The sequence below is a fragment of the Saccoglossus kowalevskii genome, chromosome 11, assembly GCF_978046115.1.
Source record: "Saccoglossus kowalevskii chromosome 11, keSacKowa6.1, whole genome shotgun sequence".
Taxonomy (NCBI): Eukaryota; Metazoa; Hemichordata; class Enteropneusta; family Harrimaniidae; genus Saccoglossus; species Saccoglossus kowalevskii.
Genome location: NC_140651.1, coordinates 28,911,963 through 29,200,320, shown reverse-complemented (window position 1 = coordinate 29,200,320; position 288,358 = coordinate 28,911,963). Strand labels below are relative to the sequence as shown.

The 288,358-nt window shown below is 35.2% G+C and overlaps 7 protein-coding genes, 2 long non-coding RNA genes and 1 other non-coding gene across 15 annotated transcripts; 3 read left to right on the top strand and 7 right to left on the bottom strand.

Annotated features, from left to right (window-relative positions):
* Positions 1–13,327: 13,327 nt before the first annotated feature.
* LOC146736616 (uncharacterized) lies at positions 13,328–14,195 on the bottom strand. The gene is made up of 2 exons (XR_014930966.1): positions 14,004–14,195; positions 13,328–13,512 (listed from the first exon to the last, which is right to left on the bottom strand). It is a non-coding gene; the product is annotated as an uncharacterized LOC146736616 (long non-coding RNA).
* Positions 14,196–17,165: 2,970 nt separating this feature from the next.
* LOC144350873 (U1 spliceosomal RNA) lies at positions 17,166–17,330 on the bottom strand. The gene has a single exon (XR_013420370.1). It is a non-coding gene; the product is annotated as a U1 spliceosomal RNA (small nuclear RNA).
* Positions 17,331–55,192: 37,862 nt separating this feature from the next.
* On the bottom strand, positions 55,193–66,299 carry LOC100369415 (tumor necrosis factor alpha-induced protein 3-like). Of its 2 annotated transcripts, none has more exons than XM_006816032.3 (6): positions 66,167–66,299; positions 64,900–65,230; positions 63,519–63,718; positions 60,792–63,216; positions 59,527–59,577; positions 55,193–59,141 (listed from the first exon to the last, which is right to left on the bottom strand). In XM_006816032.3, the coding sequence occupies exons 2-6, from the start codon at positions 65,219–65,221 to the stop codon at positions 58,666–58,668; spliced, it is 3,474 nt and encodes a 1,157-aa protein (XP_006816095.2). In that variant the 5' UTR covers positions 65,222–65,230; positions 66,167–66,299; the 3' UTR covers positions 55,193–58,665. The 2 variants fall into 2 exon arrangements, with proteins under 2 accessions (XP_006816095.2, XP_085361230.1); XM_085505104.1 differs by lacking the exon at positions 66,167–66,299 and adding an exon at positions 65,737–65,935.
* Positions 66,300–122,164: 55,865 nt separating this feature from the next.
* LOC100369272 (alpha-L-fucosidase-like) lies at positions 122,165–155,969 on the bottom strand. Of its 2 annotated transcripts, XM_078008939.2 has the most exons (10): positions 155,685–155,962; positions 133,018–133,342; positions 131,273–131,557; positions 128,307–128,413; positions 127,668–127,798; positions 126,764–126,897; positions 126,216–126,304; positions 125,864–125,996; positions 124,267–124,434; positions 122,165–124,034 (listed from the first exon to the last, which is right to left on the bottom strand). In XM_078008939.2, the coding sequence occupies exons 2-10, from the start codon at positions 133,170–133,172 to the stop codon at positions 123,779–123,781; spliced, it is 1,458 nt and encodes a 485-aa protein (XP_077865065.2). In that variant the 5' UTR covers positions 133,173–133,342; positions 155,685–155,962; the 3' UTR covers positions 122,165–123,778. The 2 variants fall into 2 exon arrangements, with proteins under 2 accessions (XP_077865065.2, XP_085361229.1); XM_085505103.1 differs by lacking the exon at positions 133,018–133,342 and having other exon boundaries at positions 155,685–155,969.
* LOC100369128 (fatty-acid amide hydrolase 2-A-like) lies at positions 133,944–145,063 on the top strand. Its single transcript, XM_085505342.1, has 6 exons — positions 133,944–133,949; positions 134,524–134,743; positions 141,109–141,318; positions 142,803–142,922; positions 143,527–143,783; positions 144,104–145,063. Exons 1-6 carry the CDS (start codon positions 133,944–133,946, stop codon positions 144,689–144,691), a joined length of 1,401 nt encoding a protein of 466 aa, XP_085361468.1. The 3' UTR covers positions 144,692–145,063.
* Positions 155,970–157,762: 1,793 nt separating the features above from the next.
* LOC144350869 (uncharacterized) lies at positions 157,763–160,037 on the bottom strand. The gene is made up of 5 exons (XM_078008935.2): positions 160,028–160,037; positions 159,566–159,667; positions 158,842–159,004; positions 158,461–158,688; positions 157,763–158,160 (listed from the first exon to the last, which is right to left on the bottom strand). The coding sequence occupies exons 1-5, from the start codon at positions 160,035–160,037 to the stop codon at positions 158,034–158,036; spliced, it is 630 nt and encodes a 209-aa protein (XP_077865061.1). The 3' UTR covers positions 157,763–158,033.
* A 739-nt stretch (positions 160,038–160,776) lies between these two features.
* Positions 160,777–167,031, top strand: LOC144350870 (uncharacterized). Its single transcript, XM_078008936.2, has 6 exons — positions 160,777–161,218; positions 163,199–163,327; positions 164,134–164,196; positions 164,552–164,708; positions 165,337–165,444; positions 166,640–167,031. The coding sequence occupies exons 1-6, from the start codon at positions 161,133–161,135 to the stop codon at positions 166,676–166,678; spliced, it is 582 nt and encodes a 193-aa protein (XP_077865062.2). The 5' UTR covers positions 160,777–161,132; the 3' UTR covers positions 166,679–167,031.
* A 2,228-nt stretch (positions 167,032–169,259) lies between these two features.
* Positions 169,260–239,454, bottom strand: LOC100368832 (uncharacterized). Of its 4 annotated transcripts, none has more exons than XM_085505097.1 (17): positions 239,370–239,454; positions 238,085–238,248; positions 222,573–222,731; positions 206,978–207,079; positions 204,705–204,818; positions 195,652–195,740; positions 189,705–189,788; positions 189,335–189,449; positions 187,667–188,033; positions 186,271–187,309; positions 185,206–185,281; positions 184,393–184,560; positions 181,880–181,990; positions 181,074–181,345; positions 177,946–180,638; positions 176,402–176,433; positions 169,260–172,132 (listed from the first exon to the last, which is right to left on the bottom strand). In XM_085505097.1, the coding sequence occupies exons 1-17, from the start codon at positions 239,413–239,415 to the stop codon at positions 171,431–171,433; spliced, it is 6,333 nt and encodes a 2,110-aa protein (XP_085361223.1). In that variant the 5' UTR covers positions 239,416–239,454; the 3' UTR covers positions 169,260–171,430. The 4 variants fall into 4 exon arrangements, with proteins under 4 accessions (XP_085361223.1, XP_085361224.1, XP_085361226.1 ...); XM_085505098.1 differs by lacking the exon at positions 239,370–239,454 and adding an exon at positions 238,478–238,633; XM_085505101.1 differs by lacking the exon at positions 176,402–176,433 and having other exon boundaries at positions 171,987–172,132.
* Positions 239,434–249,597, top strand: LOC100368114 (large ribosomal subunit protein eL24-like). The gene is made up of 5 exons (XM_085505102.1): positions 239,434–239,537; positions 239,665–239,740; positions 241,842–242,089; positions 248,505–248,568; positions 249,448–249,597. The coding sequence occupies exons 1-5, from the start codon at positions 239,533–239,535 to the stop codon at positions 249,529–249,531; spliced, it is 477 nt and encodes a 158-aa protein (XP_085361228.1). The 5' UTR covers positions 239,434–239,532; the 3' UTR covers positions 249,532–249,597.
* A 32,950-nt stretch (positions 249,598–282,547) lies between these two features.
* Positions 282,548–285,443, bottom strand: LOC144350028 (uncharacterized). The gene is made up of 4 exons (XR_014930865.1): positions 285,332–285,443; positions 283,853–283,933; positions 283,176–283,263; positions 282,548–282,776 (listed from the first exon to the last, which is right to left on the bottom strand). It is a non-coding gene; the product is annotated as an uncharacterized LOC144350028 (long non-coding RNA).
* Between the last annotated feature and the right edge of the window lie 2,915 nt (positions 285,444–288,358).

The following is a 288,358-nucleotide window of genomic DNA, read 5'->3' as shown; positions in this document are numbered from 1 at the left end:
CATGCTTACACACAGAAATCCCATCACATAGCAGGCGTATAGCACAGTCAGCTTCTTCTTTTTTTGCGAGTAAAACAGAATTCCTGCTTCGATTTCTCTGCTAGCAAAGTGTGGGACCACTTTACTAGGACTCTGAATCCTGTATAACATTCTCAATAATACATACCATTGTCACATTTGTACAATTGTAAATAAACGCAAATCAAAAACAGTTTATGTTTGAGAATAACATTATTGACGTTTGTTGTATACTGAATGATTGAATCTTTAAAATACTAATTATTTTGACCATAGAAACACATATGGTATTTTCGCAATCGCATGTGCTACTAATGCATTTTTATCAATACTAGGTTAGGCTATTGAATGCCAGAAGAAGTGGATAAGAGGAATTTGAATGAAAATCATAGAAATTGGGACTTAGAATGAGTGCCAGAATAAGTAAGCAAAGTAGGTGAAGCATATGCACTACTTGTACAGTAATAACATGGTACCAAATTGAATGCAATATTTATGTATTTCGAAAATACACATTTACATGTATCACTTTGAATCTTACGTGTACCTCCATCGTCATCCAACTCTAGAAGACAAAATAGGCTAGTGTCAACATGCTTCATGTCAAATTTATGAAGAGTGAGTTGTTGGACTATATAACACGGTGTTGACTGGGATATCGTCATCTGCTTGCCCTTGGCTTTGTGACCAGTGATACGGTCCATGACCTGATACAGAAAAAACATAAATATTATTGTACACAGTGTGCAGAAATTGTGGTCAATGTGGTCGTGTTTATTTCAATTTTGAAATGCAGATATACTGTTGTGTATAGTATGGAACACAGAGATAAAATATCCACATTTACACCTTTAGCCAATGAAAAGTTATGCCTGTTTGGTCCAAAATTAACAACAACAAAAAATAGAAAAAACATAAATGAAAACATGCAAAATATTGCACCTAAATTAAGATGGGAAAAGCTTGTGATGCTAAACGAGTTAGAAAATGTGGCCATCATAAATACTATGAAATTCAACAGTATTTTATCAAGGCTGACGTAATTTGGGGAGTTACTTGTTAGGTAGACTACAAAATCAGCAGAATCTCATGTCTAAATACAACGGTCGTTGTTCCTTGGTGGTACACGGCGATTTTTCTCTATGACTGGGCATTTAGTGATGATGCCATCAAGAAGCAACTGTTCAATACTAAGAGTACCATAGGGAGCATTATCCAATTATGGATGGGACCCGAGAGAAAAATCAGCGATGAAAATTGATAATCTAAAAACTTCAGAATTCCAAAAGGATTTCACAGACAAATATACATTGTCATAATAATAACTGGCAGAGACAGAGAATAGTGACCGATCACAGATGAGGTCAATTCAAATCAAGATTGCTATGATGATAAATGAAGTAAAAATAGTTTGCAACATTTAAAACTAATCTATGATTCAATACTGATACTATTTGACATTCGAGCATGTATTAAACGATCTAAACTCAAATGCCAGCCAAGATCTTGCTGAACGAGAGAGAGTCAGATCCTGCCAGATGACTTGTTTTACCCCTCAAATAGTATTTAATCTCTCTGGCCATTGCTCTTCAGACTTTGTTGAGATAGTAAACTTCTCTGGGATTCAAAATATGATATAAATTTTAATTTAAAAACTCTCTTTGTTGTAACTTTATTTTAATCTGTCAGATTTACAAACTCAATATATAGGCCCCATCTGCACTACCCCCCCAAGTAAAACTGTCTGTACTACCCCTCACGTAAAACTATCTGTACTACTATCCCCCCCACCCCATGTAAAACTATCTGTGTAAGGAGAAAAGCTGTCATAAGGTGGAAAGCATGATATCCACGTTTACATCAGTTCTGTAATAATAAGTTCATGTAAACATGAACAACGCTTTCACAGTTTTTACGGCATAATAAGAATCATAACCTTTATGTGAAAATAATTACGAACCACAAAAACCACCAGCAAAGAACTAATGTAACATGACATATGAACATAAGAATTCTGCAAGACAGTATAAAATTAATATACAGACAGCAAATCTCAGAGGGTATCATTCCTGAAGGCAATCCAACAAAGCTGTCATGTCTGAAGGAATATATCTACATTCTCAAAGACACTGCATTTTATCTGGAAACGCATCACTAATATGAGTCAAATGTGGGACTATCGTAAAACAGCTTGGCTTGTATAGACAGAACAAAGATAAGGAGTTTGTTATGAAATTTTAGAACAAGTAGTAATTTAGAGCAAACTTAGGTGTGGTGTCAGTGGTGCATAAAATATTGCACTTCAGCAGGATGTTATGGAAGGTATTAGTTTTATTAGCAGCTTAGGTAGGCTTGCAGCAAAACTATTTAACACTGGCTTAGGTATGCTTATAATATAACACTGTAATGGCTAGTTTCTAGCTTACTGTAGAATATTTAATTTTTGTTAATTTTGATGAAAAAATGATTCAGTGAAAATAAAATCCAGCAAATATACCGTTGTTCCTATATTTAAAATTAATTCCATACAAAACAGCCAAAAACTCTTTTCGGCGAAAATTAATTCCAGCTAAAATAAAGTAATTTACAGTAATCAATTATCTACAGCCTAGATATGTTTAACATATAGCAATGAATTGACAAGTTAGAAAAGTTTCCAACTAAGTCATTTATCAGTAACTTACATGAAGGTGTACTTAGAATAGAGCAATCTTAAGTAATTAAGTGCAAGTGAAGAAATAATAAAATATTATTCAACTTTTGGAAGTAACGCCATTTAAAATTGTGAAGTTTCCAACTAGCCAACTCCGGAAATACCAAAACATAGCTCATTTATTGACTAGATAAATTATGTTTGTAAAAACTTTTTGAAATATAATCAATCTGAATGTTCTTGCTATACTGATAGTTTCATGCATAATATGGGTTTTCATTTGAGAATTTCACTGTTTCTAATTCACCTAATGGTGACAATGCACATGAATCATTTGTTTTCTTCACTTCTTCGCTACTACAGCAGACCCAAGTCCTACCTTGGGTTGAACATTAAAACGTGTTGGCCCCCTTACCCTGGGTGAGTGTGCCAGACTCGATGGGAAGGCTAAATGCACAGGCCCAGATTCATTCACTATTGTGGGAACCTTGGTTAAGGTTAAGGTTCTTGTTCGACCAGCCTGGTTGACGATAAAATAGCATATCAAAATTACCATAATTGCCTTAATGCCATTATCCCATGAAGTCCTAAACAGCAATATCGTCTACTGTTTTTAAGCCAAAATGTATATACATATCATACAGTAAACTGTTTTTATTTTTGCTACAAGGTATTTGAAAATTTTTGTGGAAGTCACTGACACACTGTGTCATAGAATCCAAGAGAATTTTCACCACTACACAATTTTGCAAAATTCAAAAAAATTGTCAGTAGACATATGCAACATGATCAATCAAGTCAATATGGCATTTTTAAAGACAGCGTTAGATATAGGTAAATAAGGGACTGGACAGAAAGTACAGGAAGGGTAGGTTGGTGTTTTTGGGGGGGTCACTGCTGATTTTCGTGCAAGTGTTGAGGGGAGGGTTACAGTAATCTGTACAGGCATAAAGGGAAGGGTCACAATTTTTCGTGCAATACAAGCCTCATGACACCACAGTAAAAGCAGCAGAGATTGCTGCCACATACTCTTGTTAGCATCATATGGAATACAAATGACGAATCAGTGTGTTACCTCAGTACATATTTACAGAACTGACACAAGAAGCCACAGTTTTCGGACTCCACAGTTAGTTGAAATTCTCTGGAAACTTGTATTTGAAGAGATGCATAAAAGTTGATCGTGAACGCATGCCTAATTCCACACTGAAGTTTTGTGAATGATGAAATGATCTGACACAAAACACCACATGCCATATCAGTATTAATACCAGCGACACCCAATGTTGTCTCATTTCAGTTGTATGGTGTCTCTCCCATTCTACCCACAGCTGTCAAGATAATTGTTATCAATTCAACATTCAATACTACCGATGATATCGTTAAATTTTCAGATAACTGCAATCAGCACACAAGACATACATACAAAACTCTAAATGGTTCATGTACGAATATATTATAGACATTCTCATGTAGTTTTTTCCTTTAACACAAAATTTTAGTGAAATATGTATTTTTCTGTGAATCTGTCGTTCATTTTAGACAAACTGGACATAATTTTCATTGACCGCAGGCTGTGATCAAAATCTTTTTCAAAAAAGAAAAAATGACATTGCTTTATTTTGTGACAGGTAAGTGAAATTGAAGTTAGGGTATCAATCCAAACTGAAGCATTACAACTTTGATAAATGCCTTCATTATGGAGCAAAGTTTTACCAATTTTCCAAGAATTGATTGTTTTTGACAAACTGGACTTTAATTTACCAGCTCTTGTCATGTTTGTTTTTAACTCAGGAAAAGGCTTCACAGGTTTATTTCATCTTTGCTAGCCAAGGTCTAAGTTTATTCAGTAAAGCCTCTAAACAGACCTTGGCAGAACGACCATCAAATATGCGTATTCTAACAGCGCCCCCAGTAGTCAGTTGCGGCTAACCAGTGTCCAATCAGTTTGCGTGTTACAAATCCCTCTTTGGTGTTTCATTTTAAACAAAATGACGGCGCACATGAATCGTGATATTTGTGATGATAAAATTGCGAAAATGTTCGGTGTTGGTTTTGTGTGGAAAGGATGTCTTCATAGTGACAAAAACAGGAAGTGGAATTTTGTTTCATAATTTGGTATGTCCAAGCTGATTGGGCGCCTTGTTTCGAGGCGCATCCAATCAGATCTCACGCAATTAGCCTATGCGATCCCGCACGGTATCGTGTGGAGGCCTATAGGTCATGGGACCGTGCGATTCGGACGATGGTTTATTTTGTGAATAACAATAGTTATCAACAGTATCAACAAACAATTCACGATTATTATTTTTTTTAACAGAAAAAAATCAATAAAAAAACTTCAGGGTCAACTGTGAAGCCATTAGTGCATGTGGAGATGGTATGTGTCACACACTGACAGTTTTAAATAAACACATTTCACATGATACTTAAATGCAAGTTACAATTCATGTTGACATGCATCTAGTTACACACAACATAATTGAAGTTCAAGGTAATAAAAGTTTTATAAATACAAATATTATACTTTTCTGTGATGATTAGAAATGATATGGCATATATTTCACAGCTATTATTGATATCTACATTTGTGTTTGCAGTAGAAAGCTACCAATCAGAATGCAACAAATGTGATTAATTAACATTACAATACCTCACTCTGCATAAAGAAACTTTCTCTACTGTTGGACATTTTCATATACTGTAAAATTCTTTATTCTTGATTGGAATTAATGTTCGATATTTTCGCTGAAGAAATGATTCAGTGAAAATAAAATCCAGAAAATATACCCTTTTTCCTATATTTTACATTCAACTTGTCAGAAATCAGTGAAAATAAATTCCATTCAAAACACCCAATAAGTCTTTTCAGCAAAAATTAATTCCAGGTAAAATAAAGTACTTTACAGTAAAGGGAGCCTCTTAAAACAGAGGTACATCTCCATACTAAACACCATGTGTAACTTTTCATTTAAAACCAAGGTTTAATATAAAAAGGGGGGTAGGCAACTAGTGTGATATGTGATGTGAAGTCACACGAACTGTGAGATGATAATAAAAACATACATTTCCAGAAAATACTTGAAAGCATATTAGTGAGTCTGCTAGAGAACTGGTAGGTGTTCGTCTTGGTCGTTTTTTGCTTGTATCATTGCTTATTCACAAAGATTGTATTACATGCATTTTCATGTAGGCAATAATCTCACTTATTTTCATATTCAAACCTCCCCAAGTGTTCACTGTACACTGTGACGTGCATGTGGAATTGAATCTTTTTCACATATTAGATACAGATATCTGAGTTGTATGCCCTTAATCTTAGAAATCCTTGTTAAAATTTAATATAAACTAGTCTTTTGCTACCAAAGAGGAACACATTGGGAGCTTACATTGTATTTTAAAATAAAAAATCAAGTAATGTTGAGTTTTTGATCTGACAAATAAATTGTCAAGTTGCTGTACCAGTATTTCTCCCATTAAAGTGAGTGACACATACATGTATCTAATGTGCAAAATCCAAGTACAGATCTGATTCAACAGAAAACATATACATGTACTTGGAGGTACCATAGAAGCCCACTCTAATCATTTTCAAAGTTGGTTATAAATCATATGGTAATTATTAGGGGAGAGTAGGAAATCAAACGGGCGGTGTACCGCGGTCATTACCGCGGTGGTGGTAGGTGCTCGCCGGTCGACCGCATTTTATGCAAATTTATGCATAGATTCCATGACGCCGGTAGCTGTGGAATCATAGCCCTATGTTGCCGACCGCATTATTTACGTGACTGACTCTGGCCGGCCCATAGGGCTATGGGGCCTTGTGCGACTGAATACCGGTTAAAATCCACATGCCAAATTTGGTCGTCGCGAAAATCACATTTTAAGACCTTCGAAAGTACTCACTATGTTTATTTACTTCCAAACAATGACCAGAACCTATTTGCGCTGTGAAATGATGACGGTGGTCATAAAAAATTGACTTTATTTACCGTACACCGAGTCGCAGAAAAATAACAAGACGAAAGACGCCATTTTGTATTCCAGAGTTTATAGCAAATTACGCGAGACCTATAATTTTGTACCACGTGACCGAAATCAGTAGATAAATTGCGTTTATGCAACTAGTTTCTATTATTAAACAAAAATCATACAATTATAAATACTGTATGTGATTGCTTTGTTGGAACAATTAGAATAACGGGAAGAGTGAGTTTTATTCTTCCATCACTGTATCTCATGACCTCCAAACGAGATTACATTTATTCTGCGCTAGGGAGTGTGGGATGTCAATGGCTGCCGTTTTCTCGTAATTTGCTTGGTTTCCGCGGTAATTGTAAAATGTCACAAATTATTGCTTTTTTATAAACACAAATTGCAAAAAAAAGTGTGTATGTTATTCATCCAGCGATCAATTCATAATAAAGGTATGTCACACCATCGTGATCGAAAGCAAAAGCGATTTAATTTACGTATGCCAGATTTCTGTTTTTAAACGGTGATAGATCCCGTAGCTCTATGTTCGACGTACAACAACAAAATTTAAAAAAAAAGACGTCCAAATGAAATTGTTAGGGCGAAATTCGATTGTAGGTCGCACCAAAGAGCTACGGAACCGCAGCTATGACGCCGGCTGACCGCGGTCGTCCGCGGTGGGCTTGCACAGCAATTCACACTTATTGTCAAAAAAATCACAAAACGATCCAGAAAGACGTAGAGATCAACATAATATAAAATATGATCGCATTATTTTGTGAATATATATCATGCATGGTCTCAGAAAATGTTTAGAAAGATTAATGTTTCGCGTAGACCAAATATAATCACGCATAAGTATAAATTCAAAGTGTTTTAATACATTGGTGAGAGGTCGAATTTACGTGAACAAGAACATGCACTAAGAAGGAAAAGCAAGCCAAAGTCGAAACAGGGTGTATCATGGACTTGGTACAACATGCGCTGCGACAATTGAGTGATCGTCGACATCATTTTGGGGCACAATTGAACTTCAAGTACGTTGCGAAACTTGCTACGCGGCGATGCTGACATCAAGTGTGTGTTGACCGAAGTTTGACCTCAAGTCACGCACTGAACTGGTGCGTTACCTTGGCAACCTTTTTCTGATTTGGTCCGCGCGTCGATCTCGTAAAATTGTTATTATATCCGGCGGTACTGTAATAACACAACTTGTATCCAACTCTGTATTGGCGTTGAATATTTCAACATCGTTTACTTAGTGTGCTGCTTTTCTAATAACGCAAATATGTTTACAGTATTTCACGGGCTCTAAATATTTCAACTTTGCAATGTATTGCTTTTATAATAATTACGCAAACTAAGTTATTTGTCTTATTGTTGGGACACTAACCCGGGCTATTAAAGTGAATATGTAATATTAACCATACAATAACATACAATTTCATGCGTAATGTTAACTTTTTCTATAATAAACTCGCAGCGCACTTCGATCGCATTATTCACGTACATTTCGACTGACTCTAATAACCACGTGTTTGAATTACGTGCGGCAATGGGCAATGACCTAAATTAGTTCACGCACGGACATTTAAATTCGGGCCACCCAGTTTGACGCAAAACGACACAGTTACTTAACATTTGTTCAAAAAATCGATAAACTCTCACAAATACCATGAACGGGAAGAGTTAACTGAAAGGCAACGTTGTTTTTGACCCCCCAAAAAACACATCAATACAAGATTATGTGTGCAAGGTTTGATTTATAGTTCTATAAATCAAACCTTACATGTACATGACTGCTTCACTCTTTTTTTTAATAATCATGTTGCACGTGAAACACAGGAGACATTTTAGTTCGTCCATTTCTTGTTTACCGATCTTGAACTTTTTGTCTGGAATGCGATACTGGCAAAGAATAAACATTAATGATACCCATCGTTGTCAAATCAACAAGAGGCTCGAATCAGGAAGGCTCGGCTATTTAAAACTTCGTAAATAACATTCTTTTCATGTGGTAGACTTTATTCAAGTGTAACAAACGTAAGTGAAATGTATGGACGAGTCATAATACTCGTACCTTCGAAAGTTACGACTTTTACTCTTGGAATTGGTGATAAATACATGCATAAAATACAACATTGTTTCACGCAGCAACAATTCGTATACAGCATTGGACTTATGGATTTTTATATTAAAAAATATGTGGGCCGATAATATTACCATATGCTTAGTATTTCCATGCCAACAATGCTCGTAACCTACTCGATTTAAAAACAGCTATTTGAAACAAAGACTCATGGAATCACAATCACAATCACCTTTCCTACGACCGCGGTTGCAACCGGTGCCCCTAAGTATAAGCAGTCCGCGGCTCTCCCCGGTGTACCCCCCCCCACTCCCTATATTTAGGGGAGCCTATGCTTGTTCCCTCAATTTTTGACCCCCCTATCTAGGGAAAAGAAGAAAATTTAACCCCCCCTTTCACGGGCTTTTCCGATGAATTTCACCCCCTAACTTTTCAGTCTAGAACTCCTTTTAAACCCCCCTTTTTTGTATATCTCGGGAAGTGTTTTGATATACACCCCCTATTTTGAGAATCTCGGGAAAACAAGCAAAAAATACCCCCTTTTCTACGATTTTCTCGGGAAAATGTTCCCGAGACAGATCGTCAAAAAGTACCCTCTTTCCCGAGAAAATGGGAACGCGCATGCGGCCCCCTATGGATCCTGAGTGGGGGGGGGGGGTGTACCGCGTAGAGCCGCGGTGATCCTCCCGTTTGATTTCCTACTCTCCCCTTATGTAGAATCATGGAGCTATTGCATTTTTTGTCATTTTACAGTGATGTTTTTTTGAGAAACTTGTCCTACTATTTTTAAACTTATGCTAATTTTAGAATTATCCCATAGAACACAGTATTAAAAATAAAATTGTATGTCACCAGCCTATTCTAGATATAGCATAATATCTCTGCCATAGGAAGCTATAGTAAAAATGTTTTTATACTGACAGAACAGACTCTACCCACAAAAATACAACCACCATTTTCTTGAAAATTAGGCTGGTGACCCTCAACTTTTTTAAAATCAATATCCTTATATTGCCCTGAAGAACAAAATGAATATACTGTGGAATACTTTATTTTCGCTGGAATTTATTTTGGCTGAAAAGGCTTTTCGGGTGTTTATTTTCACTGATTTTTGATGAGTTTAATGTGAAATATAGGAAAAAATATATTCGCTGGATTTTATTTTCACGGAATCATCCCTTCAGCGAAATCTGGGTATCTGCATCCTACCATAATAGGAAATGTAAACATGTGAGATTTTCAAAAGAACAAGCGTGTTTCAATAGAAAGTTGCATTACGCTTTAATTTTTCAGCACAGAGTATTTGCATCCTATGTTATCAGGACTCCAAATATTGACGATTGCACACAATTTTCAAAATGGGAGGCATCATTCAAAAAGTAGTTCGACACTTTTTACACCAAGTGATTGTAGGATCAGAAAGATGCATATTAATGAAATTGTTAATTTCACAGGCAGTACATGATTGCATCAACCTGTGTGTGTCAATAATATTCCCACTTGTGGAATCCCTGCAATAACCTCATATTAAAGTTATCACACGATGCATCAAAATAAAAGACTGGAGATTTAGGAATCTGTCAGTCCAATCCACGCATTGGAGCCAATTTTCTCTGAACCGAGCCAGCTGGACACTATTTTATAAATTTTAGTGGCCAATAAAAAAATAAGATTGATATGCATATCAAAAAGGTTGTTGAGGGCAGATGTGTCAAGCCAAACAAAAATGTATCCATTGTTGGCTGGGACATTCATGTAATCTGCAATTCAATATGACAGCAGACAATTTTTTAATAGTGACATGACAGAGTCCCAGTTAGTTGCACAAAACTGAAATTGAGTGAATTTAATGTGAAAACTATGGAAACATGGAAAGTAAAAAATACTGTCATATATTAGAAAGGAATGTTAATAATAAACGAATGTTAATAAATTCATGTATTTTTATTTTCCATGTTTCCATAGTTTTCAGATTCCGGGTTTTCCACTCTACGATATTAGGTTATATATAACCAAAGTGTCTACTGGCAGATTCTATCTTTGAGTGAAAACACAAATACATGTTGATAGCACTTATTTAGTAACTGGTTTTCATCATGATTGGCTGAAGGATTAAGTAATTCATATATTTTGGACAGTACAACTTCTCATACTTTTGCTGATCCACGCATTGGAGCCAATTTTCTCTGAACCGAGCCAGCTGGACACTATTTTATAAATTTTAGTGGCCAATAAAAAAATAAGATTGATATGCATATCAAAAAGGTTGTTGAGGGCAGATGTGTCAAGCCAAACAAAAATGTATCCATTGTTGGCTGGGACATTCATGTAATCTGCAATTCAATATGACAGCAGACAATTTTTTAATAGTGACATGACAGAGTCCCAGTTAGTTGCACAAAACTGAAATTGAGTGAATTTAATGTGAAAACTATGGAAACATGGAAAGTAAAAAATACTGTCATATATTAGAAAGGAATGTTAATAATAAACGAATGTTAATAAATTCATGTATTTTTATTTTCCATGTTTCCATAGTTTTCAGATTCCGGGTTTTCCACTCTACGATATTAGGTTATATATAACCAAAGTGTCTACTGGTAGATTCTATCTTTGAGTGAAAACACAAATACATGTTGATAGCACTTATTTAGTAACTGGTTTTCATCATGATTGGCTGAAGGATTAAGTAATTCATATATTTTGGACAGTACAACTTCTCATACTTTTGCTGATGTGATATTTATATCATCTGCAAATAAAATACAGATATATATCAATACAAAAGTTTGGGTTTTTTGGATGCTACTATGTGCTGTACAAATACTTCCCTAGGAATATTTAAGCGCCAAATTCGTAACGCAGCAATCTTAAAGTAAACAAGTCATTGAAAATGACACAGTCCCCGTTAAATTATTGAAAGTTCTCTTTGTGCTCGTCATATTAAAGCGGAGGGGTTGTCGCGAGCGTGTCCTTGAAACTTGAGTTCCAATTGGCGTATACAACAGATTGTTTATTTACATCCAAAACACGTGTTCCGTGTAGTAGTAATATGGCCAAAAATAAAAACAGTCGTTATTCGACCATCTTTGATCTCATTATGAAACACACTGATATGTATGATGTATGTGCCAAATACGAATAAAAATGGTACATAAATTGTGGAAATATAGTAGTAAGGCCAAAAAGTCAGATGGCTGTCAATCGGTCATCCTTGACCAGATTTTGAAACAAATTGTCATGGACATGCATCCTAACATGTATAAAGTACATGTATGTGCCAAATTTGAATGAAAACTGACAGAGCACGTCCAAGATACCGCATAAAAAAACAAGATGTCTGCCAGTCGACCATCTTTGATCCAATTGCGAAATAAATCGTCATAGACATGTATCCTAACATGTATAATCTATGTACCAAGTTTGAATGACAACTGACAAAGCATGTCCAAAATACAACATTTTCAAAAAACAAGATGGCTGCCAGTCGGCCATTTTGAATCGAATCACTAAACCACTGCATGTGCATATGTCCCACATAAGGTACTAGGCACATGCAAAGAATGAACGCAATCGGTTCACAGGATTTTGAAATATGACTCTAGACAGACTGACACACGAACGGACAGACGGACGGACGGACAGACAGACAGACTCAGGAACTCACGGACGGTCGGAGACATGTATCCTAACATGTATGATCTATGTACTAAATTTGAATGTAAACTGACAAAGCATGTCCAAAATACAATATTTTCAAAAAACAAGATGGCTGCCAGTCGGCCATCTTTGATCCAATTGTGAAATAAATCATCATGGACATGTATCCTAACATGTATAATATATGTACCAAGTTTGAATGAAAACTGACAAAGCATGTCCAAAATACAACATTTTCAAAAAACGAGATGGCTGCCAGTCGGCCATCTTTGATCCAATTGTGAAATAAATCGTCATGGACATGTATCCTAACATGTATAATATATGTACCAAGTTTGAATGAAAAATGACAAAGCATGTCCAAAATACAACATTTTCAAAAAACAAGATGGCTGCCAGCCGGCCATTTTTGATCCAATTATGAAATAAATCGTCATGGATATGTATCCTAACATGTATAATCTATGTACCAAGTTTGAATGAAAACTGACAAAGCATGTCCAAAATACAACATTTTCAAAAAACGATGGCTGCCAGCCGGCTATCTTTGAATCGAATCGCTAAACCACTGCATGTGCATATGTCCCACATAAAGTACTAGGCACATGCAAAGAATGAACAGAATCAATCTGATTAAATCTGATGTAGTGTACGGGCTTTAATTATTTTGACTATAAACTTATTTTAATTTTATTTTTTATTATATTTGTTATTAATGCCCTTTTATTTTATTATTTTACTTTGATTTTGAGATTTTTTTTAAAATTCCGTCCTACCTACATCTGATCCGACGCCTATGTAAGTCCCGTTCAAATCTCGCGTAAGTAACAGCCAATCACAGCCCCCCTTTTATACAGGCTGTCGGTTGCTTACTTTTCAGTGTATACGGGCAATCTTTCTGTACATTATATTTTGCCCACTTGAATAAACCATTAATAGAAAATTGCTAGTATATTTTTATTTGCAAAAGAAATTCCACAGCATTTTACAATTTTTCTCATTACATTGAATATTTGTTTCACTTCCAACAAATGTGTACACTTCCAGATACATCTTCGCCAGCCAAGGTTCGTTCATTCAGTCATCGCTTCAATTTTACATCATTGAGCATAATTATCTAGAATGGAAGCAAAAAAAATAAGTAAATCGTAATGATTAGAACACTGTAAACAGCTATAGTAAACAATGCAAACTGATTTTAAATTGTATAACGGTCACCGGCCCACGGCATCGACGCAGAAAATTGGAGCAAACAAATATTTCCTGATCAATTGCGATGTGTTCCAAATAAAAAAATATTTTATTCCAGTCCAAATCAGCTCAATTACTTTAATAATGAGTTATTGTATAATGTACAAAATGTTGATACAATTTGATGAATATTTACAGCTTCAATACCGTAGACGATTTTGGCCCGATCGTCAACAAAACATCACCCGTCTCCAGGGCAGGCGACTGGAAAAAGACACTGGTGTTCGGTCGAACCGGTGGAAACAAAATCAACACTCCCAGAATAATTATGCGGAATAACGATCTAAAGTCGAACCATTCGAGTCACAATATTAACATAAAAATGACTTTCGTTGCATTTGACAATGATAAACTTACCGAAAAGCCGTGTTATTCACGGTCGCTAACGTCGGTATAATTCGCCATTTTATTTGAGTGTGTTTGCCACCCGGTGACGTCATCATGTGCGCTATAGAAGGAGGTATGTGATTCGTTGACTAAAATCGTCGATAGTGGGTCTCGTTGAAATCTCGTTACATAGGCGTCGGATCAGATGTAGGTAGGGCGGAATTTAAAAAAATCACAAAATCAAAATCAAAGTAAAATAATGAGATAAAAGGGCATTAATAACATAAGTAATAAAAAATAAAATTAAAATAAGTTTATAGCCAAAATAATTAAAGCCCGTACACTACATCATATTTTAATCAGATTAGAACAGAATCGGTCCAAGGGATTCTGAGATATGACTCCGGACGGACGCACGGACGCACAGACGCACGGACGCACGGACGCACGGACGGAGACCGAATTATAAGTCCCCGTTTTCGGACTTCGTCCGAACGGGGACTAATAATGTAATTGACATGTGCTGCACACATCACATAGGAGTCAAACATGTAACAGAAATGTCACGTCACATTGACTGTAGCACTTTAAGGACAATAGAAAGTTGTGACCAAAATCTGCGTTGCATTAGTTTCTAATGTGTTGATTATTGTAAAATGTTCATGTGTAATGTGAGAAACAATTGTTTGTTTGTTCCTGTTCAGAAATAAAATTAAAAAAAAATTGAGTCCTTTATATAGTCATACACATTTTGCAGTACACCTCTATAAATAACAGTCTTAGAACAAGGATATCGTTAAGAGCCAGCCGCCGGTCATAGTGGCCTGCTACAAGCCCAAATCAGCCGTCTACTTTCTGCCCCCCCCCCCCCGGACCTTCAACACCAATTTCGCTACAGCGCTTCGAGAGCTGACAAGAGCCTTTTTATTTATTTATTTTGCCCTATTGTTACAGGATGATGGTCTGCTATTAAGCCATACACAATCAACTCCACCTGACAAACTGTAGGGATTTTATTTGATGGCTACAGTGATGCCGATTTGGACTTTGAGGGTTTTGAGTTTGACCAAGATGGCAATGAACGTACAAATAAAGATCTGAGAAGTTTTTTTCAAACAGCTGTGAATTTTTAGCTCTGCTGTTGACTTTGTCGAGCAGAGATTATCATATGAGTGATCGTCCGTCGACGTCCGTCGTCCATCGACGCCCGTCGTCCGTGTCAATGTTTTACTTTTTCGACTTCTTCAGTCCAATTGCTTTGATATTATATATATAGGTACTACACGTGGACCTCTCTCAGATTTGCTCATTTCGTGATGATATCTTCAATTCTCTAATTTTGGTGAATATTTTTGTAATTTTTAGTAAAAAGTGATATTTTTGACTACTTGTTAAAAACCTTAATTCTGATTGCTTTGCTATTATATATATATATTTCAACGTCTCAGATTTGTTCATTTTGTGATGATATCTTCAATTGACTAATTTTAATGATTATTTTGGACTTTTTTGGTAAAAAGTGATATTTTCGACTTCTTGGTATAAACCACAAGTCCGATTGCTTTGATACTATACATATTGTTCATTTTATAATGATATCTTCAATGTGCATTGCTAACAGCGGAGCTATCTCAGCCGACGGGCTGCTTGTTATAACTTTTACCGATACTGTGTAAATTTGTAAATTATTATTGATCTTGTAATTTATGCAGTTTAACCCCTGACATTTTAGTTCATTTTGAGTTCACGCGTATTGGGCTGTTTGTCATTTTTTGCAAATTTTCTCTTCTTTTGCAGGCAAACGCCCACTCCTATTTTTTGGCAATTTTCCATGTTCGGACCCTGGGCTCTTACCCGGATAAATACGGTACCAGCTTCCGAAAAGTTGAACACTATGATCCTGTCTAAGCAAGAATAACAAGCACGCAAATTCTCTATTATTATTTTCATATTTTTTGCGAATATTTTAGGAGTTGAAAAACTGTCGCGATCAAATTTTACTCTGTGAGACACACACGTACTATCCCTATTTCAGTCCATTTTCTCTGAAAAAAAAATCTTTTTCAACTGAAAATCCACGTTTCTCATCTGGCTTCAAATAGTTCTACTAGCTGCCCTCGTTTGTACCCACCCACCCACCCTTCACTTCGCTATCTTTAAAAAACTGTTTAAGATATGCTTCTTCCGGGTTGCATGTCTATTTATTTGACTTTTTATATTTTTGTCCTACCCTTGCCTGCTGCTAGGTAGGTTAACACATGCACAAATAGAATTACATCGCGTCTGACGGAATTCAGGAATTGAGAATTAAAGTGTGAAAAGTTGCATAATAGGTAAATACATGAATGGTATTTAATCTAGCAGAATATGGAATTTGTGTATGATAAGAAAGGCATATGCTGATTGAAATACAGTGCCCCCTTTCTAAGTCACAGGTATCAAGATCCAAGCAAAAACCTTGACTTATCGAGGGTCGCAACTTACCGAGGGGTATCATGAAGGGAGGGGTTATGCATTTCGCTTTGGCGAAATATGAAAGAGCAACCAATATTCTCCAAGCTTGTATTTTTTACAGATTTTATTTTTCATTTTTTTCGTCTGTTTTTTCCAGTTTTAAAAAATATGGGCTCGCGCTGCCTTCATCCCATGTCTATTTGAACTCTAATGTGTATATTTTAATGAATTTACAAAATGATTATTCCATATTGACATTACATGGTATTACCGAGAGATGGTTTACTTGGCATCGGACGAGGTTGATCCCTGAAGACTTTTTTTTTCGTATATCATGGCAATTTACAATGTTGCATGTGCTGGTCACTGTTTGCATGTTTAGGGGTTGTCCAGGAAGATAATAGAAAAATGTGCAAAATATTAGATTTCTGCACTTGCTTCGTCTATGTGTACTACAGGTAAAATATAGAGTTTTCTGTCATTTTCATTTTTCCTTATGAACACGATTATTATTAGTAAACCGATTTGTCTTTTCGGATAATGCTCGCTTGTACCTCACTCAAGTAATATTTCGATCGTAGTTCAATGACCTGGAATCTAGCGATTCCGAGTATCCCAGACGCCTCACGTTAAAGTGGACGCCATTCAGGTTTATCATATCATCAAATTACTACGTCACTTTTAAAGATTTGGACTATTTCTTTTTTATGTTAAATATTCTCTCTTTAGTTTAATTATCAGGGGATAGCGCGTACGCAGTCCCCCACTAACATAAATTATGCGCCCGAGTCACCCGCATTTGGGGTGATCGCAGGTGTCAGCCCAGCCGGAGTGCAATGGGAAGGCCTCTCCCTGAGGGAACCGCCTCTTTGATCACAGTTAACCCCTACGCCAGGTAAGTATGCTTGTTATCAGACGCGATCGACAGTACTATGAAATGAAGCACAACTCAGTCCCCGATGAGTCGTAATTAAAAGATATTTCTTTTGCAATGGTTGTTTTTTTGTGTTCGTTCATTCATTCATGCTTTAATATCTCTGGTATTTTATATAAAATAAATAACGGCAGAAGATAACTGGGTTTGATTTAAGAGAAACAACATATTTCATCTCAATAACTGTTTAATTTGCAGCCAATGCATTCTGGGAAAATTATATTATGCAAATATATTTGGTGACAGCGCCCTCATGGGTAGATCATTTTGTAATTCTAAAAAGTGATTTCCGTGCATATATGACCATGATCTCCAATCATCACCTCCAATGTAATTCGGACGATTGGAATATCATTCATCAAAGAACAAAATTATGCTGTATGTTACAAAACTACTAGCATATTCTACGGCATCGACCGATTCGCACGACTTCGCTAAAGTTGGCCTTCATGCCCGTTCTTGTCGACGGCTGAATAAATTAACCTTGGTAGGCGAAGATGATTCTACGAAGAACTGAACATTTTCTTGCATGGCTTGGCCAGCCACAATGAGGAGTGAGTGGGAAAAGTGAGGAAAAAATGTCGCTTCAATCATAACACAATCCGTACAATTTGTTTGTCGATGTGGAATACATAATGAAGAACCACCCACGCCTTGGAGATAATGGCTTAGAATAACCAAGGGCCAGTGGCTCGATCGAAGCAATTTAAAAGCCAGAAACTTCGATATCACTTGAAATATCTCATAGTTGTCATTAACTGAAATATCGCAGATCCCTGATACAGCACAGAACGTTGTAATACTTTTTAAGCTACAAGTTTGTTTCTGCTTCATTTTTTATTGGTGCATTTTTACTAGTATCGTACCCCTTTCATAGAAATGAACGATCACGCGATATAAGATTCCCAGAAATTCCTGACCTATTACATACAGTACTGGTGTAGTCGAACATTGAAGTGATGGACAGAAGAAGGAAAAAAATAACTACAACTGCTAATTGCCGCATTTGCAATCACGTGCCACTTGTTGCACTCCAACGTGACTGTCCGTCTTGCAAGTAGAAAATGTATTGTTTTGTTGTGTTTTTTTTTAAATTGAGAAGGAAATTACACTCTAACTTCAAGCCAAAGACATATGTCGTCATGGGAAAACAGACTTTGTCTGAAAGTCCAGTAGAAAATACTAGGAATACAGGAGTGAATCGAATTATAATATGTTGTCCACAGAGGTAGACATACAGTTTTAGATAGGCCTATGTTGACAATAGGCTCTTCGGGTCGTTAAAACTGTATGTCCACCTCTGTTGGGGTGAACATTTGTATTGTTATATCGAATATATCTTAAAACCGACATTGTGGTACTTAATCATGGAAATCCAGGTCTAGGTCATCCTCGTAGAGCTGGAAGCATGTATAAACACAAATATACAAGTTGAAAGAGTTCAAGAGCAGTGATTGAATTCTACTTCTATTTTAATTTGAAATTCATGGTTGTATTGATAAACCTAATTTTAGCAGCTTCGGCCTAACGAAGAATAGATTTTTACAAACACAACCGGCGCCATCCTGTGTGCAGCTACAGATGACTTTCTCGAAAGTCGAAGATACGACGTTTCGCATGCGCGCGCATGTCGTTTTGGGGTGTTTTGATAAATTCGAACACCACTGCGCGACGACTACCGCCCTTTACGTGTGTTCTAACGTTAATTTAAATGACGAGACATCGGAGAGGAGGACGAAGAGAAGAGGACGGAGTGACTCGCGTTATCTTGGAAAAGCCCAATCACTCACTGGGTAAAGGTTGTATTCTGTGACGTGTTATATTATTTATTGTGGCAAATGCACGTAATTTATACGAAAACGAACTTTGGGTATATATAAAGACGGTTACTAAAAGAACGGTTAGGAAACTCTATTGTTAGATATGCTAATTATCCATTGACTTCACTTGATGGTGATGGTGTGTAACCACTATGACATCATTGCTAGCGCCGTTCATTTTACATGTGTTCCTACTAAATTGAAGAAATAGGGCTAATTAAGCCGAAATATCGACGTGGAAGCAACACCTACTTCAGTCCGAATGCTGTGTGATACTCAATGTTCAAAAATGTTAGTACATATATTCGTTACTACGCAATTGTTTAGGTAATTTAATGTTGTGTTACAAATAACTAGTTTCAACCGTAACTTTAAACAATAACGCCTTTTTTGTTGAGGTTAGCGACGTTAGCCATTTTGGCTGGCTTTATCGTAACAGTTCGGGAAAATTCTTCTAGTAACCGTGACAGATAAAAGATACGTATTTGCAATATCCGAAAAGAACGCGTTTAAAACGCTCAAAGGTTGTTGCATCAGACTCATGATCGGTAGACCCAAGTTCAAATCCTACCTTAGGCTGAACATCAAAAGGGTCGACCCCTACTCTGGGAGAGTGTGCCACGGACTCAATGGGAAGGCTAATTCCACTGGCCGAGATTCATTCACTTATGAATGCGACTTTGGGGGAACCTTGGTTAAGGTCCTCATGTGCTTGTGTTTGACCGGGCCTGGTTGACGCCAGGATAGCGCATTACAAATTGCCATTTGACAGAGAGATGACCACTGACACACAGCCCTGTCATGTATGTCCCAAACATGATTATGACTTCTATGGAAAAATGCACTAGGTGTCGTCACTAGCACTTGCAATTTGCACATACAAAAAAAAAGTCAGGAGAGACAACAGTGACACTGTCGCCTGGCACCAAAAAATATTTAAACTCGATTATCATCGAAGCGATTAGTCCTGGATAATTGTGGCTGTATGTTCTATCAATCAGTAGATGACTATACAGGCTGCAACATTTGTTGGAAACTAAAGTTGATCCGTGTATTATGCTTGCATATTGACAGAATAATGTCAATATGTTGCAATATGTTGCAGCTAGTTGATAGCACTCAACATGATATTGCACGAGACCGGCATCTGAGGTGAAGATATTTGATCATATGTACGGACCCATAAGTATACCAAATCGGAAAAATATTACCGATATTTATACCTATCTTGACCAGAAATAAGACCAATACTTATACCTAAAATAAAAAAAAAACGAAACATTTCAGGGGCACGTCCCCATTAGGCAAGTTCTATGTATTGTACCCCGGATTGAAAACATACTAAAAAACACGCATTTTCACATAGGCGTGTTTCGTTTTTAAATTGACATGAGAATATTACTCAAAATTGCGTTGAGAGCATTAACCATATAAGTGTTCCTTTAAGGGTAAGCCGGGGTATTTGAAACCGAAATTGTCATCTAAGCGTTAGGCCGTCGCTTATTGGCTGCTGAGCTGGAATGCCAATTTTTAGTTTTAAATACCCCAGGAAAGTGTTCTAGTAATTAGGTGTTCGTATGCAAGGGATTTTTCCACACAAAAACGACGAATTAGGCCGAATTTTGTTATCGGTTGGCTTAATATGACCCCAACGGACCATATTTTTGTGAAAGATTGGTATGTTTGTGCTGATTTGTAGGAATCTGAAAAACGCGTTTCACAACTTGTCTCTTATTTAGTTTTATGCGTCATTCAAGATGGCGGCCCCCATATAGTAAATATCGTATTTATGTTATTATTACGTGTGCACCAGCTGACTGTGGACTACACTATAGGGATGGTACCAAAATAGTGGCACATATAATATAGTTGTTGGGAACTGCTATACTACACTATAGGAATGGTACCAAAATAGTGGCAAATATAATTTAGTTGTCGGGAACTGCTTTACTTCACTATAGGAATGGTACCAAAATAGTGGCAAATGTAATTTAGTTGTCGGGAACTGCTTTACTTCACTATAGGAATGGTACCAAAATAGTGGCAAATGTAATTTAGTTGTCGGGAACTGCTTTACTTCACTATAGGAATGGTACTAAAATAGTGGCAAATATAATTTAGTTGTCGGGAACTGCTTTACTTCACTATAGGAATGGTACCAAAATAGTGGCACATATAATATAGTTATCGGGAACTGCTTTACTTCACTATAGGAATGGTACCAAAATAGTGGCAAATGTAATATAGTTGTCGGGAACTGCTTTACTTCACTATAGGAATGGTACCAAAATAGTAGCACATATAATTTAGTTGTCGGGAACTGCTTTACTTCACCATAGGAATGGTACCAAAATAGTGGCAAATATAATTTAGTTGTCGGGAACTGCTATACTTCACTAAAGGAATTTTACCAAATTAGTAGCACATATAATTTAGTTGTCGGGAACTGTTATACTACACTGTAGAGATGGTACCAAAATAGTGGCACATATAATTTAGTTGTCAGGAACTGCTATACTTCACTATGGAATTGGTTACCAAATGGTATTATTCTGTTGTCGGGATCTGGTATTATAAGTCGATATTGGATTGGTACAAAAATAGTGGCATGTATTATTTATTCTGTTGTCGGTATCTGTTATTATTCGATATAGGATTTGTACAAAAATAGTGGCATGTAATATTCTGTTGTCAGGATCTGTTATCATTCGATATTGGATTAGTACAAAAATAGTGGCATGTAATATTCTGTTGTCGCGATCTGTTATTATTCGATATAGGATTGGTACAAAAATAGTGACATGTAATATTCTGTTGTCGGGATCTGTTATTTTTCGATATTGGATTGGTACAAAAATAGTAGCATGTATTATTCTGTTGTCGGAATCTGTTATTATTCGATATAGGATTGGTACAAAAATAGTGGCATGTATTATTCTGTTGTCGGGATCTGTTATTATTCGATATAGGATTGGTACAAAAATAGTGGCATGTAATATTCTGATGTCGGGATCTGTTATTATTCTATATAGGATTGGTACAAAAATAGTGGCATGTATTATTCTGTTGTCGGGATCTGTTATTATTCGATATAGGATTGGTACAAAAATAGTGGCATGTAATATTCTGATGTCGGGATCTGTTATTATTCGATATAGGATTGGTACAAAAATAGTGGCATGTAATATTCTGTTGTCAGAATCTGTTATTATTCGATATAGGATTGGTACAAAAAGTTTGGCATGTAATATTCTGTTGTCGTGATCTGTTATTATTCGATATACGATTGGTACGAAAATAGTGGCATGTATTATTCTCTTGTCGGGATCTGTTATTAATCAATATACGAAAGGTGCCAACATAGGAGTGTGCATTCTTTTGTTGTCACATGACCCCCAACAATTCATAATTTCCTGTCCTTATGTACTGTTCATTGCATTATCAGATTCCCGGGGAATTATTCGAAATTTTGCATAGTGAAGGCATACCTACCTACCTTGCCAAAACCAATGTATTGTATGCATGTTCAATGGGTACAAAGTATACCCTCAGGCTGGTGGTGGGTGAACTGCGGGAGTTCAGGCCCATTAGTGACCCTCAAGTAAATCCCAAAATGGGGAAAGGGGCACAGCTAAATAATTATCTATTCAAAATTACAGGCACATATATGAACATATAAACTGAAACACAAGATTGGAATGTGCAACACGGCATTGCGCGTTGCGTTGGCCACACTGTTTCTAACCCCTGCCAGGTGGGCTTCAGTTCTATTTCCCACTCATCTAAAAAGCAATCTAGTGCCTCCCCCAACATACTAGGTATGTTTATGTGAAGCTGTGTTGTGCTACTCCCCATTCTATTTTCAAGGCGTCCATGACCAGTGTTATAGCCGGAGTTGATTGAGCAATCTGTTATCTCCGTCTTATGTTGGTTAAGTCCATCCACTTGAGGGCAGTCAAGCTTTGTGAGGTCCATGATATTTCTCATGTGGCGACCCACACAACTGGAGTGTGTGTACCTGGACGAGCATAACATTAAGAGCTGTTTGAGGCACAAGGCCTCTCATAGATGAAACCAATTCCACACAGCTCATTAATTGTCTGAGCTGTGTAGATGTGCTTGCATGCAAAAAGTGTGGCTGCCGGGTCTCTCAACCTGAAACACTCCTAAGAATACAATTATGGAAATACTAAATGTGGGACATGATTGTTTGAAGGATGTGTGCTAAAATAACTGCTCTTGTATCAACCAGATATTGATAGAATGGATTCACATTGTTGGGAGAATATACTGATTCAGTTGGCTTGGGTCTATATTGTTCTTTATTGTTCATCAAAAATATGGAAGAATAACACAGAAAAGTCAGGCACTGCTGCCATTTACCAATAATTTTCACTTCCTGGAAAATCATGCCTACCATAACTCTTGGCAGAGCCATTGACACTGGTGATGTAGTCAACTTTCTGGCTAACTTGTAGCTGTGCTTGACTACTGAAAGGTCCTACAGGGTCATTGTGATAGTTAGCCAGTTTGCTACGATAACCAAACAATTTAACGCCACAGGAGGTAAGGGTTGGGAAACAAAATGAATCCTTTAATTCATACCACTGAAAACACCTGACCCCCAACCACATCAACGATCATTTCCTTGGTTGCTATGATTGTTCCTGCATTCCCCTCGACCAGACTGTCATTATTGGGCATTCTGACCCTATGAATGAGATTACTGTTCGTGTGTATCTGTCTTCAGTTTACCATATTTAGAACACATATTATATTGGTGCATCTATGCCTAGCATCATTGGTTCTGGCAGTATGATTGACTGCTGCCTCTGTTGAGGCCCTCTTAATGGCAAGCTACCTAGGCAGCACTGGTCCAAACTAATTCCTTATATTTGGTCCCATTGAATCAAAATAGTTTTGCATGCCCGTGTTCTGTGAATATCCTTTCTCCATAAACAACAACATGGGTGATGTTAGCCATGTAAAAACGTTACGATCAGCAAATTCTTGTATTGTCCATTGAGTGCCAGCTTAAAGCCAGAAACTGCAGCAGCACTTGGTAAATCAGAATAATGCAACTAATGTGGAAATTAAAATTTCGTTAACACCGTGCCCAAGGTTAGACATTCTTCCTTGCAAAAGAATGGTACATCTGGGCCCATCAACAGTACTGGATCATATGGTACAGGGTCTTCTTTACAATCTGGTTTGTCACCAGAAATACAGTACTGATGTTCCCACTTGTAATCTAATGGTGCTTTGGCGTGGTGTGGTGTGGAATTTGCAACCCTGCCTAATATCCCTGCTCGACGAATGAATCAACAACAGGTGGCAGTGGTATAACAGTGGATCTACAGTGTACACTGTGGTTATTGTACCAGTCACCTCATATACTTATCTATCCCAAGAATTTTTCTATTTGGGCTACATTTTTTGAGTAGACTTGACACATCAGAAAATATAGAACTAAACTAAAGGGCACTAGACCCCACACATGATCTATTTTATTGTCATATTGGATGATCCCATGTTTATACTAAGTTTGAAAGAATCCCATACACACGACCAAGATCTGGTTTCAGAATGATAGAAATATCTAAATTTTTTTACCCAGCACAATGTATATACTGGTATATCACAAGATGTATGATGCACGTTTCCAGTTAGAATGTTAGCAGTCCTGGCATGTTAACAATGCAGCTGGAGATGCATGCTTGTACACACACACAAAGATCAATCCCAATCAGTTCCCATTTTTGAACAAAACAATGTGACATAACAACCCACTATGTACTTAGTATGATGCTCATATCAAGTTTGTTGTTATCTGCCTTTACACTGCTGGGAAGTTAGTGTAACCATGCCAACCACAATTAGTGTACACCATGACCCTAGGTCAAACTGTAAGCCCCTAATTTGTGCAACACATGAACAGTTGTTATTATACATAAATCATAGAGATCAAAGCTTTATGCTTCAATTAAGTTTAAATTTTTAAAGCAAACATTTTGTAGGACATAAACACAACACAATGTGGTATCGCAAGAAGCAGAAATAATATATTTATTATATATATTATTTGCCCAATTAAAGAATCCAACACTGCAATTTCAAGTATTATAGAATTTTCCATAGTACTGAGCAATGTAATATATAGCATGCTTAAAAATAAACAATGCACCATCTTACTTATCATTTCACTCATTTGGAAAATATTGAGAGTTCAAATATTATAATTGTTGACAATATCCATAATGCTGACATGATCACATGCTTTACTACAAAGTGACCAACACTGACAAGGGCACAGAAGAGAAACTTTATTTCTAGATTGAGTATAAATTTATAATCACACTATAATTCTTGTTATACTGTATGGTACCTTTGTAATACAGTTTTATAATATTTTTGTTATTATCATTATAACAAAATACACCATACAGTCACGAAATAATCAGAAAACTGAAAAAGTGGTAATACAATTACTAAAAAGTCATAAATCATTGTTACGGATACTGAAGCAATTGATACCATATACTTTCATTTCTCTGTATAGTATTTCCAAGTTTCCTACAATAATAAAAAAAAAATAATTGTTAAAATATCTATCAAAATACAAAGCTTGTATGTTATGCTAATTTATCCCAGTACAGGGCCTGAGAGTTATCGGTAACAAGTCTTCCATTAGTAAATAGTGTAGTGAGTCAGGTCAGGGAATTAATATTAATACCGGTAATACCCAGTCCTAATTATTTACCAAATGACTCATTGGTCATTAGTACAGTGAGTCAGGTCAGGTTCCCTGAGTATAATAATGCCCAGTCCTTGATATAGGTAACAAAAGTCCCATTGCTAGTTAGTGCAGTGAGTCAGGTCAGGTTCCCTGGGTATAATAATGTCCAGTCCTAGATATAGGTAACAAAAGTCCCATTGCTAGTTAGTGCAGTGAGTCAGGTCAGGTTCTCTGGGATTAATAATACCCAGTCCTGGTTATAGATAACAAATGACCCATTGGCAGTTAGTGCACTGAGTCAAGTCAAGTCCTCTGGAACCAATATACACTGTACCCAGTCCTAGTCATAGGTAACCTGTGTTCCATTGGTCATCAGTGCAATGATTATGGGAAGGGCCTCGGCATTAATACATGTAAAACCCAGTTCTAGTTATAGACAACAAATGTCTAATTGGTTGTTAGTGCAGTAATTCATGTCAGGGCCTCAGGATTAATAAAATCCAGTCCAAGTTCAGTGTTCTCCCCAGACCCCATGTCAAGCATTGTGGCTAATTTGCATAACACTGTTTCAAATTTGCATAATATTCCCATTGAACATTGTGATACAATAACTGTGTTAGTATAAAATTAGTTAACAATCTATCTACAATTAATTAAAGATGAGACAGTCTGATATTTTATATCATTTTACTCCATTGTATTTTATGTATTTATCAAGTCAAATAAAGTTTGAAATAGAACAACAAAAGAGGCAGCCTGTCAGCTGAGATAGCTCCGCTGTTAGCAAGGCACATTTCAATTAAAGAACTGAGGATATCATATAAGAAAATGAACAATATGTATAGTATGTATAGAAATCGTTCTTGCTGTTTCAACAAGAATTCAAAAATATCACTTTTTACTAAAAATTACAAATTAAAATATTCATCAAAATTAGATAATTGAAGATATCATCATGAAATGAACAAATCTGAGGGAGGTCTACATGTAGTACCTATATATGTAATATCAAAGCAATCGGACTAGCGGTTTTTAACAAAAAGACGAAAATATCACTTTTTACCAAAAATGACAAAAATATTCACCAAAAATAGAAAATCTGAGGTTTTGACACTATGCTATGCACCATTCCACCACTAATGTCTAGCTGTGTCGACTTTGTCGACAGCGGAGCTAAAAAGCAATGGAAATAGTTAATAGTCAGTCAGTAAATTAAATTGTTATCCATGGAGATAACTGGTTATCATTATTCTGTGTACAACAAGTACAGTCAGTTTTAGTGCCCATGTCACTGTCAGTTCATGTGACGTTAGGGGAACATTTTTGTTGTTAGATTGCGAGTTGTCAAAATAGAATGAAAATAATATATTAATACTGACAAAAATTTCAAACTAAAGTCAACGATTTTTCATTGATCTATACCTTATGTGTAACATTACGATCACCCTAACTTTGTCAGCTAAACTGTAACATTCTTGCATTGAACAAATTTAGAATGTTTTGTTAATTAAAATCAGGGTTTTTTCTTGAAAAAAATTGCAAGAGGGAGCACTGCAATTCAGTGGCACCACCAAGTGGGGGAGATGGGGTTCTCCCTATCAGGGTGTGGAGTTTTTGATAATTCTAAGTTAAAATGGAGCATTCTATGGCTTCCTTGTCAGACAGGTCAAAGTTGAAGACTGTAGCCACTTGTGATCCCTTGTCATTCAGAATTTTGTGGTTGCCAGAAAATCTGCTCCCTAGGGTAAGGGGCACATGGCCATGGCATGAGGGCGTTGCGCCCCTGTTTCTTGTTTAAAAAAATCCCTGAAAATGATTCATTGACGATTATCTTAGAACCACTAATAAACAGACTGGCAATCCAGGTATTTCTTTTGATCTAACGTGTGTCTCGAGTTAATGTTTTAATCTTATAAAGAACTGGGGTTGATAAAAAAAATGTCCACAAAGTCATGCGATAACATATGACTTTGTGAGGAACTATGGTGTTTCAACAGGAAGTGATGCAAAAGGTCAGACCGAAGTTTCATATTTTATCTTACATTTTACCCTGATGTATCATATTTTCAAGAGTTTTTTAATACATGATTGACAAAATATAGTAACATAATACCAGCTCTGTTGTAGACATGGTGACGTCAACTATCCTAGAAAAATCGACTAACTATTCATTTTTCTTTATTATACATTCAAGAACATTACTATAAAGATGGTTTATACATTCAAATAATCATTACTTTCCTAAAGTATGGTAAATTTTGGCTATAAAATATATATTCTTTGGCAACTCAATTTAAAACTCAATGTGTGTGCCATTCGGCTAAATTTGGCAAAGCGTGAGCCACCAGCGTAGCCAAGACACACATTCGTTGGGGATTACCTGTACTAGTAGGCAGATTGACACCTCCAAACAATAGTGTTGCCAGTCAGTTTATTTCTTTAGCGATCTCGCCTGCAGTTGAATAATTTGTGCTTCAATTTATGTGTACAGTTTTATTTCCAATGGAACTTAATTTCACTTGTTTTTTTTAAAAGTAAAGCAAAAACTGCAAATAACAGCAGTGTACCAAATCAGTATTTCTTCCGGACGTATGCAGCATTTGTAATTTGTGAGACTTGTTTCGTCACATTGTTGCTGTTATGTGCAATGGGCAAATTATTAATATTCTATTATTTGATTTGGACCCAGGGTCACATCACTGTACCATGAAGCTTTAGGGGTCTGGGGAGAGCACTGTTGTTATAAATGTAGGTAACAAATGTCCAATTGGTTGCAGTAAGTCGGGTCAGGTCCTCAGCGATTAATAGTACCTATTCCTACCGGTCACTGGTAGCATAGTGGTTGTCGCATCAGACTCATGATTTGTCGACCCAAGTTCAAATCCTACTTAGGCTGAATATCGACCCCTACCCTGGGTGAGTGAGTGTGCCAAACTCAATGGAAAGGCCAATTCCACTGGCCAAGATTTATTCACTAATGAATGCGACTTTGGGGGAACCTTGATTAAGGTCTGCAGGTGCTTGTTTTCGATCGAGCCAGATTGACGCCAGGATAGCGCATTAAATTGCCATTTGATAGAAAAATGGCCGCACAGCTCTGTCATGTAGTCCCAAAATGACTTCTGTGGCAAAAATGCCCTATGTGTTAGCACTTGCGATTTGCACATAAAAAAAGTCATGAGAGACAACAGTGACATTCAATGTACGAAACTGCTGCCTGGCACCAAAAAAAATATTAAAAAAATAACAATACCTAATACCTAGTCCTAATTATGAGTAATAAATGTCTTATTGGTTGTTAGTGCAGTGAGTCAGGTTAGGTTCTAAGAGAATAATTATACCTTATTATTTGTTTCATAGTTAAGGCAGTGATTCATAATATTATTAATATTCATAATAAAATAAGCTTTTTACCTCTCCTGTTTTCAAGCAACATGCAAGTTATTTTTAAAAATTTTATGGTTATATTGTTCAGTTCAATTTTCAATCCCACAATTCTTTGTGAAATCCAATATGGAGTTAACACAATTTGTCTCTATAGGAAGCCATTGTCCCATTGATCATCAGTGCAGTGAGTCAGACCAAGGTTCTTAGATACAAATAGATTGGATGGTAAACTTTTGATTTTCAAAAGATTTTTTTAGTAATATTATTTATTCACTTATGGTACATGTATAAATGATAGTTTAAACATTCATCTATCACAGCAAGTATTTGGAAATGAAATTAAGAAAGCATTTCTGTGAATTCATGGCGTCCCAAAATTCAGTAGGAATTCTAAGTGGTTATACTCACTTTCTGGAGCTACATTTACAAATGTATATCCACAATGCAGCAATAATAAAGATGGTTTTTGTATTGTAAAACTTATTAAACAAATTAAAATGTAATACAAAGATTGAAATAACCATGAATGGTTGTTGTTAGTGAGATTAATAACAAGTGTATAATGAGATTAATAACAAAATTGTATGTCTTTTCTAACTGACTATAGTATTGCCTAGGCTGTTTTATTGACTATTGACACACCTTTGTTATTTACGCAAGTTTATAATATATTATACAAATTGTTCTATCTCGTCATGTTATAGAGAAAAAATACGATAAAATAAGAAAGTGAGTGACATGTTTTATACATAAATACCATTCAGGTTATGGATATAAATTACTAACATCAAGACCTCATTAATTACTGTAAATCTTTTAATTTTAATTAAAGAAAATAAATAGCAGCTAAAATATGGATTTCCTAGAATGGATGCTACAACTTAACAACACCAGCGAATTCTGGAAAGTCGTGATATACAGAATATTTTACAGAAATGCAGCTCAAATGGGAGAAACACAAAACGGAAAATAGCATAGATGTGATCTTTATTTTTTTTAAATAATAGCTCGGTGGCTTTGTTGTTGTCCGCCTGCTCAACGTCCGCATATAGATTATTTAAACTCAAGCTGGACATGTACATGAAGTTTAAACTATCACTTTCTGGATCAGATGAACTATATACATGTCTATGACTGTTTTGATAAATCGATGCACATTCGAAATTGGAATTGAACACAATATGATGATAGGATCAAATGGACGACCCTTGCTGCAGTTTAGCAGCTCTTATTGGCCGCTTAAGCTATTTTGATATTACGTTGCGCCCCGCAACATATACCACGACCAAGAGAGCTGCATAAACTGCAGCAAGGACGACCCGAGACGCCGGAGCAGTCTGAGCAGGCACACTAAACAAGTCATAGTGCGATAGCTAGCTGGTAAATATCAATATTAGTATTGAATCGTCATATACTTACCTAGCAGCTTCGCCGAACAGTTTCGATGCACTAATACCATTTCAATCGGCGACGGATATGCTATGCAATTGATTTTTAAAAGTACGATAGTTGAATTGAACTCCGTGACATGGCTGTCAGGACAGCTGATTGTAATACCCCCTAAGTTAGCGTCACTGTGTCTGCGTCAAAAAGATGACAATTCGGTCGGAAAAGATGCGCAAGCAAAGAAAACTTAAATTAAACATAACAAATTACTCCAAATCATACGCAAACTGTCCAGAATTATGAGATTTATTGATTTGTGAAGAAAAATAATAACAAAAAGCAAGAGAACGTTGGTTTTACCGGTAATTTTCGGGTATCAAAATAGTGGCACACACCAAAATAGTGGCTTAACAGTCGTCTAAAAAACATGGCATCAAAATGATTTCTGTTTATTATTGACTGTTCCTGAGAACTAGCCACCGAGTGTGATGTCGGGAATAAATGGTATTCTGAAAAAGCTTTATTAATTATTGCTGGCAATATTCTAATATGAATTGGGTGCAAACTGTGACACCAAATCTAGTCGTTGTATTGTTATGCTTCTAAAATATTTTTTTTTCAAATGTCTTGAAACAGATTCAAATATAAGGATATGGATTGTAAAATATTAAGATTAAATAGTGTCCAACACATTAATTTGTAAATGGTAAATTCATTTTAAAGAATTCAGTGAGAATATTATATAATAAAATAAATTAAATAGAAATAATATGTGTATTTAAAAAATATTTATTTATTGAGTGTGAAAGTACATGGTTTAGTGACTAAGTCTTATTTTTTAAATATTAGAATTTCTTTTCTTTTGGGAAGGTTTTCTTTGGGAAGGTTGGCGTAATAGCGAAGTGTTGATTTAGCGAATCTCTCTTGTCATAGTTGATTGCCTGTTTTCACGATACTTGTCTGTCGCGCGTCAAAACAAATGCGCAGTTATCATCTCTATAGAAACAAAGAAAAACTGTCAAGTGTAATTTGATTCTGTTTGCAATCATAAAAAACTGATTTAACAGGGATTTTAATAAGCGGGTATCGTTGCTACGTTACATCCAGAATATTGACCTTTTATATTGAAACTCAAAAATTACTAAGTACTACTAATTTACGTAATATTATATCAGTATCACTTCATTTATTTATTTTCATTAAAATAATGACCACAATGAATGCGTTTATTTTTTTTCTTGTTAATTTACTTTTCAATAAAGTGTATCTACCATGTCAGTACGTTTTTGTGTGCTGTTTACGAAGTGTGCATGGAGAAAAAAGGCGTTGTTTGGCGGCCATTTTCAATTTTTAATAAAGCCTGGTCATTAGCAACATCTTGAATTATCGAATCAGTTCTCTCGCTAAATTCGCTATATTTATATGTATGAAACAATGAAACCATGTTTCAATGTAGATTCATATTTCGAAATTGGGAACTTGTGATTGGATAATGCAACACTATTGTGAGACACTATTGGTCGCGATATGTGAAATGTAAGCAACATTTCGCTAACGGGGTTGGATAGGAAAGGTGGGCAAAATTAATGCTTGAAACAGATAAGGGTCTACATTTTAAACTAAATAGGGTGATTAGAGGAGTCGGCTGCTATTCAATATAGATAATCAAAAGTCGGTGAGTCCTCGTATTTATGGTGTGCAAATACATATATTCAAAAAAGAAAAATCCGGATACATGTAGGTGAAAAAAATCTCCTCAATTTTAGTTCAGTTAATCAGTTTCAAGAGAAAATGTTGCTCAAGTCTACGACAAGAACATAATTTGGTGTGCAAAATGTTTGCAGTACTTATCTAACTACTTTAAATTATCGTATAAAACAAACAAAATTGCTACGACTGAGCCAGTTCACTCGAAAGTACAAAAATCCTCAAACGTTTACTAGTATTTATTCAAATCGGCAGGAAACAGGACAATTGTCATTTGCTTGGAAAGAAATCAAGAAGCGGGTTTTACACCCCGCACTTGCATGGCACTGATTTATTCCGAGGATGAAACGCATAACATCATATTGTTTTAAATGGCACGTTTTGATTTGTAGCCATTGCTCTGCAGTGGCAATATGTTTGGGAATGACGTAGAAACTAGGTGGCATGCATATTCATGAACCACGCGCACAAACAACACTAAGCAGTCTGTTTTTTTGGGCGACCCCATTTACGAAAAGGTGAAAACATATTCGTCCTAATTTCACAATTAGAAAAATGAAAAAGTAGTTGTTTGTTTGACAATTCAATTATGTGAATATAAAAATGATTATTCTAGCGGGTGTAATAAAACTGAAAATACTGGGACAATATATATACCAACCATCGATGTCCCCCAAACTCAAGTTTGGAATAATCCACTGTCTACTGACATTCAAAGACTGATATGGCGCTGAAATTGTTCGTCTGCTTCTACTTTTGGCTCGTTTGTGCTGGTGTTTTGGCAATTTTAGGTGAGTTATGTCTACATTTCTCTAATATATCGTTATTACAAAACAGTTTCGTCTAGATTTTCTGTTTTCTTTCGGAGTTAATTAAAATGATTTGCCAGACAAAAACTGTGCTCTGATGCGGCGATGGTCATGTCTTTGAAGATCGCTGGAGCAGCGCGGAATTGAATATTACGAAACGGTCACTCAAATGAATCTACTGAAACAATAATTATTACTAATCTTCGTGTGTTTTTTCTCATTCATACCGGTCGTGTGCATTTTTGTTCACGTTGTAGCTGGGCGTTCGGCGCTCAAAAATTAAAATTAATAAGGGGTTGACCATTAGAAAATCGAATGGGGGAAAATTAAGATTAAACAAAAGTAAACGTAGAGGAAAAACAAAAATATACTACAGCACCGTCCTGAAAGAAATATCTATCTCAAATCTAAATAAAGGGAAACAAATAATTTGCACAAGTTTTTAAACCATCTTCCTCTTCAGAGTTAGTGATTTGGTCAACCCCTGAAGTTATATGATTGTACTTCATGCTCAAATAGCAATATTATAAATAACAATATTGAAAATCGGGAACATAAACATAGTGCATTACTGTGTTGATATTTAATAATAAATAGAAGTACAGTCAAAACATTTCTTATACAAAATATGTGGTTTTCATCTGTCTGACATTACTAAATTATAAACCCACATTACAAATCTTAATCTTTAATTTAAAAAGATTTTCACACTATCATCACATCATGCTTAATTTTGATATTATAGTAAATTATGAATATTTATGGTTTACAATATCGTCAACCAGTACATCTGTTGATACCCCCAAAATCCTCAGACTGATGATCGCAATGTGGTCACTTGAAACAGAGATAACATTGTTATGGTAGAGTGATGACATCAGAAATTAATTATTTTAATGTTTAGTAGTAAAATAGTGGTGGCATATTGTGTGCACCATATAATGAAGACAATCTGTGGCTACTAAAATACATGTACAGCAGTATTATAGAGTTGAGTGATCTAGGGTATAAATTAGTTTGATTTAACAACAACATTACTGGAAGTTATGGCTGATGAGGAATTCTATAAGACCAGCATTCATCTGCCTAAAGCATTGCAATTACTCAAGTGTTTTCAGCCTTCTCAAATTTATAAAATGTTTTATAAATATTTTATAAAAACAACATTCATGGTTTTCTGAAATTTAGTGTAAATAACAAATGATTTCACAAAACAAACAGTTTTTTCTTTGTCTGTTCACATAATTTTAACATTACAGAATTGTTTCGTTGCTAGAGGGCACCTAATAAGAACTGTATTCATTATTGATGAGATTAGTAAAATTTATTTGAAAAACAAGTTGAGTATTGATGCCAAATCAAGTTTTGTTTCATGTTTTTTTATTTCAGTGTACTATATGGTGAGGCCTTGTCATGCCAAAAATAAATATTTTGTGAACAAATTGTGTTTCAAAAATGGGGTGGTGAGGCTTTTTTTGTTGCTAAAATATTTGATCACACATTTTGCAGGTTTAATTAATTCGTCAACAGAGAGCTATATAGTGCAGTGGTAAACTAAGTGAGGCCTAATTTTTCTAAAAATATATTTACACAATCCTATGTACAAATTTTATCAGCAAGTTGAATTCTGAGATTTAAATTTAGGTTTATTAGCATTTTAACCACTATAATCACAGGGAGCCCAGGAACTGTAATCAATTGTACCCTATGAGCGAGGGGGTCGGTGGGGCTATCTGCTGGTATCTAGTGTAAGAAATAGACAGGGGATGAAGGTTCCAGCCAGCTCATATTTTTTAGACTGGAAAAAACAGACATTCACAGAATGAAAAATAAAATCTATAAAAAATACCAGATTGAAGAATGTTAGTTGCTCTTTCAAATTTCGCCAAAGACTTACCTACTCACGGCCATTTTGTTTTTTCCTTTTTGTGCTGATTCCTCTGAAAGATATGGCCTGATTCAGTTCAAAGTTTGTACATAGGTAGTATACTGCAAGGTAACAACATGTTTTGTCTTGAGATTTGATGAAATTTGTCGAAATGCTGGCCATTTTGTCAAAAAAAAAACTAAATTCACATTCTGTAACATGTCTGGAACGGTTTCTTAGAGCTGAACAGGGTGATATAGCCAGATTCAGTTAAAAATTGAATAGGGAATTTTCAATCAAAGTTTGTATGTTATCATGCCTATTGCTGACATCAATCAAAGTTTGTATGATGACCTTACATATTAGGTTACGGTGCAAGCCATATTTCTTTTGGAGATACTTGAACAACAGTACTCGACTGGCTGCGTTTTTCTTTCATGCTATTTCCTCTGTAAGATATAGTCCAATTCAGTTCAAAGTTTCCACGTAGGTACTATACTGACAGTAACAAAAATACATTGATCTTTCATTTCTACATGTCACTTGAACATTTACATCGACTACAGCTAATACTGACTATGCATTATCAATGTTTGTTTTTCATGTTACGAGCCAACCTGACGCTCCAGGTAGAATTGTTGTATTTCCCCCCAATAGTTTACTTGTATCTGATTCACCATATATTCGCTAGAAGTAAGGCCACACCGACTTAATGTTATGGATGACATCCGCGTGCGCATTAGTTTTCGCCTGTTCTCAAAAACAAAACAAAAATCTCCGACGACAAGTCTTCACAGATCGGTTTTCTGTCCGGAACTTGCCGACTCCTATTGTCGCAAAACGCCAACTTGTCGTAAAACTCGTTTTGGACTACCTCAAAACCATACTCCACATAGTTAGATGCGCATTACATAAAGCGCAAAGACCTATGGGAAAGAGATTGTCTCAAAACATGCCAATTTTGTCATAAATGATCCAACATGGTGACCACACCACCAAAATAAAAGTTCAGAGGTAAAACAGAGGGATTGTTGTAGACTGGTATGCAGTTGACGTTGGCCAGGGAGATGTGATGTTTACACAGCTATACGAGATATCAGTAGCGACATCCGTTTTTCGCCCAGACAACTTCAAGAAAATATTGTTTTCTTCTGCAATGTTGAGAATAATGGGAGAAGAGTGGAGGTGTATGGTGGCCTCAAAGTGGTCCGGCGACAAGTCAGTTCGATTGCTCTGTCTGCATTGAAGTTGACAAAACTGCAATGAAAGCAGCGGAAGCTCCTCGGCCAAAGTCCCCTTTCGGGGTGAAGAAATGTTTATTTTTATTTTATTTTCTGATTCGGATAATTTGCTTGCACACACAGTCAGTAATATTTTGATTATATGCCAAATTTTTATCAAGATACATGTACATAATTTTCTGCATCCAAATTTTTGTTGACTCATCTGTTGGTGTTTTTTTTTTTTTCAATATTGAGCCTCTTATAATTTGTTACATAGTTGAAGTAGTTCTAGAACATTTGTGTCTACACTTAGCATCAGTGTAGGAAATTCCTGCCCGTCCGCACGCCCGAGACGGGTAACTTTCGTATCGGACTGGTTGAATTTCAAACTTCCCTGTCCGATGGTCGGGTAACATGTTACCACATTCTTCCGCCGAAATTAAAATAAAAACAAGCTACCATTCTTTATATGTGCTCTAAACATTTTAAACAGAAACGTGATCAGCCAAAACTATGAAAATATTGCATTGCCGTCTCACATCGCGACTTGCCGACACGCATTCTCAACCCACAACACGGAATCCATTGACTTATTAACATAATAATAGGTACGTGACCTCGGGTCAGGTCCTATCTCCCATGGTGCAGTGAGACTTCCGGTGACCCCTGACCAGTTCTATCGTTGCGTAGTTTGTTTACAAAGTTTTCATTTCGCGTACAACATGTATCGTTTTTTGGGGATAGACCCTCCAACAAAGAAACAGAATTCGAGCATCGATAGAATTGCGGCAAATAAGGAGTATGACCAGTCAAAACGTACTCGCAAAATAGTTCCAAGCTGGAAGACGATGTTCAAAGAATGGCTGGTCACCGATGACACCGGTAATCATACGGTGTATTGCCGTATCTGCCGGGCTATTTACGGGCCGTTATCAAACCGCAAAATACCAGACAAACTCCGTAAGTACGGAAAGGGATGTACCAACTTAAAACATGATGCCCTTACATGCCATGAAATGTCAATTGGTCATAAACAAGCCAAATCGATATTCGAAGCAAAGAATGCCCCACCACCAAAGCAACTTCCTGCTGATAGAATCATCGAAATGTTGAATGGTAAAAGTGTTGACAGGTTAGACAAGCTATTCCGAGGCTGTAACAGATGGTAATGCTCATTTGGTAGCTGGATTAAATTCTGACTATGGTTCAGATTTTTCTGATCTAGCCGAGAGCAACAGTGACACAGACATCTGATATATCATGTTCTGAATATGCATGTTCTCTACAGCTACTTTGTTGTTAAAATAAACCGTGCATAGTATATTGTATACAACTTGTGTTTATTTGTGTGTGTGTGTGTGTGCGAAAATAATTGAAAAAAATGTGCGGGACTGGTAACATTTTAGCAGGGCTTGTAACTTTTGAAAGTTACCAGCCCTGATGTCTGGTATGTAATCTGGACAAATTTCCTACACTGCACTTAGTCTATCTGAAAGTGTCACTTTAAAAGCTGTAGTTTGAATGTCAAAGAAGTTAATTTCCAGGTTGCTGTTGACAAACTTAGTGTTCATTTTTAATTACATTTTTTTTTTTCAATACAACACAGTAAGTTTTTCTTTACTATTGAGTTGATGTGTGTGCCTTTAGCAAAGCTAACATCTACCTTATCCTCTTGCCTTTTCAAATTCAAAGGTGATGATACCTATGACTGCAATACAGTACGAGATGTGTACATCAACATGTGCCTTGTTGTTGTTTTTTTAAATGTTTTTGTGCCAGGCGACAGTTCTGGACATTGAATGTCACTGTTGTCTCTCCTGACTTTTTTAAATTCTGTAAGTGCAAATTGCAAGTGCATTTTGCCACAGAAGTCATTTCCTGTTTGGGACTACATAACAAGGCTGAGTGGCCATCTCCCTATCAAATGGGAGTTTTAATGCGCCATCCTGGCGTCAACCAGGCTCGGTCAAACCAAGGTTCCCCAAAAGTCACACTCTCCCAGAGTAGGGGTCGACCCTTTTGATGTTCAGCCTAAGGTAGGATTTGAACTTGGGTCTACCAATCATGAGTCTGACCTGACAACCACTATGCCACCAGTGACAGGTATAAAGACTTGTTGTTGTTTTTTTCAATATTGTTTTTTTTTTTTTTCGCCCTCTCGCATTAGTTTTGGGGTCTTCAGAGGATGTCATCCATAAAATTAAATCAGTGTGGCCTAAACACTAATTCAGCGAACTGTTTCACATACACAAATGCTTTTCACATCAATGATGACTGTACATGCTCAACATGGGTTCATAGAAACTTCCATTTCATGAACTCAAATGAGTGTCAGGCAGCTCCAGCTTATTACAGGATTAAATTGTCGGTATATTTCGAAAATTGTTGAACGGCTATCATTCAAATCTTGTATTAATACGAACAATTCCTGTCACATTCTGGGTTTGTTCGTCACAAATCACAGTTACCACTCCTTCATGTAAAATAGTTTATTAACCTCCACCTTTTCGTTGCTGATTGTTTTTAAAATGTAGCCAGCAATAGGCGGCATCAGGTGTCTGCACAGTCAATCAAATGGACCGACTGCTTGAACGAAAGTTCTAAACTAATTGTAATGCCTCTAGTACCTTCAGCAAACAGTATTTATTTCTAACTTGTCTTTGATTTATGTTAAAATTAATTCATATTTTTTTTTCAGTTTCTGCAGTCAGTCCTCTGATATGTCACCCACACCAAAAATGCATTAATGATGAATCAGATGCATGCTTTACAATGTGGCTGAGGCTGGGTGATGGTGAAATTCAAAAGCTTGAATCCCAATCAGGTGAGCTATTCATGCATCCTACTAAATTCACAATCACTTCATCGGCTGTAAACTTTGCAATCTTCTCATAACAATCATATTTATTAAAGTTAATTGTAATAATGTGAAATGGAATAATTATTCTAAGCTAGTGATATGTTTTATTTTACAAATGGTGACTTATTTCTTTGCTTTGTAGATTACAGTTGTTAGTCTACTGCAGGCTTTTCATTAGAAACTGCTAAACACTCAAATTGCCTGGCAGTGCTTGCCCGCTACCAATTTGTCAAGAGTACTCAATTTATAATGATAAGTGATTACATAACAGTAATTATCAAAATCTGTTATGATGTTTTTCATTCATGTTTGAAGTCCAATAACGAAGACTTATAGAATGAACTCTGTACGTGCATCTATACAGCCATATCTCACACATGCTTTGACTGATGCAATTTTAACATTCACACATAGAACGTCATACTTCATATCATTTGTTCCATGAACTCATTCAAGGAGGCTGAATGGCAGCAAAGTCTTTTAAAATTCTGGAACCGGATCTCGGTTGTGTGTTGACAGTTAAATAATAACACATGTTTCTGAGGGTAATATCACAATTTGTTGCCTGCCCAAGGGATGGTGGTCATGACCGTAATATAGATGATGCCAAGCCAAATATACCATTTTTATTCAATGTCATGTGACCAAGCCTCAACCAATCACAGCATGTGTAACAACAGTGAGATGTGATAAATTTGGTTTGAACACAATGATGCATACCTTGATGCATATCAGTTTATTTTTTGTATCAAGTTAAAATGGCCAGTTGGCGGCTGTGTTTCATGATTCAAGTAAAGATAGCAGTATGGCAGTCACTTTAAAGCCAACAATGTATCAAAATCACACAATGTTCACCTTTTTGGAACAGAATCACTCATGTATGGGTGGATTTTGTTCAAACTAGGTACATATGTTCACATAATGAAATCATGATGCATGTTTAGATTGGCTTCAAAATGTCTGACTGGCTGCTATTTTTCTTTTAAATAATGCATTTTTGTACAATTGCAGTTCTACAAAGACATGTCTTATACATGGTCGGTTGACATAATGGATATCGCCTGATCGCCTCGTATTGGTCTGCAATATCTCATGCAAATTTCAAACTCACTACAGAGCGTAAAGATGCAAATTGATTTTCAATGCAGTCCTATTTAAGATGGTTGAATAGCAGCCATTTTATTTGATGAAAGTAAGTTTTGCACAATACTGCCCATACCTCAAATTTACCATCTTCATGTTGGTTCAAACATGATCTACAAATATTTGTGTTCTTGGAATAAAATAAGAATCAATAAAAGTTGATCTGCAATTTTGTCTTTTTTTCTGGGTCACGCCTCAAATACTTCCAGTCTAGATAGGTTCAAATGGCGATTGAAAACTACTTGACCAATCACAAGCCTTAACAGATGATTACCAGGTTTTTTTTTAAACTGGGGAACAGGGGCAAAGTGCCCTGATACTCTCGGCTGGCGCCCTCTTAGCGAATTGCCAATTGAACTTTCAAGTCATAAACATATTTCTTGAGCCACGAACTTCTGTGCTGCTGTACAACATGAAATCTTTCTCAATTACTTGGTACACATACAATAGACCTTTTTCGCGCAATTTTAAGTAGATTTACATCGTCAAATTTACACTGTTCAGTTAGGTTCCAACTTTATGCACAGACAAGATGGCCGACTAACTTTAATAAACAATTTAAACTCACACATATTGACTTGCAGTCTAAGACATTTAGTTCACAGTACAGAACTGGATCATACAAAAAGTAGAATATAAATGCTGTCTTTCAATTGTCATATCAGTACAAGAAAACAAGGGAAATATGACATTCTTACTGGCAAAGATTTATTCCACTTAGGCATTCCACTTTTGGCTTCTTTGTACATGCAAAGCAAGTTTGCCTGTAGTTGGAAATATGGTTATGAATTAATCTGTGCATTAATTAGTCCATACTGATCAACCAGTAAGCTTCAAAATTATGGTCTTATGGTCTATGTTAGTCTATTACCTATATGAAGCAGTATAATATGTTCAGCAAACTTCAAAGATTATTGACACAGGATTATTTTCTAGCATTTTTATAGCTATAGATCTGGTACTGTATTGAATGTAATTGTCTGAAATTTTTGTAGGTTGCAGATCTGTCATGAGTATTATTGGAATTAAATGCATATCATCTTGCGATGACAGATTCCCAATTCATAACGCATACCAAGGTACAAAGAATAGGCAGCACTGGTACTGTTGTTGCACAACAGATAACTGTAACTCAGCAACTAATATCACAGGTATGACTTTTCCACAGACATGATTATCGCCAGCCACCTGTTGCTACCTGTCTTTTTAGACAGACTCTCCACTTTTTAAACAGCACCCCTTTCAACCCCCAAAATTAAATGTATTCAGGGAGGATGTGAACTGAACAACCCCAAATATAATATACCATACCGGTCATAAGCCCCTTCTTCGGTATAAGCTTGACCCTCTATTTTTAGACATTTAATGAGTGGAGGACATCCCTGGTTATAGGCCCAGGGTGTTTCACCGGGTGACGACAATGGATTAAAATTTATTAAAATATGCATGTAAAAAGTGTGTTTCATTGCATAAAAATCGTGATTGGTATGGCAGTTCTCTTTTTGAAGTGTTTAGTGGTCTTGAGATGGGCAGTTTTGGTTCATGCTTTTACAAGAAAAATCAAGTTAATTTCACAATGCATTGCGTGCGAAGAATGCAATACGGGCTGCTCTCTTTTATTTCTGTTATTACTCATGATGAACCCAATGTTGTAATACTGAAGTAATCCAAAACACTCTGAGTGGTAGCTTTCAAAATGCCAAAAATTTGATCATAGAGTCATGAAACCTGCTCATTGTACAGCGTTATAATACTTTTTCTAATAATCAGTGTCCATTGAGACTATCGTAAATGGTTGTGAACTGGTAAGCCTTGCCTTGTTGCATGGTAAATATGAAAAGTGTTTAAATACTTCCTTAAATAATTCCAAAAGTTTACCTTTCAAAAATTGTCAGTCATCAGTTTTTAGGGAAAAAATTTGTTGTTCTTTCGTTAAAATCTTTGCTTAACAGATCATATTTTAACACTTTCGCCTTGCCATAAAAACCGTTATCAATATTCATATTCAGAATTTCTTTTCAGTGCAACACAGCACTTTGATTGGTTAATGAAAGATCTGAGCTGTTAGATCAGACAATGTTTTTTCAGGTCAAATCGTACAGGAAAACATCATGGCGCCGCGGAAATTGCTTAATTTGCACTGAGAGTTTGTGTCCATTAGCAAAGAAAATAATATTGATCTTGTCTTTGAATGTTTTCCAACAGACCCTAATCATTCATTTTTACACTGTAAATTCAGACGGTATGTAAATCGTATTGTAATAAAATTTTGTGAGCGTTTGTTTCTTCATTGAAAAGCGTTGCAAAAATCAAAGATGACTTATATCGCAAAGTTGTAATATTGGATAATTGTTTGAGGGTGGTCAAGTGGTTGCAATGTTAAACCCCCAAAAATCATCTTTTCTGAGGTGGTCTTCCGGTATAAGCCCACCCCTTATTTTCCTTATGAGCAGGAAAAACAGTGATTACTAATTATACTTGGTCTAACTGTATATGCTTTTCATATTTTAATGATCTTGTATTACAATACATGTAACTGTTGGTTGTCATGTGCACAGATATTGGAGATGTGGTATCAGTCAAAATATGTACCGTTACTATACTAAATTTTTTGTTCTTGGTTCATCATATTAAATTTGCATGGAGACCTTGTTTTGATTCATTATGGCATAAAGTGAGCAGATCTTTATTTTAACTTAATGACCATAGATACCAACAATTATACCTGTCCCATTTGCCCCCAAGATTTGTAGATTACAAGTATGATAATGTATATTTTATGGAAACATGCATATATTAAAGGACCATGAACTGTATTTTTTGCCAATTACTTATGAACTACTAAACTGTTTGTGCCAGAACCATTAACTTGGCCAATATGGAAGAGAAAGTCACCAATGGTGACATTTAACCCTTTGCGCCCCAATGCGGCCATATACGGCCGCTTATTTCTGACCAAAGATAACCCAATTCGGCCGTAAAAGGCCACCCGTTAATGCACTGTCAAAATCCCAATGCGGCCGTAAACGGCCGGTATTTCATAGATTGAAACAGAAGTTGATTCTGATCTCCCATGATCTTTGCATGAAAAAATAAATTGTTGATGAAAATAATTAGAAATACAGGTACGTTCAGACTGAAAATTATATACGAATTGTCCTCGTACTTTTCTTGTACAACGGGTTTTTCGGACGGTGTCTGTGAAGAGCTGTGACAATTTGCATAAATAAACAAACACTGCGGCATGTTTGGTGAAAGTTCATTTATTCTACCGCAGTTTTTATCCAAAATAAACGCATAATACATATAAAATTTATATTCATCTGAACTGGAAACATTATTTAAATAAATTACCTATATAAAATGTTGTTTTTCCTTGTCGGCGAGTTTTTAATGTCGAAAAATCAGACTGTCATCGCAATCAGTCTTGCGTGCCAGCAGAGGTCAACACGTGAAAATTGCCGTAGTCGCTGGTTCCGTAAAAAAGGCATCCCAGTTTCGTTGCTATTTTTCACTGCAAGTCCTTATTTCGCCTCTGTTGTATTTCCACTGGATATCCATGTATTTTTTTCATTCACAGTGTTCAAATATCGCTTTAAAATGGGGGTTTTAAACGGGAATATCCAATGACCTCTGTAGGCCAAACGACACTGTCACCAATTACCGTTGGTTTGAATATTTAAACACGATCACTGTGTCGTTGCCCCGGCAATTCCCGCCCTACTGTTCCATATGTATATTCCTAATAAAGAATCCTGCCAAATAAGGAATACTTCTTCCGAATATATGAATAAATTACACACTAATTTGACTGTGGCGGGAATATGCAAGGTTTTTCAGTGGTTGACAGACACGATCATTCAGTTGACCTCCACTGCGTATTTGCATTTGTTTGTAAACACAGCTGACTTGTAATCGAACGAATTAAATTCCTGTAGAGTATTTTTGGATTTTTTATGCAATTATTCACAACTATTTGTATGATACGTTTAAAGTTTTAACTCAGTGATGAATTTCCAAACTGTGAGCAAACAGCAGACTGCGGGCCCCAGTACCGGGATGCCACAACAACCGGCCGACTCGGAGCTGTCATCGCAAACTGATCGTGACGCAATTCTGAGATTTTTCGATGAGTCTGATTCAGACACTGAGTTTGAAGGCTTTACAGTGAAAGAAATAGACGAAGGGAGATTGCGATGTGAATTGCTATGTCAAAATACCAACTGTGGCAGTGGCAGTGACATCGATTCTAATGAACTGTTAGACTTGCTGAATGCCGATGCCGACAGTGACTCGGACTCTGATGCCGATGACATCGCCGATACACCAAACATCTGGTCAAATGAAAGGACCGACGTGAACATTCCAGCACATGACGACCAGTTTTCAGGACCAAGACATGGTGTTTGTTTCGACGGGGAACCACTGGATTTTTTTAAATTATATTTTACGGACGATTTTTTGGATTTGTTGGTCGGGGAAACAAATAAATACGCTAGACATAGACAGGAAGTTACCGGGCGCGTAGACCAGCATTGGTATGAAACGGACAGAGATGAAATGAGTGCCTATTTCGGTGTTATCATAAATTAGAAACCAAGTGAATTGTAAATAAAATGTGTTTTTTTTTAAATGAAATGAAACTACAGTGTCCTAGTCTTCTTTTCCCTGTGTACATGTCAACCTACCTGGCTCACACTGAATTGGTAAAAAGTTTTGGGTAATGGGAGTACAAATATGCAAATTAGTAATGGGCCCTGCAACATTGTTGCAACAAAGTATCTATGGTGTGCAAAGGGTTAATTTTCAACCCATGCATAATATCTTAAAATTGTGGAACAATTGAAAGTTTGGTTTGTCTTCTTGACAGACAATGTGTCAATTAATATGTAATTATAATGATATTTATCTTACTTCAGTTACAGTGTCAGATCAACAGAATGATATATTTATCAATCTAGGCTATACACATACTACTCCTCAAGCTACTACCATGACAAAAGAGTCCCAGAGGAATTCACCGACTTTTCATCATGTGAATGTTGTCACTATTGTTGTGTGCAGCTTTGTTATGGGAACAGTGATTATTCTAATAATTGGGGTATTTATTGCACACAAGTGCTCCAAAGTTACGGGACACCATAGGAGGCGAAGGGAGACAATTAGTTCATCAAATGATAAAGAAATGACACCATTTTGATGCAATATACAAGCTACGAAAGTGCTACTTTACAGTGGTTCTCTGGTTTTTGGCAGCATATGTAAAAATAGTGTCAATCTCACAAGGGGTGAGAGAGGGGGTGTTGATACATTCCAGTCATCAGGAACACCTAGTTTATAAAAAAGATTTGTTAATAACTTTAATTTTATACTCAACATGCTGATTTTATACTCGTCTTGGGGGTGGAGCTTTAAGTTGTTTGAATGTGCACCATGTACATGTATCTCTATAGGTTATGCACAAACTTCTATGGAATGCCAGTTGAGGAGCCTGTACGTGAAAACAGCACAAGTTGAGAAAACAACACAAAATAAACTTTGAGGTAATCCTGAGCAACCAAATTTATATATGTCTTGTTACACTGTTCAGGAGAGTCTCAACAATTAGCCTAAAGTATTGTTTTCACCAGTGCTGGTTGCCGGGCAGTAATAATGCCCCGATGTCCTCCCTGAAAATAAACATCCAATGTAAGCTCAGGAAACGTTTGTAAAATATCAGTTTTCATTCATGTACGTGCAAGCAAGATAAAATTGTACAATTTTGGTATTAATGAGAGTGTAAGTTTAAGAAGAGGCATCATATATTTTCATTGTGAATATGGATTGAAAAAATTTATAGTGATGTGAACATTTATGTTACCTTACATTGTATATTTTCACAAAAATTATAACTGTGAATGTAATAATTTATGTCAAAATGTAATGTTTGAAATAAAAAGAATATTGTACCATTAACATATCTACCATTATTATCATTACTGTCAGTGTCACAATACAACAACATCATTTTTTGCATGAAATATTCTAACTCTAATGGGATATCTTCAGGTTGATTTGTTGCATGTCTCCCTCTCTTGGTATACCCACTGGTATGCTTGTTTGTAGTGATCTTTCGGTAGAGGGCGCCCCTCCTAATATGGTTCTCGTTAATGTGATCATGGAGCAAGAAGCATCCTATTAAAGAGGTTGTGATTCCAAAGTATACTGTTTGTAAATCCCAGTACGCTTTGCGTCATCGTTGCGCAGCGGCTAATTCATCAGTAGTGAAAGTGTACACACAATTTAGATGATATGTACAGCATGACATGTATCAGGAAATGAGACTGCCATGGTTAAAACATTTAAAAAAAAAAAAACCCGAACATTAAATAGCTGATGTTTATTTTTTACAACCATTGAAATTGGATTGTAAATAGGAACAGGACCGACAGCTTTTACGTCTCCTCCGAAAAGAAGCCATTCTCCCAAATTTTTTCTTCAATCGTTTTTTTCTTTCTAGCATTTAACTTTATTCGTTCACACCAATTATTTGTTTTAATTTCATTGTTCGGTGTTCAGCCATGCCTTCGCCGTAAATTCAATAATTAATTCACTTTGACTGTGTTGTTCCGGAAATGGAATCTTCAATGAGAATCGTCGTAAGGCATTGTGTCAACACAGGTGGCGCTATTCAGCACAGACGGTTGGTTTGCGGCGATCTGTGTGTCAATGGTCTTAAGGTTTTGCTTTCGCCATTCATTGTAATTATATCTGTAGAAGGTCAGTTGTCTACAAAACAAGGGATTTATTGCGAAGTATTGAAGCCACCAGTTTACCGCCGATCACTTTATTTTCGCCCCATTTATGGAGTGCGACCTAAAGTCGCGTAATCTCCTGCAAATTGGACATGGTGAACTCACTGAATGGCGGACTTGTTTACGCTTTCGCCAGGTGACTGTGTTGTCACCCGGATATTGAAGTAAAATCAGATAATCGCATTAATTAAAACTCAGAAATTGATGTATGAAATTGGGTATGCATCAGGCTCGGGTCCCTTGTATTATTTATATACAGGTGGCCGAGGCACCAACTTTTGGTTAAAATCAAGGTCCAGAAGACACAATTTCTAAAAACCCACTCTTTGAAAAGTATACCATTTTAGTAAATGTACACTATTATGGTAACATTGACCTACCATCATATATCATACATTATATCAACACAGCAAATATACGACTCCTTTGATTTCTGAAAATGGTAAAATGAGCCTCTTGACCATTGGTCCAAAAGAAACTCCTTGCCTATTTCATCTCTCGTGTTGTGTCAGATTTTGATCAAATTTGGTTCATTGGTACCTTTGGATGATGCGCAGACATGGTTAGTTTTAGGGCCATGTCTGTGCATATCAAGTACATAATTGTCTCATATTAAATATCTCATGTGTAAGCAAAATTTTCAAAACTACCTAGTGGAATCTGATTAAATTTAGCACATAGGTACCTTGCAGACATGGTTAGGATTGGGGCCATGATCGTGCACATTAAGTAGCTAATTTGCATATTATCTCATTTCAGCATCATGTGCAAAATCTCCAAATCTTTCAAGGCATTACTCCTTCATTGACTGTTAAGAATGACTGCATATACTCTATATTCACACGGGAGCTTTGCAGAATTTATTTCTAATGAAACATAATGTATAAACCCCTCCCATAAACGTTGATAAGTTTCTACTAGTGACCACCTGGGAAATCAGGTTGGGTGCATCCATCGTGTACGCTTTACAGTCGTCCGATATTATTTCAGTTATGAATACACAATTGAAACATAAAATACATACAGTATAAATATAGATATAATACTAGTCTTATCTAAAATCACCACATCCGACAATGCACACTCTTACATAAGGTAAGGTTTATGTCAGGTGTGGCCACGTATCTGCAGTCAGTCCTGCGAACCATTTATTTACAACACACTAAAAGCAGACTAAAACGTCTGCCATTACATTGCATTTAGTACACAAATGTACAAAATGTACAAATTAAAAAAATAACCTACTCAAAAGGCCGACATAGGCTGTAAAAAAGGTCAAACTTACAAATTAATTTGAAAACTGTACCGTAGCGAGGCTGACCTACACTTCTGTCCCACACTTAAATACCCCTAGTCATGTGACCCCCACATACCATACCCCTGCCTGTTTGCCATCACAGACAGACAATAGTTGCTATACTGCTGTTTTGACATCCGTCATTGTGCAAATGAGTTAATTCAATTGTGATTAAAAGACTAATATCCTTGTCACTGGTCTAAGCAAATTGGGATTGAACCAGAATATCACCCAAAAGCCAAAAATAAATCTCACACACTTGTGGACTATTTTGAATGCAATACCGTATGGCAAATGACCGGCAGCAACAAACAAACAAACAAACAAACAAACAGAAAAATACTAAATTGGATCGTCTTAATGACTAGTAAGACCTATACTTCATGTTTGGCATTGGTAATCAGAGTGACAGCATTTTAAATCTCAAATAACATACACACGCTATTCAGAAAAACAAGACCGACATTCACTATGCTTAAATTAAATTAAATTAAATTTTAAATCAAATCAAATCAAATCATTTGATTGCAAAATGCCCAAACTCGCTAAAACAATTCATGTATTACAGCTACTACGTTTGTTTGCAGTATTGTTAATAAAAGACATGGTTGAAACCCTTGTTTATCTAATAACAAATAATTTACCCATAGATCATATGTATTTCTTTCTCGGTCATATAGAATTTCATTTGTTTTAACCATATGACGTCACGGGACATTGCTCACATGCGACAATGAAAGTTGTTTAAAAGATAAGCAAGGACACAAATGCATTTCAGTATGTTGCTTGCTGTACATTGTATTCCAATATCTGGATGAACGGGTGGGTCAATTGTTGTTGTCGCTTGTTCATCATAGACGCAAGCGGCGCTATAACTCCTTTCAGTTCTACAATAGCAATTTTTAATTTGAAGACAGTCACTTCTCAACTACGTCAGCCACCCAGAATATCAAAATCGGATCTCGTGTATCTTTAAACATTCTGCTTCCAATCATTGATATTTTCCCGTTCTTTATAATAAAAACATCTTCTAGGTAACAGTCATAAATACTGGCAAATGTATGCTCCATATCATCGCTGACAACGTGGATCTGTGGAGATTAATTGCATATTAAGAGAACATTACAAATTATTTTTTTCTCCTGTATTGTTTATTTGCGTCAAAAAAAACAAACAAATATTACAGAGATTGCATCTACAGTTATGGTTTGACTTAAGAAGAAATAACTGAATAACGACACCGGACCGTTCGACGACTTTTGAAAATTTGGACGACCATACAATTTAATCGTCTGTGATGCTGTATCTGGAACCTTTTGAATTTTATCTAATTAGGATATCTGTTTGTTTTTGTAACCAGAATCCACGTACCACGAGAATCTGTTTTACATGTCAGAGGTCAGCATAAACAGATGAAGGAAAATGAGATGAGTTTGGAGATTCGATCACCGGCGACGATTTCAAAAGGCCGTAGGTTTCAGATAAACTTCTAATTCCATAGCCAATGGTTCTAAAATGGACACTAAATTTTGAGAACTGAGTTTATGGATTGCGGTATGACTGATTATTCCGCATTATACCCATCTTCGTAAAATGCAGCTTATTTGAGACACCTAGTGGCTACCACAAAAAAGCAGCGGTGAAATAACAACTTTCATGAATAAGCGAGTCATAGTCATAGCAACGAGAAAATACTTTGTCGGGCGAAAATGACTATACTGTAATACGTCCGTTTTATCAGTGACTAAATCTCTTTTGAACTCGCTCTCCAATATATAATAATGATAGTCAATAACGCAATACGCAATAACGTACAGGATTTTAGTATTTACCAGAAATAGAAGTAGTTATATGATAAAAACTTAAAGCGGGAGGGTCGTCACCTGCGCACGCGCGGGAATTGAGTCCCAAGCGACGATAACACACGCTAAAAACGCAAAGGCTCATGGGTAGACGTTTTTTCGTAAACAATGACACGCTATGGCCATCTGACGCATGCGTAGGTGACGGCCCCACCGCTTTAACTTAAATAGAACTCCAAGCCATCACAATACATATGCCATATATCAGTTTTATATCATTCAGTTGTAGAATGGACAAACATTATTCCAAAGTCTACAATAGAATACGAATATGGTGCATGATTATGACGTTGTTTTAATGTATATTGATATCGGTATTGTTATTCGTATATTGTTACAAATTTATTATACTTTGTTGAAATCCCTCTATGACTATTGAGTTTAGATTAATGGATGTGTATGTCATAGCTTCTTATTTTAAATATAACTTACTAATTAGAATAATTTCATTTAAAACCTGAACAATGTTAGAGTAGAGACATAACAAATGAGCGGACATATGACACAATCGGAGACATAATGTACAAAATTCATTACATACCTGTTGATCAGCGTGGTATTTACGCATGATTGTTCGAATTATTGGATCCGCTGATTTATTGAACTTGACGTTATAGTACAGAAATGCCCTTTCCAAAGCTCCCAGAACGTATGTTACAATTTTTTTTATCATGCTTTATGAATTTGTCGCTGATATCCAGGCTATCGTCGGCCAGATATATTCTTTCATCTTGAATACTAGTACATCGTGTTGATACAGTGATCCCATTATCTCCACGTGTTTGCCAGGGACGTTCAAATGTGAATAGCTCTCACAATTGTTGATTATTTCAAATGAAACTTTCACACTATGTTTCTTAGTTGTTTATTAACAAATCGGCGTCTAGGCGTATAGATAGCATGTATTATTTTCATATTACAAAGCTGTCAAGCAGGAGTGTAGGCTTCTTCCCGAAGTGATCGCGAGTTGTGCGCCGCCGCCGATGACTTGGTCATCATTGTTGTCGTCGAGGGCGTAATTCAAACAAGTATGCAGGTATTGTGAATTATTGTAAAATTATTCTATCCGTAACAGAAATTACATAAAAGTCCGAAACAACAAAAAAGGAATTAAAAATTGAAAATGAAAGTCAATTGAATTTAGCAATTACGAAGTATTTACAAAGAATCGTAATGTTGATAAACCTAGCCGTCTGTATTATTAAATTACAGGAGGTAAATCTTTAATAAAAAGCGTCTATTGCGGGAGCTATCGCTTTATGAATCAAATTGTTAAACGTATGGGTCATTTCAGAACAACTGATTCAGACATCACAATACTTATATATGTAACAATATTACAGGAGTGATCGTATTAATAGTGCCTTCAACTTCATTCAAAATTAGTTAGTTCTCTAACATATGGATATTTTGGACTGGTTTCTTTACGCGTGGTTATTTGTGCAACTACACTCTCCCACAGTATCAACCGTCACTTTGTTGTCACCTACTAGTATATCGCGTAGTTGATCAGTAAACGAAAGGTGGCGCTATATACGAAAACGTCACCTCATGCTGTTTATTTCCACTTATTTCACCCACTTTAAAGTGAAATGTTGGGAAAACGTTTCATATTATAACACACCAGAAAATATTCATCAATTTCTATTTTTCTTGTATTTTTAGTTTCAATATAATAATTTCACTATATTCATTGAATTGAAATTGAATGTAAGTCGCGTTAAGTCCAATAGTTTTTTAAGTTTAAAATCATCATTACTGAAATGAAATAAAATGAAAATAATATAGTCTATACACTCGCTTATTTGTTTGCTTCGTCGATTTGAGAGTAACTCAACATATTATTGTTTTGATGAATTTAAAAATACTTTAGGTGACTGAAAGTGTGCAAATATGATTTTTAAAATGTTTGGAATGGCAAATGCGCGATTCTAAACTGGAAATCTGTTTTATGAAAAATTCCATTAAGACCTCAATAATTTATTTTTGACATCAACGTAAAAAATGTATCCAAAACTCGGTTTAGAAATCGCTGTTTTTGAAATAGCCATTTTATTAACGTTATTTTATTAAGGTTATTAACGTATAACCATGGGATTAGATCCAGATATACTGTGTGCATGTCGTGACATCACAAGTCCGAATCTAAATGGCGAAGGTTGATACTTGGTCCCAATCAGTGGTAGTCTTTGCGCAAAGAGCCGTAGAACAAGGAACTAGTCCACTGACAACCCGGATCTTGTCTGAGTTGTCGAGAACAAACAATGCCGTGATAGCCTGTAAGGCTAGTACACCGATTGTTCCATGGCTACACAATGTGATTGTTAGTTTACGTGGATATGCAATGGCCCGTACAATGTGAACAATCGTACGTTACGCTGAGTGACTCGACCCTAAGACCAGTGTATCACTATGTACAGTGAACGAGGATCATTGTCCCTAGACATATGTGAACGACCTCAGAGATATGTGCTGCTGCACCCACAAGGAAACACTATTTATTATACGCACGTAAAAGCAAATACTATCCCCTATTAAACATGATGTTTTTTTTTGTCGTACAAACGGTAAGATAGTTGTTAAATAAGTTGAATATTTGTAGGTTCAGTTTACAGCAAGTTACGCGAAGTGACTAATCCCTATGGACGCTATGCTTAGGTCAATGCCAACATGCCACATCCCCAATCTTATTGAGTTGCGTTACAATCAACTCTATCTCAGTCCAATTAAAACCTGTAACTCAACACGCAAATTCAGTGCTAACGTAAATCCTTATTTAAACCTCAGACTAGTAATACTAGTCTGAGTTTAAACTCAAGTTCATTAACCTTTACGGAAGTCGCTCTCCAATCAAAGTAATTTTCAAGTCAGTCCAAAATAAGTAGTGCCTGGTCTAGCAGAGAGCATTTCAGCATACCAGATTGTCTGTGTGTCAGTACGTTTTGAATTTTCTGTGATTTTTTTTGCTTCGACCGACTTTGTTCAAACTTGATGAACTGGTCAAACTTTTACTGTAGTTTTTTGGGAAAATGGCAATATCTTGTCCTATCGTTGCCATGGTAACACCAAATAAAGTTTGCGTGGATCAACAGTCAACTTACCGGCCTGTATAGTTGAAGCAGATAAAATATAGACACTGAATAATCTATGACATAGCAGTTCAATGTAATTATGACGTAATCCTTCAATTTAGACAACCATTGACAACCGGGGAACGCAGATTTACGCGTGTTTCATTTGAGATACAATTTATGGAAAAAAACGAGCAATGTATGTAAATTATTAAGACACCTGCAGAGGTCCGACACTAAACAGTATCCTGGAACAATTTATATACGTGTTTTTGCGCCCAGACAAAATAGATATGAGATCCGTTGTCTTTGGACGTTCATTCGCTCACTATTGATACAAACATCTACAAAACCACCAGACTGGTTGCGTTGAAATCCAAAAGATATTTTCCATTAGATTTTAATTTCAGTGAATGTACCCTCCCCCACAAATGAGTAAGTGCCCAGTGTTAACAGAAGCGAAAGCCAAGTAAACCAAAAACAAACAGAAAACGATGTAATTTAGTGTCGAGATTATTGACACAAGAATAAATATTTCCCATTAGCAATCGAAACACAATATTTAAAACTACTGCAATGAAACAATGACAACTTAACGGTATATATAGTAACAACGAAACAGTTAAGAGATATAAATAAAATGAATATCACAATAACTATCGTAATAATAACCTAAAAAATAATCTGATGTATACTAAACATTGCAACTGAATAGTACCAAAATAAAAATGACATCGAGCTATTTTTTGAGGTATCGTCATTGCATAGGCGTCAACCCATTTTGTAGTTTAATTATTGACTTATAAAAGCTGAAGTTGTGACAGGAATTGTTGTTGCCAAGTCAATTATTGTTTCCTCATTCATTCCACCAACAGCTGAATCATTCAAAGTTTACTTCCACTCTACGGTAGTGTAGAACTTGCATCTAATCTATGTACATATACGAGAAATATAAATATCGTTAGCAGTTGTCGTGACAAAATGCTGTTTCCAGGAAACTCATAAACGGACATTTATGTGGTCAGAATTAAACCCCTTGAGACATAAGTATTTTTAGTCTGCTGTTTGTAAGAAATATATATAATATAATGCCAAAAATATAACACTTGTGCAATACGTTTACCCGACAATTTGCGTTGTTTGAAACATGGTCATAAAAATAGGATATTGTTGATTTTCTGGTTCATATTTTAGTCAGACACCTTGTTATTTTAGACTCGTACACATGTATTTGCAAATACTCATTCACTTAAATAGTGCAGAATATCCAAATACGAACAACTGTTTTTAATATTAACCCAATTATAATCACGAATTGTACCACAGCACATTTTAAAGGAAGCTAAATGTTTACTTGATCAGCGAGAGCGGTTGTTAAAGTCTTAGTGTAAAAGTGGAAGTGTGTTAAACAATGACTACCACTGGAAAATCATTTACTTCGTTAACTCGTTTGAGCGCCATTTTTCGGGACTAAGTTGAAAAATCTAAATTAAAAATGTGTCTCAGGAATACCAATCAATGGTTCAGTTATTGCAAATTAAGGTGCAGCCGACCTCGTCAAGAAGTACATATGATTCACCAGTGGCCTAGCAATGAAACTCTCAACCTCTTAATTCACAATTACACATCGTTATACTAGGTAATTAAACCAATGGCCAAGTTCAAGCTATAAATGTTTCTTCTTCATTTATATAAACCCGCTGCAAAATATAAATTTTTCATAAAATCACACTTCGGCCCTCATGAAAAGATTTCACTGTTTCAATAATTCTAAATGTGTACCACCCCTAACATTTATACCCAGTCTATGTGGTCCATAGTTATATAGTGTTGCAGTAATCTGCACATATAACGACATCATTTACGTGGTTGCGTTTACTGATTTTTTATTATGATGAGTAAGTTACAAATTTGAAAGCAACTAGATAGTTTAAATCAACATACAAAGTGCACGTGTCTTGACACCAAACTAATACAATAAAAATATCAATACTAGTACACTAATTGAATTCATTAAATGACTAAACCAGATTACAAGACAGTGACTTTAACAACCTATTGTTAATTAAACAAGTATTCGTCGGTTAATAAAGAAGCACATGTGATAATGTGTATAACTTCCGACAGCTTGGATATACGCGAAACCGATGAATATAGTTCATGCCTTAGTTCGCTCAACAGACTATGCAACAGTGAGTCTCATAAACAATAGTGAATAAAACATGCGTTCATTGTTTGTGTTTTCATAGGATGTGTATTGTTGCATCTTGGTAAAATTTTCAAGTAATTCACAACTCTATGAACTGACAAAATGTTCTGACAATTGCGCAATTTGTCAATTTTCCTGCGAACCACCATTAACATATCAAAGATCTAGCGAGATTGTACACGTTCTGTGTCAACACAAATAATGGATTTCATTTTGTCTCACTCTCGCTCACGATATTCCCTGTCAACAATCCGTTAAGCGAACAGTGTCACAAAATACGTCCATCTGTGTTCTTCTATATCCAACCTTTCAACATATATGCATATTATCACCTAGTGTTATATGTACAGTAACTAACAGAGAAAAACACATTGGTTATGGAGATTCTCTGTCACAAAATGTCATTATAATCAATATAATAGTTAATATAATCACCTACATTAACCACCATATTTATCCATTTAAAGTCAATTCCAAATCAACATAACTGTTATTCGAGTAATAAACAAACTCCAATAGTGTGAGATATTGACAACATGATATATGTATAATCAATGACAGTCCTCGTAAGTATTGACAAATGTTGCACCAAAGACTACCATTACATATAATATCATTCTTGATAATTTTATAATGCTCTGTTGCAATTCACTGTCTGGAGAATGTTGCACCTCAGAATATAAAAAAATAACACATTAAAATAAGTATGAATTCATTCAAGTATCTTTCTAGGTTATTGGTACACAAATGAAAACTGATTACGATAATATCACATCAACTTGAAATATCTATCGACATTTTCGTCTTTCACACGCTAGTAATGATTATTACTTATTACAAATAGTATCAAAAACTAATTATGTAACACATCTATGACTTGAATTAGAAATAATGTTTGAATAAAAGAAAAGTTTTATTTTTTTTAAACTTTTAAATATTTTATATATCTTTTTTGTATTTAAGCATTGTATGCATGCAATTACGCACACTTTCTCACTATACATTTTCGCCGAGAAACCCATAGATTAGACAGATAATGTGTTGTACTCAATATCCGGATATACAAAATTCGCAAAAATTCGCAAGATAGGTTAAAGACAGAATATATGTTCATTTCTGGCGTAGTTATGTCAATAGTGACGCGAATCAGACGCGACAAAGAGTAATCTATATTCCGCCTTGGAAATAAAGAACCACATCGAATTACCAAACTATTCAACTTATTATTTATATTTACTACCTATACATGTTCTAACGTTGAATCTTTTAGTGATTCCATTTTATAGTAGTTGTACATTGTGTTGTGATAAAGAGGCTCGAAACGTCTCGCCATTTTGAATAGTTACTTTTGACAACGAATACTAAATCGCAATACCGATTAGTAAATGAAAAAAGTACATATCTGAACTCTAATGTCAATTAGACATTAGTTTGGCTCGTTTAAATATAAACAGAAATTTATAATGAAGAAGAAATAATAAAATACTCATACTGTTTATTGACAGCTATAGTAAATGCGTAATTTTTATAGTTACGCAACGTAATAACTGCTCCCTTTTCTTGACAGCACTATATTTCTGACATAATTGCAATTCACGTCATTTCGTTTTTTCACATAATTTACCACTCAGTAAAACTGCTATCTACAATCATACATCTAGCCGAGTGTTTATCTGGACCCGTCAATGAGAGTGACGTTCTTGAACTCAGAGACAATAAAAGATGATTTCTCAAAAGACCAGGCTATACGATAATATAAATACTCAAGTAAAATTGGAGATGAAGAGAAGAAAAAACTAAAACATTCGAACTACAGGACATACATTTCTATATAAGAAAACTTGAAATCACAATTCTCAGCAATATTACTAAAACACAAAGTACACAATACGATATTACATGTACACAGATATATTACTTTGAATATATTGGTTCAATATATACGTTTTGGTCGCTAAAAATTACTTATTTGATGATAATTTTAATATTATTTCAAAGTGCATGTACATTTGCATACTTCAACAATCCACCAAATTATTGTTGTGACCCAATCCATCATAATCCAGTATGCCTATGAACATTTCTAATTGAACCAAAAGTTATATTTAATCTAATTATATATCTGTGTATTGTAATGTCTAAAACTATTGTATAATAATCAAATTACATGATTTGCCAATACAAAAATATACAACATGTGAAAGTTATACTGAAGTATAATCATACAAGACGAATGTAAAATAACATAAACATGGATCATTTGAATTATAAAACTTTTCCCCTAAACTGTAATACTAATCATTATTTTACCTGCAGAGGCAAACAATGTTTTCATAGTACTACCTTAACATTGACCTCGAAATTAAAATATCATGTAAAATAAAATATCTTGGGTAGTATGAAATACATTGGATAATATAACAAGATTAAAGACGTGTTGATGAGTGAGCTAAACTAAACTTGAGTTGTGACAAATAATATTTTTTTATGTTTTTATTATTTTTTTTATTTGATAAATTGTATTTTACTTTCAATAAACTTCAATCCCTCACAAGGTGTTAATTTGAATAATAGGGACAAATTATTGAACATTCAAATACTTCAACAAAACTATTCACTTAACTCGTCACCTGACTCGAATAGCACACTGCTGCTGTTTTTCATATATTCATGTAAATGCTATCATACAACCTGGTGACAGTAACCCAATGACACATTGACACATCTACAGTGTGACATATTTTTGTTTCCTCAAGTAAGTTATCACAAATTGAAATCCATCATAGGATAATATATTTTCAGATCGAGACTAGTCACAAAATATAATAATAAACGGAATTTGAAACTTACAATGCCTAGTCATAAATTTATTTTTAATACAGGAAGTATTCTATGATGACCAGAACAAATATTTAGGGGAACTCAATTTATATAGAATGGTATGATGGTCAGACTGAATATCGAGGGGAATTCAATTTGGAAATCTTTACTTACTTACTTTAATTACTCATCTTTCAATATAATTACTATGTCAAGTATTGAATGAGAGATACACAAGCTGCAAGTACACTGCAATGAAAGCTTGACAAGCAATATAACCACCAACACCTCATTTCAGGTATATGTCACCAATTCAGTGGGCAATTTTAGTTTTACCCATCATTCCAGGCATGTTGATAAGCAAGACTTCAAAACACTCATTACAATAGCCAAAACATTTTGGATTACCATAATGGTCACAAGGTTCATAACGACAAGTTGGGCGAGTATCTCCAGGCACTACCACCAGTTCTTTGTGTTTTGGGGTGAATTTGGTGTATTCAGGGGCTTGCTGGATATCTCTATACACATGATAACAATGATCACACAACCCATCCAGTATATTTGGATTGCCTTCATAATGACAACCAGGTGTGACACATTTTCTGGGATGATATGGTTCCCCCCATTGTTCATCATAAATTCTACCCATTCCATTTTGGGGATTATTCTCAGCAGGGAATTGTTGATGGTACATTGCAGATCTTCCAGATTTCAGCATCTCAGCCTCTCTGCGGAAACACTGGGAACAGAGATTGTTTGTTGCTGGGCTTCCATACATTTCACATCCTGTTTCACACAAACAAATCATAAAAAGATAAGCAGAGAATTTTTGTGTATATTATAATAAAATACAACATTTATATTCCATCAGAAAATCAAGTAAATCGTCTATGAGGTAAAACAAGACAGATATTTGAACAAATTTTACTACTTCTTAAAGGGGCACCTTCCAGTTAAGCTTAATTTCACAACAAATTTACTTTCTGGATTAAAATAACAATGGATAACAAAAGATAGATTAACATTGTAAACAACATAAACAATAGTGTCCCATGATTCTTTGGTGCAATCCATGGGATTGAGCGGTTCCCCTTTAATTGTCAAAACAAATACCATTAGTCGATCTTTAATCAAACAAAGAATGCTGTCCATTGATAGAATAGTTACTTACCCCATGCAGCCTGACATTTCTGTTTGCGTGGTTGAGGTGGACGAACTTCTCCTGATGGTGATGATGAAAGAAGGAAACACTGTGTTAATCATCATATTAAGAAAATAGATATATTATTCAAAACATAATGGAATACATTAACAAGTCATTGTCAATGACACGTCCCCGTTCCGTTCATATTTGAGTGACATATACATTCGAAGCAGATCATGACCGAAATGCACCTGCATATGTACAACACATTGTACTAAATCCATCCATTCATGACTGAGACCTGGTTCCGGAATTGTGAAAATACGTGATTTTGATGCATTTTCGACCTTAAAATGGCCATCATTCAGCTATTGTTAAGCGGATCATGAAACAAATGCACATATCTATTTGTGACATGATGTACCATGTGTGTGTAGTTTGAACTTGATCAATCCAGACATGTCTTGGATACGAATCCAGAACTGAATTCTTTAACAAAATGGCCGCCAGTCGGCCATTTCGAACTTGATCCGAAAAAAAAAATGACATGCATCAAGGTCCTATTATGTTTAATGTATGTACCAAATTTGAACGAAATCCGTTCATGCATAACTGAGATCTGGGTCCGGAATGGTGAAAATGTGCGATTTCAATGCATTTTCGGCCTTAAAGCGGCCGCCATTTGGCTATCGTTAATGAGATCATGAAACAAATGCAAATACATATTTGTGACATGATGTACCTTGTGTGTGTGAAGTTTGAACTCGATCAATCCAAGCATGTCTCAGATACGGATCCAGAACTGAATTCTTTAAAACAAAATGGCCGCCAGTCGGCCATTTCAAACCCAATCCCAAAAAAAATGACGTACATCAAGGTCCTATTATGTTTAATGTATGTACCAAATTTGAACAAAATCCGTCCATGCATAACTGAGATCCGGGTCCGGAATGGTGAAAATGTGCGATTTTGATGCATTTTCGGCCTTAAAATGGCCGCTATTCGGCTATCGTTAATCGGATCATGAAAAAAATGCATGTGCATATGTCCCATATAATGTGTGATGTATGAGTGAAGTTTGAACTCAATCGGTCCATGCATGTTCGAGATACAGGTGATCACGGACGCACGCACACAGGACAAAACATAAGTCCCCGTTTTCGGACTACGTCCAAACGGGGACTAATTAGTGTAAACTATAAATCAGATAGTGAATCAGACATTTGTTGAACCCATCAATGTGTTTCTTTACGGATATTAAATATTACCAGATATATATTACTAAAACTCACTTGGTTCTCTTTCACAGAATTTATTGAAGCATATTTTGCAGAAGCCTTGGGTACCTGGGCATCGGAAGCCAGGACATTCAGAGTTAGCACATCGTAAGCTTGATTCAGATGTTCTTTTGATTGGTTTCTTTCTATCTTCTTTTGTGGTGTTCTTCATAGTGCTGTGGGCAGTTGCAGCTTCTAAGACATTAAAACATCTCTGGCAAAGCTTAGTATCTTCTGATATGGCCATGTTGTCGCAGTTTGGGTTAACACATGGAATAGTACAAGCAGCTGCAATTTTGGTTCTTTGTTCTGAAACATGTTTCTGAGGTCTTGCAAGAGCTTCTGTTTCTTTTACAAGTTTATTGGTGGCTTTTCTGTAACACTGGAGGCACATGCCATTAGCAACTTCATATACTATTCGGACACCATTGCAACCTGGATTGACACACAAATGTTTCTGAACTTTGAATGTCTTTTGTTTTACTGTTACACCTTCTGCTCTGCTGAGTGGACTTACTGCAGGAACTGCTTCTTCATGTTTTTGTGCTGGGATTTGATTGAGTGGAGGAAACTCTACGCCAGCACATTCATTACACAAACCACCATTTGATTCAAAACCTGTCCTAGTGCAAGTAGGAGTAGTGCATTTGTAGTATTTACGAGCATGTCGAAAATCTCTCTCAGGTTTGTGCAAACCAGGACTCAGATTAAGTATTTCTCGTTGTTTATCCCAATAACATTTAGAACAGAATCCACCAGTGTGAGCAGCCCCATACATCTCACATTCTGCTTTCTTGCATTTTAAGACATCTTTGTTTTTGTTGTCTGAGGGGTCAGCATTCACATGAGAGGCTGCAGCTATCTTTGCTGTTGCTGGTTTTCTATCCTGCCTACACTGCTCATAGATCTTTAGTTGATCTCTGGAACATCGTTCGCACATTCCATTACATCTTGGATCACTGGTCATAGGACAGTCAGGCATAATGCACTTTCCTGTGCCAACTCCTAGTTTACCAACACCATATGATGGCAGGCTACTAGACTTCCTTTCCTCATCAATGAGATTTACATGACTCGAATGTATGAGGGGTGTAGATACACTGGCAGATCTCAACACATTGACACTAGGAGGGGGAGCAGTGGCTTCCAAAGGCGGTTCTGAACCTTGGTTGTCAAAGACTGACTGATCCCAACAAACTTTACAGAGGTTATTCCATTCATGAAATCCAACATTCATGCAACTTGGGGTAATACATTTATCAGCTGCTTTCTGGGCAGGGTTGGATGGCTTTAGATTCGTTCTTGATACCTTATCATAACATTCGTGACAATGCTTCCCTGTGCTGATAGAGCAGAAAAATGGGCAGTTGGGGGTTTCACATTTAACTGGTAAGATGGAAGGAATATATTCAGCTGGTTTGGGAACTTTACTTTTCTGTTCTTTCAAAACTTCCTCATATGTTGGCAATCTAACAACAGTTTCTGGCCTCTGGGGGAATGCAACACCAGCATCTGCGCCAGACACAGCTCCAATTGGAGAACCTTTGAGTGAGTATTGGCTTGTTTGTAGAATATTTCTTCCATCACTGATCTCGTCTTCACCAGCCTTTAAGAGCTGTGTTTCAACCTTCCTGACCTGTTTAGTGAAGTCTTGATCACTGCCTTGATGAACAAGTGAATTACCTTGCAACTGTTTCAGACAGTCATCACAAATACCATCACCAGGAGTCCAGTCACCTATCTTTACACAGTTTTCCATGGCGCATTGTTGAGGCTGTTTTCTTCCACCTGAAGCATTCTCAGGAACACCTGGCACAGCATCGTCACCACCAAACTCACGTTCTAAATAAGTTCGATACTGTGATTCAGCTAAGTTGAATATATCACGAATGAGATTCAGTTCCTCTGGGAGAGAATCAAGCTGCATCAGTGCACACAATATTTTCTCTGATTTACCACCATGTTGACTGGAGAGTTCTTTGATACTCAGGTAATTTTGCAGCAGATCCATTGCTTGCCTTTCTTCGTCATCAAGGAGAAAATGAATAATTAAGGGTGTCTGGTCTTTCTTGACAATTGGGAAAGCATATTCTAAACCTTCAGTCATGGACTCTAGTTCCCCAATATTACAAGAATCTTGGAATACAAGTGGTGTGAAATGCATGGAATCATAAGCTAACAAAAGAGGTGTTTTTACACAGTCTTTTGGTTCCCAACAAAGTGGAAGATAGACACCGCCAAAGTTTTGTGGCTGAAACGAATGACCATCCAAGTCACGCCACATCTTTTCTGCAGCCACTATAATTGGTCTTCTAATGATGTTAGAGAGAAGAAATATGTGAAATTCATCCAGGCATTCATAAGGAACTCCCCCATCACTTGCTGGTTTTCTGTCTGCTGCAGCAATCCTTATCATTGTTTCCCATTCACCATTCCATTGCTGATTAAATAAAACAAAACAAAACAAAAATACAATACAGTTTAAAGGAATGTTTGACATTTTCATTGCACTGGTTTGATATGTCCAGCAAAAGTAGCAGTTAACATCAGATAGCCCTTTTACATTACTTCAGATAAAATGTTCAAATTCACTGTGTTTTGTCATGCATTCAGAATATCGATCTTAAGAATATTTTAAATTGGTACATGGTGAATGTATAGAGATAAAATTAAAACACCCTGAAAACAAATTTTGTCATTGGCAGGGGATTCAGCTAACCAATCAACATGATTTATACATACTGTAGAATTATAGCGCAGACCACCACCTGGAATAGCAACGTCCTGCTTCTTTCTTTCATTCTCCCATCGTTTTTTCATGCTCTCTGTGAATTCTTCAGTTTCTACCAGGCCGCGATATAGATGTCGTCGCAGGAACAGATTACTGTCATCAATTCCCCACATTGCCATGCACACCGCATGAAGTAAACAATTTCCATCAGCTTTGATGAGCAAAAACAAATGTAACACCAAATACATAAGCACAATGTACAAGTGTAAGTGATCTGTTTGTATGTTTTGTATGTGCATTTCTCAGTCAATGTATTCAATATATTGGTTAGTCATTGCATTTCAATAGAGCATGTATTTCCAGAAAAATTTTAAACTTTCTTTTGCAATTGAAATATTCACTATCAGATATTTATGTATTTTTACATTATATAGGCAAGTTTCTCTTACGAAAAGATCAAGCAATTTAGAGGTTCAGTCACTGAGGGATGTCAAGCTTGATTAAATGAGCTATGTATTTTTTTTGTTTATGTGATGGAACCATTTGGTAAAAAAAAATATCAACAATTTATCCTCATTTTTATGAGTTAGCATTAACCATCCCAAATGTGACAGGTTGAGGTTTGTGTATGTGCATTGCTAGCACTTTACCAATTTCAGTTGGTTTTACTGGGACATAATTATACCAGCTGATAGGGACATTTTAACGCTTAATAATGTGCTATACACATTTGGTGATTTAAATGAAGTAAGGGTATCCTAACCTTTTCACCCCAGTTCCTTCTTTCCATCACAAATTCACAAAATAGTCCTGTTTATAGTCGGTAATTTCCTTCATAAGATCGGGACAAAAATAGCCAAAATGTTTGCGTAAAAACTGATAATTTACTCAAATTTTGTCTGTTGGCTCCAAAATTAGGGTTCATTCCTTGGGAATAATGAAGAATATAAGCAAAAAGTTCAGAAAGTCTGATGGTAAAAAGGCTACCGCGATATTCCCTCTCAAAGGTCAGCATTTTCTACATTTAGCTTCGAAAAAATAAATTTGAATTTAAAATCAAATCATTCAATTTTTGTGGCAGACATTTAGTTCACGTCTTTCACACAATACATGAGATCACCTATTGATTAGGTCAGAGAATGATACCACAACGGTATATTCACTTGGAATGTTTTCTATGTTGGACAGTGATACTGTTGCATATATATGCATATTGGTCATCAAAACTTCCCTATTTAAACATACATTATGAACCAGCTCATGTGGAGCACTTTTGACGTACATGCAAAGGTTCTACAGCCTCATATGAGACACAGAGTTAAGTCATTTTATGATTCCATACTTTCACTTTCAAATATATTAATAGTCAGTCATATCGAATCCTCCACATACCTGTGGTTTGAAGTGGGAGTACCCTTTTCACAGCAGAACACCAATTTAGCTCTCCAGCATTGTACAGTGTTGCTAACATCTGTTTATCAATCAAGTCTTGGTACAGAAATGTTTGGAATTCTTCTGGAAAGACGTTCAGTGGTGGTAGTGTCAATGTAACCGAAGTTGAACCAAGGATGTAACATGGTTGGTGAATACTTGGAGGCCGTTTTACAAGCGAGGAAATATATTCCTGTACCGCTCTAGACTTGACAGGATTTATCAACTGAAGCCTTAGAGGCAACTCCAAAGGAGAGCCATCTCTACGCTTATCATGTACCATAGTATATTTCTAAAAAATATAAGTATAATAAATAAATAAATAAATAATAAAAGTATAAATTGTGACATAAACAAATTTTAAGTATCAATGCTACAATGACGAATATATGCAAAAGTTAACAAGTACTGTAATCATGGTCGAAATGTAATTCCAGAATGAGTAAGATTATTATTATTCATTAAAAAGTTAACACGCTACAAAAATAGTGAAGAAAATAATTGCATGTTAATTGGGAAAACTATTAATTACAATTAAAAGTCAATTCAATTAATTTAACTCAAAACATGTAACCTTGTGCTCATTTATTTAAGATTAATTAGAATTTAAAATATAATTTTAAATCAAAATTTCAAATAAAAAAATAAAAAAAGAAGTAATTATTTCTGAAATACTATGTTTCACCATAGACCGTCCATGGTTTTACACATAGCATGACATTGAAATGAGGAAAGAGTTTGACCCACCCAAGAAGGAAATGCCCACTCCCACAGTTTATGTTGAGTTGTAAACCTTACCTTATTCACTTAAAGTCGAAGTGGATATAGGACAGTAAGAATATGGAGTCGTCTATGTATATCTAGCTAAAACTGCAAATTTTATTAAACGGAAAATCCCAATAAACATGGCGGAATAAGTTCAGTCTGGAAATTCCCACGAATAACGTCCAATTACGGTCGATGACTATTGGGACTGCCCCAAACCACTCAGATCAACTTGAATCGTCCACCGACACTGTAAATACTAAGGCAGAAATACGATGATTGCGTATTTCTATACTGAACATTCGAGTCTGATATCAGTATTGTACGAGTACAGCTGCTATGAACATTAAGAGAAGAAACTTTATTCGCCATTTTTTTTCAAAAAAAAACGACGAAGTTAAAAATCTAATTTACCTCAACAAAACGCTGTATTTCATAACTGGCAATTCGTATTTTAACTTACCTTAATATTTAGAGTAATAATTCATCAACATACTTTCTAAACTCAGTTGAATTCTTCGAAGATTTCAAGAATTTCTTCAAATTTGCGAACAGGATGGGCTATGTTTCGTCGTTATGCGTATACTGGGGATTTCCCTTCTAAAAATAGATCATTGATCCTATTCTCAACTGTAAACCCCTTAGGTAACAACGATTTCTACATGGAGTGAAAATAATACCCAATTTGCTTGTATGCAGAATGGATTGCAAGATACTCTTGTAGCATTGACTTTAAACAAAAAGAAAATTTATATTCGATACATTCGTAATTGTTAAAATTTATAATTTTTGACAATTATAATAAAATCTATTGAGTTGGGTGGCATGAATCACGTGCCAGATGGTTGCGCCCTCTATTGTTGTAGTTCACCCCGGACTTTCGGTAAATTAATTGAGACAACGTTTGCCAAATTCAGCAGCATCGTAAAATTAGATAGTGTCAAAATCACAAGAGAAAGCATGGTCTTGGCGATTTTGAAGTCGTTGGCGAGAGTGTTATCAACCATCATTTCGACTGTTATCGCGTTTTTGATATATGGATGGAGACCTAGGAATCCCGTTCCGCCTGTGCAAAACTCACTGCTATTAATGAGTGGAACCACTTTAGCAAGAAAAATACGTAACAGAGAAGTAAGTAAGACTGTCTCGACTGTTTTTATTTATTTATTTATTGGTGGTTTTTTATTAACTTTTTAAAATTATTTATTACTTTTTTGTAAATAAATTGTTTGTTAATAATAATTAATTATACATAAAACAGAATTGTATTTTGCCAGTTATTTGTAAAGTTACTTGTTCATATTTTTTCATTTTATCGTTTTCCTATATTTTGTATAATTTTGTTAGAGGTAACGGTGTTAGTACATCTCCATTTACAGTGAAACATAGACAAATAGAATTATATGTAGATTGCTCTAGATTATATCTGTGGCTTTATAATATAATTCGTGGGTGATGTTGAACTTGGGTTGTGGTTATCAATTGCATGAATATGCTGAAATTTGGTGTCCTAATACCGGGGTAAGTTTTTATATATATTTATATATCATGGTTTTGATCATATTTTCTGACATGGCCTCACTATCAGAAGCTAACATACATACCAGCCATGCTATCTTGACCTTTGATAGATACTTGTGTACTAGCACAGATTGTTTCACTGATAGAGCTCAATGTGGTGTCCTACTTCCATACAATTCATATTTTGTTTACTTGATATGCAATGTTAAATTTTTTCAACCACAAGCATTTTTTCACATAATAGACTTATTAATATTTTTATGATCATGGTTCAGTATTATGGGATATATTTTGTTTGTATAGCCATCAACCTATGACATAATATGTGGAAAATACTATAAATAGCGACAATTATGGCATAAATTTCACAACAGCTTGGTCAAATGTTTGAAATAGCCAAACTTTATGAGTGAATTATGGTGAATTGTTCAACTTACGAACATCGAGTTACAAACATAATAATAATAATAATTTCTTAAAATTAATGATTTATGTAAAAATTCCCCTAAAAGTTTAATTATATTTCTGTCATTACTTTTCATTAAATATGTGAATTTGTGCAGGTTGGTAATGATTTCTTTGGGGAATAAAATACTGGAAATAAAATCATTTCTATCTGTTTGATATCGTGGGCAAACTAAAAAAAAGTGTAGTTCGTCTTCAACTTCCTGTAATGGGCATTGTTTACAAATTCTATTTTCTAATGGGGTTTTTGGATTGGTATGTCTGCTATTTTCAATGGCTAGATTGTGACTACTTGTCCTGAATCTAGCTATTGATATTCTTTGATTATTATCCAAAACATTTAGGTAATTTTCCTGATTGTAATTCATTTTAAATTTAATGTATGTTCTCAGTTTTGTTTTTTTATTTATCATATTCTCTCTCCAGTATGTTATGTATTATTGTTTAATAGTGCTGCTAATTTCCTTAATATTTTGATGTGATAGCTGTGATGTTTTAGAGAGGTCTACATCTTTCAAGATATTTTTCACTGATGTTTCCCATTGTGCTTTTAACAAAGTCTGATCGCTTAACGCTATCTTTGTACAGTTATTTTGTGACTTGTGTGTGACATTGAACCAGAACTTAATCATATTAATTTTCACTTCGATTATCAATGGAAATGCTCCAATTTCACCCAACATGCACTATGCGCTGTGTATTTATTAAGCCCAAGTAGTTGTTTGATGAATTTTAAATGCATTTTTTGTTTTAGTTTTGTCCCAGTTATTGTTAGTCATATTTTCCATTCCCCAAATTTCAGATCCATACAGTAAAATTGGTTTGATACATATATTAAACAGATGGATGTACGTTTTACAGTCTATTTCTTTTGGTAAAGACTACTTTAGTGCATACATGGCTTTGATTGCTTTATCTGCTAGGTTGTCTCTAGCTTCTGTAAATTTACCATTTGACTGAAAGATTATTCCAAGATAATTATATGAGTTGACACAGCAAAGTTTTTCATTTTGATAATAGAATTGTTCATTTCTTTGTAGTGTTCCCCTTCTGAATACAAGAATTTTAGTTTTCTCAAGATTTACTTTAATTTTTCATTTTTGGCAATAATCTTGCAGTTTATTTAATGCATTTTGTAGGCCTTTTTTGACTCCCGTGTGCGAAGCACAAAAAGGGAGTCTTTGCAGTTAGTGTGTCTGTCTGTGTGTGTGTGTCTGTTCCATCGATATCTCAAGAACCAATGTTCGGATTTCAATGAAACTTGGTATATAGCTTGTCTGGGGCAATGCGCAGATTTGATTAGTTTTTGGTTGACATCCATGCATATTAATGAGCTCATCAGCATAATAATGTGTGAATTTTAAGCTTGTTCAGTTATATCTCAAAAAGCATTAAAACGATTTTTATGTAACTTGGTAAGAATGTTACTAATGATTGGCTGCTGCAATTCATTGTGGTATTTTACATTTTAATTAAAATTTAGCATTTTTTATGTATTTTTTTATTATTTTTTTTTAAAAGTTTGTTATGCCCAATTGCATGAATACAACTAATAGGAATCGGTGAGTGGACTAATTTGCATAATGATGCGCATGAGTATTCTATTTTTTATGACCAGCAGTTTATGATGGTGTCGGCCATTTTGTTATTTCCAGTGTGTTGTACAAAAACGAAGCAAGCGCTCGTGAGATGAAATGTATCAGTTTACATTATGAAAAGATCTAAGAAATTACATGTATGATTTTTTATTATCGTATAAGTAAATAAATAAGTATGTAACAAATGTATAACCTCAATGACTGTGAAACGAATTACTGTGCAAGCTAGTTTACATTCACGTGTGGTGTACAATTACATTCAAGCCACGGAACATTGAACCCTGTGTGAGCCCAGTCAAGAAAATAATGAATGTGAGATTCATCATCGCCAAAACCACAGTCACTTGGGGGCTGAAAATCAATAAATACTAATTTTCAAAAAAAAAATCATCCGCTATACGTATATAAATAAACAAGTTGTGAAACACTGCACCTAGTAAATCGACACCCTGTCATTTTCAAATGTCGATTTCTTACCTTAAAATGCGAAACAAAAAGTACAGAGGGGGGTCAGGTGTTACGTTAATAACCATTGTTCATAATCGCTAACTTGGTTTTATTCAAAACTGCACAAATCGCGAGTTTTCTGGTGATATCCGACGATTTCATGATCGAAAATGGCCAGCAGCCAGAATCAAGGGGGATTCGCACAGAGTTCTGGGTAAATCAAGTGCGCATACTAATTTTCAGCCAATCAGGCGTGCCGTAACAGCGAGTATTTCCTTGATTTACCCAGAACTCTATGCGAATCCCCCTTGATTCTGGCTGCTGGCCATTTTCGATCATGAAATCGTCGGATATCACCAGAAAACTCGCGATTTGTGCAGTTTTGAATAAAACCAAGTTAGCGATTATGAACAATGGTTATTAACGTAACACCTGACCCCCCTCTGTACTTTTTGTTTCGCATTTTAAGGTAAGAAATCGACATTTGAAACCGACAGGGTGTCGATTTACTAGGTGCCGTGTTTCACAACTTGTTTATTTATATACGTATAGCGGATGATTTTTAAAAAAAAAATTAGTATTTATTGATTTTCAGCCCCCAAGTGACTGTGATTAATTAGTACCTCTAAGTTGCTAACAAAACAACCAACCAACCCGTATATCAAACACCAATATTATACTCTTAAAAAGCATTATACAAAACTTATAAAATATAAAAAAAGAGAATATAAAAACATGTTGGTGTTCAAACTTGAACATATGGACAGTGCCAACCAAAATGAGTACTGGTCTGTGCTGAAAAGCCTACGTAATCAAAAGACCAAAAATCAAGACACAACAATATCCGAAAAAAATTGGATTGATCATTTTTCAAAACTCTATAATGAAACAAACATTAAAAATCATGAGTTTCAAAATAATCTTATAGAAAAAGAAATGCGACAAATTCCCAACCAATATCTAAACTCAAATATCATATACAAAGAAATTCTTAGCGCTGTTAGCAAACTAAAAAACAATAAATCAGCTGCTGATGACAGCATTGCCAATGAAATGTTGAAAACCCAAAATAAGTTAATGATAAGATGTTTACAGAAACTTTTCAACTGTATTCTAGATAGTGGAAAATTTCCTGCAACCTGGAAATCTACGATTCTTGTTCCACTACACAAATCAGGCGACAAATTAAATCTTGGTAATTATAGAGCTATTGCATTAACAAGTTGTCTCTCAAAACTATTTACTGGCATAATGAATCAAAGATTGACCACATACTTGGAAGAAAATAAATTATTTACCGACATGCAGTTTGGCTTTATTTAGGAAAGACAGGAGAACGACAGACGCAATTTTCCTGTTAAAAACAGCAGTTGAAAAAACAATTTATAATAAAAATAAAAGCAGCAGTTCTGGAAAACGGTTATACACATGTTTTGTTGACTTTAGAAAGGCTTTCGACAGCATCTGGAGGGATGCACTCTTTCTCAAGTTACAAAACAGTGGTATCACGGGGAACTTTTATGAAATAATAAAATCTATGTATAAGGATATTAAATATAAAATTAAATTGTCAGAGGGTATAACTGATGGATTTCAGTCTACCTGTGGAGTTAAGCAAGGCTGCAATTTATCACCAACTTTATTTAACATTTTTCTGAACGATCTGCCAGAATTATTTGGGGATCAAATTGATAAACCAGTTCTAATGGGCGAGAAACCTATAAATTGCATCCAATATGCAGATGACCTTGCACTTATTTCAGAAACGGAAGACGGCCTACAAAGCTGTCTGAACAAATTAAATGACTATTGTATAAATTGGAATTTAGAAGTAAACGTAAAGAAAACTAAAGTCATGGTATTTAATTGCAGCAACAGACTGATTAAAAACATGAATTTTAAAATCAACAACCAAGACATAACAGCTGTTAGCGAGTTTTGCTATTTAGGGGCAATATTTACTCCAAATGGGAAATTTAAAACAAACTTATCTATGTTAAAAAATAAATCAATGAAGGCTCTTTTCAGCATCAGACAAACAGTCTTAAACCACAAAATAATCTCACCAGCACTTAGTTTGAAAATTTTCGACCAATTAATTTCACCTATACTCATGTATGGTGCAGAAATCTGGGCCAATGAAATCACAACTGACAGTAACAGTTTAGAGCAAGTTTGCAGTCATTTTTACAGGTTTATCCTAGGAGTGAGTAAAATGACGCCAATTAGTGGTTTGAAAGCAGAACTTGGTAGGTTACCAGTAAAATTAAAAATTAATTTGGCTCAAATTAAATACTGCCATAGACTATATAGTCTGCCAGATAATCACATTTTAAAATTAGCCCTGGATGAAATGATAAAAATTAATTCAAACTGGGTAAGGACTATTAATGCTACACTGGGACATGATCTAATTAAAATAAAAAATGATCACAATATGGAAAATTGGAATCAAATACTAAAAAAAGTAAAACTCAGACTATCTGAGATTTATATTCAAAGATGGAGAGAAGAACTAAATTTCAGTGAAACCAATGAAAATAGGGGAACAAAACTGAGAACATATAAACTATTCAAAGTAAGCTATAATATGGAAAATTATTTGCAAAACATTTCAAATTTCAGCCTCAGGAAAATGCTTTCAAAATTCCGTCTGAGTGACCACAACTTAGAAATAGAATTAGGTAGAAAAACAAAGCCCAAAATAGAATTAGAAAATAGACACTGTAATAAATGTAACACTAAAGCATTAGGAGATGAAAAACATTTCCTGCTATTTTGTACTGGCTATATAGAACAAAGAAAAAAACTGTTTGATGAGTGTTCAATAAATATTTACACAATGGATGTGAATTCCATATTTAAAAAGATTATGGAGAATAATATAGCTTTAGCAAAATACTTAAAGAGCACAATTTTTAAAACCACAGAAAGTAATTAATTTATTTTTTTTTCTTTTATTTTACTAACATTTTATTTTTATCTCTTATGTATTGTATGTATTTATGTTCCTTACCATACAAAAACCCTCTGAAGGTTTTTTAGTAGTGTAATAAAGTTATTATTATTAAAATATGGACGACAACGTCTCTTGATATTCAGTGACATTTACCACCCTAATTTGAATTTTCATCCACAACATAACAACTGGGTTGATACATAAGTAATAAACAAAACATTGAAAAAAAAAAAAATTCTGTGTATGATTTTGACAAACCAGCAGCTATTAGAAATTAAAACACAACACATAGCAGATGAACAGTTTGATTTTGTGGGTCCTACTACTTAACGTGCGGACACGCGAGGGAGTGTCCGGGCACGCGCGGAAGCGAACTGGGGGGAATACCTAACGCGCGGGGCAGCGGCAGCAATCCTTGTACTGTATAATATTCGTTTATTCTCAAAATTTGAACCAGAGTGGCGAATTCGAGCAGCTATCCACACTTGTTATGATCGACGCCCGGGCATTCCGACGAGTCGAGTCCGCCATGTTGTTGGGGTACAGTCACTTCGCCCGAAATCCACTTCGCCCGAACTCCTTCGCCCAATTACCATTCGATCCATGGGGGTGACAGTCCTACGAATGTGCCGACATTGTCGAAGGCAATGGTCGAAAGACAAGTTTGTGCAAGTGTGGCGAGACTCCCGTAGTTACGCGGAAATCATTTACCTCATGTAAAAAAGAATCGTTTCTCATTGTTGTGCTATATTGTATCGTATCATGGATCTAGGTGGTCCTGCGTACAGTCTATGGAGGTACGCCGGGCTGTGGTGGCTGTCGTCTATCAACCAAACGCACCCCCATAAACACAGCACTGTATGCAGGGCTAGCATCCAAGAGCTTCGTGGTTGTGTAGTCAAAATAATGTTACAATGTGAAAACAGACAACCACTCAGCCATAATACGTATCGAGACAAAACATAATTTGTCGATAATCGAGTGTTGCCAGGAAAAGTGAGATTGTTGCAAAATATAGCAAATCGTTTTCAAAACAGTGCCGCTAAGAAAGTCTCGCTATATTATATTGCAACGTTCAGTAAGACTTGAATCTTGTTTGCGCCCACTGTAAAACATGTATAGTAAACAAACCGCCCTTTTAGAAAATATTTTTATTAAAAATAAGTACAAGTAAACTAAAACGAAAATTAAAACACGCACAACATAAAATAGTTTTATTCAAAATTAGTCGTGTATATGCTACTGAAGAACAAGTCAACTAAAACGAAAATTAAAACATGTATAGTAAATAGACAGACACCCCGCCCTTGTGGAAATATTTTTATTCAAAATTATTCAAAGTACAAGTCAACTAAAACGAAAATTAAAACATGTATAATAAATAGACAGACACACGCCCTTGTGGAAATATTTTTATTAAAAATTATTCAAAGTACAAGTCAACTAAAACGAAAATTAAAACATGTATAATAAATAGACAGACACCCGCCCTTGTGGAAATATTTTTATTAAAAATTATTCAAAGTACAAGTCAACTAAAACGAAAATTAAAACATGTATAATAAATAGACAGACACCCGCCCTTGTGGAAATATTTTTATTAAAAAATATTCAAAGTACAAGTCAACTAAAACGAAAATTAAATCATATGTAGTAAATAGACAGATACATGATACGACAGCAATACAATTATATTCTACGTCAACGGTAAAGTCTGCGTGACTTGCGTGTTTTGATTATAAACAAAATAAATCCTGGCTAACGAAATTGACAATGCTATGATAAATGTGTTTTTCGTTGTCGCTATAATGCAGTATCAGAACTCCAAGTTAAAATATTAACGGGGAAGAACAATTGCACATGCCTCCCATTAGTTCCAAAGAACGGCATTATCACGTCGGTATGTTCAATGGTCCACACTGAATACAATGGCATAACACTAATAGTTTTGAAAAAAAACAAAACATTAACATGTCGGCAAGTTCAATCGTCCACACCGAAGACAATGTCATAACTCTGTATTATAATAGTTCTGAAAAGAAGGCGTTATCATGTCGGCAAGTTAAATTGTTCAAACTGAAAGCAACGTCCACTGATTTTATCACTGATCGATCACGGGCGTGTATACAGAAAACTACTGGTATGTAGCTCGCCAACTGGGCTTGGGATCTCTCCATCGCGTCAAGTGGTCATTCATTCGCAAACGTGAATTCGTACAGCGGGCGATGAACTGAACTTGACCTTTCGATGTGTCGCTTCCAAGGCGTTGTGATACTCTCTTTATTACTACCTATATTTAATAAAAGTGGGAACGTCATTCAGTTTCAGTTTCATCGTTAACGGCAGGTTACACGGTTAGCGCACCGGAAGCATGTGTGCGAATAGAGGTCATAGCCGTCGCATGGCGATTTTATAGTAGCTCACATACCGGACTCACACCCTGCTCGGGGATCATGTGGTCCGTGTCACGAGCCCGGCCGTTACAAATTGGTCTGGGATCAGCTTGTAAATAATCTACTGTAACTATACACCGCACAAACAAACTACAAGAGGTTCCATAAAATAGAAATACAAGGTGGCGTTTATCACGCCATTAATTTATTCAAGACCTGTTGTTACCTGTCACAGCTCCAAACAGTTACAGTTCAGATGGAAAGATGAGGTCCATAATGATAACCGCACCAAAGCAAATGAGAAAAACAAACTTAAGAACATATCGGCTAATCAAATCAGATTTAAAACTTGAGCCATATTTAGTCAAGCTAAAAAACTTTGAACTGCGTAGTGTGCTTATCAAATTTCGTCTTAGTGACCATAGTCTCAAAATTTAAATGGGTCGTCATGAAAAAATTCCATTAAACAACAGGGTTTGTGACATGTGTAACAAAGGTCTAATTGAGGATGAAATGCATTTTCTGCTGGAATGCAACAATTATAATGAGTTGCGTGCCAAACTGTTCAATAAAGCTAAGGATATGATCCCAGCATTTGAAAATAAACCTGCAGAGAAAAAATTCATGGAATTGTTACAGAATGAAAACATTATTATACCAGTAGCACAGTTCATAAGTAAAAGCTTTAAAGTCAGGAAGCAGGGTCTTACTTGACATCTTAATGCCTGCTGTCAATTTTGTAATTTTATATTAGATTGTATTTTAGAGATTTTGTATTATTTAGTAATTTAGTGATTGTATTTGTTATTTAGTATATTGTGTTTTTTTTTTTTGTTTTTTTTTTTTTATATATATTTCTCCTTGTACTTTGTGACCATTTTCTTTCCCTCCGGGGATTGTGTAAGAGTCAATAAGTAAATAAATAAATAAATAAAAGCTACCAAACAGAAACAACAAATGCTTTGTCTCTAGACGCAACTCGCCCTGGTTATGTAAATGTCTTCCCTTACCATCAGGCTCCAAGCCAGAACAAATGACAATTTTTTTTCTGAATTCACAAAAGTTCATCATATTTGGTATGCCATGTTTATTTAAAAGAAACGTGTCTTGCTTGGATTGAACGACGGTTACTAAAAAATAGTGACCGTTGTTGAACTGAATTAGGGACAGTGTATGTTCCCCCCTTTGTTGTAGTTGTACAATAGAGTGTCAATCACAGCTGAATAGGTGTCGCGGCGTCAACACTTTGAAATATGTGGACGAAACGTAATATACCGTACGCTATATTGTGCACGAGATTGACCTAACTCTGTGCTTTTGACAAGAGGTATAAACCAGGTTCACCGTAAACAATAAGAAATTAAAGCCGCAAGCGGCGTCACCGGGGCCCAAGCTGACAAGATTCTGTTTCATAATTAATGAGGTCACATGTTAGACAATCAGGTAGCTTGAATTATCAGTAACATGAGGTCGAAATGAACTTGGTACCATGTATTTACCTATTTTGGTTATCAAAATATGGTTTTCAGGATATACAATGAGCCATGTTCTTATGCACAATAATGAGATTACATAATCATATATAGCCATTTCTAATGTCAGTTACATCTTTCATTCAATGTCTTCATAATGACACTAGTTACATGTCCTGCTCTGCGACAGTGTTTTAGATATGACTGCTTTGCATATTAATGAGTTCACATGACCATATATGGTCATCGGTTATTTTAATCAAATCTCTTGTTCACTGTTGTCATAATAACACAGAATTCATCTTCCTAACTGCAACAGTGTTTAAGATATAATGGTTATGCATATTAATGAGTTCACATGACCATATATGGTCATCTGTTATTTTAATCAAATCTCTTGTTCACTGTTGTCATGATAACACAGGAATCATCTTCCTTACTACAACAGTGTTTGAGATATAATGGTTATGCATATTAATGAGTTCACATGACCATATATGGTAATCTGTTATTTTAATGAAATCAATTGTTTAATGTTGTCATAATAACACAGGTTTCATCTTCCTAACTCCAACAGTGCTTGAGATATATCAGTTATGCATATTAATGAGGTTAGAAGCCCCCACCCCTCAGGCGCCCAGCGACAAAACCCAGCCACGTGCCATTCGGTTAAAAGAATGCATCTCAAGAGTAGAATGCACATATACAATTTTAGCCAAATCCGACCAATACAACACATGTAATTGCACAAGATTTGTTTTCATAAAATCCAAGATGGCGGCCAAACCATGTGACTGATCAAAATAATATTATTTTTCTCATATGGAGCTAAGGCCAGGCATGGTAAATATAAAAACATCTGTTAGATTGGTTGAATCACCTCTGAGAAACAAATGCCCAAACTTTTGGTCAATTTTGCCTAAAATCCAAGATGGCGGCCAAACCATGTGACTGATCTGAAATCTTTTTTAGGTTTCTGAAAGGGTTTGATATACAGATGCCATGAAGCAAAATTGAAAATAATCCCTCAAGTGTTGCCAGATTAAAAAACTACTTCCTGTTTAGAAGAAATCCAAAATGGTGGCCAAACCACGTGACCAATCGTAATATTTTTTTCAAACGTAAATGGGATTCATATATAGAAGCTAAATACGACATATGAGAGCATTCTGCTAGGTGGTTCTGAAGAAGAAGATTTTCAAGTGTTTTTTGCCGTTTTTAGGAAAAACAAAATGGCGGGAAAAGTCACGTGACCGCTAAAGTTTTTATTGCTGATATCTATTACACATGAGTTGTACTATATACTATAAAAAAATCTAGACGCCTAGACCCTCAGAAAGTGGTCAAACAGCCACTTCCGGTTTTATTTCAATCCAATATGGCTGCCAAACTAATTGACCAATCTAAATTCTGAAAGCATGTTGCACCAGTTCACATTAGGGACTATCAGTATAGAGCATTATCAGACCATTCCGTTCAGCGGTTTTCTCAAACGGCTTGACGAAAAAAGTTGCGGCGGAAAGAAGAAAGAAAGAATTAAAGCCGCAAGCGGCGTCACCGGGGCCCAAGCTGACAAGATTCTGTTTCATAATTAATGAGGTCACATGTTAGACAATCAGGTAGCTTGAATTATCAGTAACATGAGGTCAAAATGAAGTTGGTACCATGTATTTACCTGGTTTGGTTATCGAAATATGGTTTTCAGGATATATAATGAGCCATGTTCTTAATAATGAGATTACATAATCATATATAGTCATTTCTAATGTCAGTTGCATCTTTCATTCAATGTCTTCATAATGACACTAGTTACATGTCCTGCTCTGCGACAGTGTTTTAGATATGACGGCTATGCATATTAATGAGTTCACATGACCATATATGGTCATCTGTTATTTTAATCAAATCTCTTGTTCACTGTTGTCATAATAACACAGGATTCATCTTCCTAACTGCAACAGTGTTTAAGATATAATGGTTATGCATATTAATGAGTTGACATGACCATATATGGTCATCTGTTATTTTAATCAAATCCCTTGTTCATTGTTGTCATGATAACACAGGAATCATCTTCCTACCTGCAACAGTGCTTGAGATATAACAGTTGTGCATATTAATGAGTTCACATGACCATATATGGTAATCTGTTATTTTAATGAAATTGCTTGTTCACTGTTGTCATGATAACACAGGAATCATCTTCCTAACTGCAACAGTGCTTGAGATATAACAGCTATGCATATTAATGAGGTTAGAAGCCCCCCACCCCATGGGCGCGTAGCCACATGACCTAGCCATGTGCCATTAAGGGGAAAGAATGTATCTAAAGAGTAGAATACACGTACAAAATTTTATTCCAATCGGACTAATACAAAACATGTAGTTGCATAATTTCAATTTTCACAAAATCCAAGATGGCGGCCAAACCACGTGACTTATCGAAAATATATTATTTTTTCCATATGGAGTTGAGGCCAGGCATGGTAAATGTAAAAACATCTAGTAGATTCGTTGAATCACCTCTGAGAAACAAATGCCCAAACTTTTGGTCAATTTTCCTCAAATTCCAAGATGGCGGCCAAACCATGTGACTGATCTGAAATCTTTTATAGGTTTCTGAAAGAGATTGATATAGAGATGCCATGCAGCAATATTGAAAATAATCGCTCACGTGTGGCATGAGTGAAAAACTACTTCCTGTTGAGAACAAATCCAAAATGGCGGCCAAACCACGTGACCAATCATAATGAATTTCTCAAATCTAAATCTGCTCCATATGTAGAAGCTAAGCACTGAATATGAGAACATTTTACTTGGCGGTTCTGAAGAAGAAGATTTTAAAGTGTTTTTTGCCGTTCTTAGGAAAAACAAAATGGCGGGAAAAGTCACATGACCGCTAAAGTTTTTATTTCTGATATTTATTACACATGAATTGTACTATATACCATAAAAAAATCTAGACGCCTAGACCCTCAGAAAGTGGTCAAACAGCCACTTCCGGTTTTATTTCAATCCAATATGGCTGCCAAACTAATTGGCCAACCAAAATTCTGAAAGCATGTTGCACCAGTTCACATTAGGGACTAACAGCATAGAGCATTATCAGACCATTCCGTTCAGTGGTTTTCTCAAACGGCTTGACGAAAAAAGTTACGGAAGAAAGAAGAAAGAAGATGAAGAAAAAACCGAACAATAAGAATAGGGGCCACGCCCTACAGGCTTGGGCCCCTAATTAAAGCCGCAAGCGGCGTCACCGGGGCCCAAGCTGATAAGATTCTGTTACATAATTAATGAGGTCACATGTTAGACAATTAGGTAGCTTGAATTATCAGTAACATGAGGTCGAAATGAAGTTGGTACCATGTATTTACCTGGTTTGGTTATCGAAATATGGTTTTCAGGATATATAATGAGCCATGTTCTTATGCACAATAATGAGATTACATAATCATATATAGCCATTTCTAATGTCAGTTACATCTTTCATTCAATGTCTTCATAATGACACTAGTTACACGTCCTGCTCTGCGACAGTGTTTCAGATATGACTGCTATGCATATTAATGAGTTCACATGACCATGTATGGTCATCTGTTATATTAATCAAATCTCTTGTTCACTGTTGTCATAATAACACAGGATTCATCTTCCTAACTGCTACAGTGTATAAGATATAATGGTTATGCATATTAATGAGTTCACATGACCATATATGGTCATCTGTTATTTTCATCAAATCTCTTGTTCACTGTTGTCATAATAACACAGGATTCATCTTCCTACCTGCAACAGTGTTTAAGATTTAACGGTTATGCATATTAATGAGCTCACATGACCATATATGGTCATCTGTTATTTTAATCAAATCTCTTGTTCAACGTTGTCATAATAACACTGGATTCATCATCCTAACTACAACAGTGCTTGAGTTATAACAGTTATGCATATTAATGAGGTTAGAAGCCCCCACCCCATGGGTGCCCAGCCACGTGGCCTAGCAGTGTGCTATTGGGGAAAAATGATGCATCTGATGACACAAATGCACATACAAAATTTGAAAGAAATCAGACAAATACAAAACATGTAGTTGCATAATTTCTATTTTCACAAAATCCAAGATGGCGGCCAAACCACGTGACTGATCAAAATAATATTATTTTTCTCATATGGAGCTAAGGCCGGGCATGGTAAATATAAAAACATCTAGTAGATTGGTTGAATCATCTCTGAGAATCAAATGCCCAAACTTTTGGTCAATTTTGCCTAAAATCCAAAATGGCGGCCAAACCATGTGACTGATCTGAAAATTGTTTTAGGTTTCTGAAAGGGTTTGATATACAGATGCCATGAAGCAAAATTGAAAATAATCCCTCAAGTGTTGCTAGAGTAAAAAACTACTTCCTGTTTAGAAGAAATCCTAAATGGTGGCCAAACCACGTGACCAATCGTAATAATTTTTTCAAACGTAAATGGGATTCATATATAGAAGCTAAATACTACATATGAGAGCATTCTGCTTGGTGGTTCTAAAGAAGAAGATTTTTAAGTGTTTTTTGCCGTTTTTAGGAAAAACAAAATGGCGGGAAAAGTCACATGACCGCTAAAGTTTTTATTGCTGATATCTATTACACATGAGTTGTACTATATACCATAAAAAAAATCTAGAGGCCTAGACCCACAGAAAGTGGTCAAACAGCCACTTCCGGTTTTATTTCAATCCAATATGACTGCCAAACTAATTGACCAATCAAAATTCTGAAAGCATGTTGCACCAGTTCACATTAGGGACTATCAGTATAGAGCATTATCAGACCATTCCGTTCAACGGTTTTCTCAAACGGCTTGACGAAAAAAGTTACGGAAGAAAGAAAGAAAGAAAGAAAGAAGAAATTAAAGCCGCAAGCGGCGTCACCGGGGCCCAAGCTGACAAGATTCTGTTTCATAATTAATGTGGTCACATGTTAGACAATCAGGTAGCTTGAATTATCAGTAACATGAGGTCAAAATGAAGTTGGTACCATGTATTTACCTGGTTTGGTTATCGAAATATGGTTTTCAGGATATATAATGAGCCATGTTCTTAATAATGAGATTACATAATCATATATAGCCATTTCTAATGTCAGTTACATCTTTCATTCAATGTCTTCGTAATGACACTTGTTACACGTCCTGCTCTGCGACAGTGTTTTAGATATGACTGCTTTGCATATTAATGAGTTCACATGACCATATATGGTCATCTGTTATTTTTAATCAAATCTCTTGTTCACTGTTGTCATAATAACACAGGATTCATCTTCCTAACTGCAACAGTGCTTAAGATATAATGGTTATGCATATTAATGAGTTGACATGACCATATATGGTCATCTGTTATTTTAATCAAATCTCTTGTTCACTGTTGTCATGATAACACAGGAATCATCTTCCTAACTACAACAGTGTTTGAGATATAATGGTTATGCATATTAATGAGTTCACATGACCATATATGGTAATCTGTTATTTTAATGAAATCAATTGTTTAATGTTGTCATAATAACACAGGTTTCATCTTCCTAACTCCAACAGTGCTTGAGATATATCAGTAATGCATATTAATGAGGTTAGAAGCCCCCACCCCTTAGGCGCCCATCGACAAAACCCAGCCACGTGCCATTCGGTTGAAAAAATGCATCTCAAGAGTAGAATGCACATATACAATTTTAGCCAAATCGGACCAATACAACACATGTAATTGCACAAGATCTGTTTTCATAAAATCCAAGATGGCGGCCAAACCATGTGACTGATCAAAATAATATTATTTTTCTCATATGGAGCTAAGGCCAGGCATGGTAAATATAAAAACATCTGGTAGATTGGTTGAATCACCTCTGAGAAACAAATGCCCAAACTTTTGGGCAATTTTGCTTAAAATCCAAGATGGCGGCCAAACCACGTGACTGATCTGAAATCTTTTTTAGGTTTCTGAAAGAGATAGATATACAGATGCCATGAAGCAAAATTGAAAATAATCCCTCAAGTGTTGCCATAGTAAAAAACTACTTCCTGTTTAGAAGAAATCCAAAATGGTGGCCAAACCACGTGACCAATCGTAAAAATTTTATCAAACCTAAATGGGATTCATATATAGAAGCTAAATACTACATATGAGAGCATTCTACTTGGTGGTTCTGAAGAAGAAGATTTTTAAGTGTTTTTTGCCGTTTTTACGAAAAACAAAATGGCGGGAAAAGTCACATGACCGCTAAAGTTTTTATTGCTGATATTTATTACACATGAGTTGTACTATATACCATAAAAAAATCTAGACGCCTAGACCCTCAGAAAGTGGTCAAACAGCCACTTCCGATTTTATTTCAATCCAATATGGCTGCCAAACTAATTGACCAATCGAAATTCTGAAAGCATGTTGCACCAGTTCACATTAGGGACTATCAGTATAGAGCATTATCAGACCATTCCGTTCAGCGGTTTTCTCAAACGACTTGACGAAAAAAGTTACGGAAGAAAGAAAGAAAGAAAGAAAGAAAAAACTGAACGATAATAATAGGGGCCTCGCCCTTTGGGCTTGGGCCCCTAATTAAAGCCGCAAGCGGCGTCACCGGGGCCCAAGCTGACAAGATTCTGTTTCATAATTAATGTGGTCACATGTTAGACAATCAGGTAGCTTGAATTATCAGTAACATGAGATCAAAATGAAGTTGGTACCATGTATTTACCTGGTTTGGTTATCGAAATATGGTTTTCAGGATATATAATGAGCCATGTTCTTAATAATGAGATTACATAATCATATATAGCCATTTCTAATGTCAGTTACATCTTTCATTCAATGTCTTCATAATGACACTTGTTACACGTCCTGCTCTGCGACAGTGTTTTAGATATGACTGCTTTGCATATTAATGAGTTCACATGACCATATATGGTCATCTGTTATTTTTAATCAAATCTCTTGTTCACTGTTGTCATAATAACACAGGATTCATCTTCCTAACTGCAACAGTGTTTAAGATATAATGGTTATGCATATTAATGAGTTCACATGACCATATATGGTTATCTGTTATTTTAATCAAATCTCTTGTTCACTGTTGTCATAACACAGGATTCATCTTCCTAACTGCAACAGTGTTTAAGATATAATGGTTATGCATATTAATGAGTTCACATGACCATATATGGTCATCTGTTATTTTAATCAAATCTCTTGTTCACTGTTGTCATAATAACACAGGATTCATCTTCCTAACTGCGACAGTGTTTTAGATATGACTGCTATGCATATTAATGAGTTCACATGACCATATATGGTTATCTGTTATTTTAATCAAATCTCTTGTTCACTGTTGTTATAATGACACAGGATTTATCTTCCTAACTGCGACAGTGTTTAAGATATAATGGTTATGCATATTAATGAGTTCACATGACCATATATGGTTATCTGTTATTTTAATCAAATCTCTTGTTAACTGTTGTCATAATGACACAGGATTCATCTTCCTAACTGCAACAGTGTTTGAGATATAACGATTACGCATATTAATGAGCTCACGTGACTATATATGGTCATTTGTTATTTTAATCGAATCTCTTGTTCAAGGTTGTCATAATAACACAGGATTCATCATCCTAACTACAACAGTGCTTGAGTTATAACAGTTATGCATATTAATGAGGTTAGAAGCCCCCACCCCATGGGTGCCCAGCCACGTGGCCTAACAGTGTGCTATTGGGGCAAAATGATGCATCTGATGACACAAATGCACATACAAAATTTGAAAGAAATCAGACTAATACAAAACATGTAGTTGCATAATTTCTATTTTCACAAAATCCAAGATGGCGGCCAAACCACGTGACTGATCAAAATAATATTATTTTTCTCGTATGCAGCTAAGGCCAGGCATGGTAAATATAAAAACATCTAGTAGTATGGTTGAATCGTCTCTGAGAAACAAATACCCAAACTTTTGGTCAATTTTGCTTAAAATCCAAAATGGCGGCCAAACCATGTGACTGATCTGAAATTTTTTTTAGGTTTCTGAAAGGGCTTGATACACAGATGCCATGAAGCAAAATTAAAAATATTCCCTCAAGTGTTGCCAGAGTAAAAAACTACTTCCTGTTTAGAAGAAATCCAAAATGGTGGCCAAACCACGTGACCAATCGTAAACATTTTTTCAAACATAAATGGGATTCATATATAGAAGCTAAATACTACATATGAGAGCATTCTGCTTGGTGGTTCTGAAGAAGAAGATTTTCAAGTGTTTTTTGCCGTTTTTAGGAAAAACAAAATGGCGGGAAAAGTCACATGACCGCTAAAGTTTTTATTGCTGATATTTATTACACATGAGTTGTACTATATACCATAAAAAAATCTAGACGCCTAGACCCTCAGAAAGTGGTCAAACAGCCACTTCCGGTTTTATTTCAATCCAATATGGCTGCCAAACTAATTGTCCAATCGAAATTCTGAAAGCATGTTGCACCAGTTCACATTATGGACTATCAGTATAGAGCATTATCAGACCATTCTGTTCAGCGGTTTTCTCAAACGGCTTGACGAAAAAAGTTACGGAAGAAAGAAGATGATGAAGAAGAAGAAAAAACCGGACAATAAGAATAGGGGCCTCGCCCTTCGGGCTTGGGCCCCTAAAAACCGGACAATAAGAATAGGGGCCTCGCCCTTCGGGCTTGGGCCCCTAATTAAAGCCGCAAGCGGCGTCACCGGGGCCCAAGCTGACAAGATTCTGTTTCATAATTAATGTGGTCACATGTTAGACAATCAGGTAGCTTGAATTATTAGTAACATGAGGTCAAAATAAAGTTGGTACCATGTATTTACCTGGTTTGGTTATCGAAATATGGTTTTCAGGATATATAATGAGCCATGTTCTTATGCACAATAATAAGATTACATAATCATATATAGCCATTTCTAATGTCAGTTACATCTTTCATTCAATGTCTTCATAATGACACTAGTTACATGTCCTGCTCTGCGACAGTGTTTAGATATGACTGCTTTGCATATTAATGAGTTCACATGACCATATATGGTCATCTGTTATTTTAATCAAATCTCTTGTTCACTGTTGTCATAATAACACAGGATTCATCTTCCTAACTGCAACAGTGTTTAATATATAATGGTTATGCATATCAATGAGTCACATGACCATGTATGGTCATCTGTTATTTTAATCAAATCTCTTGTTCACTGTTGTCATAATAACACAGGATTCATCTTCCTAACTGCAACAGTGTTTAATATATAATGGTTATGCATATCAATGAGTCACATGACCATATATGGTCATCTGTTATTTTAATCAAATCTCTTGTTCACTGTTGTCATAATAACACAGGATTCATCTTCCTAACTGCAACAGTGTTTAAGATATCATGGTTATGCATATTAATGAGTTCACATGACCATATATGGTCATCTGTTATTTTAATCAAATCTCTTATTCACTGTTGTCATAATAACACAGGATTCATCTTCCTAACTGCAACAGTGTTTAATATATAATGGTTATGCATATCAATGAGTCACATGACCATATATGGTCATCTGTTATTTTAATCAAATCTCTTGTTCACTGTTGTCATAATAACACAGGATTCATCTTCCTAACTGCAACAGTGTTTAATATATAATGGTTATGCATATCAATGAGTCACATGACCATATATGGTCATCTGTTATTTTAATCAAATCTCTTGTTCACTGTTGTCATAATAACACAGGATTCATCTTCCTAACTGCAACAGTGTTTAATATATAATGGTTATGCATATCAATGAGTCACATGACCATATATGGTCATCTGTTATTTTAATCAAATCTCTTGTTCACTGTTGTCATAATAACACAGGATTCATCTTCCTAACTGCAACAGTGTTTAAGATATCATGGTTATGCATATTAATGAGTTCACATGACCATATATGGTCATCTGTTATTTTAATCAAATCTCTTGTTCACTGTTGTCATGATAACACAGGAATCATCTTCCTAACTGCAACAGTGTTTGAGATATCATGGTTATGCATATTAATGAGTTCACATGACCATATATGGTCATCTGTTATTTTAATCAAATCTCTTGTTCACTGTTGTCATGATAACACAGGAATCATCTTCCTAACTACAACAGTGTTTGAGATATAATGGTTATGCATATTAATGAGTTCACATGACCATATATGGTAATCTGTTATTTTAATGAAATCAATTGTTTAATGTTGTCATAATAACACAGGTTTCATCTTCCTAACTCCAACAGTGCTTGAGATATATCAGTTATGCATATTAATGAGGTTAGAAGCCCCCACCCCTTAGGCGCTTGGCGACAAAACCCAGCCACGTGCCATTCGGTTGAAAGAATGCATCTCATGAGTAGAATGCACATGTACAATTTTAGCCAAATCGGACCAATACAACACATGTAAATGCACAAGGTTTGTTTTCATAAAATCCAAGATGGCGGCCAAACCATGTGACTGATCAAAATAATATTATTTTTCTCATATGGAGATCAGGCCAGGCATGGTAAATATAAAAACATCTTGTAGATTGGTTGAATCACCTCTGAGAAACAAATGCCCAAACTTTTGATCAATTTTGCTTAAAATCCAAGATGGCGGCCAAACCATGTGACTGATCTGAAATCTTTTTTATGTTACTGAAAGGGAATGATATACAGATGCCATGAAGCAAAATTGAAAATAATCCCTCAAGTTTTGCCAGAGTAAAAAACTACTTCCTGTTTAGAAGAAACCCAAAATGGCGGCCAAACCATGTGACCAATCATAACAATTTTTTCAAACGTAAATTGGATTCATATATAGAAGCCAAATACTACATATGAGAGCATTCTGCATAGTGGTTCTGAAGAAGAAGATTTTCAAGTGTTTTTTGCCGTTTTTAGGAAAAACAAAATGGCGGGAAAAGTCACATGACCGCTAAAGTTTTTATTGTTGATATCTATTACACATGAGTTGTACTATATACCATAAAAAAATCTAGATGCCTAGACCCTCAGAAAGTGGTCAAACAGCCACTTCCGGTTTTATTTCAATCCAATATGGCTGCCAAACTAATTGACCAATCGAAATTCTGAAAGCATGTTGCACCAGTTCACATTATGGACTATCAGTATGAAGCATTATCAGACCATTCCGTTCAGCGGTTTTCTCAAACGGCTTGACGAAAGAAGTTGTGGAAGAAAGAAGAAGAAAGAAGAAATTAAAGCCGCAAGCGGCGTCACCGGGGCCCAAGCTGACAAGATTCTGTTTCGTAATTAATGTGGTCACATGTTAGACAATCAGGTAGCTTGAATTATCAGTAACATGAGGTCAAAATGAAGTTGGTACCATGTATTTACTTGGTTTGGTTATCAAAATATGGTTTTCAGGATATATAATGAGCCATGTTCTTATGCACAATAATGAGATTACATAATCATATATTACATAATCATATATAGCCATTTCTAATGTCAGTTACATCTTTCATTCAATGTCTTCATAATGACACTAGTTACATGTCCTGCTCTGCGACAGTGTTTCAGATATGACTGCTATGCATATTAATGAGTTCACATGACCATATATGGTCATCTGTTATTTTAATCAAATCTCTTGTTCACTGTTGTCATAAGAACACAGGATTCATCTTCCTAACTGCAACAGTGTTTAAGATATAATGGTTATGCATATTAATGAGTTCACATGACCATATATGGTCATCTGTTAATCAAATCTCTTGTTCACTGTTGTCATAATAACACAGGATTCATCTTCCTAACTGCGACAGTGTTTTAGATATGACTGCTATGCATATTAATGAGTTCACATGACCATATATGGTTATCTATTATTTAATCAAATCTCTTGTTCACTGTTGTCATAATGACACAGGACACATCTTTCATTCAATGTCTTCATAATGACACTAGTTACATGTCCTACTCTGCGACAGTGTTTCAGATATGACTGCTATGCATATTAATGAGTTCACATGACCATATATGGTCATCTGTTATTTTAATCAAATCTCTTGTTCACTGTTGTCATAAGAACACAGGATTCATCTTCCTAACTGCAACAGTGTTTAAGATATAATGGTTATGCATATTAATGAGTTCACATGACCATATATGGTCATCTGTTATTTTAATCAAATCTCTTGTTCACTGTTGTCATAATAACACAGGATTCATCTTCCTAACTGCGACAGTGTTTTAGATATGACTGCTATGCATATTAATGAGTTCACATGACCATATATGGTTATCTGTTATTTTAATCAAATCTCTTGTTCACTGTTGTCATAATAACACAGGATTCCACTTCCTAACTGCAACAGTGTTTGAGATATGACAGTTATGCATATTAATGAGCTCACATGACCATATATGGTCATTTGTTATTTTAATCGAATCTCTTGTTCAAGGTTGTCATAATAACACAGGATTCATCATCCTAACTACAACAGTGCTTGAGTTATAACAGTTATGCATATTAATGAGGTTAGAAGCCCCCACCCCATGGGTGCCCAGCCACGTGGCCTAACATTGTGCTATTGGGGCAAAATGATGCATCTGATGACACAAATGCACATACAAAATTTGAAAGAAATCAGACTAAGACAAAACATGTAGTTGCATAATTTCTATTTTCACATAATCCAAGATGGCGGCCAAACCACGTGACTGATCAAAATAATATTATTTTTCTCGTATGCAGCTAAGGCCAGGCATGGTAAATATAAAAACATATAGTAGATTGGTTGAATCGTCTCTGAGAAACAATTACCCAAACTTTTGGTCAATTTTGCTTAAAATCCAAAATGGCGGCCAAACCATGTGACTGATCTGAAATTTTGTTTAGGTTTCTGAAATAGTTTGATATACAGATGCCATGAAGCAAAATTGAAAATAATCCCTCAAGTGTTGCCAGAGTAAAAAACTACTTCCTGTTTAGAAGAAATCCAAAATGGTGGCCAAACCACGTGACCAATCGTAAACATTTTTTCAAACCTAAATCGGATTCATATATAGAAGCTAAATACAACACATGAGAGCATTCTACTTGGTGGTTCTGAAGAAGAAGATTTTTAAGTGTTTTTTGCCGTTTTTAGGAAAAACAAAATGGCGGGAAAAGTCACATGACCGCTAAAGTTTTTATTGCTGATATTTATTACACATGAGTTGTACTATATACCATAAAAAAAATCTAGACACCTAGACCCTCAGAAAGTGGTCAAACAGCCACTTCCGGTTTTATTTCAATCCAATATGGCTGCCAAACTAATTGGCCAATCAAAATTCTGAAAGCATGTTGCACCAGTTCATAGTAGAGCCTATCATTATAGAGCATTTTCAAACTATTTGGTTCAGCAGTTTTCTCAAACGGCTCGACGAAAAAAGTTACGGAAGAAAGAAAGAAAGAAAGAAAGATTAAAGCCGCAAGCGGCGTCACCGGGGCCCAAGCTGATAAGATTCTGTTTCATAATTAATGAGGTCACATGTTAGACAATCAGCTGCAGGTAGATTGTATTATCAGTAACATGAGGTCGAAATGAAGTTGGTACCATGTATTTACCTGGTTTGGTTATCGAAATATGGTTTTCAGGATATATAATGAGCCATGTTCTTACATAATCATATATAGCCATTTCTAATGTCAGTTACATCTTTCATTCAATGTCTTCATAATGACACGAGTTACATGTCCTGCTCTGCGACTGTGTTTTAGATATGACTGCTTTGCATATTAATGAGTTCACATGACCATATATGGTCATCTGTTATTTTAATCAAATTTATTGTTCACTGTTGTCATAATAACACAGGATTCATCTTCCTAACTGCAACAGTGTTTAAGATATAATGGTTATGCATATTAATGAGTTCACATGACCATATATGGTCATCTGTTATTTTAATCAAATCTCTTGTTCACTGTTGTCATAATAACACAGGATTCATCTTCCTAACTGCGACAGTGTTTTAGATATGACTGCTATGCATATTAATGAGTTCACATGACCATATATGGTTATCTGTTATTTTAATCAAATCTCTTGTTCACTGTTGTCATAATGACATAGGATTTATCTTCCTAACTGCGACAGTGTTTAAGATATAATGGTTATGCATATTAATGAGTTCACATGACCATATATGGTTATCTGTTATTTTAATCAAATCTCTTATTCAACGTTGTCATAATGACACAGGATTCATCTTCCTAACTGCAACAGTGTTTGAGATATGACATTTATGCATATTAATGAGCTCACATGACCATATATGGTCATTTGTTATTTTAATCAAATTTCTTGTTCACTGTTGTCATAATAACACAGGATTCATCTTCCTAACTGCAACAGTGCTTGAGTTATAACAGTTATGCATATTAATGAAGTTAGAAGCCCCCACCCTATGGGTGCCCAGCCACGTGGCCTAACAGTGTGCTATTGGGGCAAAATGTTGCATCTGATGACACAAATGCACATACAAAATTTGAAAGAAATCAGACTAATACAAAACATGTAATTGCATAATTTCTATTTTCACAAAATCCAAGATGGCGGCGAAACCACGTGACTGATCAAAATAATATTATTTTTCTCGTATGCAGCTAAGGCCAGGCATGGTAAATATAAAAACATCTAGTAGATTGGTTGAATCGTCTCTGAGAAACAAATACCCAAACTTTTGGTCAATTTTACTTAAAATCCAAAATGGCGGCCAAACCATGTGACTGATCTGAATTTTTTTTTAGGTTTCTGAAAGGCCTTGATACACAGATGCCATGAAGCAAAATTGAAAATATTCCCTCAAGTGTTGCCAGAGTAAGAAACTACTTCCTGTTTAGAAGAAATCCAAAATGGTGGCCAAACCACGTGACCAATCGTAAACTTTTTTTCAAATCTAAATGGGATTCATATATCGAAGCTAAATACTACATATGAGAGCATTCTGCTTGGTGGTTCTGAAGAAGAAGATTTTTAAGTGTTTTATGCCGTTTTTAGGAAAAACAAAATGGCGGGAAAAGTCACATGACCGCTAAAGTTTTTATTGCTGATATCTATTACACATGAGTTGTACTATATACCATAAAAAAATCTAGACGCCTAGACCCTCAGAAAGTGGTCAAACAGCCACTTCCGGTTTTATTTCAATCCAATATGGCTGCCAAACTAATTGACCAATCAAAATTCTGAAAGCATGTTGCACCAGTTCACATTAGGGACTATCAGTATAGAACATTATCAGACCATTCCGTTCAGCGGTTTTCTCAAACGGCTTGACGAAAATAGTTACGGAAGAAAGAAAGAAAGAAGAAAGAAGAATTAAAGCCGCAAGCGGCGTCACCGGGGCCCAAGCTGACAAGATTCTGTTTCATAATTAATGAGGTCACATGTTAGACAATCAGGTAGCTTGAATTATCAGTAACATGAGGTCAAAATGAAGTTGATACCATGTATTTACCTGGTTTGGTTATCGAAATATGGTTTTCAGGATATATAATGAGCCATGTTCTTATGCACAATAATGAGATTACATAATCATATATAGCCATTTCCAATGTCAGTTACATCTTTTATTCAATGTCTTCATAATGACACTAGTTACATGTCCTGCTCTGTGACAGTGTTTCAGATATGACTGCTATGCATATTAATGAGTTCACATGACCATATATGGTCATCTGTTATTTTAATCAAATCTCTTGTTCACTGTTGTCATAATGACACAGGATTCATCTTCCTAACTGCAAAAGTGTTTAAGATATAACGATTACACATATTAATGAGCTTACATGACTATATATGGTCATCTGTTGTTTTAATCAAATCTTTTGTTCAATGTTGTCATAATAACACAGGATTCCACTTCCTAACTGCAACAGTGTTTGAGATATGACAGTTATGCATATTAATGAGCTCACATGACCATATATGGTCATTTGTCATTTTAATCAAATCTCTTGTTCAACGTTGTCATAATAACGCAGGAATCATCTCCCTAACTACAACAGTGATTGAGTTATAACAGTTATGCATATTAATGAGGTTGGAAGCCCCCACCCCATGGGTGCCCAGCCACGAGGCCTAACAGTGTGCTATTGGGGCAAAATGATGCATCTGATGACACAAATGCACATACAAAATTTGAAAGAAATCAGACTAATACAAAACATGTAGTTGCATAATGTCTATTTTCACAAAATCCAAGATGGCGGCCAAACCACGTGACTGATCAAAATAATATTATTTTTCTCATATGGAGCTAAGGGCAGGCATGGTAAATATAAAAACATCTAGTAGATTGGTTGAATCGTCTCTGAGAAACAAATACCCAAACTTTTGGTCAATTTTGCTTAAAATCCAAAATGGCGGCCAAACCATGTGACTGATCTGAATTTTTTTTTAGATTTCTGAAAGGGTTTGATACACAGATGACATGAAGCAAAATTGAAAATAATCCCTCAAGTGTTGCCAGAGTAAAAAACTACTTCCTGTTTAGAAGAAATCCAAAATGGTGGCCAAACCACGTGACCAATCGTAAATAAATGTTCAAACATAAATGGGATTCATATATAGAAGCTAAATACTACATATGAGAGCATTCTGCTTGGTGGTTCTGAAGAAGAAGATTTTCAAGTGTTTTTTGCCGTTTTTAGGAAAAACAAAATGGCGGGAAAAGTCACATGACCGCTAAAGTTTTTATTGCTGATATTTATTACACATGAGTTGTACTATATACCATAAAAAAATCTAGACGCCTAGACCCTCAGAAAGTGGTCAAACAGCCACTTCCGATTTTATTTCAATCCAATATGGCTGCCAAACTAATTGACCAATCAAAATTCTGAAAGCATGTTGCACCAGTTCACATTAGGGACTATCAGTATAGAACATTATCAGACCATTCCGTTCAGCGGATTTCTCAAACGGCTTGACGAAAAAAGTTACGGAAGAAAGAAAGAAAGAAGAAAGAAGAACAAGATTCTGTTTCATAATAAATGAGGTCACATGTTAGACAATCAGGTAGCTTGTATTATCAGTAACATGAGGTCAAAATGAAGTTGGTACCATGTATTTACCTGGTTTGGTTATCGAAATATGGTTTTCAGGATATATAATGAGCCATGTTCTTATGCACAATAATGAGATTACATAATCATATATAGCCATTTCTAATGTCAGTTACATCTTTCATTCAATGTCTTCATAATGACACTAGTTACATGTCCTGCTCTGCGACAGTGTTTCAGATATGACTGCTATGCATATTAATGAGTTTACATGACCATATATGGTCATCTGTTATTTTAATCAAATCTCTTGTTCATTGTTGTCATAATAACACAGGATTCATCTTCCTAACTGCAACAGTGTTTAAGATATAATGGTTATGCATATTAATGAGTTCACATGACCATATATGGTCATCTGTTATTTTAATCAAATCTCTTGTTCACTGTTGTCATAATAACACAGGATTCATCTTCCTAACTGCAACAGTGTTTAAGATATAATGGTTATGCATATTAATGAGTTCACGTGACCATATATGGTCATCTGTTATTTTAATCAAATCTCTTGTTCAACGTTGTCATGATAACACAGGAATCATCTTCCTAACTCCAACAGTGCTTGAGATATATCAGTTATGCATATTAATGAGGTTAGAAGCCCCCACCCCATGGGTGCCCAGCCACGTGGCCTAACAGTGTGCTATTGAGGCAAAATGATGCATCTGATGACACAAATGCACATACAAAATTTGAAAGAAATCAGACAAAACATGTAGTTGCATAATTTCTATTTTCACAAAATCCAAGATGGCGGCCAAACCACGTGACTGATAAAAATAATATTATTTTTCTCGTATGCAGCTAAGGCCAGGCATGGTAAATATGAAAACATCTAGTAGATTGGTTGAATCATCTCTGAGAAACAAATACCCAAACTTTTGGTAAATTTTGCTTAAAATCCAAAATGGCGGCCAAATCATGTGACTGATCTGAAATTTTTTTTAGGTTTCTGAAAGGGCTTGAAACACAGATGCCATGAAGCAAAATTGAAAATATTCCCTCAAGTGTTGCCAGAGTAAAAAACTACTTCCTGTTTAGAAGAAATCCAAAATGGTGGCCAAACCACGTGACCAATCGTAATATTTTTTTCAAACGTAAATGGGATTCATATATAGAAGCTAAATACAACATATGAGAGCATTCTGCTAGGTGGTTCTGAAGAAGAAGATTTTCAAGTGTTTTTTGCCGTTTTTAGGAAAAACAAAATGGCGGGAAAAGTCACGTGACCGCTAAAGTTTTTATTGCTGATATCTATTACACATGAGTTGTACTATATACCATAAAAAAATCTAGACGCCTAGACCCTCAGAAAGTGGTCAAACAGCCACTTCCGGTTTTATTTCAATCCAATATGGCTGCCAAACTAATTGACCAATCGAAATTCTGAAAGCATGTTGCACCAGTTCACATTAGGGACTATCAGTATAGAGCATTATCAGACCATTCCGTTCAGTGGTTTTCTCAAACGGCTTGACGAAAAAAGTTACGGAAGAAAGAAAGAAAGAAAGAAAGAAAAAACTGAACGATAATAATAGGGGCCTCGCCCTTTGGGCTTGGGCCCCTAATTAAAGCCGCAAGCGGCGTCACCGGGGCCCAAGCTGACAAGATTCTGTTTCATAATTAATGTGGTCACATGTTAGACAATCAGGTAGCTTGAATTATCAGTAACATGAGGTCAAAATGAAGTTGGTACCATGTATTTACCTGGTTTGGTTATCGAAATATGGTTTTCAGGATATATAATGAGCCATGTTCTTATGCACAAGAATGAGATTACATAATCATATATAGCCATTTCTAATGTCAGTTACATCTTTCATTCAATGTCTTCATAATGACACTAGTTACATGTCCTGCTCTGCGACAGTGTTTTAGATATGACTGCTATGCATATTAATGAGTTCACATGACCATATATGGTCATCTGTTATTTTAATCAAATCTCTTGTTCACTGTCGTCATAATAACACAGGATTCATCTTCCTAACTGCGACAGTGTTTAAGATATAATGGTTATGCATATTAATGAGTTCACATGACCATATATGGTTATCTGTTATTTTAATCAAATCTCTTGTTCAACGTTGTCATAATGACACAGGATTCATCTTCCTAACTGCAACAGTGTTTGAGATATAACGATTACGCATATTAATGAGCTCACATGACTATATATGGTCATCTGTTATTTTAATCAAATCTTTTTTTCAATGTTGTCATAATAACACAGGATTCCACTTCCTAACTGCAACAGTGTTTGAGATATGACAGTTATGCATATTAATGAGTTCACATGACCATATATGGTCATTTGTTATTTTAATCGAATCTCTTGTTCAACGTTGTCATAATAACACAGGATTCATCATCCTAACTGCAAAAGTGTTTAAGAAATAATGGTTATGCATATTAATGAGTTCACATGACCATATATGGTCATCTGTTATTTTAATCAAATCTCTTGTTCAACGTTGTCACAATAACACAGGATTCATCACCCTAACTGCGACAGTGTTTGAGTTATAACAGTTTTGCATATTAATGAGGTTAGAAGCCCCCACCCCATGGGTGCCCAGCCACGTGGTCTAGCAGTGTGCTATTGGGGCAAGATGATGCATCTGATGACACAAATGCACATACAAAATTTGAAAGAAATCAGACTAATACAAAACATGTAGTTGCATAATGTCTATTTTCACAAAATCCAAGATGGCGGCCAAACCATGTGACTGATCAAAATAATATTATTTTTCTCATATGGAGCTAAGGGCAGGCATGGTAAATATAAAAACATCTAGTAGATTGGTTGAATCGTCTCTGAATAACAAATACCCAAACTTTTTGTCAATTTTGCTTAAAATCCAAAATGGCGGCCAAACCATGTGACTGATCTGATTTTTTTTTTAGATTTCTGAAAGGGTTTGATACACTGATACCATGAAGCAAAATTGAAAATAATCCCTCAAGTGTTGCCAGAGTAAAAAACTACTTCCTGTTTAGAAGAAATCCAAAATGGTGGCCAAACCACGTGACCAATCGTAAAAAAATGTTCAAACATAAATGGGATTCATATATAGAAGCTAAATACTACATATGAGAGCATTCTACTTGGTGGTTCTGAAGAAGAAGATTTTTAAGTGTTTTTTGCCGTTTTTACGAAAAACAAAATGGCGGGAAAAGTCACATGACCGCTAAAGTTTTTATTGCTGATATTTATTACACATGAGTTGTACTATATACCATAAAAAAATCTAGACGCCTAGACCCTCAGAAAGTGGTCAAACAGCCACTTCCGATTTTATTTCAATCCAATATGGCTGCCAAACTAATTGACCAATCAAAATTCTGAAAGCATGTTGCACCAGTTCACATTAGGGACTATCAGTATAGAACATTATCAGACCATTCCGTTCAGCGGATTTCTCAAACGGCTTGACGAAAAAAGTTACGGAAGAAAGAAAGAAAGAAGAAAGAAGAATTAAAGCCGCAAGCGGCGTCACCGGGGCCCAAGCTGATAAGATTCTATTTCATAATTAATGAGGTCACATGTTAGACAATCAGCTGCAGGTAGATTGTATTATCAGTAACATGAGGTCGAAATGAAGTTGGTACCATGTATTTACCTGGTTTGGTTATCGAAATATGGTTTTCAGGATATATAATGAGCCATGTTCTTATGCACAATAATGAGATTACATAATCATATATAGCCATTTCTAATGTCAGTTACATCTTTCATTCAATGTCTTCATAATGACACTACTTACATGTCCTGCTCTGCGATAGTGTTTCAGATATGACTGCTATGTATATTAATGAGTTCACATGACCATATATGGTCATCTGTTATTTTTAAACAAATCTCTTGTTCACTGTTGTCATAATAACACAAGATTCATCTTCCTAACTGCGACAGTGTTTTAGATATGACTGCTATGCATATTAATGAGTTCACATGACCATATATGGTTATCTGTTATTTTAATCAAATCTCTTGTTCACTGTTGTCATAATGACACAGGATTTATCTTCCTAACTGCGACTGTGTTTAAGATATAATGGTTATGCATATTAATGAGTTCACATGACCATATATGGTTATCTGTTATTTTAATCAGATCTCTTGTTCACTTGTTGTCATAATGACACAGGATTCATCTTCCTAACTGCAACAGTGTTTGAGATATAACGATTACGCATATTAATGAGCTCACATGACTATATATGGTCATCTGTTATTTTAATTAAATCTTTTGTTCAATGTTGTCATAATAACACAGGATTCGACTTCCAAACTGCAACAGTGTTTGAGATATGACAGTTATGCATATTAATGAGCTCACATGACCATATATGGTCATTTGTTATTTTAATCGAATCTCTTGTTCAACGTTGTCATAATAACACAGGATTCATCATCCTAACTACAACAGTGCTTGAGTTATAACAGTTATGCATATTAATAAGGTTAGAAGCCCTGACCCCATGGGTGCCCAGCCACGTGGCCTAACAGTGTGCTATTGGGGCAAAATGATCCATCTGATGACACAAATGCACATACAAAATTTGAAAGAAATCAGACTAATACAAAACATGTAGTTGCATAATTTCTATTTTCACAAAATCCAAGATGGCGGCCAAACCACGTGACTGATCAAAATAATATTATTTTTCTCGTATGCAGCTAAGGCCAGGCATGGTAAATATGAAAACATCTAGTAGATTGGTTGAATCGTCTCTGAGAAACAAATACCCAAACTTTTGGTCAATTTTGCTTAAAATCCAAAATGGCGGCCAAACCATGTGACTGATCTGAATTTTTTTTTAGATTTCTGAAAGGGCTTGATGCATAGATGCCATGAAGCAAAACTGAAAATATTCCCTCAAGTGATGCCAGAGTAAAAAACTACTTCCTGTTTAGAAGAAATCCAAAATGGTGGCCAAACCACGTGACCAATCGTAAACATTTTTTCAAACATAAATGGTATTCATATATAGAAGCTAAATACTACATATGAGAGCATTCTGCTTGGTGGTTCTGAAGAAGAAGATTTTAAAGTGTTTTTTGCCGTTTTTAGGAAAAACAAAATGGCGGAAAAAGTCACATGACCGCTAAAGTTTTTATTGCTGATATTTATTACACATGAGTTGTACTATATACCATAAAAAAATCTAGAAGCCTAGACCCTCAGAAAGTGGTCAAACAGCCACTTCCGGTTTTATTTCAATCCAATATGGCTGCCAAACTAATTGGGCAATCAAAATTCTGAAAGCATGTTGCACTAGGTTACATTAGGGACTATAAGTATAGAGCTTTTTCAGACTATTCAGTTTAGCAGTTTTCTCAAACGGCTTGACGAAAGAAGTTGTGGAAGAAAGAAGAAGAAGAAGAAGAAGAAAGAAGAAGAAAAAACCGGACAATAAGAATAGGGGCCTCGCCCTTTGGGCTTGGGCCCCTAATTAAAGCCGCAAGCGGCGTCACCGGGGCCCAAGCTGACAAGATTCTGTTTCATAATTAATATGGTCACATGTTAGACAATCAGGTAGCTTGAATTATCAGTAACATGAGGTCAAAATGAAGTTGGTACCATGTGTTTACCTGGTTTTGGTTATCGAAATATGGTTTTCAGGATATACAATGAGCCATGTTCTTATGCACAATAATGAGATTACATAATCATATATAGCCATTTCTAATGTCAGTTACATCTTTCATTCACTGTCTTCATAATGACACTAGTTACATGTCCTGCTCTACGGCAGTGTTTCAGATATGACTGCTATGCATATTAATGAGTTCACATGACCATATATAGTCATCTGTTATTTTAATCAAATCTCTTGTTCACTGTTGTTATAATAACACAGGATTCATCTTCCTAACTGCAACAGTGTTTAAGATATAATGGTTATGCATATTAATAAGTTCGCATGACCATATATGGTCATCTGTTATTTTAATCAAATCTCTTGTTCACTGTTGTCATAATAACACAGAATTCATCTTCCTAATTACAACAGTGTTTGAGATATAATGGTTATGCATATTAATGAGCTCACATGACCATAAATGGTCATTTGTTATTTTAATCAAATCTCTTGTTCAACGTTGTCATAATAATACAGGATTCATCATCCTAACTACAACAGTGCTTGAGTTATAACAGTTATGCATATTAATGAGGTTAGAAGCCCCCACCCCATGGGTGCCCAGCCACATGGCCTAGCAGTGTGCTATTGGGGCAAAATGATGCATCTGATGACACAAATGCACATACAAAATTTGACAGAAATCAGACTAATACAAAACATGTAGTTGCATAATTTCTATTTTCACAAAATCCAAGATGGCGGCCAAACCATGTGACTGATCAAAATAATATTATTTTTCTCATATGGAGCTAAGGGCAGTCATAGCAAATATAAAAACATCTAGTAGATTGGTTGAATCGTCTCTGAGAAACAAATACCCAAACTTTTTGTCAATTTTGCTTAAAATCCAAAATGGCGGCCAAACCATGTGACTGATCTGAATTTTTTTTTAGATTTTTGAAAGGGTTTGATAAACTGATGCCATGAAGCAAAATTGAAAATAATCCCTCAAGTGTTGCCAGAGTAAAAAACTACTTCCTGTTTAGAAGAAATCCAAAATGGTGGCCAAACCACGTGACCAATCGTAAACATTTTTTCAAACATAAATGGGATTCATATATAGAAGCTAAATACTACATATGAGAGCATTCTGCTTGGTGGTTCTGAAGAAGAAGATTTTTAAGTGTTTTTTGCCGTTTTTAGGAAAAACAAAATGGCGGGAAAAGTCACATGACCGCTAAAGTTTTTATTGCTGATATTTATTACACATGAGTTGTACTATATACCATAAAAAAATCTAGATGCCTAGACCCTCAGAAAGTGGTCAAACAGCCACTTCCGGTTTTATTTCAATCCAATATGGCTGCCAAACTAATTGACCAATCGAAATTCTGAAAGCATGTTGCACCAGTTCACATTAGGGACTATTAGTATAGAGCATTATCAGAGCATTCCGTTCAGCGGTTTTCTCAAACGGCTTGACGAAAAAAGTTACGGAAGAAAGAAGAAGATGAAGAAGAAGAAAAAACCGAACAATAAGAATAGGGGCCTCGCCCTTCGGGCTTGGGCCCCTAATTAAAGCCGCAAGCGGCGTCACCGGGGCCCAAGCTGACAAGATTCTGTTTCATAATTAATGTGGTCACATGTTAGACAATCAGGTAGCTTGAATTATCAGTAACATGAGGTCAAAATGAAGTTGGTACCATGTATTTACCTGGTTTGGTTATCGAAATATGGTTTTCAGGATATATAATGAGCCATGTTCTTAATAATGAGATTACATAATCATATATAGCCATTTCTAATGTCAGTTACATCTTTCATTCAATGTCTTCGTAATGACACTTGTTACACGTCCTGCTCTGCGACAGTGTTTTAGATATGACTGCTTTGCATATTAATGAGTTCACATGACCATATATGGTCATCTGTTATTTTTAATCAAATCTCTTGTTCACTGTTGTCATAATAACACAGGATTCATCTTCCTAACTGCAACAGTGCTTAAGATATAATGGTTATGCATATTAATGAGTTGACATGACCATATATGGTCATCTGTTATTTTAATCAAATCTCTTGTTCACTGTTGTCATGATAACACAGGAATCATCTTCCTAACTACAACAGTGTTTGAGATATAATGGTTATGCATATTAATGAGTTCACATGACCATATATGGTAATCTGTTATTTTAATGAAATCAATTGTTTAATGTTGTCATAATAACACAGGTTTCATCTTCCTAACTCCAACAGTGCTTGAGATATATCAGTAATGCATATTAATGAGGTTAGAAGCCCCCACCCCTTAGGCGCCCATCGACAAAACCCAGCCACGTGCCATTCGGTTGAAAAAATGCATCTCAAGAGTAGAATGCACATATACAATTTTAGCCAAATCGGACCAATACAACACATGTAATTGCACAAGATCTGTTTTCATAAAATCCAAGATGGCGGCCAAACCATGTGACTGATCAAAATAATATTATTTTTCTCATATGGAGCTAAGGCCAGGCATGGTAAATATAAAAACATCTGGTAGATTGGTTGAATCACCTCTGAGAAACAAATGCCCAAACTTTTGGGCAATTTTGCTTAAAATCCAAGATGGCGGCCAAACCACGTGACTGATCTGAAATCTTTTTTAGGTTTCTGAAAGAGATAGATATACAGATGCCATGAAGCAAAATTGAAAATAATCCCTCAAGTGTTGCCATAGTAAAAAACTACTTCCTGTTTAGAAGAAATCCAAAATGGTGGCCAAACCACGTGACCAATCGTAAAAATTTTATCAAACCTAAATGGGATTCATATATAGAAGCTAAATACTACATATGAGAGCATTCTACTTGGTGGTTCTGAAGAAGAAGATTTTTAAGTGTTTTTTGCCGTTTTTACGAAAAACAAAATGGCGGGAAAAGTCACATGACCGCTAAAGTTTTTATTGCTGATATTTATTACACATGAGTTGTACTATATACCATAAAAAAATCTAGACGCCTAGACCCTCAGAAAGTGGTCAAACAGCCACTTCCGATTTTATTTCAATCCAATATGGCTGCCAAACTAATTGACCAATCGAAATTCTGAAAGCATGTTGCACCAGTTCACATTAGGGACTATCAGTATAGAGCATTATCAGACCATTCCGTTCAGCGGTTTTCTCAAACGACTTGACGAAAAAAGTTACGGAAGAAAGAAAGAAAGAAAGAAAGAAAAAACTGAACGATAATAATAGGGGCCTCGCCCTTTGGGCTTGGGCCCCTAATTAAAGCCGCAAGCGGCGTCACCGGGGCCCAAGCTGACAAGATTCTGTTTCATAATTAATGTGGTCACATGTTAGACAATCAGGTAGCTTGAATTATCAGTAACATGAGGTCAAAATGAAGTTGGTACCATGTATTTACCTGGTTTGGTTATCGAAATATGGTTTTCAGGATATATAGTGAGCCATGTTCTTAATAATGAGATTACATAATCATATATAGCCATTTCTAATGTCAGTTACATCTTTCATTCAATGTCTTCATAATGACACTTGTTACATGTCCTGCTCTGCGACAGTGTTTTAGATATGACTGCTTTGCATATTAATGAGTTTACATGACCATATATGGTCATCTGTTATTTTTAATCAAATCTCTTGTTCACTGTTGTCATAATAACACAGGATTCATCTTCCTAACTGCAACAGTGTTTAAGATATAATAGTTATGCATATTAATGAGTTCACATGACCATATATGGTTATCTGTTATTTTAATCAAATCTCTTGTTCACTGTTGTCATAATAACACAGGATTCATCTTCCTAACTGCAACAGTGTTTAAGATATAATGGTTATGCATATTAATGAGTTCACATGACCATATATGGTCATGTGTTATTTTAATCAAATCTCTTGTTCACTGTTGTCATAATAACACAGGATTCATCTTCCTAACTGCGAGTGTTTTAGATATGACTGCTATGCATATTAATGAGTTCACATGACCATATATGGTCATTTGTTATTTTAATCGAATCTCTTGTTCAAGGTTGTCATAATAACACAGGATTCATCATCCTAACTACAACAGTGCTTGAGTTATAACAGTTATGCATATTAATGAGGTTAGAAGCCCCCACCCCATGGGTGCCCAGCCACGTGGCCTAACAGTGTGCTATTGGGGCAAAATGATGCATCTGATGACACAAATGCACATACAAAATTTGAAAGAAATCAGACTAATACAAAACATGTAGTTGCATAATTTCTATTTTCACAAAATCCAAGATGGCGGCCAAACCACGTGACTGATCAAAATAATATTATTTTTCTAGTATGCAGCTAAGGCCAGGCATGGTAAATATAGAAACATCTAGTAGATTGGTTGAATCGTCTCTGAGAAACAAATACCCAAACTTTTGGTCAATTTTGCTTAAAATCCAAGATGGCGGCCAAACCGTGTGACTGATCTGAATGTTTTTTTAGGTTTCTGAAAGGGCTTGATACACAGATGCCATGAAGCAAAATTGAAAATATTCCCTGAAGTGTTGCCAGAGTAAAAAACTACTTCCTGTTTAGAAGAAATCCAAAATGGTGGCCAAACCACGTGACCAATCGTAAACATTTTTTCAAACATAAATGGGATTCATATATAGAAGCTAAATACTACATATGAGAGCATTCTGCTTGGTGGTTCTGAAGAAGAAGATTTTCAAGTGTTTTTTGCCGTTTTTAGGAAAAACAAAATGGCGGGAAAAGTCACATGACCGCTAAAGTTTTTATTGCTGATATTTATTACACATTAGTTGTACTATATACCATAAAAAAATCTAGACGCCTAGACCCTCAGAAAGTGGTCAAACAGCCACTTCCGGTTTTATTTTAATCCAATATGGCTGCCAAACTAATTGTCCAATCGAAATTCTGAAAGCATGTTGCACCAGTTCACATTATGGACTATCAGTATAGAGCATTATCAGACCATTCTGTTCAGCGGTTTTCTCAAACGGCTTGACGAAAAAAGTTACGGAAGAAAGAAAGAAAGAAAGAAAGAAAAAACTGAACGATAATAATAGGGGCCTCGCCCTTTGGGCTTGGGCCCCTAATTAAAGCCGCAAGCGGCGTCACCGGGGCCCAAGCTGACAAGATTCTGTTTCATAATTAATGTGGTCACATGTTAGACAATCAGGTAGCTTGAATTATCAGTAACATGAGGTCAAAATGAAGTTGGTACCATGTATTTACCTGGTTTTGGTTATCGAAATATGGTTTTCAGGATATACAATGAGCCATGTTCTTATGCACAATAATGAGATTACATAATCATATATAGCCATTTCTAATGTCAGTTACATCTTTCATTCAATGTCTTCATAATGACACTAGTTACATGTCCTGCTCCACGGCAGTGTTTCAGATATGACTGCTATGCATATTAATGAGTTCACATGACCATATATAGTCATCTGTTATTTTAATCAAATCTCTTGTTCACTGTTGTCATAATAACACAGGATTCATCTTCCTAACTGCAACAGTGTTTAAGATATAATGGTTATGCATATTAATAAGTTCGCATGACCATATATGGTCATCTGTTATTTTAATCAAATCTCTTGTTCACTGTTGTCATAATAACACAGAATTCATCTTCCTAATTACAACAGTGTTTGAGATATAACAGTTATGCATATTAATGAGGTTAGAAGCCCCCACCCCATGGGTGCCCAGCCACATGGCCTAGCAGTGTGCTATTGGGGCAAAATGATGCATCTGATGACACAAATGCACATACAGAATTTGAAAGAAATCAGACTAATACAAAACATGTAGTTGCATAATTTCTATTTTCACAAAATCCAAGATGGCGGCCAAACCATGTGACTGATCAAAATAATATTATTTTTCTCATATGGAGCTAAGGGCAGTCATAGTAAATATAAAAACATCTAGTAGATTGGTTGAATCGTCTCTGAGAAACAAATACCCAAACTTTTTGTCAATTTTGCTTAAAATCCAAAATGGCGGCCAAACCATGTGACTGATCTGAATTTTTTTTTAGATTTTTGAAAGGGTTTGATACGCTGATGCCATGAAGCAAAATTGAAAATAATCCCTCAAGTGTTGCCGGAGTAAAAAACTACTTCCTGTTTAGAAGAAATCCAAAATGGTGGCCAAACCACGTGACCAATCGTAATAATTTTATCAAACCTAAATGGGATTCGTATATAGAAGGTAAATACAACACATGAGAGGATTCTGCTTGGTTGTTCTGAAGAAGAAGATTTTTAAGTGTTTTTTGCCGTTTTTAGGAAAAACAAAATGGCGGGAAAAGTCACATGACCGCTAAAGTTTTTATTGCTGATATTTATTACACATGAGTTGTACTATATACCATAAAAAAATCTAGACGCCTAGACCCTCAGAAAGTGGTCAAACAGCCACTTCCGGTTTTATTTCAATCCAACATGGCTGCCAAACTAATTGACCAATCGAAATTCTGAAAGCAGGTTGCACCAGCTCACTATAGGGACTATCAGTATAGAACATTATCAGACCATTCCGTTCAGCGGTTTTCTCAAACGGCTTGACGAAAAAAGTTACGGAAGAAAGAAAGAAAGAAGAAAGAAGAATTAAAGCCGCAAGCGGCGTCACCGGGGCCCAAGCTGACAAGATTCTGTTTCATAATTAATGAGGTCACATGTTAGACAATCAGGTAGCTTGAATTATCAGTAACATGAGGTCGAAATGAACTTGGTACCATGTATTTACCTATTTTGGTTATCAAAATATGGTTTTCAGGATATACAATGAGCCATGTTCTTATGCACAATAATGAGATTACATAATCATATATAGCCATTTCTAATGTCAGTTACATCTTTCATTCAATGTCTTCATAATGACACTAGTTACATGTCCTGCTCTGCGACAGTGTTTTAGATATGACTGCTTTGCATATTAATGAGTTCACATGACCATATATGGTCATCGGTTATTTTAATCAAATCTCTTGTTCACTGTTGTCATAATAACACAGAATTCATCTTCCTAACTGCAACAGTGTTTAAGATATAATGGTTATACATATTAATGAGTTCACATGACCATATATGGTCATCTGTTATTTTAATCAAATCTCTTGTTCACTGTTGTCATGATAACACAGGAATCATCTTCCTTACTACAACAGTGTTTAGGATATAATGGTTATGCATATTAATGAGTTCGCATGACCATATATGGTAATCTGTTATTTTAATGAAATCAATTGTTTAATGTTGTCATAATAACACAGGTTTCATCTTCCTAACTCCAACAGTGCTTGAGATATATCAGTTATGCATATTAATGAGGTTAGAAGCCCCCACCCCTCAGGCGCCCAGCGACAAAACCCAGCCACGTGCCATTCGGTTAAAAGAATGCATCTCAAGAGTAGAATGCACATATACAATTTTAGCCAAATCCGACCAATACAACACATGTAATTGCACAAGATTTGTTTTCATAAAATCCAAGATGGCGGCGAAACCATGTGACTGATCAAAATAATATTATTTTTCTCATATGGAGCTAAGGCCAGGCATGGTAAATATAAAAACATCTATTAGATTGGTTGAATCACCTCTGAGAAACAAATGCCCAAACTTTTGGTCAATTTTGCTTAAAATCCAAGATGGCGGCCAAACCATGTGACTGATCTGAAATCTTTTTTAGGTTTCTGAAAGGGTTTGATATACAGATGCCATGAAGCAAAATTGAAAATAATCCCTCAAGTGTTGCCAGAGTAAAAAACTACTTCCTGTTTAGAAGAAATCCAAAATGGTGGCCAAACCACGTGACCAATCGTAATAATTTTTTCAAACGTAAATGGGATTCATACATAGAAGCTAAATACAATATATGAGAGCATTCTGCTTGGTGGTTCTGAAGAAGAAGATTTTCAAGTGTTTTTTGCCGTTTTTAGGAAAAACAAAATGGCGGGAAAAGTCACATGACCGCTAAAGTTTTTATTGCTGATATTTATTACACACGAGTTGTACTATATACCATAAAAAAATCTAGATGCCTAGACCCTCAGAAAGTGGTCAAACAGCCACTTCCGGTTTTATTTCAATCCAATATGGCTGCCAAACTAATTGACCAATCGAAATTCTGAAAGCATGTTGCACCAGGTCACATTAGGCACTATCAGTATAGAGCATTATCAGACCATTCCGTTCAGCGGTTTTCTCAAACGGCTTGACGAAAAAAGTTACGGAAGAAAGAAAGAAAGAAGAAAGAAAAAACCGGACAATAAGAATAGGGGCCACGCCTTACAGGCTTGGGCCCCTAAAAAACTGAACGATAATAATAGGGGCCTCGCCCTTTGGGCTTGGGCCCCTAATAATCATATATAGCCATTTCTAATGTCAGTTACATCTTTCATTCAATGTCTTCATAATGACACTAGTTACATGTCCTGCTCTACGACAGTGTTTCAGATATGACTGCTATGCATATTAATGAGTTCACATGACCATATATGGTCATCTGTTATTTTAATCAAATCTCTTGCTCACTGTTGTCATAATAACACAGGATTCATCTTCCTAACTGCAACAGTGCTTAAGATATAATGGTTATGCATATTAATGAGTTCACATGACCATATATGGTCATCTGTTATTTTAATCAAATCTCTTGTTCACTGTTGTCATGATAACACAGGAATCATCTTCCTAACTACAACAGTGTTTGAGATATAATGGTTATGCATATTAATGAGTTCACATGACCATATATGGTAATCTGTTATTTTAATGAAATCAATTGTTTAATGTTGTCATAATAACACAGGTTTCATCTTCCTAACTCCAACAGTGCTTGAGATATATCAGTTATGCATATTAATGAGGTTAGAAGCCCCCACCCCTTAGGCGCCCAGTGACAAAACCCAGCCACGTGCCATTCGGTTGAAAAAATGCATCTCAAGAGTAGAATGCACATATACAATTTTAGCCATATCGGACCAATACAACACATGTAATTGCACAAGATCTGTTTTCATAAAATCCAAGATGGCGGCCAAACCATGTGACTGATCAAAATAATATTATTTTTCTCATATGGAGCTAAGGCCAGGCATGGTAAATATAAAAACATCTGGTAGATTGGTTGAATCACCTCTGAGAAACAAATGCCCAAACTTTTGGGCAATTTTGCTTAAAATCCAAGATGGCGGCCAAACCACGTGACTGATCTGAAATCTTTTTTAGGTTTCTGAAAGAGATAGATATACAGATGCCATGAAGCAAAATTGAAAATAATCCTTCAAGTGTTGCCATAGTAAAAAACTACTTCCTGTTTAGAAGAAATCCAAAATGGTGGCCAAACCACGTGACCAATCGTAATAATTTTATCAAACCTAAATGGGATTCATATATAGAAGCTAAATACAACACATGAGAGGATTCTGCTAGGTGGTTCTGAAGAAGAAGATTTTTTAGTGTTTTTTGCCGTTTTTAGGAAAAACAAAATGGCGGGAAAAGTCACATGACCGCTAAAGTTTTTATTACTGATATCTATTACACATGAGTTGTCCTATATACCATAAAAAAATCTAGACGCCTAGACCCTCAGAAAGTGGTCAAACAGCCACTTCCGGTTTTATTTCAATTCAATATAGCTGCCAAACTAATTGACCAATCGAAATTTTGAAAGCATGTTGCACCAGTTCACATTAGGGACTATCAGTATAGAGCATTATCAGACCATTCCGTTCAGCAGTTTTCCCAAACGGCTTGACGAAAAAAGTTACGGAAGAAAGAAAGAAAGAAAGAAAGAAGAATTAAAGCCGCAAGCGGCGTCACCGGGGCCCAAGCTGACAAGATTCTGTTTCATAATTAATGTGGTCACATGTTAGACAATCAGGTAGCTTGAATTATCAGTAACATGAGGTCAAAATGAAGTTGGTACCATGTATTTACCTGGTTTTGGTTATCGAAATATGGTTTTCAGGATATACAATGAGCCATGTTCTTATGCACAATAATGAGATTACATAATCATATATAGCCATTTCTAATGTCAGTTACATCTTTCATTCAATGTCTTCATAATGACACTAGTTACATGTCCTGCTCCACGGCAGTGTTTCAGATATGACTGCTATGCATATTAATGAGTTCACATGACCATATATAGTCATCTGTTATTTTAATCAAATCTCTTGTTCACTGTTGTCATAATAACACAGGATTCATCTTCCTAACTGCAACAGTGTTTAAGATATAATGGTTATGCATATTAATAAGTTCGCATGACCATATATGGTCATCTGTTATTTTAATCAAATCTCTTGTTCACTGTTGTCATAATAACACAGAATTCATCTTCCTAATTACAACAGTGTTTGAGATATAACAGTTATGCATATTAATGAGGTTAGAAGCCCCCACCCCATGGGTGCCCAGCCACATGGCCTAGCAGTGTGCTATTGGGGCAAAATGATGCATCTGATGACACAAATGCACATACAGAATTTGAAAGAAATCAGACTAATACAAAACATGTAGTTGCATAATTTCTATTTTCACAAAATCCAAGATGGCGGCCAAACCATGTGACTGATCAAAATAATATTATTTTTCTCATATGGAGCTAAGGGCAGTCATAGTAAATATAAAAACATCTAGTAGATTGGTTGAATCGTCTCTGAGAAACAAATACCCAAACTTTTTGTCAATTTTGCTTAAAATCCAAAATGGCGGCCAAACCATGTGACTGATCTGAATTTTTTTTTAGATTTTTGAAAGGGTTTGATACGCTGATGCCATGAAGCAAAATTGAAAATAATCCCTCAAGTGTTGCCGGAGTAAAAAACTACTTCCTGTTTAGAAGAAATCCAAAATGGTGGCCAAACCACGTGACCAATCGTAATAATTTTATCAAACCTAAATGGGATTCGTATATAGAAGGTAAATACAACACATGAGAGGATTCTGCTTGGTTGTTCTGAAGAAGAAGATTTTTAAGTGTTTTTTGCCGTTTTTAGGAAAAACAAAATGGCGGGAAAAGTCACATGACCGCTAAAGTTTTTATTGCTGATATTTATTACACATGAGTTGTACTATATACCATAAAAAAATCTAGACGCCTAGACCCTCAGAAAGTGGTCAAACAGCCACTTCCGGTTTTATTTCAATCCAACATGGCTGCCAAACTAATTGACCAATCGAAATTCTGAAAGCAGGTTGCACCAGCTCACTATAGGGACTATCAGTATAGAACATTATCAGACCATTCCGTTCAGCGGTTTTCTCAAACGGCTTGACGAAAAAAGTTACGGAAGAAAGAAAGAAAGAAGAAAGAAGAAAAAACCGGACAATAAGAATAGGGGCCTCGCCCTTCAGGCTTGGGCCCCTAATTAAAGCTGCAAGCAGCGTCACAGGGGCCCAAGTATACATGCCATAAATAATGAGGTCAAATGATACACAATTAGTTTGAATGATTAGTACCATGAGGTCGAAATGCAGTTGGTTCCATGTATTTATTTGAGATATAAAGGTTATTAATATATGGTCATCTGTTATTTTAATCAAATCTCTTGTTCAACGTTGTCATAATAACACAGGATTAATCATTCTAACTACAACAGTGCTTGAGTTATAACAGTTATGATTATTAATGAGGTTAGAAGCCCCCACCCCATGCAGTTGGTTCCATATATTTATTTGAGATATTAATGTTATGAATATTAATGAGTTCACATGACCATAAATGGTCATCTGTTATTGTAATCAAATCTCTTGTTCATTGTTGTCATAATAACACAGGATTCATCTTCCTAACTGCAAGTGTTTGAGATACAACGATTATGCATATTAATGAGCTCACATGACCATATATGGTCATCTGTTATTTTATTCAAATCTCTTGTTTAACATCATCATAACACAGGTTTCATATTCCCACCTGCAACAGTGTTTGAGATATAACAGTTATGCATATTAATGAGTTCACATGACCATATATGGTCATATGTTATTTTAATCAAATCTCAGGTTCACTGTTGTCATGATAACACAGGAATCATCTTCCTACCTGCAACAGTGCTTGAGATATAACAGTTATGCATATTAATGAGTTCACATGACCATATATGGTAATCTGTTATTTTAATGAAATTGCTTGTACACTGTTGTCATGATAACACAGGAATCATCTTCCTAACTGCAACAGTGCTTGAGATATAGCAGCTATGCATATTAATGAGGTTAGAAGCCCCCCACCCCATGGGCGCGTAGCCACATGACCTAGCCATGTGCCATTCAGGGGAAAGAATGTATCTAAAGAGTAGAATACACGTACAAAATTGTATTCCAATCGGACTAATACAAAACATGTAGTTGCATAGTTTCAATTTTCACAAAATCCAAGATGGCGGCCAAACCACGTGACTTATCGAAAATATATTATTTTTTCCATATGGAGTTGAGGCCAGGCATGGTAAATATAAAAACATCTAGTAGATTCGTTGAATCACCTCTGAGAAACAAATGCCCAAACTTTTGGTCAATTTTCCTCAAAATCCAAGATGGCGGCCAAACCATGTGACTGATCTGAAATCTTTTATAGGTTTCTAAAAGAGATTGACATAGAGATGCCATGTAGCAATATTGAAAATAATCGCTCACGTGTGGCATGAGTGAAAAACTACTTCCTGTTGAGAACAAATCCAAAATGGCGGCCAAACCACGTGACCAAACATAATGAATTTCTCAAATCTAAATCTGCTCCATATGTAGAAGCTAAGTACTGAATATGAGAACATTTTACTTGGCGGTTCTGAAGAAGAAGATTTTAAAGTGTTTTTTGCCGTTTTTAGGAAAAACAAAATGGCGGGAAAAGTCACATGACCGCTAAAGTTTTTATTTCTGATATTTATTACACATGAGTTGTACTATATACCATAAAAAAATCTAGACGCCTAGACCCTCAGAAAGTGGTCAAACAGGCACTTCCGGTTTTATTTCAATCCAATATGGCTGCCAAACTAATTGGCCAATCAAAATTCTGAAAGCATGTTGCACCAGTTCATATTAGAGACTATCAATATAGAGCAATTTCAGACTATTTGGTTCAGTGGTTTTCTCAAACGGCTTGACGAAAAAAGTTACGGAAGAAAGAAGAAAGAAGATGAAGAAAAAACCGAACAATAAGAATAGGGGCCACGCCCTACAGGCTTGGGCCCCTAAAAAACCGGACAATAAGAATAGGGGCCTCGCCCTTCAGGCTTGGGCCCCTAAAAAACCGGACGATAAGAATAGGGGCCTCGCCCTTCAGGCTTGGGCCCCTAAAAAAACTGAACGATAATAATAGGGGCCTCGCCCTTTGGGCTTGGGCCCCTAAAAACCGAACAATAAGAATAGGGGCCTCGCCCTTCGGGCTTGGGCCCCTAAAAAACCGGACAATAAGAATAGGGGCCTCGCCCTTCGGGCTTGGGCCCCTAATTTACCGCATGCTGTATAAGTGGGGACAGGGGGTGGGTGACTGGTACAGGATACAGGAAATAAAAAAGGCATCTTTGTAGAAATCATGGATGAATAAAACGGTTTTTAACATTTTTAAATCGTGTCCATGGCTACGAATATACGTTTATTTGTTTGAATTACAAAGTATAAAAACATTGGACCACAGCCTACGAAAATATCCCCTCTGTACCGTGTACGGACACGAGATTTACCGAACTCTGTACCGTTCTTCACGATATTTACCGTATACAAACTTGCACTACAACAGGAAACACAAAGACGTTACGATATTCTTAGGATACCGATTTCATTGCACGTGTACGTAGCATTGTCACCTGCATACAATGCTGTGTTTACGGGGACACATAACAATGAGAAAACAACATGAGGTGAATAATTTCTGCGTAACAGACGTCTTACATGGTCATTTTTAAATGAATCTTACTAAACAATACTACGGGAGTCTCGCCACACTTCCACAAACTTGTCCAGTCATTGTCCTTCGACAATGTCGACACATTCGCAAGACTGTCACCCCCATGGATCGAATGGTATTGTCCTATTGTTAAACGCTAACCAAAATTAGTAAACAACATGGCGGACTCGACTCGCTGGAATGCCCGGGCGTCGATCATAAAAAGTGTGAATAGCTGCTCGAATTTGCCACTCTGTTTCAAATTTTGAGCATAAACGAATATTATACAGTACAAGGATTGCTGCCGCTGCCCCGCGCGTTAGGTATTCCCCCCAGTTCGCTTCCGCGCGTGCCCGGACACTCCCTCGCGTGTCCGCGCGTTAAGTAGTAGGACCGGATTTGGGTGACAATATTTCACTATGAATCCTGTTTTCAACCATAAAATATTACACGAGAAACAGTGACTATTTTCATCATAGATCGGATGCTTCATCGGAGATATTGTAATACTCTAGGAGAAATTGAATGGATATATTCCAGGAGTTTATTTTGGCACCTGCTGTAATGTATTTAAGCAATAACCCCCGCCGAAGGCGGGTATACCACGAGATATTGCACAATTCACGACATATATGCACGAGCCGCAGGCGAGTGCATATATGGAGTGAATTGTGCAATATCAAGTGGTATACCCAACTTCGGCGGGGGTTATTGCTATTATATTATACCAGTATATTGACAATTCGATAAAACTTGTAAAAAAAGAGTTTACTTTCATCTACTAAAAGATCATGATTATGGCCCTTGAACATGAATATTTATAAGAATAGTATGTAGTTGTACGCTGAATGCATACAAAAATTACATGCGCAACACAGTTCAAATTGAATACAAACTAATTTTTATTCCACATGAAAAAACAAACATCCACGTTGAATAGAGCAGCGTAAACACACAAATTAGCATAACAAAGGATGACCTTTCTGACCTTTTACTGACGCACAACGCGATTTGAAATACAGGGTCGTGTACAGTTTGGATCATTTAAACAACGGATTTTCCACGTTTTCATTCCGGTTTTTGTACAATTTGGACTATAATTTGCCCATTGAAAGTGCAGTTGTGAAATTAACCGGTTTTGTGACTCATCATACTACTTGTAACTGTGTATATTTGACGTTCAGCGGTACGCGGCGGGACGCGGTGTATCATGTACGGCGACCGGCACAGCGACCTCAGTTCAAACATCTGACCTGGATACCTTTGGTATAACCAAAGTTTTGTGACAGTATGACTGACAAGTTTTGTCGTTGTTCTGGGGTAAGTTTGATGGTGTAAGATCGGATTTTCACATCGTTTTTGTGACACGTACATGATATGCCTTGTCTCAACTAAGGCCGAAAGACTTTGCACGCCGTCGCTCCAATACAGTGGTTGGTGTACACTCGGCACAAATCTGTAGCTTTCGAAATTACCTTCATCATCTCCTGTAATTTATTCACCCATAGTGAAGAATTGCAATACCATATATCGTCGTCGAATTCTGCGTTGTCCCGTGTTTTTTGAAACAGATGACAATTACCCGGGTGCACTGCAATTTTGTCAGCTGCCGCTACCGGACACCGGTTGTTATTAGTGGCAAACTGGCATACATTTTCGCCTGTGACTCATAGTTTTTTTGCATTTTTATGTCATTAAATCCCTCAATTATATCTTGTACTTAAAGATCATGTTTTCTTTGCTGGAAGTTCGCAATCCATCTCAAAGTAACAACACTGAGAACATAGCGTTCTGGCGTTCGTGTCGGCACCTCACGGTGTTAAGGAACGGTGGTTTAGGTTTGTGTGGCGAACGACAATCACCCAACGACCGACGCTCACAACTTGGATCCCACCATTAACAAAAAGCAATATTATAGTTATATAACTTTTCAGATGTTTTTAATTCAGGTTTTTTTTCAATATTCTTCTAAAATTCAACCACTATATTTACCTAAAAATCAAATAATACCGGTTTTATGCATTTTCGTATTAAACCTGTAGTCAATTCATGTTCCAGGGCCACTTGGTTTAGCCGTGCATTATCAGCCAATATACCATGGATTGCATATGCAAATTTTTTGTTTGGACCAATCAAATCAATGGATTAACACCATTAATATACTGGTATAATATAATTAAGCAATAACCCCCGCCGAAGGCGGGTATACCACGAGATATTGCACAATTCACGACATATATGCACGAGCCGCAGGCGAGTGCATATATGGAGTGAATTGTGCAATATCAAGTGGTATACCCAACTTCGGCGGGGGTTATTGCTATTATATTATACCAGTATATTGACAATTCGATAAAACTTGTAAAAAAAGAGTTTACTTTCATCTACTAAAAGATCATGATTATGGCCCTTGAACATGAATATTTATAAGAATAGTATGTAGTTGTACGCTGAATGCATACAAAAATTACATGCGCAACACAGTTCAAATTGAATACAAACTAATTTTTATTCCACATGAAAAAACAAACATCCACGTTGAATAGAGCAGCGTAAACACACAAATTAGCATAACAAAGGATGACCTTTCTGACCTTTTACTGACGCACAACGCGATTTGAAATACAGGGTCGTGTACAGTTTGGATCATTTAAACAACGGATTTTCCACGTTTTCATTCCGGTTTTTGTACAATTTGGACTATAATTTGCCCATTGAAAGTGCAGTTGTGAAATTAACCGGTTTTGTGACTCATCATACTACTTGTAACTGTGTATATTTGACGTTCAGCGGTACGCGGCGGGACGCGGTGTATCATGTACGGCGACCGGCACAGCGACCTCAGTTCAAACATCTGACCTGGATACCTTTGGTATAACCAAAGTTTTGTGACAGTATGACTGACAAGTTTTGTCGTTGTTCTGGGGTAAGTTTGATGGTGTAAGATCGGATTTTCACATCGTTTTTGTGACACGTACATGATATGCCTTGTCTCAACTAAGGCCGAAAGACTTTGCACGCCGTCGCTCCAATACAGTGGTTGGTGTACACTCGGCACAAATCTGTAGCTTTCGAAATTACCTTCATCATCTCCTGTAATTTATTCACCCATAGTGAAGAATTGCAATACCATATATCGTCGTCGAATTCTGCGTTGTCCCGTGTTTTTTGAAACAGATGACAATTACCCGGGTGCACTGCAATTTTGTCAGCTGCCGCTACCGGACACCGGTTGTTATTAGTGGCAAACTGGCATACATTTTCGCCTGTGACTCATAGTTTTTTTGCATTTTTATGTCATTAAATCCCTCAATTATATCTTGTACTTAAAGATCATGTTTTCTTTGCTGGAAGTTCGCAATCCATCTCAAAGTAACAACACTGAGAACATAGCGTTCTGGCGTTCGTGTCGGCACCTCACGGTGTTAAGGAACGGTGGTTTAGGTTTGTGTGGCGAACGACAATCACCCAACGACCGACGCTCACAACTTGGATCCCACCATTAACAAAAAGCAATATTATAGTTATATAACTTTTCAGATGTTTTTAATTCAGGTTTTTTTTCAATATTCTTCTAAAATTCAACCACTATATTTACCTAAAAATCAAATAATACCGGTTTTATGCATTTTCGTATTAAACCTGTAGTCAATTCATGTTCCAGGGCCACTTGGTTTAGCCGTGCATTATCAGCCAATATACCATGGATTGCATATGCAAATTTTTTGTTTGGACCAATCAAATCAATGGATTAACACCATTAATATACTGGTATAATATAATTTAAAATATTCAATATATATAAAAAATATCTTTGTACTTTAAGTGACGTTTATAAATTTGTAATAAGCTTTGTGGGTACACACTAGAAGAGTCAATAGAAATCCTGATTTCAAACTGCCACATATGTAAACTGTGCAGAGTCATTCCCTAACTCATATTTGTAACATAGGTGAGTATTATAAGGAATAAGTTGAAATTATTGATTACAATGATATCCCTTTAAAAATTATAAGTTTCTATGAAAAGGCAAAGCAAGCATGAAAGTAAAGTCGTGCCTGGTAGTAGGCATTGTGTTTAACATATGAGTGGTAATGTATCAGTGGTACCATTGATAAGCTTCCATTGATTAAGTAAATAACCAAACAAAACAAAATGTTGAACGTTACTTATTTTGAACTTTCAAACTAAATTGATTTCTACTGTGCTTTTGTTGACAAGTGACTTATTTGCACCTAGACTCATCTTTGTTATTTTCATAGCAATAGCACTAATAATATAGCAAATACCGTACTGGGTACGTAATGTATATTTTGTAGAGAAAACTTACCTCTGATTTCTATTCAACTCTGAATATATATATATAATATTTGAATGTAATGCCTTTGCTTCATTCAATAACAATGCTATATCTTGAACTATCACTTATTCTTCTGTTAAATGGCAGAATTGCATAAGCTGCATTGTTCTGGCCAGGACCTGATTTGCTAATAATAACTATGGGACTTCCCAAAAGAATAACAGTTTTGATTGGTGTTATTGGCAACTCGTAACTTTTCATCATCTGCACATGCGTCAGATGGCCATGACGTGTCATTGTCTACCCATGAGCATTTGCGTTTTTAGTGTGTGTTGTTATTGTCGCTTGGGATTCCCGCACATGCCCAGGTGACGGTACATGCTTAACCATCTTCACTCAAAGAATATACTTGTAGCACAATTTTGCAGTTCTGCCATCACTCAAGAAAAAGAAAATGTTTTTACCAGTTACATTCCAAAATAGTTGTGTTCTGCTACCCAGAGACCGCAAATCCTGAGTGCCTAGCAGTGCATGGTCATAAAATATACCCCATAAACACTTCAACCCCCTAAGTCACTATATTTGTATACAAATAATAGGAATCATATCATAAATGCTGCAATGTTTGTATTAAATGCACAAAATGGCACACAATGTGAACAAAACATAATCTAAGAAAGTACCTGATTGAAACTAATTTATTTTTTTATTTTAAATTACATTCTATATTTAGACTAAATATAGAATGGGCAACTTTTGGTGTTTTGGTAATACAATAAATTACGTACTTAAAAGGACAAGCTTTGGTCTGGAACTGTATCTAGGAATAAAAACCCCTGCTTATAGGGCATCTATGACAAAACTGATGATACATGCAAGTGTGCATGTACTTCAGAAAGAAGTAGGGAGGCACGGAAACATTGACATTAAGAATAGAACATGTAATACAAGGAGCATTTTCTTATATCAGAGTCAGCGGCATGAAATTGTGCATGGGTGTGCGAGATCTGCTCACCATCACATGGACTGAAGGTACGAGTGGTCGTGTCAAATATGTGAACTTACTAGGGGGTCCAGGGGCATGTTCACCTCGAAAAAATTTGAAATCTATACCCTCTAAAATGCTATTACCTGCATTTGGGGGGGGGGGGGGGGGCAAATTTTGCTGACACACATAACATAACCTAACCTAACATAATATAACATAACATAACACAAAGGATTTCAGATGCAAACAATATGAGAAGTATTCAAAATGAATCAGATCATGATCAACTGGTTATCTTTATAACAAAAATGATAAGCTAATCATAGAAATTAATTGATAACTGCTTCAAACAAAGGGAGAATAATATAAAATTCAGACAACCAGCTGCCTCACAAAGAAAAATTACGAGCTTTCTTTTTTGTTCTGTTGTGATATTCCTTTTTTTTTATTGTCATGTTATTAAAATTATACAGATTATTATTTATTATTATTCCAATTAGAGCCATGTTTAATGCTTTCCTGTTTTTATATATATAAGTTAATAATACAAAAATTTTATTTTATTTTGTGAACAATATATCTTTTTTAATTCAAAACAAATTACAAAAGAAAAAATGAATAATTGAATTGTATCAAATAGTGATTCAACAAGTAATAAATGATTCATCAGAAATAAATAGAATGTAAAATAGTTTAGTTTATATACATTGTACTTCCGCCCTTTGTACCTTTGTACCGGTATATCTTTTATGTTAAGGTGACCTTAATGTTGGAGGAGATGAGCGTTGGAATCAAAGTAAAAAAATACAATACCCCCTCAGTTATAGGATACATAAATAAGTGATTAATGAACAGGGGGTTTCCAGTTTCCTGATTGGATCATGTGTGGAGCGAGTTTATATCGTTCTGAATCATGTGACAAAGTTATCATTATTTCTGGCAATGTTGTCATAGTAAATATTACAACTTATTCCCAGTGGTCTGGTAATACTTCGCAATTTCAATAAATACTTGATGGGCCTTTCTGATGGCTGAGTTGTTGTTCTAGATTTTGAATCGCATCAAAGAAGCTAGGATTAACAAAATCATAGTAGAAGAGAAAGAGTTGTACAACCAAAAATGTTTTTTTTTTTTTTTGTGGTACTCAGGGCTGCATGTTGGTGTGCAGTAGAAATTGCAGATGCTAAATAAGTAGCTAATGCTTGAGATTCTATTTCTGAATATAAATTCTCAGATCTAGATGAAAGTAACGACAACTGACAACATTCTGACCATTGTGATCATTATCACCTTCCACTGAATAATTCATTTTAGTAAGTTTTGTCCGTGTGATAATAGATTTTCAGTATTTAGACAATAGGCATTTCTCTCCCATGATGCATTGTGGCTCAAACTGCCTTAAAATAGTACTATAGTCATTCATTGCTGACCAAGCCACTAATGTTATGAATAATTATGAGGTCATCAGTCTTGTGATATCATTTTAACATGGGATTCACAGTTGAATTACTGAAGTTCATTGACTCGGGGTTCATGGTCATTTCCTGGATTACAAACTTTGTAGGTGATGTTTCTGAAAAACTCAGATCTGTTTAATTTTCCCCAATTTTTTTTTTCGCTCCAGATTCTCGGTAAGAGGCAATTTTCCAAGTTTTAAATAGTTCTTTTGAAAACTTCATTGAAAAAATGTCCTTTGAAACAAACAAAAACATTTCCTCATTTCATTCCAGATATAATGTTTGAAATCCCCTACAAAACATTTTGGGTTAATAGCTGCATTATTGTCAATTAAAATCTGTTTTTTAACATTAACCATTTCCAAATTTTGCCACTAGAGGGCACATGTTATACACCTTCATGCAAGTTTTGATGTCATATGTTGTACAGGTAAAATTTGGTTAATATAATAGAATAGACCATTTTCAGTTCACTGCGAGATTCTGCGATATGCATGTAATCGATCGCTAAAACAGGACAAATAAATGTCAAAACATCCAATGAGTATTTCAGTGTTTTCTAATGTATACACATTTGACGATAGTAAAATTTAAATGAAGGAAGTTATCCCAACGCAGTATTCTCGTTTCAAAATCAACATTTTAACATTAAAATATAAAAAAAAAAAATTCAAGTTCAGAATCAAATTGTTCGATATTTGAGGCAGACGTTCGATCAACGCGATTCACACATTACATGACATCTTGCAGTGAACAGAAACTCCCTTATTTAAGGTCATGCGTAATTGCACACACAATGGCACTTCTTTCACCTTATCTTGGGTGATTGTTAACTTAAAGAAATAACTGCCCTATATAACGAGTACTGAAAAATACTTTATTTTAGCTGGAATTAATTTTCGCTGAAATCATATTTCAGGCAATTTGTATGGAATTTATTGTCACTGATTTTTGACGATTTGAATGTAAAATATAGGGAAAAAGATATATTCGCTGGATTTTATTTTCACCGAAACATTCCTTCAGCGAAAATAGCGAAAATTAATTCCAAGCGAAAATGAAGTATTCTACAGTATTCTGGAAATCCCCTCAAAGGCTTGTAGATTAAAATCTGGTAATGTTCACATAGTTTATAGTTCACACTCATTACTTGAAGTTGACACCTACACGACCTCAGACAGCAAAAGCCGAATCCAATCCATAAAGAATAGGAATACCTGGGTTAACATTTAGAATGTACAGCAATAAAAATAAACTGCAGTTGTTTTTGTTTGAACAATTTATCTCTAATTGACTTCAAACTTCTCATCTTACTCCTTCACATGAAATTTTGGCTTGGTATACCTGTTATATGTGTATTGAATGCAAAATAGAAACCATATGTGGCTGTAAAATATCATACCTGTTTAACTGAAATTTTAGGCCATTATAAGTGCCATAATTATTCACTAGATATTTTTGTTTTTTAATGTTCAAATAGCAAATGCTATATAGTACATTTCAGTACGGAAACCCTATTTATGTTTAAAACAACATGACAGGGCTGTGCAGCCATCTCTTTGTCAAATGGCAATTCAATGCAATATCTTAGCATGAGCCAGGCCCGGTCGAACACGAGCACCTTTAAATCTTAACCAAGGTTCCCCCAATGCCATGGTTCTGAATGGATCTCGACCAGTGGATTCAGCCTTCTCATTGTGTCTGTAAGACACTCACACAGGTAGGGATAGGATTTGAACTTAGGTATACCAGTGACAACGATGTTCTTAGGACACTATTTCTTGCATCAGAATACATATTTTTGTAATGGTACTATGATACCTGATCACTAAGTGTATTGATATGTAAAAAGTAGTGCCGTTGGTGTATCTCAAAATGACAGAAAAAAAATGAGAATATTAAAACATTAAGGTAGTGGCAGGGGTTAAGTGTGTTACTAGTAATTAATAATTGATTCATGATTCAGAAATTCTAATGACCAATTTCTCTATTGTGATTTTTTTACTATTCTGACTATTGAAAAAAATGTTTTTTATTGACATTTTCAGTCATGCAAATGACATGTGATTTGCACAGGATGTTGGTAACAAGATAATCTAGATCGCATCTTGGTTTTTCGTTTTTCGTTTCTGGCCACGACTAAATAACTACAGACTAACTGCTGGCAATGAATTATCAGTACAGATAATACAAGAAAAACAACTCAGAATTTGGCTGCAGCCATATATTCATCAAGAAAATTTATGGCACACTTTTTAAATTCAACAGCATTAACCTAGGAGGTCTTAATTACGGATATGGCAAAATGTGGTACATGTCATCATTTAAAACTCTTGAAACCTTCTCCTATTATTTGAAATCTAATTTCTACTGTAAACATCAGCAACATTCATTGTATTCAGATACACTGAAATAATAAAACATACCTCATAATCTATGGGACAAAATATATCACATATGACTACATTTAGTCTGCACATAAACAGAATGGGATGTCCCTGAGGTACATCTTTTACACAGAAAATAAATTACCTTGAATACAGAAAAAATATATTTATAACTTTAATTTCTACCCTTTTCCATCCACATTTTCTTTATAAGAAAATTTTAAACATTATTTCTAGTACATTTGATTTGTAAGACACACCTGTTGCCACTAGCAACGAGGCAGCATGCTACACACTTTAATACCAAGCTTTATCGTCAAATGTAAACATCATTCAATGCCCATGTGTAGCTCTAAAAAGTCAATAAATATCAAACATTTCTGTACCGGGTATGAATTATGTTGGTATCAATGAAAATAAAAGTATGGAATTTGCATAATTATTCATTTATCAACCTTCAAATTAATTATTTCTTGTATTCAAATTACACTCACCACCATAGTCATTGTGCCGCTTTACGTTCAATGTGAGTCCCATGCAACATACACAATGCAGAAAATATATTGTTTAAATGAAATTCAAAAGGTCGATAAGTTCAAAACACAATTCCATTTAGCATGTACAGTGCAATTTATGGTGGAAAAATTCTCATTAATATAAGGAAAAAATATAATTATTTCATGGGAAACTCATTAAATTATAATTTCTAACAATATTAGAGTCGTACCATTAACAGTATATAAATTTATCAGCTTGTGAGTAAAGTTTCTAGATACACTTACTTTCACCATGGAAACCAATACAAATGAGAAATTGTAATAACATTTTTGTTATTTTCCATAAAAATTCAGATAACCTCATTTTTTGTTATTTCTTTAACCCAATTAATTGAACATTATTGAAAGTAAGTTCAAAAAGTGATATTAAAATAATGTTAATTAACAATATTAGTATTCATATAATAATATAAAACTTTTTAAAACCTCACAGTGCAAAATTTATTGATATGGAGAAAATAGTTTCACCAAAGAAACAAGCACAAAAATTTAGTAATTTTCCATCACATTTTTTTATCTGTTTTCCTAAACATGAAGACTTACACAAATTTATACCAATATCATGTAATTTTATATTAGTAACTTTTTTGAAAGGGTGAATAAATAAATTATGTTATAATTATCATATTATGATACATTCTAGCCAGTTTATTAACCATCATAGCTGAAATTAATAATAACCCAAAAATATATATTCATGGCAAAAATATTAACAACTTTTTTTACAATCACAGGGCACCAACCTGGGACACTATTTTGTATATTGTAGACAATGAACTAAGCTGAAAATCAATATTTTGTTTTTTCAATTACCAATGTTACCCTATTAACTTAATGCACCTGATAGAAAAATAAAAAAATAAAGCAATTTTATCAACCAACAACTTTTCGTAGTTGAAATACCCAAGCATATCGACATGGCAACTCAGCTTGCAATGGCAATGTGATAGATATTCCATTTTCATTCCCCTGCCATTGAATGTCTTTCTCAAGTCCCAACATCTCGATTGAAGTTGTGTCTGTTTTTTTCACCGACCCGAGCTGCAACTGGCTGGACTCCAGTGTGGGCCATTCAAGAAGTATTGCATAGACTACCGTGATACCACTATATTTGGACCTGGATGTATACCTGTATAGAATCAATTGCATTAGTGTATCAATAACAAACCCATTTTTAACAAAAAGCAACAATTTTATGAAACCGCTCCAATGTGTCGCACCACATTCCACAAGCATGGCCTTCTGGGATACATGAACACAATTTTGCATCCATGTTCTGTCTCTCAAAGTTCAGAGACAATTTAAAAATAAAAAAATAAAGATAAAAGAAAGTATATATGTATTATATCCCTGGTACTCACCAAACACTGGAAGTCTTATCTTTCTGGTGTTTCCATGGTTTGGTGTTGTATATTGCTTCGCCATTGATTTTTAGCCAACTGCCAATTTCACGCAGATGTCCATCGAAGACCGGATGGATTAATCCCTCATGGGTTGGGCCAATATTTAATAGGAAATTCCCACCACAGCTGAAAAATAACTTGTTTACATTAATTTAACATGCATACATTTACATGTACATTTACAAAAGCATACTTACAAATGCACATACAAGTACTTCTAAGAAAAGGCTATACATTGTACATTGTCAAGTATTTGGTTATGCATCTTGTGTTTTATTTTAATGTAGTGAATCTAGTTCATTTCGGTTTGTGCAATCAAGCTTTTTTAATTGTGCTCTAATGATGCCATTCTCAGGGGTGGACATCCGGGTATTTTCACTGCCTGGCAGCCATCAAGGTCGGTGAAAACAAAAGCAGAAAACTGTACCTGGGGATAGTTGTTGAAAACAGTGCAACAAGATTACCCTTACATGTCCAACATTAATAAATTTGATTGTTCAGGATTACTTCAAAGTTGAGTTTGTGCTGTTTCCTCGACTTTGTTTACACCTGCTCTTCGAACCGGTGTTCCACAGAAGTTTGCACAGAGCCCATAGAAATACAGGATATAGTGGTGTGTGTCACATTCTGTGATGTACCGGGAGCTCCGCCCTCATTGGTTTCACTTATATTTCACCTGTGAGGGTTTCATCACATATCACCGTACATAGTTATGAAAGTTACATACCATTATGTAGTTTAATTTTAAAGGCACTTCCAGTTGTGCACTTCTAAAATATCTCAAACTAGTTTTACACAAAAAATACCAAATGTAAATTGGTATAAAGACAAAACATCTCATTATACAACCAAGGACTGAATAGCATGATAATTATATTTTATGTGGGAATGCATGCATGCCAAGGTCACAGCATTGTCTGTTGTCTCTGCACAAACTGTGGTTGACGCCTTACACAGGAAGGCATGTGATGTTATAAAGCAATGCCACTGAAATGAGACATGGCAGTAAATAACATGACATACATGTATATAACATATTGATTATTGTCAATCATTTCCAGACTTATTCATGCAACAGATGTGCAATAAGTTATAGAAAATTTTGAACCACCATAATATAATGGATCTAGATGAAAGACAATCATATAATGTCTGTAATCAGAGTACAGGCAACATCTTTGACGAGAACTCCAGTAAAGCTGCATATGTTAATTACGAGATCTATACATTTGTTGGCAATTTACAACTATGAATGTCATAGCACTGATTGTATGCCACATTAATTATAAACACTGGTCAACATTTCTATGTAAACCTAGTTAGATTTGAAGGCAGAAAAGAAAACGTAAAAGTTACGTAACATAATTGTTATGTAACAGTGACGGTGAATATATTAAATTAATGTTACCTCTCAGAAACAAGCTTAAACACTGAACATACAGCTACAAAGTTAGTACTCTGAATTTGAATAGCCTCAATTCAATAATTCTGCTTTAATTATAAACTAATAAACAATTAATCATTTGGACAGGAAAAAAGTCAAAATCAAATGTACCTGACAGTCCTCACGAGGTTGCTTATCACGTCTTCCAGTTTCCGAAAGTCGTCTTTATTTGCTTCACGACGATAACCCCATGACTTATTGTCAATAGTTATTGCATTTTCCCATTTTCTGTCATTAACTTTATCTGTTGAGAATGAAAATGAAAATACATTATTACTATGACAACACCGTAACTTTCAGATTAGAATTTAGCCAAATTACTGAACAGTGAAAGTGCTTTCAACTAGTTTTGCTAACAATAAAACTTCAAGATATAATTACATTAGATACTAAATACATCAATGGAAAACATAATTAGTGTACAGTTGATGGAACAAAATTAAATATATATACATTTGCATACCTGCACTTTTTAGCAGTTTTGTAATATAATCGCCATGTTTACTACGTTCACCCCATCGATCATTGGTTACTATGGTATCTTTCACAGGACTGAAAACGCAAGTGAATCTTTCTTATTTTTTTTTTCATTTAACTAATAAACAAATAATTTCTAGTAAATTGTATTTGTACATGTAAACACCTGGAATATAATTATACTTCAATGTTCTCTTTATGGATATGCTGAATAATATGATATTACCAAACAGTGATGTAGCCAACTTTCTTTAAGATTGTCTTCTAGCATGTGCTTGGAATTCAAATTTATGTTGAGCATATAATTGACTCTAATGGACATCATGGAATTTATTTTCACTGAATTTTGACGTGTTAAATGTAAAATATAGGAAAAAAGGTATATACGCTGGATTTTATTTTCATTGAATCATTCCTTCAGCAAAAATAGTGAAAATTAACTATTTCACAGTATATTAAAAATTATTAAATCAGCCAAAATTGTTTTCCAAGTTAGCATAAATTAGACATGTAATTCATCTATAAAATGGTTACCTCTCACTGTATAGCCATGCTAAAAAGTTTGTAGCATTCCAGTATTTGTCACTACCACCCCAGTCACCATCGAGCCACAACACATCAGGTTTGTAACTCACAATAAGCTCATTCAGCTGTGGTGTTACAACATTCTGTGAGAAAATCAAAGATCAATTATGCCAATGAAAGTGCATGTCTAATATATATGTTAATGAGGTGCACATGTCTACTATATATGCTAATGAAATGCACATGCCTACTATATATGCTAATGAGATGCACACTCCTAGTATATATATTAATGAGATGTGAATGCCTACTATATATGTTATTGAGATGCACATGCCTACTATATATGTTAATGAGATGCACATTCCTAGTATATATGTTAATGAGATGCGAATGCCTACTATATTAGGCTATTGAGATGAACATGCCCCACTATATATGCTAATGATATTTGCATGCCTGATTTATATGTTAATGAGATTCATGTGCCTACTATATATGCTAATGAGATGTAATATTATAGTGGAGATAATTTATATGCATGAATGTTTCACCATGACCAAAACAAAATTAAAATCTGTGTTCCCAGTAAAACCTATCTACCCATATTTTTGGAAAAAATGAAGTATATTTTATACAAATAAGCATGCAAATTTTTATGCAAATTCCATTTAATTATTTGTATGTAGTGAATGCAATCTAGTAACTAGTTGAATAAAGTAAATTCTGAATACCATACTATAACTAATAACAAATAATTTTCACATTTGAAACCATGAATATGTTCTAGCAAGACAAGTTCTTTGTAAAAAATAAATAAAAATTAATATAAAATTTTCTACCCACCTCCTACCCAGTGTTTTGTATACAAATGCCCCTTAACTACATAATAAATCTCATTTGTAGAACTAACCTTGATGTAATCATTTTTTTCAAAATTGCTGGCTTTGTCACTTAAGTAGAGAGGGTTATACCACTCAAGTAGTGAGTAATACAGACCAAAATGCAAGTCTGTCTTCTTTGCTATTGAGGCTGCAAGTTCACCTAACAGGAGCAAACATGCCAATGGTGATTTATGCAAAATTGTTCAATTAGAAATATATTAAATCGTGCAAATATAATAGATGGTTACCAATAGTAATAGTTGTCAAAGGAAATTGGTGGTATATGTCAGATGATGTTGGAAGACAAGAAAATCGGTGAAAGTTATCTGACACTTTTTGCTTTAATTAGTATGTGGTTACCTGCTACAGATATGGATGGTTTATTATATAAATGATGTCATTCCGTGTCATTTCCCAAATATTCATTGATTGATTTCATTTATAAAAACTTGTAAAAGCAAACAAATAACAATTATGGCTAATTGGTGGCCATTTTTAACATAAATTTACCCAAAATTGAGGTATTAAGGAATTAATTTTTTCAAAAAAACTAATATAATAATATATCAATTATATAATTATCAACTTTTTCCAAACACCAATAATGGATTTTCTGAAATTTTATTTTTATTTAGTGTTGCTTGTTGTTATATGTATAATTAACTCACCAACAAGGTCCCTATGTGGACCACTGTCTACGGAATTACCAATGGATGACTGTTTAGAACCCCAGAGTGTCCAGCCTTCATGGTGTTTACTGGTTAGCACAACATATCTAGAAATATAATAACAATTCATTGACCTTAAGGTAGTTAGCTACCATGAAAACATGAAAAAAGTTGATCACAATAAATCATTCAAAAATTGTGGTGATGATTCACATACATGCATGTCATCTATATTTAATACTACATATCATTTTTTTAGCATAGGTAATGGAACAAAATTTTGAGATATGATGAAATGTTTATGCCATAGAAACCAATTGCAAACTATTCAAAAACGCAATTTTATCAATTTTCAAAGTCGTTTTGTGAAAAACTTTTATATAGTAACCCAACCACTCTTGATGAATTTCGAGAATTTCAGAATATTTTTTTTAATCATAATATATTGATAACCTCAAAGATTTATTAGATAAGGTTTTGCAGCTATTGTGTGTGTTTAGTAGAGTTTAGAGTAGATTCTACTTAGAGGTTATAAACAGCAAACGAGGATATTTGGTAGCGGATATATGACCTCAAATTAACATATTTGGCGCGAGATAATAACCGAGTGTAAGCTGTGCTGCAATGAACGTGTACGTTTCTCACAAGGAGTTTTCTTACAAAATGTGTATTATTATTATAATATTACCGATTGTTGGCCATTGTAATGCATATTACCAGTAGTACACATACCAGGTTTCCCTGTTTTGATCAGTTGATCATATCAACATTCATTATGAACAGTGCTCAAAGTCGTATAATCTTGAGTCAGTTAGGTATTTAAGCCAATTTATTCTGTTTTGGGACAGGATCACATGTTTTCTAGTGCCAAATATAAGACCTTGCTTCAGCCAATCAGATTTATAGACCCATGGAACCGGGAACAGCCACTGGTGGCTCTGTATACAATTGAAACCTCTTTAGGCTTGCCTATGCTCATGCAGACTTACAGTGTAAAAGCCAAAAACCCTTGTTAAATTTGGTGACCAGTTTAGTATAATAGAAAGCGTGTACAAATTACCATAATAGACAGAGTTGGGGTCAAGACTAAATATACGTAATTCCAGTGTTTCATAATAAATGTTTTCTATTGATAATTGCACTTTAAAATAATACTAATGAGATATGTCTACGTCATAACTTTGTTAAAGCTTATTTGCATATTGTGTATGTAGTGTGCATGCTTTCCGTATTCCACAACCAATGTGTCATCACAGTGAGGTCAATTGCAATTTATGTTTTATGTAAGTGATGTTCAGCGCCGTCACTGAGGTTTATCAATCAAACTTCATCGATGGTGTTTAACGTTGTGTTTGTATTCGAAGCCCACACATAAGTGACGCTATCAGATATATACACAAGCTAACAAGCCACAAGCCAACAATGAGCTAATTAAACAATAATGAACGACCCGCCAACCCATAATGGGCGAAAGCTGGATTTGCTGCCACTAAAAATCCACAGTGAACGGAACAGTCACTGGCCCATAAATATGAAATATGCCAGCACAGCGGCATCAGTCGCTGAATCAAGGAAGCGCGCATACTAGATGGAACGCTCCGACCGAGCGCACTTTAGCGTACAGAGCAGACAATGCCCTCACAAAATTGTATGATTTAGATACTAGTATTGAAATTTGCTTTGATGCCGATTTTAGTATTAAATACTTGTTATGGAACAATTTCTCTTCTTTTTAAATAGTTTTTCCTTTATTGGTTTTCTAAAACAACATTGTATTCATATCCATGGCACATGACTTTGATGCTCATTAATGGGATATATTATCGCGAATAATCTGCTGCAATGACGTCATAAAATCCACTGGCGTTGATAATGCTATAATATAATATAATAAAACATAAATACATACACCTATTACCAGTCTCTTTATGGTGACATAGAATAGTCCTATGCTGTAACTCAGAGACCCAATTACAGTAATATCACGTTTATCTAAAAACTTGAACCAAATCCTCAATTTTTATTCCCATATGACCTTGTACATATATACCTTGTATACTAGTAAGCAATCGATTCACAAAATGAAAAAAAAAAACTTTTGTGAAACTGAATTTAGTCACTGTAACATGGAGTATAGAATCAAATTAAGAAACACAAAATCACAACAAGCTAGACTGAAACAAATGAAAAATAATGAGCCAAGTTACTATAAATAAATATATTTTTGCTAGTTTAAAAAAAATGAACATATTTTTAAAAGCATCTGTATGAATGCAATGAAATTAATTTCTATTCCTATCAATGCAGTGATGACAAATCTCACAGCTGTTACTGCATGGTTGGTTTCCATTGCTTCCACTTTTGATTTGTATCAGGATTAAACATTACTAAAAGTCAGTGAATGGAAATGATTCGAAGGACTCTCCTGCCTAGCTGCCTCCATCTGTTTTCTCTATTTTTCAACACTGAAATGAGAAAACAAAAAGAGGCAGCTGGAGTACGGTCTCTTGTCATTTGAGCATGGATATACAATCACTTGAATTTATGTAGAGATGTAACAGTTTGTCACGATTCGGTTCTAGAAATGATAATGCATATTTAAATTTTGTATGCATGCCATTTTGAGTGGTGTAATCAAATACAGGCAGGAACTATGTGATTGACAATGACTTGTTCAATTAAAAATAGCCACCAGAATAAGGTGAATGTTATCTGGAATCTCACAAAGTCATTGTTTTGCTCAAGCTAATTCAGAAATTAACAATTTCCCTTATTCTTTACTATAGCGAATTTCTGAAAGGATGCTTCATGGAAATTCAAATGAATTGTCATAACAAGTTTGCATGTATTTCATTTTGTAATAGAGAATGCAATTCTGTAACAGAACTGCAACCCTATAACAACCATTGCCAGTGCTTGCCAACTCTAATTGTCTAAGCGTGCAGTCAAAAGAATAACTACCGTACCTTGCACCTGATGCCTGAAATAACTCCGCCCAATAATCAGCGTTGAATTTCTCCGCTGTGAAAAGTGCAATAAAATCTTTATATTCTTTTATTTGTGGGTAATTTTTCTTCATGTAGTCCACAATGGCAGGATCTTTTTTTGTTTCCCAGTTGTACCAGAACCACTCACTTCCAAATGCGGGGACGGAATACAGTCCCCAGTGGAGAAAAATACCGAACTTGGCATTATCATACCAATCAGGTAATGGACGAGTGTCCACCGATTCCCAAGTTGGTTTGTATTGTCTGAAAAAAGATAAAAATTATTGAGTGTATACTGCAAATATGTATAGTAGTACGGTATCATAAAACACACAACAAATCAGTTTTTAAGACTTTAGTTTCAGTGTTATACTAAACAATTTACTTAATGTGATTAATTAAACTTGAAAATGTTTGATTCGAATAAAAACAAAACAAGAATAGAGTCATACATGTATATACTAAATGTATGAATTTTGTTCAAGAAACAACTAATGCAGATTTATAACTTTGAGTGGCAAAGTCAATTTTTGTCACATTTCACAAATTGTTTCTGTATTTTTACAAAATTACAAAAATCTTGATCAAGATCTGTCGCTGAATTATGTTCATTTGCTCAAAAATTAACCCTTTCAGCACAATAATTTTTTAACCAAAATTTGTAATTATTTTTCTATAATATTTTTGATCATTTTGGACAAAATGAACATAACTTTCTATTGGCTGCATGTCTAGATCAAATTTGTACTGCAACATGCTTGTCCATAATATGTATATACTGTGTACTTTATTTTCACTGACATTTAATTTCACTATTTTGATATTTTGAGCAATTTCACTGGGTTTCAAGTTTTAAGTTTGTGTGGTGGGGAACAATGAGTTCTAACGTTATTTTACACTTCTAATTTTAGATTTAATTTAGCAAATTTTAATTATCAACAAAAATAACGAAATGGAACTAAGTAAATAATTAATGTGTTAACGGTATAGCAGACAATGAAATGGTAATATGATAGATGTACTGCCTACCTGGATCTGTTGTATTTTATTTATATATAGCAAGAGTACCAATCAACCAATCATGTCATACCAAATGTTGCATGTACATGTATGTACATGATAGTATTAATAAGGATTATATAAGTCTATATATGTACATATTTCTAACATATACCCCAGTACTGTCTAGACTTGAAGACGTAAAACTAAGTGTTCTGAATCTAAATAGAGAATTTCTGTTCCTGATTCAGAACAAGTAACCATAACTTGGCAATTGGAATGGAAAGGCATACTCAGCCTACAACCACACTAGAACATAGGATCTGCTGGTGTTACATTATAGCATTATTTTTCACCACCTAGTCACAGACAGTGTTTTAACCTAATTTACGATTATATTTTCTGCATATTCATTATGGCAGCTCTTTGTGAATTGAATCTAATTTTATCATGAACATTAAACTGTCACCTCCACACTCTTTGAATAAATACATGTTCATAGAAATATGACATGGTAATTAACTTCTATGCACCGTATGTAAAATATAATTCATATACAATATCATTGTAATCTCAACCAATGATTTTGATATTTGGATACTATTATAATGATGAATTGATGTCCCATCTGCACATCACATTATGCGACTCTAATTTATGCATATATACAGAATATATAAGATTTAATCTGTATAATTACTGAATTGCTGAATGGATATGCTTACTTTGGTGGCTGTAAAGTGGTTACTATGACACTCAGTCGTTTATGAAGGCCAAGATGTTTGCCAAATAACAGAACCAGTAGAAGCAGCAAAATACAGCATAGAATTAAACGGAATTTGTCCCTTGATACCATTTTGAAGAATGATATCCATCTCATTGTTATTCATCCACAATCTGATACCAGACATTACCAGGTCATGCAAGCATCCATCCACACACAGCTGTTTATTGTTTTCTGTGTTTCTTTGAGCTTTAACCCCTGTGTCAACTGAGGTTTCAACTTTGTACCCCCTAGGTTGGTAAGAATAGTTTCCTTTAGCTGAATCCCTATGTAATAGTAGTGATAATAATAAATTTATTGCATCGTTAGAAATAGTTTCCAATTCCAATTGTCACTTATTGCTATTTCTGATTACAAATATTTTTTTATTTACCTAGTTTATCTGGGCGTCTATTTTTACTTCTGAAATATTGATATTATTTAATAACTTGACTGTTTGGTGTCATGAAGAAATGTTCTTCATTCAATTTTCATCTCGAAACATTGCTTACAGATTCTAAAGTCTTCTAAAGGTATTGGGTTGGGTATGTCTACCCTTCTCAATTTCTAATACATGACTGCTTATTCTCAAATGAGTTATTATGATTTTATGTTTCAGATTACACAAGAGCAAATATGGTTCAAAAGTGTATGAGTTTTTAAAAACTGTAAATTTTGTTGCTTTTGTTCTTGAAAAGCTGGTTTTGTTTGTAATATTATTGTCTGGTAAGTCACTAATATGATAGCAGTATTTTATAAGATTTTCCTGAATATCTATGAGTACTGGTAATGGAAATTCACATTATGACTTATTGAATGACTACAGGATTCCTGATAAGTTATAGCCCAGTGTATTTTTCTATGATTTCTTTGTTATTTTTAGACTAAATGGAAGTAATTTTCCATTACCTACAGGTCTTGACCAACATTTTTGAAAGGTAACAAATTTGACTTGGTGTTTAAAGTCTATTTCCAATAAAGCCAAAGAAAGAAAAATGTTTCTGTGTAATTTGTTTTCTAAAATTGATGTTTGGCAGCTTTTATTTTAGTTCCTGGACCCAGGCAGACAACGGTGATTTATATTTTGACTTCCATGCATCTTCATACGTATCTTGAACATGTCTGATCTGATTTAAACATCACATATACTGTACATCACATATCTTTGGCGATATATGCATGTCTATTTGTTTCATGATCCAATTAAAGATGGCCAAATGGAAGCCATTTTTGTGTTAAAATTCATCAAAAGCAAGCTTTTCCGCCATTCTGGAACCAGATCTTGGTTGTGTGTGACTGGATTTTGTTCAACCAGTCATGTTCAAACTTTACATTTTTCTTAAACATGGGAACTTACAAAGACTATGCAATGCAATTACTTGTTAAATTTAATTTGTGATTTATTTATTTCATATTTTATTATTATTATTACATCTAAATGTTTATTTGTTTGTTTGTTTGTTTACAGATTACTAGTGTTGAAGTTCTGAAAGCGTATATCAATAGAATTCAAGAAGTGGAACCAATTATAAATGCTGTGGTTTGTGATAGATTTGATGAAGCATTGAAAGAAGCCCGATATATAGATAAAGTATTGGATTCTGGAAATGTTCCTGCTTACTACTCCAGGGAAAAGGCACCATTCCTTGGTGTTCCTTTCACAACTAAAGAAGCCTTTGCACATAAAGGTATATTGTAATTTGATAACAATTAAAGTCAAAACGAACACTACTGGCATTGCCATATTTTTTTTTTCAAGTGCATGCTCTTAAATTCTCTTCAAGTCTATTGTCAAGCCTACTTAACATTTGTATAAATATCAGACATGTCAGAGGACAAATAAGTTTTTAGCTCCGCTGTCGACTTTGTCGAGCGGAGCTTATCATATGAGTGATTGTCGTCGTCCGTGTCAATGTTTTACTTGTTCGACTTCTTCTTGAAAACTATGAGCCTGAATGCTTTGATACTTGGTGTATATGTACCTTGGGTAGACCTTTCTTAGATTTGTTCATTTCATGATGATATCTTCAATTCTCTAATTTTGATGAATATTTTTGTCTTTTTTGGTAAAAAGTGATATTTTCGACTTATTGTTAAAAACCACAAGTTCGATTGCTTTTATATTACATATATAGGTACTACATGTGGACCTCTTTCAGATTGTTAATTTCATGGTGATATCTTCAATTATCTAATTTTAATGATTATTTTTGTCATTTTTGGTGAAAAGTGATATTTTTGAATTCTTGTTAAAAACAGCAAGTCTACATATTGTTAATTTTTTAATGATAACAGCGGAGCTATCTCAGTCGACAGGCTGCTTGTTTCTATTACCCCTGCAATAAATAATATGAGGTTATACAATATACCTCAAAGTATGCACGAAGACAGTACAGCAGGCGTATCGTCCGACGGGCAGTGAAGGTTGATGCGACGGCGTACTATCTGAGTGCATACTTTGAGGTATCTTTGTAATAACCTTAATATTATACATATTTTCCTTCCAAAGGATACATCATGAGAATGCCGAAATACAAAACGTTTAGAGCAGAATCAGCAAACTTCTTTGAGTGGAGTCCGGTCAAACCCTGGTGGCAGCCATATCATATTTATTTTTATTATTAGAGGATGCTTACACGCATAATCATTCCATATTTGGAATTCGCATTTCCTAATATGGTACTAGGTAGGATGAAAATATCCTGTAAAATACCGCAAAATTACGGTATGCTGTAACTTATGGTATTACGATGACAGATGTATAATAATTCAGGTTATCGAATGTTTTGCTTCTCTGCAGCTATTATTTGGAACAGTCTACCCACGGTTGTAAAAACTAGTTAAAATTCACTACGTTGAATTACCCACCATAGACTCCCGTCAGTCAAAATGACTCGTTTGAACTGTAGGCATTATTCAGCAATTCTGCCAATGACGGAGAGATAGAATCTAGGTCAGGGGAAGCCCCATGACCTCAAGACTCTTTTCCCTTACGTCACAAACCACGTGACCAAGGCCATATGATGGCGCCATTACAGCTGGCTAATCACTCTGCTTTTTCTAGCTTGAGTTGTTGCCGCTGACGCGGCATCTGACATTGTAGCTGGTAGGATAAGTTTTCCTTGTCATTTTTACCCTCGTGTCGTTTTCCACTTTGTGTGTAGCATTTTTCACAACAAAGAATTAAAACCCGGGCGACGTAGCTTAATCACTTGTTAGTTTCATGGCGGCACCTTTTACTACTGTAATTCGCTTTCCTCATGCATGTCGTCTTCATTTTATGCTTGATCTACGTATTTAGAAATGAATAGATGTAATGACTGCACCAGGGCTCAATGCCGTTTTTTTGTCTACTCGTTTTTGAGTCGACTGTGCAGTGGTTATATTCAGAATTTACCAGCATAGAACCCGCATCCGATAAGCTTTTTGCGGGGTTCGGGGTTTTTGCCTTGAAGACGTGTGCTTTTCACTGGAGTTCTGAGGCCTGAGATATTTTCTCAGAGCCATCAAAATCACTGAGACTGATCGCGTCGCTCGTATTTTCACAGTAAAAATTGGTTAAAATGAGTTGCGTGTTTGGCATGAGTGGAAAGTCCTCACGCTTGGCTACCGGTGCTTCGTGTTCCAGGACGTCAAATAGGAGGCCCGACGGTGGAGGTACCCATATGTTTTCGGTCTCCCTCGCTGATTAGAGGGCATCCTCACAGGCTGTGTTTTCAGGCGGTGATTTACCCGATTTTACCGGCTACAGCGAGGATGTGCCCCTGGAGGTCTTTCCTCATATGGGGCCCATTGTGGGTCCCTTCGTGGATCCTTCCTCGCACGGCACCGGGTTTGCCAAGTTGAGGGCTTTGGTCGAAGGACTGTCGGAGCAAATTGCATCTCTGGCAGGCCGGGTAGATCAGACGCAGTCGGAGCGAGCTGCCTCCACTGCGGCCAACGGTGGGCAAGCAGGAAGAAACACAAAAGCATCGTTTGCATTCAAACACGTCTCTTCCGGGAACCCCCTGTTCCCAGCCGCGGCTCTCCCACTGATTTGGGTGAGGCCAAGGCTCAGGCTAGTTGCACCAGGTCTCCTCTGGGGCCTCGGGCACTGAATGCCAACGGGGTGCTGGCAGCCAAGCCTCTGATCTTGGGGCAGGGCTTTCGGGGCAGGGCACACGTTGCACCCCCCTACTTTCAGCCAGCCAGGGTTCGTCGCGCGATAATGGTACAACGGTAACGAATTTACCCTTGTGTCCGGTCTCCGCTGTGGGTTTTGACTCCCTTCTTACCGACCCACGGGTGTCCCCAGAAGGAACCGACCCTGTCATGAGATGCACAGTTGAACACGCCCTCTCGCATATTTAAAGTGGAAAGGAGACAGTTCGTTCGCGTCAGATACAGCTGGTACCTCGGGCGGTCCCTCAGAGTCTTCCATTCGTAACAACTCGGTGAGCCACGCCTTTCGGGTGATACGGAGTATCATCGATCCTAGTGACATCACGCCCTGAGGGCAAAGTTGCTTGAGTGCTTTATTGTGCGTGCCCAGGACTCTGAGGCCTCGGAGACAGAACGCACCAGCCTCCTAGACCAGGCGACACATTTACTGGTGGGCCACCGCGACATCCCCTAGCGTCACCTGGCTATCTTTGCCGACAGACTGGACATCTTCCCCTCTTTGTTCGGGGAATGGTGGGTACTGTCTCAGAGCTTCGGAGTGCAATGAACTAGAGGGTTCAGATCAAATCAGTTAGCCAGTTGGCCCTGCCAAGGGTAAGCGGAGGGCACCCCAAGCACAGAAAACACAACGCCCTAGGGCGTCGTCCCCTAGCCAGAGTCAGCCAGGAGGCAAGCGATCATACCCTTGCACAGGAGGGAAGAGTAGTGGCGTTCCCCCAGGGAGGAAAGGGTTAGGTGGTGGTTCCTCACCCTCCTCAGGCGGTCGTCTACCCCAGCAGTGGGGGAAGCGTGTTTGACGCTTACCTCTGCGACCGGGGGAATAGGCATGTGTTCGGCGAGTGGCCAGGTCACAACTTAGTGACTACCTTGGGGAAACTCACCTCATGGGAGAAGAGAGCACCCACACCTCGCAAATGCAGAACCCATGGCCACATATCCCTGTTGTACACAGATTGCGGTTTGGAGACAGCAGGTGACCGATCCCTTGACCTTTCCAGGTAGTGACATTCAGTTACAGGATACCGCTGAAATCTCCATCTCCCTCGTCAGTGTCTCCCCTATTGGGCACTGCCAGGGGACCCCCGCAAGGCGGAAGCAATCAGGCAGGAAGTAGCAGTTTGCTGGAAAAGGGTGCCATACATAGGGTAGATCAGTCGGCGTTAAGTCCAGGCTTCTACCCTTCTGTGTTCATAGTACCAAATTTACAGGTGGCCGGCATCCAGGTGTGTAGGCAGACTGAATCAGTACGTGCTCCTCGATCGGTTCCGCATGGAGGCGCCATTCAGGGTTCTTCTCTAAATCCACCGTTTCGACTGGCTAGCCCCACTAGACTAAAGCGGGGCCTACGTGCACATACCGATGCACCCAGCGAGTTGCCATCTCCTTCGAATCGCCCATTTGGGTTATGCACAGCGCCCTACATGTTCACCAGAGTGATGAAACAGGTAGTGCTGCTGCTTCACCGCAATCCATACCTAGACGACTGGTTACTACACAACCTGGACAAGGGGTTATTAGCCAAACACGTCAGGCTAACACAGGATTTACTTCACCAGTTGGCCTTTTTATTAAATCTACAAGTTCCATCTTGACCCAATGCACAGTTGGTGTTCCTGGGCATAGAGTTTGACACAGAGGTAAGCTTGGTATAGCTATTTCAAGCATGTTGCTAAGCACTAAGCAGCCTAGCCGAACGCTTAGTCAGCATTCCCTCAGTGTCCCTCCAAGAACAAATGCGAATCATCGGAATGATGACCTTAGTTCAAAGGGTGGTTCCCCAGGCCGCACTACGCAGTCGCCCGGTATAAAGCTTGTTGTTACAATGCCGAGCTCTCCTATGGGAGCTAGATAGGCAGGTTTTGAAGGAAGCCCTGCCCTGGTGGTCGTCACTGGAGGCCCCTTGGACCCACTCGCCGCAGGTATGACTCTGGTAACAGATGCCTCCCCCAAGGTTGGACGAACAAGCCCAAGGACATGGCCCCCGCATTAGTTTCGGGACTACCATATCAATCGGCTCAAAGCACTGCACTGCACTTAGCTTTCTACCCGTAGTTTGAAACCAACATTCCTGCCGACTCTAGGAGCCTGGGCCAGGGTCGCTTTGCTAACCCCGTGGACCCACTTAGTTGTGTACGCCTTTCCTCCCTTCCCGCTAGTTCACCGGGCACCGGAGAAAACTTTGACAGGTGCACACCTGCATATTGTCATTGGTCGCACCCAATTGGCCAACCAAGACCTAGTTTCCACTTCTGTCGGAAATACTAGTCGAAACACGAGTAGTGCTTCCGGACTTATCGGACCTGCTGTCCCAACCGGACGGCACACTACCAACGAGCCCAGCGGGTAGCTCTTACGTGCATGGAGGCTCTCAGTAGAGCCTCACATACGAAAGCTTTATCTGAGCCTGCTGCCAACTTCCTGGCCAGGGCGAACAGGGATTGCACCAACACTGCCTACATTTCTAGGTTGCAAGCATACACTGAGTGGTGTAGCGGAAGGGAGATTGATCCATACCATCCCTCTATTGGCCAGGTAGCAGGCTCCTTCATCCACCTGTTTGACAAACTGGGTTTGTCCTACGCAGCGATCGTTGGCTACAGGTCGGCCTTGTCCCCCACCATTTAGAACATTCAAAAACAAGACTAGCCAATTGTCCTATTATTAGGAGACTATTTACTGCTTTCCAGATGCCGAGACCCCATACAAGGGAACCGCCCAACTGGGATTTGTCGGTTGTGTTGTCTGCTCTAAGCAGACCGCCCTTTGAGCCTCTCCGATCAGCACCACTCAAATTTTTTACATGGAAAATAGTCTTCCTACTGGCCCTCGCCTCAGGTAGGCGTCGGCCAGAGCTAGGGGCATTGTTCTTCTTGGATGATGTACCGCCATTATGGATAATCAAGTTGTGCCAAGGACACGAATCGGTTTCTCGCCAAGAACCAAATCCCAGGACACCCGATCGTCATCCCCCGGCTGTCAAATTTTGTCTGCTCGGAGGGTCAGGAGGAATTGCTTCTCTGCCCAGTTTGAGCACGGTGTTGCTACCAACCGTACTAAGGATTCAGGACGGTGTGCCAGGCACATGTCTTTGTGTTACGGCCCAGGCAGGCAGGATAGGCCGGCCTCCCCAACTTCCATAACCAGGTGGTTCACTGAGACTGTATTAGAGGTCTATAATACCTTAACTTCCTTGACACACAGCTTGCAGAAACACCAAGTATGAGCACATGAAGTCTATGCGATTGCTAACTCACTAGAGCTAGCGTCAGGCCCCCCCCCCTCGAGCACACACTGAGGGCAGGCTTCTGGAGAACGCAGAACTTCTTTATCAACTACTACCTAAGAGACACCAAATCCATTGAGGAGAGTCTCTAGGTTGGGTCCCTGTTAGTGGGTCAGACTTGGTTTGCTGACCCAGCCCGAACGACCAGAAGGGTTCCTGCGGATAGGCGATAAGTCAGTCTCGGCATTTTTGTGGACAGATCTCTCTACCATCAGCACTCTCTGGAAGCTCCAGGTCCCACTTTTCGGCCTATGTCCTCATGTAGAACTTTTTCGGTCTTTACTTCGAAAGCTAGCTCTTTTTGATATATGTTGAGTTTTACATACAAACAAGCATTACGTAAATCGGGTGTACGCATTGAGTAAATACAGTACAACATGTGTATGTTTCTTGGAATTCATTACATGGGCTATGTGCAGAGGAAAGGTTTTTGTAATCGTTTGTTAGGACCCACTGTAATAGTAGATATCACAAAATTCAACGAAATATTCAGGTGAATATTCAGGATTTGAGAGAGTCTAAAAAATTTAACTGCGTAAACATGGAAAATTACTTTTAAAAATGTTCTGATAATAATTAAAATCATTCTTTTATTTTCTCGTGACCCAGGAATGACAAATACTAGTGGGCTCGTCAGCCGAAAGAACATGTTATGTACGAAAGATGCTGCAGTTGTTGCGAGAATGAAAGAGGCTGGAGCAATCCCGATAGCAGTAACGAACTGCAGCGAGTTGTGTATGTGGTATGAATCCAGTAACTTTATCTACGGAAGATCAAATAACCCTTATGATGCAAGGAGAATAGTGGGTGGAAGTTCAGGTAAGATATCATTTTATTGGAGATGCTCGATTGTTTGAGTTACAAACATGACCACGCCCTTATTTTAGAAACCACGTCCAAATTGTAACTTGATTTAACAATTTAACAGTTAGCAAAACTTAGCGTTACAAGCAACATATTTTTTTTTTTTTTATTGAATGTACACATTTAGTAACTCAAACTTTAATGGACAGTTAACCAAATATTGAGTTACAGGTAACATAGATTTATTGTTTTGTTTAATGTTCAAATTTAATAACTCAAATTTTAATTTCCTGTTAACCGAACTTCGAATTGCGGGAAACATAAAAACGTTAAACAAAAAAACAAATTTGTGTTGCCCGTAACTCAAAGTTTGGTTAACTGTTAAGTGAATATCGAGTTATAATTTGGGGGTAGTTTTGCAAAAGTAGGCATGGTTTTTAAAATATGGATGTGGTTATTTTTTAACTCTATGTTCGTAACATAATGTCTGTATCTCAAACAATTCAGCATCTCATTTTATTGAACCCAAGCTAATGAATCAATAGTAAGGACTTCAAAGCAATAGAGTTTTTAACTCTAATTTTTATTCTGATTTTCTTATTCCCATTTTAATTAGCTCCGCTGTTGACTTTGTCGCACGGAGCTTATCATATGAGTGATTGTCCGTCGGCATCCGGCGTCCGTGTCAATGTTTTACTTTTTCGACTTCTTCTTGAAAACTACAAGCCTGAATGCTTTGATACTTGGTGTATATGTACCTTGGGTAGACCTCTCTCAGATTTGTTCATTTCATGATCATATCTTCAATTCTCTAATTTTGGTGAATATTTTTGTCATTTTTGGTAAAAAGTGATATTTTCGACTTCTTGTTAAAAACCGCAAGTCCAATTGCTTTGATATTACATATATAGGCACTACATGTGGACCTCTCTCAGATTTGTTCATTTTGTAATGATATCTTTAATTCTCTAATTTTGGTGAATATTTTTGTCATTTTTGGTAAAAAGTGATATTTTCTTTTTGTTAAAAACCACAATCATTTATGGTGAAAAATGATATTTTTGAATTCTTGTTGAAAACAGCAAGTCCCATTGCATTGATACTATACATATTGTTCATTTTCTAATGATATCTTCTGTTCTTTAATTAAAATGTGCATTGCTAACAGCGGAGCTATCTCAGCCGAGAGGCTGCTTGTTTTTATTTTTGATTACATTGACCTTTGAATTGATTGGAATAAAAACTGTCAGAACAGTGAAAAATTGAAACTCCCCCCATGTAGGATTGAAACTCACAACAGTATACAAGATAGACATGCTTTTACCAGTAGACTGTCTACTCGTTATGAAGCAAACACTGATGATAGGGTTTTGTCATGTTAGTCGTTCATTTGAAGCATTTAACAATTGATTATATTTTAAAAATTAGATCAGCTATTGTGACATAGTTTACAGTTTTAATTTCTCTTTATTCTCTCAATATTTATTTTGTCTTTGTAGGTGGTGAAGGCGCTCTGCATGCTGCTTCAGGTACGCCTATTGGCATCGGTTCTGACATCGGTGGTTCCATCAGAATGCCCTGTTTTTTCAATGGAATATTTGGACATAAACCATCATCAGGTAAACTCTTAGCATTCAAACCGAGCAGTGTTTTCATTAAAGAGCCATTAAACTGTACATGTTATATGCATGCATAAACAGCACCTAGACAGCTGAAAAATTAAATAAATACTTAAAAAAAAAAAAAGTGAAGCAGCCACCATTTTTATTTTTGTCGGTTACAAATTGCAGGCAATAAATCTAAATAAAACATAGAAAGTTAAACAAAATAAAAAATCTAAGTCAAGTTTGTAACTCAATGTCCGTATCTCCATTATTTGTGGAGCTAAAACAAAATTGCTTTCTGATTGCTTTTATTGAGATATTGTCTGTCATTTGCGTCAATCAGTTTTTATGCAGTAATGGGGGTTGATATTTTAAGCTTCATGATTTCTTTGCTGGTTTCCGTCATTCTAATGACTCCCGTGCTGAAATCAACGCCTCTACACAGGCACAATTTGAGAGCATGTAAGTTTCTATAGTAATGGTGGAAATAAAAGCTTGTATATTTGGCAAAACAAAAGTTTTGCTTGTTTTTAGTTTCAAGATTTGCAAAAACAGTAAAATCAAAAACAAGCAACATTTTAACTATATTATATATCTTTTATTCACTGCCACTCTCTAGGTATTATTCCAAACTTTGGTCAGTTTCCAATGGCAACTGGTAAACGAAATGATTTTCTCTCAACTGGGCCAATGTGTCGATTTGCAGAAGATTTGGAGCCCATGTTCCGTGTGTTGGCCGGAGAGGAAGGACTGAGCAAGTTAAAGATGGATACGACTGTAGACTTAAAAAGTTTGAGGTATTTCACTATTGTGGATGATGGGGACGCAGGTTATTGCTCACGAGTCAGTCAAGAACTCAGAGACGCCCAAGCCAAGGTGAATGACCTATTCATTCATTTCTGATAACACCTTGATAACCACGAACGACAAACTTAATCACAAATGTTGAGTTCACATTTGTAAACAATATTATTGAATTCACTGAACAAGCAAGTGGCAAATTTAATGACATTTACGATATCAGTTAAAAGTTTTATGCTATGTTCAATTAAGTTAAAGATTGTAGTTAAAATTTCATATTAAATAAAAAAAATAAATAATATCATGTGTGTGAGCTCTCAGTATTCCACATCAAAATTAAGCGATGCATATGGGTTGATTCATCAAATTTTAAACAAAACTTTCTATTTTTTCAGGCTGCTAAATATATAGAAGAGTCGCTCAATGTCCCAGTCGTGAAGACCATGGTACGCAGGCTTCGTCTCTCACTCCCGATATGGTCCGCCATGATGTCAAAACACGGTGAGGTGTCTTTCACAGATCTAATGACCGACGGCGGGCCGCAGGTTTATCCAGCGTGGGAGCTTATCAAGTGGGTCTTTCAACTCTCCAATCACACTCTTCCAGCCATCGGTTTAGGAATCGTAGAAAAGTTTGATGAGATGATGATGTCTAAGGACCTGCAGGAGAGGCTCTGTAAGGCTAGCGATAAACTCCGCCGAGATTTTGAAGAATTGCTTGGTTCTGATGGTGTTCTTCTTTATCCTTCTCATCCCAAGGTAGCCCCATACCATAATTCACCTTTGTTCACACCCATGAATTTTGCTTACACTGGCATTTTCAATATGATGGGTTTCCCAGTTACCCAGGTGCCTCTTGGGTTGAATGCAGACGGGGTACCTCTTGGTGTGCAGGTCATTGCCCTCACTCACAATGATCATCTTACCATGGCTGTTGCTAGGAAACTAGAGGAAGCTTTTGGTGGATGGAAAGAGCCGGTTTAGAGATATCCTAACTTGTAATAAATATTTAAGAAATAGATTATTAGAACTGAGAAAAAAACTGAAACAAATTTGTAACTTATGTACAGTGAATTTCATGAAGGCATGAATTGTTTTTGTTTTTTGAAAATTTATAAAATATTTATAAATAATTTATTTTGGAAGACTTTCACACTTCATTCCAATCCATTATTACCCATAAGTCTTTGCAGTTTCCTTCATCATTGGCTGATTTATTGGCATGCATCTGCAAATGTTTGTGATTGGTTCATTTTAACCATCATTTGAGATTCAACAATATTTATAAATATTTTATATAAAAAAATATTCATGCATTCATGAAGTTCACTAAAAGATTTATATTTGTCAAATAATGTTGAGATAATTATTACTTTACGTGTCAGCTGCTAATGTTTTGACCTGAATTTTTTGGCTTGGTTTTCATAATGGTAGCCTAGAATTTATAATCTTTTTTGAGGGCTCCAAGACCTCTACAAAATGTGCCTAGCATTGAGGCTCAGTTTTCTTCAAGTTCTTCATGCAAATCTTTTTGAATATTTCCTACTTTGGGTTTTCGTCAAGTAAAATACTGTTTGTTCAATTGTGAGTTTAAAGTTGTATTGTCTACTGAATTTTAATTCAACCACAATTTTCTATATTTGGAATTCACATTACCTAATATGGTAGGATGCAAACATCCCATCCCATCCCATCCCATCCCTACCATGAAATCATGATACGATGACAATATTTTTTGCGTCAAAAGCTTTCAAACAAAATATTTCCCATAATGCAACTTGAAACTTTCAAATGATTGCATGACACTGATTACATTTAAAGAATGACATGTAATGCTCAATATCCGACCACAATCATGTTTAATGGGAGTTGATGCTAGGCATTTATTGTACAGGTTTTACAGACTTTGAGAAACTCTTAGATTCTAAGCTAATATATTGGTAACCAAAGTATGGTGCTCTCACAATGCAATAGAACATTATTTAAAATTCAATATATAAATGTTTTTATTATATAGATGTTTACAGAATTTAATTTACACAAAGTATATTTTTAATTTACCAGTAAGCTTCTTTTACCAATTATAAGTGATGTCGTCTAGCTATACAACGTACTTGTATATCTTGTTGTGTATTGTTTTCATTAATTTACTAATGCACAGTTAGGTGCAGCACAGATATCTTAATGAAATTCGTTTCTATTGTAGACACCATTGACTCATCAGTAGCAGGTACAATGTCTTGATTGTATTGTCGGCAACTCTTGAGTAATGTAACCAAAATCCAAATCTGAAAGTTACAACAGTTATACTGATTGAAACCTGACATATTTGTCTGTCTATTAACTAACTTCACTACAATCAGTTGAGGGACTGTGCTACAATAAATCTCCTCATTTACAGCTTTAGGTGCCCGTTAAACAGAACAAACACAGGAAGTAGTTAATGTTCACGGCTTAAATGAGTTGATGACAGAAGTAATAAAGTTGTACTATAAATTCAAAAGTATTTGACCTAATGCTATACAGAAACCAACTCAAGTGTCTGCTACATGTTCATCTCAGATTAATTTTTATGGAAATACCCGTAGCTTCACTTTGAATAATGATTCTCTAATACTGTATATTATTGGTCATCAAACAGAGAATCCTGCATGGTGACTCAATGACACTTTCAGATACTTATCGGTGATGTCGGCTGTTGTCAATAAAATACAAGATATCTTGCGAATACTGTAGTTGTATTTTACGCAGCATCAAAGTCTCCAGACAAAATTTTGCCAACAAAACAACTTACAGTGTAATTACTGATATTTTGATAGAATATAATGTTCTATTTATGAAAATATTTCTTTTTATGATTTCACAATACACAAATATAACATCCAAATGGCTCTTTTATTTCTTTGAATGCCATAATTTTTCCCACCATAAATTTGGTTCAGTATTTTGCATTTTTTTATGCATTTTTCCAATATTCTTTTGTTTCTTTTGGAGCAGATAAACTAAATTTCTCATCACCTACAGCTCTTGTTCAAAATATCAGAAGAATGAAATAATTTATTTTGTGAAAGTTAAGAAGCTTTGGTATTGTCATGTCATGATATGCCTGTTGCATACCTCCACCAGTATATCACAGTCATAAATTATAAATTGATATTTTTCTGTTTGAAAAAATCTACTAAATCTACCAAATCAATGTGTTTACTTTTGATGTATTTTTACCTGATTATTAATTATTTTTTTAAAGAATATATTCAATAAGAAATAAAAATGCTCAATTTCCAATGTTCCTTTGCAGCTTATACATATATAAAAAAAGTATTATAAAGTCAAAACATTGTCTAAACTAATTTAGATTTACTTGAAGTTGACTTGAAAAAGACATTTAGTATCATTCCTATGTGCTAAGACTATTTAATTCCTATTGCTACAAGATATTACATTGTATTATTTCAAAAAGAAACACAATTTTTACCATATTTTTTCTCAACTAGTTAGAGAATTTGTTTTCCTGCCAAGTTAATGCATACACTCTCATGTATCATTAAGAATTAGACAAATACTATTGGATCATATCAATAATAAAATAAACAACTTTTTATCTATGCTGTCAACTTTGTCGAGCGGAGCTTATCATACGAGTGATTGTCCGTCGTCCGTGTCAATGTTTTACTTTTTCGACTTCTTCTTGAAAACTACAAGCCTGAATGCTTTGGTACTTGGTGTATATGTACCTGGGGTAGACCTTTCTTAGATTTGTTCATTTTGTAATGATATCTTTAATTCTCTAATTTTGGTGAATGTTTTTGTCATTTTTGGTAAAAAGTGATATTTTCGACTTCTTGTTAAATAACCGCAAGCCCAATTGCTTTGATATTACATATATAGGTACTACATGTGGACCTCTCTCAAATTTGTTCATTTCGTGATGATATCTTTAATTCTCTAATTTTGGAGAATATTTTTGTAATTTTTGGTAAAAAGTGATATTTTTGAATTCTTGTTGAAAACAGAAAGTCCCGTTGCTTTGATACATATTGTTCATTTTCTAATGATATCTTCTGTTCTTTAATTGAAATGTGCATTGCTAACAGTAGAACTATCTCAGCCGGCGGGCTGCTTGTTTGAACACCAATTGGTTTTCCAAAACTAGTTTGGATGCTGTTGCGAATCAATTTTCTGAATACTGTAAAATTCTTTATTTTAGCTGCAATTAATTTTTGCTGGAAAGATTTTTTGAGTGTTTTGTATAGAATTTATTTTCACTGATTTCTGATGAGTTGAATTTGAAAAGGTATATTCGCTGGATTTTATTTTCACTGAACCATTCCTTCAGCGAAAAAAGGAAAAATATTTCACAGAATATTTCTGTTGTAAAAAATGTAGATTAGAATATATTTAATATTGTTTTTTGATGAGATATGGTGATGATTATCAAAGATTTTAATTTGCAAACTTATATTAAAAAATAATAATTATTTTATTATTTTTAAGTAATATTATTGATGAAACACTGAAAATCTAATAGACATTTGCTTTGTACAAGAACAAATATATATTATATTAATTTTATTTTAACTATGTGTGAGTTGTGTGATAAAAATTTATTCAGGGTCATAGTTCAGCAAGTTTGGATTTTAAAGATGGTTACATGAAAATTTACATGCTTTAATAATTTTTATGTGAAACGAAATAATTTTTTTATGATGAAAATGTGCAATATTACTATGTGTTCTGACATTTTACCATATTTGCTCTATTTCAAGTACATCTTAAATAAAAGCATTCATAAACCAACAAATTTATTTATTTTGTGCTGGTTATTTGAAATATGACTTAATTTTTACCAAAATACACCTCTGTCATTTATATGCAAGTACATGCACTACTAATAGAGCAAACACAGTAAGTGTCACATATAAAAAAATGCAATATGAACAACTGAGCAGTGATTATTGTGATCATATTTATTTGATATGCATACGAGTATAATGCACTGATTACTTGCGCACAATTCAACACATTTGAGTGCATTTCAGTCTTAGTTCATATTTTTCAGTTTGTTGGGCAACTTTATTTTAATCTACTTGTTATGATTTTACTGCATAAATTTTTTTAAATGTGTCATTTACGTTTGATGTTTTCAATTTTCTTCTGGTATGATGGTAATGAAAATGTTAAAGAGCGGTTGTCATCGCGCTGCGCATGTGCGTGATTTGTGTTGATAAACATAGATTTTCTCACAATCTAATGCGCTCTTCTAATGGAAATCACAAGTATGAGGTTTGACCTTTGCGTGACTTGCACTGATTACTGTCTGTGACTCCTTCGATACCTTCAAATCACCTAAAAAATACCTAACTAAAGCTTGTAACATCTCAGTTTGAACTCGTTGATCTGCGCAACAGTCAAAGTCGCCCTCTTTGTTTATATGAGACTTGTATATCTTGCGCATGCGTGGTGTGGCGACTATCACCCTTTAATGTGTTGCCATGGCTACAAGTGTACCAATATAAAATAAATATGTGAAACCAGTGTTTACCCCTTAATGTCAAAATGTTGATTTTCTACAGGGTATGTAAGTTGAAATGTGAATGTTGTTGACCCAAAAGAAAAATGTATGCACACAAAATAAAAATAGAAAGATGCACATTAAGGTAATGATGACCTACTGAGAAATTTGTCACCATAAATGTGAGTCATCTTTCAAACAATATTTATCATTTTTACGATCATCAACAGATTTGAGGAGTAGGCTTTTTAGGCCTGCAAGTTCTTAAACTTTTTTGTCTTAATGTGAAATTCTAGGCTTCCAGACCCAAGGATCTGCCTTAGTTTTGAACACTATGTGGAACTACATCTTTTTAGATGATCAAATAATGTACTATCACTGTTGCAAATGTCAGCTTAACAGTGTCAGTCATTGTAAGAATTTGTATTGCTTGTCTAACACAATATTTGATTAAACATGTACATATTTAAAGGGCAGTGGTCGTCGCACCACGTCCTGTTTGATATGGGACTACTAGTAGTGATTTCGGTGAAATAAAGTCGGATCAAATGAATTAAGTATTCAGGCTCTGACTATTTGTATATTTCATTCTCTTTACATCAACTCACCTATGCATACAATAGACCTTTTAAACCGTATTGCTGACCATCAATCTTTGTGTTTTTGCGTTTTTATCATTGCTTTAGATCAATTTTCAGCTTAGTGATGTGTTTTATGCTGTCGTATATTATAATGTGACTGGCGTAACCTTATAACGATTTTCGCATTAGGAAGGGATCAAATGTAGACATCGTGCGCAGTTGCTGACAATTCCAAGCTAAATGCATATCTTTGCTGTGGCTTTGAGTGATTTGATTGGAATCCCAAGGAAGCATATATTGCTTTAAAATATAATATAAATATACGGATATCAAATAATCCATATTGTATGTTTCTATTTGGGTCATGGGTTATATAAACATTTCTATTTATTGTCATTGAAAAGATCGCCAAGGCTTTAATGGTTTCACTATGTTATTATTAAAGTATACCATATCTGGAATTTGCAAGGTATGTTTCAGCTTACTGTCCATCGATCGTTGTGGAGAAAGGGGTGAACAGATACGAAATCGTGCAATCGGTGTGTAAGCACTGCTAATATGTTGCTGATTAACTACTTAGTATGTCAATTTATTGCAATATCGTGAGCGGTCGCACTATTGTCGTCATGGTGTCTATTATCTGGTAATTTGCATATTCAGACGAGCAGCATGTTATAATACAAATTTGTAATACAAAATCACGTGATACTGATTTATTCGAGTGGAAAATCCCGTTGTTGTAATGAGGTCGGATCAAAGTACGAGAGATCACAGTGGCCAGACAATTTAAATATGTCAACAATCAATCACAGTTAGCCGAGTTAAAACGAGGTTAGATATGATTGGCAATACTTGTTAGGGCTTGTTTATGAGAAGAATCAGATCGGAGTGGGCTATATTATTGTTTTTTCTTGAATATGTGGAATTGTGAGCGTTGTACACCTTCAAGATTTACAAATCTAAACATGATGATCATGATCTGATACAGAATGATTTGTTAATAATCTCTTTAATGACAGATCACAATTTGAGCAACTTCACATTAAGTTCTGTAAGAGTGTATTAGGAGTGCACAGGCGTTCAAGTAATATTGCTTCTAGAGCTGAACTTGGAAGTTATCCTGTTATTACTGAAATTTGTGCACAATTAATTAAATAAATGAAAAGAATTGAAAACAACACCGACAATTGCAGTCACTTAGATTGACGTGCTTACATCTCAGAAACTAAAATCAAAGGTAATACATAAAAAATTTGATGCTACCAAAACTTCCTGACAAAAAAAAATAGTTGCCATACTAAACAATGGTAGTAAAATATTAGCTCCTCAAATTGCGAAGTACGTATACATTATTGTTTTAAAATCCGAGAGAACAACTTGAAAAATATACTACCAGCTGCCTCAAAATGAATAAAAACATTTACTTTAACTTATTATATTTTATTAATAACTTTGTTTTATACTCTTTTAATCTCATTTAATTTTTTCATTGCTATACTTTTATTGTATTTTATAATCAAAGTCCCACAGAGGATACAATAACAATAAAGATGATTATTATTATTACATGGGCAACATTTGTAAATAAATTAGATGAGATAACTGCTGATGGTGCTGATGACGATACTCGGCTTAAGTCAAAATTAAAAGAAATCTATGTTGAACATGATTGGCTACCAACAGTCCAGACAAACCAAAACGATAAATTACGTACATGCACCCAGTTCAAACCTGGATATAAATTTGAATCAAGTAAAAAATGTACAACATAGAACCAGCTTCACCAAATTTAGGATATCTACACATACCCTACCAATTGAAAACTTAGATATCAAGGGATACCTCCAGAGGAAAGAAAGTGCCAACTTTGTAATAATGGGGCTATTGGCAATGAAATCCATACACTTTTAGACTGCAACCATACTGGATTTCTAAATACAGTTAGCATTCATAATGAAAGTATCCTTACACTATTAAAACAACAAATGTTTGTAGAAATTTTAAGTAGAGAGATGGATTCATTGCCAATAGTGCTAGTAAATTTATTGACAGCATATCTATAAGTAATTTTATTCTTTTATGTATTTTCTTTTGTTTTGTGTGTGTACTTGTGTTTTATTATATTTAATGTCTTTTCACCACAGATTATTTCGTGTCAAATAAAATATATTGTACATATATACATTATAATAACCACGCTATCTTTAGTGTGAGCGCATGTAGTAATTCTCTGCCACCATGGATTGTCCAATCACAGTCTCGTTAATGACTATAGAGAGACTGGGCCATATCCAGTGTCTGATTTCAGGACACTGCCCCAGAGAAATTCAGTGAGCGACTTGTATGCCCCCAGTATATGTACCTCCAAAACCTTTTCAAAACAGCCCAAATGGGAAAATAAATACACATTTTAGACAATTTGGCGAAAAAGTTATACTACTTCACAAACTACTAGTATGGTCTTTTTTTACATGAGTAAAAATAGCTATGAATTGAGCGGATTTGTGCCCGGTTCACCTTATCTATGTTGTTTTCAGTTCCTACTGACACGTGGCAATTACTACTAACCAGCTGATTATGGCGCGATCGAGCTGCCATTGTAGACAGTAAACAAATTTAATACCAGGGTATTTCCCGCCATTGTTTACAACAGTACGTCATCGACGCAATGGAAAAACATTGTTTGCCGCATGACGTCATGATGTTGTCAGTTACTAGTAGTACCAGTATTGTCTAGTCTGACAATGCACTAGTGTGTGTCAATATATGATGATGTTAACACTGCACTAAAATCGGAACATTCGGGGATCTGAGTCATTTCAAAAGGTCATAGTCGTAAACAAGTGTATACGTTGCACAAATCGAAAATCGGTGACGTCGAAAACCTCCTCTGCTTTCTTTTTCAAGAAAGGCAATTATTGTTACAATAATGTACATATAGTCAGTACATGACGCTACGCAATAATTTCACCACTTCGTACAACATTGGATGGTTCTGTAAATGCAATAATTATTCATTGTATTTTAATTTCGTTATTTCTGATAGGTAAAATCCACTAAATAAAATCTACGTGAACATGTAAAATAACAATAAAAGCCCATTGTTTCCATGACAAATTTAAACACAGTGAATATGCTCAAATTTCGATACCTGGATAACAATATGTTCGTCTTTCAACAATGACGATTTATTTATTTATTAGACACAGTCATTCCTCAGCTCCTGAGAGCGAGGTTATTTGTAGATATGTTGGCGATCGCCGCTGTGTCTGCGGAAGTACTATGGGAGATTGCATGATGGGAGTGAAAAGTCTTTTGATCAGCAAGATAATTTTAGAAAAGTGAAAACTCGAGTGATTGTGAAATAAAGGTTGGTTTTAAATATAAAATATCATGGAAACTGGATGAAATAATGGAAGGAAATTGAACGGGTATGAAAGGGCAGTAAATGTGGCAAGAATGCAAGGTCAGAATACGGGGGTCAAAATACGTCACAATACATCCATCATCATCCATCGGCTGTCAACAACTATGGATGCGGTAAAAGTCTTGATTTGCAGTTTGCGTGAATGGCCGGGGAAAAAATTCATGCCAATTCTGTGCTTCAGTAACAGTATTTGTTGCTTTTTTGTGCAATGGAAATTAATTCAAGAAATGCTGTCATAGGACATTTCCTTCTAATAAACAAAACAACCCTGGGACGTTATCTTGAGAAATTGAGAAGACGAATCTGTTGGGACAGTCGTTGTTGTGAAACAATGGACATACTTCTCCAGGGTATCAAGGGTAGTTTTGATTATTAGAAAAGGGAAACTGATGCTTTATGGAAGAGCAAATTTCAATGTCATTGGCCACAGTAATTCTAAATTGATGTTGGTTTTAATTGGTGTTACCTGGTGTAGAAGTAATAAAATTACGATGTTTTCGAGTTTAATAGTAAATTATTAATATTAAGAAATTAATAGTAAATGGTAGACTCCCTTTTGAATAACATCAACCAGTCTAACCTGGTTGACAACAATGAAATTCTAACAGCAAGGCAATCAGGAAAAATTAATAAAAAATAAATTAAATTTGAAAAATGAATTACAAAACGACAATCAATCAAAACAAAATGAAATATAAATAAATTAAGAACATACAGAGAATTAAAAAACAATTTTGCTTTTGAAACATTCCTTATTACCCTGCAAAATATTAAGGTGCGAGAAAATTTAAATAATTCCGCCTCAGTGACCATAACTTGAAAACTGAGACTGACAGACACAACGGAATACCCCTTGCTAATAGATTATGTAACTTTTGTGATCAGAATCAAGTAGAAGATGAATATCACCTAATGATGTCATGCAAAAGTTATACCCCCGATAGAAATGTCTTATTTGAAATGGCAAAAACCAAAATTTGTCACCAAAGACACAATTCATAGTCTTGCTAAACAACAGTGGTCTAGTGTTTTGAAATAAGACAGCAATCCCAGTGAGAATTTTCTTTCTCAGTTAAGTTTTGCATTTTTTCTATCTTTTTATTGTATAATAATCTAGTCTTAATATTTTCTTTTTCTGTTACAGTAATGTATTAGCTTAGTTTTTTGTATGTTTTTATTTTATATTATTTATTTAATTTTTGTTAACCTTTTATTCTTTCTTAAACATTTGTAGCCATTGCCAATCCCTCCGGGGAATGTGTAAGTGTTAATAAAATTAATATTATTTAATTAATGACCCCGCACATTAGTGATTGGGCTTGGATAGTTGAAGAGATTTTTAAATGGGCTACTCGATAGAAGTATTCGCCATGACTCAAGACTTTTCATTTAGGTTTATACAACGCTTACATGTTACTGTCAGGAAGGTTTAATGTCTTGTTTGTATTTGCACAATGTGAAGGAGGTGTTTATTGTCAAAATATACTAGTATATGGGTGGTTGTATGTGTATTGAACTATACAAAATTTGACTTTAATATATCACTAAACTGTACGTTTATATTTCTGATATACTCGATGTGAATCTCAGCACTGTGCTTTTTATAAATGTTATGGTTCGGTTAATAATTTCCTGGAAACTGTACAGAAAATCACAGACTGTTTTTTGTTCATAGTTTTTCCAAATTTCAGTTTTTATTGTTCATAAATATTTACAGCAATAACACTTTTTTCTGTTGTGAAACCATTTCCAGTTATTATGATTGTGTACATGACAGCCACAGAATAAGACATGTATGGGTATGTGCGAGTATGTTTCATGGGTTTATAGGCCACTTCTTTATATCCCACAATGTCTGGTAATTCTAACTAACTACTACTTCGCAAAATTTGCGTAGCCTTGCTTCTACTCCCATATTGTCCTTAATAGTGAAGGTTAATTCAGATATATTGTAAATTACACAGTAGTAACACTACAAAACATTTTCCTTTACATCCCCTGGTATTACATAACAGCCTTTGTGCTGAGGCAGTTATGGTTTACAACCATCACCGTTCTCTTGTGTTATATTGAGTCTCTATCAAATGAAGCATACTAGCACAGTCCATCTATCTCTATACTAGTAACCACTCAGTTGGACAAAACACATTCCGATGATGCCATGGTCCTTCAACGGCGTGTAACAATAGAGCAGACCCGGTAAGCCGGTCTGGATTGGTTTCCCTGTATCAAAACTACGTGTGTGGGTTTTTTTCTCCGAAAGGTGACTGACCCGTATAAAACTAGTATCAATTAGTTTATTAGTTTGTGTTCACCAGTCACCTGTATTTAAACAATATTCTGAGCAAATTTACGACAAAATGTTTACGATGAAATTTGCGATGAGTGTATTTACAAATGAGAGACCATTAAACTGTAGCAATACAGCCTTAGGATTCTAAACTCTGACATACTCACCTAACTCCTCATCACTCTCTCTCTTCCTTAACACCGACAGATACTGTACATATGCCTCACATTAAGAAACGCAAATGTAAATGTACGTATTCTTGTAGACTTGTAAATTTGAACTGTGAAAATAGCGGTGAGTTTTGAAATTGTGATTCATAATACTGCTGCAGGGGGCGGGAACTTCAACTCGCTTGATAACACTTGCACTGTTGGTGCACTGGAAGACACTTGAAGTAATCACAGATATACATCTCTATTACCAGTCAGGAGGTCCAGGAAGAAAGCAAGGTACCCGGCACCAACTCCCAACTCTAATTACAATTGCCCACACCTAAATATCTAGGCTTATGTTATATGTTATCGGCCAATAGCTGCTAGCCATCGACGGATTACGTAGTTCCTAAGCCTCGACTCTGCTAACTACTACCATTCGGTTTTCAAAGCAACTTCCTGGTGTGATACGCTATGCGCTAACTAGAGGACACGACTTGACGTTGCCTTTTTTTGGCGTTCTGTATGGCGTACAGACGTTGTAATTTTCTTCTCTAACAAATAGGCTGCTTTTAGAGATTTGTTGTTGTTGTGAATTGATGCCTACTTAGTCGAATAACAGTTATGGAATGTTATTGGAAAGTTTACAATTTACTTATTGCGTTTTATCTGTCAGATTATTAGGTATTTTTATAATTCTGAATAAATAGAAAAAATAAAGAAGTGTTGTATGGTTATTCATGACGTTTAAGTATTAGGATATCGATGTAATTAATGACAACTTTTGTAAATGTTTGACGGATTTAGTTGCATTTGATCTCATTTTAATTGAAAAATCGTATTTGACAATTTTTTCAAGTTCGGGACAGTCACGGTGAAAATTTCTGAAATCATTTTTCCTGATTAGAAACAGGCGGAAACATAATTATGACAAAAATCATCAAAATATGTCAAGTTATTTTTTTAGAGTAAGAACATTCAATTATTACTTTCACGCGGGATATTATCATCACGCATTGACAATGGTGATTGCTTTTAACATTTCAAAGGAATTTTGAAAGCACATTAGCAAATCAAATCGGTTATTGGTGGGCCACATTACAAGGATTTCATCACTGAAGATAACCATGATCAAATAAATGTTCAGGCTGACTCACTGGTGTTTGTTTTATTAGCTAGGTCAGATGAATGTCGACGTTTTCCAACATGACACCTTACAAATACCGCCATCAATAGGTGGGTAGAAACACTAAAATAGTCACGATCGTAGAGGGCACTTACCCTTAACGTGCGTGCATTATTATACTAGAATAATATCATATTATTATATATAATAAATATATATTATATTATATTATATTATATTATATTATATTATATTATATTATATTATATTATATTATATTATATTATATTATATTATATTATATTATATTATATTATATTATATTATATTATATTATATTATACAAGAATGTGCATAGCCTCGAGACTAAGATTAAAAATGCATGCATGATACACAACATGTCAACTATTTTTTTTTTAAATGTTTTTGTGCCAGGCGACAGTTCTGGACATTGAGTGTCACTGTTGTTTCTCCTGACTTTTTTTTTAAAGTGCAAATTGCAAGAGTTAGTGCTGACACATAGTGCATTTTGCCACAAAAGTCATATTTATGTTTGGGACTACATGACATGGCTGAACATGTCAACTAGTACGATAAATCTCTCCCATCGAACTACTAGTATTTTACTTACTAACGATGCCCGATTTGATGTGACTACGTAATGGGTGTCGACTGGAATTTATTAAGACCACTCTAATTTTATATGTATTTAGAAATACATTCAGCTGGTTTTAGGGTGTGGCGTGTACATCAGTGGCGATGGGCATTTACAGTGGCTGTGAGTTGAATCCCATGAAATTTATATTACACGAGACAAGAACAAAGTTAACGAATACAGTCGTCAAACACCATACTAGTCATTTTTGAGAAAGTTCGTCATAAATCGCTGTCATGGAAACATCGTAGTAATGACACAGAATGATGTTCTGAGGTGAAGAAAAAAAAATACACCAACTACGGTAAGTGGTAATGATAACAAAAGGTTTATTCTATAAAAACAAGTCTAACCAGTCGTTACTGGTACTGAAAACCTGCGTCTCGAGAAAAATCTTTTAAGCCTCTTCCACCAACTTTCTTTTTTAGTTTTCCGCAATGTTGGCGGCTGATGTGATGCCGAGGCAGCTGACGTCACATCTTCGTGTTTAGTTTTCATGCGTATATCCCCGGTTTCCATAAAATTTTTCTGCCCGGGTGAATCTACCAATAACTTCATCTTGTTGAGGTCACATGATATCTCGTCAATTTGCTTTATTTGACGGCTGGGAGCTAGTCGAAGGCAAAACTACCTGAGACTGTGACGTCACGTTATTCTCTTCATTGGCCAGTTGTGGGTCACGTATTTCAGTGACTGTGTCATTCAATGAACTGCAAATATTGAGAAAACGGTGGAATAATAGTTACATATCTTTGGCAAAAATGGGATTTACATGTACACAATAATTGTCATGGCTATAAACTGCTACATGTTCTAGAATCCTTATGGCCATAACTTGTAGAAAATGGGACAACGATTATGAAAATAAGGCAGAAGTTCGGGAAGAGAAAGAACTCATTGATTATATAAACAATATTTATGATTCGTTTGTCACATGGAATGTTCTCTCTGTATATGCGCGTGTGTGTTGCATTGACTGCATGTTAAAACACAAAATACTCGGTACTTACTTCAGGGATGTGCCCTCATCAATAAATGGTTTCCTGGGAGACGGAGATTTCATTCCACGCAGAGATGTGCTCTCTGTAGCCAACTTTGAGACCTCTTTTTGAGCAACCTCTACATGTAGCTTTAATCGATTAATCGGTTTTGGAATCAGACATGACCGTGATGCATATGGTGTTGAGTTTCGTTCTGGTTGCACCTGCTTAACATTGGTCGGTTGAATGTCATGTGACCTATACATAATAATGGGTGTACGTCAGTTAATTGACTGATTCATGAATACAACGAAATAAACATATACCACATAATTATTGATCGTGACTGACATACAACGAAATAATTCTAAAAAAAACAAAAAAACAACAAAACAACAACATTATACTCACTTATCGGATGCTACGATCTGTTCAAGTTGGTCTCGCAGACAAGCCACTGAGGTTGTAGATTTCTTATTTACGTCACCAGCTTTGCTGACAGACAACTTGGATGACGTGTTGAAGTTATTTTGAGTTATTATGTTAATCCACGCAGCTTCCTTCTTACAACACTCTGTAATACACAATTATTATATTATTTTTCTGATTATTTGTGACTGTTTTCGGTTGAAATCGAGACACAAATTTCAGAAGATAGCGTGAACTAAAAACAAGCATATATTCACATAAATTTGATTAAAATCAGATCCTACTTTGGGCTTCATTTTTTTCATTTAATTTTTTATTATTCATTTTATTATACACTTTATTTTTTTATTTTATTTTATTTGAATTTATTATTTATTTATTTATTTATTTATTTATTTATTTATTTATTTATTTATTTATTTATTTATTTATTTATTTATTTATTTATTTATTTATTTATTTATTTATTTATTTATTTATTATTTACTGGCAGTTTTTCAAAAGTTGTGGTAATCGCGACAGCCAACAGTTAAAGTAATACAAAATAAAATAAGATAAGTGATGTACTAATAATAAAAACAATTAAAAAATAGTAAAAATATATAGTTAAAATAATATTAAATTAAATTCACGCTGTTCAATACATCAGATTTTAATCAGATTCGATAATCACACAAGAAATTTGACCTTTTAAAATAATACTTACGATTGTCTATGACGAGCGACTCAGACGACACTGAGTTTGGACGAGCATTGCGTTGAATATCAAACAACTTACAGAGTTCGTGGACACTTCTTGTATTTCTTTCTGGGAGAGATAGTGTCGACACTGAGTTATTAAGATTATGGTAGGGTCAAGACTAAATGAAACTCGAGACTTTTCTCGATGTCACAATAGTACTGAGCATATAGGCACCTACCGATGACCGTCAAACGAACATTTCTGCAATTGATTTTACGTACTTTCTAATGTCACATAGCTAGACATTGTAATATATGGGACGTTTAAACGTATATTAATGTGTGATTATTCCCGTGGACAGACAGAAAAACAGACAGACAGAAAACAGAGGTTTGTATTTGACGATTAACTATCATCGGAGATGCTATTGTACTACTACGACCGTGATCTTGCGCAGACACCGTGGATTAGCATATAAGTACTAACCTGTATCCATGGCAACGGTGTCATATAAGTACTAACCGTAGTTATCAGTATTCTGAAAACACCAAATCTAAAAGTGTACATACTGATATCATCTTCATAACATACGATTAACATACATGCAATATATCCACGTGATTAGACACTGCATGGCACGGCCTGTGTAGGGTTGTCGCTTTTCAGTGTCAGTAACCAATGTTCGTTTTCGTATCGGTTTTTTAGATGTGGCTAGCTCACCGGGTGAAACTGACCGCCACTAAAAAATCCTTGTTGATAAGTGATATTGTGATATTTATAATTCCAAAAATATTAAAGATGATTATTTTTATCATGCAAAATAAAAGTAACATAACAACGTAAATATCTGTATAGGTTTTGAATATCTGGAATTTGTTTTTTATTTGTATATTTTTTATGATACATATCATGTGATATAGCCACAGATCATGTTTTGACTTTACTCATTTGTATTCTATTCCACACTTAAACTGAATTGAAATTTTCTGTGACAATGTTTTATCAGGTGTTCTGCAAAATTTACCTTTTCGCTGCCTCACACTTGTCGCGATCATTATTCATGTACAAACAAGCTCGCATTTCCCTTTTCTATACAAACAAAATAAATTTCCAGTGATCTATGCACCAAAATATTCGTACATGTTTACACACGCGTGAGTTATATAATTTTTTACTAACCTTTTAACCGGACGTGTTGAGTAAGAAACACTGGCATCCTATTGGTCAAAAGTTCTTACCCAGCATGCATTAGACAAAATGGCGGTACAGTGCTGGAGCTGGGGATCAGTGATTCCGAAATTATGAACTTATTTCAGCAACGTGTGGTTGTTTTCACAACTCCGTGCTAATGTGGACAACGTGAAATTGTTTGTGTAAATAAGTTTTCCTGGGAAAAGCTAGCCGTCCGTTCGATTGCCAAAAAAACATTGCCGCATAGTCTCCGTTTCGGATATTTGTTGTGTGTGTTTGTTGACATTCACACTTGATATCTTCTGAAAATGACAATATCGAAACACCTTATAGTTTGTTCGACGGCGATGCGAACGACGTATTCACAGAACAAAGGACGGAGACCACAGTAATAAAAAACATGACGGTTGACGACTGTGAATTCGCCGCAATAATGACTGTCGAGTCTTTCCGGTCTAAATTAGAGTGGGCTGTTGGTAAACACAGGTACCTATATGCGTGTTAAAATACTGCTAATCCCCGACACGTGACATCGATATACAAACATGAGTAGTACTATATAAAGTAATATCTTGTCTCATGACCATGTTCTGACAAATCAACTTATGTGACTTGCACATGAGGTATGATAATGCTTAGACAAAAAAAACAACAAAAAACGTGCGGTTTCTATAACCTGACCTACCCTATTTTTTACTGCCTGACCTTAAACATTGAAAACGTCACAAAATTGTGACAGGTATTAAATGTGTTTCTATGAAAATTTCGAACTTTGAGTATTGAAGACAAATTCGTACAAGACTTATGACACTCATATCTGCAAAACCGTTTTTATATGTAAGAAAAAAAAATTAAAAACAGTTGTTACTGAAAAAATATATATAAAAAAAATTTCTACCCACCTGACCTACTTTGTTTTTGGAAAACGTGTTATAGGAACAACATTTTTTTATTTTGGTCTAATATTGATTGTTGTTCTAACTCAATTTATCCCGGACGAAGTATCAATGCATGGCAGCCCTATAATAGACCTGCAATATACCGCACTATGTGTGAAATCTTTTCTGTATTTCCACGCTTAATAATGTGATATACAAATTTAATGATAGTTGATGTTGATGAAGTAATGCCAGCTGAAAGATAGGCATTTTGACATTGAACTGTAAAAAAAGGGGGAAGTTCAAAATGAAATCATTTAATGTTTGTGCTTGAAGTTCAAACTCCATTATTCACACATCACACAAGATCTCACAGTGAATGTCAAATCACCTATTGCCCCCATTTGATATAAGGTGGGATGGGTTGGAGTTTGACCGACTCATACCTGTATCATGTAACAACAATAATTTATGAATCGGTGTTTTTTATCATGTGATTGTGCCTTAATGGAGCAGATCAGAATCACTCAATGAGGTTCATTTCATAATAGATACAATTCAGATGGGGGAGAACATTATGATTGATTATAATGTATACATAAATGTTCATATATAGTTCAAATATTAACTGGAAACAACAATGCCTTGGTTGTCGCTTGGTACAGACATACTGCAAAACATGTCTTTATTAGCAAGAATATTATTTTTAGCTAATCCATAATTTCACTAATTCAAGATGTAAATAATTTAAAATATTCTCACAAGGAGATTGTTAGCACTTTAGCTAAGTTGAGATTCTGTTAATTTATAAATTTAATCATATTCCGGTAAAATGGCATGCAGTTATTTCTAATTGTTTTATAGTATATGACAACAGATTACCCATTTTATTTGCCATATCATATTGATTTCAACTTTAATAATATATAAGTACTATTATACATCTGTCACCGTAAAGCAATAAGTTACAGTGTGCCGTAATTTTGCCGCATTGCACTGGGTATTTTCATCCTACCATATGGCTGCCCCCCGGGTTTGACCAGACTCCACACAAATAAGTTTGCTAAATCTGTTCTAAATGTTTTGGATTTCTGCATTCCCATGATGTATTCTGGGGAACAAATGTATAATAATAAAGTTTAGGATATGAGGATACTGCAAAGTATACACTCAGACAGTACGTAGTCGCATTGACCTCCGCTGCACGTCGGTCGATACCCCCTTGTACTGTCTTTGTGCATACGTTGCAGTATCCTTGTAATAACCTCATAATACTTAGAAATTAGTGACATTTCACACATTTCACCCTGAGAAACAGAATTCACTACTTGGCCCCCTGTAAGTTGTTATCTTGTATCTTGAGGTTTGCTTGACAACATGATTTCAATAGATGGCGCCCTCTGGAGACCTGGACACAACCTTGCCTCCTATTTTTTCACTGGCAAATGAGTTAACGTACAATGTCGGTATACAGCATATGTGCTATGATTTTCGTTTCCACATTTTGGTTATGGTCATATTAAATTGAAAATAAAAATCATAAAAAAATTAGTAGTTATAGTTATTGTCCCATTGTTTTTGCTTCTAGATTGGAGGACTTCACAAGATTGATGACTCAGTCGTACCAGTGCTCACCAGAAATCTATCCACGTTATTTTATAGCTATATACAAAGAAAACAAAGCTGGGTTGATTGCTTTAAGACTTAAAAATGACCCGTAAGTATCATAGAATAAAATAATGAGGTCCTTAATGAATACTCTCAATGAACCTTACATAGGGTGAATAATTAGTCATGAAGATGTTTGGTTTGGACAAATAAATAAGTAAACAACTTGTACTTGAGTTTATATACACATTTATAAATATTTGTAAACACCAGTTCCCATCTTTCATTCAAATTCCAATAAGTAATTGTGATTGGTTTTCATGACTGATGTGTGACGCATTTATTCATATTGTACCACATAATTTAATAATAATTTAATAATCACTTATTTCTAAAAAATACATTTACAAAATCACTTCCATTCATTTATACATATCGTGTTTATGTTCTACCGGTATATATTATTTCAATATTTTTTGTAGAAGTCAAGTTTGTAAAAGCCTGGGACTGAGCTTGACAGCATTTCAAGATTCAGGTGTAAATGCTGATGTTAATTAACCTTTTCACCACTTGGCTTATATTCTTGAATATTTCCATAATGAACCCTAATTTTGGAGCCAAAAGACAACATTAGAGTCAATTTTCGGTTTTTATCCAAAAAATGTGGTTATTTTTGTCCTGGTCTTTTGAAGGAAAGGGCAGACAATAAACAGGACTATTTTGTGAATTTGTGCTGAAAAGACAGAACTGGTGGTGAAAAGGTTAATTTTACCCAATCAATGCTCTATACATCTGGTTCAATTAGCGCATGCCCCCTCCAACAGAGCATAGGCTTACATACATGTAATATAAAATGAAAAAGGCACTACGGTGGCGCTGTTTCCCTGATAACTCTATGAATTGTTTTTATTGTAGAGAACCAGCTGAAGCCGATTATCTTGACAGTTATACAACACTAGGATTCTGTGGGTTTAGTGGGTAAGAAATCACCTCAACTTCAAAAACTACTTATCTTATAGCGATACTTTTTACTTAGAAACTCAAATATTTACAGAAATTCTGGACTAATGTAGAGAGTGGGAACCATTCAAATATACATAAATTTAACAATGGTTTAGACCAGTTTCTCATGGTACTATCACCTCCACAAACCCATTCTCTTGATTTTTATAAATATTTATAAATTTCGAAATTTTCAACTAAATTGAGAGGTTTCTATTGGCCGATGTAATAACATTTATTTTCTAATTATTTATTGTGATTGGTTGGTTTTAACTACCATTCATATATATAAATATTCATAAATTGATAAATTGTCATTTGTTGTTTACAGTATGTTACATGTGTCTGGTGAGATGGAGTACAGTGTACAGGACACTAAGCAGTGTCATATTCACCATCTCACAGTTATTGAGAGATTCAGAGAACAAGGGATTAGTGAGGCTCTACTCAACCATGCTGAGCAGGAAGGGAAAAGACTTGACTGTACTGTAAGTATCAACCCAGGCTTATATGTTAGGCATATACTGTGAAATACTTTATTTTAACTGGAATTAATTTTCACTGAAAAAGCTTTTTGGGTGTTTTGTATGGAATTTATTTTCACTGATTTTTGATGAGTCGAATGTGAGGCATAAGAAAAAAAGTATAGTCGCTGGATTTTATTTTCACTGAAGCATCCCTTCAGTGAAAATAAATTCCAAGTGGAAATAAAGTATTCTACAGTATTCATGTGGAGTAAATAAAAACTGCATCTCACTTCACTCCAATCTCATATGATATTTAATCCTCGCCTGAAATAGAGACTTATATTTTCTGATTTCTCAGACATACTTGGACCAATTTTGTTCAAAGTTGTCACAACGACAGTACATGTATACGGTATAGTAGTATAGATATGCAAATAAAATTTTGGTGGTGACCATTTTTATCCAAAAAAGCATTTTACCATATTGTCAACCATTTCTCGGGCATGGTTTCTAATTTTGATAATTCTTTCATTTAGTGATGATTGATTTGCATATGAATGGTAAACAATTTGCATATAGATGACTGTAAATTTGCATATAATATGTGGTTGATTTATGAATAATTGTCAATCACTGACTATTTTTACAGTATATGACACTGATTTGCAACTCATTGAGTCCAGCATTACAATTCTATGAAGACAATGGTTATGATATCGGTAAAACTAGAGGATGTTGTCATGGGAAATCAAAATCAGTAAGATGTGTTTTTTTGTTATTATAATTGGTATTTAATATTCACAGTACAATCCAAGTGTAACTTAATTTCCAAACTACAAACCGATTTTGCCTTTTTATTAAAAAAAATATCATTTTCAAAATGAGTGTCATTGTCATAAACTTGTTCGTATTTAGAGATAATGTTGATTTGGTTCAAAATTAAAATATAGAAAAAATACCTACAAATGTTGACATGTTTAATGTTTACACAATCATTTTTTGCTCAATATCCAACTGTGATCGTGTTCATGGAGCATGGATACTAGGTGTTTGTCGTACAGGTCTCACCTACTCTGGAATACTATTCTAGGCTATTATCACATGACCTTGGTAGATATCATTCACAGTTGTAACGTTAGTTTGAAATATAACGATTGATATCTTTGTTAAACGTCATGTAAGAATTTCTGCCCACATGGTACAATGACTGTTACAGCAACACATAATAACTAAAAGTTTATTTCAAAAAACTGTCGCTAAAGAAGAGTAATATTTCTGTCAATCTGAAAACAATTAGCAGCTTAGATGTTATGTGTAATCAGCATGAGATTCATAATTGTAGTTTTGTCAAAATTATGATTGTTTTTTTTACTTTTTTGATTTCTTTTGGGAATATTATATGCGAGAACAAATCTTGCCGTAATGTCATGGTTTTTGGACAAACTATTTGTAAATGTTCTTTATCTTCTACTTTATGTGAATCACAATGTAGACAAATTCTATCTTGTAATATTTAATGTGGCCTCATTAAATATGCACAACTATGATATCTGGAACACTATAGCAGATGTAGTCATACAACCAGTGCTTGGAGATCTGCCATCTGATAGCTTTCTTTTTCAGAGCTGGTTGATACTAGTGTTATGGGTTTTATCCATATACCTTCAATTAATAGATAATACAAGCCAATGATATAAACTCATATCAACTGGGTCTACAAAGAAATGATACCGCTATTCTCATATTTGTGATATTGGCAAAATTTGGCAGCTGAGTTAAAGCAGACATATAATTCAGAATTTGATAGGATAAAAAAACTGCTCTCAACAAGCTGCTCTCTGATCTCGAGAGTTGCTCACATTGACTCAAATTTAGTTCTGGTATTATGTTCCAATTCCAGCTTTTTAACACCAAATATCTGATGTAATGATTTTATTGTGTTCTTGTTGTAGAGATGGTACAAGATGGTTAAACAGCTACCATGTGAATAAGATCAGCTCATTTGAACGATGAAAATAATATATTCCGTGATATTTTGGCAGTACCTAGAGGGCGCTAATGACACACAGTAGTGAATATTTTGTGCTGCTGGTTCCTCACTGGAAGCACTACTTCAATAGTTACTACCAAGTAGTAGGAGATAAATTTTTTTGGGTTACGTGACCATGACTGTAGATTGATTACACTTTGCCATGTGCAAGGAATGGAGTAAAAAGTGAGAGGAACTCCTAAATTATTAAAAAAAAACTGCCCAGGATCAAAGTCAGAACAGGTGCAACCCTATTTTGATAATCTATGCAAATAATAATGAGAAATGACAAGTGTTTTTTTATTTCTTGAAAAATAGCAGTAATGAGTTTAATTTATCAATATATTCACATTTTACAATCAAATCTTGAATTAAATTATACAAATGTCCATACATCTAAAATAATCAAAATTAATATATACATGAAATACAATCATTCAGTAAATACCACAAGATTTCTTTATAGACTTCTAGAAAATAAAAATATTTATTTTATCATATATTTTTGTTATTGAGTTTTTGATAAAAAGGAAATTGAGCAGCACACAAAAGTTAAGGGCTTAAAAAAACAAGGGTTGTTGTGTTGTGCATGTTCAAATTTCATGCCACTAAAGGACCCATACTAAACATGACACAATAACCATTTCCCTTCAAGTCAATTAAATGATCACAAAAGTGTAAACCACTTGTTTTGTTTAATGAACAGATTGTGGAGAACAAATGTTTTCTAAGAAGAGGAATGTAAACAAATCTCTGCAATTTTTTCTAGGGAAAAACTGGTTAGTGAACAAAATAAAAGGAATCTTGTTAAATGAGTGATCCCCTTTTTTGTCTTCAACATTTTGTTGTACGCTTGATGTACTCTGTAAAACGTTTCTTTTAGTTTCATGCACTTTGTATTCAGTTTGTTCAAGGGGAACACCAACAAGCTTGATACAAGTTTGCCACCATAATAACGAACTTAAAAAAAAAAAATACCCCCCTGCCTCACGTAACTACTATTTTCAGATTTAAGGTTTGGTCATTTATTGATTCACACTATGTACAAGAAGGAACTCACAAATGTTTCCATAGAAACATAAAATCTGTCTGAAATGTAAACGGCATGCATGTTCTACTACATAAAATTCATTTGGATGAGCAAACACTTTAAATTTATTCAAACTTCGTAAATTTTATAGCAGTTTGGTGACTTCAAAGTAACTGCTGTTTACTGGGAAACATCCAGCTACCAAGTAATTTTATGACACTAATTTAATACTTGGCTAATACATCTGAAACACTAATCCTACAATGAGATTGTTAGCAAGTCAGATAAAATGTTTGTGGTGTGTATGATAGTCTCGGTTTGATTACAGCATTAACTTGTATAATGGTTTAAAATTGGTTTTGTGTTGCACGCAGTCACCACCTAATGCAAACAAACAAATAAGAAAACTAATGCAACTTTTTCTGGATTTACCAGTCATACAGTGGTGTGATTTTAACAATTGATGCATGACTGGCTACGAACAAGACAGTGGATTGTATGATGTACCCAGAACAAAAATATTTGAATACGTTCATATTCAAGCACTGTGGGAAATAAGCTAGTTGCCTATTTCAATTACAATCAAAATCTTGTGTATAAAAACCAATGAAAAGAGAGCATATACTAAATCTTGATAACCTATGTATGAATGACGGTAGAATTGATAATTTTTCGTTCATTGCACGGTCTCATGCAATGTGTTAAAGACCTGGACCGAATGTCTGCCGCAAAAATCGAAAACTTGAATTTAAATTAATTTTGTATAGTTCAATGTTGAAATGCCATTCTTTGAAGAGAGATACGATGTTGAGACATCATTACTGTAAAAGGATTAATTATTCACTGGGTTTTAATTTTGCTTATTTCGCTGACTGGAAAATGCACTAAAATAAAACCCAGTGAATATATACAATAGGGCACAGAACACATTATCTAAATGATAAAACCGTGAATATGCCTGAATTGCTAAAATTAGTGAAATTTAAACCCAAGGAAAATGAGTCATTTTACAGTACTTCATCAAAAATGCCCATCATCAAATGTGTATAGCACATTAAGCAGACAAATACTCTATAATACTTCACATATGTTGAATCCTATGTGATGTTTTGACGTCATGATGATTTTTGTTCATCTTGTTTTAACATTCAACTTCACATATACCGGTACGTGTAATGTCAGATCTCGCAATGAATGGAAAATTGTCTATTGATGCCAGTGAGTTTAGTTAAAAATACGACAAAGTTATGCATTTAGAGAAATAAACACACAGCCTGGTAAAAATTTTATGAAATGCTGATAAAATTCATAAAACAAAATTAATCGTCAATAAATTATCAAATATATGTACATGTTGATTATTCTCATTCATACTACCACTAATGGTAAGTTTCTAAACACTCGGATCTTTCCCACAATGGAAAACGAGATCATTGCAATGGGAATGACAAAAAATTGCTATGGTAATATCGATTGAAAATAGTGACAATAAGTTTTATACACAAATAACACATCGGGCTGTCAATTTTAGATTTATTTACTATATACAAACATTTTTTTTTTAATCTATCATCTGTTACAACAGCATGCAATTTGGTATCTCAATTCTCTTTAAAGTTGTAATGTCTGCAAAGTATATTTAAAAAAAATAGAAGGCCAAGAAAAAAAATTGGTTCCAAGCAAAGTGGTGAAGACTTGTCCAATAAGTTGTAGCTTTTTAGCAAGGCATCGCTTTTGTGACATTACAAATAATGTAGAAGTGTGACATTTGTCCCACATTCAATCTTTTTTATGGTACAGTCTGCCAATTTAATGTAAGACTATACTTACACAAATGTGCTGTTTTTATAATGCTAATTACAACAATAAATCTCTTTTTTTTCTTGGCCTCATGACAGCACCTGTATCTGCAATTATATATGCTTTCAGGATACAAACTTACAAATGATTGTTTTGAAATTAAATAATAAAAATAACATTACATATATTGCATAAATACTAGTAAACCAATCAGGAAATGAGCTTTTACAATGGCTACAAGCCATATTTAGTAGAACATCGTAGTCAAAGATTTTATACCTAAATGTTTTTATTACTGTACATGCAGTATGTCAAGTACAATAAAAAACCTAAAATGTCCAAATTCATATTGTGAAGGATTTACAAGTTTACAGAAAGCCTTTTTTCTCTGTCTGCCAAAATTTAACTTCAGAACATTTTAATTTACAAGCATCAAATATTAGTAAAATGTTGTAGCAGTGAATTTGACTGTAGTCCTAAAAGGTCACAGTGACTTCCATGTCCATGTCCATGTCCTTGTCCTTATCTAATCTGAAAATGTAATACTTTACAGTATTTTTGTTGACAGTAATTAGACAAAATCACTATGTCACACAAACTGATGGTTGTAATCACAGTATAGCGAATTGGGCTTTCAGTGGGTAGATCGATTATATAGGCCTCTCTTTATGTTGCCAAAACCAATCACAAACTGGGTTTCATACGACTGGTTACATAATGTAACTGCTGATTGGCTTGAATGGTGTGACATCTCAGTTTGTGGGACAGTTTAAGGTGTAAGGGCTTCACTGGAAAAAAACAAATCCACATTTGATCAACAAAACCATGTTATGGTATATCTTGGTGTTCTTATGCACTTCTATTTTAAAGTGGACGGATAGAAGAACAGTGCATGTGCCTGTAGAAAACTATACATCTTTATTTTTGAAGGTCCAAATAAAAAGTTTAACATTATAAGGCAGTTTTGTTTATGAAATAAGAGAAAACTAATTTAATTTAAACTAAGCTAAATGTACGTTATTATAGGCTGCAAGACTTTTGACAAGAGAGCCCTCTGTGACCAAAGTAGAAACTGAACTTCTATTTGTTTTTATTTTGTTGATGCAACAGGCCCTGGAGGCAGTTCCAGTTTACAGCACAATTAAGTACAGCTAAATTACCAGCATTTCCATTAGCATCAAGCAATTTTTGTTCTTCTGACTTTGATGCTGTTGAATATTATACTTTAAAATTAAAATTAAATAAAACATTTTAATTTATAAAATGTTAATTTAAACTTAGAACATCCTCTAAGGTACCAAACATCTTGCAGCCCAAAATAAGTACCACTATTATTATTTTTTTATTCTTTTAAAAAATATATGTATTGGGAAATAAAAAATAATTTTTTTCATCTCATCTTGTTAACAAATTTTGCTACTCGACAATTGGATTTTTGGTTTTCATTGTTACTAGTTACAACCGACTATGTTAATTTAAAATGTGGAAAATGAGAAGATGAACTAGCAGACATTTTACAATTTTAAAACTAATTTCTAGATTCAGAATCATTTATGAAAATTATGACTTCTTCGTTACTACTGAATAGGCCATTAAAACTAAGACTACTATAGGGTACAAGAAACAACACATTCACTGGCAGGCGATGCTGGCCGTTTGACGCTCTGTGTTGGCGAGACAACACAGCAGCGTTCTTCGAACAAAACTGAATGGCTAGCTGAGCTGGCATCCGATTCGTGTCGACAACACTGATGTTGGACAGCGAATTACAACTGGCAGTTTTGCAGCTGATGTCAGAAGATCCCTCATTGGCTGTTAATTCAACCTGCTCTGTGGCAGGAGGCAATTGATTGGTTAATGACACTGGTTTATTTTTCGTTCTCTCTACAGAGAAGCTTTTTCATAATTTCTAATTTTTGGATCAATTTTATCAATGGCAGTATTAGTGCTTTGCATTTCACTGGAAAACCATGGCGCTTTTCCAAGTGAAACTTTGAACTTTGTGGTTGAAAACCTGTCTTCTGACTGACTGGACTTCATTTGGGGTTGTTTTTTACTCTGTTTTGTCAATATAGGTGGACTCAGTTTTTCCAGTGAGACACTTCTGGGGATTTTAGAGGGGACAATTTTCTTTTCTTTGAATGATGCAGGAAAAGTCATGGACAGACCTGGCTGGAAAGTACCATCATGCGTTATTTGTGACTCAGTTCCTGAACCCCTAAGTAAACAAGGCCCTGATTGGCTAACAACCTCTGCATGAGTGGACATGTCTAATAGTTCCTGTATATCTAAATTACTACTTTGATGCAACCCGATTGCTGATTGGCTCATATTCCTGTTCGCAAGAAATCTATCAAAGCTGGTCTCTGATTGGACATCAAGACTACAAATTCTAAGCAACTTTCCTGATTGGTTACTTTTGACATGTGACACAAATAACTTGTTTTCTGATTGCAGATTGTGTTGTGATTGGTTGTCAGGTAATAAAGATTTAGCTTGGTTTGCAGGAATGAGAGTCCGACTTTGATTTTCTGACATCGTTCCCATCTTCATCTGCAGCAACCTCTTCCATAGAGGAGTCTGATCCTGCAATACAACATGGAGAAAAAAATATTTCGTCAGCATCAATGGATAGCATGAAACATATAAAACAACTAAGCATAACTCTCATCAACCATAATTATTATAATAAGTATGCCTATTTAGTGAAAAAATGGTCTTGAATTTACATAGCTTATTAAAATAAAAGAATAGATACAGATAAAAAACAGACATGATACAAAAAACACATTCTCCCCGATATAGTTTTATTTCTGCTTTACAACTTTATGAAATTACCTGAAGGGGCATCTCAATTTAAGCCTAATCTCACAACAAATTCGCTTTCTGGATTAACATTGTAAACAACTTAAACAATAGTGTCCCATGATTCTTTGGTGCAATCCCTGGGTTTGGCAGGTTCCCCTTCAAGTGCCGTAAAAAAGACTGTGGTTAATAGCAATACAAGGACACTGAACAGTTCAGTAGAAAACTTTAAACAGTATTAAAAAAACCTTCATACTAAACAGACAAGTTGTATTTAATAACTCAACAGGAAGGGTTGATTATCATAACAGGTCAGTGTACGAAAATAATGGCTTGGACGGATTCCAAATTTATTGTTGTCAAACGAATAAATGTTGCCAAAAAAAAAACAATTGAAAGTTTGTTATTACAATGGTAGCTTTTTACCCAGTGTTTATTTATTTATCACAGGATCATAAGCAAGGTGCCGCTTGCTAGCTCACCTTGTTTATTTGTAATTATACTATCGGTAAGTATGCCCAGGTAATTAATGACAACCAGCAATTGATGAGAGAGATATTATTTGTGTTTCATGACTGATTCAAAATAAGATTTGTGTTGAACCCTGGTATATTATTTCTGTATTTAATCTGCAAGATCATATTGGCCCTGGAAATGTACACTAGACATCAATTTTTCAATTTACCGATAATGCAAAAAATACCCGACAAGCATACGCTTAATAGACAGTTGAGAGTATTGTAAAATGTTTAATTCGCACTGCGAAAAATCATTTCAGGATTTCATTCACGAAGACAACATTCACTGACACTGTGGCACCTCAGAGAAATTTTCACTACTAAAAATTTCCTGATTTTTACTGACACACCAAATTATGCTTTCACACAATAAGAAAGGATTACAGTAGTTAAACCTGTGCTACTGACCACCTGTCTATAGTGACCAATTTTTTGGCTGGCTGAAGCATAACGTATGGAGCAACCTTTGTAGATAAAAAGACCACTTTCACAGCAATATTTGTTCACATTTGCTTTTAAAAGACCAAAATGATAAAGAATTTTTAAAACAATTTTTATTATTCTCATATCAAACTTATTTGATTTTGATCATTTTCATAATTTTAAAAAAACACAAACTAAAGTCTATCCTTATTCTAAACGTAGAAATGTCACTTCAAGGAGTCTGAACAAACCAAACATTACAAGCAACAACTGGCCTGGGGAGATCTTGTGTTTTTTACCACTTCTATTTTTCCTGGCAGCATTCCAGCATTGTATGATTATCCATTTTAAAGAGCTATATTGTTGATCACAGATTTAAAAAACAAACTATAAATCGATCAAACAATAAACAGCAACCACTATGTTTTGTACTTATACGATTGTTGCCATGATGTAGTCGTGGAGCAGAAGTGATTTCATTCGGACAAATAAAAAACAATTTTGTGAACACCGCTTCTCTGACTAGACTATTATAAAGCAGTCTGTCTTCAATACAATAAGTTCAATCAATTTATATATATTTGAATGGAGGCTTTTATAATTGATTTGTTTTGATTCAAAGCAAAAACTTGCCCCTGAATGTCCATTCATAACGATAAGTCAAACTAGTCCTTGAGAAGGCATCTCCTTTCTTGTGCATGGTACCCAGTTTTACTCCATAACTAGTCTACATTCACTTCTTTGCTTATGGAAGCCCCCCCCCCCCCCTCTACTTTGATTTCTCTTGATAAGAGTATTGGTTGAACAGTTTCCTCATTTTGGACCTAACATACAGCATTTTTCACTGATTTCAAAATTTATTTTTCAAAGAGATTATGCATTTTTGCAAATTGTAAGAACTCATCAGACACGTGTACAAAAACAGCATATTTATGTTGTTAGATAAATCATAGCTCAATGTAGCCATCAACATGCACTATCAAACAACATTATTAAAAATGTTCTCAATATTGAAATTTTAATTGTACTACAATGACAAGTGCTTTGATTTCCTTTTTAATAGTAGTTAAAAACAAAACAAAATTGTGTGTTCCCCCCCCCAAATTAATAGGATATTCATTTTTTTCAATATCACCATAAATATTCCACAGTGCTTCCATTTTATAGAAAAGCAAAATCACCTATATTTTATTGAAACTTCTATTATAGTAGTATATTTTCTGTGTGTGTTTTGTTTGGCTACAGAGATGTTTATGGGGTAAGCATAGTGACTTAGCATTCATAATAGACAGGTTTCTAATACGGAGATCAGTTTAGAAATTATAAAGTGTCCCACTTTAGTGATGACACCCAGCCCTACATTTATAAGGCCTTGAACTGGTACATGAACTTAGTAAGAGGATCAACTGACTGGAAAAGTTTGTAATAAATAAGATTTCTGATAAATTTACACATCAATAGGCAGATTGTCCCTCAAGGTAATATCAGCATGCAGCATAAACACAACTCAAAACATGACATGCTTTTCAGCCGCTACAGGTCTTGCACCATAATTAGTAGGTACAAGAACGTAATTCCTTTATTTTATATTTAAAATGTTAAATTCTGATACAGAACACATATATTTGTCAAAATCAAATCAATTTGACCAGAGAAAATTAGAAACTGTTACATTATAAACTAAATGCTAATTATTATTTTGGTTCTCAACAAAGGCGAATCTGTGAAAATATTGCTGAAAGGATGGTCATTATAGGCAGGTGGTCATTATAGGCAGGTGGTCATTATAGGCAGGTGGTCTTTATATTAAGGTGGTCATTATAGGCAGGTGGTCTTTATATTAAGGTGGTCATTAACACAGGTTTGAATGTATAAAGGAGTATGTGTCTACCTTAATATAAAGACCATTTGTACACTAGTGGTAGTGTAAATGTTATTTTCAATGTTATCAAGAATAAAAAAAACATACTTCTATTTATTTATTTCTCTTCTACAAATATCTGATAAAAATCAATCAACCTCCATAAAAAGACAACTTGTTTAACTTGCATCTTTAACAGGTTTAACAGAGCAAATACAACATTTACATTCAGGAGAGTAACACTACCTAAAAATCATGCAGCTTACAAGAATCTCAAGAATTAGAAGTAAATCAAGAATAAAGGATCATGCTTTATATTTTGCGGAAAAAAATAAAATCACATGCATACTGAAAACTAAGGTCCAAAATATGATTTTGTTTCTCATCAAAGTGTATGTCAGTTTGAAACATGTGCCCTTGCACACTTTGTTTTCATTTTAACATACCATGTTAAGTGCAGAGAAAGTTTTGTTTTCTGTTTGATAAATCAATCTTCATTCAAAAGCATTATTTTATAAATGTTAAAAATATATCTTATTTTTGTGGTATTCAATAATCTGAATTTCCCAAACAATTAAATTTAAAGCCACACCATTTTTTTAAAACTTTCCCTGGGATGAAAAACAAAAACTTTTGTTTCAGCCTAATTTAGAATTGATGTTTTGTTGATTTTACTATTATGATAAAAACAATGCAAATGGAGTGCAGTTTGTAACAGACTGTTAACAACCACATGCGTGTTGTCAACAAAATACATTCCAGAACAGTACAACATATATAAAATTAAACAGTAAATTCTCGCCGCAAGACACTTTTGTGGTTTAATTAATTTTGAAGAGAGTTTGAGCTGGGTATTTTGAAAAAAAAAAATTTAATCTATAATACAGAGCCAAATTGGCTTTGTTGTACAAAATGAGTAAACACATATCAATGTCATGTAACATGACATATATTTATGATAATATCATGCAAAGAGATATAAAATGATTATTTTATATAACGGTATTCAGAACAGAACATGGACACGATAATATTCACTGGGACATTTTTCATGGCTATAAAATGATGTTTTCACACCTTTGTGTCTGGCGAAAATTAAGCGGGTTAGAGTATACACAACCAGATTACAAAATAATATCTATTTACTGACAAGTAAATTACAGTATCATTTAAAAAATAAAATAAAACATAAGCAGTTAGTTTTGGAAGCTACATGTATGGTTTACACAAGAAAAATATGCTTCTTACCAAAGAGGGCTGGATGTCAACAGACATGTGGGCTGAAATATGGGAATATATCAAAAAACAATAAAGAGGCTTATAAGCATGCATGTATGCATATACTTTTCTAATATGCAATCAAGAAGATCAGACAAAATGCATGATGGAGGTCATATGCCCATATATAGACATGGAAAGGTATCATTACAGTAAGCACTGGTAGATGCATTGGCCTGGAATGATTTCTTAACCTTTTCACCACGTTCTCTCTGTTCATCACAAATTCACAAAATAGTCTCATTTATAGTCTGCACTTTCCTTCAGAAGACTGACAAAAATAGCAAATTTGTTTTGAGTAAAAACTGAAAATTAACTGAAATTTTGTCTATTGGCTCTAAAATTAGAGTTTATTTCCAGAAATATTGACAAATATGAGAAAAAGTGTAGAAATATTTAGGCGAGAAGTCTGGTGGTGATAAGATAGAACAAAACACACAGCAACAGTCAAGCAATGTTAGCCATGTAGCACTGTGCATATAAAAAGTATTCTAAACCTACATTTATCATGTTTGTACATTCTTTTGATTTCAAAGCTCAAACCAATTTTTTATATAAGTCTTTAACTTCTTAGTAGTTTTACACCAACTATAATAACATTCTTGTTGGAGGGAAATTTTACTCTCCGGGATCCTTGATTTGGCTTGCACAATTGTCCCATACAACTCTTTTGAAACTTATTTTATGTTAGTTTCTTAAAGCAAGCAGGTTTACAATTTGCTTTTACAAACTGAGAAGTGCCTTGTTTTATTAACGCATGATAACAAAAGTTGAATTCCTGAACATCTTTCCCAATACAAGCGACACTGATGTGCTATTGGTAGGATAGCAGCAGGTAGTTGTTGGTCAGAGCTTTGAGGTCAATAAAATGTGCATAAATAACATGCTTTTATGGCTTAAGAGGAATCTTTGAGTAAAAGTAGAAAATTACACAGCACTCAGTCCAAACAAAATCCAAAGGCCATCCCTAAGCGCCCCAGTACATGCTTACCTTTGAGGGAACAATGGCATTCTTGGGAGAAACAGGTCATACTTGGGGTCTAGGAATTCTGCTGAGTGAGGGTGAGTATGTCAGACTGGCTGAGGGGAGTTAGAGTACACCAAAAATGAGTCATAGCAAGATGTGATAATGACTTGAATGAAGAGTAGAAGAGAATGATTTCAAGTGTCTGTCAAATGTCTAATTTCAAGCAATCAAAATACCCAGATCATTTGCAGATTTGAGGCATTAAAATAATTATTTTGTGTCAAACAGATGTGTTGTGTACACCTGGTTTGGTGCTTCAGGATTCTAAGATAATTTTGCTTTGTAAAGTATACACATTCATGAGTACATGAATTTTAAAAGTGAATAGATGATGATATGCATTTCACAGACACTTTCAGAGCAGGGAGTATGGGCAACAGACAACTACTGGTTTATCACTTTATCTCTGTAGATGTATGATAACTTAATGCTATATTTCATTAGACAATTGTTCTGATAATAAAATGACAAGCATAATGATTGTTACCTTTCTCTTCCAGATTCATTACATTCTCAGCATCTGCATCATCACATAGCATTTCAGGACTGACTGTGTGGTTTTTCTCAGTTGCTGGCACATCATCATTGTTGCCTGTTTCATGAGCCCATTCTTGCGCATCTTCAAAATCTTCTGCTTCATCTGTTTTTCCTTCTGAGCTTTCAAAAGACTTAACAGCATCTGTAACATCAACTGCTAGGTTTTTAGAAGGAGTAATATCAATGTCCTCCTCGGTATCCATTGCCTGTTCTTTATTCAGTTCCAACACAGTGAATTTCTGGACTTCTGGTTCCTGGGTACTTTCATTCTTGTCATCAACTGCCTCTCTACCAGAAGAAAAATCCCCAGTGCCCATCTTCTCTGGATGATCAACAACAATAGCATCAGAATTTTTGTTCTCTTGAATAATCTCATCAGATTTCATCTTTTCTGCAGATGATGGACTTTCCTGCTTCTGCTGACTAATTGACAAATCAATTGATTTGATGCTGCTCATCTCATCACTGTTACGCAGTGTATTGTCCATAGAAGAAACACTTCCATCTTGAGATTCATTTAAAGATACAACTACAGCTGTCATCTTTTCTGTCATGTGAGATGAAATAGTTGATTTATAATCTCTGACAACAGGATCCTCAACACTTTGACCAACAGCTCCAGTAAGTGATACGTTAAAACTTGCTGCTAACTGTCTTGTAAAACTCTTCCTCATTTCAGCACTTTTTCTGATGGGTGCAGAAAAAGCTTGTGAGACAGGTTCCTCGAAATCTCCAGATTCAATTTCTTTAGTCATATCATCAACGGTAGGTATCCTCTCAATTGTCACAGCTGAATTTTGATCAGACACCAATGAAGAACTTGGCAATGAACTAGACAGGATATTGGAGTGATATGGAGCCAGTCGATCAGTTGGTGAGCTAGGTTCTGATGCAGATTCCCTGGTGTGGTGATGCTTTTTGGGTGAGCTTTTAATGGGAGATTTGGATCCACTTCTATGGCGTGATTTCTTGTAGCTTTTAGAATCTGGGGACATTGAACGACTCAAAAGTTTAGCACCATGGAATGGAGTATCAATAACAGTGCTGATCATAACTGGAGCATTTGTATCTAACAAACACAAATGTCTGGGACGTTCTTTTATACTGGGTGTGACATTAATACTTAGAGGCTCTCTGGCATCTGTCTTAACTATCGCTGCTGGAGGTTCATCTATTTGTCTTGGTGATTCAACTGCTTCTGTTCCTGGTGCACATAGATCTGCTTGTAATACTTTTATTTCCTGGGCCGATATTTCAGCGCAACTGTTTGTTGTTATTGTGGTAATAGGAGTTTCCTGCAAACTGTCTTTCTTGGAATCATCTTCAATCATCTGTTCCTTTTCAGAGGGCATGGCAACTTCAGGTGTTACAGAAGATTTCTTGTCCAACTTCTCTTCAGCTTGCTTAGTATCTTCCTTACTCTTCTTTCTCTTACTTTTTTTTGCTTCATCACCATTACTCTTCTTCCTATCTTTCCTTTTTGGAGAATCCTCTTTCGCAACTTCGTCATTGCTTGAATCTTTTGCTAACTTTTCTTCTATCACCGAATCCTTTTTTTTCTGTTCCAACTTCTTTGCATGCTCTGTACTCTTCTTCCTTTCCTTGCGTGCATCACTCTCCTCTTTGCTGTGCTTTCGTTCTTCTTTGCTTCTTCTTCTTCCTGTTCCTGCTCCTGCTTCCTTGTCTTCTCTGCTTGACTTTCTCTTCCTTTCACCGTTCTTCAATATCGAATCGCATAAATCATGACTAGGTTTTATTTCTTCTTCTTTACTTCTCCTTCTCTCTGTTGACAATTCTTTGTCTTTTCTCACATCTTCTTTGCTCTTCTTTCTTTTCTGTCTAGCATCTGTCACTGACTCAACCGGATCACTTGAATCAAGATTCTCTTTCATTGCTTCTTCTTTACTTCTCCTCCTCTCTGTTGTCAATTCTTTGTCTTTTCTCACATCTTCTTTGCTCTTCTTTCTTTTCTGTCTAGCATCTGTCACTGACTCAACCGGATCACTTGAATCAAGATTCTCTTTCATTGCTTCTTCCTTACTTATCCTCCTCTCTTTTGCCAATTCCTTCTCTTTTTTTGCATCTTCTTTGCTCTTCTTTCTTTTCTGTCTAGCATCCTTCACTGACTCAACGGGATCACTTGAATCAAGATTCTCTTTCATTGCTTCGTCCTTGCTTCTCTTCTTTTCGATTGCCAATTCCTTCTCTTCTTTCTGTCTAGCATCATTCACTGGATTGCTTGAATCAAGATCCTGTTTCACTGGTTCTTCTGAACTGTACCTTCTCTCTGCTGCCAAATTCTTCTCTTTTTCCACATCTTTGCTATTTTTTCTGATCTTCTGATCGCCATCTTTCAAATATTCAGCCTTATCAGTTTCATTTGTGCTCTGACCATGACATTTACCACTTGACTTTGTAGACCCTGTTGATGATCGTCTGGAAGATGTTGAATCTTTGGATGTCTTTCTGCTACCTGGGCTACTGTCCTTGCTGCTTTTTCTTTTTGGTGATGGATCATCTTCATCTGGCTTATCTGGTTTATCTTGGGTTTTCTCAGATGGTGTTGAAATTATAGATAATGTAGTGATTGCAGTATTTGAATCAGGTGACTCACCAGCATCAGATACAGCTCTAATATTAAATCTGTTGACAAATGAAAAAAGTACTTAAAAGGGAATGCAGTGCAGATGTCTGAAAAGTGGAAGTTACATCTTGAACAAGTGTCAGAATAGAGACAAGACCAAGCTTTAACTTCAATGCCTTGATGCCCAGAGATACATTGTATGGCAACAATTCCCCTTCATAAATACGTTATGGTAATATTATCAAATGTGACTTTGAAACTAAATTAAATATATCAGTAGTGTTTACTAACAATCTACACATGCGAGTGGCTTTTTATTTTAATTTTAAAATTGTCATTAAATTTATGATTTTTTATGAACACTGAATTCTGCTTACAAAATTGAATATTTGTCTTTTGGCCTAAATGTAATTTTGCATTCATTCTTTTACCTAATTCTCACCCATACATACAAAAATGTATAACTACTTCGCTTATTTTAATTTTCAACTCACTTATAGAGTGTGCCAACAGAAAGTCCTTCAATAATGGCCCATGTATCGCTCCCTTCCACAATGCCTTCTTCATGACCATTGACATATATCTTGTAACCTGTCACTTTGTGATCCACCAGATTCTTTCCATCTGTGTCCAGCACTGCGGAAGGTTCCCACTTCAAGAGGATGGCACCGTTTACTTTGACTTGCAGGGTCAGATTCTGTGGTGCGGTAGGCAATACTGGGACAGATTTGACCGGGTGCTCTTTTTGCATGGTTGCAAATGGAACCTGCACATCAAAGAAAGCAAGATACAATTTTTTAATTATCAAATCAGTTTTTGTTATAATGGTTCTCTTCACTTTGGACATATTCTGAATTTATTATTAAGCATTTTTTGAGGGGATGCATAGTGGCTGAGTAGAAGATGTGTCGTTCCATATTTAAACGTTGGTTTGAGTCACGCATTTGATTTAGTATTTACCATGCCATTTATTCAGTGTATTTCACTTGCTATAATAGTAGTCAGTTATCAGATCCAAATTGTAATTAAATGACTGTCTAACAACAAAGCTCAGCAAAAATACAAATTGATTTCATCTAAGATTTACAATGTATGCATGTTTACGCTAGAGTTCCAACAAACAAACCACAATTTCAATGATTAATAAATCAATATTAAGTAAATTTTGTGACATAGGTCCTAACAATCAGACGGGTAATTCACAAAGTACATGTCATCTGTCCACCACTGGATGTGACAGAACAATATAGGTAAGCGATTATACATTATAGAAGTAGAACAGACTGACTGACTGACTGACCTGCATAATAGCTTTCTTATCGGATGCATCTAGACTACTGTGAGTTGTTGAATAGCCTGAACTCTGCAGCTGACTGGTTACCGTTTTTAATGTATCCTGTAACTCTCCAACCTACAAGTGTTATTGAGAACAAAACAACAAAACAATTTAGTCAATTCATTTTTTATATAAAAGATTACAATGGCGATATTTAATAAAGATAACAATAGACTTTAAGACATCGCTTAACAAAGGCCTTTTGTTTTCATCGGCTGGGGGTTGCCACTAGATTTGGACGACAGCCAATTGTGTGATGGCGCCCTCTATAGTCAAGATGCCCAACTGGACAGCACCATTGACCAATTAATGAAAAACGGCTTTAGCTTAAAAAGTATTTAATTAAGGAATAACTAAATTTATGATTCAGAAGTAACTTTTTTATTTCATGTTAGTTATGATAATGTGGATATAAGTCGTAATGATACAGCTATAGAGTTTCATTCAGCTTAAGCATGAAGCTTTTTTAATTATGGGTGTATTGCCGTAAATCGCTTTGGATATAAATATTTCTTGGATTCTGGGAAATCAATAATCTTATAACAATTTCATTCAAGTTCTTCAGGCATTGACAGTCGATAAATTCACTTCTTACAAATGAGTATCTGCCAATATCAAATTTCCTAACCATGGTATAAAGTATTATATATATGGAACATACCATTCAACTGCAGGGAAGGAGGGGTTGGGGTGCACAAACAAACCACACCTTGCATGTCAATTTTAATTATTTTATTTTCACATACGGAAAATCTGTACAACTGGCTAGATTTTCTTAGCAGCTATACCACCATTAAGTTTGATTTAAATTAACCAATCATTTTTGAAAAACAGACTAATGGAGTCAACCAATGAAAATGTTTCAAAATTGGGCAATTTGCATTACAAATAATAAGAAATCAAAAAATAAAATTTGAATCAGCCAATTGACCACAAATTACATTAAATTTTACAAATTTAAAGGCACATTAAAAAAAATAAAATAAAACATTTTGTGAAAATAAGTGTTCAAACTGACCAATAAAAAGCTACAATACTTTTTTCAACAGTAGGAAAATAAATGAAAGAGAAATAAAAACTTTCCAGCAGAGCGATAAGATCAATATTGCACTCCCACTATCAATGCTATTGGTAAAGAGATCCCTGACCAGTTTCTTATTTTTAATAAATTATTACCCTCATATTTTGATTGTGTACTATACAAACTAACATTTGTGGTCATGAATGCATTTCATTTCTACAGATAGCCAGGACTGATATACATGTATATCTGTTTGTTTTTTATATATAATTACACACAGTTGACAACACACAAAGACAAACAAAATATGTACAAAACACTAAATTATCCATACAATTTCTTTAGCTCTTATTAGAGTTATTACAACAATATATTTGCTATATCAACTCCAGCTTAAATTTTTACTAAGCTGAATATCCCAAATTAAAGTTGGTTATTGTAGCCAGTTACAATTTCTACAACTGGATATGTTTTGGTGATGGCTATTATCTTGATCAAGGCCTGGGTTTACCCACAGATATTGAACATAGACTAGTGTTTTACCAGTTATTTTATAAGTTATTTTTCAACTTTTTAAAAAGTTCAAAATATAGAACCAAAGATGAAAACAAGCTTCATCACATGACTCTCATACTACTAAAACCTTTTTTCTGAAAAACGATGAAAACCACATTGCAATAATTAGTAAAAATCTGGCTACCTTGGATTGGCATCCACTATGAAAAAAATTATAATAAAACAAACGAAAATACATTTAAAAGTTGCTTCTTATCCAAGCCAAGTAGATCTCCCCTACAATAAAAAGCTGTATTCTCTTAGAATATGCATTAGCCATCCAGTTCTTTAACTTGAACCATCATGGGCACAAAAACATTAAATTTTCTATAGGAGAGACACCTTCCTATGAGTATACTGTGTTCAGTAAAATTAAAACTCACTTCTAAGTTTCGGGGAAAAATAAAAAAATACAACATATGCGGAAAAGCATGTACTGTATTAAATTTATGAAAAAATTTCAATAATTTAGATATTTACAGATTTTTCTTTTCATTAATATAGAAAAATAATTTGCTCCTTAGGTAAAATAGTGGCCTATTTATTTAGTTTGACAAAGAGCAGTAAAAATATACTCTAAATTTGCAATTTGCTTTTAAATTGATTGCCATATTCATCTCACGAAAAGTCTTTGAAATCAAGATTTGGTTGACAAAAATACTTCACAAACCATCCATCCAACAACTCTGTAGATCACATTAAAGAACTAATTTTCTTGGAGTTAGAGAAAAATAAAAATCAATGTTTTAATACCACATCACCACCAGTTCTAAGTTAGTTAAATGTTTCAAATTTACAATTGCGTTGTACTGATTGTACACTTGCCCAGCACAATGGGCGATGGATGGATCTACGAGACTTGGACTTGTTGCAACAATTCAACACATGTGAGGTATGATACCTGCTGCTGGAGTTCAGTGCATTTCTTTTCCAGCTCAGCTTCTTTGGCTGATGGATCTTGCAGGGTTTGCTGGATGGCTGATGCTGTCGTCGTCGTTGCTCTTGTTGATTTGGATTGTGGTTTGCCCTCTTGGTTGAAGTTTTCCTTCCATTGGTGTAGTGCCTGCACCTGCAAGTGTACATACAAGGAAAAAAACACGATAATAATCTACTGATAAACTGGCATTTCAGTGGGAATTCAAGGTAGGACCTTATATGTACTTTTAGTAAAAGACTGGTGTATCTCTATGCTCAAAATAAGTCACATTTTTAAGAAAATTGGCAGTTTATGTGTGCTTCTATTGGAGATGTGCTTCTATTAGAACAATGGTACAAAGAGGTTACCCTACAAATGAATCTGTGATTAGAGACCCACCATCAATGCAAAGTCATGACAAGCTTACATCAACACCTAGTCACAATTATAAACCCTGGATAGATTATCAACAGGTGTTTGGTGGTAGCAATATTTCATTCTGACATTCAGCACTTCCACTGATTAATTTAGTAAGGTAGCACAAAATCATAGTCTATTGGCAACTCTAAATCAAGCCTTGCCCTGCCATTTGTTGTGTTCGTTGCTATGAATCAAAACATTACATTACACTGACCTTAAAAAGCCAATAACAATAGATTTATGGGCGACACAAACACACAAGTCTTAGGTCTAACTGTTAATCTAGCATGTTTAGGCTCAATATTACGACACTCATTAATGTCAAGAAATCAACTGGGGAGTGGCATGTGTGCCCCCACATCTCACATATCACCTTACCTGCTCCCAGAGGAATTTAATCGCCTCCATCTGCAGCGTTCTCATCTTTTTCTCTTGCTCGTACAATTCTTTGGTCCTACAGATGTGAGAAAAATATATTTTGATTTATACAGGGCAAGTAGTAGAAGGTCACTGAAAATGACACCAAAAATCAATACTGGTAATACCGTAAATATAATTGGCAGAGATCCAAAAGATGACTCATAAGCCACTGACACCAAGCGTAAGCAGTATGTAACATTAATTGTATACCGGTACCTGCAATACAGATTACGATAGCATCTCTTTTAGAATCAACAGAATCCATTATTTCTTTCATAAAAACGATTACTCAATCAACTTAAGATTTAAGATTTTGTTAATTGATTTTGGCATTTCATACAAGTTTTATGACTATTTTAAAAATGTTTCCTGTACTATACAAGTTTATGTACAGTGTATGTACCATTGTAGTGGTATATTTGGTTAACATCTTGGCAAGTTGGGATAGCAATGTGCTAGCCTTGTGGTGAAATACAAACAATGAATCCCCCCCCCCCACAGGTACTATACAATCAGACAGCTAATAAATAAACTTTTCCTGCTCTTTTGCAAAATGTTATCCAGTTTCTAATTCACAATTGTGTACATGTCAAAACTGCTTCACTGCTATCATTGGTTGCTGACACATGGTTAACAAAAAATGAGAAATCAAGTCTTGCTTTTAGTGATCATGAACAAATGATGAACATGAATTTAAAAAAGTTCATAGAAAAAATTCCGATGAATGCTTTTTTTTCACCAATAATAATAATAATTTGTAATAATTTGTAATAATTTCTAATGAAACTCCAAAATGCATAGCAACTAGCATTCAATTCAATCCTGTTTTGGAATGCTACAATTGAACATGACAATATTACACCTACTTGTATGCATCATATGGACGTTGTACAAGGCAGGTGGTATTAATATATACATTTAATAGAACCACAAATCAAAGTTCACATGGACCCACATGGTGCATACATACATGAAAACATAGATACATAACTGTACTACAAAAAGTTAAGGAGTAATTCTTACTTTTTTAATTCAGCGTTGAGTTGTTTGATATGGTCTTCTACTCTATGGTTTCTTATGGTGTTACGAACTTTCACAATTTCGGTATTGTACTTGCGTGCATAATAACCTCGCCATGCAGCCTGTATCCGTGTTGCGGATATAATGTCTACATTTTTGTTCTTGGCAACACGGCTAACAAAGTTTGAACTGGGCTTTCTCATTGAGCGTCGCAGCGAACGACTCCGTTTAGGAGATTCTTTCGTGAAAGTTCTTCTAAGTTCAATAACTCCAGGATCATCTTTCGATACTGTCATTTCGGACTCATGTAGCTTTTGTTTTCTGTCCGCAGCTTTCTGTTTAATGCTTTGTACTTCTTTAGTGTGGTTTTTACTGCTTAGCACCACTGGCTCGCTGTCTGTGGAACAAGCCATTTTCCTTCTCTTCAAAGCAGGAGAACGTTTCCTGGCTGGTGTATTTCTATCCTCAGTTGATGGAGAGAGTGGTGATTTTGATGGAGCGTCTTGATTTGGTGTCATGATAAGTTTGGCAGCAATTCTGCGCGTACTGTCTGACCGATTCAACGGTCTGATTGGCTGCTCATTGAGGGCTTTAAAAGTAATGTTCTTATCAGGACTCTTTGGAGATGGCAACTTCACAGGTACACCTTTACTCGGCCTTTCATCATATGGATGAAACCTTCCTTGTCCAACTCTTCCATTAGCTAACACAGCTGGTTTACTTTCGCCACGCCCCACAGTGGTGCTTCCCAAATTGAGTGGAGTTCTAACACTTTCATTGCGATTGATTTGACCAGTGCTGCCATGAAGTACAGGGCTGTTTCTGCCAGACTGAGGCTTCACTAAGCCAATATCAGCAGCTGATGCAGGTCGTTTATACTCCTGCGCTCCAATTATTTCAGCCAATGTTTTAGTGTAACCTGCGTAAGGAGGTGCCGTCGTTGGTCTTTCATCCATGTTATCGTCGTCAACTGAAGCCGGGAGATAGATAGACTCAGACTGTAGAAGGCTGTTTGTCAAAGTACTGCTGCAGTCAAGGTCATCTGAAAGAATACATCAAAAAACAAAAAAATTAGTGATAGATGATAAAACATGACATCATATGCAAAACATGATGACATCATACACAGAACATGACATAATACACAAAACAGAGTGACATCATTCACAAAACATGGTGACATCATTCACAAAACATGGTGACATCATTCACAAAACATGGTGATATACACAGAACATGACATCATACACAAAAAAAATGGTGACATCATTCACAAAACATGATGATATCATACACAAAACATGGTGACATAATAGACAAATTTTTCTTTGTGTTTTTGTGTATGTGTGTATTATATTTTTTCCCCTCTTTTGTGCATGTAATCTACATTTCTACATACCTTGATCAACATCTTGTAGTACCAAATCAAGCATTGATTCCCTGGCATCACTAGACTGATAACGCTTAGTCAGAACATTCTGGTTATGATCACCTGCATTGGTAGAAGCCCAGGCTTTCGTTGGAGTGGTCTTGGTGCTTGAAATACTACCATCTTTATGGGGACTACGTGAATCTTTGGGGGATCTTTTCTTTTTTGGTGAGGAACTCCTAGATCTTGATGGTGATGAGGAACGCTCAGGTGGTTTTATGTAGCTTTTTTCTGTACTCATTCGAGTAACGCCGATGACATCCTTATCGTCCTTCAGCTGATTTTTATAATACATTTGCTTACTCAGTATTTTATTTAGTTTTTCGTCTTCTTGTGTCTGCAGCAAAGAGGAAACAAAGGAAGCAACTTAGTTTAATTTCTTGTCCAGATTGTTCTGCACTTTTTTCTTATATTCTTCAATATTACTGGAAATGAACCCTAATTTTGGAGCCAACCGACAAAATGTGAGTCAATTATCAGTTTTTACTAAAACAATTTGGCTATTTTTGTCCCAATCTTCTAAAGTGCAGACTATAAAAAAGACCATTTTGTGAATTTGTGATGAAAAGAGGGAACTGGTGGTGATAAGGTTAACATAGCACTAACCACAACGCTCAAACCTTATATTGTGATTGATTGATGAAGCAGTGGCTTTAAATGGTTAAGTAATAATATTAAGGAACCATACATTTAGGCAAAGGAGAGTTTGTGCAGCTATTTCTATAGTGACGATTAGTGACAAGACAAAACATTTAGAGGGTCACACAGTGGCACACAGTTATTATCTGAGTGTGAATGGGAGGAGTGGAATAACCTAATTGTAATCACACAGGTGTAAGAAAGGCTCTTAGAAATCAACCACACAATGCATTCCAAGCACAACAGGAGTGCTATACCACAAGACTAAGATGTAGTAGAAGTGTGACCAAAGATTTAGCAATGATTAATGCAAACATGTACTGTCTATCAGCCTACTTTGCGGTCTTCTCATAACAACTCATTGTTATAAAACCAGTTTAAAGCACAGTGGCTATGACATTAAGACACGATTATTGAACTTTCTGCAGATAATTACTGTAAAATACTTATTTTAGCTGGAATTAATTTTCGCTGTAAAGACATTTTTGGTGCTTTGTATGGAATTTATTTTCACTCATTTTTGACAAGTTGAATGTAAAATATAGGAAAAAAGGTATATTCGCTGGATTTTATTTTCACTGAATCATTCCTTCAGCGAAAATTAATTTCAAGCAAAAATAAAGTATTCTACAGTACTCCAGTAACTAGCTCAGGCATGTATGATTAAACTACAAAATACAAACATTGTTATCAAATTTCCAGGTTTCAAAAGTGACACCCACTAAATGTGATGACTTCCTCCCATAATAATTAATCACAAGTAACAATCAACAAGGACAGTAATCTTTTATTCACTGAGTCTTATCTCTTCTCACTTCTCAGTTTTCTACTCTACATTGTCCTAACAATTTACATAACAAGTCATGCAACTGTCAGCAGATAGACAACTTTACATGTATCTTCATTAATTGCACCATGCTACAGTGAACTCTGTATTACCATGTTGCAGTCTCAATAAAAAAAAACCACTGAAAATAAAAATCAATAAAAAGTACTCACATCAGATGCCATAGTTACTGGGCTAACGTGGCTTAGGTAATCTACGAGTTGACCGTGATGTCCCGGCCGGAACGCTCTTCCTTTTCCTTGACTGTATAACCACTCAGCTTTTAAACTGAAATATTAAATGATGTTATGCACGGTGTCAGTTGATAAAATACTTCTTAATCACAATCATTAATACTACCAAAATTTAACAGTCAAGTGCAGGTTGCAGCATATCCACATTTATCTGTTAGTTACTACAACAGCAGACTGACCTGAAAGTTACTGTAATTGTACTCATCCCGTTCTATGTCTGGTAACTAACTGATCCAAGAAGCTACTAGATAAACTGAACACCCATATGTGTGTACATGTTGAAGCTTACCTTTCTTTCTGAGTCACAGAATAACCGTCAAGTATTTTCAGCTTCAAGCACCAATTAATAACAAAAGGTCGGTAATCAAAGACACTGAGGTGAAACAGTTAAGGTGTAAAACACAAAAGATGGCATTGTCACATCGAGGAAGGTGCAGGAACAACTGTATTTTTTGTTTGTTTTTTTAAAAGAGACAATTGCTGGTTACATAAAAAAAATACAATGAATTGTAGAAGGACAGTTCTTGAATGATCTAAGGACAATTGATTACGGTTCAAAGCATTAGTTGTGAAGAAGATCATAATAAAAACAATCAATGAGCGTTCGTGTTGCGACTCTAATCTAGGGATCAATGTCAGATTAGCTGTAGTTTACAGTCACATTGCTGTCACTCATAATGAAGTAACTAGGGTAATTCCCTTGACACTTAGCAACAAGTTTCTAAAAGTCAAGTTGTTATTTGTATCTAAGCAACAAAGACATCAGGTGACAATTAGAATGTATAGAGGTTCAGCGTTAATAGGTCAACAAATGAGGTAATGGCTTCGTTGAGCAGCCGTTTTCTGCCTCACATGAGGTGTGATATTATATAAACGTACAAAACGCAATATAGCAGGTATGCTAGTAGATAAAAGCAAATGTTTTAGTGGGAGAGGTAATTAGGAGCCTTTCTGAAATAATTAAAACGTAACAAAAGTAACATTTTTTTATACAATAACCATCCAAAATGGTTATTGACAATATTCTTTTAAAAATGACTGCTTACAGCAAAGCAACTCTTACACAGCTTGACTAACAATCTTCCAGTTCCAGTTTGACATTGACCAACATCGCTACCTGGGGTAAAAAATTCTTCCGTTGCCGAAGTAAAAGGCTAATGTGCTAAGTGTCAAGTACATAAAAACCAGACAGCAATAAAGTATGGAATCTATCGGGTAAGCAGTTCACGATGAATCTTAGTGAACATTAAGTGTTTTTCAGTAACACCGATCCCCTGGCACTAAATAAAGAGAACATTAAAAACATCCAATCAATCAGTACAAAAAAGAAAATAGAGAAATGCATGGGACTTTGTCCTTGCTTAGCAACAGGCAGGTTCCTCCCTCAAATCAAAAAGCGGAACTGTAAGCAGGAACAATGTTAATAGTATGTTTATCATATCCTGTATCACTTATCAATTACAATAAGTCACATCCCAACATTCACTGGGTCTTTTAATATCTTATTTAAAAGGAAAAAATACTGACCACAGACAGACAAGAAGCTGAGCGAGTCACTCCCAACAGTTTTTAATTCAGTCCTATTACTGTAAAATACATTATTTTAGCTAGAATCAATTTTTGCTGAAAAGACTTTTTGTGTGTTTTGTATGGAATTTATTTTCACTCATTTTTGATGAGTTGAATGTAAAATATTGGAAAAAAGTAATATTCGCTGAATTTTATTTTCACTGAATTATTCCTTCAACGAAAATTAATTCCAAGCAAAAATTTACAGTACTACCGGTACACACCCTTGGCTTGTACAGACATGTACATTTGTACATGTACTTGGCAAGAGCGGGTGAAGCATGGCAGCATAAAAGGGTGGCACAATATTGGTCTATGTTAAGAAACAGAATTCAAGCGGTGCTTATTCCACCAACTTCATAGTTCAATAAAACACGAAATGGCAGTCAAAATATCACGTCTAGAAAAACTTTAATATTTACAATACAACAAGATTTTGATGATTAAATGACAGCAAATACTATAGAGAAGGGAGTACAAAAAAAGCATGACATCATCCACCAGTCTTACACTGCTGATCAATACTGTTTTGATAAATCTGGGATCGGAGCCAAAAATGCTGTTAAAAAGCCAAGGACCTGGAGACATGTACTAAGACACAGTAGTTTATGACAACTTGACAATGATTATCTGGAAGATCAAGTTACAACAATTTTCATTTTCAGTATATATCAAAGGATATTTGGAGCATTCAGGCAAAATAATGTGACAAAGTTGTGCAGGATCTAACATTCAAGCCATCAGATGATGCAAAGAGGTCAGAAATAAATCTATTCCCATGATGTAACTTTGTAGAATAAGTAAAGATAATTATGGTTGTATTTTCAACATATAGATATAAGGAAGAGATAATCTCATAATGCAACTTAAATTAGGATAAATAGTTAATAATGGGAGGGTGTGTGATTAAGGTCAGTCAAAATACTTGAATTCAAAATGAAAGGTGAACAAGGGGTGAATAAAAGGTGGTAAATTACAACAGAAATTTCAAAGCATGCATATACATGTACGTGATTTGATAAATATCATATTAGCGCTACCGGTATATAAAGCACAAGTTTACATTTCCAGAGTGTTTTCAGCATATAAAATCCCACCAAAGAAAATATTACCACTTTATCAGAGAAACATACAGGTCAACTTTTTGAATCAATCCACATAACATTTGTTTCATGTTTTTTTCTTCTCAATTTTTGCTCAAAGAAATGGGAAATGTTGAAGCAATAATTTGATGTTGCATATGTTGAAAGAGCAGGTATGGGTGTGGTTGTGGTTGTGGTTGTGGTTGTGGTTGTGGTTATGGTATGGTATGGTATGGTATGGTTATGGTATGCGTATGGGTATGGGTATGGTTATGGTTATGGGTATGGGTATGGGTATGGGTATGGGTATGGGTATGGGTTGGGTATGGGTATGGGTATGGGTATGGTATGGGTATGGTATGCAAATGCCTGCAAGATTTCATCCAAACGTACTGAGAATGGGTGGCAAAGTTGAACTGATACAACCATTACATAGCAATTACAAACTATACACACACAGAGCAACAAGTGGAACCCTTATATACACTTATATGGATCAATTCTTATTGATCCTTACCAGTTTATAACGTGTTATAGATAATCCATTAACGCGGTTCATTACAGGGTTGATTGAACACATCCAAATGAGAAAAAGAAACAAGGGACGAAGAAAGGTCAATTAGTCACAAATGGTGTACAGTAAAGTTCACCAAAACTTAAACAGAGTCATACTGGCATAGGTCACAATGATAAAGTGAACAAAAAAACTTCATAATATAAGTTTAGATAGAAATTATAACCATTGTTTCCAGGTGACTAGAGAAGAGGTGACTAAGTAACTAAGATAATAGGGATGGCGTGACCAGGCTACTTCATTGTTTCTAGGGTGCAAAAGAGGAGGACATTTTATTCCTCATCCATCACGGTGCAAGTATGAACAAGTTTTCTGATGTGTAATGGGGAATATTTGGAGCATTCAGGCAAATTGATGTGTCAAATTAATGCAGAATCTGAAGTTCAAGTCACCAGATGGTATAAAACAGTAAGAAAATGAAATTATCTTTTTTTTTATGATGTAACTTTGTAGAATAAGTAACAATTATTATGGCTGTATTTTCAACATATGGATCTGAGGCAAAGATAATAATCTCATAAAACAACTTAAATAAAGATAAATAGTTAATAATGAGAGGGTGTGGGTAACTAAGGTCAATCAAAATACTTATAATGTGAAACAAAAGGTGAACAACAGGTGGTAAATTACAAAGGAAATTTCAAAGCTTGCATGTACATGCATGTTACTTCAATGTTTCCAACATGCAAAGGAGGACAACATTTTATTCCTTGTCCATCACAGTGCATGCACGAACAAGTTTTCTGATAAGATAAACATACTGCATACTAAGGGTCTTGTGAGCCATACTAGTAGATTTCTTACTTGCATCTTGCATTGGATCAGTTAGTGAAAACTACTAAATCTGCACCAAAGAAGTTTTTACGATTTTATAATATAAAAGTGATCAAAAGAACAAATATTTCATGAAAAACGCTACACAAGTTTTCACACCTACACAAGTTTTCACACCTACACAAGTTTTAGGACTGTCCTGACTGAATTTCATCTGGGTGTAACAATAACATTTGTACAATACACTTCCGGAGTTGGGTATTTTGAGTTCAATCTCCTTACCTGTAATGTTTTAATAGCTGGTTTACAAAAAAAAAAAAAAAAAAACAATTACAAAGACTTGCAGTGAAAACAACTGTAGTGTTTTGACTTGCATAAATATTGTAGGGTTTTTTGGAAATGCGTCTTCTGACAATACACAGGATATGATCAATAACCAGTAAAGAGAACACCTAACATAAGGCAAGTCCCCATCAATTATTCTGTGTTACTTTAACAAAAGTTGACCAAATCATTATTTGGGGACAACATGACTCAATATAGAAGCAGTGTTACTACATATGTAACAGTAATTAGCGAACTGTACAATACTTTATTTTAGCTAGAATTAATTTTTGCTGAAAAGACTTTTGTGTACCGGTAGTGTTTTGTTTAGAATTTATTTTTACTGATTTTTGATCATCGTTTTAGCAAAAATAAAATATTTTATGGTTACAGAATAGGTACACTCACTGAAAATGGAAAACAAATTCGTTAGAATAACCAATGACAATATAACGTTTAGAGACTTGTTTTCAACATAGCAGTATTTCACACTACTAGTGTTTGCTATTATATCACATTATTATTGATTTTTTACAACTTTGAATACACCTTTTATTAAGAAGTATATTGGTATATAGTTTGTTTACCGTACAGGTTGCTAACAATCAGACAGTTACAAGATTTCACAAAAAATCATAAAATTCTCCTTTTAAGTAATTTCATGTTGGAATAAAGCCAATAAATGGTAATAAAACATGTATTTAGAGGTTGCTAAAGGCAACAACGTCACAATATCAACTTTGTGTGTGGTGAACACACCTGTCTGAAGAACAGCTTCAGGTAACGCATACTATTACCAATACAACAGTGATCGCTTGACCCAAGCACCTCACATTTCCTAATGAGACCATCTAGTGTTCGGTGCAGCTACCAGAATAGAAAAAGGAGTTGTAATCACTTGTAAGCCTGCAGGTGAAACCAATTACGTCACGGTGAAAGTAGTAAAAACCAGCAAGAAAATACCGTCAAGAGTCCCTCAATGTCAACAGGACAATTTTCGAAAGCCAACAATTGCACATCATTTATCTCAATGAAGAGTCTATTATTCACAGCACTTGTCTTTACTGGAGAAGCTTTTATAAATTAAGTCTGACAGTAAGAATGCTTTTATGCAGCTTATATGCCAAGTCTGTCCATCAAAAAGCTGTCAACAAAAGTAGGTTTTCTGCAGCAAGGTGAATGAACAAGGAGTACTATACAATGAGTATTTATCAATACTGATTATCCAGTAAGTGGGGACCACTTATCTTAATAGAAATAATGAATAAAATAAATATCTTGGATTACAAATAAAATAAAGTTTCACATCCCTCAGAAATTGAAAATCCCCGCCAGACACGGAAGTGGACAACATGAGTCAGACTTAATTTTAACATTACATTGGTTTAGAATTAACACACAAAATGAGATGCCACTGAGCACAAAATTATTATTATTTGAAAATCATAATCATGAATCAAATTACTGTACATGGGGCATGAAAGCTTATTCTTCAAAATGTCAGATAAGAATGCTTTCTATGAAAATGACTTCTAAATTTTTTAAGTTCGTCCGACACTCTGAAGTTTCCACACATGTACACTTATAATATTTAATGTAAATTCAATAACACACCACCTGATGAAAGGGGAAAAAAAGAAGAAAAAAACCTAAATCCTAAAACAGATATTGAAATTTTAAGTACACAAATTTCATATTGTGTTTTCATGTCTAAAATTCAGGTGAGAAAAGTGGGACTATGGCAGTGCATAGATACAATAGCATATATGGGTAAAAACACAAAAACAAACATAGCATACGTACATAAATAGAAATGACCACTATATGACAAGCTTGTTTATATCCTGAATCATTCTACAACACCGGGTTGTCACTGACAAACCCATTCATATAAAGGAATATGAAAAGGATACTGTCCTCCTGTAGCACTAGTCATCAACACACATGGATTGTTCATAACAGACAACTGCTGGAGACTTCCCAGGCATGATAGATAAGCCACCTACAATTAAAACATTAAAATAGTTACTTATAGTGTCAGTATGGATTGTAAACTGGGACTCTGACTTGTCTTGGAAACATTTTTACATCATTAAAAGTTAAAATTACAACATGTTACCTTTTGTCTGTGTATATTAATCAGAGATGATCGGTTTTGTAATAAATCCGGCTTAAAATGGGAGAAGAGTTAGTTGTACTGGTTCACCGCATCGTTGTACGTGTACACTGTGGTAGCATAGTACACACTAACACACAAAGATAACATGTTTTGGCGCTGCGACAATAGTTGGCACAGTTCCAAGACAACATTATCATTGACGGATATATAACAATAGCGCCGACTTCCCACAAACAAGCACTAAGGTGGCATGACAAGCGTGCTGATTCATACATAAACTTAGAAACGAGAAAAAACAATGCTTGTTGCTACCTCTCCACTTAAATTGACAAAAAACATAGATCCAGGAAGAACATCAATGTCTACAATTTTCCATAATGCAGTTTTCCTTAAGTGTCTCTTCTTCCGTGAAAAAAGAAAAGCTGGAAAAATACTGAGCAGCTTGACTCAAGAATCGGCAATATCACGAAAAGCATTGTTCTGACAACAAAATATATACAACAATAGCTATGTTTGTGTTGAGCCTCAACTGCAGCATAAACATACTCCACAACTACCAAAAAAAGGGGGGGGGGAACAAAGGTCAAGGTTCAATCAACACATGTTAGGTTCACTTAAGCAGTTGAATGCCCAAATCAACTTTTGTCACCATCCATGACACAAATGCACATTTTTTAACTAAAAACAATTGATCAATTGATTGATTGTTAAAAACCCAACATGTTGGTGGATATAAAAGTACCTTTAAATGGTTATAAGCAATGTATTACTGGTATAATGGTATAGGTATAATGGTATAGGTATAATGGAGTACCAGTACACCCTTACACTGTAATACTACACTGTGATCTGGGGGCAAATGGCAAACTTTGGGCGGGGAAGACAAACTTTGTTTAATTATTAAAATTGTTTATGTATAATACACAAAGGTGTTTCTAAGTAATATTTTAATGATTTAGCATGTAACAAATGTGATAAAGCTTCAACCTTGCCTGTAAGTTTAGAAATTGCCAAGGTAATGTATAGCACAGCATAAATCTTGTCTCTTGTTTTATTCTGGAAGGGTATCAGAGTAGAACAAATTCTGAATTGAATTGCAGCAGCATTTGGTGACTGGGTATCCTCAAAGGTATTTATTTTTTGGCTATTTGAGATATAAAATAAAATAATTTTGATGAATTTGTTATCAAAATTTAAAAAAGAAACATTACATTGAAACATTACCATATTTGTTTTGTTCATTTAAATTTCATGGTTGGTGCAAGCCTTTTTTAATTTCCCTAATAGCCTATTTTTCTATAATTTAAAAAATAATTTGCGTAGAGGCATGAAAAAATCAAAGAAAGCTTAGAAAGAACTCCTGTGTGCTGAGAGTATTGGAGACACATTAAAAATTAATTCAAAATGGAAACGCAGAAAACTAATTATGCAAATAAGGTAACTAATATTAACAGATTTAAGTGTAAAACTAATAAGGTCTGCACAATGTACCAAGTTTCATTGAAATGTGATTAGAACCAAAAAAATATTAATTATTATGCTAATTAGAGAATTAATATGAACAGATTTTAACCCAAAATTAATCAGGCTGTCTATTGTCCTTGAGCATTTATGTACCAAGTTTTATTCAAATGTGATGATCAATACTTGAGATATAGTATTAATTAATTATGTTAATTAAGTGATTAATAAGCATAAATATTTACCAAAAACTAATATGGTGTATAGTCCTAGGTTCATTGAAATGTGATGGGTACTCTTTAAAAGTTTTATTGAAATCCAATGAGTGGTTTTTAGACATCAGTGCAACAGCCATAGAACAGCAACAAATTTACTAATAATGCAAATTAGGTGATTAATATGCACAAATATTTACCCCAAAACTAATTAGGTCTCTGCACAGTCCTCAAGTAACTATGTACCAAGTTTCATTGAAATGTGATCATTACTATCGGTACTCGAAATATCAAAAGCCGAAAATTAATTAATTATGCAAATTAGGTGATTAATATGTACTGATATTACCCTAAAAACTATCAGGTCTGTGCAGTGTCATATGACATCTATGTACCAAGTTTTATTGAAATGTTATGATTAGTACTTGAGATATCAGTGGGGAAAGCCGAAAATTGATTAATCATTATGTAAATTAGGTAATTAATAATATTAACAGATTTTTACCCAAACTAATAAAATCTGCGCATCAGTTCAGAGCATCCATGTGCCAAGTTTCATTGAAATCCAATGAGTGGTTCTTCAAAAATCAGTGGAACAGTCATAGAACAGCTTAAAATCAGTTAATTATCATGCAAATTAGGTAATTAATATTCATAGATTTTTACCCAAATCTAATCAAATCTGCGTATTGGTTCAGAGCATCCATGTGCCAAGTTTCATCAAAATCCAATGAGTGGTTCTTCAAATATCAGTGGAACAGTCATGGAACAGCTTTAAATCAGTTAATTATCATTCAAATTAGGTAATTAATATTCATAGATTTTACCCAAAACTAATCAAATCTGCGCACTAGTTGAGAGCATCCAGGTGCCAAGTTTCATCAAAATCCAATGAGTGGTTCTTCAGATATTAGTGGAACAGTTTTGGAACAGCTAAAAATCAGCTAATTATCATGCAAATTAGGTAATTAATATTCATAGATTTTTACCTAAACCTAATCAACTCTGCGCATTATCCCAGAGCATCTATGTACCAAGTTTCACCAAAATGTGATTAGTGGCTCTTGAGATAACGGTGGAACAAAAAAAGTGACAAACAGACATACAGACAGGGTAACTGCAAAGACTCCCTTTTGTGCTTCGCACACAGGAGTCAAAAATTGATGTGACCCATTTTTTTTTGGGGGGGGGGGCACCACTGCTTGGTTTGTGTAATTATAACATGTCAAGAAATAAAAACACAACAACAACGGGATTTACAATTTAGTGTAGAATGAATGAATACTGAAGCATATCAGGATAAAGGAAGCACCTAGTGCATACTGGATATGACACCCTCGCTCACTTGACAGGGATATGCCCTTGAAATATAGGGCAAGCTAAACGTGCAAGTTGAATATATATTGTACAGACAAAACATGTAGTTGTATCCAGTATATGCAGTCAACAGGTTTGTAACAGACCCTCTATAAAATAAACACTGCAATCAATGGTCTGAACTTAACCTCAGATCCCAGTCGCAGTTTTGGCTTCAACAGTCTGACCTGTATGTTGTATCTGGGTAGATGACCGGTGACTATATCGAGATCAATAATATTTTACTGTAAGGTAAACGTGCAAAAAGGCAGCAGACTATATACATGTGTAAAAGAGGTTAAACATTTACAGACTTATTTCAATAGGTGATGACACAGAGTCACTTGGGATAAAACGACAGTCAGACATGCACGTGCAGTAACTAGTAAAGGAACTTTGACATCACTACTCTAGGTACTTCAAAAAACACGTCATGTTGGAGAATACAAAATAAGGAAAAGTAACACCTGTGAGAAGTTGCACCACCTTACACTCAACCTAATGGATATTACTTGCCCAGCAAATCATCACTGAATAATGAACTGGGTAAGCAAGTACATTGACATAATAAAAATATGAGTTGTTACATATTACCAGTAACTGAGATTTTATTTGACAAATGAGAATGTCATTTAGCAGAATAAACATGAAAATGCTCAATAATTTAAATCTGGTATTGAAAAGAGTAAAATGCAGTGTACATAGTACAATTGGATAAAATCTTGCACCCACGTGCCTTTAATAGCAAAAACACCTGAAGACCAAAATATAAGGACTGTAAACTCTGCTTAATATTACGTGTGAGACACGTAGCACAGTGTAGTGAAAGAAAACACCTGTAATCACAGTATGAGCTTTTAGTAAACACTGTCCCTGACTAGTCCCATATAAGGACATTTCAACATAGTAGCATCTCTATCAAGTAGCTCATACAAAGAGATTATCTACACTGACCACAAAACACCTGTGTGCACTACGCACAAATATGCTTATCAAGATACATCAAGTTTAAATATGGCAATCATTATTAATACAATTTTACATTAAGAGATGCAGAAGATTAAAGAAATGAAACCTTGTAAAATTTCTTTGCAAAAATACATTGCTAACTAAGAACTGTTTGAGTGAAACCAAACAAGGGTATTCCCGATGTGTACATTACATATCTATGGCTGACAGGCATAAAGACTTCAAACCCCCCCCCCCCCCTTTTCCAACAATCTCATTTAGAGTGTTGTAGCCAATGAAGACAATCCAGGGGCCTAAGTGTGTGGTAAGTGCTCTATTATTATAATAATATTATTCGTGTGAGAACAGGAATATAAGCACAATGTTACACTGTTTGTGCCAGAGACTGATAGGAACACGCCAGAACAAAAACAAACAGTAACATGCTCTAAAGAGTAGGCAATCAGTTGGCCTGCTAAGGTCAATTGAAAGCATTAAAGAGGATATTTACAGAAGAAGAGCTCAGCTGGAAGGGAACACACAATACAATACCAAACAAAATGGCATACAGGGGTCTGTTACACATGTTTGCTTTTTACTGTACTCATCACTCGTGATATTACCAATATAAAGAATGCAGCAACGAGAAACATTAAAAAGAATAAATCATAAATCAAATCAAAACTGTTTTCAGTTCACAGTCAAGTTTTGGCTAAGGAAAATAAATCGAACAATAGTTGGAGAAAACAAAACTATGTTTCATTGTTATCTTTGTTTTACGAGGAAAGCACGACACATAATAAAATTGATGTTGAAATTATTTCCATGCTTGAGAAGTGATGGATAAATCATGTGGCATGGTATTTTTGTTTTGCTTTTGGGCATGACTCTGGAATGTGATGAGAAAAATCAGCAACAAAAGAATGCCTCATTTTATGGGGGTTATAAAGACAGCCTAAGATATCAGATTATTCATGGGTGAGTTATCAGAATATGTATTTAATCTCAATTCAGGGAATTTTTTTAATAATTCCAATTTTTGTGTCAGGTGATAACTACATATTAATTGCATCTATTTTTTTTATCACCATTTTTATTTAGTACAACATAACTGCAGTTAATCATACTATTGTGCATCCATGGCCATTCAAGCTTAAAATTCAAAGAGGCTGAGATGCTCTCATCTAACTTCTGTCTTCCAAACATGTTATTAACCCTTAGCCTACCAGGTGTATGTTATTTTCCATTGACATGACCAGACTAGGGTGAATTTTAGTTTGGGCTGTTAAACTGGGTGCCTTTCAAAAATATGAGCCCTGGGTATGTTAATAAAAAAAAAAGCAAAAACGATTCATAAGAATAAATACAAACACATACATTGAAGAAAATTACAGATTTTTAAACTCAAATTTTTGATTTGCCCTAGTCAAGTCGTAATATAATACTATTAAATTACTCTTTCGGATAGCACATTTTTGAGTCAAGGCAAAGTCACTTACAAGATTGTACCTGATTGGCTACCCAACCCTCACACCTAACAGTCAGACCAATCAGAACGCAGCTTATTTGTTGAGGTTTTTTTGATGCATCAAATTCTGCCTTTACATGCTTTGACTGTAAACCTTGTGTTTCTCGGTACAAGAAGGGGCGTTTCCACTGCATTTACCTCAGTGATGTCCAATACGATCAAGAAATGTTCTCACCAACCACCTTATATAAATCTAAATCATTCAGAAACTCTTTCTGATAGACATCACTAAGTAACATACAAAGAACACAATTTTCAAAGAGAGAAATAGTTGCTCAGTACAAGAAGCAGTGTTGGAATAATAAAGAATGGAATCATATCCGCAGAAAATATCACACATACAGCGGTACATGTACTTGTACAATTGAAAGAAAATACACAGCAATCATCTTGTATCATGCACAAACAGCCAAGTAGAATGACCCAATTGTAAATGTAGCGTGGTCTCCAAGCGCTCACGTCTGCGACTCTTTGAATTAACGGGAACAAACCAATAAATAAACACAAATAAAATAAATTAACAAAACATGCACACATTATGCAAATCAGGCTTTGCTTGAAGAAATTGTATTTGTACTTGACATGTGTAGATTACATGCATGAAGTCCAGTGAAGATAAAAACTACACAGAGTTGGTTTAATTTCCCTGGACAAACTATGATACCCGTACAATCACCCTGACAGGGACAAGGCACCTGTAACTAACTGCCAGAGGCCAAACACACAGTTACTAAGCTGATAATGGTTGGAGGTTTATTGAAGCCTGGTAGAGGGTTAAAACTTACAGAATGCTTACAGATTACACTGGGTGAAACAAAGACGAGAAAACAATAGAGCATGCAGATACAACTGATTACAAAACTGAACAATTTAATGAAATAGAAAAAATCCCATTCAAGAGCACAAATTGCTTGTGTAGTTAACCTTGCTGTCAAGTCTTTTCTCTTTCCACATAATCTTGTGCATAGAAATGCTCAGCCTTAATATTTCATTTTGATTAAACACAGCTAATCTGATGACACAGCATACTATAAACGACTGGAGTACAATGATATCACTCACATATTACAAAGTACTGTTCCTAGATTGGTTGAAAGTTTAAACAAGTTTAGTGTCATTACCAAATCAAAAAATTATTACCGGGTATAATCTGTAAGTGTGAAATATACTCAGATCCTATAGAGATGGAATATGCTATATAGGGTACAATGACAGTTTTAATATTTTGCGATGAGTACTCACAACTGTATAATGATACAATTGTCATATATTGGCTTATGAAGAGAAAGTGGCTGTTATTTAAGTATAAGACATATGACACTGACAATAGTATGAATGCTTTGGGTTAATAGACTATATGAAACTTTTTAGGTTTCCACAATAAAATTGCCATTTTTGCATGTAGTTATTGCAAGTCTGACTACATGTATATGCACTGGCCATGTAATATGGCACATTTTTCAATCACACATAGCATACAAAAATGATTTTCAGTGAAGAAATTTATTTAAGATGGGAAGAAGTTCATTATCATAACATATTTTAATCTTTCACATTCAAGTTTTCACAAAATAATTTAAAGTGTATTTGTAAGAATAGCTATTGTTTGACAAGACAATAGATCAAAGCTGACTGCACCGTAATTATATTAGATTTCCGTAAGGAAGGTTTTATTTGTGATTCCCTGGAGAACTGTGTAAACAGTAACAGTTGAGAAAAGATACAGAACAGTCATAGTAGGCGGGCAAGACAACAGCAGACAATACCTCATAACAATAGCAGAGTAACTACAACACCTGACCAGATATCTTACAATGGGGAAGAAAGTAATAGGGTCACTATCTAATAAGCATGTGTGCAAGGACGAACACAACAACGGATATTTAAAATTAAAACGACTAGATGCAGTGGATATCTTGAAGACAGGAAAGAATGGTCTCTAGAGAGGCGTAAATGTTGTCTAGCCTCTCAAGGCAGGGGGCATTGCACAGAGTGGTGCTTAAGAAGCTGGAAAGCATCCAAGAAAACACTGGGGGGATTAATCACAAATGAACCTTATGTACAAAGAGTTCAGGGGATTGGGCAAGACAAAAACAACCATAGTACATGCACTCAGCGAAATGAGGTCGTAAGAAGGCATTTGATGCATAGTAGGCACTCCTCAACCTGGCAATAATGAATAAAGAAAATACATAATCCACTAGTTGATAATTGCGTAATTAATCCATACACCGGTCTTGCGACAGGTAATGGGTAGTCACCTCACATGATGAATTGCGATGTTACCTTGGTTTTAATAATGCAGCTCTGTGATCTTTGCCCGCCTCAAGTAGCGTTCCTGGCACCTTGCCCCCTTTTTTAGCCTGAGCAATTTCACAGACTGATAACTTGAAATTATCCCATATGTCACGCAATGCGCACACAGCTTTGATGCAAGATCAACATGAAATCAGCATGCTGCATTTCTAGGTGCAAGGAATGCTGAAAACAGAACTCTGCAGTTCGGTTTCTATAATTACACTGTAGTGCCATGTTGTTAAATTTAAGTAACAAAATGGAGTATAACTACTGGAACTTACCACATAGAAATATACACATACATATAAATGAGGTTTTCAATGAAAAAGACATTGGTTGTCAACAAGCCATCTCCAGAGACAAATGAATTAGTTCCACTACACCAAACACAGCAACAACTGGAGAGCCAGAAACTTTACTAACAAGAGTACATGGCTGTCAAGAAGCATTTTCACACTTCCAAGTTGTCAAACACTACACATGTGAATAAAGGTTGAATGCCAAATATGTGATTTGTGTTGTTTAAGATGTTGACATTGCTGAGAAACTAAGTTTATAAAAATATGTCAAAGTAGGCATTTAACTGAAAAGTGCATCCATTAAAGGTTTGACATAAAAAGCTTTGAAGGACATTTCAACAGAAAGACTATGTGATGCAAGATGGCAGGTACTGTAGCAGTTTTCTTTAAAAATATCGCAGACAGGTAAAACAATTTCATCTTTCTCAGTAATTAAGCATCAACTACTGCAAAATACTTTATTTTCGCTTGGAATTAATTTTGTGCTGAAGGAATGATTGAATGAAAATAAAATACAGTGAATATACCTTTTTTCCTATATTTTATATTCAACTCATCAAAAATCTGCAAAAATAAACTCCATACAAAACACCTGAAAAGTCTTTTCAGCGAAAATTAATTTAAGCTAAAATAAAGTATTTTACAGTAACCAGGACAACAATGTGCAGCACTCTTGAGCGGGACTGACGTCGTCAAGGATTAGGGCACTATATAAATATCTGCATAATTATGTTGGTCTTACCTCATTAAGATCTGTAATCTCATTTTCAGCCAATGACAGAATTTCAATACCGTTTGGAAAATACGCCGGCACACCTCGTAATGAAGTCAGTATATTGCCATGAAGCAGCAAAGTCTGCAATAAAATGATAAAACCAAATTACAGGTATTACACCACAATTATAATTTGTATCACCCACCATTATTATCCCATCTAGAAACATTTTTTGCAATGAAATGGCATGCTTGTATTTCAAACGATACCAAAACAGACAATTCTTATGTTAGTGAGTGAGTGAAATTTTAGTGAAAACAACTGGTTTGTAATTCTGGACTGATATATTTACAGTGATGATTCAGTTGGGTTAACTTTACAAATAGTCAGACAAACAAACAAGTTAACAAAAACTAAAACAGCAACAGACATATTTAAAATTTTTCAAGTGTTGAAATAAATTCTCCAGGCTTTTTTTCAGACGTAAGCTTCAGAACAAATCATGTAAAAGCCAGCTAAAGAAACTAATGTGGGTTTGAAAATGCCCTCATCTTCTGCGCATGTCCTAATTTGATATGTTTCATGAGTCGTATTACATTCTATGTTTGCAGCTAATTTTTGTTTACTTTATTTGTTTTTCCAAATCAAAAGTTTTTATGAATAATTAACCACATTACTTAATTGCTGTAATTTGAAACAAACGCTATTTCTATGCAAATGAGTAGAATGGAAAGATGATGAGGCAATAATCAGACAACTAGAAGAATACAAACAAGAGTTATAGTGTTTGGATGGTCTGTCTGGTCTCGGTATTCATTGAAATTTATTGATTGTTTTGGATGTTCAAATAATGTAAAATACTTTATTTTCAGAATTTTCCCCCATGAAGGGGTGATTTAATGAAAACAAATGTACCTTTTTTTTCCTAAATTTTACATTCAATTCATCAAAAATAAGCAAAAATAAACTCCAGATTTCTCTCTCAGCCATTGGCTGAATCGCAGATTAATGCCTACAGTTCAAAAGTCATTTTGACTGACCAGAGTCTATGGTGGGTAATTGAACGTAGTGAATATACCTTTAAAATAAGCAAAAATAAATTACATACAAAATATTCAAAAAGTCTTTTCAGTGAAAATTAATTCCAGCTGAAATAAAGTATTTTACAGTACATTATGATACAACAGGGTTTGCAACCTATAACACAGTAATTATGACAACAGTACAGTACCCGGAATTGTTTGCTTAATAATCTCAAGGATTAGGTGTTTGACAAGTTGATCTGCTGGTTTATTAATGAATCATAAAATAGTTGTTATCATAATCCCTGCATGAAACACGATTACACCTGCACCAAATAAAATGTCTGAAGTGACCAATGTACAGACATCCCATGGCTGAGATGCAGACAAGATAGTTCTCTCGCCAAATAAAATGTCTGAAGTGACCAATGTACAGACATCCCATGGCTGAGATGCAGACAAGATGGTTCTATAACCAAATAAAATGTCTGAAGTGACCAATGTACAGACACCCATGGCTGAGATGCAGACAAGATGGTTCTCTCGCCAAATAAAATGTCTGAAGTGACCAATGTACAGACACCCATGGCTGAGATGCAGACAAGATGGTTCTCTCGCCAAATAAAATGTCTGAAGTGACCAATGTACAGACATCCCATGGCTGACATGCAGACAAGATGGTTCTATAACCAAATAAAATGTCTGAAGTGACCAATGTACAGACATCCCATGGCTGAGATGCAGACAAGATACTTCTCTCGCCAAATAAAATGTCTGAAGTGACCAATGTACAGACATCCCATGGCTGACATGCAGACAAGATGGTTCTCTCGCCAAATAAAATGTCTGAAGTGACCAATGTACAGACATCCCATGGCTGACATGCAGACAAGATGGTTCTATAACCAAATAAAATGTCTGAAGTGACCAATGTACAGACATCCCATGGCTGAGATGCAGACAAGATACTTCTCTCGCCAAATAAAATGTCTGAAGTGACCAATGTACAGACATCCCATGGCTGACATGCAGACAAGATGGTTCTATAACCAAATAAAATGTCTGAAGTGACCAATGTACAGACATTCCATGGCTGAGATGCAGACAAGATACTTCTCTCGCCAAATAAAATGTCTGAAGTGACCAATGTACAGACATCCCATGGCTGAGATGCAGACAAGATGGTTTGCTAAGCATAATTATAAAGCACTACGAAGCCGTTTTTTTTTATCTGAAATTCTCATATGGTCATCATGCTTGTAAAACATCGATACTTACCTTCAAATTACTAAGAGTTGATATATCGGCAATGGACGCTATGCTGTTGTCAGATATATCTAAATGACGAAGTTTGTAATTTGTACCCAAGTTTTCAATCGTCTGGAGATAATTAAAAAAAAAACATGAAAAGAGACTATTAATATTTATGATACGACTTTAGACAAACTGTTCTTGGACAAGATATGTATAGTACAGCATGCATTGCTCTGAAAATTGCCACAGATATTTTGTGCAAATTACACTAGTACTGTAAACACAAACTATACTACACTGATTTTTAATTTCACCGATTTTGCTCGTGAGTAGAATTTGCTAAATTAAATCCACGTGAACTTGAAAAACAATAGAACTCGTTGTTTTCTGGCACAGTTCAAGAACAAAGACATAACTCAAAATAGTGACATTAAATGCCAGTAGGAATAAATGGTTTTACTGTAACTAAGAGAAGAGGCAACAACGTAAGTAGTTACCATAAACTATCATGTGATACATTGAAAGTGTTTATATGTGCATGTGACTCTAAGTAAGTGTTTACCTTCCGTAATTGCTCTATTAGTACCTACTGTATGCACTTGTTTAATCATACAGGCATGTCTGTGGTCGAAATAAGTAATACATGTATTTGAACAATACAGCATACATGCGCTTGTATTGGAGGTGTGCTTTTAATAGAGCAAATATGGTTCTACTGCAATGAATTTGGTGATTTTTGGTGATTTTTTGCAAATCATAAACTTTCATTCTTGTGTTTTATATATTTACTGGTCAAGTTAAGTTGAATTGAATTGATATAGAACCACTGAAATATACCGGTACAGCATATTATAATACAACAAGAGCAGAATACAGAAGCAGAGTTCAGAAATGACCTTTTCAATACAGATTTTGTTTATAGACAGCCCTCCTGACATGTATATGGACTAAGAATTTCAGTAATAAAAAAACCTCTACTTGTGGAGAAAAAAACTCAATAAAATTGGGGACACATTCCATTCAATTTTATTGACTTCTAAAGTAGAGGTACTTTTCATTTTCAATTAATTACTGTGAGCGTACATTGTCTCTAACTGCATTTATATTTGACAAATTACCTACACAAATGACATCCAAGCACCTCTTTCTGTATGTAACATGCTGTTACAAGACCTGAACATGATTTGTACATGGGTAATTAATTTCATGATTACATGTACATGTAATTAAAGATACATCAGTGGCCATTTATTAAAACGCAAGAGCCTTTAGATCAAATTGATTACATTTTTATCTGTTTCTCAACTTGTTTCTTCATTTAGTTTCAAGGCGTATTCAAGATGGCTGTCCCCATATAGTAAATATTGATAAAGTAATCACATTTATTTTATTATCACTTGTATGCCAGCATATACTGTGATTGTGGTTAGATTGTTCCTTTTTATCTCAAACATTTTCTCTGTGACAAGGATGAAAAAGTGATATAATACTTTCAGTATGAATCATAAAACATTTCAAAATATTTAAAGATAATTTAAATATAATTTTTTTGTATAAAGATTTTTCATTATATGCAGTGGGAAGTTATCTCACAGAATGCACTGCATGTATGTACAGTAACTTGCTCAGTCGACTTAAACATATAGAAGTATCGCAAACAAAGGCATCATTCAACAGAGGAAGTCAAAAGGCAACTTGTATTCCCCAGAACATTCAAAGCACAGATACTTTGGGTACTGAAAGTACAAGGACAATGCACACAGTTCTTCTCATGAACTGTTTACTATTTACATACAAGTACTGTTTCATTTGTGAATAGCAGATACAGCTTCAAAATATCATTTAGAACTATGCATTGTTACGTGCAACTCGGATCGAGATCATGTTGTAAAGTCTATTGAGCAGAAAGTGAGCATCCCCTTGACAGGACAAAGGTAACTATAGTGTTGTGGTTGCCATAGAAATAAAGAAAATAGCACTACCACTTGACAATATTACTGTTCATTATTTGAAACTTCACTTGTTGAAACATAGCAAACATATCGTAGGTTTATATTACTGTTTTAAGGTAGCGAGACTATTATTTGTGTTGAAAATTACGATTTTCACACTTATTTATTAATTGATGAAATGCACTATAAACTTTCATGTGATAAAGTCAACATAATATAGAATGTCATGTAAGTTGGTTAAAATGTAGATTTTCTGAATGGAAGCAAGGCAGCCTCAGTAGTGTTTTCCAAAATCAGCAACACAGGTTTAATCTGTGTGCCTATAAGTTTCAAAGATAAACTCAAGACAAAGCAATGTTAGGATGTGTTATCAGTAGCTATCTGACACACAATAGTTGCGTTCACGCACAGCTCCTTAGCACGGGCTAAGAGGTCAAATTCCTTAGCCCGTGCTAAGAAAACGTGCATGAACGCTTAGCACGGGCTAAGGAATGCTAAGTACGGGTTAAATCTGATCCGAATTTAAGACGCGGTCTAGACCTTAGCACGGGCTAACAAAGTATGCGCGAATGCTTAGCCCAGGGCTAAGCTCCCTCTGCGGCGACCTTTGGGTGCAAAAATTGTCCCATGTTCGTATAACGACACTATTCCACCAGTCATTACTCCGCGCTCGCTTCCACACTATTCGGGTCACTGTAGTAGAGCGTACAGCATGCAGCAGCTCCAATCGTAGACAAAATAAATTTGGGTCGCTGTCTACGACATGCATTAGTAAAACTCTGTATTCTGTTACGCCCGTTGTATACTGTTTATGTGCATCCAAATAAGTTGGGTCCGTCTCCTCTCATGTTCCTGTGCACGTCGCTTCAAAATTAGAATGAAACCCGGGAACGAAACATGCCAGCAGCAGAAATAGAACCTCACGCGTGTCATCCATTTTTTCGTTCGTAAATAGCGGCACCTCTTAGCCCGTGCTAACGACTGGCCTCCCTGTGCGTGGACGCAATTGGGTCTAGCCGAAATGCAAATATGCTAGATAAGCCTAAATCAGCTTAAATCTTAGCCCGTACTTTGTGTAACGTGAACACAACTCATGAGTGTTTCCAAACATTTGAGTGGTTTGTCTCCGCCCCTGTTTGTTTCACAGATTAGTCATTTGCATATGAATGCGTTAGACACAAGGTCACACAGCCACTGAAAAAAAAATCATTGATTTTGGTGTTTTCATATGCCAAATTTATCCAATTATAGCTATCCCATTCCTTTATTTTTTTGGTTTCCAATAGCCTTATACATTTGGATGTCCCTACACATGTTAAAACAGACCTTGATGGGAAAACAAATTGATTGTGCCGATAAACAAGCTTGAAAATCTTTGCTGTTACTTCATGGACGTTTTCTAGGAGTTTATGTTTTTCAAAATACTAGGTCTTGAACAAAAAATAACGTATACTTATTGTCATCGGATTAACACCAAATTTTTACAGCTTTAAGGTGACAGTGAGAGGAACTTGAATGTGTCCAGACAAACTATTTCATCGATTATTTACCAACGAGTTGTGGTTTGAGTTGGGGGCAATGTGACTAAAACAGTAATTGAAATTCAGCACACTATTTTTTAAAACTCGTTGCTTGAATAAAACTGACCAGACACATTCACATTACCTGACTATTGAACAACTAGGAAAAGTGAAAAAAATACTTCTTATCGCCAGCATAAATGCGTAATTATTTTTTTTACAGAAAAAGTAATTTTTCACGTAGAATGCAGATACGGGCATGCAAAATACACTTGTGAAAAGCTTGAAGTCTGGCGATTCTAAAAATATATACTTTCCTGGGTCTATTTTGTAGTCATTTCGTCACAATTAGAAGATGAAAACAAGTATGCAAATAATAGTCCTGCTACCTTAATTCACATAAATTTAGTAACTTTATTTTATATTCTCACATTTAGGATGTATCATTTCACTCTTGTGGCAGTTAATAAAAAGTAAGCCAGAAACATCAACTAATTCATACAGGGGAATGATTGACAATTTCTCAAGCAACTTGATTTAAAAATTAAAATAAACTCTGATTCACACCTTTTTGTTGAATCATGTCCCAAAACATATTATATTATGCAACATGTTTACAGAAATGGCATTCACAATACTAACAATTGAGCCATCCAGGGGTGCTGAGAGAGTGACTCACACAAGTGCAAACCAGCATGTAAGTTACCCCCCACAGCAAAGTAACAGATCCACACACTGCATATAGATTTTGAAACTACCACCAGCCATCTTTTACACGTCTGCACCCTTCCAGGCATGCATGGCACCTTAGGAGTACTATTACATGCACCAATCTAATCAAATGGGTTTAACAATACAAATAAAATCAAACGGGCTAAAAAATAAATATATATTGCCTTTTGTGATTAGAGATTCAATCACAGACAGTGTACCATAAATGCTACAACCACAAAAGTAGGGCCATTTACAGATACAGTGATACAAACATATATGCTTAATATATACATAAACTTTATCGCTGTATTGTTTATTTAAAGCTAGGATACTCAATGTTTCACTGTTGTATCCACAACAAACTATCCTAGCCCCCCGGGTTCAACAGTCTCAAGTGACTATTATAGCAACAGGTTATTTCCGATGACAGCGAAAATCTTGCACCATGTTATAAAACTAGTCTCCCGGAACCCCAATTCATCCCCTCAGGGTTTTTCTCACGAAGAGTACCCGAAAGCAATTTACGCAAGGTTATTTCGAGAGGCAAAGCAATAAATTAGTTTGGTCACACCACCTCTTGCTTGTACATATATGTAGGAACTGTTAATAAAAGTTGTAAAACTTAAGTGGCCTCGTTTCTTTTTTTTTTACAACTTATTTATAGTGTCAAGAAATAAAATGAAAGGTAAAATACAAACAATGAATAAAGTCACAATCCAATAGATGCTAAGACAAAGTTAATGAATTCAACAGGATCTACATGTACATGACAAATTGAGTCATTGTACTTTTAAAAGACAGCCTCCGAAGCAACTTTAGGCTGTTGATAAAGGTCTTACCTATTGGAAAACTTGGGAGGGGGAAAGGGACACTTCAAATATTTTTTATTAGCATTTTTCCAATTCTTTTACAGTATGCAGTTAAAAATGTGTTGCTATCCATTCTCAACAATTTTTTATCCATAAAATTTTCCATCCCACTTCCCAGTGATTAAATAAGGAATCTCTCAATCTCCAAAGGTTGTCTGGAGCTTCCATGATTTTATACGATTGGATAACTATAGTTAATTTTGGTTAGCTTACGCTTTAGTTTTAGAATTAGTATTTGATCCCTCCAAATTAAATTCTGTTGAAAATGTAATCACATAAATAGAAGAATATAAATATAATATTTCTTCCGATAAAACATAAGTGCTCAGTGCAAGAAGAGCCAATCATTGTATGCAAATTTCATGCAAATAATATTTTCTTAATGCATTGTTTACATCACATGGGACCCACACAACTGTGTCAACAGTAATAACCATAAATGGTCTCATTTTGGCTCAGATTTGGTAGTTGTGTAGGGTGCCTCTCATTACAGTACTCAAACTCAAGAGAATTCATTTATCACAAGATAAGAGTTCAGTTTAAATGTTTTATCATCCCCCCTCCCCTCCCCTCCCCTCCCCATCCCCTCCAACAAACTTGACAAACTTCTGTAATTTTTTATATCATTCAAATATGGGAAATATTTCTACAATGTGCAGAATAAAATATGATTTTGAAAGTTGCAAGGTTTTGGATAACATCCCTTGTCATCACAAATTGTAGTAAAAAATACACTTTTGTACACTGGACTTCAGTTCATCTACAGATACATTTGAATATTGCTATCACCGGAGTCCTGGACTTTTGAATATTCATGATTATACCTCACTTTGATGTGCGTTTCTACAACGGTGATAACAATAATTGGCTTTGGTCCAGTTCTCATTGTTTTGCTTGGTTACAACTCATTTTAATACGCATGGCACAAACAAAAAGACATTGAAACACTGTTCTCTCTGTAGATTGGTGGCGAAACTTTGGTGTTTTCACCCAGAGGTAATTACGCATTTGGGTAGCAAGCGCAACATTTGTTGTAGCCTCAGTCATTTTTTTCATATAGACAAAAGATCGAACTCTTGACACTTCTTTTGCTGTGTACAGCGGACTTGCAGCCATTTCAAACAGACCTTTGTTGACGTGGGACAATGATAATAAACAAATATTATTGGCTCGTTTCCAATTGCGAGTAGATGGGTTGATGTCAGACTTGCCGCCTGGGTAATGTGTTAAAATTGATCTCCAGTGAATGGTGTTTTTACAGTACATTTGTGTACAGGCGCCAAGAGATGATGTGAAATAATTTATCTGTCACAAAATAAATAAATGCTTGCTTAGTCTGGCAGGGTGCCTAAATACTTTGTGAGCAACAATTTTACTTTAGTCATTGTATATACCAAAATGTACTTTTCTAAGTGAAAGCACTGAAAATTCTATTTTATTTCGGTTTCTAAAACATGTGCATGCACATGTATTCTGTGAAGAAAAGTGATGTCTCCATCAAAATCTGGCTACCTGCTCAAAAAAGTTACAGGCTGGTAATTATTTTTGTCAAAAGTAACATTCCTCATGATGCAAGTGTTAAAATTTTGTTTAACTAAGCAATGAATTTTACACGGGATCCATAATGAACACATCACAGTATGCCGACTGTGGCACTGTAAGCGTACAGAAAACATAGTTCACAAGCAGTATGCCGACTGTGGCACTGTAAGCGTACAGAAACCATAGTTCACAAGCAGTATGCCGACTGTGGCACTGTAAGCGTACAGAAAACATAGTTCACAAGCAGTATGCCGACTGTGGCACTGTAAGCGTACAGAAAACATAGTTCACAAGCAGTATGCCGACTGTGGCACTGTAAGCATACAGAAAACATAGTTCACAAGCAGTATGCCGACTGTGGCACTGTAAGCATACAGAAAACATAGTTCACAAGCAGTATGCCGACTGTGGCACTGTAACCATACAGAAACCATAGTTCACAAGCAGTATGCCGACTGTGGCACTGTAACCATACAGAAACCATAGTTCACAAGCAGTATGCCGACTGTGGCACTGTAACCATACAGAAACCATAGTTCACAAGCAGTATGCGGACTGTGGCACTGTAACCATACAGAAACCATAGTTCACAAGCAGTATGCCAACTGTGGCACAGTAACCATACAGAAACCATAGTTCACAAGCAGTATGCAGACTGTGGCACTGTAACCATACAGAAACCATAGTTCACAAGCACACAGAAACCATAGTTCACAAGCATACAGAAACCATAGTTCACAAGCATACAGAAACCATAGTTCACAAGCATACAGAAACCATAGTTCACAAGCATACAGAAACCATAGTTCACAAGCAGTATTCTGATGGTGGCACTGTAACCATACAGAAACCATAGTTCACAAGCATACAGAAACCATAGTTCACAAGCATACAGAAACCATAGTTCACAAGCATACAGAAACCATAGTTCACAAGCAGTATTCTGACTGTGGCACTGTAACCATACAGAAACCATAGTTCACAAGCATACAGAAACCATAGTTCACAAGCATACAGAAACCATAGTTCACAAGCCGTATTCTGACTGTGGCACTGTAACCATACAGAAACCATAGTTCACAAGCATACAGAAACCATAGTTCACAAGCATACAGAAACCATAGTTCACAAGCATACAGAAACCATAGTTCACAAGCAGTATTCTGACTGTGGCACTGTAACCATACAGAAACCATAGTTCACAAGCAGTAAGCCATTACCAGAGAGTAAAAAGTAGAAAATTGAAACAAAGACAAAGGAAATATCTAACAGAACTATCTTTCATATATGCCAAGACAGTTAACATCCAATATTTATTTTGCTCAAGAGAAAACTCCCACCACTGTAAAAGTTTTCACAATGAATCTCATCATTGCCAAAATGTGCAACTTTTATTCAAAATTCAATACAAAGAAAACTTTTTAAGGGAAGAAATAAATTTGGAAGGACTTTGTTTTGCATGTATAAACAATAACGTATATATGATAACGTATTCTTTACAACTTATAAGTAAACTTTACAAGTAAAAAACATGGACAACATGATACTATCCCAATTACAAACCATCCACAGTGATTGAAGGTCTCTGTCCATTGTCAACCTAAACCTTTTGTCAAATTGAGTGATTGGTGCGTGCGAAGTGAGAAAAAAAAACTTTCACCAAGTTAGTTGATCTGAGTTGCAGGAAGCCAGAAGCATTGGCAAGCTGCCAACCATTCATGAATCAGAGACAAAGTCGATCTAACTTGACCAACCAAATGAATTGTTACTATTTTGACACAATATTAAGTTTCAAACTAAAGACTAGGCTTGGCTCATCAATGGCCGCCTGGTATCTGAGACACGATTTTACGCTAAACAAATGAGCATTTCAATATCACAACTGAGAATCTTTTCATCACATCTTCTTTTAAGATTGGCGCTCATCTTTACAGATTGTATTTATAACTGTACCGAAGAATCAAACTGGAAAGTCAAGATGAAGATCTAAAAATAAACTTGTGCAGTTAACTTGCTTTGGCGATGAATCAATTGAGTATTGAATTATTATTAAAGTTACATTCAGAGTGTACTTCACTGCAACAAACTAGTTATACCATCCTCTCACAAGATATTTTATTTAATATTTCATATTTTGGCACTGATTGGCAATTTGCCAACATTATTACCTGGTCCATATAGACACATCAGTGAATACAGTATAGAGTAAACAATATGTACCCATTCTTTTACACAAGACAAATGTATTGCAGCATGGTTATTTTTAGCCATCTACTTGCATTGATTGGTAAACTATTACTGAACTGAACTGTGAATGCAGCAGCTATTTACTCTATTAGAATGCCCACATGTATGCATAATTATGTAAATTACCAGGGTGTGTATATATTTAAAGTCTGAAATTTTAAATTTTTTTGATGCGTTTGTTTGTCAGTAAATTTTATTATTCTGTCTGTTTGTGTATGTATTAGTTTTTTTAAGGGTAACAGGAAAGATAAATGAAAACTTACTTTATTTCAGCTGTACTTTATTGTCACGGAAACATCCCTTCAGCAAAAATAAATTCTGAGTGAAAATTTTACAGTACATATGCCCTTTTATTAGTCCTTTTTGAACATAACAAAACCTTTTATTTGGGCAAAATCCTACGAGCAATAATTCTTCACTAAAGAACAGTTTGGCTGAACATGGCTAACAGAACAAGGTTTTTATAACTACCATTAACTTAAAGGAAGACACTATACAAAGTGGGCATGATAATCTTGTTGAACAGGACATATTTCACACACATATTTCAGCTAATGATAAGGTTCCCCAAACATATATCAATATTTGGAGCAACAATGTACCTGATACAGTAAGTTTGTTAATTGCAATATTACTTTATTTTTCGAATAGGCAAAATCAACAAAATCTAGTAAGTATATTTCCGACTACATTTGTCATATAACTCAAATCTCAAGTTTGAGAAAAATTTCATATCAACACAAAATACATTTCTTTCAGTGAAAATATATTGCAGCAGTAATAAAAGTATTTCAGTACAACTAAGTCTAGTATCTATCATAAAAAGGTGGTTGACATTCTGGCTAGAATCTTCAAATTATCAAATCTGGCCTTTTCCATTAAAATAAAATCTCTACAAACTCGGATTTAATTTCTAAATATGCAATATATATTTCAAAAATATTAATATTATTCTTTAAGATTTTTAAAATACAAAATTAAAGTGTTTCTGATCCCCAAATAATAACATTAGATTCCTAAATGAGTATAGAGTGACCGTTTGGTTTGTTAAAGTACAGTCCTCGAAGGCAACTTCAGACTCATCTACCCTCAGCACAATACACTCAACTAGACAGTACACAATAACAAGTTTACATTTAGCTTCAAGACATCATTTTCTAAACTGTCCATGCTTGTTACAATAACTAGTCAACCCAACAAAACAAAACACACAACTCAGTCAATTTAACACACTGCCTGTTGAAAACTCCACAGACATACTAAAATCAGTGTGGGAGTCAACAGACAACGTGTTAACGTAAAGGTATTAAAGCGTTACGAGTTTATACAGGAGTGCCACTGACCAATGAGAATTAGCGACAACCAAGTTCAATTTAAATGTCAATATCAAATGCTTAGAAACAGATTAAACACAACTGACACTGGAAAAACTAGAGCAAGTTTGAAACAGTAGTTCAGTATACTCAATGAACTGGTTACAGAGTACATAAATTTGTTTACAGATAGAGAAATATTTAACGTGACAATCATTGATCTTGACATATATGTGTACTCTACACTATTTGTACATGTGGTCGTACAAATAAAAGAGAAGTCAATCAAATCTCTGCATATTTACTACAGTGTGATATTGTCAAGTTGCCAAATATGCCACGTTAGTTGAACATCCAATATTTTTTTTTCTCAAGAGAAAACTCCCACCACTGTAAAAGTTTTCACAATGAATCTCATCATTGCCAAAATGTGCAACTTCTATTCAAAATTAAATTCAAAGAAAACTGTGAAACTTTTAAAAGGAGAAATAATTTTGGTAGGACTTTGTATAATAAAAATCAATCAAATCTCTGCATATTTACTACAGTAGGATATTATGGAATTGCATCTCCAGAGCATTGCCTTGAATGAAATCAAAGTTCACTATTGGCCGATTGTTTTTGCAATTTTCGCAGCAAGATAAGCATTTTTTTAGGAGTTTGAAAAATTGTCAAGCTAAGGAAATCTAGCCAGGCAGCTCTGTTGCTACCTAATGCTTGTAATTAAACCTGTGTTTATAAACCCTTTTACATTGTAAACATGTGTATACTACTAACCCATAACCTATAGAATAAGTGATTGATGGATGGAAGAGCAATAAACTATGCTAGAATATATTTCAGGAGACTTTTTAAGTTGTAGCTCGCAAATACAGGATTTTGATGATTAAAAGGGTTATGAAAGACAACATTTCATTTTATTTTCTTGGGCTCCAATTGAGTATTAATTAAACTGTTAATTTCATTATATGACACGGTGAGACTACTGAGCAATTTTCACTTAAGTGAGTTTTAGGGGGAACAGTGCCCGTGGAGGAATTGCAAAATTTGTGAAAATATGTTTCCTAAAATCGAAGTGGTTTACATCACTGTCACCAGTAATAAGACAAAAAAAATGGCTCTAGTCAAATTTAAAGTTTTTTTTTTAAAATTCTGACTAAAAAATTTGCACATTACATGTATGTATCTGACATTCACAGCGACTAGAAACATGAATATTGGGGGGAGTGGGCTTACATGTAGCAGGCAGAACGGCAGTCTATAGTTCCTACATTTATACTTGTCTGTGATAGGAAGACCCGACTTTGATGATTGATGTATCTCACTAATTAAAAAATCATTTTATCATCTTTGGTAAATCTCAGGTCGGGAGATTGGTGCTAAGTCGGTATAAATCTGATGTGATAATTTGTAAAAGCTAGTTACACAGTTAATCCATTAACAAATACAAGTAGCTGGTAATCTGTGCTAGATAGAGAAGCAAGCAATAAATTGGGGTTATTCTAAGTTGTTGTCTATCTGTTATTTTTACCTACAAATGGTATCCATAACAACAGCCTGCAGAGGCACATCCCTCCACAGGGTTCAACCAATCGGTCATGTTATCTATAGAGACTCTATGAACTTGAAATAGCACAAAGCAAACAAGCTGCTACAGTGTATCATAGTTACCACCAGCACCATTAATGCACATAACCAAGCACTGCTATCCTAACAACAATCACCATAGTGATGACAATTTTGACAGATCCTCCTTAACTTTTCTCGAAGAATGTGACTACATGTACTTTATGCATCTATCTGAGAAGTATTAAGGGGGAGTCCGCACCTGTTATCACACAGCATGAAGTGTATGCATGGAAGCCAAAGGAATGTTAAATATTTAGCGAGATACAAAACGCAGTAACAAGGAGGCTTAAACAGACTTTCAAGTGACCCCCCCTCTAGTAACAGTGAGAAACTATTTACCTCTTATTTTGAATGGTTTTTGAAGTGGTTTCCAACAAATACAAGGTCAAGCACTATTTTTCGATTTTAATCGTTTCATTGACAACTTTTAAATTTTTTTTTATCATAAGCAATTGCTCTTACTCACGCCTACATTGCTCAGACAAAATTTTTCAATTTACGTGATTGTAATAAATTTAAGCAAGTCATCAAGATGAAAATAAAAGATAATGTAGAATTCTTTTAGCTGGAATTTCCACTGATTTTTAATTAGCTGAATGTAAAATATTTCACTGGATTTTATTTTCAGATACATTCCTTCAGTGAAAATAAATTGCAATACATTATTTTACAGTAGTAGTACATTTTCTAGGATAAGTGTCAAACATACTAGACACTGCAACAAGAATAAAGGTTCAAGGTGACAGCGACTGATAAACTATCAGACAATGACTTTTGAATGAGTTCAGTAAAATAACCTAATTTAGAGTAGAACTGATAACTCTATTTGATCAATTCAGTTTTATTATACTAGTAAGCATGCTCAGTGAGAAATGCCCCCTCCCCTCCCCTCCCCTCCGAACAAATGACAATTCAGGATTGAGGTACGTTCAGTACCACTGCATAATATGCATGTAGACCAGATATTTGATTTGCACATACCTCTATTGGATATGCACTTTGAATAGAGCAAATGCAGTACAGAATTTATTGACTATGAGACATTTTATGCATATAAAACGATCCCAGGAAACAGAGACAGTGATGTACCTGATCATGCGAGATCAAAAAAACATTCATGCAATTACTTTTTTTTGGAAGAAAACGAATCATAAATAAATAAAAGTCAAAATAAAAGTGTTGTCAAGGCACAAGAATGTATAGGACACATGGTCAGCTTGAAAGATACAATTGGTTTGTATATACATGTATACTAGTATTGCTCCATATTTTCTACTACAAGGGACGTATTATAACTACCCTCTCATGTCCTTGGTATCATTGTTCTATTATTACCTTTGTCTGCTTACATGTGCTTCTAATAGAGATGAGCTTTTAAATAGAAATAATTATTTTATCAAATTTGTTACATAATATTAACGAATTGAGGAAATATAGACAAATGGACAAAGGAGCTGCGGTATAAGCTATTACTCAGGCTATCCTGGCAAATTGCCAAAACCCTCGGAAAGGAGACAGGCACAGGTACCTTCCAAATTCAAATGCCACTCTTTAAAGTACAGGTGTTGATTTCAAGCTTTGGAACTAGTATTACCACAAAAGAAATATTCATTTAAAAAGTACTTGAAGTGCCTATTGAGCAATAGTACAAGCTACACCATAGGTAGTCACACTCTTTTCAAAGAAGGTTATTCAACAAGTGTGTGGTTTCATCCACTCCAGTTGTCCTCTTGTAGTTACCTGCATGGTTTTAATTATTCAGACACAGGAAATTGGATGATGGCCTCGAACATATAACAATGTTAACTTTGTGTTTCATTGTTGAAGGGATTCTTCCGGACTCTATTGTACTGTGCAATAATAAATGTATCATGGTACTACGCATATCAGGGTTAGTTGCCTTAAGATGCTGAGATGACCTGACTATATACACAACAGGCTTTTAGACAGCTGTCTGAATACAAACTAATCAACTTTTGACAGAAAATTATGCATAAATTACAAATTGTCCATAAACAAGCAGCCTTTTCGGATGGGATAGCTCCACTGTTAGCAATGTTCATTTCAATTAGAAGATAGAAGATATCATTACAAAATGAACCAAACGAAGAGAGGTCCACCTGAGGTACCTATATTTCTTAAATGTCCTTCCTTTAAAAGTGAAAGGGAAAGACTTTTTCAAGATTGTGATCTCAAGTCTAATTTACCAGATGATAATTTTCTTGGGGTAATAAAAAAATGCAAAAGCCTATTCACTATACCTTAAAGATACTATCTATAAATCTCCAGATTAAAAGTAGCGAGAAGTTATTATTATTATTTTGATATTTCTTTAGTTTTTTTTTCAGTTTTACTGTTTCTTTTTATTACATTTGTTTATTTATGTCTTGATATTCTCTTTACCCTACTAAATCCTCTGATGATTTAGTTGTGTCATAAAGTTATTATTATATTTATAATACCAAAGCTCATCAAAATTAGACTAATCATTAAAGATGCTACGACAAAAATGAACAAATCTGAGAGATCTACCCAAGGTACATGTACAATAAGTATCAAAGTATGTAATCAAACTTGGCGTTTTCAAGAAAAAGTTGAAAAAGTAATAAGTTGATGATGATGGACGATATAAAATCAGTAATATAATTAGCCCCACTTAATAAAGTCAACAGCAAAGCTGCAAATCAATAACAAATAAGCCTCCAAGTCTGGGGTTACAGAGAAGTAACTACTATCTTTTATTTGGATATAGACACTTTTCATTTTTTTGGCTACAACTCTGGTACATTGTATGGCTGAATGACCATATAACGCACGGTAAATGTATTATTTTTAATAGAGTACCAACATATAGGAATGTGTTTCTGTATTACATATTTGGTAAGGGACGACGTCAAAAGATCCATGTCTGATAAAAAACTTAATTCCTTTAGTTTTTTTCAAAACCTCCCTACCCCCCACTGAAACTTAATTGATAAATATTGGTCATGGCGTCAGACTACATTCACCATTAAATACAAATTGATAATTGGACAGTAGTATGGCATAGCAGTTGGTTGTCAGGTGGGTGTAAACAGATTTTACAAATGCATCGCATTTGACGCACAGATTTACACTCGAACCAAACAATTTTTCTGTTTTTTCCCTTTTCGGTTATTTCTGTCCATGATTAGATAGAAAAAAAACGAACTACAAGTACTCCAAGATTTTTTCGACTTCATTAAAAAATAAAATCGTTTTTGTAGGATGGAAACTTTTTGAGGTCAAAACCCCCCCAGCCCCAAACTAAAGGAAATAAGTTTTTTATTCGACATCGATCTTTTGACGTCGTCCCCAAGGCAAGATATTTTCGAAAGCATGATGAAAACTGCAAATGCTACATGGAAACAATACGATACAAACCAGTTTCTATTTTCACCAGTATATGCTCCTATAATGTGAACTATTTCCACAGTAACTGACATTATTTAAAGACTGTCACTGCGACTGCGTCGAAAATGTTTAGGGGAAACAAATTCTGCAGTGCTCTGTGAAAACTGTTCTCTCATAAAATTGAACGGTTTTCAGTTTTTCAGGTTCAGTAATATACTATTTTAAAACATGTTTTATTAGCTCGCATGTTAATTTAGCTAATCCATAATTTCACTAATTCAAGATGTAGCCAATATAAAATAAAGTATATTCTAAACATTGTTCGCACTTTAGCTAAATTAAGATTCAGTTATTTTATGCATTGAGTCAAATGCTAAAATGGCATATAGCTATTTCAAAGAATTGGCAGTACGATGGGTGCTTTTGAATAATGTGGAACAGAAAACTGGTGTAATTCCTACCTTTATACTATTTCCTGATAGATTCAGCCACTCCAAACTGAAAAGTTCTCGCAATCCTTCAATAAACTGTATACTATTATTGGGAAGATTGAGTACTCTCAGCGTCCGAAGCCTGGCGATGCCATTCATGCGCACTAATCGGTTGTTGGCAATTGACAACTGTGTAGGAGAAAAAAACACAATAATATTGTTATCAATTGAGAATCAACTTGAAGTTCATCTTTTCCCCAAGGAATGGACCTTGAGTAGCATTGTTCACCTGTCTGCAATCTCCACCCTCAATAATACCCCATTATTCATTTACCACCCACCATAAGCGTAATTCTCCATCAACATTCCACTTAGAAGAGCTAGAACAATTCTTTCCTTTAACATTTGTATCTTTCTTTTTGTCTTGAATAAAATCACACATACATGTTTGAAGGACTTCTATTGGGCCTGGGGGTTGAGTAAATGTTTCTTCATGACTTGGACAACAACAATTGTCACAAAAGAACAGTGAAGTTTTTAACAATGCATTACCAATGCTTGACTAACTTTTTGCTATTAAAAAGATTTGAAACATGTTGAAGGCTTAAAGATGCTGTCACGTACAAGTACAGTATTTCATGGGAAAAACTTTCTCTAGGTAAAGAGAATAATCCACACATTTTATCATCAATTTAACTTTATACTTCAGGCATTATTGGTCAAACTAGTGAAGAAAACTCAAAGTAAGACTTTAAGCAGATCATATAAGCATTCTTTATTAGCACAAAGCAGCTGTAACAATTCAATGCAGATAAAAAACTTAGCAATTGAATGTATTTTTCACTGATAAGTGAAATCTGCTAAACTGAATCGATGTGAACTTGCAAGAGAACAATAGAACGCATTGTTTCAATGGGAAATCTACAAATTTAAAACTCTGTGAATATAATCTAAATAATGAAATGAAATGCCTGTGGAAAAGAATGCTTTTATTATAAACAGGTATTCAGTGAAGTATAACAATACTTCAAATTATAATTTTCTATAAGTTAGAATGCCTATAGTTCAATGCATGGAGAATAAAAAAAAATCCTGATCCGAAAAAATGATTTTCTTATATATTGTACATGTACATGCATGTAACTGCAGTATTCTACACAGTATTTAGCAGAAATACATGTAAGTGCACACAGACAATATGAAAAAAAGTTCCAACATGTCACAATTATAAAATAATTCATCAGATAAAAAATTACTGTATTATGCCTAACCCAATAGTAATTTTTGGGTAGAATCCAATATAAACTTGTTGATCTGCAAAGTCAAGACAGCGCAACAAAAGACCTCTTAGAACTATTGTTCAAGAAAACAATGAGATTCCAGACTTGAAAGCACTGAAGCAACTTGGAAAAGACAACGCCAATATCACTACGGCTCCAGCCAGTCGTCTAACTGTACACAGCTTTGTGTTAAAGCTCAAGTTGATGTTACCTTAATCGAACTATCGTTTGTAGAACTGTAGAACGGTATACGTCTTGGCATGTTTATGGAATGTGTACTGATGCATAGCCTAGGAAAACACCAAACCGTACTCCCTAATGGGAGTCAAACCATCCAGCGAAAGTAAAGAATGTTCGAAAACGCTGACTGAGTGGGATAAAACTACTGCAAATCAAATCTGCAGTAAACCTATACATACTGTATACTACGCCAGGACAATACTATTTGATCATTAGAAATGCACACAACCAAGAATTACATTGTATACTGAATCATTAAAATACAACTTACTTTAACCATAGATACTCACACACCTCTATCTACTAATACCATATTTGCTCCATTAGTAGCATATAGCTTACAAAAATGACAGATGTATATAAATAACTAAATTAAGTCAGTATATTGATCAAGTGCATAAACATGCTGTTTTTGTTCTCGGTGTCATCTAACATAGCTAATACACGAGTCATTTTTCTCTAACAAGAACTTATTCTTAACTACCGGGTAATAATATATGTAATATGTATAGTATTTTTTTGGCAATGATTGTGAGGTACAGGTGAAGGTTAAACTGGGTAAATGTTTGCTTATAAATACACATATTTGTGCAGAGCAAACAATGCTGTGGTCTCATGTATTTAGGTGGACATTCCACTACATGGAATTTATACACATGTAGTGTGTATTTGATATATTCAAAGATCATAGCTTACGTAAATGCCCAGTTGAATGCCAGCGCACACACACACACAACCATACCTGTTGTGGAGATAAGCCTCTAATAGAGCATATGTACAATTTGTCTTCAGCTTCTTCACTGAGACATAATGTTCTGTATTGAGTAAGCAATCACCCCAATAATACTAAATTACTGATTCACCTTCACTTTGTCCGACCCCTTGTATGTGTATACATCGAGCAAACAATACTTGTTTTTGTGTCACTCTATTGTTAAGATACTGTTCACAGGAATCAGGCAATTGTCTGTCAGTTTTATAATATTTGACCAAATTGACAATGTTAGACATAAAGAAAATTAGTTATTGTAACTAATTAACTGCACTAATGATTATTTAGCAAGGTGCATGTCATCTGCAATTCTGCATGTATAATGTAGTATGGCATATTTTAATAATGACGACATGTAATGCTTGCTTTATCACAATACCTACTTTTTTTTATTTTACAGTAGTTATAATAATAAATATTTATTGCTATTAACTGATTAACATTGTATTTCTTAGGATGCAATAAACCTATTATTATTATTACCTATGTCTATGCCAGTCTTTTATTTAGCTAATAGTGTACAATTAATCATTCTAGGTACTAAAAGAACTGTGTGAGTTTTGTTTCAAACATTGTGTACAAACATACAAATGAATTGTTTACCAGGCATTATGTTGTGATGTTTTACGGTAAATGTCAGGAATGAATGAAACGGCACCATGATAAACATGGTGTATGAATGATACAGCACTATGATAAACATGGTGTATGAATGATACAGTACCATGATAAACATTGTGTATGAATGATACAGCACCATGATAAACATCATGTATGAATGATACAGCACCATGATAAACATCATGTATGAATAATACAGCACTATGATAAACATGGTGTATGAATGATACAGTACCATGATAAACATCATGTATGAATGATATAGCACCATGATAAACATGGTGTATGAATGATACAGAACCATAATAAACATGGTGTATGAATGATACAGCACCATGATAAACATCATGTATGAATGATATAGCACCATGATAAACATGGTGTATGAATGATATAGCACCATGATAAACATGGTGTATGAATGATACAGCACTATGATAAACATGGTGTATGAATGATACAGCACCATGATAAACATGGTGTATGAATGATACAGCACCATGATTAACATGGTGTATGAATGATACAGCACCATGATTAACATGGTGCATGAATGATACAGCACCATGATAAACATGGTGTATGAATGATACAGCACCATGATAAACATGGTGTATGAATGATACAGCACAATGGTAAACATGGTGTATGAATGATACAGCACCATGATAAACATCATGTATGAATGATACAGCACCATGATAAACATGGTGTATGAATGATACAGCACCATGATAAACATGGTGTATGAATGATACAGCACTATGATAAACATGGTGTATGAATGATACAGCACCATGATAAACATGGTGTATGAATGATACAGCATCATGATAAACATCATGTATGAATGATACAGCACCATGATAAACATGGTGTATGAATGATACAGCACCATGATAAACATGGTGTATGAATGATACAGCACCATGATAAACATCGTGTATGAATGATACAGCACCATGATAAACATAGTGTATGAATGATACAGTACCATGATAAACATGGTGTATGAATGATACAGCACCATGATAAACATCGTGTATGAATGATACAGCACCATGATAAAGATCATGTATGAATGATACAGCACCATGATAAACATCGTGTATGAATGATACAGCACCATGATAAACATGGTGTATGAATGATACAGTACCATGATAAACATGGTGTATGAATGATACAGCACCATGATAAACATCATGTATGAATGATACAGCACTATGATAAACATCGTGTATGAATGATACAGCACCATGATAAACATGGTGTATGAATGATACAGCACCATGATAAACATGGTGTACGAATGATACAGTACCATGATGGATGCTCATCTTAACATTGCTTGTTATACACACACTATTCCAATCACTTAACACATAAACATGTATGAACTTCTCTTTTAATTTTGTTGACAACTAGTACTACACGAACATTAGAAATGTGACTATACGGTGCATTTCAGACTATGCCCTTTCTGTCTAAAAACATGTATCTTTTAACCAAGTCACAAGTAACTCTTTACATATTTTGCAAGAATAGTTGGTTAATTTAGTTCTGTTAACAGATCCCTTCAAATTCATTATACTGAAGTCGGCATATTGTTGAAAGAAATAACTGAACATCAAACAAGGTGACATTGTAGGTGTCACACCCTGACAATTATCAAGAGTGCCGTTATCTTAGCCAAGTCCACTACCACCCATTATCTTTACGCTCCATTAAACCTCGTAAGAGTTTGCAAAAAAAAATTGTTAATTAAAAATGACAATGCTCTCTGTTCTCTATTGTTCCTAGCACGGATGGTAAGATGGTCGCTTCGGTGCACTTTAGCAGTATGAGCTGTACTTTTTAGTATTAAAAAAATAACACCGATCAAATAACAAGCGGGTCTTTTGTGGAGTTTGATCTTTCTCCAGGCAGAGTGGAGGGGCCCTGCATGCGTTCACTGGCATCATGCCAGTCAAATGGTAGCATGCCCTACACTACACCTGTCAAGTCTCGATCCTCTGGAAGTATTCTTGGCTCAGTGCCAAGGTCTTTCGCCAAGCATAGATGCCTAATATTCAACTAATTACAACAGTAAAAGCCTTGTAAAAAAAGACACCTATTGTATGCAGAAAAAAATAACAATAAGGTCCCCTTATGGTAGGATTAACTATCTTGTTGGCACCATAGTGTACGCCAAGCATTACTGACGGTGTAGTGAACATTAGAAACAGAGTAAGGTGAAGAAACAAGCAATGGGACAAAAGTTGAAGGACATGCACATCTCTCTTCAATAAATCGGAGACACCCATAAAGACAAGATTGAATGGCTAGCTTTTTTGTAAGGGGCAGGTGACAAAAGTCAGTACGTAATAATAGCCAATCTAGAAATTACACCAAATCATTGGTCTCTCCTTGACCACAAGCACTGATCCTAAATGCATCACTGCAACAAACATACATAACGCTACCATCTCTGCCATCTGTATAAGTGATGTTGATCTGAATTCACGATGGTAACCTTTATGCTATGTTTCTCTCTAATTCCACAGTTTTCACTTGTAACCAATCGCTTATAGTTACTCATTTGGACAATTGCCAACCGAAACTACTCAATAGCCACCCTTCATTGGGATAGGGTGGACGAATAATAATGGAGAAAATAAAGAAATAAAGTACTGTGTTGGTCCGATGATTTTTTTAATTTAATTTTTGATCTGCAGGATTGTCCTTGTTAAGAAACCACTGTGTGTGAATATGTATGTGTTAATAAGATGCTTATTACTAACACATATACATACTAATTACATGTACAAGTGACAGGGAGAATCTATGCATGTATATTGATATACAAGGTCTCTTGAGTTAGCACTGATGAAGCATAATCTCAATTCAGTCAGTTCACTATTTAAAAACAACTTTACTGCAATGACTTGTATTAGTAACACTTCAGAAAGTAGCACGTGGTGATGACCTGTACTAGAGACAACCTTGCAAGAGTGACCACTTAATATTCAGTTTTTCTGAATCGATATTATATCGTGATGTTACTACCCAAGAGATGGTTGGTACGTGTGACAAGTGACAATAGTGCTCATGTCGCCACGAGTCAACCAGGTTTATGAATATGTCATCTTGAGTGATAAGCTTTTTATCAGGCGCCGACAACAATGAGCACATCAGTGGTCATATAGTTACAGTTGCAGCCACGGCTGTTCTTGATGATCGGCTGAATATTACAGTATCTTATTTATTTTTGTAAATAAAGTTTCATTGTTAGTATTACTAATAGTTACAGTCAATGTGTATTGTGACTAAATTGCTATCCAATCTGAAATAAAACATGTAGAACAATTTTTTCCATATACTTTCAAACACAAATAAAATAATGATGTATTTAAACATAGTACTCAAGACATTTACCCAACTCGTACTGGCAGCAATATTTCACACTAAATATCACAAATGCACACACTATAGTCATTTGATATATGGTATTATTGTAGAAATGCATCACCAAAAGAATTATAACATAAATTAAAAAGTGCCTGTGTTGTATCCTAATCCTTAAAAATATGACTTTAGCCCATAGAAACACAAGTTTATGTGATTTACATGATGAAGCAAATATGACACTAGTATGTATGTATTTATTTATTTATTTATTTATTTATTGACTGATCTTTGGGAAAAAAATCATAAAGTCCATTTCATATATAGTATTTTCTTACCATGAATAATATTTATTCTTAAAATTGAATTGTAGTTTGTAGCCTTTGTTAGGAATTTTCCGTAATTTGATGATTTTGTGTCATATGCCAAAAGCAAACTCTGCTCACCTATCACTCGCTCAAATCACGACCAAAAATGTAATACTTTCCCAATTTATGAGATTCGGATGAGATTTTAATAGCACAGCTTCCCTAATTACTGGCATTACTGTGTTATTTCTTGCTCCAAGCTATTTTCAAAAAGCAAGGCCTGGATATTGCAATAGAAATATACAAATCTAAAGACATAGATTTGAGCCATTTGAGGAGTCAGATTTTTGTCACCCAAATGACAACTGGTCAACTTTGACTGAGTAATTACCACCACTGTTGTGTTGTAAAACTTACACATTATAAACACAATACAAGTTACGCCCCTTATTTCAACTTCAACTTTTCTATTCACAAGTTACTTAGTAACTGAGGCCATATGGGACAACAATTAACGTCAAACGTACGTGTGTAACACAACACAACACAATTGTATCATAGTGACTGACACCAAGTTTGGAATCAAGTTTGCATCGCCAGTGAGCAGCCCTCGGAAACTAACCACAGAATCAATCATTGCCTTTGTGGGGTATTGTGCTTGAAGGATGACAAACAAAAATAACGAAATGAAGCGTTTTTTGCAGATAACCTACATTAAAATGCTGTGAAATGCGTATCTAGCAGTTGGGAACAACAAATCCCAGGAAGAAGAATGTCAGAGTGTGATCAACACTGGCCAAAGTCAGCATCAGTCAACAACTAGGGATGGGGGGCAATTACACACAGAGTATATATCAAGATATTAGACAATGAATATGATCAAACTTGCCATTATTCACGTTGTGCAACTAAGATTTTAAGAGTTTGGGAAAAATTGTATTGCAGCAGGGAAATAATGTTGCCTAAATACACTACTTAAAACACTAATTTTAGCCATGGTCAATATCAATGAGGGATTTAAATGTTTTAATACATATATACAAATTTAGAGGGATGATTTTTGAAGGAGTGATAAACCAAATCCAGCGAAAACAACCCTCCTTCTTCTCCATGGTTGCAATTAATTTAGGACAATCAGTATACTTTTTAATTTCCAGCTAAAATATAAAATTTACCCCACACTGTTGAACCTATCTAGACCTAATTACTGTTATCACTGGGTCATGACAATGGTTAGCCACTTTGGCGACTAGCATGTTATATTATCATCAGTGATGATCAGCCACATAAGTAATTATGCATAGAATAATAGTGGAATAATTATAGTACATATTAATTTCATGCATTGTGCTATTGTAATGACGCATATTTCAGATTTTAAGTAGTTATTATGGCTAATAGAATATAAATCACATTAGCCATATGCTAACATGGCTAATGAAAAGTACTATCACTGCTACCGTAAAATCTGTATTAGAAGCCGTATCTCTAATACTGTGGAATACTTTAGTTTCGCTTGGAATTAATTTCCGCTATTTTCGCTGAAGGAATGATTCAGTGAAAATAAAATCCAGCGAATATACCTTTTTTTTCTACCTTTTACATTCAACTCGCCAAAAATCAGTAAAAATAAATTCCATATAACACACCTAAAAAGTCATTTCAGTGAAAATAAATTCCAGTGAAAATAAAGTATTTTACAGTACAAGTCGCACCCATTCTTTTTGAACAATTGAGAATGAAAAATTCACCATTTCTCAAATGTATAGATGCTCTAATAGAAGCCGCATCACCTCTGTTGCATTGTACTATTTTAATAGAAGCTGCAGCTTCTAATACAGATTTTACAGTAATACTGTGTGATGTGTCAATTGCTAAAAAGTTGTTTATCTCCTTTCTTTAGTATAGACAACAATTCTGTTATTTCTCTTAGGTGCACGGATAAGACATGTTTCAAGCAGTTGACTGATGCTAATGCATCAGTTTGATCTTCCATCTGGCTATCAATCTCAATAGCTGCAGAAAAAACACCTAATAGAAACAACTGAACTTAGTATATATGGAAAAGTTGCATACTGTAACAACCTACAATAAAACATTTTACAATCTCTTCAATCAGCTTTAAAAAACCAAACAATGAACAGAATGCTTATAGCAACAGCAAATGACAAACTGCCCTCCATAATCAAATTAATGAACTCGCAAATAGAACATGAAGATATTTATCAATTTATAACATACACGTATGCAGAGAACAAAGACTTCATTCATCCAACTTTATGACACTTATCTGCATTTCATCTACTGGTTTTTACACCCAACCACTACCCATGGTTACTACAACGCTACTTAAGAGTACTTAGTATAAAAAATTTTACATCAAAAGAGGTGCTCTCGTCAGTAAACAAAAACAATGTAACAGTGTATTTCAACATGTATTGGCTGAGTAGAATGAAGAGTTCTCTCATCAACACAGTCGTCTTTTTTCAAAGTTGGTGTTTTAATGAGGTGCTCAATGATAGATAAATCAGTTGTTGAATGCAAAATGATTTACTATGATTATTAACTCCCTGACAATGTAAATCCCCCACAACCTACTTCAAACTGTGTGTCTACAAACAATTTGTTTCTTTTGATTTTTCAAATTTTATCAGATTGTCAACACTTTCCCCATTTCAAAAATTCAAGTTGTAGAGTATTTAGTTTATCATCATCATCATTATAACAAATTTACAAACCATGTTTTCTAATCTAATTATTCCTAAAAATGATCATGATAAAAAAAAAACGCTTGTGCTAATTACTGTAATGGGCCACACTTTTTACTGGGTTTTAGTTTTGCTGGAAGCCACACAAGCTACCCGGTAATTTAAAACCCAGTAAATATTCAAATTTAACAATAGAATTGATTATTTCCTCTATAAACCTGTTAATTTGAAATTTAGAGAATATCTCTGTAATATCAAATCCGCTAAAATTAAACCCAGTGAATCTTTACCATTTTACTGGATTATAATAATTATGTGTGTAAGGGGAAAGTTTTTTGAATTCAGGTGATATTTTACTGAAAGTTTTCACTATTATGGAGGTCAATACAAAGGTGACTAATCAATATGCTCAAAATAGTGTTGTCACTTAAGAACGCAGTTGCTAAAGGAAATGTTCAGTGAGCTGTGAAACTTTATACCTGGTATGATGGTGATTAGCGAGTGATCTGTCGTAGAACTACAAATCTACAATTTATACATACTCCATTGCAAAATTGGTTGTCTGAAACATTCTGTAGAATGAATGGACATTGTAACCGTTTAAATTTAAATTCACTGATGTCAATTTGACGGCATTTGTGTGGGAGGAGAATGGCAGACTGTTTTAAAAATCCCAATAAAATGTTCACTGAGCACTATAAAAATTCAAACTTTTCTCCGACAAAATAAATGGCCGTATGCACTTAGCAACATAAATGCATGGTTGTCAAAGTCAACTCAAAACCAAAATGGCTATTGATCCCCCAGACGGACCATAAGCTTAAGCTGAGTAAATGTTTACTTTCAAGTGAGTAAAAAAAAAATGACATGTGGCATAATTGCTAAGTGTTTAAACTTGAAATATAGTTTTGATCTTTAGCTACATTACCAATGAACTGTAGCAGCAGTACAGGAGTGAAATTCTATCAGTGATTATCACGAGTCATTCTCAAAGTTAATAACTACTGTAAAACATTAATTGAGTAAAATGCACTAAAATAAATCAATGTGAACATGTAAAATAACAATAGAACTTGTTTGCCAAGGATGTGAACTTAAAACCCAGGGAAATTGATCAAAGCATTAAAATAGTGAAATTAAATGCCACTCAAAATAAATGGTTTTACAGAAGTCTTTTTGAGACTGAGCGAACAGTATAAAAAAAATTAAATTAAAAAAAAAATGTGTGGTTTCACCATCTTACCTAACCTAAAATTTATAAGCTACACCCAAACTTTTCTTGGCCAAACACGACAAAAATGGTGGGAAATCATAAAATTGAATGAAACTGACTATTACTATATTTTCTATAAAGTGCATACATTTATGTCGATGACAGAAGTGAGTCTATGATCAAAGTGAGAAATATTTCAATGATCTAGCATACAATGCTGCATTTACTCTATTTGACATGCATCACATAATAAATCTCCACAATTCTATAATTTACAATACCAAATTGCTAGTCTGATCAAGCAGCACACAAGCTTTCTGTTCATTTGATTAAAATGATATAGAAAAGACACCTGAAATTTTTTATTACATGTCAGCTGACTGGTTCTCGCTAATGTGCACTTATTAACATATTGACTGCCAAATTTCTGAAAAATAAATGATGACTGACAACATTGGATGCTAGTCAGAGTTTTGTGATGAGATGCAACCTAAATATTTATTAATCAGAAACTAAATGACAGAAATACAAATTCCAAACAAACCTAGCCCTCCATTGATTACATTCAAACTGTATGCACAATTTAGTTCAAAGCTTTTTAGATGTTGAGTAACATACGTAATATAATAAATACAACAGCTGCATTATTTATAGGATATCAAACGTTTATTGTCAATTGCCGAAAAGCACCAAGTTCTATGGATTTAAATGTCTTGGGGTGTCTGTAACCAAGTCATCGAATCACACAATAGATTCTTTGTTTGAAGATGGAAGATGTACTACTGTGGAATACTTTTTCTCTGAAAAGGCTTTTTGGGCGTTTTGTATGGAATTTATTTTCACTGATTTTTAATGTGAAATATAGGAAAAAATGTATATTCGCTGGATTTTATTTTCACGGAATCATCCCTTCAGCGAAAATAAACTCCAAGCGAAAATAAAGTATTCTACAGTATCTTACACTGCAACCAATATTCAATGTAAAGCTATTCTGGTTAAGATTAATCTGAGATGCACAGCTATTACGTTCTTTCTTTCTGAATTTATAGGATGCCTATTTTACTCCTATTAACCACTGCATCTGGGTAAGCACCCCAACATTATTCACTTCCTGAGTTAGTTGTTTTTAGTATGCTTCTGAAGCCATGAATGACAAGATTTATTCTTGTGAGCACAATAAATAACTTGTAATATGTCAGCTTTCAGTCAGTATAACTCGCGTACATCATAACTTTCAGATTTAATTATTGGCCGAGTTATTAAATCAAAAAGATTTGCTATTCAGTTATAATAATAAACCATTCAAGAAAGATACAGAGCTTGACATGATCAGTATTAAACATTCCAGCAATCATAGTTAGTTGTACAGTAGGGTAAAGCCGTCAATACACGTAACTACAAAGCAACAATGCTAAACTGGTCCAAAGTGCAAGACAGGACCAATTGAGCATAAAAACATACATCATTGTAAAACAATACCAAGTAGTGTTATATGATACATGACCCCTCACGTGAGTCCAATACCAATTGATTGCTTCTCAAACAACCTATACTTATCATTCTTAGCTATAGACAACATGGTAAAATATGTTCCCATTTGTTACGTGGGGGCTGACAAATCAGCATCCAGGGACTGTCGTACAGAGGTTTTCAGCAGACTCGCAGAATAATCATATTATCAGAGTTTTCTCTTAGAAATGACCAAATATGGTAGTACTAATTTACATATTATTTGCGAGTGAAGGAAATCTTTCACAGCAGTGATGTGGGCACAAAAGTTTTTCAGTAGACTCGCAGAGAGAATGATCATATCAGTGTTTTCTTCTAAAAATGATCAAATATGGTAGTACTAATTTACATATTATTTGCGAGTGTGGGGAACCTTTCACAGCAGTGATGTGGGCACAAATGTTTTTAGTAGACTCGCAGAGAGAATAATAATATCAGTGTTCTCTCCTAGAAATGCCAACTGACTACCATTTTCAAGACTCCAAGCCACAACCTACCATTAGCAATGAGGCAAAAATCCTTAGTAAACAGTTTGCACCTTACCAAACCAAACAAAACCAGTCTATATCCTCCCTCTCTAGCATTGACACAGCCTTGAACAAACAATAAACCTAACTTTTCAAGTGTACCCTAGCGTTAAATGAATGCCTGAAGAGGGAAATATTTGCTTCATTAATTGAAGTCAACAGTTTTAGTCATTTTAAAGTATATACTAATTGGTGATATATTGACATATTGTAAAGACCGTGAAGAAATCAGGTGGGTGTTGACACTTGCTCTGAACAGAAGTCTGTGGTTTTGTTATTCACTGATGAAAGGCGAGATATTACTTTAGACTATATTCAAAATGTTCTGGCAAAAAGCCATATTTGAGATGTGAACTTTTCATACAACATCTTGTATGTTACCAACTTTTAAATTTAGTTTTTTAAGATAAATTTTTGTGCTGTGAGTCTGGTTTAGAATAATGTAGGGCTTACTTAGAGTAATTTGGTCAGCTTAACAGGAAATGTTTTCCTCATCATTCCATATTACACTAGGATACTTATGACACTGAGAGACTGACTTTTACACATAACAAATATTAGGCAGCAAAAACAATTTTACTGAAATTTTTATTTCAGTGACAATTTGAGATCAGAAAAACATAATTTCATACAGTTGATTGATTTTCCGAAGATATTGTTTCCAAGCTTAAATTTATTGAAAAACCAAGATTGTCCAAATTACTACATAAGTAAGTACTTCCCAAATATATCATAAATATCATTTTCTGTAAGGACAAAGTATTAGCCGCCTCACATTCATGCATTTTATATATTTCTTATTAAGTCAACAAAACTAATTTGTGGAACAGAGTAAAGTTTTTAGCAAAGAGTGAATTTAAATTATTATGTTCGCAATCTGTATTACAGGCATATGCAACAGAAGAGACTTAGAACTTTTTTATGACATTGTAGACTCGCCTACACTGTACTCCCAACAAAGTGAATCTCACACCCAGTCAATTCTATGCATTCAAAATGTTCTTTGTTTCATTGATATCATTAACCCGCTAAGCACAGACCATGCCTGTAATAATGACGCATTGTGTTTTGCATAGGACAAACATAGTGGGATATTTATTTTTAGGGCTGTCTTCACCACTGTTATTGTTTACAACTGCAGACTCTTCCTTGGAAACCAAAAAAATACTGGGCTGTTAATACTTGTACTGTACTCAAGTACAGAAACATGGCAGGAGAAAAAAAAACTTCCATTGCTATAGAGCTGGGCAAAATAACAAATCTTCTAATGCAGGCATGTTATTACTGATATAACACGAATTGTAGTGAAATGATATGCAGGTTGCTATGACAACTTGAAATATGACATATTTAACGCAATTCAGAAATTGTCATGTCTGGTGAGTGAATTACTCCTCATCAATATCCTGGGAGTTCATAAATCCAACACTAAGCCTTTTATAAGTCACTCAAATTAGTTGGCTTAATTTACATAAGGCGTCAACCACGAGTCCACTTGTCACCATTCAAACCAAACAAAAAAGTCTGCTTTGCAGATTACTACAATACACTGAAATGTTCTGCGACAGTGAAAACAAAATCTTGCACAAGATAAAGCACATCAGTGGAATACAGAACTGTAAGGCACAAAATTGCATAAAATGCCACAACAATAGTGTCCAGTTCACCGGGGTACACAATCCCTGTTATTTCCTCCACTTCAATCTATTGTTGTATAATCTCAGGTGACAATAGGGCTTGGTTTTACTACAGTGCAAACTGAAAATGTCTTCCTGTTTTCTCTGACATAAATGGTGCTAAAGAATCACATACATTTGTGTAATTACAATCGTTTCAAGAGATAAAAGTTGTTTTTTCAGGTGCATTAACTTGATGGCCACTGACTACAAACCTGTACACATGTTACGATATGGAAATTCTATACAGTACAGTAAAAAAAAAACATTTTTGTGTACATACCATTCCAAAACATATTTATCGACAACTGAAACGTTTTAGTGGAAAACTATTTCTAAACTACTGTAAAATACTTTATTCTAGCTAGCATTAATTTTCGCTGAAATGACTTTTTAGGCGTTTTGTATGGAATTTATTTTCACTAATTTTTGATGGAGTTGAATGTAAAATATAGGAAAAAAGGTATATTCCCTGGATTTTATTTTCACTGAAATATTTCTACAGTGAAAATTAATTCCAAGCGAAAATAAAGTATTCTACAGTATAGTAAAATACTTCATTCTGCCAACCTTGTGTACTTTTACATTGATTTGATCAGACAAGAGTTAAATGCACCAATGCCAGTAATACACTGACAAGATTGTGTTGTCTACGAAAGTGAAAATAAACATTCTGCGCATGAAATCTGTAGAATAAACAGCGTGATTGTGTTTTTGAGAGGTATGGGTTACATACTAGTAGGATGTATACATCATGTGCATGTACAATTGATATATTCAACAGGTGGCTAGTGTGTAATAAACTGACAAATTAAAAAAGCATATCTCTAATAGATGTGCACATAAACCATTGGTGCAAGTAGAAAGATCTGAAGTGAACAAAATTTTAGTGAACAAAAAAAAAGCATAATTTTGTGAAAATTTTAGAAGCCAATAATTTACGAAAAATCTGCTAAATAATTAGCCTAGTGGTCAAATTTTTAGAGTAGGCAAAATTTGATAGGAATTAGTACAGTGCTTTGAGTCGCATGGATGGTACACATGAGGAAATTAGCTCATGTTCAGACAGGTATCATGAGAAGCTATTATCAAATCAACAGGTGTGAAAAACAATCAGGATTAAAACTAGAATACAATGCGATTATCACAAGGTATAAAAGCTGCTGAGAATCTGGGAGAGCAGTTCAGAAGTACAAGTTAAAAATTGAATAATATATATATAATTGCATCTTATATACAACCACAAACCATTCCAATCTCGATTACGCATAGCAGTCAGTACAAAGTAAAACTGAACAAACCTGCTGAAGACTTTCATAACATTCCAAATTTTCAATCTTTGATACAGAATTTTTATCCAGGATCAATGTGGTGCAGTGCTGTTCGCTGCTAGTTGACTGTGACCTTTCAATCCTCCTCAAGGCACGACCCGTCATATCTTTAACTACCATGTTGGATCTGTTTTCTATCAAGCATAGAATAGACAAGAATTTTAGTTTGTAACCGTCAAAGCAAAGTATGTACTGAAGCGAGTGATTTTAACTGATGATCATCATCACCTCAAATACATGCAATCATAAAAGACTCAGGTCCACTACACAAAACCAGATTTGAAAAGAATTGCAAAATACTCCTGCATACACAAACATTGGTGAACAGACAATGGACAACAATGCATGACACTATTGTCTTACCCCTGAACTTGCCCTTGTGTGATCAGTTAATGTAGTAACTAGTGGGATCTTCTCCAGATATGTGCAAACCTATACCGTTCTCCACTAAAGATGGAACATCCTCTTACTATTTTCCCCACTTAGAAATTGCGTAGCTGCCCTTCGGAGTCATGCACTTTTGCCTGTTTGTGACAGTTTGAATGTTGCATTGTTAGTCCAGCACAATAAGACACAACTCCGAACACGCTCCGTTGGAACAGGCGTGAGGCAATTGGCTGGAGGGATGACTCTACCGCTGCGAGTACCAAGAGTACCAGTAGTAAACAAAATGCTACCACTGAGCGTGCGGGGGGCGCAGTGCTGTACTACGCCTGTCAATAATTCAACTAACTACATACATACATACACACACATACAATATATTGGGGAGGGTCTAGACTCGATGGTGATCCTGAATCAGAGGTGTCGACGCACACTAAAAGGACGGTCATGGAAAATGGCTCGCTGCCAGGTTGGCACACGTCCAAGGCAGTGAAAAACGTGTTACTCACTCTTGACGCTTACGTTGATTCCGAATCACAAACGCCGGGGTTGCCACAACAGAAAGACGATGCGATGTTAAAAATAACTCCGACGTAAACTTTCGCTGTGAAATGATCTTTTGGGTATTCACCAAATTTCAAAAAAACACTTCAGAGTAAAAAACGTAAACATTGCGCGTAGCTAAGCCCGACCACGTCCAGCCATGTCCCAACTCGCCTATACTAACATTCAGTAACATATTTTTTTGTGTGCAAACTCAGTAAAGTATTCATTTGTAATTCTCTAAAAGCACACATACAATCTCATTTGATTGAAGAATGCACAGTATAAAGCTGGTGCAAAAACACTCTTTAAAATTCATAAAAATTACCTTTCTCTGGAGGTGACCGTAATCGTCCTGTTGCGAAGTCCTCCATCTTGTATTTGAAATTGTTCCCGCTGTTATCAATTTCCGGTATAGTTCGGAATGGACTTCGGCTACTTCCGGAAATTACCTCCCATCATCCTCTTCGATTAAAGCAGCCATTTTGATCATGAAGTAAGTGAGATACACACATTTTATCGTTGATTATCCTTGTCATCCTAACTTTTATTAAACATTTCCTCATACTGACAAGTTCTCCAGAATGTTTAGTTTCTTGATGCGTATTAATTTGATTTTTCAGGGTCGAGCTGTGTTTTTTTAGCGGGTATAAAATTTACCCTGGCCATGGCAAGAAGTATGCCAGGATCGACGGGAAGGTACGTTATTGCCGTATAAAGATGTTTCACTCAAACCATTTCCTTCTCAAGACATATTTTAAAACTTTCCAATCTATATAGCGTCTTCGGAAGGCAGTGACCAATAAAACAGTTCACCCCAAAGCTGCATAGATGCGATTAACTTGTATATCAACAAATAACATGAGGGCGTCCTTGGCTTTGGAACGATTCCGAATAAATTGTCAAACGCGTGCAATATGCTGTTTTTAAAGTTACTAAATAGAAAACTTATGTAATATACACGTCGTTATTTATTTTAAATGATAATTTTGATCTGATTCAAAAATGGAATCATCAAAATCATCACCCACCCCTAACACTAACCCTACCCGTACCCTCAAGTGCTCCCAAACTTAATTGTATATGCTCCTCCCAAGGACACCTCTAGTTATCTAGAGGAGGCATTTACAAATGAATTGGGTGGCTTGGGGTGAGGATTAGAGTTAGGATTCGGAGTGGACATGCAAAAGGAACTCCTTCTGATTGAGAAAAAACAAAAACAAAAAAACTGTTGTGTAACTAACATGATGAATGTGGAATGATCGGTTTAATGTTTCTAACATCGATGATCTTCGATAGAGCTGGCAATGGATCCCCACGACATTGTCAGTTTGAAGTCATTTAAATTTGATCACTGGCTTCCCACTCAAACACCACCGTTCGATCCTGATATAGCAAAACCAGGTACACGTGCAAGACAGTATACATGGAATGCCCATGCATACACCATCAATAAACTAAGTTTGATGTTATTTCTTGTCAATTTAAGCAAATTGAATATAATTCGTAGTGCAATTGAGATTTTTACGAATAAATCCAGGTTCTGACATACTCATTCATGTTTTGCTCATCTGCTATATCAGGATCGATGGTGGTGTTTTAGTGGGATCCAGCTACTGAATTTAAATAATGCCCACTCTAACAACTAAAAATTCTAGAGTATGTTTACTGATGTCGGCTGACCAGCAATTGCTGTTGAATAGGCATGTAGTATAGTATTCTCAACAGAAATTCTATTTTAATTGCATAATACCCAATTACCATATATTAATCCTGCAGAAACAGTTGTGCAGGATAAATTAGTGATGGGATGGTCATAGGTTTGAGCTGTGTAGCAGAATGGTTTTGGTTAAGTTTCAGCATTTGGGTTTGAAACATACAAAATGACGGCATACATGCATCAGTATTTTTGTTTTCAAGAGTGGAAAAAAGGAAATGTTGGTGATCTTTTAAAATAGTGGAATATCAGCAACTGTCCACATATTTCTTGTGTTTACTGGTAAAAGTTTCTGTGCCCAGTACTAAATAAAGTGTGAATATTGGGAGACAGCTGCAAATTTTAGCTATTTTTAGCTATTTTTAATAGTTATTTAGGAATAAGATTACCAAATATTATCTTCTATATATGCAAATTTTAGGGGGACCTTGCACAGGTACAAAATTTGAGGGGGGGTGGGTAAATTAAGATGTGTGGTATAGTTGTAAAATCACTTGAATGCTGCATAAATTGTGACTGCCTAGCAATTTAACATAGTTGAGCAGTTATTCACTTTACTAGAAATAGTGTAAACACATGCTTTAGTCCAGCACGCTACCCCAAAAATTTTAATTCAACATATGCCAGGTAAGTGAGAATATTGTATCTTATTGGGAAGAATAAAACATTGGTTTACAAAACAGTTTTCGTTCATTTCCACTAGTACAGCGAACAAACACAAATGTTCACAAACATTTCTTGCGTTTTACTGTAAATGCATTAATGGTTCACTGGGTTTTAATTTTGCCATACGAGTAAAACGTGTGAAATAATGATAAAACTCATTGCTCGTATGTGAAAATTATTGGGGTCTGGGAAAAAAAGTTGAAGATCTTCATTTTAGTTGTTGAATATTTTCAATTGTACAAAAATCTCTTGATGCAAAGAATTTCTGCCATGTTTCGCTGTACAATTTGATCTACATCAATGTCCTTTGATCTGATAGATCGCTGGTGTAATCAATTATCAAGTGTTAAATTGAAGGTGTCTCTGAATTCTTCATTGCTTGTTTCTATAACCATTAAATGTTTACTGTCAATCCAGGTATTCCAATTTATCAATGGCAAGAGTGAAGCATCATTCAAGATGCGACGAAATCCACGTAAGATAAACTGGACAGTGCTGTATCGTCGCAAACATAAAAAGGGAAAACAAGAGGAAGTTACCAAGAAGAGATCGAGAAAAACAACAAAGTTCCAAAGAGCCATCACTGGTGCAACCATGGATGAGATTCTCGCTAGGAGGAATCAAAAGCCAGAAGTTCGCAAAGCACAGCGAGATCAAGCTATCAGGTATGGTCAGTGTTCTCCCCAGGAATTTTAACCACTGTGGCGGACTAATTTGCATATCATTTGCATATCATTTACATAATAATAGAGATTGACCAAAGCACATTTACACCCACATAACAAACAACATAAATTTTCAAAAACAATGTGGCACATATTTATTTGCTTCATACAGTGTTATAAACACTATTCTTTTGGGATATTAATGAGCTCAGTCACAGTGCAAATATTTTTTCTATTGGAGTCAAAATATTAAGTTTCACAATTTAGAAGAGTTTGAATTTAAAAATAAAAAATTCTCGAATCGAAATGCAAATGCTGCGGACTATTAAAAACAAACAAACAAATAAATTGTAAAAGGCTAAATGAAACTCATTTGAAACGTTTCAGCCAGGAATATGTTCTCTACTTCCATGATCTTATTTACTACAAAAACATTCTCCTTCAAAAAATTGTTCATTATTCGTACCATCAGCTTCTACAACGTTTACATTTACAGTAATGAACGAACAAATAAACCTTCCAAACGATCATCAAAGTTACAACGTGACTTAACTTACTTCGCGATGTTATACACCGGTTATACCAATAATTCCTCTTACTCAGTCATGCCATGCAAAAAATGTTACTTCTTTTTTTATATGAAATAAACGTAAAATTTGAGCGATTATTTTTGATCACTCGATCGCTTCCGTGAAAAACACAGACCGCCATGATAATTGTGACGTATTAGTTGACCGGCATGTGTCCTTTGTCCCGATGGGTCAAAAAACGCCATTAACCAATCAGAATATCGCATAGTAATGCCGGCAGAACCCGAAGTTTTCCGAATGGTAGTGATCATATAAATTACATTGCGGAAGTAAAGCGATGTAGTAGCACGATGTGTTGGTATGGATTTCAGATGAAAACTGCATGATGGTTTTCGAAATAGGTGATAAGCAATTTTTAAAAGGTAAAAGAAGTCTTGAAAGAAGAGTTTTTACATGATTCGCAATGATAAAAGTTCAAATGTATTTTACCCAATCATGCAATAAACACGTTGTTTTTTTCTTGAGTAGCGTAAACTGATCGTGAACTCCGCATTGCCCATGTTATATCGGGGTGGAATTGATTTTGAAAAATGTTAGCTTTCAAACTAAAGACTGCGTCGATCATCAAAGTATTTACTTACGAACAAAGAGGTGCTAATTTTACGAAATTAACTAGTATTGTTTATAAGCCACTACCACGTCCTGCGACTACGTCTATTGTTTACAAATTATAATCCATGACTGGCAAGATGCCTGTCGGTCGGTCGGTCGGTACGTCTGACAATAGTCCTGGTCGGAAGCGTGGCAAGATCACTGATAGCTATGTATTTCTTTCTATATTTCGTAATACAGTTCACAGGATGAACAATGAAAAAAGCATTGTGGCGGTCTTACTGATCACCGTGGCGGCTCGGGACCACAGTGGCGGGCAGGGAAAGCAGGGTGGCGACCCCGCACTCAAATTGAATGCTGGGGCGAACACTGATGGTCGTTTTAAGTTTTCCGATATACAGTCAAACCTGTCTATAGCGGCCACTCAAGGGACTTTGAAATTTTGGCCTTTATAGACAGGTGGCCTTTCTATACAGGTTCACTAATTTATTCATGAATATTAATTAGGCATTGAATGTATTAAAACGGATCTCGCAATCCCATTTGTCACACTATTACACTACTGTACACAGTGTCCAAACACTTTATTTTTTTGTATTTAAAACATTTTTTATTGAGTCAATTTACATAAGCACTTTACGTAGTTACATGTATGTGTACCAAAAAATTACATTGCACAACAAACAAGTACAAAGTCTTCACAAAAATATTACAATTTTTCCAGGAATTCATGCTGATATGCTAGGTCGTTGCTACAATTTTCATAAATTTTCCCCATTTTTTTAAATGTTTTCCCATTTTACCTTTTCTGTTTGCAATCAAGTACTCAGTTTTCTGTACCCTCTGCACGAAGTCTTTAAATTCCTCAAATTTTGGTTTGTTACCCTGACATCTGCAAATGTAAATAAACCTCCTGGCTACCAAAAGCAAAAAGTTTAACAGGAGGGGGAGAAGACTATCACCAAACAAAAAGCATTCTGGGTCGTTTACCCGAGGGAAACTCAGTTTTGTCCCCCATATCTCAAAGAATGTATCCCAAAATAATTTTACTACTGGACATTCATAGAAAAGATGAAGCAGATTTTCATCAGGCCCCTTACAGAACGTACAGGCTCCTGATTCAATCTTTGGTGGGGTCCAAACACTTTATTACAAATAAAAAATGTTGATTTTAAATTGTATTATGTAAACTAAAATCATTTCACAAAAAATCGATCATTGCACAATAATGAGTAGTATGAAAATTATTTGAAGATTTGTACAGTAAAGTTCATGTTCAGCAGCAGTTTGAGTCTCATTTCCTACTAAAGAAATCACTCAGCTTGCTTTGGTTAGCTATTCTGAATTTGTATGTTTCTTTAAATATCTATTGTCTGGTAACTGTTCTAATAAATCGGAGTGTCTCTGGGCTATAGCAAATTCTTTCAAGGAGAAGGGAGAGGGACAGTTAGCAGTGATTTATTGATCCCTACAACGTGACGTATTCGGAAACTGAAGAACACTTATCTATTGTATCCTTCCTTGAAAGTTTCCTCCCAAATCACAATTCCTTCAACATTTTGTTCATTTTATTTCAAAAATCTTCTCGACCTACCTCACTTACGAAATGGTTGATCCCTAATCAAAACATTACTTTGCGCAATCGAAATCTGTGCGACTTCCATGTTATTGTACTCGTGCAACATTAGAAACATGTGAAATATGCCTGGCGGCTTTGGCCGGCGAACTGGGGTCAATTTAACATCATTGTTAAAAGCATCTATTGTTACATGTACCGAGGCAGTAGCGACCGAAAAAAAAAAATTGTTGAACGAATTTAGTTTAGACAACGAGACGATACTGCACACACATTCCCTCGCAGTGATCGATACACACTAACGCAGGGCTAACAGAAACGACTCTACTTTTTGACCCGAGTTATCATAATCCGGAAGAACAAGAACGCACATGCGCAAGGCTAATTAGCTTAATTTATTTGGATGGATAAACAACAGGCATGGCCGTAGCGTGGATTTTTTTCCTTTTTGCTATCAGTTCCAGTTACATACGTATTTATCGATATTTATAGGAGTTCAAAGTCAATAAATATTGATACTAAATAACAAGTGAGCTGTTATGTTTTTTTTTTTTGGTAATCAATTCAATCAGGGATTTACCGTCGGCATTCCGATTCACCCCAGCACCGTGACTGTGTCCCGGCGACTCACACAACTTTTGCGAGTCGTCATCGTTGTGATTGCTCGATTCTTTCATTGAACAAAATTGTAAGTTATTCCCATGGTATACATATTTCAACAAAACATTAATGACAGCATGTTTTTTTTATCAAGACACTTTCAAATTCATAATAATGTTTTTGGCGTTCCATAGCCATCGGTACGGTGTGCTTGTCGTGGTAAACTGAATTATAAACAAGAATAAAACATAATTGCCAAAGCCATCGGTTGAATGAAAGATGCGAAAACGTGATAACTTTGTCCTTTGTGAGCTTATTAGTTGTCTGAGATGGAAGGCAGTAGTCTGCAAGACATCCGGGAACTATGTCCGTTATATGCAGTTCAACTGATCACTGCGGCCGCTGAAGCGTGGCCGTTGGCCGCGTTAGGCAGGTGACCGCTATAAACAGGGTACTTTACATGTAAAATTCGTAGGGACTGTTCGGTTGTGACCGCTATAGGCAGGTGGCCGCTATATCCAGGTGGCCGTTAACACAGGTTTGACTGTACCTTACTCTCTCACTTGGTGCATTGAGTACTCCAAAAATCACCCTCTAAAAATCATTTGGTCGACCACCCGCCTCAAAAATATGGCAAAATGGCAATGTTCTCCATGTGCCAGATTGAGGTTGAATATAACATTTTATTACAAATTACATCATTGATTTCCATAGCACTGTCTGGTCAGCATGTTTTGATATTTTGACTACTTATAAATTTCTAGGTGTCTGGTCTAGTTTGCATACCACATTTCCAACAACTCAGTAAAATATGAGGTTTGATTTACTATTAGTTGGGACTGTTTGCTTTGTGATATTTCAGATTGTGGGGGTTCTCTATCCAGTGTTCTCCCCAGGCTCAGAGGCAAGCATGGCGGACTAATTTGCATACTAATTTGCATATTTTTCAGGATTCACTTTCACAAAAACAAACATACAAGAGAGTATTAAAATGTACAAGAGACTTTATTTAAATTACATAATACTTTACATAATATACCATAATTTGACAAGATCGTCATTTAATGTGAACTGTTTCATAAAAGTTAGTCTAAACTAATCCTCCTTGACTTTGCTGTGCTCCAAACATTGGCTGCCTTACTGTAGTTAAACTCGTCATAGACGTGCACGGGACTTTGTTCCATAAAGAAGACCCTCTCTTTGCAAGCATGTTGTCCTTTGAGCATAAACTGCACAACATTCCTAGTGGGAAAAAATGAAAAATAAAAAAAAACACAATGATTGAGGTTCAAATAAATGTAAACATAACGATTGAATTGTGTCGCCATCGGGAACCCAGTGCTGTATGGATAGCATACCGTCTGCAAAACATGTTGTTTACATGTTGGTTTTGTCAGGTCAACGACAAAGACTCGGGAGTTTCGAGGAAAAAAACACGAGGTCACTATTCAATTAAAATTAAAACGTAACGATAGAATTTTGTATACAAATCGGGATTCCATCGATCATAGCTCGTGACGATAGCAGCTGTCGTTCGCAAGACGTTGAGAGGCCGCCATCTTGGAAATACCCACACAGGTCAACATGTGACCGGAAGAATACAAAAATTTGATTTTTTTTTTGCTTGGACAAATTATAACATATGCGTACCCATTAATCTATGAAGATATCCATAAATAATCTAAAATAAGTTGACAGTAATGAGTGATGTTTTTTTTCATGTCGTGTCTATACCAGCCTCGTGTCTAAGATGTTGATTGAAATCGGTGTAGGCCTACCATATTTGGTGTTCTTACGATCGGCAAAACATACACACATTGGCATTTTATTTCTAAAATTACGAAATCATACCTGAACAATCTGAAGTTGACCTCAACCAGGGAAATATCTTCTTCCACGACTCATCAAAATCAGCCTCACGCCGTTTCTGTGTTTCTACACGCTTCCGTTTCTTTGCTGTGCTAGCGGTGATTGTACGTTTTAACCGGGCGGCATCACCTTTTTTTCCTTTACATGTTTTGTCATATAGCATCTCGGTGTTTGCAACTCGAGTGACAATTTGTTCCCAGGGATCGAAATACTCTGGTGCACACTGCACTATGCACATAGATTATTAGCTAGTGCAAGTAAACTCAAAATTTAATGTGCACACTGTGCATGTAGAAATTAACACAACAATTTCTCATTATATTCACTAAGCCTAAATTAAGTTCAACCAACATTGTAAGACAACTAAAAAAAGCAAATTCTTTTGTGATCGCATCAATCGAGACCCCGTCAATTTTATTTAAACTTTAAAAGTGGTGCATTTCACAACAAGTTAGTGCAGGTAAATTTCAAATTTAACATGCACACTGTGCATGCAGGGAAGAAATTCTATTTCAATCCCTGGTTCCCCATTGACAGCGTCTGTACTTCACACGTGTTTAACAATGGGACTGTTTAATTCGTCCCGGCAAGTTCAAACCGCCGTGGCATTGACGGTGTTAATTTATGCAGTGCTACGAGTGAGTGGGTCAAATGGATGTAAACAATGCATCCTATTAGCATGGCGGTGAAGTTGTAAAGCATGGCGGTCCGAGCCCAAGCGTGGCGGCCGGGTCGCCAAGCATGGCGGTGCCGCCATGCTTTGTTCTATGTGGGGAGAACACTGCTATCTAATAGATCTGAAAATGCAAATGGTCACCCAGATCTTTATTGAGACCAAGTAAGCCAGAAGATTTGTTTTTGCCTCTCAAAAAGTATTCCATTCTATGTCATCACATCCACTGTTTCAAATATCATTGTTATATAGGTTAGGAGAACAGTGGACGCACTGGAAAGATTGGAACACTATTTTAGGAATGAAAACATGTCTTGTGGCTCCCTTGCCAGATCTAAGTAGCTATTTATGTCCAAGTTCTATTGTGAGCTTTGCACTGATCTTTATTTCCATCATTTGTCATGGTTATATATGAATAATTTTGACAGTCTGGTTTTACATGACTCTTATCAATCCTGTATCAGTCCAGTACCATTATATTCATGGTGAACTAAAGAAAAATTAGACAGTGTAGATAAATGTACATTCTAACTGGCTGTTGTCAATCCTCTCCAGGGCTGCTAAGGAAAAGAACAAGGCCAAGCAAGCTGCAAAGAAATCAGTTACTGCACCAACAAAGGTAAGTATTTCGGTTTGTATGATGCGGTGATGAGTGTGTCGTATAATAACAGCCATTATTGTACCTAATCTGTTTATAATCTGACGAATGTAGTGGCTGTAGTTTATGATCACAGGTATACTAATCTTACTATATCTGAACCAACTACCTAGTATACAAAAATTGTGTTGGTAGCTTTCCTTTCATGGGATTTGTCAACTAATTAGAACACATAAAAACAGGCCATGTCAGCCTGTAACATGAGTTCTGATTGGCTGTAGATCATACAACACAATTTGTTATAGGTAGTCATATGTAGTTAGGGCCATTTACACTGGTCATTTAGTGTCACTAAATTTTGGAAATTTTGTCTTCATAAATGCTAAATCGAAAATTTTTTTGGCAGCAAAAATTACTGTGGCTGTGAATTTGAGTACAACCTAACCAGCAGTTATAGTCAGGTAATTGGTTGACAATGTAGCCGTGATGTTTCCTCCAAATCTGGTAACTTTCTACTGGCTCCTCGAATACTATATTGCTTGCAACAAAGCTGCAATGTCAGCCAAATAGCTGACCATATTGCTGACTCGGTGGACAAAACAAATGTATATATTTTGAGGGCATGAAAGATGATCATTTGTGATAAGATGCATGCAATCAATTTTCAGTTTTTCAGCAAATTCTCATCAGGACATGCTCCATAAAAATGCTATCCCAATATCTATTCAGATTTTTATTGTCACTAGTTACAATGCAGAGTTTTTTACCTGCCATGTACAAAACACAAACAGGAATTTTTGTAAACATCCACTCATCTGGACATATATTTTGTCACCTTAATCACTCCTTGGTTTTATTTCCAGAATTATTTATAAGGACTTTTTTTTTGTACATTTTCAGTCACAGTCAAAACAACAGAAGCTGCAGAAAACGGCGAAGCAGCAGTCTAAATCTGCAGCTCCTCGTGTTGGTGGAAAACGCTAAACAGATTTATGTTGTAATATATGTTGAGATGCTTGATTAAAGCTTTGTGGAAAAAAACTCTAAAAATTAAGTGTTGATGTTTGTCATTGCCTGGAAACAGGATTGTCTCTGGCCTGTGCCAAGAAGTGCTGCCTTCATGCAATGAAGTGGATCACTGATTGCCACCACTTGGAGGCAGTAGTGCTTGACATCTTGCAGAAGACGAGTGCTCCCAGCCTACTTTGTAAGGAGTGATCACTCCACTTGCTCAAATAATGACCTGGAAAATGTTATCATCACTTTCCCTATTCATGAAATTTTTATAGCACAGCTTAACTTGCATTGGATTGTTCAGGAGAGCCATTTCTGGCTTGGACACCAATTTCAATCTTGAGTTGCACTAATTTTACGAAATAACCTATATTTCGTGTTGCATTATTCATGACTGACCAGTATGTGGAATGGAATTTGGATTTTTACTTGTACATTGTGGGGAGGGGAGGGGGGGGGGGCTGTGTCATTAAATCTGAAGTAGGCAGAGCTCCGTTCACTTTGTTGTGATGGATGGATGGATGGCTGGCTATCTGTTGGTTGGTTCAAACTGCAATTGAGCAACTACCAATGCAAGTTTTGTCCCACTGATGAATGTGTTAATCGATTAAAGTTTGCCTACTTGAAATCTCTCAGTAACTCAGTTATTGATTGCCTTTTGTCCCTGCGAGATAAGATAGCAAACAAATGAACATTTTTGACTCCCATGTGCGAAGCACAAAAGGGAGTCTTTGCAGTTACCCTGTCTGTCTGTATGTATGTATGTATGTATGTCACTTTTTTTGTTCCACCGTTATCTCAAGAACCACTAATCAAATTTGGGTGAAACTTGGTAAATAGATACTCTGGGATAATGCGCAGAGTTGATTAGGTTTTGGTAAAAATTTATGAATATTAATTACCTAATTTGCATGATAATTAGCTAATTTTTAGCTGTTCTATGACTGTTCCACTGATATCTAAAGAACCACTCATTGGATTTTGATGAAACTTGGTACATAGATGCTCTGAACATATGCGCAGATTTGATTAGTTTTTGGTAAAAATCCGTGCATATTAATTACCTAATTTGCATGATAATTAGCTATTTTTTAGTGGTTCCATGACTGTTCCACTGATGTCTAAACAACCACTCATTGGATTTTGATGAAACTTGGTACATAGATTTTCTGAACTAATGCTAGGTTTTGATTAGTTTTGGGTAATAATCCGTGGATACTAATTACCTAATTTGCATAATGATTAGTCAATTTTCGGTTTTTCCACTGATATCTCAAGTACTAATCATCACATTTCAATGAAACTTGGTACATAGATGTCATATGACACTGCACAGACCTGATAGTTTTTATGGTAATATCAGTACATGTAATTACGTAATTTGCATAATTAATTTTCAGCTTTTGATATAAGTAGTGAGCATTACATTTCAATGAAACTTGGTACTTACATACTCAAGGACTATGCAGAGATTGATTGTTTCGGATAAATATTTGTGCATATTAATCACCTAATTTGCATAATTAGTTAATTTTCAGCTTTTCCACGGGTATCTCAAGTACTAATCATCGCATTTCAATGAAACTTGGTACATAGATCCTTTAGGACTATGCAGAGACCTGATTAGTTTCAGGGTAAATAATTGTGCATATTAATTACCTAATTTGCATAATTAACCAATTTCCAACTTTCACACTGATATCTCAGGTACTACGGTAATCATCACATATCAATGAATGTTTATACATGGATGCTGTAGGACAATAGACAGACCTGGATAATTGTGGGTTAAAATCTGTACATATTAATTACCCAATTTGCATAATTAACCAATTTTAAGCTGATATCTAAAGTACTAATTTCCATTTTAATGAAACCTAGTACAAAGATGCTCTAGGACAATGTACAAACCTAATTAGTTTGGGGTAAAACTCTGTTCATATTATTTCCCCAATTAGCATAATAATTCATAATTTTTTGGTTCTAATCACATTTCAATTAAACTTGGTACATAGTTTTTGTTACATTGCGCAGACCTCATTAGTTTTACAATCAAATCTGTTCATGTTAATTTTCTGATTTGCATAATTAGTTTTCAGCTAAGTAATTTCAAATTATATTTAATGTGTCTCCAATACTCTCAGCACATGGGAGTTCTTTCTAAGCTTTCTTTGATTTTGTTTCTAATCACATTTCAATGAAACTTGGTACATTGTGCAGACCTTTAGTTTTACACTTAAATCTGTTCATATTAGTTACCTTATTTGCATAATTAGTTTTCAGCTATTCCATCAATATCTCAAGTATAAGTAATTTTGAATTAATTTTTAATGTGTCTCCAAAACTCTCAGCACACGGGAGTTCTTTCTAAGCTTTCTTTGATTAAAATCTTGTCTGGGGAGGGGGGTGTAGTTTACTGTGGCTAGTATTGAAAAACATTTCTGAACATGTTTTATCATAAGCTGTCAAACAACTGGCAAAATAATATCCTTGGTAATGAGTCTCCCAAATCTCATGAGAATACTAGGCTGGGTTTCAAAACCAACCATGGAGAGTTTTTGCACAGTCTGATTTATATTTGCAAACCTAATATCTTTACAGAAAACAAGATAAGCACTCCTATGAATTTGGTGCCAAACTTTGATTAGGATCTGAAGCTAATAGAAATTCTGTTTAGTCAAAAGTTATCAAATCGAAAACAATATATAAAAAATGCATGCAAAAGCAAAACGTTAAATCCACATTTTGAAAAGAAAATTGTACTCAAAAATAGGTATTCTTTATTTGACAAACTGTTCATTCAACAAATGAAAATTCACAGCAATTGGTTTCAGCTGTTTGAACAGAATAATAGAGCTTTTATCATACTACTTTAAAAACTGTTTGAAGATGTAGATTCTCAGGAGGCAGTACTGTTGACTTCTCTCTCCACTGAACACCAACTAACTATTTAAGCTGATTTGCATTACAAAGCAAAGCTTGTAACATGATAGAGGGTGTTTTTTTTTTTTTACTTTTCAAATACAGTATTCACACAATGAATATAATAAAGCAGTTCCTATTTTTCTCAGTGAATCGTTAATTTTTGACAAATGCCTGTACAAAATACTTGGGCAAAAGCCAGCTAAGATTTTCTGGTATCTTGCATGATTTATGAATCTTTTCACGTCTAAACGTAGGCACCAATGTTTTTTAATATATTTACATATATCAAGGACATTCGGTAAACTGCTTTCCAACTGTTTCAACCCCTAAACTTGTTTGTATTCAAAATTAATTATGACAATGCATATTCATATACAAACTATGATAATGGGAATAATATTATATAACAAAGGGCAAGGTCACCAGAGTTCAACTATGTTTATAAGAGAAAGGGTGAACATCAATTGTAATGGGATTAAATATGTTGCAACTGTGAAATAACGAATAAATGAAATCAACAATAATAAAATTGCTATATATATATATAGACAGGTGTCCATAATTGTCACTGATGACAGCAATTCTGTTAAGCACTGACGAACTTTATTCGTTGCTGGTATCTAAAATGATCCTGGATAGTTCTGAGTCTGTGTAAAATTAGTGTCATTGAATAATTACAGATTTTGCACAAGATGTTTATACTGGTTTAATACTGGGATCTTGTGTTGTATCTGGACATTATCACTTGAAGCGGGAGGGACGTCGCACACGCGGGAGTTGAGTCCCAGGCGATGATAACAACACGCACTATGTACGCAAAGGCTTATGGGTAGATGCTTGTTTGTAAACAATGACGCGCTATGGCCACCTGACGCATGCGTAGGTGACGACTCTTATTAGACCGGACTTTGTTTATTCCTTGTATCTCGAGTTTTTATCACGCAATTTTTTTGAGGAGGGCAGGAAAAAAATAAAATTAATTCTTTTTTTCCCCCCATTAGATTTGTGTGATTCTCAAAGAATTGTAAGTGAAATCATTGATCGGAGAGAAGAAATGAAATAAAATTGTATTCCATGTATAACCTTGTTTCTCATCTGCGCGAGACTTCAGTACTTTGATCATGATACTCCCACGAAAATGCAACTTGGATTTGTTATGCGACGGGCGGTAAAAAAAATGAAGATAAAAATAATATTTTTTAGCTTACAAGTCGATAAATTACGCTGAAATAATTTTCATTTTCGGCTTCTGTTCATTCGGCGGGTTCGCGAAACAAGGGATAATAAAAGTTTGGCTTTACCGGTATATACCCAGCTTGTACCATAAGAGTACTATAACCATACACTGTCAGACAAAAGACATGGGAATCAGTCTTTCTGATCGGCACTATTCTTTTCCCCAAGGCTGCTCTGAAGTTTTGTTTTTGTTTAAACAAAGAATGTTGGTGTGGTGCAATTATCTTGTTTACACATGCACAGATCTCAATGTTTTTGAAAGAAACTTTGGATCAGAATTTTTTTTTTGACCTTTTGACAGAAATGATAAAACATTTCCAAAATCGCGACAGTCATGCCCCTCTGTGTTTTATATGGGTGACGCGCGCTGCGTGACGAATTGGTGCTTTACAGAGTTGGATACCGCGTCTGACACTATTGGCGTCCTAACAGTAACAACTGGGAACTGGTTTGTCAGGTTATTTGTTTGTAGTCATTGTCAAATTAGCAGCAGTATGGGATGACTAGATGGTCGTTATGGGCACCTCACACACAAATATATTCTCTATTTTAATGTTTTTGTCTAGAAAGTATTGTACAATAAATAGAAGACAATTTACAAATAATCTTACCATGGTCACTTGTATAACCAAAAGAGCAAGTGTATGTCAAATGAGCTATGCAAATTTCCAAGTTTGATTCTTTAAAACCATGCAACCAGACAATGATTGTTTCTACTATGTTCAACATTTTCACATTGTTCTCAGTCTGAAGTAAGGTGACGATTAATATCTGCGAAAAAAAGTTATATTTATAGAAAAAAATGTGGAGATTCACTGTGAAATAGATATAGATTGCACATGGAGACACGTTGATCTCATCGTACCACAAACATTGCTGCTGTCAATAGACTTGGTTCCAGTGTCCTGCTTCTGTGATTCCTTGCATGTATAACAAAATGTACCGTTGAGGGCGGTAAATTCAACTGAAATTGGGTCTATATCATGCACCATGCATATGGATACACATCAGACCACTAATGCACACCGGTGAAGTAGTATGATGACATCATAGTGTTCTGGTCATTCTCTTGATGAAACCTCTGAGGGAGTTCTTTCTCTCGGGGTCTGCACTCGGAGATTGTTCTGTTGGAAACATGAGTAGAAGTATCAGTACGGAATACAAAGAAATATCTCCACCTACTAGAATTCTATGTTGATAAACATTTCGCTGAAGCAGATTAGAAATCATTTCTAAGGTCTAATACTGAAGTCGGGCGCTTAAGATAGTATAACGAGACACCCCCTCCCCCTATTCGTTCAACAGTATGACATCAAGCCATTGGCTTTTCATGTTTTTACTGAAAAAAATGTCAATGTAAGATTAACTTAGCAAAGCGACACTAGCTATTTTCTCCTAAAACACAGGTTCTATTATCGACTTTTTCCAGGTGGATTTTGACATAAACAACTCGAATAGAAGTTGTCATTGTTATTATGCTAAGGGAAATGACAAGCTACACAAAAGTAGAAAACATTGCCAATTATTAGGCCTTAAACTACTAAAATGAGATCACATTCGAGCATGCGCCAAAGTTTTCAACAGATACATGCCCACATTGCCTATCGAAACGGCGAGTATAATTTGTACTTGAAGCACAAAGAGAGCTTACTCAGTAACATCCTGGAATCGTCCGTCTCCAATGATTCTTCCAGGGAGTCTACATCAGCGTCTTTCAAGCTCTCGTCAGCGACTGTACACGGGGCGTTGTGCGCCGTCCGACTGACCAATTCGGTGTTATGCCTCCATTTTCTGCCACTTTTCCACGACATCAACTCTTGAATACTGTTGATTTGCAGCAATGAACCTGTCTGACTAGCTTCTTCGATGGCATCGTACCAGTTCATGAGATCGTTATCAGTAAATGCTTTTAACGTTATATTTTTCTGTATATGTCAATACGGAGATATGGGCATACATGTTTAGATATAAGTTAATTGTAAGGTTGCAAGAGGAATTCTCTATCTCGGCAGAGATCTGAATAATCTACATATTTCGTAAGGATATTAATGATTGTATGGTCATTGTATAATTATTCGCATACAAGTATGTAGTACAATTAACACGAACAAAGGAAGAGATGGTGTTTGTTTAGTTTAAGTTTTAGTCCTTCAGTAGACATTTTTAAATCCAGACTGAAAACGCACTTATTTAAATGTGCTTTTAATATTTGACTGATTGTTTATTGTATCAGCGCCTTTGATCTTCATATGTTGGAATTGTTGCGCTTAATTAAATAAAGTTATTATTATTATTATTATTATTTAACTTTGTAAGTTCAGTTCACTATTAATTAAAATCCGAGTTACTAAATTTGAACGTTAAACAAAAACAAAAATGTATGTTGCCGTAACTGCCGTAGTTCTGTCGAGTTACAATTAGGGCGTGGTTTCTAAAATACGGGCGTAGTCATTATTGTAACTCGATGTCCGTAACTCTTCTCAAGAAGGAAAAAACGTTTGTGAAAATCGTCAATCACCGTCATGTACCATCGACGGTAAATAAACAATTCGCGATGGAGAACCACGTGATATAAATTTATTAAATCTTGTTCGTTTGTACGGAATGAAATCTATAAATAAACATGAATAAATTAACAATGATTTGTGTTTGTTACTTACATGTGATTTCACGGGATCAGTGTTTATCAGAGTAAACATTAAATCTAATTTGTTGGAGTAACCCTTCGTTGCTAAGTCGTTAATCCATGGTGCGTCAAAATAGTAATTAGCCAGGTTGACATGCATCACGTACCCGTCCTCCTGTGAAGGCGACCACAAAGTTGAGTCAATAACTGAACGACGATATTATCGTCAACATTTGAAGTTGTAATATTATATGTATGATACTAGTATTGGAGGAAGTTATGGGAAGCTCCGGGAAGCGCAGCTTTTGTCGTATTTGGCCGAGGTTTTTGGGCGTAGCTATATTGACAATAACATCAATATGTCGATAATAATAATTATTGTGCTATTACGTACGTGCAAAAGAAAAACAAATAATGGATTTCCTATGAGATTTCGCGTGACAACTTGAACAATAGGTGATTTTCCGTTCAAATGCGAGATCTCGCGCGTTGCGTGAAAGATGCGCGCCGAACGTATGTCGCAAAAAATCGAACGATTTAATTTTGAACTCGAATTTCTTTATTTCGTAGCTCACATCGAAAGGCCGATCTTTGACAGGGGAATATTGCGTTTGAATACAATTACTTCATCCATATTGACCATCATCATCAAATGTGTACAGCACATTATTAAGCATGGAAATACCACTCAAAAAACTTTTGTTTTTACGTTCTTTTTCATGCATAACGCGGGATCTCACAGTGCCCGGAAAATGGTTTATTCTGGATAAATAATTGCTATCGGCAATGTCACAGCGATAACTACCCATGTCAGTATCATGAGTAACGTCACCATGACAACATGAGTGTAATACCTTATAGTATATCGCCAATAAACAGGGTTCAAATAATTTGCAATAAACTTTCTGCCAACTGTCTCCATGTACATACATATCATCATAAACAAGTACATTTCCATGGCGAAGAAGTTCTCCAGGCTAGAAAAAATATAATTCAGTTAGTACTGCGGTCACACCGTGACAGTTGACAAATACATTTACTGGCATTTTGCTAAATTAGTCCCTGTAATTGAGCACTTGAAACCCAGAAGAAAAAAACATGAACTTCTAATAAATTGTATGTATTTCGACAAATTGTCAATTCAAAATGACGGCCAAGGTAGAGCTTACGACAGAAGCCTACTCACAATTTTTGAGAAAGTTGGTCATAAATCGCATGACAATGTTCATTTGTTTATTATGTACAATCATGAAGCTATTGTTCAATAGCACCATGAAATAACATTCTTTTGTGTGTTACAGTGGCGTATTTTGAGAAACTTGTACTAATACTTTTAATTCCATAGAGCACAATGTTTAAAGCGGTAGGGTCGTCAACTGCGCACGCGCGGGAATTGAGTCCCAAACGATGGTAAAAACACAAGCTAAAAACACAAAGGCGGAGCTATGTCACAGAACATTCTATATTGCCATGGCGCCCACAGGACGCGCACTTCTGTGCCATGTATTTCTATGGGCTCTGCGCGTCGAGCTGCTGTGAAACGCCGGTGAAAACAGCTAAAGTCAAGGAATCAGTGCAAACTCAACCTTGCAGTAGTACTGAGCAACCGAATCTATATATATGTTACACATGCAGGGCTAATCTTGTTACACTGTTTAGTAGAGTCGCAACAACTATCCCAAAGTACAGTTTTCTGGGAGTTTTCGGCCTTTGTTTTTCACAGTGATGGTTGCCAGGCGGTAAAATACCCGGATATCTGCTTCCGAGAATAACGTTCTGGGAGAAAAGCACAAAGTAGTTGTTGCCGTGGAAACAAGTTCAGATATTGCCACTCGAGCTTCTATTGATATATTTCGTTTATTTTATGATGGGTACGTCATATTTTACTATATTGACAACACATATTTTCAAGGCATGACATTATTATAATAACCATCAACCGGTTTTGAAATGGCTGACTGACACTTTAGATAAACTTTTCCAATAACGCCAGTGTCTGTGTTGCAGAATATGACCCTGGGCTCTATTCCAAATTACTTTAACATTTTCAGCTTACGAAGCTTCATAAATGACAACATCATGGCTTCTATATTTCGCCGCATACCGAATAAAGGTTCTTTCAAATAACATGTTTAGGAGGAGTTTTTTTTAATATCCCTAAAATGCCTGTCACCGCTTGTCTGGTCACCACAATTTCAGGGAACCAATGACTATACTATCACACAACTTCAGGTACTCTCCGCGCACATGGGTGTACTATTCTTACTGTTCTGAATACAAGAAAATAAATACAATATATTGTGAAAGTATCTATAAACTATAGCGACAATGTTCTCATTTTAGGGTTGGTCAATCAACTAAACCATCTCCGTTGGTATTGTTGTTATTTTTTCAGTAAAATTTTGATCTGCGCCGCACTGAAATCTGCAAACACTGTGACGACGCGCTCATACCACGTCGAATGAACCAGGCACTCCAAAACGAAGTAATTTATCTAGGGTTATGTGCTCCCCTCCCGAAGGTGGTCATTTGATCTGTACAACAATTCGCTCTCCCATCACCCTGTGCTCGCACATACTAACCAATTTGAGCCCAACAAGCTTTCAATATGCTTACCATATTACTGACCACTGCCCTTGTTTTTTTCCTAATGCATTGAGAGAAATATGCGGTTATTTTTAGCGCGTGTAGAACGTTTGAATAAACGCTCTTCAGAACACGCCGCGTAATCGATATGTAAGTGTTCCATTTTTATAGTTTAAAAGCGACGCCATTTTTCTCCGACCAGATTTACGTAAAAAGGATGCCGTGGTGTGTAGTGTTCGACATGAAACTCATAGCGACGTATACAACTCGTGTACAATACATGATGATATTTAGGTGATAATATGAAACTCGAACACACGCCGCGTGACGACAACCACCATCAATGAACGTGGATTTGAAAATTTACAACAATCGTTTTTTTGGGATACCACCACTGCATGTATGTTTTATTTGACACCACCAACTGGTCGTAATCGTTGAGTGGACTTCCCCTCGGAAAGTGGTCATAGGAACTTCGGAAACACAAAACACTTAAAGCGGGGGAGTCGTCACCTGCGCATGCGTCAGATGACCATAGCGTGTCATTGTTTACAAACAAGTGGCTACCCATGAGCCTTTGCGTTTTTAGCGTGTGTTGTTATCGTCGCTTGGGACTCAATTCCCGCACGTGCGCATGTGACGACCATCCCGCTTTAAATTACAAATTGTGAAATTTATATAATGGTTATTATCATGACTTCGCCACTTCGCAATTGAATTATTATTTATTATTTATCTTTATTTCAGACTGTCAAGCATTTGAAAGTCCATATAAAACTAGTATGAAAAATAAATAATTAAATGAACAAAAAATATATGTATATAGGTCAGTGTGCGTATGGCAACATTAATAGTACAAAATATTATTCCAATGCTGGAACAAGGCAGACTTCCAACGGACATCAGAGTTACATAAGCTCACCAACAAACTGTTATCAGAGTTGTATATACGCTCTCTAAATTTAAATACAAGATTTCTAAAAATTTCGTAGAAAGACTTGACATGATTATATACAAACATATGATTTACACTATAATCACGTGGGTAATGAAAAAAGCGGCGAAACAAGTTATTATAAAATACACGCAAAGCATTAAGGTTCGACTTCCGAAAGGAGAACCATAGTTGTCAGCAGAAAAAGTTATAACAAAAAGTTTTAAATAACAAAAGTTTGACCTCATAGCTACATTTTGAAAGTTTCCGTAATATAAGATTAGCCGTGATGCAAAATAGACGTTTCTGATGATCCATATCAGTGTTATCCTTCAAATCACTAGTAAGCTTGTGGTCAAGATATGTAAATTGGTCAACAAATTCCATTGGCTGTCCCGGCAAATATACTGGTGGTATTTTGAAAACACTGTGTCGACTATAAAAACACATACATTTAGATTTAGTGACATTATATATGATATCATGGTCATGCGCAAAGCGACCACATATTTCCAAAAGTCGTCTTAACCGCTTAATATCCATCTTTTGTAAACCTTGTTATGTAAAATGACTTGTTCTACTGGCATTGCAATAAATATTAACTGAATAGTACACACACGCCTAAAGTTAACAACATCATGAACATCAATTGGTTTATGTGAATATCAATTCTGGTGTGCATTATTGACAAACTGAGGTTTAAATATGGAGAAAATCAGGTAACCTGTCAACATAGCGATGGGTCAAGTTATTGTCACATCAACGGGGTACATACTTGTCAGATATCTGTGCCAAAATATCGGTCAATTTGGGACGTTTTAGTCAAAATATCACTGAAATATACAAAACACCACCGCGTTATAATGCGCTACATATACTATGGCATAATATTGAGTTGCGATTTGTTTACGATTTTCTTATGGCAAATGACAAATACAAAATATGTGTCCTCCTTGAAATAAATAAATAAATGAATAAATGGTACAAAGTGCCCCGAAAATCAATAAAATTGATTAAGCATTGATTCACCTAGACGAAAAATCTAAACATTAAAAATTACTGATTATACTAGAATTAACTTTAATTGTACGCACTCAGTGTCACACAAATACAAACAACACACATAGAAGATGTTTTTTATAATGAATATATACAACAAAACGTGGTGTTTTACGTCAACTGTTCGATAATGCAGTTTACTTAGTAAATATTACGCTACTGTCACACTGCATCCTTTCTAATTTGAATTACGCAACCCCAAATTAACATGTGAATGGACATAGAAAAAAAAGAGAATAGGCCAAGAAAGGGGGAGAAGAAGGGAAATCGGTATCTCGCCATGCGAGAGGTCCCCCCAAATTTAACTCTCCCTGATACACTTGAACTATATAACTGATGTATTCTTTTGTCCCCTGTGATTGATGCATGAAATCCTCCCCAGTGTGCCCTGAAACACTGTGATCATAATATTACCATAATGACATCACGCTTCTTTCCTAGCATAACCTGAGCAGAGAATCGATCGCCCGAGTTGAAGATACTTCCAATATCTGTGTTTCAAGAATTTGAGTATCTGCTCGTATGCGTCCCTGCTCCAATTTCAACGCTGTTTGTGTTGTTAACCAGACTAGGTTATCCGCTGCACGTTCAACAAAGCTAATACACAAAGCACCCAAACGTCGCGAATTCAAATTCCACGTTGTCACATATTAAATGAACGAACTATTTCATGCACTATTTGGCTTACCATTCAAACTAATTAAATAAACTAATTATTAGCATATCATTAAAACGAAAATAGGACAATATAATATTAATGTTTATACAATGTATCAGTCACGCTGAACTAATTTGAGTAGGTGCAAGCAATTACATTCCAACTGCTAATCAAATTCGATACAATTAGAACAAAAACACGCACCAGAAATGGAATTTTGTTTTATCATCATGAGCTTAAGACCCATTTCATCTCTTCCTATCATGGACATAGTATTATAAATACATATAATAACATATTTGCACAGGCAAATTACACTATATAACTAAGACATACCCCCCCCCGTTGAGAATACTGATACCCAACGTCAACATAGTTTACTTATTGCGCGTCATTATTTTAAATGCAAAGCCCACATATAATACATTCAAGTATTTAGATAAAGTAAATTAGCCCGTTTAATAAATAAATAAGTCAATTCCTATATAATGATACATTGGAATAATAAAACGGTTTATTATTAAACAAATAAAAGTATGAGCAGATCTTCTTTTTGTGGTGTAAATGGGCACTGATGAAAGCGTCGATATTATGTAGTTATTTATTTATTGTTCCGTATACTCCGTATAAATGAACACAATTATACCAAGTTGTTGATCCCAAATAAAACTGCAACGACATGTGATCCAAATGTGCGTACGGTTGTTATTATGGTAACAGAATGACAATTCTAGGTACAAAGAGGATGGCTTTGAAAAATAGCGAATGTCCGGAAATTCAATTTGAAATTCAATAAACACCCATTTTTGATTGATTCATCTGGTGCATCGTTCTAAATAGTTTCTGCATTTGTTGACATTTTAATCAAATTGGGAATAACCATAATATACATATGAAAGTGCAATTTATGCAAATATTTAATAATGACAAACACACAACATTATCCATACATTGTTTTTCTTCATGGACAGTTTTGTTGAATTACAACAATTAACACAAAATGGGATGAAAAGGCTAATCTGAAATCAAGGCCATTTATGACTTCGGATATGCTACGACATTACCGCTTTCTAAATATATCATTTAAAACGCTTGATTAAAAAGGCGCATCAAATCTTTAAGGGAAACATATATAACTTGTTCAACAATTTACATTTATATAAATAAACGACGTTGTCACCATATATCCCCTCCCCCTCATTAGACGCCCGAGTAGTGGGACGCTGAGCAGACTACACTTAACACTTATTTCTCACATTTTCAATATTTAACCAATATTATATTAATATAAAGCAAAGGCAGAGCCAATAATAGTTTCACAACAATCTTTCTGTTTTAGTACAAAAGAATTATTTATCCGTGGTTTAAAATTTTTAGCATTCATAATCCAACTCTCCGTTATTTGACCATTCATTATATTCATATATTAATTTTACTTGGGAAAGACGAATTATATATTGCGAGGTTCAATAATTCTAAACCAAACTTAAACTTATTCATTGAAAGAGTAAAACAAACCTTTAACCTAGAAAAAGCAATTGCAGAACAATATAACAAATACGAAATATTTGTTAACAAATGGAAAAATATAATGAAATACCTAGAAAAATAAAAATACTGTAAAAATATATATATAACATGAGCGACTTTGACCTTGTTTTTTGTGTTTTTGTATTTGTATTTTGATCAACTTTTTTGTTCTTTTTTTTGTATTTGTATTTAAAAAAAAAGTTAATCAGTATTCTGTCCATCACATTTTAATTTAATATACGATTAATTAAAATCTATGCATTGTATTTATTACATCACACTTTAATATACGATTAATTAAAATCTGTGCATTGTATTTATTAATCACACTTCAATATACGATTAATTAAAATCTGTGCAATGTATTTATTACATCACACTTTAATATACGATTAATTAAAATCTGTGCATTGTATTTATTACATCACACTTTAATATACGATTAATTAAAATCTGTGCATTGTATTTATTAATCACACTTTAATATACGATTAATTAAAATCTGTGCAATGTATTTATTACATCACACTTTAATATACGATTAATTAAAATCTGTGCATTGTATTTATTAATCACACTTCAATATACGATTAATTAAAATCTGTGCAATGTATTTATTACATCACACTTTAATATACGATTAATTAAAATCTGTGCATTTTATTTATTACATCACACTTTAATATACGATTAATTAAAATCTGTGCATTGTATTTATTAATCACACTTTAATATACGATTAATTAAAATCTGTGCAATGTATTTATTACATCACACTTTAATATACGATTAATTAAAATCTGTGCAATGTATTTATTACATCACACTTTAATATACGATTAATTAAAATCTGTGCATTGTATTTATTACATCACACTTTAATATACGATTAATTAAAATCTGTGCACTGTAATTATTAATCACACTTTAATATACGATTAATTAAAATCTGTGCAATGTATTTATTACATCACACTTTAATATACGATTAATTAAAATCTGTGCATTGTATTTATTAATCACACTTTAATATACGATTAATTAAAATCTGTGCAATGTATTTATTACATCACACTTTAATATACGATTAATTAAAATCTGTGCATTGTATTTATTAATCACACTTTAATATACGATTAATTAAAATCTGTGCAATGTATTTATTACATCACACTTTAATATACGATTAATTAAAATCTGTGCATTTTATTTATTACATCACACTTTAATATACGATTAATTAAAATCTGTGCATTGTATTTATTAATCACACTTTAATATACGATTAATTAAAATCTGTGCAATGTATTTATTACATCACACTTTAATATACGATTAATTAAAATCTGTGCAATGTATTTATTACATCACACTTTAATATACGATTAATTAAAATCTGTGCATTGTATTTATTACATCACACTTTAATATACGATTAATTAAAATCTGTGCACTGTAATTATTAATCACACTTTAATATACGATTAATTAAAATCTGTGCAATGTATTTATTACATCACACTTTAATATACGATTAATTAAAATCTGTGCATTGTATTTATTAATCACACTTCAATATACGATTAATTAAAATCTGTGCAATGTATTTATTACATCACACTTTAATATACGATTAATTAAAATCTGTGCATTGTATTTATTACATCACACTTTAATATACGATTAATTAAAATCTGTGCAATGTATTTATTACATCACACTTTAATATACGATTAATTAAAATCTGTGCATTGTATTTATTAATCACACTTTAATATACGATTAATTAAAATCTGTGCAATGTATTTATTACATCACACTTTAATATACGATTAATTAAAATCTGTGCATTGTATTTATTAATCACACTTCAATATACGATTAATTAAAATCTGTGCAATGTATTTATTACATCACACTTTAAAATACGATTAATTAAAATCTGTGCATTGTATTTATTACATCACACTTTAATATACGATTAATTAAAATCTGTGCAATGTATTTATTACATCACACTTTAATATACGATTAATTAAAATCTGTGCATTGTATTTATTACATCACACTTTAATATACGATTAATTAAAATCTGTGCATTGTATTTATTAATCACACTTCAATATACGATTAATTAAAATCTGTGCAATGTATTTATTACATCACACTTTAATATACGATTAATTAAAATCTGTGCATTGTATTTATTACATCACACTTTAATATACGATTAATTAAAATATGTGCATTGTATTTATTACATCACACTTTAATATACGATTAATTAAAATCTGTGCATTGTATTTATTACATCGCACTTTAATATACGATTAATTAAAATCTGTGCATTGCATTTATTACATCACACTTTAATATACGATTAATTAAAATCTGTGCATTGTATTTATTAATCACACTTCAATATACGATTAATTAAAATCTGTGCATTGTAAAAAAAAAAAAAAAAAAAAAAAAAATATTCATATATATTGTTACCAGTCATTGTAGTGTTAAATCTTGAATACATTTGAAAAACAACATTTAGCGACATCTATAATAATAATAATATTTGACTATATTTAAACAAAAAAGTTCTTTTTTCTGCATTTTGTACAGAAGCATAATCTATTTTGACCACATCCGATCTGTGACGTCTCTCTTTGCTTCTCTCTGTATAACACACTGTGAAAGATAGATTAGAATAACCCTATGGTGTGCATCGATTGATGCTATTGCAATATAAATTAAATAGATTAGAATAACCCTATGGTGTGCATCAATTGATGCTATTGCAATATAAATTAAATAGATTAGAATAACCCTATGGTGTGCATCAATTGATGCTATTGCAATATAAATTAAATAGATTAGAATAACCCTATGGTGTGCATCAATTGATGCTATTGCAATATAAATTAAATAGATTAGAATAATCCTATGGTGTGCATCAATTGATGCTATTGCAATATAAATTAATGTATAGTTGGGAAATATATACTTAAAATGTCCGAAATGACAACATACTCGGTGCGGTGTAGACATGCTTTACATTACACTTATTTCAAATCAAATTGGTAGCATAATGGATATATTTGCACTATTTGAATTATTTTCTTGTCAACGAATGTCATAGATAGAGAATTTAACATACAGCACGGTTGTAGAAAATGTTTGAATGACATCACATAGTACAAATGCAATATATTTATAAGAATATGTTTCAATATTGTTGTTCGATATTCCATATTGTAGACCGAATCGGACTATGATTTATCACGAACTAACAATTATACATTTGCAGGACTCGCAGAAGTACAGACAGCAAAACAAAACACAAGTAAGCATTTGAAATGTATCATAGAATGTATTGCAGCATGCAACAAATACTCAGATGTGTGCTCCAAAAACTGTGTTTTCATATCATGATAAATAATAGCTCAACAACTTGACATGCTCATCATGTGTGTTGATGTCGTGTCGTTCAGCCTCCAGTGACAGTAAAGTAGTATCATGATTTATATTTCAGTCAGTTTGACAGTGGTTGTCATGACATATACTGATAAAGGTTAATGACAAGACCAGATGGCGAGCTGGTCGAAATCAACCAAAAACATCTTATGACTCTGCAGTTTTTAAGATACAAGACAGTAGCTGTAATTCTAAACCAATGTTGTTTGCGAGTTTAAAAAAGGTAGTATCTTGGTGGAATGTTAGTGCGAGATTATTACCCCATCAATATTAGTTAGTGTTGACAATGTATAGAAATGTTTTCTCTAGACAGCTTGACGAGTAATTAATTGATTATGATGTGTAAAACTTTCATGTGATTGGTTGTTTGTTGGAAGGCAAGGCCTTGGAGTCTCTTATACTGATTGTAATTGGTTAAGGAGTGACAAGAAATAAAGAGTGATTTAATGCTGTCTCGAGTGAAAACGAGGGACTTGGCAGAGAATCGTTTTGGGAACATGAACGAAGCTTGTGTGTGTCTTTTGTCAGCCTAGCGTGGAAACGACCGAATCCCGGTTACCTAAGTGAAAGGTTGTTAACCATCAAAAATACCTATCACAGTAGTGTCATCATCGTCAGCATTCGAGGTGGTTACGGTGGTGTCTTCAGTCTCCGATGTAGTGGAGCAGATGTCACTTAGGTTTTCACTTGACTTGTCTGTTGTCGTCTCGTCCGACTTTGTTTCGTAGAGGGACTGTGTTTCGTAGTACTAAAAAATACGCTTTCTGCTATTCAGGTTTTGCTTGTCATTGGAACGCTCTTTTTCCGATTTTTTTCCGTGCGATTTTTCAAAATAAACTTGGTAAATACAAAATAAATGAACAGTAATAGTAGAGAAAAGCGATGCGATGAACTATCAGCAATGAGTGAGTGCATCCGGTTATTTGACAGGACGTGTACACGCGAAGTTTATTTGCGGGATTAAGCTAGTTACAATTGTTATTGTTTTGACTCAGAGGGGCTTAGCCAAAGTGCACATTCCCGGGATTTCCGTTACTTGTAAATTATTTTTTAAAAAGCTGTTTTTTTCTTCAAATAAAAACGTGATTTAATAAAAAAAACAAGGTCATATGGCTGCCTATAGGTATAAGTCACCGTTTAATAAAATTAAAAAAAATATAAAAAACCACGAAAGTCTACTACATCCTTAATTTTTATTTCGCAAAATACGTGCTTGTGATAAACTGGGGTTTCGATGGTATTTTTTTAACAGAACGTGTTTGAATCTACTGAATACGCTTTTCTGCTGAAGGCGTTTCAACCAGGATCGTGTATTGAAAAGTGTTTATTATCAAGACACGTAGAAAAGTGTATCAATCGAAGACATGTTTTAATGAAGTGTTTACTATCACAACTCTTTGATTGTCTAGTGATTTCACTAGACACACATTTTGAAAATAGTTTCCATCGAAAAAGTGTTTATTGAAAAGTACGTTAAACCAAAGACATTGTCTTTGTTTAAACAAACACAAACTGAATATTGACAAGTGCTTGTAACGGAGACACATTTTAAAATGTATTTACACAGATAACATGGTAAAAATCATTAACATTTTCATTTTGTAAAACATTAATTATAACATACGATAAACAAATCACATAATCAATTATTTATTCCTAAATATAAACATTAATAAAGTAAGTTCGAGTATAACATAAAAAAAACAGACAAAAAGATATTATCAATCAAATGAAGAAGTGTCGTTGACTTATGTACACCTGACTTAGTGTGTTTACTGAAATTCAAATACAATACCCAATAATTGTCAATATTGAAATTCCAACACAGATGAACTGTAATGAACTTAAATGAAGAATAACATATTTAAACCATTTCTTCACTAACGTAATTAGTGCCCATTCCCGTGGAAAAAATAGTGGAACAAATAAAATATCATTAATTTCTTTTATTGTGATACTATTTACACTTAACCCTGGAATCTGCATATATGCACTACATTTATTCTATTTCATTCATCTTTTCCTTTTCTATCCGTCAAATGATTTGATTGTTTATTTTCACCACTTTTAAAATCACCCTCTAAACGGAAAGTGTGGTATTTTAAAACTATATTTACCTAACAATAGTTCTTCTGTCATAGAGGACGATGGCACTGAACCAACAACAATTTAACAGGACAAAATAAATATTTGCAATATCACCTGTCCGCTTTGATTGTTTCTCTTAAAATCGATATGACATGTAAAATATTATTTTTGTAACGCACATGTAATGTGAAAACGGAAATATGACCACACACCATTAAACACGAATTGAACTTGTTTCCCTGTTAAATTCTGCGAAACATTTCTATGATTTTATTTGGTAACTCAGATCATGTCTCTGTGTGAAGTCGGCAAAGAAGTTATGCAGTATTGAATTATCTTGTCCTGTAAATGCATGAACTTAAATAAGTTACCCCGTTTAATAAGTTTATATTAAAAGAAATAGTTTTTACGCTAACGAAAAAATACATATATTCATACGCTCTAACTGGGACTGCCAAAATGAAAAAAATGAGCTTAAGTCAACAACCCTATCTTCTTCTATTACGAGAATAAAACACTATTTTTTTTCTAATTTCTGCATTTTTGTTTCAGTGATGATATATATAAGAACCACATATGTGACCAATACCATTATTAACATTATTACCTGTGTAAAAAAAAACGGTAAATATTAAATGATTCATTTTGACTATATATTTATAGATTATCGCACACTGTCAATTATCTCTCACAAAATGTCGTAAATTATAATGTTATTAAAAGCGTCTATGCGTAATTCATCCCATGTATATCATAACATAAAAAATAACATTCAACGTCCGTAAAACGTTCTAAACGTATCTGCATTAGAATTGTTTATTATTTCACTGTTCACATCAAAATCTAACCACTTCCTGTTGTTTACATCGAACGCACAAGCAATATTATATAGCACGTGACGTAAATATAACCAGTTACTAAACACAAACGCCCAAGACCTACGACTTTTTTTGCTGGCAATTTAGCGGTTATTTCGAGTTTAAATTATTACTATATGTGGAAAATAGATGTATGATAATAATGACTACAGGTGTGCGCCTAACAGGATGCCACTTTCACAATTGCTGCCGGGTTTTCTCCGAGTTTATTGACTCACTGTGTTCACAATTATACCACTGGTATTCCGTGAACTACCAGGATTGCACTTGACTTGTCGTTTGTGATTTCGGAGGGACGTTTATTCACAGTTCTGCAGGTTTCATTTTCAATTTGACTCCTCTGGTTGCACTGCAAGTATACAACTTCACATGAACAATAGACTTGGCAAGTATTTCATTCTTATGCAAATAGTGAAATACCTGGAATGTCTACACTTCAAATGCAGATTTGTTATCACACATTCTTCTGGACTTATTCTGGACTCACATTTATATGCAAATGACCATTCCTAAAGAAGAACACATGCAAACTTTATGGCATGCCATAACATCATCAGGAATTCAGTCTAAACATCCAACCCACAGATAGCATGTAATAAAAATAACAAAAAAACTAGCCACGTTTAAGAACATTTTATAACCAGAATTCAATAATCTGCTGTTGGAATGCATCTCTCCGCAACAAATCTTCTGTCACTTCTGACTATATCACTGAAGACAACATTGATGCAATAGAAATCACTGAATCCTGGTTAAAAGATAATAGTATGAACCAGTCATCAGAGAAGTTACACCGGCTGGTTACTCCTACATTCATTGCAAAATCCTACATGCAAAATCAGCAGGCAGCTGTATTGCTTATATATATATAAATCTAGCATAGTTGTTACCGACTGGAAGACATTCCACCTCTGCTCCCTTTAACATGAATCGTTATGGCATTCATGCGCACAACATTTCGCCATGTTTCAACTTTTAAGTAGTCAGTTAACAAGTTCTTTCATAGTAGTGTTCACTGATGACGTCATTTGACTGGCCCTCTAGAGGCAAAATGACACCAGGAAAAGCGGAAGTTTGTCGTCTGCTTCACAGCCCGTTTTATACCCGATATTTAGGGCATTTCGCAGCACATACAAGTTGTTTTTATCGACAGAATTCATTCATAGATCTCAAATTTCATGTACAGAGTGTCAAAAGCCACACCTCTGCTCCCCTTTAAGTTTCTCGAAATCCCAAATAAAAAATCACGTTGTTGGTTGCGAGAAAACGGCAGAAGAACTAACCTGAAAACGAAGACACGTACAGCGCTCTAGCTATAGTAAACAGTGAGTAAATAAATATTGTTTGAGTTAAAAAATAAATTAGAAATACGCTAATATCATTACAGTAATCATTTCGCCCAACTTCCAACTTTTAATCGACCGCTTATCGCTTAATTTCCGACCGCACTGTGTTTTCCGACCGGAAAACGACCGCATTTTTATCGTAATTTTTCTCTCACCGACCGGTCGCCCAAACACTGGTCATTGGCAGAGTAGTGATCGAAATAGTGGTTCTGAGTGATATAGTTTGGGGATACAACGGGTACTAACTATTATTAAATTCCGAACTACTCTTCAAATCTATACCACATTGTATCATTCGCGGAGGAAACTTCACCTGTGTCCAATATTAAATAACTGACTTTGCGTAATTATTATGAAACCGATATATTACAATGTCGAAATTTTTAGAGCCGGTACAACATTGTAAACAAATTTGCGTAATTAGAAAAGCAGCGCACTAAGTAAACGACCTCAAAATATACAAGTTTGCGTACAACACCGTCAGAACTAATAACAATTTTACAAGATCGACGCGCGGAGCATGAAAAAAAAAGATTGCTATGGCAACGCGCCTGTTCAGTGCGTGACTTGGGGGTCAAACTTCGGTCAACACACACTTGATGTCAGCATCGCCGCGCAGTAAGTTACGCAATGAAAGTACTTAAAATTCAATTGCATCCTAAAATGATGTCGTTGATCACTATTTTCCAATCTTTTGATGCAGCCAGATTTATTTAACTTTGTGGAAATATAATCTTTTTAATTTCTCAGTCCTTTCTGGGCGACCTGCGGCTGTTTGATTTCCTACTCGCTCCTAAGCTAGCGATTGGTGAGAATGGTTATTAATATATTACCCAAAGCACTTGTAAATCGGACACATTGTGAAACATTTTAGGGGCAGTAAGTAACGTCAGAATATTGTTTAAAATAAAATATTCCATCCCAATCAAATCTAGGTCAAAGGGTCAAAGTGCGTGCATATAATTATAGATAGTTAAAAACTATAAATATATTTGAATGTTTGACGGCTATTCAACGTTTGTGCAAACAAGAATAAAAAAGGTAGTATATACAATAGCGATATGACTGAGATATCATGGCATTTGTTTACAATATTGTACCGGCTCTAGTATTTGACACAGATGAAGTTGTTCGTAACGATACAGAGTGGTATAGATTTGAAGAGCCGTTCAGAATTTATAATAGTTAACACTTGTTGTATATCCCCAAACATTTTGACTACTCCTGTACCGGTGACCAGTGTTTGGGCGAGCGGTCGTTTTTTTCAATATACGAGCGAGAGAAAAAAAACGGTAAAAATGTGGTCGTTTTCCGGTCGGAAAATACAGTGCGGTCGGAAATTAAGCGATCGTTTAAAAAGTGGGTAGTTGGGCAAAATGAGTACTGTGGTTCAAGTGATATTAGCATATTTCTCATTTAGTTTTAACTCGTACAATATTTATTCACTCATTGTTTACTATAGCCAGAACGCTGTACTGTCTTCACTTTCAGGTTAGTTCTTCCGCCGATTTCTCGAAACCAACAACGTGATTTTTTATTTGGGATTTCGAGAAACATAACATGAATCGTTACGGCATTCATATAACACAACACCTCGCCATGTTTCAACTTTTAAGTAGTCAGTTAACAAGGTCTTTCATAGTAGCATTTCTATGGGATTGGCGTACTAGCATGAATGGGTTCAATTATCAGTGTTCACTGATGACGTCATTTGACTGGCCCTCTAGAGGCGAAATGACACCAGGAAAAGCGGAAGTTTGTCGTCTGCTTCACAGCCCGTTTTATACCCGATATTTAGGGCATTTCGCAGCACATACAAGTTATTTTTATCGACAAAATCCATTCATAGATCTCAGATTTCATGTACAGAGTGTCAAAAGCCACACCTCTGCTCCCCTTTAACAACTGATTCTTCAGTTTCCAACATACACAAATTTCGAGACTTATTTCACTCTTGTGACCACAAACAATGGGTAAATGAGCCCTCTCACACTCGTGGTTATATCTTTGACTCTGTCTTCACTTATACGGACTCTATTGTTTGTTCATTAACCGTTCATTAACAATTCAAAGGATAACTAAGTACTGTAACATCAAGGCAATTTCGCTTGAAGATTTTCGTCAAGGCATTAATTACACATTACACATCGATAAACCTGTTACATATGTGGAACCAGCAGTTTCACGTTATAATTCATGTTTCAGAGAGCTACTGGATGCACCACTCAAAAAACGTCTTATTACTATTCATCCAGATGCAAATTGGTATACTCCTAAAAGATTACGTAGATCTCTTGAAAGAAAATGGCGCGCGAACAAAATTGAAATCCACAGACAAATTTATCGTGACCAGTGCATAATTGACAACAAACTTATTCATGATGCCAAAACTAAATACTGGACCAACATTATCGAAAAGTAATCTAATGATCAGAAGGTTCTTTTTTAAGTGTGTTTTGAGTCTCATTCGTAATAATAATTCACCACTGCCAACTAATTCCACTGTTAATCAGCGTACTGAAACTTTCAACAACTACTTCAATGAGAAAATTGACAATATGCGTAACAACCTGGATGCCAATACTTCTGACATTAACCTGCCAATCATCACTATGTCAAATATCACTTCATCTAGCATCTCATCTTTCCAGCCATGAAATCCATAACATCATCAAGATATCACCATCTAAGTACTGTTGTCTAGATCCTATTCCAACACATCTTCTCAAGAAGCTTCAAAGCACGATTATCCCTCTAATCACCACCATTGTCAACCTTTACCGTGGAACTGTTCCAGCGTCCTTCAAATCTGATATTGTGACACCTCTTCTAAAGAAACCTGCACTTGATTCTTATGTTCTCAAAAATTACAGATCAATTTCCAATCTGCCTTTTATCTCAAAAGTACTTGAAAATGTTATAGCCATAAGACTCAATGCATATTTTCCCACAAACTCACTGAATCACTACAGTCCGCTTATAGACAGTTCCACAGCACAGAAACGGCACTCCTAAAAGTTCACAATGGCATTTTAACATCACTTGATGCAGGAAAATATGTCATTATGTTCCTGCCCTGAAATGGTTATCTTCATATGTATTAGACAGACATCAATCCATCACCATAAATGGGCACTACTCATCTGAAACTTTTCTGCACTGTAGCGTACCCTAAAGGTCAGTACTCGGACCACTGTTATTCTCACTATACATAGCTCCACTCAGTCAGATCATTCGTCAACATAATCTTAAATTTTACCAATATGCCGATGATAAACAACTGTATTTAGCATTTTCCGGAGCCAAGACATTAAATGCGGCTACACAAGTGGAACATTGTCTACATGACATCAAGAAGTGGATGACAAGCTACAACTCACCGATGGGAATTTGACCATAAAAAACAGCCTAAAATGTGAAAAAAGATTGAAAAGTTGGTAGATATACGTGTCTATTTCTCCTAAGTCATTTCATATAGAACCCCACAGTTACATTTAGACAATAATATGTAAAAGTCTGAAAAAGTAATTTATGTTCGCAGATTGTACCACTACCCAAGCTTAAGAGGTTAAACAAAGTGTTTACAAAGTTGTGAAAAGCTAGTGCAAAGTTGTCAGATTTAAATGGGAATGTTACCTATGTTGTTACATTATCAAGACCTGTAGTTAAATGTTCGGAAAATTGAATAAAATAACCCGTAAAATGCCGTTTGAATATCGTAGGGGATCACGAAGGACTTAGAATTTTGAAACATTTCCAAACATTAAATGGTCTCCAATTTCAATAAAGTTCAAATGTTTCCCATATGTGAGTGATCATCCGAATACAAAAGTAAAGTTCAATCGGTCTTGATTAATACTTGCATGGGAGACCATCTGAGAAAACCAGCTGGAGAATTTTTGGTTTTGCCTTACACATTGAAAAGATAATTGCGCATTATTGTGCATTATTTCCTACTTTAATGTTAAGCATTTATTGTAGAAATTTTTGGAAATTATTAGAAATTTTCAAAGTTGTCAGATTTACATGGAAATGTTACCCATGTTGTTACATTATGCAAGTATTAACCACGACCGACTGGTCTTTAATTTTGTGATCGGTCGAGAAATTTATTCACTTTTCCGAACTTTTACCTACAGTTCTCGATAACGTAATAACATAGGTAACATTTCCATGTTAGAATGTTTAACGATAACATCAGTTTAATAAAGCAGATTGTCATCGCAGAAAATACAAATATGCATCGCTCGCCATAACTTTCCAGCAGACGCATCATAAAATTAGGTATTTACCTCGTGAATTTTGCAGCATCAGCGACAGAACCATATTTATCAACTGGCAATGTATTTGCGTTTAAGTTGCCGAACACCCTACATGCATTTCTTTGTGAAACTGTAATATATGTGTCTACATCTGACATTATAAACCAACATGAGAAATTTGAGGGTCTGATTTGTAATTGCAATTTTATTGGTGATTTGTTTTGGGGACATTTTTACAACCACTTGTTTGCATGATTAATACATTCATTTTTTTCATGAATATGGAAGTAATATGAGTTACTGGTCTGGTTGCTAAGTAACTACGTAATTTAATTATTATGAGGATATTACGATATGCCGCTAAGTATACACGATGACAATACAGTTGGAATGACGTCGATGCGATGAGTGAATACTAAGATATTATTATCTTCGCTAAATATTTTAGGTAGCGTGTGTTTGTTTGTCTGTGTGTCTGTCTGTCTGTCTGTCTGTCTGTCTGTCTGACTGTTAACAACACTACGGAAAATGTTATGTGTGTGGTCGCCCAGGAAATAACCCAATAAGTGTCAGTGGTGATCCAAATCGCCGTTTGAATGTAGGATTGTGTTTTTAAGGAGAACGTCTATCATTTCAATGTGTCTATATCAAAGCTTTATCCGAATTTCTGGCAAAATAATGGATACTTAGACCGAGAAAGAAAATTAATGGGTCTGTGTGCTGTAAAATAAATCAAGAAGATACAGGCATGAAACTAACACCGACACTATGAATTGATACTGTACCGGTGAAGTTGATGAGTTTTCAATAGTTATGATAGCTAGATTCGGTATGAACCACGTTAATATTATTTGTTGTGGGGGGGGGGAGTAATAGTGATATAAGTATTATTCGGAATCCTATAATATAGATGAAATGAATGAAAAAGAAAGAAGAAAATAAAAAAAAAAACTGAGGACGTGGGATAATATGGGTATTTGTTTAATTTTAATGTTTTCGCATAAATTAATATTGTCATGAAACAACATCAAACAGAACATTGAATAATAAGACACAAGAAACAATTCTTTTATGTATTCTGTGATGAAATGAACAGATGCGTGGGTTACTAAACATTGACGAAATTTGATCATCGCCATTCCTTAAACTCGCACGCAATTCGTTTTCGTTTTTAAATTACATTCATTACAGGTTTAAATGTATATCCAGTAGTCCCTGCTGGAATCGACTAATGTTACGAAACATACTACATTAGTAAAATTACTCAAAACGTGCTTTTCAATAAAAATAGCTGTGTACATAACAGATTAAATAAAATAATGTGTATTATTTAAGCAATAACCCCCGCCGGAGGCGGTATACCACGAGATATTGCACAATTCACGACATATATGCACGAGCGACAGCGAGTGAATATATGAAGTGAATTGTGCAATAAGGTTTATTGCTATTATATAATACCAACTTCATTTCTGTAGCATTTTCGACACTCCCGGCCTTTTTATAAAATAAGAAATATTTAATCCCTTATCACACACTCGCGCTCAGTACACAGAAACGCACAGATCAACAAGTTTATATATCATCACAATCAAAGGAAGTTTATTTCCACAACGCAAAAAACTAGCAAATAATTAGAACTTGAATAAACTGAACTGTGAATAAGCTGTGAATAAATTATCATCAGCAGAAATTACCGGCAGCGCGCACTGTGCGCCATTTTGAAAACTTGTGCTGTGGACTTATTATCGTTGTCGAATTTTCTATTTTGTGTTTGTTCCACTAAAGGTGCAGTTATGGAACAAAGCAGATGCTGCATGTGTACTTTGATTGTGGATATTAGAAATGGGAGCGGTGCCAGATTCTGCGGGAGTTAGTCCAGACGCTACTATGCCGGTGTTTTCTGGGGTACGGATGCCGTTGTCGGAAACATCAGCTTCAATCGCTACGGTCACTTCTCTATCAGAGGATTTGTTTTTATACCAAAAACTGCGAGAAAGGATACTGGACATTCCTTGACTCTGATTATTTGTGAGTTTGTTGGTGTAAGACCGAAACACAAGCTTCGTTTTTATGTGCCGTGAAATACATAATGTGTCTGGTTTCAACTCTTGTCGAATTTAACACAGCGGACGCAGTTGCCCTAACATAATGATGTGTATGAATTGTCAACAAATTTGCTGCTATCGAAATCTCTTTCATCATAGATCCCAATTTATTTTCACGAATACCAGACTGTGTCAGTGGGTGTTACATTTATAAGGAGGCCTCTGAAACAACGCACTTTGCAATTTGTACAAATACATTTTGAAATGCTGCAACGGGACAATTTTCGCCGCCGGTAGCATACATTTTAGCCTGTGTTTCGAAATCGTCAAGGTAAATTTCATTAAAATTGGCAAAGCGTTTCTTTCTCTCCGTCTGGACGATTTCTCCGGTTTCTGCAAGAAAATCTTGCTCTGACAGCTCCCGAACATGATACTCAGCCATGTTTATGTTGCAGACAACAAAAACATGTCGCAAAGAATAGCATGCAAAAATTGTAGGTTGTACAATTTTTTGATTTAACCACTGCCAAAATAAAATATGTATATAATATCTTCATGCTATCAATATTACCCCATAATTTCCCTAATATTTAAATGCCCTTCCCTTTACTTGTTTACGAATTGCACTTGTATTCATATTCTGGGGGCCTTATTTAGAATACCATAACTGTGCATTATGCTCTATTTAACCATGGCTTGCATAAATTAAAACAGTCTCCCAACCAATCACAATGATGCATTGATGGCAGTGATACACTGGTATAATATAATTTTATATAAACAAATACATGCAGTCCCATATTCGTTTAATATCTGTCTATTGATAAAATTTAATGGCAAAGTTTAAGAATTGTACTTTGATTCAATTTAGTGTGCTTCGCGGAGACTAATATTAAAAGATGACACATCTGTCTTATCTATTATAGTTGATTGTAAAGTTTTCCGCTATATCGTGCCACCGATTCAATATAACCACACAGCAAATAAATATATATTATTGGGTCAAACTAAGCCGAACCTGTTCGTACATGCTAGTGTCTCTTACAGATTTGTTTATTCCCTTGTTGACAGACTCATAAATCAGTAGCGAGTCGGGGTTTAGGTCATTATAAAAATGAAATTAAATTTATTGATTCAAAAGAATCGCCGTGTTTAAGTGTTTCGGTGTGACGGCTCCTTTCGTTTCCAATTATTTGTAAATCATTGTTGTGCCAATGTCAATAAATGTGACCGTGCATGTTTAACCGAGTTCAAATTCACATACATTGAGTGAAATTGTCATTTGTTGAAATTAAAACTTTGTTGTCCCACTTTTACTGACCGCCATTCTGACAAACCATATAACACAAGAAATAAATCTTTTAATTTACAACAATATTCTATTCTCATAAACTTATGAGGTATGTATTTTGCAGTGTATACATGACGACTACCATCTTACTCTACTCGGCTGTACTTTTTAATGTCTATATAGTTTCCTTACTCATAATACACCGTTGTTTATGTTACATACGTCTATGGTTTGTCAATTGGACATTGTCTTGTGCGACATTTGTTTGTTTGGGACTAGTACGATGTATTCGGCTTACTTTGAGGTGAAGCTAAAGCTGTAATATTTTGTGAATCAAACTAAAATGTTGTAGTTGGATAGGTATGCATTTGACTTCATTATGGTTGTATAACTGCCCTCAACGTCGTCTTCGTGTGACATATTGGAACGAGGTGTATGGCATTTACTTATTTCAATAAACAAATGGAGTCTCTTCGTTGATATTCAGGTGATTAGAGAGAATGGTGTCTAGCGTCGGCGACTGAATTCTTATGTCTCGTTCCCATGGTGCTAAAATAATGTCGACGTGCATTATCTCTTGCAAATGACAATTTAATAGTTTAAAAAAAAGCATTTTTCATGACGCAATGCCCATTAATATTGCTCAACTAATGAACCATTTTATTATGATAACGTCAGATTGTATATAAATTATCCATATTCCGCTTTTAATATGTATGTTCGAATACAAATAATACAACTAAGTAAGTCACGCCCTCTATGTCAGATGAGTGAAAGCAGTGCTATTCACAGTGACAAGGTTGCTTGATTTCAAGTTGCTATGAATCTTCTCGAAAAATACATTTTGCTCATGATGGAATACGGATACATACATTTCAATTTTGTAATCAGCCCATCTTCTACGGCACAAAAATATAATTGCCCTCTCTACGGAGTACTAAATGTCGAATAATAAGTAAAATTTAGTTTAAAAAAAAATTGTTCATATTCAAATTATAACATTATGTATACATGTGATATTCAGTGCACGTGCGTGTGTATGGGCACAGTTGTCATGGAAACATAATATTCGTTCGTGTGCATGACAGACCGAAATAGAAATAGTATGAGAGGCGATAGAGGAAACGAACCGGTGTAGTTTTGCGTACAATTGATAGGTACTACGTGCATTTTAGCTCGGTATTGTTCAACAGGAAACAACTAAACGCTCAAAGTGCAGACAGAGTTTATATGGGAAGCGGTGAAAACAAAACGTTATCGGATGTGAAGAGAGCTGAAAGCCAACGTAAAGAGATATTGTTTTGTGTGTAAATGTGTAAATACTTATTAAGTATGTCAGCATGTCATATCAGTATGGTAGCATACAGCATTTGTTTTCGGTGAGGGATAAAGTAACTTGAAATTTTGTTATTTCATTAATTAACCAAACCTTGAAAGTAAGTGTCCTAATTACTCTATATAATTGCGTTAACTAATTATGTCTACATTTACATCCTAGAAACTATATCGTTTAGTTGTAAGTGTTTTTGCTAAATAAAACTCAGTGGTTGTTACGTGATTTTACTTCCTTTACATAACGAGTATTGTGTGACTACTCTACATTTTGAGGTGTGAAGAAATCATATTGGCATTCTGTTCAACCGTCTAACGATAATATATTTAACACAACCGAAAGTATTGTTTACGGCGAAAGTCTACTATATGTGTATATTACAGGTCTCTGAGCATGCACCGCTTAACAGATCATCATAAACGACGGCAACATGTTGAAGTTAGAAGATGATCGGCTAACAATTATTTTAGGTTTTACCAGAAATAAAATGTCGTTTACTAACTCTTGCAGTGTAGAAGTCAAATAAACGATCACCTTTGTAAACATGCAGCACAAATGTTACCGCTTCTATCATTGAAGTGAGCCCTCAATTGTTGCGCTTTTGGAGAAAAAATGGCTCGGCAGGACCATATGAATGATTTTTTCACTGCTTAACTATAGATGGCGCACTTCGAGCGCACTGTGTGGAACTGGACTCAGCGTCCACGCATCTACTGTGATTATGGAGGAGAATGAAACCCAATTTGAGGGACAAACACAAATTCTACATGATTCTCTCACTCTAAGGGGTTATCAGCAATCAATATCCATATAAGTAATACAAGTAGTTTATTCATAACACGTTTTATTATGTGAGTGTGTAAATGGTGAAAGTCGGGTTACCGCAAACAAACAAGAGACTTGCGTCCCTTGTAGACCCCTTTTGTGACACCGGTGATGATTGGTTCAGTGCGTTTTCTACAATTACGCCATGCTCATACATTCTGCCTTCTTAGACTTACATATTTGAAATGTTTCTGACATTACTCGCTGTTTCTGTGCAAATCTATAACAAAAGAAACAGTTTTATATTCGAAAGTAAAAGGAAACCCCTGAACGGCCACGAGTGTAAGCACTGACGTCAGGTAACCGAGGGAAATAGAACAAGCAACGAAAAAGTGACGGACCAATCAGAATGCCGGAACCGTTACTAGTTACCGGTCTCTTGTGGTTTGGTACGCCATGACATGGATTCACTTGACGCACACTACGTCCGAGTTAATAATCCGTCGGCAAGGGCGTATTAACCATCGCCAACCATAACAGGCTATTCGCCCGGCTTGCATTTTGTAATATCATGTGTAAAACTTGTTTTTTAATGGCATTGCAAGACAGCGTTGCACTACATCGAGAATACCATCGACATACACTAAGTGGTACCTTTGACCAGTTATTCAATTTTTCCATATTTGTGTATGCGTTGCCGGGTCTGCTGCGATACGACAGTTGTGTAGCACGTGTTCGTCTATCGCTAGCCCGCCATTCACGCCCACCTTAAAAGTATGTAACTTTATATGTATGCAAGCTCCGCCCATAAAATCATGTGATATGTAAATTACGCCAATTTGTCATTAAAATACTCATTAATATGAGAGAATCTTTGGAAGAATCCCAAGTCTCTTGTTACGTTTGTTACGCGATAAACCCTTTCGCGTAAACCCGGCTTTCGCCATTTATAAACTCACATAATATTTGATTGAAAAACATCAAAAAACAAACAAGAGACTGTGTGAAAGTCAACAAACGCAAGATCATATCGTCAATGTACTTGGTATCTTATCTTCCATATCAACATCACCAGTAGTCAGTTGAACTGCGTGTCGAAACAAGATTTCCACAAACGTTGTATTGTGCCGAATCTGTTGATAAGAAAAAGAACCCCTCCCTAACGTGTATTATGTATCGATAAGAGTTGGAACATGGTACATCTCTCGAAAAGGAGCCTCGACTTCTTGTAAAAGCCTTGGCTTGCCAAATATTTACCGTAACAAAGCCTGACCTCAGTTGAACCAGACGACTGCATTGTCACTGATATGTAACGTAATAATATTTCTCCGAGTCCAAAGCAGTATCGTGATTGTGTATTATTTACAACGTCGGGTTGTGTTTTGTTATTTCGGCAGTTCTCCTTCAAGATATGTTACATCAACTCGCACAAAAAAAATGTAGCAGTGGGTCGGGACAATGTCTCTGTTCTTTTGTGACTGTTCAAAATACGTATCACGTATACTATTGTGGTTAGGTATGTGTATTATTGGTATTATATTTTCCATATAGTGTATTATATTATGATGTATATTAATTACCACTCCCGAAGATAATGAGGTATGTGCAGATATCCACACTGTTTTGCTGTTCGTACGTATATACCGCATTGACTTAAAAGCAAAGCACCCAGTATTTGTTTTTTAGCAAGCCCACGGTAGTATTCTCGGATTTCTGAAGTTTGTTTGTTTCTTCGTCTTTGTTGGATTGAAACATTTTTGCAGCACTGCCGTCTATGAATACAGGTCGTGTTTCAAGTCGTTCAACTCGTGTACTTCTCGCGCCGGAAAATAACAGATCATTTGAATTCACACGTAAACCGTCTGGGTACTTCACTTCTTCATTCTTGCAGTGTTTTAAATAAATTGACGTGTTTGTGCGCGTGTTAACAATTCAAGATACTACAAACATAAGTGCATTTCGGAAATATTTGATTTAATGCATTCAAATTATGCTAACAGATTACAATTTAGTTTGTACTCCATGCATTATTGACAGTTCCATTCATCGCTTCCATCACCACATCCCTTGAGACCATTACAAAGCGAACACATGCCGATGCATCGTAGACCCCCTGCACATCTGAATGGAGCCCAAGGATATTTTTTTCCACAACCAGCTGGGTCAAACCAAACACTGGTGGCTATAGTGAACACAAAATAATATCAACAATTAAATAAAATGCAATGGAATTTCAAATGGCACAGCATTATGCTTTCAATCACTTGTCATAATGTAATGTTACGGTAATATACGGACACGTGTTTACGACTATTAGTACCAAATGCATGTGAAATACTTGCGACTACGCAATATATTATTATTATTTAAAACAATGGTTTGTACTAGGCGACATTGATTGCCATTGCCATGCCATTATCAGCAATTCATGGTGCAAATTACTAACCACATTTTGTTTTCAACTACGTGACATGGCTGTGAGGTCATTTGCTCACCAAACAAACTACTATATGTAGCACACAATTACAAAAATGGTTGTTGTGTATATTTACATGCTCGTATAAGAACTATAATAACTAACTCATTGCACGTTCGCCTAAATCCGCCTCAAACGGTTCGGAGCCTTCCTCCTCCTCCTGGGCAGTGACTGTGAGCACACAGACCATCACCTTTAAATGATAAATAAGAAAAAATATAATATCAGTGATTCAAATTGTATAGTTAAGAATAAGTTGTCGTATTTTGACGTTCACTATTCATTAATGTTTTTTTTTTAATTTTATAATATAATGTCATTACGAAGATACCTCAAAGTATGCACAAAGACAGTACAGCAGCAGTATCGACCGATGCGCAGTGGAGGTCAATGCGACAGCGTACTGTCTGAGTGCATACTTTGAGGTATCTTCGTAATAACCTTATTATTATACATCTTTTCCTTCCAAGGAATGCCGAAATCAAAAAAGTTTGGACAGAATCAGCGAACTTCTTTGTATGGAGTCCAGTCAAATCCTGGTGGCTGCCACGTTTGTTTTTATTATTAGAGGACACTTAAGCGCGTCATCATTCCATATTTGGAATTCACATTTTCTAATGTGGTAGTATGAAAATACCCCGTAAAATACCGCAGAATTACGGCACGCTGTAACTTATGGCATTACGGTGACAGATGTATAATAATATACTGTAATATAATGCAACAATCTTATACATTGAAGTATATAAATTAATCTAAGGAAATATCAGACAAAAACTCACCAAGGTCAATGCAATATACAACATTTGGCTTGTCATTTTCCTCTTCTCTTGATACAAATACAAATTGAGATGTTGCGAAAACTGTAGGAAATAGAAAGTTTTAATTACCATTGGTGAATGGTGATTCAGATTTTGATGCAATACTTGCAATACGAATATTACAATTTCAACAGATTGATTTATGCGAATTGATCACTCAGTCCTTTGACATTTTCTAAACTACGGGAGTTATAGTTAAAGGGCGGCGGTCGTCGCGCAATGCTTGTGCGAGATGTAGGTCTCATATGAACACAGATGGCGATTTTGACTGTAACATACCAGCAAATACAAACTGAGAGGTTACCAAGCTTCAATTTGGTATTTCTTTGGTGATTGGAAGGTATCGAAGGAGTTACCGGCGGTAATTAGTGCAAGTGACGCCCTGGTCAAAACTGGTATTATGATTTTATTAGAAATGCATATTGCATTGTGGGAAAATCAATGTTTATAGGTCGGTGGTCGTCTCGTCGTATCTTCGATATGAGACTCATAGCGACGTATACAACGAGTGTAAAATACATTGTTTGTTTACATGAAATTCGAACACACGCTGTGGGACGACTACCGCCCTTGAGCTACAGAACTACCGCCCATATTAATGTTCATATAAGTAAACGATGGAAACGAGTAATTGCGAGCATAGTTCGAAGATGCATTACGGTGTATCATAAATGACAAGTTTCTGGTAAAATTCAGTTCTAGATGCATGTAATCATTAGTTTCATTACGTCGACTGAGATCGTTATTGTATCTTACGAAGGCAGTTTGTGACCTCGATGCACGTCATACACTGCACTGAGATTTAAAAAAAGTTCTGTTTATAAAGTAGTCCAGCTTGAGATCTAACTCTATATTACATGGCGAACACACTAACAAATGAAACAATGCATGCATACACGTAATATGAAATTTCTTGCAATCAGATGAATGAGTTATTCATATATACATATCTTTACTGTACAAATGAACATGAAAATACCATGCAACTTTAATAAAGACAATTTGAGCATCACGTTTTCTCAAAGTACCAGGTCAGTGAAAAAGAAGATATCAGTATGGTATTGCCATTCACTACAGTCTTTGTCCAACAGCTTCAATGTTAGGAGTGCAAACAAATCATGGATAAAAGGAATGTATAATATGAGCAGTACCAATTTAATATATAGATAGGTATAATTAGGATGAATCGTGATTTTTTTATTTGTGGGAATACTTCACATACTTGTATATTCTAGATACTTAAAGTAACGTAATGATGCCGTCTTGTACCCTTGCAACCTCGTCGTACATAAATCACTGTACCGCTCCCTGGGGGATGATAATTAGAGAATACAGAGAGGAAGCACACAAGTCATGATGTTGATCATTCACTGGGACATGATTGGAAATGAAAAGTATGCTAAACTAAAATGACTAAGAATTCAATTGAGTTAAGATTACCTTACTGGAGACCAGCTTGCTGTATGATTCTGACAGGAGAATGGTGAGTGAATGCTCTTGTGTGTGCTTGTACAAAAATATATTTATTTCAAATTTGTCATTACTCTGGCATTTTGCTAATCGGCTTGACAAGAAAAACTATATATTTCATTTACAGGTAGGGTCGGAGATTTTTCGCCCACATATTCACCACACCTAGTCGGAATGCTGAATCAATCATTCTTTGGTAAAGACGTGATTGTATTAACAGCGCCCTCCTGATGGCATGTACTTTAATGTACTTTGGTAGCGCGAATGGATGCCATGATATACTGGGGAAGTACATAATTTTTGTCATACTTTGAACCTAGTTGGCCTGAAATAATATATTTCTCTCTCTATTTTTGTCAATTCAAATACCTATTCAGAATACAGCGCCCGTTGGTGGCTGTCACTAAGCGGCTTGATAGAAAAAAAACGTCATTACTTTATACAGGTAGGATTAGAACTGATCACCACGACGGAACGTACCCACTCACTAAGCCGAATCCACGATTCATGCATATATCGACTGTGCCCTCCAGAAGGAATCGAACGTCTTAATCATTGGTTGAGTGAGTGGTAATCCGCGGATCACTATTTCACATTTTGAAGGATTATGCAAAAATTTGATACTAACACCGGCACAATTAGAAGTATGTTCACGTGCATAATATTTTTTTCTGCTACGATATAGAGGAAGACAACATCAGACCACACATAGACATATGGATGATAACAAATAGGTTTACCCCACACACCTTATAATATGAAATAGCGCCCTCGACGGTAAATCAGATCAGATGCAATTTTAAGTAGCTTGTCCCATTAATCTTTTTGTTGATGAATATTTCATTTTCACCCAAGGAAATAATTAAACGAAGTATTCCCACCGTGACAAACCATTTACTGTGCATGCCAATTTACTAACAAGTTAATTTCAACATGGCTCAATTTATGTTGCATTCCCTTCTGTATGGGGTACCTTTCATTATGGTTTGCTATACCAGTAGTCAATTCCTATGGCTGTGTCAACCACCGGCTTGGTTCACATGTTAACATCATTTACGATAATTGACAACACTGTCATCATGAACTAAATCAGAAAATATCCAATATGACAATGACAATTAAATTATTCTTTGAATTCACTGCAACGTGCACGACCACCGTAATTTATAAGGACTCAGTTTATAAATACGCATCTTTGGTGTAATACTCCATTACATAACAAAACAAAACCAACAACAAATTAATATACTGTGAGAGTTTTTGTAACTGATTTTCATTTATTTTATAAATACATACGATAGCTTTTATCAGCAGAGATTACTAATACATGCCAGCGGTTATTGACTGTTTAAGGTAGAGATGCAGGTTTGTGGACACTTGGGAGTGAATTTTTGCTTTTATTATCCAAACAGTCTTGGCTAAAAACTGTTAAAATTTTGTAGAATTGTGAATAGTGGAACATACTCAAAAACGATTTTAAAATATAGATAACAGGTGCAAACATTCTCTCTTTTGAATGCTTAGCAAGATTTAGCAAGGCTATACATAAATAATAAAAAAGAAACATGGTGAAAAAAAGAAATGACGGGATCTCCATATTATGCACTGTATTTAACTTTTAACAAAACGATAATACATTTAAATTTGGAACTGTTACAGCCATTTTAATTATGAGCATTAGAAAACTTCTTACTGAGTGAATTGTTATGCAAATTGGCAATTATCTCAGCTTCTTTTTAGTGCAATTCCCAGAACTTTTAAAAACTAGCTCCTAGACGCTTTGACTTTTTGTTTTGAAATTTTCACAAATGATTGACAATGTGTTTATCTTCAAAACGCCGTCGGGGCATTGTTTTTGGTTGAACAGTGTTACAACAATCGTACAGACAACTAGCCTGGGTGTAGTGAAATTTGAGCTGCTGCCCTGCAAAATTTACAACTGGTAGACAGTTTTCAAGACGGCTCTTTCTTCATAGTAAAAAGATGTACCCATAAACCAATTTTGACAGGAAACAGAAGCATGGTTTAGAAGCTAATTTTATTTAAATCACTTTTGACCAAAAAAGCACATTTTTGTGCATATTTCAAACTACAGTTTCCATAAAAAATAATAACAAAATCTTAAAATTCATACAATAAGCTTTCCGAAAATATATAGTTTTATTGACAAGGGAGGTCATCTTGGTTTCTTAATTAACTAATTAAAATACCTGTTAGGTAAACTGCATCTCTACCTTAAGCAAACCAACTGGATGACGTATTTTGTCCATGGTTCACCATAGTCATTGTACTGATTGTTAACTGAATGTTTTTGACGGAATTCCAGCGCCATTCCAGGCAAAGCCCACACTTCATTAATTTGAATATTCAGATAAGATTAAAGCGTCAGATCAATTGGGTGAATGATTTGAAAGTACTGGATATTTAAATATCGCAAGATTTAAAACATGGCGTCAATATTCAGTGATATTTACCGCCGCTACAATATTTGCAATTACATTATCAATGTTTGTTAACTCACACCCCAGCCATTACAAATCACCGATTCACATAGAACATCCAATGAGTGACCATATTATAATAATTTTCATAGAAACAAATACAAATCTTTTAATAAAGCTTATATTGCAGAGTCATCAATTTGATATCCTGTTTACCCCATGTGTCCATTCCGTAGATTCTAAACTCTAAATCCGAAGGCAGTGATCGTATTCCGGACATTGTACTGCGTTCTGGCTGAGAATAATGCAGGGTATTCCAATCACTCAGCCAGAATGGGAAAGTATTTGAAAACTGCCATATCGGACGGCAGTGGAAGAAAAAAAGCAGAAATCTCCAGTTTAAAATTTTACATCGCATTCTTGCCACAAATAATTGCCTTTCCCAGAACAAACTTAGAATTAATAATTAATTTAAATTTTGTAAACAAAAGGTGATAATGGGAATACAAAATTGCAAATAGTGATATCCAGAACGATTAGCTTTATTGATACACTC

What these genes read in the sequence shown, in the direction of transcription:
- LOC100368114 (XM_085505102.1), top strand. An exon ending in ATGCCAGGATCGACGGGAAG is followed by an intron (nt 239,741 to 241,841) that starts GTACGTTATTGC and finishes CTGTCAATCCAG; the next exon opens with GTATTCCAATTTATCAATGG. An exon ending in CAGCGAGATCAAGCTATCAG is followed by an intron (nt 242,090 to 248,504) that starts GTATGGTCAGTG and finishes AATCCTCTCCAG; the next exon opens with GGCTGCTAAGGAAAAGAACA.
- LOC100369128 (XM_085505342.1), top strand. An exon ending in AGAAGCCTTTGCACATAAAG is followed by an intron (nt 134,744 to 141,108) that starts GTATATTGTAAT and finishes CTCGTGACCCAG; the next exon opens with GAATGACAAATACTAGTGGG. An exon ending in TCAGAGACGCCCAAGCCAAG is followed by an intron (nt 143,784 to 144,103) that starts GTGAATGACCTA and finishes CTATTTTTTCAG; the next exon opens with GCTGCTAAATATATAGAAGA.
- LOC144350869 (XM_078008935.2), bottom strand. An exon ending in GTCGCTCGTCATAGACAATC is followed by an intron (nt 159,005 to 159,565) that starts GTAAGTATTATT and finishes TGTGTATTACAG; the next exon opens with AGTGTTGTAAGAAGGAAGCT. An exon ending in GATGAGGGCACATCCCTGAA is followed by an intron (nt 158,161 to 158,460) that starts GTAAGTACCGAG and finishes CAATATTTGCAG; the next exon opens with TTCATTGAATGACACAGTCA.
- LOC100369272 (XM_078008939.2), bottom strand. Translation starts at nt 133,172, where the DNA reads ATGAGATGGATATCATTCTTCAAAATGGTATCAAGGGACAAATTCCGT. An exon ending in ACCACTTTACAGCCACCAAA is followed by an intron (nt 131,558 to 133,017) that starts GTAAGCATATCC and finishes ATCTTTTTTCAG; the next exon opens with ACAATACAAACCAACTTGGG. An exon ending in TCCACATAGGGACCTTGTTG is followed by an intron (nt 127,799 to 128,306) that starts GTGAGTTAATTA and finishes TGCTCCTGTTAG; the next exon opens with GTGAACTTGCAGCCTCAATA.
- LOC144350870 (XM_078008936.2), top strand. Translation starts at nt 161,133, where the DNA reads ATGACGGTTGACGACTGTGAATTCGCCGCAATAATGACTGTCGAGTCT. An exon ending in GGATTCTGTGGGTTTAGTGG is followed by an intron (nt 164,197 to 164,551) that starts GTAAGAAATCAC and finishes TGTTGTTTACAG; the next exon opens with TATGTTACATGTGTCTGGTG. An exon ending in GGAAAAGACTTGACTGTACT is followed by an intron (nt 164,709 to 165,336) that starts GTAAGTATCAAC and finishes CTATTTTTACAG; the next exon opens with TATATGACACTGATTTGCAA.
- LOC100369415 (XM_006816032.3), bottom strand. Translation starts at nt 65,221, where the DNA reads ATGGTACATGATAAGCGTAGAGATGGCTCTCCTTTGGAGTTGCCTCTA. An exon ending in ACTCCCACTTCAAACCACAG is followed by an intron (nt 63,719 to 64,899) that starts GTATGTGGAGGA and finishes TGCTCATCAAAG; the next exon opens with CTGATGGAAATTGTTTACTT. An exon ending in ATTCTGTGAAAGAGAACCAA is followed by an intron (nt 59,578 to 60,791) that starts GTGAGTTTTAGT and finishes CATCACCATCAG; the next exon opens with GAGAAGTTCGTCCACCTCAA.
- LOC100368832 (XM_085505097.1), bottom strand. Translation starts at nt 239,415, where the DNA reads ATGGAGGACTTCGCAACAGGACGATTACGGTCACCTCCAGAGAAAG. An exon ending in ACGGTCACCTCCAGAGAAAG is followed by an intron (nt 238,249 to 239,369) that starts GTAATTTTTATG and finishes TATGCTTGATAG; the next exon opens with AAAACAGATCCAACATGGTA. An exon ending in CAGTAACTATGGCATCTGAT is followed by an intron (nt 188,034 to 189,334) that starts GTGAGTACTTTT and finishes TCTTTGCTGCAG; the next exon opens with ACACAAGAAGACGAAAAACT.